A 277,851-nucleotide genomic window follows, 5' to 3' on the forward strand; every position below is an offset into this window, starting at 1 on the left:
CTGAAAATATCCCGGTATTTAAACGCAAAGCCCTCATTGGCATGAACGAGGCTTTTAGGAAACTTTAAGGAAGCCCCCAAAAGGTGGTGTCCAGGAAGAAGGGTCACGATTCCCTCAGAAATCCCAGAGGGCCCCCAGGGAGGTGCGCAGGAAACTGGAGCACAGAAAACGGGTCGAAGCCGCCATGCCCGTGTTTCTTTCTTTCCATGGTGCCTTCCTCGGTTGGGACAATATCAATAGAAAAGGAAAATGTGGAACAGCTTTAAAGAAAGATGATGTTTATGCCATGGCCCTTTGGAGCACCGGGAGAGGAAGGGGGATTGCATACGGCACTGGCCATCCTTCAGCGGGGCAAGAACCCCACAGCTCCCGAGGGCTCCACACTGGGCAGGGGGCCCGGAGCTTCTTCCCCGGCTTTCTTCCCCGGCTTCCGTGCCAAAGCATGGAGGTCAAATCTACGCCATGGTGATCTCATCGTTTGGGTGCTGATCCTGGATATCTTCCTGACTAGAGAGTCTCTCTCTCTCTCTCTCTCTCTTTCTCTCTCTCTCCCTTTTTTAATGCCTTTATTAATGGCTGGGGGGTGGGGAAGCCACACGATTGACCCATTAATCGGGGTGGAGCCGGCAGGGACCCCATCCTCCCATCCCAGGGCATCCCCTTGGAAATGCTTTTGTGCAAGAACCAACATCCTCTGGCTCCTTCCTTTGGTTGTCCTCCTACCTCCTGAGGTCAGCAGCATTGCCCCCTCTGGGTCCACCCCCCTCCTCTCTTCCTCCAGCCAGGCGAGGGAAGGGTCCCAGAAAGGAACGTTTGCCTTTGATGGATCGGGTGCGACGACAACCCCTTTTGCTAACATGGAACAGTCAGAATCACCATGTGAAGGGCTGTGCCCTTCTTTCCTACCAAAGAAGAAGAAGAAAGTGTGTGGGTGGGTGTGGGGGGGACGGTTGTATAAACAGAGCAATGCTTGTACCAAGAATTCGATAAGAACCAGTGAGGCACACAGAGCCTATTTATTTATTCCTTCCTATCTCTGTTCCACCCGAGATGCCCAGTGTGCTATATAGTGAGTAGAGTGATGGGCTAGAACTCGGGGAGCCCTGCGTTCGAATTCCGCTCAGCCAGGGAAAACCACTTGGGGGGGGTCTAACCACTCCTTGAATACTGCGCTTCCTCTGAAAGCCGGGTCAGCTGGGACGTTGGCAAGTCTTTGGGTCTGTTGCATCCCAAGTCCAAACCCTTTGGCACCAGGTCCTGGGTTTGAAGCCCCAAGTCCGAGTTCCTATCTATCTATCTATCTATCTATCTATCTATCTATCTATCTATCTATCTATCTATCTATCTATCTATCTATCTATCTATCTATCTATCTATCTATCTATCTATCTATCTATCTAATTTGCACTCCGCCTTTTTCTTCAAAAGGCTCCCAAGGCGGCTTACACCGTCTAGGGTCCGGCCAGCAAGGGCGGCTGGTCTTCGGGACCGGGACGGCGGGGGGGGGGGGAAAGACTCTTTCGGGGGGGGGGCGGTCTCCCTCGGGACTTGTGGGACCCTTTTCGGGGGGGGGGCAGACACCACCTCCCAGGGCCGGGGATGGTGGGAGTTGTAGTCCAGGCTCCCGGCCCGGCTGGGCTCGGACCAGAGGAGGGCACCCGCGGACTCCCTCCCTGGGGGGCTGTGCCAGGCGGAGGCCGCCCTGCCCGGCTTGGCTCGGCCCTCCCCCGCCTCCCGTCCCCTCCCCTCCCCTCCCCGTCCGGGGCTCCGCCTCCTCTCCCCGCGGGCAGCCAATGGGAGGCGGCGGCCGCGCCAGGCTGGAGCGCAGGAGGAGCGGCGGCGGCGGCGGCGGCAGAACCAGCACCAGCAGCAGCAGCAGGGAGAGCCCCGCCGGCCGCCTCCGCCGCCTCCCCGGTCCCCCCCCCGCCTCCTCCCGCAGCAGCAGCAGCAGCAGATCATGCGCTAAGGCGCTCCTTGCGCGGCGCCGGGCCGGGAAGATGAATTACCTGGTGAGTCCGGAGCTGGAGGAGGGAGGGAGGGAAGGTCCGGGGGGGGGTCCCGTCGGGTCGGCGCCCTCCCGTCCACCCCATCCCCCGCCCGGCCGAGCGCCTCCGGGACCGGGGAGCCGGCCAGCGGCCGAGAGCCCCCCCCTCCCCGGCCATGGCCGACGCCGCGCCGGGCGCCTCCCGAGCTCCGAGCCGGGGGACCGGAGGAGGCGGGCCGGGGTGGTGGGGGGGGGAGGAGGAGGAAGAGGGGGGCGGCGAGCGGCCCGGACGGCGCTGGGCGCACGGGGAGAGGAGGGGGGAGAGGGGGGGTCCCCTGGCCTGCTCTTGTCCGGGTGGGAAGGACCCCGGGGGGGGAGAGAGAGAAAAGCTGGGCGCCGCTCCCCCGCCGTCGGGGCCACCCAGGCGTCCAGGACCCCGAGGGGCCCTCTGGCGCCCTTCCCCAGGGCGGGATCGGGCCCGTGGGAGCCCCGGAGGGGCAACAGCAGGGAGGCAGCCTCGCCCCCCCCGTCCCCTCTCTCTCCCTCGCCCGTTGTTGTCTCCCCCCCTTCCCCGAGGGATCTGGGATGGGCCGCCCTCGGACGTGGAAGGAAGGAAGGAAGGGGCGCCGGCGAGAGGGAGCGAGCCGCTCCCCTCCAGCCGGCCTTCCTCGGCCTTCCCTTCCCTTCCTCGCCCGCCCTCTCTCCTCCCCTCCCCTCCCGTCCGATCCTCGGGCCTTTCCTGCCCTCCGGCGCTGCCCGGCGGCTCCGGGATGCGCTTTGGGAGCCTTGGCGGCGGCCGGGGCGGCTGCAGCGGAGCTGCCTGGAAGCGTCTGGGGGTGTGCGTGTGTCCGTCCCCTCGTGGGAAAGGCCCCCCTAAAAACAGACTCCCACGCGGGGCCAGCGCTCCGGTCGGGGACGGGGAAGGGTCCTGCCCTGCTTTCCCTGCGAGAAGGGCTACAGCGCATTCACCCGGGGATCAGGACGGCGGCGGCGGCGGCCGGGTCCTCCGTCGACGCTCTGACGTGGCAGTGCCGAGTTTATTCTCACGTGTGCAGTGCCGGGGGTGGGTGCGCGCGCGTGGAAAACCCGCTCCGCATTCCGCGTGAATCTGGCACCGGTGCACCCCTCGGGGCCAAAAGATGGGGTGGGTCCTGGGTGAGAGGGTGTGTGTGCGTGGGGGGGGGTGCGGGAACCTGGTTTGCAGGGACTTGCACCCGGCCGGCGGCCAGCAGATCTGGAGCTGAATCAGAAGAGCCTTTGGGAAAGGCAAGAATGGGAACTGCCTGTCACGCGGAATGCGGAGCTTCCAAGGTTAAAAAAATGAGGCGCATCCCAGCCAGACGGCTTGGTGGTTTCCATGCACCCTCCTCCTCCCCCCCCCCAATGGTTCTCTCCTCTGTACCTGGCTTTAAATACTAGTTATAACAATTTCATGCATGCCAGGAAATGGAAAACTGTTAGGTGTAAGAGGGAGCACCTTTTGCAGGCAGTGCGCCGTGCGTGGAACAGCCAAGGGCCAAAGGATTGCGGGGCGTGGAAGACGGAGAGATTTATTGCGGTGTGGCTGTTTGTGAGTCACAATCAGCTTCCTTAGAGGCAGGGAGTGAAATGCCCGGGTTCCCCGAAAAGAAGAGCTAACCTGAAAATAAGCCCCCAGATGATTTTTCAGGATCCTCCTAATATAAGCCCTACCCCCAAAAAATAAGCCCTAGTGAATTGAAAACCCCACCTTCTATCCTTGTGCAGCAACTAGAAAAAGAGGACATGACTGTAAAATAGAACATCCCCTGAAAATAAGCCCTAATGTGTCTTTTGGAGCAAAAATTAAGACCTGTCTTATTCTTGGGGAAACATAGCATTTAGCCGGCGGGTTTACAAGTTACTGGATGGCTTCTGTCTTTGTATACAAATATTCGTTGGCTACAGTGTGTATCACATCTACAGCTAGGGAAGGATGGGCTGAAGGTGGCCTTGTCTGCAGCATCCTCGGTGTGAGAGGTGCCATGCCATTGATAGGCACAGAAGTGTTTTTTGCATGCAAGCGCCTGCCTTTTCTTAGCCAGTCCCCAGAATTTACCGTACCTGGGCCAGGGTGTGTGCGTGAGAAATATTTTGCTGTGAAGGGTTATTTCTTCTGCTGAAAAAAGTACGAGTGGAAGGGCATTTTCTTCCCTGTTTGCCCCCATGGCTTGTGCTGGCCCCAGGATCTGTTGTTGTTGTTGACAGGGCTTTGTGTGTGTGTGTGTGTGTGTGTGCACGGGAATCCTTCTGTGGAATCTGGCTTGACCTATTTCCTTGAGTAATCTGTAGTGGATGATTGAGTTGAGGAGCCATAAATAAATATGAAGAGCAGGAAAGCCTTCTGACTCTGGAAAGGATTTACCCAATATTACACCATCCCTTTGATTCCTCTGTGGGAGATTTTCAGGAGGAACTTGGTTGCCGAACCTGGAATGAGGTGAAGTTTGGGAGGTTCAGGTTCTTTTGCCTTGCCCCCCCCCCGATTTTCCTGGGTGCTCTGAGCCAAGCTGAGAGTTGGTGGCCCCATATCGATCCCATGACCTTGCTTCTCTCCAGGGCAGTGGTTCCCAGCTTCAGGTCCCCAGATGTTCTTGGACTACAACTCCCAGAAGCCCTGGCCAGCACAGCGGGTGGTGAAGGCTTCTGGGAGTTGCAGTCTGAGAACACCTGGGTTAACCATGGCTGGGAACCACGGCCCGAGAGCAGGAATGAGCTAAGGGTAGCCTTTTAAAGAATAACGGGGTGCCAAATGCCTTCGGAAAACATCTGGATGGCTGCAGTTGGCTCCTCTCGGTTCCAGGATGGGGGAACTTTAATCCTGTGCTTCGCATTCTTGTTGTTCTGCTTGTGTACTGCTCGAACATCAGAGAGGCCTGTATTACTTTGCCTAGTGAGTAAGGGAGAACGCTTGTTCAAAGGAGCCATGATAATCAGCAGTGCAAATGGCTACTTTTAATGAATCCGGCCCAGAGTCAAGTCCTGGGCGACCGCCCTGCGTAGTAAAACAGCCGAGTCCTTGATGGGCAGCCCTTTAGCCGTGCACTTGTTGACTCAAAACCAAATCCAGTGGAGTTCAGCGATGGGCAGATGCAAGAGAGCAGCCTTGTCGTCTTTCTCTGGACATTTTCTCCTGGGGTGTAAGTCTTACTGTGATCCCCAAGGCCCGCACCCCGGCAGACGTCCTGGGGGGTCGCCGCCTTATAGCCCTGACCCTTGCTTATTTTGTATTTGTTGGGCTTCGGAGCGTCCGGCGGCGGTTGTGCAGTGTTTGCAGAAGGAAAGACCGAAAGGCTGTGATTTGTGCGTTTGAAAGACACTGCCTACGTCAGGCCTTACGGAGACGGCCAGCTGATACAGGGAGGGATTCGGGGAATCAGCGAGACGGGACATGTTTACCTCTTTTTCAGCAGCTGGTTGTTGGCAGTGGCAAGGATTCAAACCCAGGAAACCCGCTGAAGGTTATTTGATCCCTGGAGCCTGTCCAAGGTGGAGGAAGGGGGGGGGAAATATCCTTTTGGAAGGACAGTTCCACACAGCCTGGTCACATGGGTGGGGATTCTGGGCGTTGTAGTTGAAAAATAGGATGTTTTCCCATCTGTGAAGTCTGTGGCTGTTGTCGATAACAGTATGTGGCTAGAGATGGGAGAGCCTGGGGAGGGGGGGGGGGACACATTCTATATGGCTTCAAAATTTCTGGAAACTTTATGTCTCTATATGTGGCTTTTAAATAGGCGGAGGATATCCATAGAGTCTCAAAGCATGGGGATCCATGAAAGCCCTAGATGCTGGCTGGCGCTGGCAGAGAAACTTAGGAGATCTGCCATTGAGGGCCTCCCCAGGGAGGAAGGAAATGTGCGCCGACGTCGGGTGCCCTGTGGGCCAGCGGGGGCCATGCCGGGCGACCCTCGTTTCTGCCTGCGGGACAATCTTTGGAAGCTCAGGGGCTTTTGGTGGCCGATCTCTTTCGCCAGCTGGGGCTTGATCGGTTTCCCCGGCTAGAGCTGGCTGTCCTGAGCTCGCCTCTTACTCTCTTACCGTCTCTCATCAATCGTGGGAGCCCGCTGGGTGATGGAGACCGTCTGACAAGCTTCTGCGAAGAGTCGTCCGCCGAGACCCCTCTTTTTCGGTCTTTGGGGAGCCTGAAGGGGGCTTGGGGACGGGGGGGGGACAGAAACCACCGGTGACCTTTCTTTCTTCTGATTGTTGTTATCACGCTGCTCTCAGGCAATTGGTAGGATTCTCTGCTGGGTTCCCCGGATGGCGAGAGGGTGTCAGGGGCCGCCCTATTCCTGTTTATTCTTTTTTTTTAGCCCTCCCTGGTCCTTGTGCCAGCCCAAGAGGAAAGGATCCGGTACTTTTTGTTTTTCGTTTTTTTTTTTTAGACTTTCCAACTTTACAAAGCGAAGATCTTTGTTTCAAGGTCTGCGAGGTTTTTTTTTTCTCCCCGGTTTGGCTTGGACGTTAATTTCCTGCCTGGAAGCCGGCCTCAGGAAAAGGGAGCAAACATTCTCCTGGTTTCCAGTTTAACTTGACAGGGTCTAAGGAAGCCTGGAACGGGGTAAGAACACGTCTCTGCCCTCTCTGTGCTGGTTTGGGCCAGGGCGTCTTACAAGGGTGCAGTTCCCTACTGACCCCAGTCCTCTAATAGGCCTCTGATGTCACGGAAGAAAGCCTGATACGGCTTCTCACCGGGAATTCCCCCTTCTGATTAAGTCCAGACCGCCCCATTTCCATGCTGTGCACCGCTTACTGCTTTCAATCAGGTTTTTTTTTGGCATGCAAAGTATAGGATAACCTTGATTATTTTCCTGACCAGTGGCCTGGGGGAGGCAAGACTCTGTGGCTCTGCCTCTCTTCTTCCCAGGTAGAGAATCACATAAGAATCCTAGAATCGCGGTGTTGAAGGGGGTTCTGAGGATCACTAGGTCTTGACTCCAGGCAGAAATCTGCAGCCTGTCATGCAACCTCTGGTTATGAGCCTCTGATGATGGAGAACCCAGCACCTTTCCAGGGAGCCTGTTCTACTCTTCCGCAGCTCCTCCTGCCATGTGGAAGTTCTTCTAAAGGCAAAAACGTGGGAACACTTAATACTGTACCATGGTGTCTTAGAACCAGGTGTCATCTCACGATCCTTCTAAGCCAGTCCCTTCTTCTGATGCACAACATCTCCAGCTAAAGCAAGCCTGACAGACGGCCGTCCCGCCTCTGTTTCATCATCTCCCAAGGAAGGGCAACTTGCCCCATTCCGGGGTTGCCCGTTTTGCCGGAAAACACATGCTTACCATCAAGGAGTTCTTAACGCTTTGTTAGGATTGTCTTTCTTTTAATGGGAATCTGATCGAACCTCCTGGAAAACGATCTTCTCTAAAATCGAGGAGCAAGCCTGCGACAGTCGCCCAAATTATTCGAAGGAATGTCAACGTACGAGAGGAACTTGCCCATGTTTTAAGATCATCTGCGGAAATTCCTGCCCATGGCTGCACCACCAATGTCAGAAAGGCTGGAGGTTCATAGAGGGCATCTGGTGAGTTTTCTCTCTTGCTGGGCGCCAAGTGGGGACTGGCACAGCCCTTATTTCTGCACCGAAGAAGCGTTTCACCAGACGGTTCAGGGCTCATGAAGATCTTAGCTCGGTTTCCAGTCTTCTCAGTAAATATGCATTGTTAGGTGGCTTTAAAATGTTTGTCTTAAGGCAGGTTTATTCACTAGATCCCGCCTGAGATCTGGTGATAATACGATGAGGTAGAAGTACCCCAATAAATAAATAATGCCAAGCTGAAGTTTTTTGTGAGGATGAAAACAGAAAGACAGCTGTAAGATTAACAGAAAATGAGTTTTGTTTCCTGGCCAGCCAAAAAAGTGGGGAGAGAAATAAAGGGCTGGCAGGAGGAGGCTACAACGTGGGAATTATCAGAAGTCTGTTTTCCTGGCATGGTGTTGTTTGCCAGGGGCATTGGACGTTCTTGCCATCCCTGGGGAGACCACCAGCTTGTAGATGGGAGTGAGTAGAGTTTTAGTGACCCTATAATAAAAGAGGACAAGGCTGTGGGGAAGGGATGTGAGCCGAGGTGCAGGCCGGTCATGCCGGGCTGTTCCCCGTGGCTCGTATTTTTACAGGAAGCTTATCTCTGTCATTGAGGAAGTAGTTTGTGAGAGATGTGACTCTAAAGGCTTTTATAAGGTATGGGGTTGAATTTATAGTAGGGGGCATCTATCCCACCACCGGGAGTAATCTCTGGAATATTGCGGGGACTGGGCAGATGTGCCTCTGAGCAAGTGCAGAGTACATTTCTCTCTCTCTTTCTCTCGCACACACACGCACACATATCTCTTGAGTGCATAGCATCTGACATGTGTCAGAAAGCTTCTCCTTGCTAAGGGCTTCTGGTGTTTTCCAACCGCTTGGAGGTTCAGCCTCTCTCAGTTTCTCTTGGTCTCGATGGAATAAAATGCAGAGAAGGCAGCGCCTGGCCAGCTGTGCCCTCACTCCCCCCCCCACACACACTTCTGCAGTCGGGGTTTTCATTTGCCATTGGCTATGCCTGCCCCTTCCGGTGGCACCAGCAGCAGGCAGAGCCCCGGTGAGTAATGGGCTGGGCAGAGCCTGTGTGTGCCTGCCTGTCCAGTCGCTGCAGAGCAGTCTGTGTTAATCATTCACCAGAAGTCAATAATAAAAGTACTTCTGCCCTCTGTGTGTCTGTGAAAGAGAGAGAGAGAGAATCCCATCCTCTGGGCACAACAAAACTGGGCATCGTGTCTGTGTGTTCTCCTTTTTTCTTTCTTTTTGGTTAAACGTGGGTGCCATTAGTGCTAAATAGAAATGCCTTCTGTGCATGCTCCTGGGACATGTGAGTGCTTTGCAATGTCACGTCTGCTAGGATCAGGCCAGGCGTGAGAAACCACCCATCCTCACCCCACGCTTTGACGTCCTTCAGCCGGACTGCTTGCATGCAAACCTTTTCCAGCAGCCCCCACTGGCTGCAGGATTCTGGGAAATGTAGTTTCAACAACGAACATTTTGTTTGATAGGGTTGTTTGACTCTGGGAAGGGCAGCTTCCTTTCTAGCCTGGGACGATGGCCCCACATTTGTTCGAGGGCCTGCGTTTTTCTTGACGAGGGGCGCACAGAACAGGATGAGCATGAAAAATGGCCCCAAGCAGCCCTTGAACATGATGAAAAAAGCAGATGCAGCTTATAATGATAATCTTAGAATGGCAGAGCCGGAAGGGACCCTCTGGATTATGGAATCCTGCCTTAATGGTGACTCTTAGTGCAACGCAGAGGAGAGGCTCCCAGCCAAAGCGCACAAGGCTGGGCCCCAACAGTTGCGTTCGTAAAACCATGGTTTCCATGTGCCACTCAGTAGAGGCCTTGTGGGAGGAAGATGCCGCCCTTGCAGCACCATCGGAAACCCTTAATTCTCTAGGGTGCTTCTCTTCGGCGCTGCGGGCCCTTGGCAGAGAGGAAGCTTTCTTCTCTTGCAAACTCACCATTTTAACCTGCTTCAGCCTGGGCAAGAAAAATAAAATAAAATAAAATTAAAAACCACAAACTCAGGGCATCTCGAAAGCCAAGACGTTTTGTTTTCTCCTCCTTCCTAGACTGCCATCCATCTCCTCAGAGAGAACTCCTGTCGGGCCAGTCTTTCGCGGTCTCGGGAATTTCCTTGCGTTGTACAGGCGCAAAGCTGCGGTCCTCTGTCTGTTGTCCGTGAGATTTCAGTGTTTCTCAGAAGAAGGCTCCCAGGGTGCGCTGGGGAGTGAAATTTTGTGGCTTCGCTGGATGCCTCCTTGGGTTTTGACAGCCACCCCTTGGGAGAGAGGGCGGTGTTCGCTAAGAATCTCTCCCCAGCAAAGATGTATTCCCATGAGTTATGGACACCCCCCGCCCCAGTTCCTGTTGAGCCCAGTTGAGCTGCCAGAATCAAGTATGTCCTGAAACACAGCATGCAAGTTTGCAGACATCTCCTTTAAACCTACGCCGAACTTCCTGGCTCTTCGTGGACTGGTTGAGGCTGCAACTCTTAGGTTTGTTCCACCGCACTGAAGTGTGTCATGAAAAACCACAACAAAGCCCTGGGTGACACAGGAAGGGCCTCTCAGACATCCTTCTCTCTTGACGGTCGGCCACCCTTCCCCATTTCGGCACAGGATGAGTGCAGGCGTGCTGCCTCGGGCGGTATTCCTGGACTGGTGGAATGAGCGGGGAGGAGGAAGGGCTTCTGAGGTTGTGTTCAGGCGGGCCGTTGAGCGCGAGCCGGCTGCCTTTGCAGAACACGTGGGAGAGGGCTTTTCACGTTCTTCCTGGAGGACCGAGGGCCTAGACTTGATGGCCCTTTGGCGGTCGTCTCCCCACAGGCTGTTCCGTCTGGGGGACGAGAGGCACTGTAGTCTAGCACGTCTGGAGGGCACCAGACTAAGCAGGGCTGAACTAGAAGACCTCAAGAGTTCCTTGCTCGATTGTAAGGATCCTCTTGTCAGGCCTTTTCACACACTGTGATGTGTTGCTTGGGAGGAGAAGCAAGGGTCGCCCTAGGAGGAGACACAACTAACGTCCCCAAGCCGGTCTGCCTAACAACAACAACATGCAAAAATATAACTTGCCAGCCTCTAAAAACCCATGGGAACATCAGGTAGAAAAGGTGTCAGAAAATGAGAAAGTACGGGATAAGTATTGTGAGCAATGATTTGTTTTAAATTCCAACAAATCTCTTGAGTTTCAAAGCCTTTCTGCCCTTGCGTGCCTGGCCTTCCGGATTGCTCTCTCCTTGCTTCTGGCTCCTTAAAAACCACCCCAGTCCAACAGGCTCCCTCCTCCTTTCCTGACGTCATCGGTTCAGGCGGCTGATTCCGACACATCCAGCCCTTGGCAGGAAAGAGCGGAGCCCGCTTTGCAGCCACTGGGTTCCTTGCATGCTCGCCCTGCCAGGTGTCAGAAATAGTGACCCAGTTTAAATGTGATGCCCAGCGTCGGCTTGACCTCTTGTGCCTTTGTCTGGGAAGACGGGTGACCGGGAGAGAAGGCTGCAGGACACGGCTGTCCTCTCCATCATGGGCTGCAGCCACTGAGAGGTGCATCGGCCTCTCTCCTGAGGGAATTGAGAAGAGAGAGGTCACTGCGGCTTTTTGGCTAGCACACGGTGCGCAGCGATGCGCCCTCGTTCCCATGCTCACATACAGCGCTTCCGTGACCATGCCGCTTGCACCTGCTCATTTTCCCAGCCTTTCACCTGATTTTAGTTTGCTGTGCTGTGCCAACTCAGAGAAGGGAGAGAATGCAAAACGATGCCAGCTTATTTTCTAGGTCACGGCGACGGATCCGGCTGGGGAGGGAGCAAGTGTTCCCCGTCAGGCTGTGTTTCCTGCCGTCGGCGTCTTGCGCCCCGGTCCAGATCTGAAAGGTTTGGACGTTCACGCCACCCGTGTGTGGCGCAGAGCCGTTCTTGTGACACGAGCTTCAGGGCAGAAGAGAATGTGGAGGCTGCTTTCTGGCTCAAGGGAAGACATTCTTTCCCTCTGTTCTAACCGTTGGGCTGGATTTGTGCGTCTAGGGTCAAAACAGAGAGCTTTGGTCTTGTCGGAAATTCAGCACACCTGCGTTTGGCGAAGCGTCTTTTGGGGCAGTTTGTGAAATCTTGCCCAAAGCTTCTTCATGGATGGTCTCTGGATTCTGAGGAAGTTCATAAAGGGACTTTGAGGAGTCTATGGTCTGGGAGCAAAAAGGAAAACAAGGGGGGGGGATCCAAAGAAAAAGTACTTCCCCCCCCCTCATTTCTTTCCTTTTTTAGATTTGGTGACTCAAAACAAGTTCACCACTGTAGGCCTTAGTTTGATACAGTACTGTACGTATTATAAAAGTACTGTATTTCAGGATTCTGGCCACCAAGTGTAGCTAGCCTGGGAAGAACCCCAAGCAGGACACATTTTATCTGCCACCTTACTGGAAAGCTCACAAGGATGACCGGACCTTGGAACCGTTACTTGAATGGACGGCCACTCCCAGGACCCCAAGCCGCCCCGTGTTGACTGGGGATGCTGGGCGGTGCAGTCCAAAGAGAGAGAGAGCATTTCCAAGGACTGAGAATGATCTTCTGTTTAATCTCCAATGGCACTGGAGAACATTTTGAAAAGACAAACTGAGCCATCGTTTAATAAAAAAAAAACCCGAAACGGAGGAGCATGGGGAAACTGACAAGTGGCGGCCTGCAGGCACGGCTGAGAAACTGACAAGGAGAGTTCCTATTCTCCGAGCCATGTTTTAATGATTTGTTGATTTTAATAAACGAGCCTTTCCAAGACGGGGTGCGTGAGCCACAGCTCCAGGCCACGAGCGTGTCCGCAAAGCCATCCGGGCCACCCTCCCGGAGCAAAGCATAGAAGCCAATTTAGACAATTAGCGGTGCTTTTGGTGGCTAACGTACAATTTTCCGCCACTCTGGAGCCGATGCTGCTGTGGTCGGACCACATGCCGGAAACTGGGCCGTTTTCAGGCGCACACAATGTAGAGCATTGTGCAGGCGGAGGGGGGGGGTTGTGTGCGTGGTACAGGCAACTTTGCTACTTTTTGTAGGAGAATATTTGGACTGACTTGCTCGGTTTCTGCCAGGATTCCCATCTTGGCCAAGGTGCGTCCCCAAGAATATAGAGGGAGAGGTTTATTTTAGCTTCGGCTGCGCAGAGGAAGAGCTTGATTTGCAAAGAGTATTTACTAGAATAAATAAAGGACTAGCTGGATAGCTCAGCGCTTTAGGTATCTGGCACCATAGCCAGAGGTTGGGAGTTCAGTCTTTGGGTGACACTGCTAATTTTAAAATATTGGCAAAAAAACCCTGTGGGAAGCAGCCGTTTCTAAGTCCTGGTAAACTAGGAGCAATGTGTACCTTTATGGGTGGCGTATCCGTATGTATGTGTTCACATTTGGGTTGGGGTGACCTTTCCGTGAGATGACGCAGGAGCCGTCGCAGCCACAACGCCCTCCTCCGACAGGATCTGCGAATGGGATTCATGGGGCGCCGCCACAAAAGTAGGCGGATATGTGCAAAATTTGCATTTCTTGATAGGATATTTTTTAATTTTTCGCACCTGGTGGTTTGGTTACAGATAACGCTGCATAATAGATATAAAATAATAAGTTGTTGTTTTTAAAGAGAGGAGATCCAAGGAGGTCTGAATAATGAAGGAAGGAGGTGGGTGGAGCAGGAATCCTTGGGGACACTAGAGAGGGTTTTGAATGTATAATAAACAAATAAATGTTCATGGAGCAAAACAGGGCTTCGGAGGGGAGCAAAAAGCCCCGTGGTACAGGCTTGCCTGGTTTACAGCCATTGTTTTACATCCCATAATATATGCCTGTCCTGTTAGTGAGCCACTACAGGGTCCCCTTTGGCCTCAGGAGTTGCTGCAGGTGGAAAAAGTTACTTTTTTAGACTACTGCAGTAAAAAAAATGTCTGGCTCCATAAACAGTTTTACTTAATGGCAACCTTTGCAGAGGGTTGTGCGTGTCTCAAGGTGCAACCAGCGCAACAGCCTCAGCGGATCGATACTGATGTGTGCTAAATGGGTGTGATCAACACTTCCAGAGAAGCAGCCGTGGATTGATTTAAAATATTCTTCACCTTGCTTTTCTCCTTAAAAAGGACCCAAGGGGGTTTACGTCATGAAAGGACAACACTGGAAGCTGAACACAGCAAGGATACAAACACAGTACTAAAAAGGATCAAACCAACACCGCTCGAGGAAACAGTAAACCATGGTATCTTTCTGCAGAAGCAACGCTGAGCAGACGCTCCAAAAAAGAACCCGCTCTGAAGTCTGTTTGTCTCAAAGGTGTCACCCTACTTTCTGGTTTGGGTTTTGTGCTACCGTTGATCTTAGTTGCTTTTCGTGCAACAGAGCACAGGTCAGTGACAGCTGCCTCTCCGAAATCATAACGACTAAGTATTATTTTGAGCCTACAGCATGCCCAATCCTCCCATGTGCTGAACAGAACACTTCAGGAGTTGCAATTTTTAAAAGAAATAAAATCCCCTTTTTTGGCATTTCTGAGCTCGATGGCCTGTTTTCCCCACCCCCCCTCCTGGGGATCCGGATCGGTGGGGTTTTGATCAACCAGGAGGCCGTCGGGCCTTTTCATCCCTTTTGAGGCCCCCCGAAAGACGAGGGATTGCAGAAGGGCAGGTATTTTTTTTTTAAATCACCTCTTTGTCCCTTTCCCTTTGTCCCCCACGCTTGGCTCTTGCTGGGACGGGGCCATCCGGTGCTGCCTGCCATGAGTGAGGAGGGCAGACAAAGCGAGCTGTTTTCCGGTGGGGGCCTCCAAGAGACAGCAGGACGGCCCCAAAGCTGAATAACCACCGCTGTGTCCCAGCTTGCTGAGGCATTTGTGGGCGGTTGGACAGGGGTTGCGATGCCTTGAGAGCCGAGACAGCTTTGCTTTACCTTGGCTCGCTTTTTTCTCCTTCTGTTTCCCAGGATGTGTGAGTAAAGCTTCTTTGTTGTGTTTTCTAAAGTCACCCCTCAACAGGCTTGTTGTGTTTTGTGCAGGGCACGGAAAGCAAGAACTTCCTGCCCTTTGGCCGGCCTTCTGTGTAAGAGTCCCCAGACTGGGAATGTTTCCAGGGAAGTTTTCTCCCAACCTTCCCGGGAGATGCTGAGGAGGGCTCCTCCGGGCACCTCCTGAATACAAACCTACCAGCCCTGCATTGTAGATGGTGAAACCTCCCCAGAAGCTGGAAATCTTGGCTGATAACTCGGTGCATCTTCTGGCGCTCTACCGACAAACTCTGAGCTGTCCTGTGTCCCCTTTTGCGAATTTTTGCATTTCTGCCATTTTCCTGCAGAATGTCTGGGCTCTGAGACAGACAAGGGGGTGGTCTGGATGGAGGGATGGACGTCAGAAAAAGGATTCTCTGGAGCTTCAAAGGGTGGAAAGCGTGGCCCATCTTACATCTTTCCTTCCTTTCTCATTCCGAAGAGTCCTACCGGTTGGGAAGGGGCCAAGGTATTGTTGCGACGGACGACTCCACAAGCCACGCAGATCGTGTCTTGAACCCAGTATGAGGGTGGGAAGGAACTCTTCTTGCTTCAAGCTCATCTTTGCTGAACTTCCATCTTGGGCTAGAGTTCGTCAACTCAATCCTGGCTCTCAGTCCTGGTTCAGGAGGCTGATGGCTAGGAAAGTCAGAACTCGTGATCCGAGCTTTGTGTCAACGTTAGCGATAATTTAATCTCTGGTGTGCAGAAGCGGGTGGTGCGGGGAATAACAGCAGGTGAGGTTTGAGTAGCCTGTGGCTGAGTCGGCCAGGGGTCAGGGTGGAAACGCCCTGGGAACTCTGCGTGGTCAGGTAGCTTGATGGTCGTCCTCTGCTGAGAAGGCATTTCTGCTGGAGATGATGATGCTTCTCCTCCTGTGCAAGACTTCTCTGGGGAAAGGGGTTGATTTGAGGGAGAAGTGGACGAAGGGCAGATTCGTCCTTCCTTCCAGGCCTTGCCAAAACTGGACTCGGGCCCGTGTGCGGGCGTGAGTCTGGAGGAACCCTCAGTGGCCAAAGGGCAGTGTGAGAGCATCGTTTGTGGAAGGCAGGTGGGTAGGGGAGCAATCCTTCCCCGCCGCCTTTTCGCCCCTGTCCCAGGGAGGTGCTTCTTTGCAGAGGAGAAGCGGCGTCAAGACTTTCGAAAGACCGCGGTGGAGGCCAGAGGGGTGGTGCTGATCTTACGAAAGAGCTGAGCTCTCGGATGGCAATCAGCAAGTGCTGATGTGCTGCCTCGTCTTCAGGGCTACAACATCCTGGAAACTGACGAAAGCACCCCAGAGCCAGTTCATGCGCTTGTTTGAGGGTTGCGCATTTCCTTTGTCATGACCGAGGCAGTATCCAAGGTGGAAACACAGCACAATTCTCCGTGGAGGGGACAGGTTAAAGGCAAAGACCGGTTGCAAGCTGGCCTGGGGGCAGACCCCATAAAAATAATTCTCACAGTTGCTGTTTGTTGGGCTGGAAAGCATTTTGTGTATTTCAGTTTTCTGCCACCTTTTGCTGGTGAGAGCATTTTCTGGAGAGAGCCTGCTTTGGCTGTGCCAATTTCACAAGCATCGTCTACAGAGTTGGGGTCAATGTTTTTGATTCGCCAGCTGGTTGAGGATGCCACACCCCCAGAAGGTGTGGCCTAAAGATAAGAGGTAGAGTTTAGTAGATTTTAAACCGTCCGCCCCATGCCTCCCTGGAGCCTCGCTCTCACTTGCTCATGGAAATCAGTGATGGGGTTGTACGTTGTGTAAGCCGGGGCATATTAGATCAGCCCGCGTTGGTGGTATTTGTCTAACCTGTTCCGTTTAGCTAATTATTAAGCTCATCTTGGTGTAGAATGTACAGAATTCAGAACATGGTCACCCACAGTGCCCATTTGTAAGAATTGCTACGGAAAGCATCTTTGTTGGTCTGTTGGAGTGAGGAGTGGAAGCTTAAACATGACATACATGTTTAGGGATTTTCATCAAAAAATTCATTCTCCCCTCCGTCTCCTTCTCCCAAGGCTCAACCTGCCCAGTTCTTTTTGTCTTTCCTCCTCCTCCTCCTAGGGCTTGGTTTCCTGCCCCCTTAATCATCCTTCTTGCCCTCCTCCGAACTTGCTCCAGTTTGTTGGCATCCTTCTTAAACGGTGGTGTCCAGGTCCGGAAACGGGTCTCTAAATAGGACCTGAGATTTCCCTCTGGTGCCAAAGGGGCTTTTGGCCCAGCGAGACTCCCCTTCTCTAGAGAAGACAGGGCATTTTCCTTTCCAGGCCTTGCAGAAGGGGAAGCAGATTCTCCCCTGTGTGTTGTCCAAATGGTGAATGAAAATGTTGATCCACCGCTCTGCAGACGCTTCTGGGCCTCTCCGTCTTCTAGCTGGAGGCTTCCCCGGGCGCCCGCTCGAACATGGCACGCTTCTGCTGCATCTCTCTTTTCCTTGACAAAACTAACTTGCATGCTGGCTGTCTCTGGGAGGAGGAGCCTCCCCTCCCTCCCCAGATGTCAGTATATGTCCTTTTGCTGGAAGGTTCCTTTGAGATGTTGATCCAACAGGAAAGGCGAATCCTGTTTCAAGGGGTTTCCGTGTATGTGACTCAGTCTTGGTTCAGAGCAAACCGCCCTGCTCTCCAGAGCAAGGCATTGCATGAGCAAGGCGCGTTATGTTGTAATAACCGCCCCCTTGTCTGAGAAAGCGGGTCACGCCAGCGTTTGTTTGCTTGTTTTTTAAGCTGGGTTAATCATGCATTCTTACGGCTGGAGGGGAGCAGAGTTTGCCCTATCTCCAGAATCAGCCTTGGGGCAGCTGAGTAAGAGGGCAATTACGATTCTACAGTTCAGTTTTTGCACTGCCTTTCTCCATCTTTTGTGTTCTGCCGTGGGGGAGGTTGGCTAGGCTTGTTTCAAAATCCGTTTTACTCCAAGCTTTGCCACCGATACATGTATAAGGAGCTGTTGCCTCTGACAATCCTGGCTCAGAAAGTCGGATCCCGTGGATTCAGGTAGCCAGCTCGTAGTGGACTCAAACGTTTATCTTTCTGAGGTCATTCAGCTGTTCCTTGCTCAGTTATGTTGTAAACTGCCCAGAGAGCACTTTAGCAGTACAAAGCGGTGTATAAGTAAAAACAACAATAACAACAGTAGGATTCTTGGAATCATAGAATCATGGAGCTGGAAAAGGGGCCTGTAAGGCTATTGAGTCCAACCCACAGAGAAGGGTGACGTGGGGAGGGCTGTTAAAAAAGCAAAGGTTATGTATGAGCATCTAGGCTTTAACTCATGGGTATTCTTCTAGTGCAGAGATGACAGCTTGCTGTTGGGTGCGGAAAAGACTGCGGGTTGAATCCCAGGCATATCTAGTTAAACAGGCATGTTATTTGTTCCAAAAGAGAATAGATTTTATTTGTGATATGTCCTCCCCCTGCTCCAGATTTCCCAAAACTTTCAGTTCTTTCTCTAAAAAATAAAAATTGAAATATTGGCATGGAGAAAAATTGGAAGGAATCCCCCCCCCCCCGCTGCCGTTGAATTTTTCTGTTGTTTTCCCTCCATCTTCCACATCCCTAGTCTGTCTGCCCATCATCCATACTGTCTCTGCTATGAGGCTAGCAGTAGGAAGACGGTGGTGTGAGATCAGCCACAGGTTTGCCAGAGTTAGCTTTGAGGACTGCGGGTGTTTGCAAGGAAGCTGGTCCTGATGGAGCGGGATCTTGATTTGGCCAGATCCTCACCACCACCCCAGCCGTTGTTGCTAACTCTAGCAGCCTTTCTTTGCCCTCGCTCACGCCATCTGCTCCCTCTAGCCTCCCCCCCCCCGACCCCCCTGCAGGCGACAGATCTGTCCCATCTGAGATGCTGATCTGAGATTTGTCTTCTCCTCCTTTCCCTTGGGTGGGGTACAGATTCTGTTGCACTCAAGATTTGCTACGAGGGATTTCAGTTCTACGAAGAGGCCTCTTCTGGTGCAGTTTGGGCAGGCTGGGAAAATATGTCAGAGTCCTGAAAGCCAGGATCAGATTTAAGGGGTAGTAATGCCATCAACTGAATTCTGACTTATAATGGCCCCTTTCAGGGTTTTCCAGGTAGAGAAGACTCAGAAGTGTTTTTTTCCCCATTTCCTTCTTCTGGGGCAAACCTGGGGCTGTGTGCAGCTTGCCCAAGGCCACCTAGGCTGGCTGTTCTCCCAGGAGGCACAGGAATGGGGGAATTGAACTCCCAACCCTTAGTTTCACAGCCAGAGACCTAAACCACTAAGCTCTCCATCCAGCTGGATCAAATTTAGAGGATCTAAATTTAGAGAAGGGGGGATGGTGTGAGAAAAAAATGTAATTCAGGCCAGAACTCTTTCAAACATTTGCCAAAAAAAACACATTCCGGTCAGTTTGGTGGTCAAGAGGGGAGGAGAGAAGAGTGTGTGTGTGTGTTTCCAAACAAGAACCCGGAGTCACCTTTTCTGTATCTCTGCCACAGGCAGGTATGAGACGGAAAGCGAAGGGCATGTCCAGGCAATCAAAAGAATGTTCCGGTAGAAATATGCCGGAAGTCACCAAGTCTAGTGATCTTATCCATGTGCCAAGAAGGTCAGCTGAACATCTGTCTTACCTAGGAGCTTTTAAAAGTCTAAATAGAAAAAACAAACGGGGATGATACCTTTGTTAGACCAGTAAAATTGAAGAATGGAGTTAGAAGACACTGGGAAGTTCCTTTTTTTTTTCTTTAGACTTTTCTGTTAGTCCAAGTGGGTTTTATTATCGTACAAAGTACAAACAGAGTAGTCACTGGGTATATATCTTTTGCATAAATTGTATACTGGTGAATACTTTTTCGAAACCTTTATTGAAACCAAACAAGAAGGCAAAGTTTTGTGGCACCTTTAATAGATTGATTTGTTTCAGGGCGAGCAGTTTCCGTGCGGGGCAACAGACTAGCTTCTGTGGAATGCAACTCATTTCTTCAGACAAAATTCCCGGTTTCTGAGGAACTGAGTTGGAATCCACGAAAGCTCACACTGAAATCAAGGCTTCTGTTTCCGTTTCTGTTGTTATGCCTTTTGAAAGAGGTGGGCATGGCTACCTTTGGGAAATTCAGCCTTTTATTGTCGAGAAATTAAGTTATCGGACACAACTTCTGTCGCTGTTGCTTCTATGACCTTAAAGGCTTCAGGGTAGCTGAGTTAAGTGTTTGCCATGTACTCTTGCCCATGGGTCAAGCTGCTAAGGTTTTTTGGGGGGTGGTGGCTAGGAATTGGTGTGTGTGTGTGTGTGTGTGTGTGAGAGAGAGAGAGAGAGAGAGATGTATGCACCATGCCTTTTAAGACCTGGTTTTGAAGGCTGGCTGGAAATACCTTTTTAACTTCTTTTTCCTGAAGCCTCTCCTTCTGCCCTGGCCGTAAGTCATAAACAAAATACCCTCGATGGAGAAAATACACCCGGGCATCCCCTGGGAGGAAACACAGGACAGGATGTATGAGCGGATACAGAGCAAGAAGCCACGTTCAGCGTCAGGCAGTGTTCGCAAACGAAGCTGTTTGCTCTGGGATCTGTGGCCTCGTTCTCACAAAAGAATCGAGGGCAGTTTTCCTTAAAACAGGCTCGTCTTTTGATGAACATTTCCCTCAGTCCCAGAGCAAAACCTTGCTTTCACCATTGAGGACATATTAGGGGGGTACCCACGAGCATGTGGCCCGTAGAGGTGAGAAAGCTTTAAGCCACCTTCATTTTTGAGACTGGATCTACACCATGCCCTTATAACTGCATGATCCCACGTCCAGTGCCTTGGCTGCATTCTACAGAAACATGGGGCTTGTAGTCTGGGAAGAGACTCATTTGAAGTTGTTCACCCAGCTGCCCATCCGAGAATTCGCATCGTGGCAGCGAATGTCGTGGAGCGAGACTCAAATGCCCCCAAAGTGGGTTGATGTACCGACCCTACATGGGCAGAGTTTGGTGTGGATGATGTTAAGTCATCAGGGGCTAGGAAGGCAGCCTCGGGTTGTTCCACGCTTTTCGCCCTGCTGTGGGAGATCAGAAATTTGAGCATCAGGAAGTGAGCGCTTGGATTCCAGCCTGTCCTAGCGCCCGGGTGAGACACAAAGGGAATTCTCCAGATGAGTCACAGCTTTGGCATTTCCTGCTTGGAAATGCTGCTTTGAGGGGGGGGGGGGGGTTGGTTAGACCTTGGTGTGAGCCAGAAGGAGGGGTCCTCTCCTCGTCCGTAGACCCCTTTCGACCGACCGAGGGATGCCGGGGATGAGATCAGCTTTCCTGCCCTCCGAAGGCTGCCCTAACTGGAACAAGGTGGGGGGAGACCAGCTAATAAATGGTACCGCTTGTTACTTTGTGTGGGGAAAAGGAAGGTGGCACGCGCGGGGGGGGGGAATGAATGGGACGGGTGCGCAGGGGTGTCTGTGTGTGAAACAACGTGGAATTTTGTGTTGAGCTGGGGTCTTCAGGATTAAGGGTGCAGTCCTGTGCCTTCCCATCCTACACACCTCAGTCTCGTTGAGTGGGGCTTACCTCCAAGTAGCTGCGCATGGGATTATGCACCGGAATGTCTTCAATCGGTCTCCTAAGCAGGAAGGGCTTGTGGCCACACACCTGTTCTCCATTTTTTAATTTTTTAAAACCTTTATTCCCCCCACCCTTTTTTTTAAAAAAAATTAAATTATTTCTTTAGGAAAACTAGCTTTTGTTGGGCTTGAGTGCTGGTCAACCCTTATTTCTAGGATACAGTGCAAGTGGTTGTTTAAAATCAGGATTGGGGTGTTTTCTCTAAAACGGTTGGCTTTTATTCCCCCGCTCAGAGCCCACCAGGACCCGAAAAGTGTTGTCTCTGTTCCAGCCAAGCAACCGGGCCCTTTTCTCAGCGACCCCATTCCGTTCTCTCCAATTCTATGGCACAGCCGCTACGCTCCAGATTTTACCCTAGATTTTATGGGAGCTGTCCAGAGTGCTGGATCCTAAACACCCCCCACCCCCCAATAAGTCCAGCCTCTAGTCCACAGCCTTTAAAAGTTCAGGTAAAAGCCCGGAGCGGATTCCCTGTCGCCGTGACATTGGAGCTGCTGGCTGCTGCCATCTCACTGTTGCCGCTTTGGCACCAGCTGAAAACACGCTTATTTTTGCAAGCTTTAGGAGCAGCACCTTGTTCTGCTGTTACTGCATTTTATTATATCTCTCTGTTTGTTGAATGGCATGGCTAAGACCCTTGATATTTCATGCAGACCCCTTAACACCTCTTTCTTCCGTTGACTCCTTGGGCTGTGGGTCTGATTCCCTTCTTCTGTTGGGTGGGGTGCTCTGGGATAGTGCAGCTGGCCCAAGGCCACCCAGGCTGGCTCGACTTTACAGGAGGCCCGGGGGGGGGAATCAAACTCCCAACCTCTGGCTCCACAGCCAGAAATCTAAACCATTGAGTGATCCAGCCCTGATCTCCTCATGGGCAACACAACAGAGTTTTCCTTTTCCTAGTGTGTCTGGGTTGGATTGTGTTTCACAGAAGTGCTTTCACCTCTTGGGCAGAGTTCAGTCATACATAAATAAGTTAATTATTTATCTGCCCACCTAATTACTTAGTTCTTGTGTTCCTCCTTCACTCCTCCCCCCCCCTTTTGCCTGCTTCCTGAGCCCCCCTTGAGGACTCTCCGAACCCTCCTGACTGGGCTGGCCTTAACCTTGGAAGCCAACGTTGATGGCGACCTAGTTGACTTGACGTCTCCTGGCCTGGTCTGGTTGCCCAGGCCCTCCTGCCCCACTCTCTGTTCTCGCTGCCCCTCCCTCCCCCTCCCATGCAACTGCCCCTCTGACCTCAGGCTTTGTTTTTTTTCCCCTTCCTCTTCGCAGAACGTCTTGGCGAAGGCCCTCTACGACAATGTGGCCGAGACGCCGGACGAGCTCTCCTTCCGGAAGGGGGACATCATGACGGTGCTGGAGCGCAACACGCAGGGCTTGGACGGTTGGTGGCTGTGTTCCCTCCACGGGCGGCAGGGCATCGTCCCCGGGAACCGGCTCAAGATCCTGGTGGGCATGTACGACAAGAAGCAGCTGCCGGGCCCCGTCCAGGGCCAGCTGCCCCCGCAGCCCCAGCAAGTGGCGGGGCAGAACCCCCTGCCGTACCCACACCAAGCGGGCTACACCCCCCTGTCTCCCGCCTCCCAGTACACCCCTATGCACCCTTCCTACCAACCCCAAGAGGACAATGTCTACCTGGTGCCGCCCCTCAACAAAGCCCCCGGCCCCCTCCATCCGGGGCCAGGCCATTTCCAGACTCCTCCGGGCAAGCAGGCACCCCTCTACCCAAAGCCGAGCCCCTCGCAAGGCCAGGAGGTGTACCAAGTGCCCACGGGTCCCGCCAGTCCTCCTCAAGACATTTACCAGGTGCCGCCAGCTCCCGCCGGCTTAGGACAGGACATCTACCAAGTCCCTCCATCTCTGGACGGGCGAGGCTGGGAGACGCCGAAGACTCAAGGAAAGGTAAGGCTCCACCGCAGCCCCAGCCGGCAGCTTCTCCTCCCTCTTCCTCTTCAGCTTTCCCGGCCTTGTGCAAGAAGGTTTGGGGATATTGGGATACCTCCCCGGTCACGGACGGCGAAAGCGCTGTAGGTTTTCTTTTTTAAAAAAGCCCTTGGTGGGCTGCTGGATGTTGGAGTCGGAATACGTGATGTCCCTCCGCCCACCCTCCTGCCTCTGCTGAGAACCGGTTCTGGTTTCCGTGGGCTTGCTGCGAAGGTCTCTCCACCGAGAGGGTGCCTTTTGGGGGCTGAAGGATCCCTCGGGTTAGGGGCAGCCAAGAAGCAGTTGGCTTCTGGGCCAGCACTTGCGGATCCTGCTTGAGGGAGCAGGGCTTGCCGCTCGGACTCTTGTTTGCCAAAGGACAGTGGGTATGCTGGCAGCTGTGAGGTCTTCCTACCTGGCAGGTCCTCCTCCTCCTCCTCCTCCTCAGTGTGGCCCGGCTTGAGCCTTTCAAAGAGCCCCTCGGGGGGCTTGCCCCCACCGGGGATTAGGGTGAGGCTGGGGGAAAGCTAGTACTTTTCTGGTCCTCTCCCCCCACCCCCACCCCTGGATGGGGGCAGATCCCTAGCCCCGACCCTCTCTTGGCGAGCTTTGCAGCCAGGGGACAGAGCACAGCTGGGGGGGAGTTTTTATTCTGGGGAAGCTGAAGGCAGCCTCTCCCCAGCCCAGCTGGCCGTGCGGTCGGATGATCTGGGTGCGCTCTGTGGTCCAAACCATCGAGCTGTTCTCAGCTCAGTGGCAAGAGCTTTGATTCTGGGTCCGGGCATCGCCCTTTATTCTCTGCGTGGGGGGGGGGTGAGGGTTAGGGTTAGGGAAGTCTAGGAGGAGCTGTTTCCTGTCCCTCCATGGGAAAGGAAATGACCTCCTCCCTTTGGGTCCCAGGCAGCCTCCCGATCTGTCTCAGAGAGGCCCCTCTTGAGTTCTTGAGCAGCTAGGACCCCCCCCCTCACCCCCCGGCTGGGCTCGGCAATCATTTATTAGGGAATGGAGAAGGGCCATTCTTTGGGAGAAAAATCTTGTCACTTTTCTCTACCCGCCGGAGTGCGAGATCTGGAGTGGGAATAGGGTGTTTGTGGACTGCACGTGTGTCTTGGTGCATTTGTGTGCCTGACCTTGAAAGAGGTTTGGACGGAGGAGAGGGCCGGCCGCCAGCCAATGATTCAGAAAAGTGCAGGTCTCAGCCTGGCCGCGGATTCCTGCCCTTCCCTCTCTCTCTCTCTCTCTCTCTCTCTCTCTCTCTCTCTCTCTTGCTGTTGACCTTGTCGCTGGTCCTGCTCAGAGAGCTGGGCCAAAGGGCATCATCGCCTGTGAGTGTGGGGCAGGATTGGGAGGGGGGGGAAGCCACAGACTGGAGTGCCACAGAAGTGTCATTGTCAATAAAGGCATTTGCCCTGTCCACAGCCTGGCAAGTTACTTTTAAAAAATACATCAGTTACAGTTCCAAGTTCCCTTTGTGTTGGTATTTACTTTGATAGCCACACTTTTCAAATAATTGGTTTTTTTTAAATTGCTTTTTCAGGGTTAGCTCCCTTTTCAGAAATAGACAAATAGATGCTTTTAATTTCCCTCCCAATTTGAACATACCTGATCTCATATGCTCTGGGGAAGCTAAGCAGAATTGCTCCCGGTAAGTCTTTGGATGGGAGACCACCAGGAAAGGGATACCAAGGATCTCCATGGAGGGCCAGGAGATGCTTTTGCTTGCAATCTGTTGCAGAGTTTTGGATTTCTGGTTAAATTCCTTCGGCTGTGCTTCAGAAGTGCAAGGAGTTCCAGAACAGAATAGTTTGAAGTTCCCCACAGTATCCTTCCCCTTCTCTAATTAACTGACAGTTATAGTCTAAACAACTCACTCTGAGATATTAGTAAGAGAAAGAATAAAAGGTTTCATTACTTACAATTGAAGAGATCAAACAGCAAACTGACAAACATGACTGTGACTGGATGTGAGCTTTCGTGGACAAGTCCACTTCATCAGACATAAGAGATTTGTATGTCTGATGAAGTGGACTTGCCTACGAAAGCTCACATTTTTAAAAAATACGAAAGTTAGTCTCTAAGTGCCACCACGCTGTCTTTTTTTACTTTTGTTTTCACCTATAACGCTTGCACAGACTAACATGGCTGCGCCTTCTACAACCACAAAATAGTCTAGTTTCATCTGAGTTCTTGGGGAAGGGAATGGGTTCTGAGTAGTGTATTCCTTGTAACGGGTTACGTCCCAGCGGTGTCCACGGCAAGCTCAGCCGAGGGCCCTCTTGGTGCCCCTTCTGTCCCTGGAGAAGGGGCATGTGCGCCATTCCCCTCGAGGCACGAGAGACTGGAGGAGATGCGGTCGTCTCCGTGTGCTGCTCCGCCGCCAGCTCCTGCCTTGGCACGCCGCCCGCAAACAGTGGGAGTTTTGCCGTACAATAGCGCTTAACACGGAAGATAACACAGGCGACTTTATGCTGTCCTTAAAGCTATTCATTCACTGCACAAATCATGGGGACCCCCGCCCTCTGTGGTCCCATTTAGTGGGTGTCCTCCTGTGACCCTTCTGTAGCTTGGCAGTGTGATTATTTACAATTCCACGTACTTGGGCCCGAGTAAATAAATAATCTACCAACTGGGAGACGGTAACTTCCAAGCGTTGGCTGAACCACCTGGCATTGAAAACTGCCCAGATTTCTTAAATTTTGAAATTAGGATACCGTAGAATGAGATGGAGTTGGAAAGGACTCCGAGGGTCATTTAGTCCACACATGCCAAATCTTAGAATCATGAGCTCAAGCATCCTTTTCAGATGATGATGGCTATCACAGCATTTCTTGAGAATCTCTTCTCCCCCCCCCCCAAAGAATGAGCATGCTCCCAACTTCAGTCTTTCCTCCTTGGGTTTGATTTTCAGATTCTTTTCCGCCTTGGATGCCCTCCTCTGGGTAACTCCTCTCGTTCTTGATTTTTTTCCCCCCCGATTTTTCCTCTCATTCTTATTTTTCTTGGTTTCTGGGAAAGTGGGTGAGTTCGCTCCTCGCTTGAACATACGGCAGTTGTTGGTTTTTCCGTGACATGGAATATAGAACTGCAAGAATCTCATCGATGGTGGTGGGTTTATAGGTTTAGGGCATCACAAGAGATTTGGAAGGGTGGCACGTCACCATCTAAGGGTCTCCTTCCTGTAGCAAAAGAAGTGGTTCTGGTGTGTTGTGTTCTTAACAGTGTTATATATCATTCATTGGCACTGAGAAGACACTGAATCCATGTCGATACTTTTGATAAAACACAGCACTGAGACTCTGCGTTAGATCTGGAGGTAGCTGCTGTATATAGACCCGTTGCAGTCTATATACCACTATCTCAGGTCAGTGCCATAGAGAGGCAGTGGGGTAGAATGGGTAGAGGGTAGGGGGTGGGATGTAGGTAACGTTGCAGAGTTTTGAATGTTAGTTTAAAAACAGCTAGCTGTGCGAACAGAAGTGCAGGGACTTTCAGAGCAGAATTAGCTTCAAGTTCCCCCAGAGGAGACCACCCCTGGTTATCTCATCCACTGGCACTTACAGTCTCAGGACCTCACTCTGAGACATGGGTAAGAGAAAGAATAAAAAAGGTTTCCATGGATTCACAGTTGAATAGACCAAAAACAGCCTACGGCAGAGCAAAGCTGACTGCTTTGCAGCAACAGGCCTTAACAGACTCACACCCTGCAATCCAGCAGCCTCCTGTAGACGACACTCACCTAACCGCACACAGGCTGCCAGCAAACAAGACTAGATACGGATTTTGTTTCTCCGTCAAGGGGAGTGTGTCGAAATGCCCTGTTGGATCCTGACCGTCTGCAGCGAAGGGACTTTTGGGGCTCAGGCTGGGGAAGGCTAACTCTGAAGGAGAGGAGGCGATGCCAGCAAGCCAAGGCTAGGGGAGAGCCCAGACCTGTGACCTCCCCCTGGAGCTGTTTCAGTGTTGGCATCAAGCAGTAGCAGTGTTGGCATCAAGGGCAAAGGGGGGGGCACCCCTTACCGAGAACCAGGAGGGCCAGGACTCTCCCGGCCCCAGCCTCTGTGTCAGCCTGGTGGGGGAAGGAAGGCGAGAGGAGGAGAAGGGAAGGGAAGGGAGCCAGGAGCAAGAAGCAGCTGGCTGCCCCTTCGGCTCCCCCTACAATGGGCTGGTGTGCCTTCTGCCCTGCCTGGATGCCCGCCCGGGCCACCAGCCACTGCTGCGGGCATCAAGGCCGGAGGAGGAGCAAGAGAGCCTCCCCAGACTGCCTGTCCCTGTTATTCTAGCAAGTCTCCGAGAGAGCCGGTTTGTTTAGAAAAAAGCCGGCTTTTGTGGCTTTTTCCAGAACCCCCCTGGATAATTTCTTTTGGGTTAATTAACGGGTGTGAAGGCAGACCCTGCCTGAGCTCTAGCGTTGAGGTTCCTTTCTGCCCCATCTCTGCACGGCTTGCTCCGTGCAGATCTTTTTTCTTTCTTTCTTTCTTTGCAAGCCAGCAACAGCGGGTGCCTTGCCGCAGGGGGAGGAGGAGGAGGAGAAGGAGCATTCCTTAGGCTTCGTCTCCAAACCCCTCATTTGCTAGGAGCCAAAAATAGAACATGATGTCATCCTTCGCCTCCCCGGGAGGATAGGCTCGTCTCCTGCTTCAAAAGGTGCCCTGAGATTTCCTCTCTGCCAGGAGCGCTCCGTGGGCGGGCAGTGCCCTCTGCCGGACAGAGGGGCAAACCTCACCCCGTGCCAAATGGGCAGAATATCTGACAGCCTCTTTTTCGGAGGGAAGGAGGCGTCTCTCTCTCTCTCCAGGCGGGCCTGGGTCAGACATGCTTCTAACTTACACTCCATTTCGGTTGGTGTTTTAATATGAAAACTGGCTTCCTATGTCCAACGCCTCCAGCCTGCTTTGCCCGCTTGGTTTCACCGGCCTCTTCTTGTCCGTCCGCGCAGGTGGTGGTCCCCACGCGTGTGGGCCAGGTGTACGTCTACGACTCTCCCAAAGGGGAGCAGGATGAGTACGACGTCCCCCGTCATCTCCAAGACATCTACGACGTGCCTCCGACACGGGGCCTCCTGGGGAACCAGTCCAGTCAGGAGGTGAGTGCCCCCCCCAGCCTCGGGAGATGGAGTCCGCCTGCTTAGCCTCAGGGTGCCCCCCTCCCTCCCTTGGCGGCTGCCCCCTTGCGTCTTCCTCAACCCGCTGCGTCTTCCTCTTCCTTCCGCCAGGTCTACGACACCCCCACCCTGGCGGCCAAGGGCCCCACCGGCAGAGATCTGGCTCATGCCCAGGAGATTTACGACGTCCCCCCCAGTGTGGAAAAAGGCCTGCAAGTGGTGAGTGGGAGCCGCAGGGTGTCTGCACTTGGGGGGCGGGGGGGCAGAGCGGAGGGTACTGGATGGGACACCAGGTGCCGTGCCAGGGACCCGGGGAAGCTCCGCAGCGAAGCCGCCCAGAGTGTGCCATGATCGGAGCCGGGCACGCTGGGTGAAGCTGCCAAGAGAGACCGCGGTTTGTGAATGCGGGGTAAGACCCTGCACGCCATTATGGCTCCATTTGATCTCAGGTCCTGGAGGAGGATTTGCAGGATCTGAGTTATGGAAATCAGGTTTTTCTGGCTCTTACGGCTGTAAACACAAATGGGCATGCACCGGCCACAAACTGTTTAGGCAGCACCACGGCCAGCCTGCGAGGCCTCAGCCAAGATTAAACCCCATTGAAGGATGATGAAAACATGCGTAAACGTAAAAATGCTATATCGACCCCCCCTCGATCTCTCATAAAGTGTCCTTTGGAGGGCAGAGGCCTGCCTGAAAAGCTGTGGATGTGCCTGCTGGAAGAAGGGGGGGGCAGACCAGCCTTCCAAGGAAAAGGGTTCCGTCATCTTGGAGCCGCTGCCGAAAACGCCCTTCTCTTGGGTCCACCCCGGAGGAGCCGGTGAAGGTGGCGGGACTCCCCTGCGCCTCTTGGCAGTCACGGGGTCTCCTGGGCAAAGGCTGGCGTTATAACCTGGCTTTCATCTCTCTCTCTCTGCAGGTGTATGACATCCCTCCCTCGGTGACCAAGGACGTCCCGGACGGTCCGATGCGAGAGGAGACCTACGACGTGCCTCCCGCCTCCTGCAAGGCCAAGCCCTTCGACCCCTCGCGGCATCCCCTCATCCTCGCTCCGCCTGCGGCGCCGACGCCTGAGCCTTACTTGCCAGAAGACGTCTACGACGTGCCTCCGGCCGCCACCAAAGGCCTGCCCGAGTCCCGGGAGATCTACGACGTGCCTCCTGGACTGAGGAAGCTGGCCGGCCAGGACGTCTACGACGTGCCGCGAGAGCTCCCGGCGGGCGGCAAAGAGGGCGACGGCGACTACATCTACGACGTGCCCCCTCAGGCCGACCGGGAGGGCAGGGCTGGCGACGGCAAGCGCCTCTCGGCGTCCAGCACGGGCAGCACCCGCAGCAACCTCTCCAGCTCCTCTCTGGACACGGTGCCCGTCCGGGACGCCCCCGACAAGGAGCCGCGCCTGGACCAAGAGGCGGCCATGGAGACGCTGGCCCGGCTCCAGAGCCACGTCAACTCGGCCGTCTCCCACCTCATGTCCTTCATCAGCGGCAGCTGGCGCAGCCCTGAGCAGATGGAGGCGCAGGCGGCCCAGATCCGGGGGGCCACCGAGAGCGTCCAAGGGGCGCTGAAGGAGCTGCTGGAGTTTGCCCGCGGGGCGGTGACCAGCGCCGCCCACGCCTCCGACCGCTCCCTCTACGCCAAGCTGAGCAAGCAGGTGCAGAAGATGGAGGAGGTCTACCAGGCGCTGCTGCGGCACAGCCAGGCTCTGGACGCCTGCGGCTGGGCCCCCGGCGCGCTTGCCCCCGGCCAGCCGGGCGCCCCCGACGACCTGGAGCACTTGGTCATGTACTCGCGGGGGGTGCCGGACGACACCAAGCAGCTGGCCTCCTTCCTGCACGGCAACGCCTCGCTGCTCTTCAGACGGACAAAGGCTCCCCCGGCCTCCCTGGGGGAGGGCGCCCCGACCCACGGCACGCCGGCGGACAAGGCCAGCAGCATCCAGTCCCGGCCGCTGCCCTCGCCCCCCAAGTTCCTGGCTCAGGACTCGCCCGAAGGGCAATATGAGAACAGCGAGAGCGGCTGGATGGAAGATTACGATTACGTGCATCTGCAGGTGGGGCTGGGGGGGGAGAGACAGGGGGGGTGATAGAAGGGCCCGACCCTCTTCCAGAGGCACAGCCCACGGGAGGGATATTTGGGGGGGGGATAGATAGTTCTTCCTCCTCTCTCTCTTTCTCTCTCTCCCCTTTTCTCTCTCTCGTGTTCCCATCACGAGGTCACCTTATACGATGGCAAGACGTGCCCCACTTGCTGGGATTTGGCCACCAGAAGGAAAGAGGGAGGGATTTACTTTATTTTAGAAGATTCTTTTAATAGCACTCTTCCGTGGTGCTTCCAGAATATGGTGTACATAAACAACAGGAATGCAAACATTGAGCCAAAAATATAGCAAACCACATCACGTTAACATAGCAATTGCGTTTAAAGGACTGTGGAATTTGAGAAGGTCACCAAGAAGATGCTGCTGTTGACCCCAGATAAATTATTTTGGGGAAGGTGCTCCACATTGGGGTACCACAGCTGAGAAGGACCTCTCTGTGGTGGCCATCTGTAGGGATGAGATTTTTTTTTTTCCATCTTCGGGGCGACGGATCCCCTAATTCTCCATTCCAGGAGTCCTGCCCGAGGTGCAGCTACCTTATGCCTGCATCAGTGTGGCTCGCCTGGTGGGAAAGGCCTACGTGGGACAGCCTTGGGGCTGAGCTAAGCCTAGCTCCACCTGAACTTCCTTCTCAGAAAGAAAAGTCCCAGCTTGCACTGGGGCAAGGACAGGAAGCTTGGGTGAAACTAGTCCCAAAGTCTAGGCAGAGGCAGCCTGTGGCCGAACAGCTGCAAAAAAAAAAAAAAAAAAAAAAAAAAAAAAGGATCAGGTAGCAGGGAACGGATATAACCAGAGGGGTGCAGATTTGCGTCCGTGGACTACGTAGCTGCCTGGAGAATTCTGGGAGTTGTAGTTCAGGGACATACGCTTGCATAGACAGTCCTGAGCTAGGCGGATAAACAGACTAGTTGGGAATCAGCTTCCTGTCGTCCATCCTCTTGTGTAGAACTGTGAGCGAGCAGTAGTTGTGAAGGTCTGAATCCGTAGTTCCCTGGCTGCTCCTTGGGTCTGATCTCACCGAAGATGGGTGTCTCCTGCCTCTTCAGCCTGGGTCCATCAGCCATTTCTCCAAAACCCTTTGCCAGGAAGTTGTTTTTGAAACTTGCCCATGGGGGGTGGCCCCTGGAGTCTTAGGTCACGACACCAGCTGTGTGGAACAGGATCCTCCTCCTGCCCAGCTTGTTGCAGTTGAGCTTAGAGACCCTTGGAATTGGGCGTAAGTTCTGCACAAGACGGGGGGGGGGGGAGGAGTTCCTTTTTCGGATTGCCAGGATTCTCCAGCAAGCCAGATTCTGGGTAGTGAGGTCCAAACATGTGGTCTTGCCAGCGTCGGCCTCTGCAGACAGAGGCACATTTTCGTGTGCCTTGGGGTCTCCCCCGGGACGCAACGCCAACTCACCTTCTTCCGTCCTTTCTCAACTAGGGAAAGGAAGAATTTGAGAAGACCCAGAAGGAGCTCCTAGAAAGGGGCAGCATCATTGGCAAAGTGCAGCTGGAGCAACAACAGGTCAGTAGAAGGGATTTTTCCAGGTCCTGTCCCACCGCTCAGACTTGGCGTCCCCAGTAGCTCTTTTCCCCGAGAAAACGAACTCACTGCCTAGTATCCTGTTTCCTCACGACTCTGCAGCATAAAACTGCTGGATGACTCAGTGGTTTAGGCGCCTGGCTGTGGAGATGGAAGTAGGAAGTTTGATTCCCCGCCACTGTAACCTCCTGGGAGAAGAGCCAGCCTGGGTGGCCTTGGGCCAGCGGCATTGTCCCAGGGCGCCCCCTAGAGGAAGGGGAGGGTCAACCATTTCTTGAGTCCTCTCTCCCCCCTCCCCCGGGAAACGATGAGAAGGGTCGCCGTAAGTCAGAATGGACTTGATGGCACCTGAGGAGGCGGATGATTCTGGCCAGGGAGAAAGAGGTAAAGAGGATCCATGGGTTAGGAAATGGCACGTTCATGTCCTTCCAGAAACGAATTCCACGGGGTGAGTTCATGCCTGAGGGATGTGTATGTTTGTGTCTGTGGACTACGAGGCCCAAAATCCACCAAGTATCATGGGGAATTCATCGAGTCGTTGTCCAGAGACACAATTATGAACGTGTCTGGGTTCTCTCTACCCATCGTGCAGCTAATTCTGGCACTCTCGGAACTTCGGCGCCCTGGTGGCTGCTCCGGTCTCCTTGCCCCTTCGACTCACGTCCCGCCTCTTCTGCCCACAGCTGAAGCAGTTTGAGCGGCTGGAGCAGGAGGTCACGCGGCCGATCGACAACGACCTGTCCAGCTGGACGCCCCCGCAGCACTACGCCCACGTCCGGGGGGGCGGCGCCTCGCTCTGCGCCTCGGACCGGCAGCTCCTGCTCTTCTACCTGGAGCAGTGCGAAGCCAACCTCACCACGCTCACCAACGCCGTGGACGCCTTCTTCACCGCCGTCAGCACGAACCAGCCGCCCAAGATCTTCGTGGCGCACAGCAAGTTCGTCATCTTGAGCGCCCACAAGCTGGTCTTCATCGGGGACACTCTCTCGCGCCAGGCCAAGGCGCAGGAGGTGCGCCACAAGGTCACGCACTACAGCAACCTCCTTTGCGACATGCTGAAGGAGATCGTGGCGACCACCAAGACGGCGGCCCTCCAGTATCCGTCTCCTGCGGCAGCCCAAGACATGGTGGACCGGGTCCACGAGCTCACAAACAGCACGCAGCAGTTTTGGATGGTGCTGGGCCAGCTGGCAGCCATGTGAATGCCAGCCTCGGTCCACCGGGGATGAAACAAGCCTGTAAATGGACTGTAAATACTTCCCTGGACTCTGGCAGGACTGTCCCAGCCGGAGGAGCTGGGCGGGCGGGTGGGTGGGTCGTCTGGCCATTTGACGGCTGCTTCCCCCCCCCCCATGTAGCCACAGACAGAACTTTGGTTCCAGAAGCTTTCAAAGTGTCTCGGGTGGATCTGGACCACCTTGACCAACAAGGGAGGCCATTTATGGCCCTTGTGGGCAACTGGAGTGGGTAGCGAAAAGAAAAATAATTATTTTTCCCTCTTTGATTCTGAAATTGTTCGGAGAATGGGCACTATTTAAATCAAATAAAGCGACGTTAGAATCCACATGACGAAATGGTAAAAAGTGGAGAGCTTGTTTGTGTCGGGGGGGGGGACTGTCACTATCTTACCTGTGGAGTCGCCGGGCATCACTGCCTCATCCTTCTGAACGTGTGATGATATGCCCTCTTTTGGATCCCACCCCAAATTGGCCGTTGACGGCTTAGCACCAGATGAAAAGAAGGGGATTCGTCCTCCAGGGTAGATATTCTGTAACAGCAATAGGTCGAAGTGTGGTTCCTTAGGAATCGAAACTTGCAGTGCATCCCATTTTGATTTTTATACCGCCCCCACCCCCTCGCCCCAACACAACACTGGCACAGTAAATGCAGGATCTCCTGCTCGAAGAAGCGTTGCCGTTAGGGAAGCAGGAATCCAAAAAGCCAGCTTAAATGTTTGCACGATGCCCAGCTGTGTTCTGCATTTCCTTCTGCCCAGAAAAGCACAGCTGGGGAGGGGCATCTTTGTGGCCGAAGTGGAGGGGGGTGTCCTTTCCTTTCCAAAACCACCTGCCAACCGGTGGGGCCCCCACTTTCCAACAGGAAATCTTTGCACTGTCTCTCCCTTTCAGCACCCGGGGGTCAAAGTCCCGATGGCTCCTGCTTTGGGTGGCGAACAGATGAACAACAAGATGTAACAGTAATAGAAGGCAATTTAAAAAAAGAATAGCAAAGGGAAAGAGAAATAGCGAAAGAGAAAAGTTCCAAATTCCAAGGACCCAGATAAGCAAGATCCTATGGATGCAATAACTAAAAGAGCCACATAAATTACAAAATAAAGATGAAATTCATGGCAGGTGAGCCAAGACGGATATCTAACATTACCTAATGTGACAATTTGGAGGTCCCCACAGAGACCCTTCTCCGTTCCATGTGAAGAAGCTGTAGTTGGAACATACTTAAATCCTTTCAGTGGCGATGACACCAGGGTACATGTAGAGGTATGGGGGCTTCTCGTGACAGACTAATGGCGAGCCTCCCCAAAAAGAAGAAGGGTTCTTTTCAGCAAAGGACGTGCAAGTCTTTTGTGAAGTTAACAGCTCTTGACTGCCTGCCCTCAGATACTTTGGCCGAAATCCTGTGGCTTAGAATAGTGAATCGCACTAGAGTTGGGGCCGTTGAATCAATGGGGATTGAGTAAGTCCACTGCTCTCTCTGTAAGTCCCATTGATTCAAAGGGGATTACTTTCACTGTGATTTAATTGGGCATTGCTGATTGAGTAGGCCTACTTGAATCAATGGGTCTTACAGAGTCGTGGCCTTTCCCGACTCGAAATTCCTGCCCCTTGGCACTTGACGGGTCTGAGAACCCAATTCATGGGAGTTGCTATCCACTGAAGTCTACTTGGACTGAAGTCAAGGTTTTGTGTTGTTGTTTTTTCAATGGACTCAGCTCATGCCTGAGAACCCGTCCACCCTCCCCTTTTATTCTGGGGGTGGAGGGGGGGAAGAGGCTTGTTTTTAGTCCGGACTCACACTTGAGATCAAAGACTCTGACGCTGACTTGGGACTCGGAGCCAGAGATTTGCCAGCATCCCCGGCACTTTAGCACTGGCCCCCATTAAGCCTGGAGCCGATTGAGTCCTTCACGTGTTTCTTGACCTTTGCAGCGGTTTGAGAAGAGGTCGCCGTGTTGGTCTGTGCTGGCGTATCAGGCCGAAACAGAAGGAAAATGAAAACTAAAGAAGACAAAAATGCGGTAGCCCCTTAAAGACTAACGGCTATATTTTAACGCAAGCTTTTGGGGACAAATCCACTTTGCCATGTAACCCCACTCTTATGTCTGAGGAAGTTGGACGTGTTCCATGAAAGCTCACATTGAAATATAGCTGTTATTTTAAGCCCCAAGATCGGCAAGGTGGGGGTGGCGGCTCCCATAAGGTGGAGGGAGCCCATTGAAAGGAACGGGGCTGACTCGTGTGCAAAGCAGGGGCGCAAGCTCAGGGCTGCATCCCTCCCCCACCCGGCTGCAATAATCCAGAGGAAAGCGATTGACTGGTCCTGTAAACAGCCACAAAATGGGTTATAACGCAGCGCTTCTTGTCTTTATGTGCCCTTCAAGTCACTTTGCATTCACAACCACCCCTAACAGGTCTTGAAGTATGTGCATATTTTAACAAGTGGTTTTATCAGGGCCCCCTCCAGTGAGCTTCTGTGGCCGAGAAGGAATTCGAACCCAGGTTTCCCGAATCTTAGCCTTCCTCTCTATTCACTCTACCGCACCGGCATCCTCACCGTAACAAGACTGGGTTAAAACATGCCGAAGGCATCAGCAATGCCAGATCGAGTGACACCCCCCCACACACAGTGTAGGTGAAAAAATGCATTATTCTAGCAAGTGAATGGGAAAACTTGACATTCAATTTTTTAAAGAAACAAGTTATTGCAGAATTCCTCATAACAGGAGGCATCAAGCTGTAGCTTCCTTAGTTTGTTTGTCGGCTGCTGGATAGCTTAAGGGTTGAGCTTTCTGGCTGCAGAGGCAGAGGCTGGGAGTGTTGGAGTCCTCCCCATTGGGCTTCCTTGACAGGGGCTGGACTGGATGACCCTTAGGGGTCCCTTCCGGCTCTGCAGGTCCAGCCTTCTTCCCAGGGAGGGTCCTGTGATGTTTTCCTTCTCTCTGCAGGGTGATTCTGGGGGGCCCTCGGTGTGCCAGAAAGGTGGAGCATGGACATTCGTTGGGATTATCTCCTGGGGGCAGTGGCTTCTGCTCCCCCTCCAGCCCAGGAGTGTATGCCCATGTTACAGAGCTCCTTCAATTCACTGAAGACACACTGGCCAGCAATTAATCCTCCTTGACCAGGGATCAATAAAAATCACCATTCGTCACCTTGCTGTGTCTTACTTCTTGAGCCAGTAGATAACACGCTTACAAGACCATGGCTCTGTCTGTATACCCCACGGTCATTGATTTGGATAAACATAGAACCAGACACAAAATGGACTATTCCAAGGGGGAATAATAATACTTTGGTCCAGACCACCAAAGCTGTTGCCCTTACCCACAGGGTTGCTTAAAGTTGTGGGGGAGAAGCAATAGGGCACTTGGTACAATCCTCACATCCAAATAGTCTACCAACCTCAAGTGACCCTATTTAATTCAGCTCCTTCTGCTGCCGAATTCCAGTATCATGAAATGGCTTAAAAGCAAGGCACTTCAGGATACAGTACTAGCAAATTGAACATTTCCCCTGCTCCTCTATGGGAGGGGGGTGGGTGGAGTGAAATTACTAATTTTTTGCTGATGTGCTGAATCACTTAGATTAATTTTAAAAAAAAAGAAACACACAATTTCCTTGTGTGTAGTGCTCATCAAAGTAATTTGCAGCTTCAGTTTCGATCAGCATTTAACATAAAAGGAAATGACATTTTAAAAAAATTAATCTAAGTTATTCAGCGCATCTGCAATAGTCTAGCAGAAGCAAAAAAATTAATTTCACTTCTTCCCCCGCTTCCCCGCAGAGGAACAGGGGAAATGTTCAATTTGCTGATATCCTGAAGTGGCTCATTTATTAAGCCACTTCAGAATACTGGAAACCGACAGAGCTGCAAGGCGCAATTTTGGTGCATTCCCAGAGATTGCACACACTGGAAAAGGACTGAACACACCAACCCACACCAGAAATGTCTCATGTTGAATTATCAGCTACAACCATTTGAACTTTTGGTTTCTCATTACATCACTGAATTATTTATTCCTCTTTATATGATCCAAGTCCCAGATCTGACCTACATTGCTTCAGGTGAAAAGACTGGATCATATTTTTTTATGCTGCCCTGGTTAAAAAAATTAACCTCCTGGCCTGTAATAATCTTAGCTTTAATTAGTTTTCTAACACACAGGGCTGACTTTTTAAAATGTGAACATTCAGAAATACAATCCCATGAAATACCTGCAGTTTTAAGATTCCCCCACACTTTTGCGACCTATAGATGGCTGGTTTTGTGCTGCTAACGTGCGAATTAGCTCTCAGAATTTTGTGACCGTAGTTAAAAGGGTTGTGTGTTCCAGTCGAGGTTGTTAATGTGTTGTGGTTCTACAGCAGTGGTCCCCAACCTTGGGCCTCCAGATGTTCTTGGACTTCAACTCCCAGAAATCCTGGCCAGCAGAGGTGGTGGTGAAGGCTTCTGGGAGTTGTCGTCCAAGAACACCTGGAGACCCAAGGTTGGGGACCACTGTTCTACGGCATGCACAAGGTTGCATTTTAGTAATCTAGGTGCAGGACTTCAAAACTGGAACCTTCTCCGTTATATACACACAGTTTCTGAAGTGGCACAGAATGGTTGTATCACCCGTATGCAGAATATTAAAGCACAGAAGCAGAGATTTTTATCCCTTTTCAACCATTGAGGTTTTAAGTCCGACTCTGGACAATCATGACGTGTTCCCACGCCTGCACAACAGCCCTACCTTTACGAGCAAGAAACCCACCATGCCATGGTCTGAGTCGGGCAGGGTTCCCAGTGAGCAACCCGCAACGGTTGTGCTGTTACTTAGAGCTGGTGGCTTGGTCGAATGGCTGTAGAGAGAGCAGGTTCTGTTTCGACCCAAGCAGATCCTTCAGCCAAGATTTTACCGATTTGATTCTGCTACATGTATTTTTATTTTATTTTTATTTTCCAAAACATTTTATTGCAATTTTGTTACACAAATCCACAAGTCAAACAAAGAAACCGTAATAACCTTGAAACAAACAAAAAAATAGGAAAACAAAATTATACACAAAATTGCAATCTGATTCATGTATAAACAGCAATGTAACCATTGCAAGGGGCTTGAAATCTCTGCTCAGCCATGCTGAACCAGCTGGAAGTTTTTTTTCTAAGGCTGCTTGAAACAGACTGAACAGGCCTCCATCTCTCGTTGAACTGTAACCCGCAGAATAGCTCCTGGGTGGGGAGCTCTGGAAATGGTGGTGCGTAGGTCTGAAAGATTGACGTGCCTGCAAGGATAACCCTGGAAGAGCAAGAAATACGCTTTGCCTTTTAGCGCGCTCCGACCCTTTGAAATCCAAATAATAATAATAAAAAACTTTGGCTTTAAGAAGCCAGCCGCGAGAGGCACCGGGCCACCTTAAGCCGGAGGGGGGCGGCTCAGTCGATCCGCCTCCCAGCCCGCCCCACGGCCGCCCCCACCGCCTGGGCCGCGCAGGCGACGGGCATGGCTTTCCTCGGGCGGACGCTCGGCTCCGCGGTCAGGCGCTACTCGCGAGGAGCAGCCAAGGTACGGGAGGGGAGAGGCGAGGCTGCGCCCCTGCCCGCGGAGCAGCTTTGCCAAGCCAACGCCGCGGCGCTCCGCCCGTGCGCAAAAAGTCGGGGGCGAGCGGCGGCGGCTGGTGCGCAAAAGGGGCTCCCCGGGGACTTTGCCCGCCGAGGCGGAGCGGGAAGGAGGGCTCTGCCCGTTCGCTTTCTTCCAGGGCGATGAAAGCTGGCAAGCCGCCCGGCACACAAACGGCGGCTGGGACCACCGTAACTTCTATAATAGAAACGGAACGGATTCAATTGTAAGGTGAAACCGTTACGTTAGACAGACGTTAACGAGAACTTGATCCGTTCCAGGGCGGGAGGAGGAGAGAAAGGCGCCTGAACCTTTCGGGTTGTCTGCTCGCGTAGTCGTGGGTGGGTGTTTATTCGGGGGTGGGGTGGGGGACGCTTTGTGTATATTTCTTCTGTAAGGGTAGTTTGTTTTGAGTCCGTTTTTTTTAGAAAGAGAGCGTTGAGGGAATTGGGTGGCGGGGCGGTGGGCGTTTTATTGATAGTCAGAATATGGACTTCGTGAATCTGATTTCGTGGCACCTTTAACACTTGTTTCTCTCCCCCCCCCCGTGTTAGCTTTCATTGATTGCAAGGCCACCTCTTGAGGCCGAATTGCGGGTTTGGCAGTAATGACCTTTAAAAATAAAGAGGAAAAGATCATAGAGTGTGGAGGAAAGGAAAGAGGAAAAGTGGAGCGAATTCCCCCCCTTTTACCATTCTTATCTGTATCTTTTCATATAAATCCAACAGGTGAAGCCTTGCTTCCTACTACAGGACACAGTGCTAGAAAAAACTTCACCTGTTGGATTTCTGCCTCTGAGTTGCTTCTGATTCGTAGCAACTTGTTTAAATTGGGGTCCTCTGAAGGTCCTGTTCTGAACAGCCTTGCTTAAGTCCTGCAAATGGAATGGCGTGCAAGTCTTTCTCTTTTCCTGCTGCTTGTGTGTCGCTCTGTCCACCCCTTCCTTCTCCTGTCACCTTCTGTCTGTCCTCTTCCAGGAGTGGCTGACGGGTGATTTCCTTGATGCCCTGAGGGCGGTGGCAGGGCCGACCAATGTGTCTACAGCCACAACAGTTTGCGAGCAACATGGCCACGATGAGTCCATGCACAGGTACGGCCCGACAGCCCACTGCAACACAGAGGGCGCGTTGCAGGCGAATTCCCTCTCTACGCAGTCGTCTGCCTTGTTTCAGATGGCTCTTCCCTGTTCTTGACACCGGAGAGCTGTGCTCTGGCCGTTTCCGCTTCCTGTGTCACGGACATAATCCTGTCGCTGATAAATATATGGCTAAGTTAAATTGGGTGACTCTTCGTGGGGAAATTGCTGCTATCTGGCATTAGGAGACATGCCCCGATTGTGCACCAGACAGGCCCCCCTACGAATGCAACCAATGCCCTTTTTGGTTTACATCCATGTCCTGCACTGAGTTACGCAGTGCAGTTGATGCACAAATAACATCACCAAGAGGTCAATGTTTTTTTTTTCTGTCTACATTTAAGAGCAAACCATTGCCTGAACTCACCCAAGTCTTGTCTGATCTAGGCAACCAAGTGGGTTTAAGCCTGGGTTTAATCCTTTGATGGTAGACGGGTAGGGAAAGGCCAGCGATCTGCAGATGAGAGATCTCCTGAAATCCTGGAGAGGTCTTGCCGGATTATTCACGGAGAGACTTGAAGTACACACTTAGCGGCACAAACTGAGTTTGCAAGCAAGTGTAACCTGTGGGTCAGCATCCAGACCCAGAGTCAGTATCTGCTGGTTATTTTCCCATTGTATAAAATTCCGGCTTGAGTCCTGCCCCGGAAAATCTGGGGACCCAGTTTGGATACGCAGGCTGGAGTCTGGAAGTACAGGCGTGGAACACTGTTCATTCAAATTAACAGAGTTCCATGAACAAGAAACCAGCCATGCTGACAAAGCCACAAAGCGATCTTTCAGGCCCAAGCTTGCAAGGCTTAGATGTCCAACGATGAACATCTTCTGTGTTCGTGCTGCTAGGACAGGGATTCCAGACTTGCATGTCAGTCATAGGCCTATCCCAGTTGTAGTAGCAGCAGCAACAACAACAACACCATGGATTGTCCTTTGTCCGCCTCCTTAGGTGCTGCCCTCCGGATGCTGTGGTCTGGCCCCAGACGGTGGAGCAGGTCAGTTTGCTGGCCAGCGCCTGCTACAGCCACGGTGCCCCCATGATTCCCTTTGGCACAGGGACGGGCCTGGAAGGCGGTGTGAGTGCCGTGCAGGTAGGGAGACTGGCAAAAGCGCCGGGGGGAAGGGTGGGCAGCATTTCTGGAAATTTGGAAGCAATGGGAAGAAAGAGAAGAGTATATATATATATTCATATTTACGTCCTCCTGCAGGAGAAACAGAAGTATGAAAGAATAAAGATTTTAGTTATATAAAATGGTAGCCATAGCTAAATCGTTTTTAACTGTTTTAGCTTATAATGTTTGATGGAACCCGCCCAGAGTCGGGATAGAAATCTAATGAATGAATGAATGAATGAATGAATGAATGAATGAATGAATGAATGAATGAATGAATGAATGAATGAATGAATGAATGAATTATTCACTGCCTTCCAGGTGGATTTGGCTGTTTCAGATATGCATACATGCTTTATATGCAGAGATATGTTAATATATGTCACATGCCAAGAACCCTTTATCTTTATTTAAGCCTTTCGAGGCACACTGGAATTTGTGCATGCAGTGTGTACGTCTGCTGTCTCTTTCTTGAGCCCACCTTTGTCCTTCTTTTCTTCTACAACAGTCACTTTGAGTTTCATAACTCATGTTTATGAATGTCCTAGAAGGGTGAAGTGTTCTGAAATTGGCTTTTCTGTGTTGCGGTTCCTGATGTCCGATCCGTGTCCATTCATTCTTTTTCATGCTGTTTGTCCTACGTAGGAGCAGAGGGGGGCTGCTGGCAGAAGATGGCATAAATCCCACGAGAGGGTGGACAAGGAAATACGTCCCTGAGCTTGTGGCTGACGTTGTTAGGACTCTGTATGTTGTTGCCACTGTAGATAGGTGGACACAACGGGGAACTAGGTTTTGTGATGGGCTGTTGTTCCTGTCTCTGTCTTCAAAGTTGTGTTGCCCCTGGAACCAACCTGCAGCTGTTAATTCTCCACTGACCCCCTTCTGTGGACAGGGCGGGGTGTGCTTCAACCTGACACAGATGGACCAAATCTTGGAGCTGAACACCGAGGACTTTACGGTCATTGTAGAACCAGGAGTGACACGGAAGGCTTTGAACCACTTTCTGCGAGGGAGCGGCCTCTGGTTTCCTGTAGGTATGGCTGGTTTGAAGACCGTTCAGGAAGGGTAGCAAGAGAGCGCCTGTGCTTAGCAAAGGGAGCCACATGGGTTGGGCAGGAAAGAGAGGCAGGCCTCCAGGCTGGCTGACATCTTTGGTGTCCACTCACTCAGAGCAGGAGGAAAGCTGGGCTGAAAGTAGGCTGGAGTATACCCAGATGTTTCCTCCCTCCCTCCCTCCCCCCCTCCCTCCCCCCCCCAGGAGAATAGCCTCCTGTCCTTTCAGGGCCAAAATTTGAGACCACAGGATGGGCCCTTGTGATGTCCCAGAAGAGGACCAGCAAGAGGTGTGATGAAGACTGGAACTGCCTCTAGGACAGTTGATAGCGGAAGGTCGGACGGAGAAATCCAAGTGAATGGGCTCAGAATTTGGACAATACTTAGCTAAGTGGGAGACATAACTTGGAATCTGGGCAGCCAGCCAGATGCACTCTCTATCTCCAGAGGTTGCTGTGGCTCCATGCTAGTTGGCCCCAGCTGCCCGGGGGAGGTTTCACTACTTCACAAAGATGGTGTGGAATTGATTTGGGGCCAGGGCTTCGTGTTTCCTCCTACTAGCTCTGTCTCTCTTTTTAAAAACTTCTACAGACCCTGGAGCGGATGCTTCTCTCTGTGGCATGGCAGCCACCTCTGCTTCCGGCACAAATGCAGTGCGCTACGGCACCATGCGCCAGAATGTGCTCAATCTGCAGGTGGTGCTGCCTGATGGGAAGGTGCTCCATACCGGCGGGCAGAATCGGAGACCCAGGTGCGGCGCTAGCTAAGGGCAGCTGCTTCCAAACTTTGCCCCCAAGAATCCCAGGGAGATTTCCCTTTAGAGGTTTATCTCTGGGATTGTCCTTGATCTCTCCTGCGTTGTGCAGAGAGCGGGCATGTCATTCAGGTTAGTTCGAAGAGAACAACAATGAGGCCGCACAAGGCTTGGCTGGTGTCCCCAGAGTGCTGGATGTACACCAAACAACAGCAACAACACAAAAAAAGCCCACAACGTAGCAAAGCAAAAAGTCTGGCAATATCTTGGGATCTCTTGAAAGTTGCATGAAAAGATTCTCGAAGACATTGAAAAACCACTGTTCTCATGGAATTGTGTGTCATTATTGTGTTCTGATTACCCAATGGTCCTGCCGTGATTGGTAAAAACATCAAGATCAAAGGCATGACGTTTGAACAAAGTCATCAGCGCACAATGTGATTTAAAACACTCTTTGGTAGTTCGAAACTGTGGGGGTCCATCACACCTGACAGCTTGATGGAACAATGCAGATGTTACCTGCTATAGTGCAGGTAAAGTATGAACACATGCTGTATTTTTCCGTGTATAAAAGAACACTTTTTTCTAAAATAATTAGAGGAAAAATTGAGGGTTGTTTTATACATGGAAGTAAGAGGGGAGGAGGGATCAAAGCACTTTGATCCCTGCTTTCCCCCTCCACATTTTGCAAAGAAAGTGAAGGGGAAAAGCAACTCCTCCTTTTCCCCTCCACTTTCATTACAAAAAGCTGCTTTCCCCCTCCACTTTTTTTTTGCAAAAAGCTGCTTCCCCCCTCCACTTTTTTTTGCAAAGAAAATGGAGGGGGGGAAAGCAGGAATCAATGCGCTTTGATCTCTGCCTTCCCCCTCCACTTTCTTGCAATGAAAGAAATGTTGGTTTAGAAAAGTAGGGTTGTCTCATACATGGAAAAATATGGTGTTTTCCTCTCACTCTCTAATTCCCTTGTGCGTGTTTGTGCGTGCAGAGACACACACACGATGAGCAGGAGGTCTGCATAGGTCCTGTTAGGAAGGATAATTTGTAAGGAGGATGATTTTTCTGGTATCAACATAAAAAGCTGCTCAAACAGGATGCTGCTTGGCTTCTCACAAGGTGGCCCTCTTGATTTGCAGGAAGAGCGCTGCCGGCTACAACCTAACCGGGCTGTTCATAGGCTCAGAGGGGACGTTAGGCTTCATCACCCAGGCCACCGTGCGTCTCCACGGCATCCCAGAGGCCACCGTGGCCGCTGTCTGTGGCTTCCCTAGCGTGCAGGCAGCCGTGGACAGCACTGTTCAGATCCTTCAGGCGTCCATCCCCATTGCTCGGATTGGTAAGTGGGGATCGGATCTTTCCAGGGTTCAGGGGTAGGAAAAATTGCACGGCTAGTAAAGTTTTGTTTTGCTTTTGAATGGGATGTTTCTTCCCCCTTGGCTTCTGCCTCAAGCGCCCGGTTAAGTGAGACAGTGTGGAGCCTTGATAATTTCAGGCAGTGGCAAACATTTTGAATTCTACAAAGCCTGGGCTTCAGCGTTTCTGCAAAAGCCAGCCAAAATGGTATTTCCTCCAGCTTCAGGTGTATAGTTTTTTTTTTTTAATGTAGAACATTGTGTTTTTAATTCTGTTTTTCTTAATACTGAGGGCTGCCTTGAGTTCCCTTATCAGGAGAAAGGCAGCCTAGAAAACAGACAGACAGACCGCTCAGAGTGGCCAATTGCTGCGAGTTACCAATTTAATTCCTAGCAGAGTTTCAAGTCGTCCCACCAGCGTGCAGCTAGGGGTTTCCGACGGAGACTCTTTGTGCATTTATCTTTTGCTCTGAGTGGCACCGGTGCCACGTTGAGTTCGGCTCCAGTCACTGTCCTGCGGATTTCCTCTCAAGTGTTCTATAGAATGACACCCCGTGTTGCTGGTACTTGGCTTAGCAGGACTTTGGGCGTGCTCCGTGTTTTCTGTCCTGCCATGTTACCGTGGTGCCCTGCCCTTCTCTCCCCCCCCCCCCTCCAGAGTTCCTGGACGAAGTCATGATGCGGGCCTGTAACCGCTACAGTGGTCTGAGCTACGCCGAACAGCCCACCCTCTTCCTGGAATTCCATGGCAGCCAGCGTGGCGTCGGCGAGCAGGTGGAAGCCACGGGTAGGTGCTCCGGATGAAACGCGCAAAGCCAGCCAGACAAAGTGTGCCCTCTGGCATGGCCCTGTGCTCTTGGGCTGGTTGCAGAAACAGGGGGGGTCTTGACGTGCAACTCCCTCCCCAGGGGAGATTGTGAAGTCCAACGACGGCTCCGAGTTTGCCTGGGCGCAGGAGCAGGAGGATCGCGCTCGGCTCTGGACGGCCCGGCACAACGCCTGGTACGCGGCGCTGGCCCTTCGCCCTGGCAGAAAAGTAAGTCAGAGACCAGGAAGGGCAAACTACAGCGGGTCGTTTTGCCCACTGGAAGCATATATATTTCCTTGGCAGATTGGCTTGCGTGCTTGAGTTACCTAGAATGCCCTCCATTGGGCTTCGCTTCCCCTTCTTTTTACATTAGGAAACCCACCCACCCCATATCAGTGGGCAATGGGTTGCAAACCCTCCTGCAAATGCTGAAAAATGTGGATTATGGTGAACACTAGCAAAAGCTACACAATAACATATCTTTGGCTCCCTATAGTGGCCACTTCTGGTAACCATATTCAGAATTTCTGTCCTGCTATTGCAGTGTCATGTTACCGTATCACCCTGCCCTTACTTTTAATTATTTTTTCTTTTAATATTTGCAAATGGGGGGTAAGTGAATCAGCAGACACTGGATACAGAGATCCTACTGTATTGCATTCCCTGTTCTGACCCCAGCTTTGATTCTGGTTTTTTTTTTTTTTTTTTTTGCACTTTAGGCCTCGTAGCGCAGTGGTTAAAACGCTGTACTGCAGCTAAAACTGTGCTCACGACCTGGGGTTCAAATCCCAGGTAGCCGGCTCAAGGCTGACTCAGCCTTCCATCCTTCCGAGGTCGGTAAAATGAGTACCCAGCTTGCTGGGGGGGCAATGTGTAGCCTGTATAATTTAAAAATTGTAAACCGCCCGGAGAGTGCTTGTAGCGCTATGGGGCGGTATATAAGTCCAATAAATAAATAAATAAATAGGCACTTGTCTGTCTTCTTTATAAAGAATGCTTGGATTATTTGGAGACAGTTAGAGAGGAAAACATGGTACTGAGTTGGCAACTAAAACTAGCAGTGGCACAGTACAGACCATTTTAATTTCCTCCTCTGGCCGCAGTGCGGCCTGCGCAGTGCGGCCTGTATTGTGCAGGGACTGATAAACAGTGCACATTAGACAGAGCGACTCATTTGGAAATTACTCAATTACAGTTGAGAATCTTCTTTGGCTTCTTTCCACTTCTTCAGATTTGTTCTCTGCTAGCTGCCACCACCATTCTTGTTACCGCTTCGTTTCCAGGCTGGGAGGAAGATATATGCCAAACCCCCCACCCGCCCGTAGGTTCACAATGCTCTCTTCTACCTCTGATGTCACCCCCACATCCCCTTTTGGTGTGCAGGGCTACTCCACTGACGTCTGCGTCCCGATCTCTCACCTGCCGGAGGTGCTGCTGGAAACGAAGAAGGACTTGCTCGAGTCCCAGCTCACAGGTGGGTGCTCGGATAACATGAGGGTTTGGCTGTTCGATTTGGGCCATGAAGGCTCAGGTTTGAAGCCCCGATCCCTCCGAAGCTGGTTGGAGGGCCTTGGGCCAGTTGCACAGACTTTCTCTCGCCATTAACAACCTCGGTGCTGTGGTGGGTTGTTTGGCCAACCTCTTTGTCAACGGCCCAGCCCTTGACACAAAAAGCAGGCAGGGTGGCCAAATGTGGCTTGGATTTGCTCGTGGCCAACTGGGACCCATTGGCTGTTCCGAATTAGAACGCCTGTCGTCAGCAGATAGCTGGCTGATGGATTATGGGAGTTGTAGTTGGAGGATAATAAGTTGGACAGGAGTCCTGCCTTGCCTTGTATCCCCAGGTCCCATCGTTGGTCACGTTGGAGACGGAAACTTCCACTGCCTCTTGTTGCATGATCCTGAAGACGTGGACGAGAAAGGGAGGGTGGAGGAGTTTGCCAAGCGGCTGGGCAGGTAGGCCTGTGGTTGCGTCCCACCGGCCAGGGCCGGTGTTCTGCATGTGCCCAGGGCGGCCCCCCAGAGGCCAGAGGTGTCCAAGAAAGGCTGAACCTGGCCTGATCCTTACTTCCCAGTGAAGAGCATCACAAGCGAGGAGATACAAGGAGAGTGAAAGAACTTGTCAGACCAGGAAGGGAGGTAGTGGCTCTTTTCTTTTACAAGATGGTATGCGTGTACGTCACTCATTTTCTGTCCAACAGACAGATCTTGGGACAGTGGCTGGCATCCTGTTGCAGATTTACGCCAGTGGAAGTGCAGAGGTGTAAACTGCAGGGATTAAACTGCCACTAATTAATGAGTTGCCGCTAGCATTCCCCGCTGAGCGTGTCACGATTAGTACGACAAGCAACATTCATTCATTAGTGCCCATTTGCTCCCCTGGCGTTCTGCCAAACCGCACCAACATAAATCTGTGACAGGATTCTGGCGATGGGACTCAAAACCTACGATTTGCTGCTTGCTTTTTACTTTCCCATAAGAAAACCATTGTGCATTGCTTGGAAAGTAAGGCACTCGATACACCAACAAGTGTAATTTTCTGTGCTTGTGTGTTCAATTGTGGAGGAGGGGGCTGTGTGTTACTGAAAGGTGAATACTGGGCCATCCAGGCTTCTGGTTGGGGGGGTGGAATTTTGTGGGCAGGAGAATCAGCAGCCCATGGCATCAACCCGAGGGGGTCACAATGGACCCCTCTCAGGCGCTCATCTTTCACAGAGGCCTTTTGGCTGTCCCCCACTAGAAGCTGATTGCTAGGGAAGATGGATGCAGGGTTTTCTTTAGCCCTTGTCTGTTTTTCTCCCCAGGCGTGCCCTGGCGGTGGGTGGCACGTGCACGGGCGAACACGGGATAGGCCTCGGAAAGCGCCAGCTTTTGCGTGAGGAAGTGGGCGAGGTGGCGCTTTCCACGATGCGGCAGATCAAGGCGGCGCTCGACCCGAAGAATCTCATGAACCCGGGAAAGGTGTTGTGAGAGCTTGAGGGGGTCTGGCTGTCCATTCCCCCCCCCCGCCTGAAAAACAAGTGTTCCTCTGTGGCCAGTAGCAACCGTTCTCGATGCAACACTCCCAACACAAAGGGGAAAAAATGGTTGGCTCTGGGTTTGAGGGCTGTGACAGGGGCAGAAATTAAACCAAGATGGCGCTGGCATCATTTCCCTGTCTCAAGAAACACGGAGACTTTCAAAATGATGGTCTTGGGTAGAACTGGCACGGTCTTGTGTGAAGTGTGAAGGGCGTGACAACCCGTGTCCTGACTTGCATTCCGAACCTGTGTTGCTATAAGGAGCTCGAATAAACCGTGAATTTGCATGGGGAGAGCTAGAGCTGTTTGCATTGATGTAGAATCCAAGCGTCAGGGTGTTGGAAGGGGCCTCTAACCCCCTGCTCAGGGCAGGAATCCAAATCGAAGTGGGTTGTCTTAATATTCTCCGGAAGGCCTCCAGCGTTGGAGCGCTCACCACCTCCTCCCGAGGTCATAGGTTCCGTTCTCGTACTGCTCTAACAGTTAAGAAGTTTTTCCTGATAGCCAGCCTAAACTTTCCTTCCTGTCGCTTCAGCCCATTATAGACGGTGGAAGACTTGGGCTTCCATTATATGGCAGTTTTTGAAACAATGGAAATAAAACTTGACTTCATTGGCTTTGCCCAAGAACAGCCGGAGAGATCAGCCCCACCCTGAGGGTGGAGGTGTTTTCTTCTTTAAAATCCTTGAGCTTCCTTTCAGGTCTCAGCTTTTCTCCCTCTTGAGAGCAGAAGTGATTGATCATCTGGACAGGAAGATACAAGGATGCAGGGGCTCCCAACAGAGGTTCAGGGGGAGGGGGCTTCTCCCACTTTCCCAGCCGGTACATCTTTGGGAATCTCTCTTTTTTTGGAAGACAGGGGTTGAATCTGCTCAGAGGCTTTTGAAAGCCCAGCTGGAACCAGCCTGCCTTTGGGCTTAGCCTGCTAGCCTGCTGAATCACTGATGCTTTTGCCATCGGCCAGACTCTTGTCTATAAACAGCAGAGGGAAAAGGTGCTTATTTAAAGCCACGGCAGAGCATTGGGTGGGACAGGTTGGCAGAGAAATACAGAAGAGAGTGACCACAGGCCAAGAAGTCATCCGACACAGGAGATGCAGGAAGCTAAAAAAAAAATTGGCCCCGCCGTGTTAAAGCTAATCGTTCCAGGCAACATGAATGGGAAAAGGTTCGCCAGAAAGTGTACAGCAGAATACTCATGGCGACCTCCAGCGTCTAATCATTCAATCATCACCATCATCCCGTGCCATGACATCAGTGCTCCGTCCACATGACTCACCTGCTCACGTTACCTACAAAGAGGACAGTTTCGTGGGCGAGGGGGGGAGAAGACATCCCTTAATTCTCCTGTGGTTCCTCCATTTTCCTTGGGTTGCAGTGGGAGGGGAAAAAAGGTGTTTCATTTCCACTGTCTGAAAATCTGTCGTGTTACCTGAACTGTGAAACGGATGCTAAAATTACAGCCGGGGAGGGGCCACTTCTGGCCAAAAAGAGAAACAGACAGGAAAAAGAAAAGGGGGTTGGAAGCCACCATCTGTGGTCACAGAGAGTGCCAGCTACACCAGGAAATGCAGCTTTTCAGCCCTTAGGGCTGCAAACAACGCCTCGGAGATGGGTGGGTTGCCTCTTGTTAAGCCTTCCCGAACCAGATGCCTTGTAAACAAGACCTTCCACATTTTGGGAGGGTAGATCTGTGGCCCCAGGGATCACTCCCCCCCCCTCTCCTCCACTGATAAACAGCACCGACAGCAGAACTGAGAAAGACAGGCCATAGGCATGGCTTTCTGCAGATCTGGGTTTTTCTTTTTTAATAACAATATAAAAATAAAACCATGGAACAACAAAAGCCCCCCCCCCAACCGTGATGGAGAGAAGCACGAGGCCACCCCCAAAACAGTAGCAGGCAGATTTTGAAATTCAGCTCACATCTCTGGTGTTCCTGGCCCTCGGTGCCTTCTTCGGGAACTTCCAGATGAATGGAACTAAAAGAAAAACGGGCGCAACTCAAAGAAAACACACTGGGGCTGCTAGCTCATGGTGCACATAAGTGTAAATATCAGCTGTAATTTCTCAGCCGCAATAGTCAAAGATCCCTTCACTCCGCTTCTTTCTGCTGGCCCACCTCGTAACGCTGCCTCTCACCCACCACCCTGGCAAGCTTTAGATCCCTCTAGAATTCCCAACCTTTTCCAAGTCACAACCCCCTTTTATATACACCCAAGCAACCTGTGACCCACTTTTATGTTTGCATAAAAAAGGCCATTTTAATGGACTAAAGTCATCCCTTCTCAGAATGTAGAGGCTTCTTTCTCCTCCCAGACGGACCTGATTCTCATGCACACACATACACGCTCAGTTTAACATCTGGCTCCAAAAAGTCAAGGAAGAAACGATTAAACAAGGGTTAAAAAAAACATATAAGCCGACCCACAACTGCCCCCTTCAGAAAACACTTTGTGCCCCCTTTGGGAGGGGGGTGGATCCCGACCCCCAGATTGGGAAACACTTCTCTAAATCTTAAGCACCACGAGGTTTATCCAGTGACCCACCTCAGCTCACCCACATTATTTAGGGAGGAACTATATTGACAAATAATGTGGGAGACGCTCCAGGACAAAAATGGTTAAATTCACATTATTTCCCATGGACTACATAACATAGAAGTCAATGCCAATCAGCCTAGAGTTCCGCCCCGTTCTTGAATTTGTGCTTTCCCCTTCTGCTGTTGGGGCTTCTACTTTTTTGGAGTTGAGTGCCTCCGCATTGATTCAAGCAGTGTGATTGCGTGCGTCGATGTACCGGAGTCTATAGCCATTGTATTCAAAGCCATTTCACCCGAGTACAATAGCAGTGAGAGACGCAAGGCAGAAGGGCAACTTGCTACCACTTGAATCCTCTCCTCCTCAGACCTGATGCCTGGATCTGTTTCCATCATCCCATCCCCTTCAGTTTTCTTTCTCTCCCCCGCCACTCACCCCCATTCATTTAAAGGCTTGCTGTTCTAGCACTAGGACAGCTGACAGACCAAAGGGCGGGGGGGGGGAAGAGTGAGGAATTGGGAGAGAGCGGAGGAAGTTTTAAACAAGCTCTGCTCTGGCCGTCCAAATGCAAGAAGCACAGTAAGAGCACAGCTGTGTTAAAACTTCCTCCTTTCTCCCCCCTTTGGACAGCCAGCTGCCTTAACACTAGGACAGCAGGCCTTTAAAAGAAAAAAAAAGGAAATCAAAGGGGAAAGGAAACGAAACCAGACCAATCTGTGCACCACCAGGGCAAAAAATAGCAGTATATAACTTGAGAAATAAGCACAGAGAATCTCCGATATACCCTTATACGCTGTGGATATAGAAGCTGCTGTTCCCTCCCCGCCCTCCATTTCCCAAGCAAGCTGCAGGACAACTTAAAAACACCACTGGGATAAAATAACAGTGACTATTTTATTGAACATTATTTAATACCATATCAAAACACCTTGACTAATAGGGGAAGCTTCCCTTCCCAAGTGTTTAATGTATTTCCCCCACCCCACCCACTCTAATTTTTTTTTTGAAGTTCGTTTCACTATATAAATACAGATAACCTTTCCAGCTGGATGAAAGCTACCTGCTGGGGCATTTCCCCATAGCTGAGACGGCCGCCACTTCGTGCTCAAAGATACGTGTGTGTGTGTGTATGTGTGTGTGTGTTTTTAAGAAAAAACTGCTGTTTATTTTCCACGCAGGGCTGAGAAAGTTCCAGGCATCGTAGCAGGACACTTGTGAGTGGCGGCAGAAGCCCTTCCAAACGCCTCCGAAGCCGCCCCAGTGTGGGGAGTCCAAACCCAGACTAGGAGGAAGGAAAGGGTGGGGTGGGGGGTGACTTTTGGCAATGAGGTGGGGATTGTCCCCCGGGGCCAGATGTGGAAGGGGAGGGGGCCAGGAGAAAGGTCTTGGGGTCCTCCAGCCTCATGGAGTGCTGGGAAGCCAAGCGGATGGCAGTCTTGTAAACATCACCAGGCACACACATCAGTCGACACAAGATGGCTGTTTTGTTTTGTTTTGTTTTGTAAACACTTGAAAAGACAAACCTACGACGCCTTCCAAAAAGAAAAGTGACAGAAAAGGACCTTCCCTCCTCAGGATGCTGGGGGGCACCCGACAGAAGTCCTCCTCCTGTTAACCCCCCCCCCCCCCAAATTCAGGGCAAAGAATAGGAGAGGAAAAACAAACCCCCCCTCACACACGTGGTCAGTGCAAAAGGGTGACCCGTGTGTCACAGGAGGGCGCCGGATCGTGGCCGAAGGGCGGTGGCCGTCATGCTCCGTTTGGCTCGTGGCCCGGTCTGGCCCACACAAACATCATGGCGCTGCTGGGGAGAGGCTGGCCGCCCGTCCTCGCACCCGACACTCCTCTCTCTCTCTGGATCCAGGCTGCTGGCCACCCAGGTACAGCTCAAAAGGCAGCAACTTCACCGATGGGGTGTGTGTGTGTGTTGTTGTTTTCTCGTCCACCCAACTGCCGCCCCCTCTGCATTGTCATCCCAGTGGGTTCCAGAGCCCGTTTGGAGGAGGTTGGAGGTGGGAAGGATGATGGGCGGGGCAACCTGGTGAGAGAAAAGCAGCGTCAGGGGTTCAGAGGTACCTGGGGAGGGTTGGCACAATCACGGCGGTGAATACTGGACCGTTCTCAGCTTTGACCCCATGCCTGCCCCCCGTCCACCCACAGTCAGGGCCTTGCGTGGCAGCCCTGGTGCTCTGTGTGAACTCTGCGTAGCAAACACAAGGGTCCAAGACAAGAAAAAAACCACTTGTTTTCGGGACTGTGCGTGCAGGAAGAGTCGCTTGTATGGTCGGACTAGGCGCCGAGTGGTTTGCAAATCTACCCCCTACATCTGAGCAGAGAAACTGGCTGAAGGTTCAGAGTCTGGACAAATTCCAGCCAGGGGCATTCACAAGAGTTTCATTCGAGTTTGCAGCTTGTGGCAAACAAGTCAGACTCACGCACTGCAAAGCTGTCCAGACACCATTTTTGGTCTACCGATTACTGACCATTTTGGTGGCTGTTAAGTAAATGACATCTTTCTCTTTCTCGCTGTACAATATAAATTTTAAAAAATTGCTTTTGAATTTGCCTGCTTGGTAAACAACGCCTTAGGAGCAGTTGGTTTTTCTCTTTCCACGTCTGGTGACTAGAGATGGGCACGAATCACCGGTTCGGAAGTTCATGCTGGTTTGTTTACCGGCTGAATGAATGTTGAGGGCTTTAAAGCCCCGCCTCCTCCAGGAGACACCCACTCAGAGGCAGCAGCCTGGCTTCCCTGCCCCGCCTCCTCCAGGCTCTGCTTCTGAGTGGGTGCCTTGAGGGAGGAGGTGGGGCTTTGACGCGCCAAACGCCTGTTTGGCCAATAAATGAACCGACACGAACCACCAAACTGACAATTCATGCCTATATTGGTGAACGTTTTCTTTGATACAGTTTGTATATAATCCTGCCTAATACGACTGAAATGAATGAATGGCAGATGGCTGGATAGCTCAGTGGTTGACGTATCTGGCTGTGAAGCCAGACATTGAGAGTTCAGTCCTCCACAGTGCATGCCGGAAGAGCCAGCCTGGGTGGCCTTGGGCCAGCTGCACCGTTCGAGGATGCCCCCAGGAGAAGAGAATGAGAAACCCCTTCTGAGTATTCCCTACCTGGAAACCCCCAGGGTGTGTGTGTGTGTGTGTTTTAAGTGCAAATCAGCAATTTCTAACCTTGGGAGAGGCCCGCAAGCATTTCCGGGGTCAATCGGAGGGGTGCTCCGGGCAGGATCTGTTCACTTCAAACCAGGAATCTATACAACTGCAGAAGAGATTGGGGGGGGAGGTTTGTCAGAAAAGCATCCTTTCTTATGGACCTTGTGATGGTTGGACCAAGCACCTTTTGCATGGGATCCCCACCCCCCTGAGACCGAGTCCCTGTCGCAGCCCAACAAGGAAAAGCAGATGATGGATAGCCTCACCGTAGTCACCCAGTGGGAGGATGACAGGGAGGAAGGAGGAGCAACTGGGGAGCCCCGGAGCTTTTCTGGGGAGCCTCAGGCAAGGCAAGGCTGCCTGCGTTTTGTGAATTTCCCCCCAGCCAGGTCTCTTTCCCCGGCTCTCACCTTTTGTGATAAATGCACAGGCAGGGAAGCCGGGCTATTGTGTCTCCTTGCAGGAGTTCCTCCAGACAGATGACACACTCGCCCGCATCCTTGGTTAGCACGTCGTCTGCAGGAAAAGAGGGAAGGAAAGGCAGAAATGAATGCCCCTTCTCTCTCTCTCTCTCTCTCTCTCTCTCTCTCTCTCTCTCACACACACACACACACACACACACACACACACACACACAAGGTCACACCCAATGGCTACTTTTTCCCAAGGGTTCCCTACTTCGTATCCCTGTTCCAGCCCAACAGCCAACTTGCCCTTTTTTGGAAACCGCTCCCTGCTTGCCTGTTGACAAGGAGGGATAAGCCACCAGCTGGTATAAAACTCCATTTCTCTTGTGGCTATGGGCTCTCGCGTTGTCTCAGGTTCATGGTAACCCTAGGAATAAGCAACCTTTGAATGTTCCTTTCATCCACAGCCCTGCTCAGCTCTTGCCAACTCAAGGCGGTGGCTTCCTTGATTGAGTTGACCCATCTCCCATGTCGTCTCCCTCTTTTCCTCCTGCTTTAGCCTGTCCCCAGCCTTATTGGCTTTGGAGTGGGTCTGTCTTCTCGTGAGGTCCCTCAAGTAGGAAAGCATCCATTTTCATCATTGGGAGGGGGGGGTCTATAACCTGACCTAAAACAAGCATGGGTAGACAAGATGATTGCATAATGGGGAGGGAGGGAGGACCCCAAAGCAGCAGAAACAGATGTGGAAAGGGGCAGAAGGGGGAGGGAGGTGAAGTTAATTGGGGAAGGTATCAGTGGAGTTTATTAAGGTCTGGTGGTGAGGGCAATGTATAATTCATTATTCTCAGCTCTCCGTTCTCTGAGGTGGCCACATCCACCTGAAGGACAAGCCAGCTTTGACCTGTGGTGAGGGTTTATTTTTATGGCGCCTATATTTGTTTTTCACTCCTCCTGATTCTCCTCTCCCATCCAAACGAACCAAAAAGGCTGGAGGGGATCCTTAGCGTGGCCCACCTTCAGCTGAGAGAACGAAGGTCACCCCGGAAGCACCAGCTTTTGATTCTAGATGCAAGTTTTGCCAACTCAAAAAGGCATCGTAACCGGCATTCCCGAGGATGGGCAATATGGATCCTGCGTGCCACGACAAGAGTTACGTGCAGATCCGTGAAGTTGAGGAAACAGTTCAGCGAGTTAGGGGAAAAAAAGCCAGCAAATTGACTTTAAGATCTCTAATGGGATGAAATGTTAACAAGTGATGTGACATGGGCCACGGAGGTCAACACAGAGACGTTTCAAAGGAAACCTCCCAGCCGCCTCCAGCCTCTTTCTGCCTGGAAGCAAAAGCTTTAGAAGGTCAGACCGTAAGAGAGGAAGCTGCAAAGGTCACCCAACTGAGTTGTGGATGAGCTGGCCAAACTGCTGGGGGGGGGCGATTTTGTCTTGAAAACTCTCCCTCCGGACCTGACACCAGCTGGGCAGGAGCAGAGCGGGTCACGGGTCACACAGATCAATGGAGCAGAAGAGAGTTGAAAGGAAGCACAGAAGGTGATGGGAAGGAAGGAAGGAGGGAGAGCAGGCGATGCTGCTGCTCGGATTCACTCCTGCAATCCCTCCCCCGCCGCGCAGGCGGAGGAATGAAGGGGGTGGGTGGCGGAGCCGTCTGCCAGGCGTGCTTGGCAGGGAGGCCCGGCTGTGATGCAGAACCAGGGCCGGCTCCCCCCCCCCGCCCCCTCTTCCTGACCTGATTTCCAGCTCTCCAGCCTCGGGAGCTGCCTGGCGCCGTCTCTGCCAGCCGGCCAGCCTGGGTGGATCCCGGCTGACCTCGGGGACGGACGCTGGGGGACGGAGGCAGCGTGGCACCGACAGCTGGCGTGGGTATCTCCCGGCCCATTGGGCCTCTCGTTGCTGGGGTGGGCACAGCCACTCCTCGGTGGTGGTGGGGGGGGAGAGAGAGAGAAAGCCCCTTGCCAAGCTTCTCCCCGGGAAGGACCCAGTCCAGTAAGGGCAGCAGCGCTGGCTAAAGCCGCCACCCTGAGCCAGGCAGAAAGCAATCCAACTCTGAGCATAAGACTGAACCAGGAATGAGTGGATTTGGGGCTAGGTCAGAAAAAGGGGCACACGTGTGCACACACACAGGGTCTCTCCACACAGACAGTTCCTTTCCACACCGGAAGGCCCTGATCCCCACCACACAAGGAGAGCAGCTCTTACTGCCTGGCGGGCACACAACCCACCATGCCAGCGTGCAAGCTGGCGTGCAGGACACAATCCATCGTTCTGGAAAATAAAGAAATGCAAGCAATTCTGCACAATTATCCCCCCCCCCCACTTTTCCCATTTTGGTGGGCATGCCTCCCGCTGCCTCAGAATGGCCAAGGACACGGATGTGTTTCGGGCCATTTGGATCAGTTCTTTCGGCAACAGAACGTCACTGGATTCTGTGGTGCCATGGACACAACCCAGCGGTGCCGGTGGAACTGGCAGAAGCCCAGACTGGAAGGCGAGGGCGTCGCATGCGAATACCCGATGGGTAGAGTTGACGCAAAAGACAACGAGGAAAGTGACCCGTCTCAGACCCTCGCTGGCCACCAACCAGCCAGACCGCACGACTTCTTGGAGGGGCCTCACTTACCGTTGTAGGAGAGGCGAGGTTTGCTCAGACACATGATAAAGTGCATCTCCATTTCGTCGGAAGCCACGGATTTGGAGCAGATGGGGCACTTGAAACCTGGGAAGGAGGGCAGAGGGGAGGGCAGATCGGTTACACAGGGAGACCTGACGTGGCACCAGTGGGAACAAAAATGGGGGAAAGATGTCATCGAAACTGGAATACACCGCAGGACCCCCCCCCCCCCCGTGGAGGCTGGAAAACGCAGATGATCGCAAACGCTATTTTATAGGCAAACACCATACATAGCATGCTCTCTGGATCCCCCTAGTGCCCAGTTTTGCTAACTTCACCTTCAGAAATACTGTATATATTTCCTGGAATTTTTAATATTTTCAGACCGTGGATAAGTGGGTCAGCAGATAAGGGGATCCAACAGCACTATTACACCTACAGGTATTCACTGACAGCTCTTGGCCACTTTTGGTAAAGAGTCCCATAGGAAGGCCTGAAAATGGTAGTAAGTATGATCACCTGCATTTTAAAAAAATTGCAATGGTACACTACAGTACTAAAGAGATTCTCTGGAAGAAACGACAACTGTTCAGTTGGTATGCAAACATTATAAACATCATGAAAGGTTAGAGCCTTCTATCCTGAGATTTTTCAGCACTGGGGACAGAACTGTGAAAGGCAGCGTGAGAAAGAACAGGTGGGGAAAGAATGCATTGCAGTACAGTGTTTGCAATAATTGTGTCGGCAAACCCTGCCCTGCTGGCAAGGGGCAGAGAAGAAGCCGTCTGACGCCAGAGTTATCTGTGTGCTAAGCTCATGTCCTCCTGCGGGACCCCAAGCAACTGTAGCCCCGTGCAGGAAGAAACAATATAATTCTCTCTGTGGACAACCACCGAGGTTGCCAGCCTCTGTCCCACAAGAGTGGGACTGCTTTCTCCAGAAATGTTTCTAGTCCTTAAGGTTTCCCCCTGTCCCAAAGCAGAATATTATCCCAAAGAACATATTATCCCTATGTTAGAGAAAGCGACCGTCAGAAAGGAGTGGATGACCAAAGATTTAGAACCGCATCCTTTAAAACTTTATAAAAACATTTGCACACTCGTGTATGAATGCAGAAGTGCGGCACGTAGCTGGCATCTGCTCATGCGGATACCGTTTAGCACTCTTGGGAGGGAGAGCAGCGAGAACACAAACTCTTAATATGAATGCAGAGACATCACGGTTTCCTTTAGAGCTCTTATACATCAGACACATAGAATGTTGCAGAGTTTTGAAAACAAATTTGTTAACTCTAGCTGTGCACTCTAGCTGTGCAGCAGAAGTGCAGGGACTCACAGACCAAGCTTCCCCAACACAGACCCCCCCCTTCTCTCTTCAACTGGCACTTACAGCCTCGGTAATGTACTCTGAGGCATTGGTAAAAGAAAGAATAAAAAGGGTTCATTTACTTACAACTGAACAGATCAAAAAGCATTCTGAACAAACATGACTGCTGACAGCAACGGGTCTCAATCAGACTAATTGCTGACTCCTTCCAGCAAGTGACCCAGATTACACTAACGGTCGGCAGACTAAAAGAGAGGGGAAAAGAGCAGAGAGGCGGGACTCTCTTTGAAATCAGAGGCAGGAACCATTGGTTACTGTTGGATTGATTGACAGCTACAGCAGCCCAGAAAGATTTCTCCTAAACCGCTCCTGCTAGAGGCGGCATGCGAGGCTGTATCAACTCCAACATATAATATAGCAAAAGGGACACTGGACACAGAGGCCTCCCTGAATTTCTTGTGTCTGCTCTTTATTACAGAACCATCATCATCATCATGGAATAATCGAGTCTGAAGGGGCCTCTAAGGCCATCGAGTCCAACCCCCTGCTCAAGACAGGAATTCAAATCAAAGCAGATCGGACAGCAGAGGGTGGTCTTAATATTCCCTTGAAGGCCTCCCGCATTGGAGAACTCCCTACCTCCCGAGGTCGTGGGTTCCATCGTTGTACTGCTCTAACAGGTAAGACGTTTTTCCTGATATTCAGCCTAAATCTGGCTTCCTGTCGCTTGAGCACTCTGGGAGGGTTGAGAACAGACCCTGGCCCCCCTCCTCTGTAGGACAGCCCTTCACGTCTTTGAAAAGGTCTCCCCTGTCTCTCCCCTCTGTCTTTTTTCCCCCGAGGCGCAAGATGTCTTTTGTTCGTCACTATAAAGCCAGAACGGTTGTCCAACCTCAGGCGGGGCGAACACAGAACGTAGCTGGTAAGCCACACATTGCCAAGGTGTGTTTAAGAGGCTCACACAGACCCTGGAAGCCCTTGGCAGAGTTAAAGAACAAGGTAAGTAGAGCGGCTGATGCCTTAAACAAAACGTTGGCTGTGAGAAGCTCCCAAGCTGAAGGGCCGTCGATTACAATCAGCTAGGCTCTGAAATCAGCACAGAAACTTTGTGGCTGCGACTCAGAACCGCAAGCAGCCTGCCTCTGGAGCCTCCCACCGTTGCAGCTGCTAAGTTTACCCAAGAACCTGGCCGCTGGAGAAAATATGGTAAATAACAGCACTATAAAGAACAAAGCAACTTTGGCCTTGGGGCTCTGCTTGCTTGAAAAGAAAAGAGGCCACTAACGGTTGTGTCAGTGGGTTTTCATTCCCAGGAGATGCCCTGCTCAGGCTTTGCCTGCTGAGCAACCCTCACCCTCGATGCGGGAGCGCACAGCCTCCAGCCTCTGGAAATGGGTTGACCAGGACCTGGAAAAAGCAAAGGTATCACCCTCTGCAGGATGTGCCACGTCTCACTCATGAAAGGATCTCTCTGGTCCTTTGGGGCCATGATTTCCAACCACCACCACCACGACCACCCCGCCTGCCAGGATCACGCAGAGATGTTTCGGAAGCGGGAGCCACCCGAGATGGCTGGGAGGGCTTCCGGCAAGAGGAGAGGCTCAGATTAACAGAAGACCCGGCCACGCTCTCACCCAGAGTGGAAGGGCAAACCGAGGCAGTGGGTTCTGTCACGACCGGAGACCCTGCTGTAGAACAAGGACAAGGGGCGCCAGTGTTTTTTGAAAGCTCGCGTCAACAGCAAGGAAGCGGTTTTGACTGATGCGCCCAGGTGACCAAGCCAGGGTGGCAGGCTGCCCAGCTGCCGAGGGACGTGGCCCTGGCGTGCCCGGGCAGAGCTTATCTTGATCTGCACAGCAGGGCAGCAGACCGCTAGACAGATGGACGGACAGACAGGCACATCAGTCCAAAGCAAAGCTGACCTTTCCTAGGATTCTGAACAAGCCCGGAGCCGCTGCCGTGGCTCAGGCTACGAGCCAGAGACCTCCAGGAGGGCTCCCGGAGGTTAAGCAAGACTCTCTGGTTCTTCCTCCCCTGTGTACAGACTTGAAGATGATGGGGGGGGGAGGGTTTGGTGCTGGTTTTTCTTAAATCTCGTGGAGTGTTTAGTTTCTTTTTTTTCATTCCAAGATTCTTACCCAAGCGGCCTTCAACTATGAAAACAAAAAGGTGAGTTATCACCATCTTAATCATCATCATCCGATGCCATTAAATCAATTCTGATGCGGTGATCCTTTTCAGGGTTTTCCAAGCAGAGAATACACAGGTGTGGTTTCCCATTCCTTTCCTCTAGGGGGCGCCCTGGGTCTGTGCAGCTTGCCCAAGGCCACCCAGGCTGGCTCTTCTCCCAGGAGGTACAGCAGTGGGGGAACCGGAAATTCCAACCCCTGGGTCCACAGCCAGATATCCGAGCTATCCAGCCAGCTTATCATCATCTTAAGCAACCAAAAATAAGTCCTTAGATTTGCTCCTCTTTGCGGGAACACAGTTCCCATGCTCCTTATGTTCCCTCCACCTTTCCCAACAAATTTCTATCCATTCAGATACTAAATGTGACTGCCAGCCCTTCTGGGTCACAAAACTCACGACTTTGACTTAATGTTCCTTGTTTAACTCAGATCTTATTATGGCCGGTTGTCAGCCCATTAGGGAGAAAATTACAGCCTTGTCCATTTTCTGTAACAAGGAAAATACTAAACACGCAGCAGAACAAATAATTTATAAACCCAGGGGGGGTGCTGAGCAATCCACTCAAAATATAATCACCTACATACAGTTCTTTTTTTATTTAAACAGTAACCGGTTTTGTCAACAAGCGAGGGGGAGGAAATCAATATTAACTGTAGATTTTTGTATGTGCATCAAACATACTTTTAACCTGAAAAAGATGCATTTCTAAGAGGGCCGATTAGGGTTTGGTTGAGTTATTCTTGTGCAAAACATTCTTGGCCAAAGAGCAGAAGAGAGCAAGGAAATGGGAGGAGAAACGGAGCCAAGAACAAATGAGATTTATTAAGAGATGGGGCCGAGAGCAATTCTGTGCCACACATGGGGTTCCTGGAGACTTTCATTTCCTGGATCATTATCTCTGAGTTATGTTGCCTTCGTCATCGAGGGCTTTATATGGCGACACCATCTATCCGAACCACCGTATCCCTCACCAGCTTGTCCCTTCCAGTTCCATCTTTGAAGCCCCGCCCGTGGCTGTTTGTGCATGTTCAGAGAGATGGCAGCCTCTTTTACTGGGTCACCATTGCCACGTCTTTTCCCTCCTAGGAGTCCTATTATTGGGGGTGGCTGCTTATTTTGTAAGGCCTCCTTCCAGTTACACATCTGGCTGGATTTCCCAGTGCACCCCACTGGGAGATGAGCCAGCCCGTGTAGCCTTGGGAAAGCTGCACCTTATCAGTCCTGGCACTTTTTCACAACCTCAGGACCCGTTTCCAATTTACACATTACAATTTTGGATCTTGTGAAGTTTGAGAGGAGCAAAGCGCCCCTGGATAACTGATGAGTGGGATTTCCACCCTAGTAATTAAGCACAAGCTGCTTGGATAGCTCCGTGGCTTAGGTATCTGGATGCAGAGAGGGAGGTTGAGAGTTCGATTTCCCTCTGAGTGAGTATAAGCAGCCTGGGTAGCCTCGGACCAGCTGCACGCAGTCCCAGGGATCCCCTGAAGAAGGGAATGATAAATCACATCTGAATATTCTCTACCTGGAAAAGGGTCACCATAAGTCAGAACTGGCTTGACAGCACACAATTATTAATAAAGGTATTGTCTGCGCTTGCATCTGTATTGTGTAAGGACCACACAGCCTTTTCTAATTTTTCTCGAACAGTTGGCGCTTAGTTTGCAAAAATGACTTCCAAGAGTTGTGGTACTTTTGTCAACAGTTTAAACCAAAGGTGCTCCGTTTCCAGAGGTCTGGAGGTGACAGGTGTCTCCCTCGGATTTTAGTGGGGTGGCCCCGATCCAGCGGTCCCCCCCCAATTGCCCCCTGCCGATTTGTGTTTTTTTAACTATTGTAAATAATACCTCTCACACATATTAGTAGCTGTCGGGGGGCAGTTATTTGGGCTGTTCTTAGGCTATTGCAGGCTGGCTGGGTAGCTCAGAGGTTGAGAATTCGTTTCCCCCACAGTGACTCTTGGGAAAAGAGCCAGCCCGGGTGGCCTTGGGCGAGCTTCGCAGTCCCAGGGCACCCCCTAGAAGAAAGGACATCCTCTCTCCTGAGTACTTTCTACCTAGGAAACCCTGAAAAGTGATGCCCTAAGCCTGAACTGACCTATTGGCATATGATGATGAGAGAAAGCCCAGGTTAAACAGGAGGGCGAAAACAACGCTAACCTTCTAAAACTTGTTTCTTGGCCTCTAGGGCCATTTCCCCGCATTGTTATCTCGGGAGGCAAGCTGGCTCAAAGCTGGTTGCAAGGAGAAGGTATCCAGGCAAATAGAATGGGGACAGACAGGTTTAGCTATAGAAGAAATGCAGACGAACCCCCAGAGACCGGTAGCGGTCCTTTCCCTCCCTCCTAAATCCAGAGGACGAAACCAGAGATCATGGCGTGAATTTCTAGCCAGACAGGCAGCCCCGGGCAGCCTGCTTTTATTGGAGCAGAGAGAGGAAGGAGTAAAGGCAGGGAGAAGCCAGAACAGGGATGCAAGACCCATCCTCTGACCCATGTAGGTGCAAGGGCTCCCCCCCCTCGGGCTTCCTGCCTCCACCTTGGGGTCCCTTCAGAGCCACGGGGATGCTTTTTAACATGATGGCTGTGGCACATGGCGAGCATCCTAAAGGTCATCAGCAGAAGGAACCCTGAAGGGGAGAAGGGCTGGAACACGAGGGAAGCAGCAGCCACCGGTTAGGTGTGGGGGAGCAGAGATGATGGAAAGATGAAGATGCCCAACTGGGGGAGGTTTACGGCGGGAGAGGAGAGCAGAGGCAAATCGCGAGCAGTGCGCACGCCTCATCATGTAGGCTGGGGACCATGGGCAATGTTGCACCAACCTCCCATTTCAATCCTTGCTCAAAGCCCACCAGGCCTGCACTAGGAACGCCACTGTTTCTGGTCCCTCCTTTTTCTTTTTTCTTTTTTCCCCGAGTCCCATCTCAGTATCACAAGAAGCAACCCCTGACACCTCAGCATCCCACGAGAGCTTCCAGCTGCTTTTATACAAAGCTATTTCTGTCCTGAACCATTTCTGTTTGATTTAGGAGCCCGAGCGATTCCCCCAAAGCATCGCCAAGAGCGCGCTCCTCCGTCGTTGCTAGGAGCCATCAAGTCCCTTCTGAATTACAGAGAGAGCTAATAGAGTTTCTGAACCACATGAGATGTTCAGGGAGTGGCCTCCCATTACAGTACTACCCCTCCCACAAGCAGAGATTTGAACCCAGGCCTTCTGAACACAAGCCTGGCGCTCTTCCCACGACATCACAGCGGCATCAGATCACACAATATAACTGCACAAATCTTCTCCATGTTCAGTCTTTACGGCGGTGGTTCCCAACCTTGAGCCTCCAGAGGTTCCTGGACTACAACTCCCAGAAATCCTGGCCAGCAAAGCTGGAGGAGAAGGCTTCTGGGAGTTGTAGTCCAAGAACCGCTGGGGACCCAAAGTTGCGATCCACTGCTTTATGGGACACTCCCCATCTTCCTACTTACATTGATTTTTGTATGCCCTTTACCAAAACCTCAATGAAACCTCGTAACTGCAGAGGGAAGGGCTTGCAGGTGGGACCACCTGGGGGGACGTTAATCACATTTTAATGTAAGAGGTCGATGCCTTAAGAAAACCAGGAAAGATATCTTTTGGGGAGAAAAAAGGTGCTCGGGAAGCGAAGGACAGGTCAGCAGCTATAGCTTGAACCAGGACAGCAACGACACAATGCGGGGACATTTCTTGGCGCTCCTTCCCTCTCCTTGGCTCTCCGCCTCCCCCGCCTCAAGACAAATCTGCCTGAAACCTTGTCTCGGAGTGCGGAGATTCACACTTACTAAAATAGCTGGAATACAGAGCTCAGCTGCGCTGCAGTGCACAGACAGATCTTGCACTCCTGGGAGGAAAGCTTTGCACCGTTTTGCACACAAAGCCCTTAAGAAAAAGAAAAGAAAAGCAAACTCCTGCATAAGGAGCGATGGAATGTGATAAAGATACAGCACTTCACACACACACACACACACACACACACACACACACACACACACACACACACACACACACACACACACACACACACACACACACACACACACACACACACACACACACACACACACACACACGGACACAGGTCCATGAATGCTCCAAAGACACACCAGAGGAGGCCCATTTCATGCACTGTGATTCCTCCATGAGCTGCAGAACAGCCGCGCAAACAATGGTCAACTCACCTGTCCAGGGCTACCTGAACCAACCCCTGCAGGAACATACAGGTGGGCGAGTCTGCTTGTTGGTTACATTTATTTACTTAACAATGTTTTTACCTTGCTTTTCTCCTTAGAAAGGAGCCGAGGCAGCTGGGTTAACGAGATTGTGGGCTCATTGCAAAACTTAACTAACACACTGCATAAAAGATCATAGAGCCCCAGACTCCTCAAGCAGGAAAACTGCTTTTTGCTACTGAAGCAGGCCGGGGGGTGGAGGGCTCCCATCTTTTGTTCGCTGTCATTTTTATTAACTCTGCTGGCTCCTTTTGGGATTCGCCTGAGGCCCACCAGGTTTAAGCCACTGAAACGGGACACAGCAATATGCCCAGGAGTGAAATCCTCAAACATGGGGTTGGGCTTAAAAGAGGAGCTTACTCAAGGCCACTGTCTGAAAACATACTGTGCCATTTGAATCGGTGATGTCTTGAAAATGTGAAGGCACTCATCGTGAAGTCTTTGTAAACTGTCCCCTCCCCAAAAGCTCAGGTATCAACCGATGAGGAGCAGGTCTTTTGTAAAGTTAACGGCTCCTAATTGTCCATTCAAAACCAAGGTAACCTCAAATGCTTTGTATTGCAACAGGGGCTGCTTGCAAACAATATATGGATCTTGGGAAAATCTATTTCCCTTTCAGTTACAGTGAAGAATGCAGATGAACACAAAAGCTGCAAGAAAGTCTGGGGGGATGGCAGATGATGTCATAGTCCCTCCTAATCAAAATGTCATGGGGCTTCAACCCCATGAGCCCTGGAGCCTCTACACCACTGCGTTTGACAGCCAGACAGGCTACTCTGTTTCTCCATGTTGGCAAAAGCGGCTGTTTGTGTGTGCCCTTTCCATCAGATGGGTCAACATCCAGGGTGTCTGAGGAAATGGATTTTAATCTATCAAAACTCACAGTGAAACAAATTTGTTAAGCCTTTACGATATCACAGTACAGTATCTTGCTTTTTTTGCTCCACTGCTGCTACCCCCCACCTCTCTCACACACGCGCACAGTTTGCATTTGACAGGGTGCTTTTTCTAGGAATGGATGGGCCAACTTCATTTGTAGATTCATGGCCACGACTTGCTGAAATGTCCAGAGAAGTGACTGTTAAACCCTTCCCAAAAACGATCAGCTTCACTCAACCTGGCCATAACTGTACTCCCACAGATGGAGCCAACAGGAACGCCCGCCATTTTCTGTTCAGAAATCACAACATCACATCACTCTGGGGGAATATTCCTTAGAAAGCCAATTATAGACTCGGTCCCTCATTCCCGGAATACTCCCACTGGGCTCCATTAAGTTTTCAAATTTGTGGGGTGGGGAATCTTCCAGCTGTTGCAAATAGCTTGGCTTCTCACGGGATTTTTTCCCATTTGGGACAAGAATAGAACCGTGTCTTCTGCTCAGCTGTTACTTGCAGGAAGAGGGGTCCAGGAGCGCAGAAGCTGCCAAAAAAGCCTAGCCAAAGGGCATCTGCTTATTTGACCTGGGCACACCTGATACTGCTGAAGGATAAAATCCGATATTGTACTCTGCCTGACCCAAGAATCAAGTCTAAATACTTTTTCCCGGAACTGCGGATGTAAACAGTACTAGTAACCATCTTCAATTCCTGTTTATACGTCTTGGAAAGATAACAGAATGGAGCAGTGGGGGTCCTTCAGAAACTCTTTCTTACTCGTGTAACTGGATGTCTTTGAAGGTAAACAAACAATCAAACAAACAAACTAAGAAACTCTTTTTTGGAGCCTCCCAGCAAAGCGAAGCATGGCTGCCTTGACCAGTATCTGTGACAACAAGATTCCTCCACTCCTTCAACACCAGAAGCAATGTTGAACCTTTTTTTAAAGTTTTTATGTAAATGCATGTTTTCATATGTGCTAAAATGCTTATTAATGAGTCAGTGTAGCGGAAGAACATTGCAGTCGGACCTAGAAGACATTCGGACGGAGCAGAAATTTGATACTAAGTTTGCAACCTGACCTCCTAAACAGTGCTCTAAATTTCCCAAGCTATTCTGTTTGACCAACGGCTGTTGTGTAAACGTAAGACATGGCTGTGGCACGGGGTCCGTGTTGCACAGGGCCTTGGTCTTGCCAGCATCATCTACAAGCAATATTCCGTTTGTGAATTCTGGCACATTTTGTGTTCGCCAGTTGGAACGTTACAAGGAAACAGCGCTGGTCACCAGCAAACCTACTAAAATGGTAGCGCAGTCACAAAATCTTTCTCACAGTTCTCCAAACTGGAGAGCTGTGGTCGTTCCATGCTGTTGCGTGGCTGCCAGCTTGGTAGTTTCCTCCTCCAGGAAGCCCTTCTTGTTAACGGAACTGCTTAAGGCTGGCAGACAGAAGACCTGAGGCTCCCTGGACCGAGTCAGCCCCAGCACAGCAGCGCGGAAGGGAAAAATCCCCGTCACCTCTGCTAAGAGACAAGCTGCCTGTGGCTCACTCCAGCTGTCACCTCGCCAGCAGCCATTTCATCAGCCTACCTGAACTATTTCCATCTCAGCCAGTCTCAACAAGAGCTGAAATGGGGGGGGGGGGGGTAGGAACGCTGGTTCAGCTGCTTTTCTCCTCTTCCTTTTCTCCTTAACCTTGACCAGCCTCGTATAAATAAATAAGTTAAATAAATAAAAAAAGCCCAAGAGCGAGGACTAGTTTACTATTAATAGCTGCACATCACCCGGTGAAGCTTGTTTTCTTCTTCCAGCTAACAAGCTTGGTTAATGTGCCATAAATCAATATGTCTGTAAGCAGAAAACAAGTTTGAAAGGGAGCAAGTTTTATGCATTAAACATGTAAGTCGCCATGGGTCTTTGAGTCCTTTTAAGGAGAAAGGTGGGGTAAAAATATTTTAAATAAATAAATATTTAAATATATTAAAATTTGTTTATTTATGTTAAATAAGTAAGTAAGTAAGTACTGTAAGTAAATAAGTCAAGGTTTTCTGTCAAATCCTGCACTAGTATTTGATTTAAAATATTTTTACCCTGCCTTTCTCCTTAAAGGAACCAAGATGGCTAGAACTTGGGAGTGGGGTGCTGTGTGTCAATTCGATTTAATTTAATTAATTTAAATTTTTATATTGCCCCATTAGTGTATTCTGGGTGGTATGCCTGTAAATCAATAAAGCGACACCATTCAAACAAAATAAAACCACCCGTTCCAACAAAAGAAAGAAAAAAAGAAAGAAACTGACATTAAAAAACAAAACAAAACTGAACAGTGCCATGAAACAGAGTGGGTGAATAACTTCAATACAGGCTGCCTCCAACTGCCTCTTGGAAAATATGCATTTTCCACAACCTCTTAAAACTGGGGAGGGAGGGAGCCAGGCGTCGCTCCACCGGGATGCAATTCCAGAGGGATGGGGGCAACCACTAAGAAGGCCCGACTTCTTTCTGGAGGATCCTCACCAGGACTGCAGAGAGGTGGTCAAATCTGCTGACACCTGTCACTAGTCTGATGGCTGTATTCTGAACCCACTGCAATCTCCGGGTCAACCTCAAGGGAAGCCCCATGTAGACAGAATTACAGTAGTCAATCCTGGAAATCACCAGTGCATGAATCTTGCTTATGGTAGTGGCTAGTTACCCTTCTTGTGTTCACATGCCACCACTTCTCATCTTGTCTCCCCCAAACACCCCCACTTTCTACCCACGCTAGGGCTTAAGGAATGATTATGCTCCTGTAGCCACCCCCTCTGGTTTTGAACTCAACATAAATACATGTACACATGAACAGCCCTTTCTCCTGAAGCTATCTGAACACTAGTGCCCACTCCCCCTTTTCTGATTGTCCTCCTAAGCCAGAACTTTGACGATGTGTAATTATTATTATATGCTGAGGTTGTATCATAGCTTGCCATCAGCAGCCATGAAGGCAGAACACCCTGGCTAGACTGAACACTGAGTTGTGACGACACGTGAGTCCAGGAACTAGTGCGCAAATGTCCATGGTCTTATTTGGAACTGCAACAAGGAGCTTCAAAAGGGTGTGATGTCCTAAAAAAACCCAGTACCTCTTAACTTCTGAACATACATTTTATGCAGAGAGATACCCTACAGGAATCAGCAGGAGCCTGAGTAACTTTCATACTTGTACAATATAGGTGCTGAGACAGTATAATAAAGAACTGCTGGATAGCTCAGTGGTTTAAGACATCCAGCTGTGGAGCCAGAGGTTGGGAGTTCAATTCCCCCCTGGGGCTTCCTTGGTCTCTTCCAGCTCTGCCATTCTGAGATTATTATTATAAAGCTTGCTTAATGTGCCTCTTCTTCTTTTTTTTAAACTGGCCAATGGATGCAGTGATAATGGTTTCTAATGATTATTTACATAATTAACCTAGCACTGACAGATCTTTGAACTCTGCAAGGCAAGGTCGTACTTCAGACCATCCCTGAACAGGAGTTTCAAGGCGGCGTGCGTGGACTGCTGACGTTCCTTCTCCACGCAGGTCCCAAGGATGCCTTGAGCCAGTTCCTCCTTAATTTGTCATTAAAAAAAGCCTCCAAGGGATCGTAAGCAGGACTTGAGGGCCACTCTGCTTCCTTTTTAATGATGCAAATTATGTGGCGAAGCAGCTGGCTTTGACTCATGATAAGGATCCTTTCCGATTGTAATTGACTTATGGAGGGATTGGCAAGGGTATTAGAAATTTCCTTTCTGTACAGATAAACATGGTCATAGATTTTACGCGCACATACGCGCGGAAAGACTATATACACAAAGGCTCATCATGGTTTCAGCTGTGGTTTTTAAAGTTGTCTGAGAACAAACCCAAAAACTGGTCAAAAGATGTTCTAAATCAACAACGCGACTTTGAGCCCAGTTCAGCTTCCTTTTGGCCTGGTTTTTCTTTAGATTCACCCATTTTCAACACGATGCTCTGAGGTCACCGAAACCGTATGGTGAATGTTTTGAATCAGGCTGCTGTTGAAGCTCATCATCATCATCATCTCTGAATAGCAGAGCAGGAAGGGACCCCCTGGATCACTGAGCCACATGGATGGACAACGGACGTCTCCTGTCACACCCACTTCTCGCACTCCTTCTGAAACTTCTAGCGGCTTCATACCATGAGCTGATAAAACCATTCCTACAAAATGTGTCCAGCCAACTCCTGCCCCCCCCCCGGCCATTTTTTTCCCAAAACCTTGCTTCAAATACCACCGCCACTGTTTTTTTCTCAAGACCATCGGCTCCTGCTCAAGTGGGATTCTGAGCAAGTTGTTCGGAAGGTCACGCTACACTCTGCCACTCTGAGTTGACAGCGCCTCTTTATCGACTACCTGTCTTCCCTTTGAACTCAACCTAAGCACAGGTCCCTCAGCTTCAACAAGGAACATCTTGGAAGGGGAGAAGAGAGCGATATATCTCACAGACATTTTAAAGGAAAGCAAAGAAACTGCAGCACAACAAACTACAGGCACCAGGGGGGGGAAAGCTCCCCGTGACCAGGTAACAATGAACTTGCAGCTTTTCTAAGAGTTTGCCCACTTCCTTTCTCATAAAAAGTATCAAGCCACAGGCGTCCGCTGCTTTCTGCAGAGCATCCGTGCTTGGGGTGTGTGTGTGTGGAGCAATGAAGGACGCTTCCATCGCATGTGAGAACACTGTTCCTAACTCCTGACCCTTGAGTTAGCTCATGCCTAAGACCTCCTCTCTGGACGCATCTTGCCCTGAATGTAAACACGCAACCACGCTAGGGGTTAGCCATAATTCACCCCTTCTAAGTACCTCCTCTGTTTGACTAAGAGCAGAAACAGGTTTATTCCGGTCGCTATGCAACACCGGTCTGTTATTAAGCAAAAGCAGTGGCTCGCGTTCCAAGATGACCTTCCGGTAGCATGGGCTTCCCATAACCTGCGCTGGACCCTGCTTGTTACCCAGCGTTCCTCAACCTGACAAGCTGGGGCAGATGGGGACAGTAGTCGAAAATGTCCTCCCCACTGAGACCCAGCCGCTCTATGGCAAACCAACCCACCAAAGTGAAAGCAAATCATTGAAATGGGGAAGGCTTTTGGAAGGGCTTTCTGGCTTTTCATTCTTAAAAAACCCTGCAGGCAAGAAGTGGGAACCTTCTGTCAGAGGACTAAGATAAGCAGCCGTGTCCATCCGTGCAGTGGAAGAAAATGGTCCTCTAAGCACAGAATCCGTTACGCCCTTCATTGCATTGTTATTCTTAACATTAACAGGAGACCCCCAATGCTGGGACAGAGAGACAGCAAGCCAGGTGAGACCCCCCCCCAGTAGCTCAGGGAAACATCACGATATGGGATGCATTCAATGGAAGATCAAGCTCATTACTGGGATGCCAAAGGCACAGATTTATCCTCTGCTCTCCCGAGAGCCAGCCTCCGAGAAAGGGTATCGAAGAAAGGAGACATCACAGCCGTCAACGATCTATGCGCTCGTCTTGAGCCCAGGCAGTGACATCCCAAACAATGCATTCTTTGTCTTTGCGAGCTAGTCCAGAGAAAAATTAGCATGAACTCATCACAAATCTAATATTTGTGCCATGGCCGTCATGCTGCCCCATTGATAGCATTGCTGGGTCTGCGCCGTTCCTTGGTGAAAATGTAAATGTAGTTATTATGATGTTTCAAAAAGCCGGGGGGAGTCGAGGAAATGCCACTGGACTCCTGACTTGCTGATATCACCTTGTTTAATTAATGCTTTAAATCTATCAAGCAAGTACCAGATAAATGACTAAAGTATAATCAGCTGGCAATGAGCTCCCTCCACGTCCTGCCAGAACTTGGGTGCGAACTTCTGCACCAGGGGAATGCTGCTCAATTTTCCAGTTCAGGTTTGTTTATTTTTTTGGTTTAATTTTCCGCATGAGATCTGGAAACCCTAACCACAGTTTCATCTTTGTTTCACCTTGCAATACAACAAAGGAAAAACGTTGGTAACCTGACGACATGCAGGCACCTCCCCCTAACATGAGTGGGGCTGTTTTCAAACTTAGCAGATCCAGGACCTGGTTTGCAAAGTCCTCTCCTCTCCATCTCAGATAATCCCAGCTTCTTGTCAGCCTGGTTTCAAGCCAGCCTTCTCAGAAACAACCAGGTTTCCTGTCATCCAAAAACTTTCCAGACCAAACAAGTAAACTCTCTTTTTCTCACCAGGAGAGAACAAAACTAAAAGGAGAAGCCCTGTGTGCCAGTCACAAAGGTCCCCTTCCAGAGCAACAGGTAAACTGGCACTGGGTCCAGAAGAGGTTCACAAATCTCATGAATTGGAATGGGCACATTCCAAGCTAAAAAGGAGAAAGGGGTCCATGTTCCTTGTCTCTCACATGGCCAGTGGGGCTGAATGAGAACCAACACCTGCTCCCCATTGTGACTCAAGGCATATCCAGAGCTCATGTTTCCTTACCACTTCTGAACAGGGGGGAAAAAGAAGGTCAAACCCTGTCAACATCTAGGACTAAGTAAGTTCTAGAGAAGAATGCGGCCTGCAGGGAAATTCAAGTGCTGGAATAGCTTCATGACAGATCCTTCTGCACCGCTGTTGGCTAATTACTGGGCGTTGTATTCTGACGCCACTGAAGAGCGGGGCATGGACCAACCCTACCATTAGGCAGAGAGAGGCAGCTGCCCCAGGCTGCAAATTTCAACTTGCAAATAATTAATGAACCCATCTGTTCCCAATGCAGGTGGGTGCCCGAGAGATTCTTCTACCCTGATCACCAGAATAACTCGGCTGGTAGGGGCAACAACGCACCCTATGGGCTGTCATTTGTGACCCTACCGCAGACAGCAAACTTTGGACTAGCCCTGAATGAGAAAAGATACATGATCCAGCTTCAGGTCTTCCAACTGAGAAAAAGTACTGATCTATTACTACAGCTTTAGGTTTCTCCCGTTTGAGTTTTGTGGGGCTCTTTTTTTTTTTTTTAAAAAAGCTTTTTTTGGTGAGCTGGCAGAAGACACAGCAGCCTATGGTGGGCAGAGTCAGTGGCTTCAGGTGGAACAGGGTACAAGAAGGTGGAACTAATCAGGTAAGTGAGGATATGATCACCTACGCTTGTAGAGCTACTCAGTGTGATCACTTTCTCAGTGATCACATGATGCCTGGGAAAATGTGGTCCAGCCGGACCCTGATCTGTGTTCAAGCTGGCCCTTTTTTCGGCCCAGCTCTAGGGCTTCCACATGGGGGGGGGGGGAGAGAGCAAGCTGGAGCCATTCCCCAGCAGATGAAAAATGTCATTGTCAGGGAAGCCTGCTGCCTGCCAATCATCCGTTTCTGGTGCCATCTTTTATCTCCATCTGATCACATCCTGAGCAACCCTGGACCACCCTCGCGGCTAGCTCCCTTCCTCACAGGTTGCCAAAACCACAAACAGCACTTGCCCAGCGGAGGCTGTGTCCTTCAACCGCTGAGCATACCAGTTGGGCGGCCAAGGATGGTTTTAACCCAGTCGGTTGTCGAAATCCACTCTCCTAGGTTGCTTTTCCGCCACTCTCAGCCTACAACAGGGCCCATCTGAGGCAAGGCAAGGCCGAGGGCCAGGGGGCAGGCCTGCAGGGCCCTCAGCCTGGCTTGGGATCTGCAATGAAAGGAGCCACCATCGCTTCATCCCCTGTGAAACCGGTGTCCTGCTTGGGGCCACGAGGGCCCCTCCGGCTTCAAAATTCAAGCCCATCCCATCCGGCCCAGCGGCTGGGCCTCCTTGCCTTCACCCCCAGCTTTATCCCATCACCTTGGCCTAACACAGAGATCTGTTGGGTTCGGAAGCTTGTGTCATTTGGATCTTTTCAGAGATCTGGCCCGCACAGCCCCCTCCCAGAGGACCTCCTGGGCTGCCCACCAGCTTTCCATGTGGGGAGGCGGTTCCCTACCCCGCACCCCCAGGACCCACCCTGGGCCTCCGGGTGGACGTTCCCCGAGACTCACCGCTGTGCGAGCCGAACCACCGCGGCCCCAGGTGGAGAGGCAGCGCATCGGCCAGCGAGGCCCGGGTGGAACCCAGGTAGAGCATCCCGTCTCTGTGGTGACCGCCTCCCGTCTCCTGGTAACCGTTGCCATGGGCGAATGGGGTGGAGTCCGAGCCGGCCCGCTCTGCCTCGCCCGTCGCCGCGGCCGCCGAGGTGGTGGTGGTGGCGGTGGTGGCGGCGGTGCCGCTGGTGGTGGCCGCCGCCGTCGAGCTCCCGGTCGCGCCTCCAGCCGTGTAGAGGCCGAAGGAGACGCTGCCGGCGCCGGCGGGGCCCCCCTCCAGGCCGAGCCCCACGCCCACGCCGGCCACGGAGCTGACGGAGCGGCTGCGCAAGCCCAGGGCCGCCCCGCCGCCCCCGCCGCCCGAGGCCCGGTACTGCCCGAAGTGGGAGAGCCCTCCGGGCGGCGGGACGGCGCTGTCGTCGCTCGACACCCCGGCCAGGCCCCCGCCGCCGCCGCCGCCCGCCCGGGAGCGCCCGGCCGCCGCCGCCCCCGCCGTGCTCTGCTTGCCGCCCATGCCGGCGGCGAGGAAGAGGAGGAGGAGGAGGAAGAAGAAGAAGAAGAGGAGGAGGAGGAGGAGGGCGCGGGACTAGGAGTTAGAGCCGCCGCCGGAGCCGGGCATCCTCGCCTCCGCCGCCGCCGCCACCACCGTCGGAGCCGCCGCCGCCGCTGCTGCTGCTGCTGCGCTTCCTCTTTTTGGCTCCGCTGCCGCCGCCGCCGCCGCCGCGCCCCGACGGGCGGCCGGGGTCCCGTGCCGGGCTCATCCGCGGCGCCCCGGCAGCCGGGCCGACGCCGCCCCGCCTCGGGGGCCCGCCCTACCGGAGGGAGCGACGGCCCCGGCGGCGGCTCCTCGTCCTCCGCCTTCTCCCCGGGCGCGGCCGCCGCGCATCCAGGGCGCCGCGCCCCCGAAGAGGCAAGCTCTCGCCGCCGCCGCCGTCAAGGCGCGCCCCGGCCGGCCGCGGAGGCAGCCCGGGCCCGGAGAGGCGCCTCCTGTCCCTTCGCCGGCCGGCCCTCCCGCCTGCCCTCCCCGCGGGGCCGCCGCGCGCTCCTCCTCCGCGGCCGCCCCGACGCCCGCCCGCCGGGCAAGGCAAGGCTCCGCCGTCCGTCCGTGCGCCCGCCCGCCCGCCTGTCCAGCCCGTCCTCCTGAAAGGCGACCGGAGGGAAAGACAATAGAGCCGCCCAGAGCGCCTGCGCCGAAGCCTCTCCCCGCCCCCGCCGCCACTATCCTCCTCCTCCTCCTCCTTCTCATCATCACCGCCGGTGTGCGTCAAGGGCTCCGGCAGGCTGGCGCGCCGGCCCCGCTTGCGCACCGGAGCGCCGGCTGGGTTGCTGCCTCCTGGCCGGCTCGCCCTCGCCCTGGCCGGGCTTCCAGGGTCGGCTCGGAGGAGCTGGCGGGACGCCGGAGGGGGGGGGCCCTGAAAGGCACGGGAGGCCCCCGGTTGGGCCGGCCGGCCGGCTGGCCGGCGACCGGGCGCGCCATCGGGGGCTCCGTCCGGGGCGAACCAGCTGCGCGCCCCAGGGTCGGGAAAGCCCAGCCGAGGGGGGGCTTGCGGAGCTCCCCCGCCGGTGCGGCCCCGGGGACAGCCTTCAGGGGCTGCCCCCAATTGAAAGGGTTTGATTCGTTTTGGGGTGGCGCGACCCTCTCCAGCGAGATGGGAGATGCACCTTTCCCGCGGTCGGCTCTGGCACCCTCACCAGGAGGGAAGTCGGGCCCCAGGCGGTCCTCAGTTCTGAACAGACGGGGAGAGGTCTGCAATAAAATAAAATAAAAATAAACCCAGTGGATTTGGGAGCATGTCCACCGAACTGGCAGGTTCAAAGTGGTCAGGCACCGAGAGACATCAACGCTGCATGTTTACTCTCCAGGAACGCATGTGGGGGTACATACATGGGACTGACCTCTGAGTAAGTCGGCCTAAAAACAGATGGGCTTTCTGCCTTATTTTTAATCCTAGAGGTGGGGACAGGTAGGTTCTAGATTTTCTTTCCATTTGCTGTGAGGATGATGCCTCTTTATGTGAAGAACAAGCACATCCTTTCCTGTTTCTCAGGGAGCAAAATCCCTGAAACCCACCAAGGGAGTGCAGAGGAACCCAAGTCAATCATCCTGCAAGGCTATATATCATGTTTGTCGAACGGACTTCAAAATCAGGAAGCAGCGTTTTTGCGCTGAGTTTTGTCCTGTGGTTAGTATGATTTATTGCTTTCACTCATAAAACCATAAAAACAGATTCCGCTAGGAACTCACAAAAACTAAAGCAAAAGGCCTTTAAAACTGTTCAAGTCAACACATGTACAAACACTTGAAATGCACAAAATAAAACTGCGCAGAAAACTGTCGTCCTCCTCAAGGCAGCGAGAGTGGAAACTCTTTTGCAGCTCTGAGGCCAGCGCCTTCCACGTTCTGTGCATCACGTGGGAGAAAGCTGGCTCCCACATGCCTCTCAAAGGAACCTCTCCGGTGACCATGGTGGTCTCAAAGGGGGGGGGGGATTGGTTCTGCTGAAGACTTCAGCATTTGGCCAGGGCTGTTCAGGGCCTTGAAGGTTAAGAACAACACCTTGAAGTAGCCCCAGCAATACACATAATGCTACTCTGGGTGATATAGTAGGTAGAGTGACCACTTCTTCAGACCTAGGAGGAAAAAATCACAGAATTCACAAGTAAAATATCTGGGCACACAATGAGCCTCTGGGCATGTGCAAAGGGCCTCACCACAACCCCTAATATTTGTCTCCCAGAGCATGCCATTCCCAGGCACAGACAGGTCTGACCCATCATCATCGTCATCATCATCATGAACTGTTGGATAGCTCAGTGGTTTAGGTCAGTGGTTCTTAACCTTTGTTATTCGGATGTTTTTGAACTGCAACTCCCAGAAACCCCAGCCAGCACAGCTGGTGGTGAAGGCTTTTGGGAGTTGCAGTCCAAAACTCCTGAGTAACCCAAGGTTAAGAACCAGTGGTTTAGGTACATGGCTGCAGAGCCAGAGGTTGGGAGTTCAGTTCCTCACGGTGCCTCCCTGACAGGGGCTGGGTTCGATAATTCAGAAGGTCCCTTTTAAGATGATGATGATGATTGTGATGCTTTAAGACTGATAGAGAGCTCAGGGGTTGAGGGAGCCAGAGGTTGAGTGTTCGAATCTCACACTGTGCCTCCTTGAGAGAGGCTGGACTTAATGTTCAAACGTAATAAATCATCATCATCATCATCATCATCATCATCATCATCATCATTATCCCTTTGCATTAGCAACCGAGCCGCGCGCTTCAAACACCAGGTCACCCAATCGGAACGAAAAGAGGGAGTGTGTGTGGCGGCTGGCTGGCCTGGCGCCTTTAAGACTACATCTCCCGGCTCCCTTAGCGCGCGTGCGCGCGTCCCCCTGACGTCACTTCCGCGTTTCCCCGTTTTCCTTCCGGCGCTGGGTTCCGCGGCTGTCCGGGCGGCCCAAGATGGCGGCGCGCTGGAGCAGCGAGAATGTGGTGGTGGAGTTCCGGGACTCGCAGGTAACGGCGCCGCCCTGGAAGGAAGGAAAGGGGGGCCCCGGGGCGGCCGGGCCCCCGTTCTCCGCCTCGGCCTCGGGTCTTTCCCAGGAGGGAGCGGGGAGCGGGCTCTCCTCTGCCGCCCCGCCCCGAGGGGGCGTTCCGTTCCTTCCAGAACTCGGACTCGTTACTTTTCTTTTTTTGGGGGGGGGGTTTGGAACGACAGCGCTCAGAGCCGTCCCCTCCCTTCCCCTTCCGCTTCCCCCTCTCCGCGGCCAGCCGTGAGTCTGAGAGACGTCGTGACCCCCCACCCCACCCCAAAGCTATTCCCCCTCCTCTTTAGAGACCCAGGACTACAAATCCCACCCTCCCCAGCGGTCTTCTACCCAGGTTCCTGACACGGATGGGCTGTGCCCCGTATGTGGTCGTGGGCAACGTGGTCGCACCCTATCCTTTTATTATGGCCTGGTGGGTTGTGGAGTAGGGCGCCGTGCTTTGTGGGCTGGGGGTGATGGGGTTTGTAGTGCAGCCTGTGCAGAGGAGGGTGGGACAGGGGCGATGGCTGCAAACATGTCGAGGCACGGGGAGCTCTGGTGGGCTTTCGTTCTCGCACCCTGGTTCATTGCTCTAGTTTATTTTAATTTTATTTGTTTATTTAATTAATTTTTATACCCCTCCTCTGGCCGACGCCACTCTGGATGGTGTACAAGATAAACTTCTACACCAGTTGTCTGACCCCATGGTCACCCTTGGGTGATGTACAACAATCGAAGCAGCAAACCCAGAAAACAGACAAATAAAAACAATTGCACATATGGCATGCAGCATACAACAATTTATTTTATTTTTATTTATTTTATTATACCCCGCCCATCTAGACAGATAGTCTACTCTGGGCGGCAAGACTTAAGACGGATGGGATGGGTCCAGGATTGTTTCCTGTGTCGGGCAATCTCCCTGGAAGATGGTGGGAATGCTTGTGGGCATAACATATCTTGACTTCAGCAAAGCCTTTGACACAGTAGCGAGCCCATGATATTCTGGGCAGCACGCTCACTAGGTGTGGGCCGAATCGGACAAGTGTCAGGCGGATCAACAGTCGGTTGCAGGATTGATCTCAGAGAGAGATTATCAAAGGATCTTCCTCTAAGGAGGAGGAAGTAGCGACTGAGACACCAGAAGGCTCAGTCCTGGGCCCAGCACATGCCCAACCTTTTTATAAATGTCTTGGATGAGCGAGTGCAGAAAATGCTTATTAAATTTGCCGATGACACAAAGTGGAGTAGGAGAGGTAGTAATTATCCAAATGATTTGTTCTGAATTCCTCCATGTGAGTTTGGGGCTTTGCTTTCTTGGTCTTAAGTACGCAGAATATCCAATCATTTTGAAATGTGCAAATCTGTATGAGTTCTGAAGTCTTGTAAATAGATCAATATATGAGCCAAATAAATCCCGTAAGCTAAAGGTGAGGATGATAGTACCCTCTTTTTGTGTTTTCCAGTAATTCCTGTTGAAATCTGGAATAATTATGTGGCAGTTTAACAACTAGCAGATTCAGACAAAATAAATTTGTTTCCTCCCCTTGAAGGGATTTTTGCTATATGAGCTTTATGCACACTCAGTGATGCGTGGAAACCATTAAAATGTGCACATTTTGCAATGTATACTTTTTGTTTTTGTTTTGTTTTTTGCTGGAAAGTTTTCTTTTGGAAAAGAGGCATGTTGTTGCAAAAAGTTGAATGTGAATTGAGACCGCTACACTGTTTTGGAAGTTTGTGAACTTTTGTGTTTAAGTGATTTGCAAACAAAGTATATCTGAAGGGAGGGAGGTAAAACCACAAATTAGATAATAGTGTAACTTGATATTAAGTTACGAATCCCATGTTTTGACTGTGCTGGAAACATCTAAGCTGAAAATGTATTTGTGGTTAATTTTGGTTTCAAAAAGTGCACAAAGCTGTCTCTCTGTTTTCCTTGAGCTTAAGAGGCTGGAGGTTTGATTTCATAAGATCTGTTACTTGCTTCCTGTTATTCAGACGTAATTGTAATAAGACATCATTGTAGCAAAGCCATTGAAAGAAGGGAAAAAGTAAAATCCTATATAAATACTGTAGACAAGAATGTGCTAACAACACAACAAGAACAGAGACCTTTTCTTAAACGTATAAACAAGCAGTTTAATGGAAGTACACATTGTCCTAAGAATTTAAAGATAAACATTTTAATTTAAAAATTATTTCCACACAGATCTTTAATTTTGTTTGAATATAACATTTAAAGCATGTTACTTGTGCTTAATTTTCCTCACTTGTTACTTGCTGGTGTCTTAGGTTACTTCCTGCAAACCTTTTCCTTATTATGAGAAACTTAGTGTTTACCTTTTTTTTTTTTTTTTTAAAAAAAATAACCCTTATTTAAATTTTATAAATCCAATTTAAAATTTTTTTAACATTCAATGGGTTCTCCCCCCATCCCGATGAGTGGCAAGGCTTCAGGCTGCTTGCATGCATGCATGGATGGACTAATGACATGTAGACCTGCATGTACAAAATGCAAGAAGGCGCAGAGTTAGGGTTTGTGCTCAGAAATGCCTTGGAGATGTTGCTTTTTTCTCTTCAACCACACTCAGCACTGAAGCCATTAGGGTTTGGGTCCCCAGGGAACAGAGCTTTGCCCCAAAATGAGCCAGAATTTCGTGCACAGAGATGTTCATTTCCTGCCCTTTCCCCAATATTGCTGCCAAGCGGTTTTAAGCTTCCTTGAGGCCTGTTTAATGGAAGGTGGTACGTAAATCTTCAGATCAGACAGATACAGTACCAAGCTCTGCCATGGGGAATCTGATTTTGCACAGCCCATGGGAGCTGTTTTCCGGGGGACTGCTGCTGCAGAGTTGGGTTGATCTTCTGAACAGAGAATGCATGAAGGTGGCTCTCACGATGGGGGCCTGTGACAAAACTTGAGACGGTTCCCAAAGCTTTTGGAAGGCTTTCTCTGGCCTTGTGTTGCTGCCTCTCTGGCTGGCATTGCAGCTGTCTGGGTGCATGTCTCCTTACAGATATTTCCGTAATGGGAGCAATTCTGCGTGCCCAAAGGCCCAGAGACTGATTGAAGAGGATCCGGTATTTGTTTTTCTTTGGGCAGCTTTTTCAAAGGTCATGAAGATGCCCTTCCCAGGAGACTTGAGCCCTTGGCAGTCTTTGGATGCTGGACTTTTCTCCTTCCAGAGCTGAGCTCATTTTCCTCTCCACCCTACATTCCTCCCACAGCTGTTATGTTTACCTACTGACCTTGCCTGTCACAGCGACAGAGAGTGTAGCAGCGAGAAGCTGGAAGGCAGTGTTTCATCCTTTCCTGATCAGACACCAGCTTGTTTGACAGTTTTCTTTCATCCTAAGCCAGACAGATTGTTATCTAGCAACATATTTTGACATCAAGCATTATTAAAACAATTTTACTGCAGTTGTACACAAGTTTACACAAATCTTTCAGTGCCCTCTGAGACATCACATACACACACAAAGCTGCAATACCATAAATTGCAAAACAAAAGGAATCTGATTTGCCAGTTGCTCACAGAGACAAACCCCTGTTGGAATAAACAAACCATTTTCCCTCTTAAGGGTGCACTACCTCTAAATATGGAATTAGGGGCTTCTATGATGAGGGCCTGAAAAAGAATAACTGTCTGCCAAGTCATGCAGTGAAATTCACAGTAGAGTGAAGATCTGAACTGTAATCCCACTGGCCAGAATTCAGCTCCTCTTTATCTCACCTTACTGGCTGTCCGTTTCTCTTTGAAGGGAGGGATTTCATGTGGCTGAACACTGAACTGGTGTGGGAATGGGTTGATTTAGCTGAACACAGCTTTGGCTGGTGAGATGCCCACATACAAAGAACTGTCATCACAGTGATCCATTTCCTTTTTAAATAGAAGTGCAATTGAACAAATACACTCTTAACTTCTGAAGGGACAAACTCGTAAATGTATTCTGTCTATAATTATTCAAATAGAATTTGCAACTCCCTCCCAAGCTGGGTGGGAAACCTGCATTCTGGACTTGCAATGATTTCCCCTGTTCTGGCAAATCATTACAAGAAGTCCAGAATGCATGTTTCCCAACCAGCTTGGGGGGGGGGGTTTGCAAAAAAACAAAACAAAAACAAAAAACAATGGGGATGGTGGGGGTGGGGAGGATTGCTGCTCCTGCTTCTGCTGATTTCAGTGGAATGCTTGATAGCAAGTGTCCATACAGTTGTGACTCTGGTTCCTAAATGTGTTTTCAATAAGCAGCTTTTGTCTGGGCTAATTAATGAGCTAATACAAAGATGTTTTTCTCTCTCTCCTGTGTTCTGCAGGCCACGGCCATGTCGGTGGACTGCCTTGGACAGCATGCGGTGCTTTCTGGGTGAGTGCCAAAGTCTTGAGGGGATAGAATTGCTGTTCCTTTTGGCAGCTGCTGGGCTTGCTGGTGAAGGTGGACGTGGAGGGCAGAGGGAAACCTCTCCCAGGCTCTTGCAAGGAGCCTGCAGGGAGGCGTCTTGTTCTCTGGGGGTGGAAGAGAAGAGAAGTGATAAATGAGCTCCAATCAGAGAGCATCAAGGAGAAAAGGACCTTGGGTGATATCAGAGAGTCTTTTTAGTCCAGGTTGATGGATGATTGATTTCTTAAATTTGTATACCATCCCATTAGTGCAGTACACTACTCTGGGCTGGTTACTGTCGGCTAAAATAGAATAATGACAACTCAAATAAAGCCAGCATAAGCAACATTCAAACAACAGTGCCGAGAGGAAAGTGACCGTTCAGGTGTTTCTGGACCGCAGTTCCCTTTGTGGAATGAATGGCCCTTTGCACCAGCTGAGCATTGAGGTTAGAGGTGGCTCATCGCTAGACCTTTTTGGGGTTTTAAGGTCCTGGCTTCAGTAGGCTATGAAATATAAGTACGTGGTTTAAAATAGTTTTCAACATTTAAATGTTTTCATAGATTTTCCACAGTTTTCAGTTGTTGTCTAGAGATCTTTTGCTATTGGCTGAAATCTAGTCACGTAAAGTTAGGCTGCATATGGGTGAGGCTGTCATCAGCTGTGGCTGGACTTTGTGAATTCCTCCCCCCCCCCCCCAAGGTGCCTGGGCTTGTCTAGGTCCTGTGGAAATCTTTGGGGAAAGTGGAAAACCCTTGCCCAATGGTTCTCCCCCCCCCTCCCGTTTCTGTTCCTCTCTTGAAAGATGTTAGATTGCTGGAATATGTTAAGCCTATTTTGAAACACGGCTCCTTGCCTGTCCAAAATGAAGAGGTGCTGACTGCGGGTAGGTGTGTCTGCCCTTTGCACATAAACCTTGCCTTTATCTTTCACATTGCCAGCATCTGAGGCCTCTCCTTCTCTTCTTGTTAGAATTGTGAATTTTGCTTTGTTCAGCTGGTGACCTTCTACTTCTCGTGATCTGATTACCTGGTGTCCTTCTCTGTGTGTGTTTTCTGAAGTCTTACCTACATGCATCTTTCCAATCTTGTTGGTTGTTTCCTCCCCCCCCCCCATGATTACACATCTCTAAGCAGCATTTAGACATGTAATTTGGGCACTGCCGTACTTCAGATTCCATGTTTGCACTGCAGGTCTGTTTGCTTTTTGTCTCGCAATCTTCTGTCTGGATCTCTTGCTTACATACATATAAATTATGTCCCCAACAATAGACACTGGACAATCAGAAGCCCTAGGACTAACGTCAGCTTTCTTGCTCCTTTTTAAGCGCAAGCATTGACTTCTAGCTCTCATGATGGCAAAGATAATTTCTGAGAGCTCAGTGAATACTTAGTGAAATCTGCAAGAAAAAAACCTTTTGAAATTGGGGGTCTTTTATGTACACTCCGTTCTGCCTTCCCTAAATCAGGCTTGGGTTCCCAACCCACATCTTATCTGTTGATGTGCTGGAACTGTAAAAACGAGGGAAGCATCTGCATAAAGAGGCCTGTGTGTATATAATGAAAGTCACCCGCAGTTGCTTGTCATCTCAAGCGCTTCATCCAATGTGTTTTTTGTTGGTGTTCAGTACACAATAAATGCAGCCTTTTGCCATAGGGTGGACCTTTTGGACATAACGTTTTGGGACAGAGTTTGATATCCACCCTTAGTCTCTTGAGCCAGGCAAGGACCCACCTTACAACTGAGTCCACTCACTCAGCAGAGCAAGGGGTCAGAGAGTTCGGCAAACCTGGGGGCCAGATTTGTTTCCCCCAAGATCTTCGGGGATGAGGTTGCCCAGACTGGCTGGCAAACGGAAAGCACGAAACTGGAAGCAGCTGGAAGGCTGGAAGTCCTTGTTTTTGGATGTTTTTAAAACCATTCACAGGGCAGGCCTGGCCTGGCCGGTCTCTGCTTCCCTCGGCTCCTGGGAACAGCTGTACCTCATTTCTTTAGATTTTACGTGTGTTTCTGTTGCTGAGGGTTTTTGGCAAGGGAACTCCTCAAACCTGCAGGGTTGGCAGAAAACGGTCTTGGAAGGCCTGGCTTTGCCTTAAGACGGTTGTGAGTAAAACTAGAGCACGAGACCTAAGCCTCCTTTCAGAGGGTCATCTTTCTTCCATCCTCCAAAAGGTCCATTTAAAACTCTCTGTCTGTAGAAGAGTAGGGTGTCCAAGTAGGCTGGACTAATCTTTTTACCCTGAGAATTCTAAAAAATTTAATGTATTCCCCCCCCCCCCCAATCCATGATGGGAACAGGATTCAGTCCTCTGTGTGCCACTTGTAGTCTTCAGGTCTGGAAACAGGTTTACCTCCTTCACCTGTTCTTTGCGGAGACTTAGGTCCTAGTTCTGGCTGGAAAGTCGTGCGTGGATGACTCTTAATGCTCGTGGGAAGCATTCTGTGCAGACGGGTCTGTCCGTCCATCCTCTCTGGCAGTCTCTGACTAGTGCATCATCACCCACTCATCGGAACTTGGTGTCCTTAAGTTTGGCACTTGATGCCTGTGCGGGCTTTCAGCCAGCACCTGGATCCTTCCTGTTCCATAAACCAGGCCAAACCCCTGGCTTCATGTCCAGCCGGCTCATTCTGCATTGGCCCAGCTTGCATTGTCTCACATAGGACTGGCGTGTCCTGCACCCTTTCACAAAAAAAATCTCAGTGCCTCCGTATCTCTGGCTTGTCTTGCATCATGACATCTTCCCTTGAACTTTTAATGAGGTGTGCTGGAGAAAATATTTAGACTTCAACCAGGGAAACTCAGGATCATATCCCTACTTAGTTCCAAGAATCTCAAGGAAAGACAGCGGGTTTGTTGCAGCCTCACCACATAAAGGGCCCGATAGATCTGTTGGATGGATCAAACAGGGTTGTTACCAACTACGTTTTGCTTCTTTAGGCTCCTTGGGGACTTGATGGTTGCAAGCATGGGGGTCATCCACCAAAACCCATTCCTCCAGATGGGTAGAAGTGTGTTGAGGGAAGGAAACAGAAGTAGAAGCTTATGCAACTTGGAGCCAGTTTGACTTCCCCTGGTTGGAGGACAGAACTGGGAGGGAGAAAAAGGTTCCTCCAACTTTGGAAGTGCCATTTAACCCTTTCAATGCTGTTGAGGTTGCTGTCAAGTCACCTCCGGCTTAGGGTGACCCCATGAATGAGCTGTCCCCAGAATGTCCCGTCCTCAACAGCCCTGCTCAGCTCTTACAGAGTAAAGGTTCTGACTTCCTTTAAGGAGTCAGTCCATCTTGTATTGGGTCTTCCTCTTTTCCTGCTGCCTCCCACCTTTCCCAGAATGATTGTCTTTTCCTGGAGAATCCTGCCTTCTCGCGATGGGGTCCAAGGGCTTTTACTGGGGCCAAAATGTGCCATCCACCGACAAGTGGACAGCCTCACCCCCCACCAACGGGGGTCCTGGAAACAGAAGGCATGTCTGCTCCAACACCATTACACAGTAAAGCCCACCTTCCAGTGTCTACCAACTGTCATGATAAGAAACATTTTGATAGTAGCCCTAAAGAGGTCCTCCTGCCTGCTTCCCCTCGTCTTTCTTTCTTGGCAGCTTTGGAGTCAAGGTGGAGCTTGTAGCTGTTCGAAAGCGTGCTGTGCTGCCCTGAGGTTTTGGAGGAACGGGGCTGTGTTTCATGGACTTTAGGGGGGTCATAACCTCTCCTGTGTCCCCTTCTTGCAGGAGGCGCTTCCTTTACATTGTGAACCTAGACGTGCCTGCCGACGGCCACCGCAAGATCGCCCGCCAGAGCAAGTGGGACATTGGAGCCGTGCAGTGGAACCCCCACGACGGCCACGCACACTTCTTCGCTGCTTCGGTAAATCTGACAGTGGCCCTGATCTTGCCCTTACGGGCCTTCCCACACTTAGATCCGTTGGGAATGGGCACATGATGGAGATCCTCCAGGTGTCTTCTCTTCTCATGAGATGGCCAAAGTATTGAAGCGTCAGCTTCAGGATCTGTCCTTCCAGTGAGCGCTCAGGGTTGATTTCCTTCAGAATTGATAGGTTTGTTCTCCTTGCAGTCCAGGGGACTCCACGTAGAGTCTCCTCCAGCACCACAATTCAAAAGCATCTGTTCTTTGGCGGTCAGCCTTCCTTCTTTATGGTCCAGCTCTCACTTCCATACATCGCTACTGGAAAAACCATAGCTTTGACTATGCAGACCTTTGTCGGCAAGGTGATGTCTCTGCTTTTTAAGATGCTGTCAAGGTTTGTCATTGCTTTCCTCCCAAGAAGGTGTCTTTTAATTTCGTGATTGCTGTCGCCATCTGCAGTGATCATGGAGCCCAAGAAGGTAAAATCTGTCACTGCCTCCATGTCTTCCCCTTCTATTTGCCAGGAGGGGATGGGGCCAGCAGCCATTTTGATGTTGAGCTTCAGACCATTTGTGGCACTCTCCTCTTTCACCCTCATTAAGAGGTTCTTTAATTCCTCCTCACTTTCTGCCATCAGAGTGGTATCATCTGCATATCGGAGGTTGTTGATCTTTCTTCCAGTAAGAGACTACTCACATTCAAAGCGACCATCTGTCTACTTGCAAAATGGTTGCGTCGTAGCTTGTCCTGTGTTCTCTTTGGTTCCAGAGCAACCAGCGAGTTGACCTATATAAATGGAAAGATGGGAACGGGGAAATCGGCACCTCCTTGCAAGGACACACGCGGGTGATCAGGTACGTCCCTGGGGAACCCCAGCCTTCTCCGTTGACCGTGGCCAAGATATTCAAGACTGGCAAAACTGTCCTTGTTGAGAACCTTAATATTGTCGTTGATGGGGACAACGTGGGTGTTAGTAACCTTGTTGACACACTTCCGTATCTGATGCCTCCTTCTCATATCTTTTCTTCCTCCTTGGTTTGTTATTTTTCTAGTGATTTGGACTGGGCGGTGTTTGAGCCAGACCTGCTGGTTACCAGTTCGGTGGACACCTACATCTACATTTGGGACATCAAGTAAGAGCAGACACAGACACACACTCCCCCATAGGGAAGGTGGTCTTGGTTTTCTGGTGGCCTAGGGAGGACGTTTCTCTGGGCTGCTTCCACTGAAATGGGAATGATTAGGAGAGTGGAGGAGCCCCTCGTAAAGTTTGTCATGTTACGTCTGGGGGGGGGAAGGGTCTTCTCTCCCAGGGTCAGGATCCACAGAGTTTCCTCTCGTCCGATGTACTAGGGTGCAAATTCTTGTGAGACTCTGCAGTGGGGACTTTATGGTGCAGTGAACTGAGTGGAACCCTGTACCCTGTACCCTCTGCCGTGCACCTAAGAAGTAGGGTGGCATAGATTAGAGGGAGCTGTGCATTTTTTAAATTCTCCTACACTGGCGAGCTCTTTGTCATGAGGAATAAAGAATGAATGCCCAAAATGTTCTCTCACAGAGAAAGTGACTTGCGGTGTCTTGACATGGCGATTGCACCTCTGCTTTCTTTCAATGTCCTCTCTATTGGGGGGGGGGGGGGGGGAACAGCTGATGTGTCTATGTATCAGCCGGGAGTTACTCCTGGTGCAGAACGTCCGGAAGACTGAAGGGGTCTGTTCTGTATAGGTCACAGCATTGAGTTTTCAGGTAGAAGCACCTGGAGTGTTGTTACCGTTTCTAACTGTTATGCACTCTGAAAGCAAGCTTCTTGAGTTGTAAAAAAAAAGGGGGGGGGAAGAAAGGCCTCCAGTTTTGATTCGGGGGGGGAATATTTGGGGAAATGTTAACTTAGGTAGAGGTACATGTTCTTACGCAAATCTTGCTATGTTTCAGAGACACTCGGAAACCCACAGTCTCCCTCTCTGCAGTCGGTAAGTACCTACTTGGGGGCTGGTTAATTGGAATCCTGGATTCATGGGCTTGAGCGCTCCTTCCTTCCTGCTGCTGTTCTCTCCCTGAGCAAAGATTGTGGGCATGAGAGATTCCGCCGTCAGGCAGATTTTTCCTTCCAGGGACGTTTAGGTGGCCGCTCAATGCCTCTGTTTTCCCTTTCACAGACATCCCATCGTTCATTCTCTTGTTATCCTGAAAATAAGACCTAACCTGAAAATAAGCCCTAGTATGATTTTTCAGGATGCTCGTAATATAAGCCCTACCCCAAAAATAAGCCCCAATTGAGTGAAACCCTGCCCTCCACCCTTGTGCAGCAACCAGAAGATGACGTGACTGTATTTGGTTGTAGATGGTTGTACATGAAAAAAAATAATAAAACATCCCCTGAAAATAAGCCCTAATGCTTCTGTTGGAGCAAAAATTAATATAAGACCCTGTCTTCTTTTTGGGGAAACATGGTGTTGAGTATCGCTTGCAGAGTAGAGACTGAAAGAGTGAAATGCTGAGAACAAAAGAGTATTTATGGTGGGAAAGGGGAGAGAGGTGGAATAAGATTGCATACAATTTTGGGGTGTGCTTCGGTACTAAAAAGAAACTGTGGTCTTATGCTCTGGAACAGGGAGATCTCGGTGCTGTGTCTGTTTTGCAGCAACATTTAGTCATGAGTAGCCAACGGGTGTTACGCGCGTCTTTCTTTGGCACAATCTATGCTAGTTTGGGGTTACCTCTGGACAAGCTCAGGAAGGCAAAACAGATCTGACTGTGGCCTAACGCCAAGCTAAGGTCCTCCTTGGGATCCTGAGTAAGGGAGTAATTGCACCATGGCATAGAGCAGAGCGTGCAGGCCGAAGGGCCCCCACTATCCGTTCTGGCAAGGCCAGAAGCTTGACTGTCCCAGCGGTGGGCCTCGGGGGAGCAGCGTGAGGTCCTGGGTGGCCCTGCTCCGGTGTGGTGGCTGCTGCGCATCACATCGGGTGGCAGCCGATTCCCTGAAAGCAGTGTTGGCCCCTAGCGTATCTGCTGTTGATTATTCTGCCTCGGGAAGCCGTGGGGCCCCACCATGGTTCTGAAGGATCCGTCCTTTGCTTTGGTTGCTGGGCTGTCATACCTACTGTGCTTCTTTTCTGTTGTTGATGTTCCATTTCCGGAAGAGGGGGTCCCAGTGACTTCTGCTGCTGTGCTTCTTCTGTGCAGCTGGAGCCTCCCAAGTCAAGTGGAATAAGAAGAATGCGAACTGCCTGGCGACCAGCCATGACGGAGACGTGCGTATTTGGGACAAGCGGGTGAGTCAGCGTGGCCCTCGCTTTTCTGCTTGCCCGTAAGAAAAGAGCCAGAGAAATGTCTGGATTCTAACATGGTGATCATCCCGATGCTGAAACTGAGACCGTCCTACTTTGGGCCCATCCTGAGAAGGCAAAGGATTCTCTGGAGAAGACGGTGATGCTGGGAGAGGGTGGAAGGCAGCAGGGAAAGAGGAAGACTCAATACGAGATGGACGGGCTCCCTAAAGGAAGCCAGAACCTGGAGTCTACAAGAGCTGATCATAGGGAGTCGCCATAAGCTGGGGGTGACGTGACAGCACGTAACGACAGCAATCCCGTTTTGGCAACACACAGAGAAGCATGAGGGCTGTTGCTTCGGCTGTGTAACACTTGTTGTGTGATTGAAATGTTGTGCTTCCAAGCTGCTTCTGCCTAGGCTTGGGTTCAGCATTCTCTCCGCTAACCAGCACTAGCAGTCCCTGCATCCAGGCTGCCCATGCTCCGTGGGTTCTGGTGCAGAACGGATGGAACTCAGCCTCCTCCTCCTCCTTCGCAGAATCGCATTTCAAGCAAACTTTCTCTTTGTAGAAACCAGGCACCGCGGTGGAGTATCTGGCGGCGCATCTCTCTAAAATACACGGCCTGGACTGGCACCCCGACAACGAAAATGTTTTGGCCACCTCCAGCCAGGATAACTCTGTCAGGGTAGGTAAGGTGAATCGAGTTGGGCTGGGCTCCGTTCTAGGGCTGTGGATCTTTGCTTTCCAGGATGGGAGAGCTGGCCCCTTGCACCTCCTGGTCTTTGTGATCCCCTGGGAAGAGAGAGAACAGTGTACAGAGACTCCGTGTGTGGAAGCTAGATCTTCCTATATGTTTTGTGTCCCCTCATTCCTCGATAGCTCATGTTTCCATCCCTATAGAAAGCACCACACTCCTTGAAACACAGCTGGGATTCTGGCCCCCCCATGGATGGCCCTTGGCCACCTCTAAACTGTTTTGAGGGAGAGCCCTGCCTAAAGTCTGTTGTGAGGTTGCCGAAGCATGGATGAGGTTAGGAAGGTTTTCCCCCGCACTTTATAACGTTGTTCTTTGCTGGCTGAAACTTTTCTTCATGCCTGGATGAGTCTCGGAGCTGATAGAAAACCTGGCCGCCTGTCTGAAGGGCAGACCCTCTTCATTGACAAAAGGGATTGACTGGAGAAGGGAAGGGTCCAGTGAGGTCATCTAGAAGCGGCCTGGACTTTCAAAGGAGGGACAGAGCCTCAAGATACGGTGGCCAGACATCCGCATCTTATCCTAGTAGTAGATGCTGAAAAGGAACAGGAAAGCTTGGACCTTAAAAATAAAAATAAAAAACCTGTGAAGAGCCACAGATTCCTGAGTGGGATGTTGTTCCAAGTAGCCCTTCTACCCCTTTGCTGAAATTCTCAACCTACAGACCTGCAGCTCCATTAATCTTGTGGTGATTCCGTTGTGTTGTGATCTCCCAGGGTGTGTGTTTTGCTGTTCTTAAGCCTCCTTCTCCTGAGCTGGCTTGTTGTCTCTTTTGTTGAAGTTCTGGGATTACCGACAACCCCGAAAATACCTCAACATCCTAGCCTGTCAGGTTCCGGTCTGGAAAGCGAGATACACGGTAAGGACGGCCACCTGCAACGCCTTCCCCCTGGTTCTGCTGGAACGGCTAAAAGAGACTCTGGGCCGAGGCTTGCCTTACTTTGTGAGTTAGGGACGAGAACGGCCGCCCAGTTAAAGGAAACATTCTTGCTTAACTCATTCCGTTTGCAGAAGGAAGCTGTGAATCAATTGGGCATCTTACAGATAGACCCATAGTAGAAGGAGTCCCTCTTTTTCTCTCTCCCAGATGGAGAGCCTTTAAAAAAAATAGATAGTCCCTGTAATCTGAAGGGGTTGTTGAGGATAATTTAAATCGCTTTCTTGACTGATCACAGCACTGTTTCAGTTTACCAAAAGGCTTTGAATTAATTAGTTTAAGCTAACCTTTCCAACCGAGCGTCTTTGGGTGCGAGAGCAGGTGAATTCCACCTAGGCATCACGCGTTAGGATGGTTTTTCCTTTCGTTTTAGTTTCTACATTTCCGAGTTTCCGGGCTGTGTGCTGAGCCGCTAATCTCTTGTCTCCTTTTCCAGCCTTTTAGCAACGGGCTGGTGACGGTCATGGTGCCCCAGCTGCGAAGGGAGAATAGCCTGTTACTCTGGAACGTCTTTGACCTGAACACGCCGGTCCATACCTTTGTCGGACACGATGACGTGGTGCTGGAATTCCAGTGGAGGAAGCAAAAGGAAGGTGCGTTCTAGACGGGGCCAAGCAGGACCTTAAAGGAAGTGCTCCCCCCCCCCCGCATTGCAGACTTGTGCAGGACATCTGGAAGTAGCGACAGCGCCGTGTTCCAAGAAATCAGCTTGAAACCCTGTTTTTACACAAGGGAGGTGATCAGGCTGGAGGAAAATAGGTATACAGTGTTTGCTTTCGTGTCACGTGTGCTGTGAGAGCTTGCATCCCAGGTAAATGTCCTTACACTCAAACTGCAAAAAAACATTCAGGGGTGCTGTATTTGGGTCAGATTTGGGTGGTGGTGAGGCCCCTCAGCCCCATAGTGAGTCTTTGGTTGTTTGTACTCCGTTGTGGCCAGAAGAGGTGGAGAACTTAACAGTACAAAGGAAAATGTTTTGTTATTATAAAAAGAAAAGGGGGAAAATCCTTCTCAGGTATGTTTTTATTTGTGGCTCACCAGAGCGAGCAGCAGAACCCTTGCCGGTAACATTTTTGTGAGCTAAAATATGCAGACTGAAACGAAACACAGTTGTGCCTCTAGCCAGTGGGTGTGGGGGATCCTAGGGGGAATCTCTTCTTCTGACCCGGAAACCCTCTTTCTTCCCATCTTCCCCAGTCCTTTGTCTAGTGCTAGCCTGGCTGAGAAGTCAGAACGTTTTCTGCAGATACGAAGGCAGACGCCTGTTTCCAGAAATGAGAAGTCTGTAGGAGGTGAAGAGTCAGTCTTGGAAGGATGAGCCCTTTAAGGGCTGAGATTTGAAATATTTGAACATGGGTTTCCCTTACATGCCTGAGCCTTTGAGAATAAGTGGTAGGGCTTTGGGTCTTCCTGCAACCCTTTGTCCTTTCCCCGTCACAGGCAGGCACAGAGTGCATGAGGGAGCAAAAAGCAAATTTGCATAATTTATGCTGACTGCAGTACGAGACATGCGAAGCGTGGAGGCCACTGATGACAATGGCGTGGTACGCAGGCATTGTTCGGGAATCGCTTCGTCGCAAGCGGCATTCATGTCGGCCATGAGCCAGAGAAAGACCTCTGGAGGCTTTTTTTTCCCCCTCAAGGGACGGCCACTTCAGCCGCATCCCGCTCAAAGCCCAACTTCCCTTTGCCTTTTGCCCGCTTCGAAGGTCAAGGCAAATAGGCTGCTTTGAGCTCTTTGCTCTGAAATGCCTTCCCTCTCCTCCTTACAGGGTCCAAAGACTACCAGCTGGTCACCTGGTCGCGGGACCAGACACTCCGGATGTGGCGTGTGGACGGCCAGCTGCAGCGGGTAGGTATGGTGGCTGGCGGATCCTGGCCCGCTTGCCAGCTTGAGGGGACCGAAATCCAGAAAGACAGGATGCGTCTGGTCAGCCCTGCCCTCGAGACCAGACCTTCTAGGCCTACCTCTTGTGGATTAGCTAGGGAACCTCCTCGTGGCCTCCTCAGTGGGTTAGCTGGAATTTTAACTTGTGATCCTGCCGGACCATCCCTTCAGGCTGGCCAGAATCCCCGAAAAAGCTCATCAGACCCAGTGCAAAGGGGACGTCTGGCAATAGCCATAGGTTCCCATCTTCATTAGCCTTTTTGTCATGTAGCCAGAAAGCTTTCCCTTAGGTTATCGCCTCCACTTGCCTGACTGCAGCCCTGAATCCCTTCTGCTTTGTCTTCTCTTGGCGGCCCTTGCTCTTCTCTGCGGCAGTTGTTCCGCAGTTCCTGAGAGAGGGATCGCATCCTTGGGTCTTTTTTGCTTCTTTGCCCGGCTTCCTTCCAGTGTGAACTCACTCCCACCAAATTGGGGGAGGAGGCAGGGTGGCAGACCAACATGCCTGCCTTGATGATGAGGATGATGATCACCAGCAGGGCCCTGGGGTGCAGGTGGTGGGTCCCTTTGCGCTGTTTCAGCAGCGGAGATTAGAATGGTACAACTGGAATGGGAAATCCACACCCTCTCTGCAGAGAATAGCAGAGCTGGAAGGGGCTGCCCAGAGGCAGTGCACGGCTCAGCTCTTGTGCGGAGTGAACATCTGAGGAGCCAGGAGGCAGCTGGTCTCAGTCTTTTAAGCATTGTAAGAACAGGGTGCGTAGGAAGGGGGGTGTATGGGAGAGCGAGGTGAGAAAAGAAAGAGGAGATCTTGCAGAGTCATACAGATGTCACCGGAGAGAGTCTCCTTACATGTCTCAGCAGTAATATTGACTTGTCTTGGTAGACGTGGCAATGATGGAGGAATGCTGTCCCTCTTGCAAAGGAAGGCTACGTGAGCTGTTCTGGGCCTGCAGCGTCCCCCAGGGGTACCCTGTTCCTCTTTCAGAATCCTCCGTTGCTCCCAGTCTTTTTGGCCACAAAAGACAGACGGACACCACCTTCCTGGGCTCAACCTGCCTTCAGTGGGATTCTGCTTGACTGTGTTTTGCTTCCTCTTGTTCCAGCTGTGCTCTAATGATCTCCTGGACGGCGTGGAGGAGCTGATGGATGGCATTTCTCTCCTGCCCGAACCTGACAAGGCTCTCCCTCCCCACGATGCTGAGCCCCAGCAGAACTCCAACCCGGGAGAAGACGAAGGTGAGACGTGTTGATCGCGGGGGACAGCTGTTCTCCCACCTTGTAAAAGTGCCAGAGTCCTCTTCGGAGCTGGGAAAGAAAGATAGAATTCCATATTTGCTCCATGAACCCTTCCTCCTCAGCACCACCCCCGTCCCTTCCCACTCCATGGCCTTCCGAGGGGTGTATTTATTCATTTATTGCATTTATATTCAGGCTTTCTCCCCATAGGGGACCCAGGGCAGATCACAACAGTTAAAAGCATACAAGAAGAACAGGTTGAACATACCATACAAAACTGTACATTAAGAATCAATTAAACATTGGCCGAGATTAAAGGCAGTGCTAAAAGCATGTAAAACAACGTGCTTTTAGCATGGATATCTCCAGGGGTTTGCTTCCTCTGGTCCCACCAAGTGCTCCGTTTTCTCCATGACAGCCTCAAAAGAAGAGTCCCAGAAAAGCCTCCTGGTGGGGAAAAAGCTGGACCAGCTTGGGCTGCCCCAGACCTTGCAGCAAGAATTCTCCCTCATCAACGTCCAGATCCGAAATGTCAACATGGAGGTGAGGAGCAAGCGGCTTTCTCCACGGGGACGCTTGTGCTTGAGAATTTGGACGGGATGAGGCCCCGCCTGCTGTTTCCTGGGGAATGCTTGGCTTTCTCTTCCCCAACAATGCAGCAGCTCTTCTCCCTCGTAGGCAGCTTTGGCAGTGAAGCTGCTTCTTAGTTTGCTCACCATAATTCCATTTCTTTTCCAAGCAGTAGACACATCTGCCTTTTTTTCATTCACATCTGAACACTGAAAGGTGGGCATGAACCGCTGGTTGGTCCATTTTGGTCCAGTTTTCATCCGAACCTGAGTTCAGCTCTTCCCAGCCCCGCCTCCTCCGGCGGGCGCCCACTCAGAGGCCGTGCTGGACGTGGCCCTGGCTCTGAGTGGGCAACCGCTGGAAGAGGCGGGACTTTGAAGCGCCCGGCTCCTGCTTGGATGAAAAACGAACAGGCACGAACCACCATTTGTCCCCACTTCTAGTTGTGCGCCTTCAAGCAAGGACTTTGTTTCTTGTTAGAGACTTAGTCGGATGTGCTGCATGAATCCGTATTGTTAGTTAGAGTTCTAAAAGGGTCCAAGCCGATAGGCAGTTTTGTTCTCATGCTCAGGCATTTTTCCTTCAAGTAAGATGACAGCAATGCAGGGAGAAGAACCTGCCTGGCGCTCTCCTAATCTCTCTCTGTGTGTGTGTGTGTGTGTCTGTGTGTGTCTGTGTGTGTCTGTGTGTCTGTGTGTGTGTGTGTGTGTCTGTGTGTGTCTGTGTGTGTCTGTGTGTCTGTGTGTCTGTGTGTCTGTGTGTCTGTGTCTGTGTCTGGGGCTTTGACAGATGGACGCCGTGAATCGCAGCTGCACAGTTTCAGTCCACTGCAGCAACCACAGGGTCAAGATGCTGGTGATGTTCCCCGCCCAGTACCCCAACAATGCTGCCCCTTCCTTCCAGTTTGTCAACCAGACCACCATCCCTTCCACCATGAAGGCCAAGCTGCTGAAGGTGAGGGGGGCTCCCTGTGACCGTCGGGAGGGGAGGCGGGCAGAAGGCGGTGGAGCTCTTGAACACTGAAGGTGGGCCTATTTGTGTGCTGTACCCCCCCCCAAAAGAAAGAACAATGTCTGATTATTATTTGTTTGCTTGTATCCCGTCTTGGTCCCAGTGAAGGATCTCAGGGCAGCAAATCGCAGCGAAGATATTAATAATAAAATGCAATTAAACCTTAAAAAAATAACCCAATCTAATTTTGAATGATTAAAAACACCACGGAAAACACATTGCACCCCTTCGTTAAAAACAGATAGGGAAGGTTTCTACCTGCTGGCGGAAGGAGTGAAGGGAGAAGGCCAGCTTAGCCTTGTGTGGAAGAGAAGTTCCACAGATTGGGGTTAGCTCCCAAAAATGCCCCCTCTTGAATCCTCACGAAATGTGCCTGCCTTTGATGGCAGGACAGAGAGAAGGCCCTGCCTCGAAGCCCCTGGTTGTTGGTGGGCGGGATTACACGGAAAGGCACATTCCTTCACAGAGCTGGACCCAAGCTTTAGTTGGGCTTGACACGTCACAGCCAACGTTTTGAACCGAGCCTGAAAACAGACGGGCAGCCGGTGAAGCAGCTGTAAGGATTCCCTGCCACCAGCTCCAATCAGCCGTCTGGCTGCAGGGTTTGGAGCCGGCTTCAAAGGCTGGCCCACGGAGGACACGTTCCCGAGAAATCTGTGCTGTCTTGGGTGGCTTCCTCTGTTTTGGAGGCTTGTTTTGAACCGACAGTTCCAGATCACGGGGAAGCCACCCAAAATGATTCAAACTTTCAGATCTTGAAGGACACGTCCATGCAGAAGGTGAAGCGGAACCAGTGCTGCCTGGAGCCCTGCCTGCGCCAGCTGGTCTCTTGCCTGGAGTCTGTTGTGGTAAGAAAGGACTTGTTCCCCCTTGGGGTTCATTCCTGCTTTTTGTCTCAATACTCGCTTTTATTCCTGCATTTGAACCTTGACCCTCTTCTTCGGAGGAGGCTGAGACTGAGTTCCAGGACTTTGCAGCCACTGTGGTAGGAAACTTTGTGGCCCGCCCTTCCTGTTCCATGGTGTTCAAAGCATCCCAGAGAGAGAGAGAGGGGGGGAGGGAGAGGGAGGGAGGAAGAGGTGAACAGTAGCGCTCTTCGTCTGTCGGTCCCCCAAGCAGAACTCTTGGAGGACTGAGGGATGAACAGACAGCTTGAACAAGGACTTGGCAGGTAAAAACTTCCAAGACGCTTAGAAAGGAGACAGCACACTTAACTCTCTTGAGGTAAGAACTTGGGGCGGGGGGAAACGGCTTTAAGCCACTCGGAACTGCCTCCCCATTTGGGTCAGTGTGGCCTCCTCTTCTTGATGGCGATTCAGAGGCAGAAAGAGGCCGTTTTCCGCAGAAAGGCTGGGTGTGTGTGTGTTGAACTGTGTCCCCTCTGCCGCAGAGCCGTGGTGCTTCCCCAGCTGAGGGGCCCCGGGGGATTCCCATCATGCTGAATCCAGATGTGTTGGGAGAAACATCCTCAGCGCCTGCCTTTCTCTGCCTTTGTGTGTTTCAGAACCAGGAAGACAGTTCTTCTGCCAACCCATATGCCCTCCCAAACTCCGTCACGCCGCCTTTGCCGACTTTCGCCCGGGTCTCGAATGCCTACGGTTCCTACCAGGATTCCAACATCCCGTTCCCACGGACCTCTGGAGCCAGGTTCTGTGGGGCAGGTGGGTTGAGCCTTAGCTAGATGATTAACCCTGCGTCGGGTCCAGACCCCTGGCAAGGACCCATCATGGTGGCTGCAGCTGAGAGAGGGGCGTCCCAACATCCTTTGAGATGTTGCCCTGTCCGTCAGCCATCACGTAAGTGCCCAATATAGCGCTGTTGCTGATTAGTTGTATAGGGAAGGAAACTGCTCCCTTATTCTGGGGTCCGTTGGTCCAGTATAGCCAGCTCTGACGGACAGCAGTCTCCGTGGTTTCAGACAGGGCTCTTTCCTAGCTGTACCTGGAGATTCCCTGGTATTCCCCAGGAATCTTTCCTCCTCCCAAGTCCAAACCAGGAATCACCTTGCTTAGCTTGCAATGTCGGGTAGAGATTGGTTCTGTTCAAGGTGGCCTGCACAACTCTGTGTCCAGGCACAGGAAGCCATTTGCACGGCTCCTAGAGAAACGTGATGCTCCTGGAGGTAAGTATGCCCGCTTTTCTGCCAGCGTCCCATGAGATCTTGGTCCTAGCTTCTAGGACTGGGATAAAACTGGCAAGTTTGTGCACGTTTCTTAGCTCAGTCTTTTAAATGCTGTTTTTAGGTGCACCCCCATTTTTTATTTAAAAAAAAAGAGAACATGTTTGAGGCATGGCAGGAATTGGTAGTTTCATCAGCAGGCAGAACCCTAAAACTCTTAAACTGCAGTACTGCAGTGAAAACTCTACTTACAACCTGGGTTCACTCCCAGGTAAGCAGCTCAAAGTTCACTCAGCCTTTCATCTTTCCGAGACTGGTAAATGGAGTACCCAGCTTGCGAGAGGGGAGGGATGATGTGTCGCCTGCATAATTAAATTGTAGACCACCCATAGAGTGCAGTCAGCACACTCAACGTTGTGCAAAACGTCTGCACTTCGTATCCTTTCCCAACTGTCTTGTCTCCTGTGAAGAAGAACCACGTCTGCTGATTTGTAGGCCACATCTTGAATTCCTGCAGGAAGTGCTCTGAGACCATAAGGGTCTTGCGGTTGCTCAGGCCCATCTTTGGACACACCAGACACCCACCTGTCTGGCACAGTGAAGCTCAGAGGAGAGGCACAGGCTGCCTTCGCTGAAGGAATCTCACTCCTTGAGGAGCCCTTCAGAAGTTCCAAAGCTCCCTGGAACGACACTTTAAAACCACTGGGCTAAAATTAACTGATACAAGGGAAGGGAGGGGGAGGAAAACAGCCTTGATCGCTGAGGAGTGAATGCAGCTTTGACAGTCGGGGTGGGTGGAGACCAATTAGATCCCGGTACCCTTCTTCAGCTACTTTGTTCCAGTTGTGGGGGAGAGGCAATGGTGGGAAGACTTGCCGTGCGAACTTTTTTAAAAAATTAAGATGTTTCATAAGACGTGGATTAATAAAACAGTGTATGAGGCAGAGCGCACCTAACAGGATTAAGAAAAGAGTGGTGGTCATCTGTCTCAGTGTAAGTGTGCATTTACTAAGTGTGCGTTTTCACATGTAATGTTAATGTTTTGCTGAGACAGCTATGAAGGAAATAAATAAAGGCAGAGTTAACGAAAACCTCACAGTCTTTAAAACTCTGTGACAGCTTTGATGGGAAAGAAAGGTCAAAGTTAGCCAAGGTCTTTGTTGATACGTCCACAGCTATCTCCTCCCCGCTGTTCTGCAATTAATCTCTCAGTAGTCGTCTGATAATGCTTGGCTTTTGAGCCAGACACTAGCTAAGTAAACGGCGACGTGTTTCCTATGTTTAATATTTTTTTTAAAAAAATAGAAGTAGTAAACACAGCACTAAAATGTCACAATGCTGGTACCCAATATAGATGAGGCAGCTTGAACAAGGATTTGTTATGCATTTACTCACACACCTATTTCCTTTTTTTTCCACCTGCAAAACACGGGGAAAGGCAATACACAGCCAAGCAAGTAGAGTGGTCAAGAATCTCAGTGTATCTTTTGGGATTTCCCTTCATGACTGACTCGATGGCCAGAACAGCCATTAAGCTGCTTGCTCAGATAATAACTCTGCAGGCGGGTGTAAGATCCTGGGCTTAATCAGAGTTGACAAACATAGGGAATGAGGGAATAATGGACTAATATTCCCTTATTCCTCCTCTCTCCCTGGAAAAAAATGCACGCCCTTCTTGTATGTTCTCTCCGGTTAGAACCGGTGTGAGAAAAGCATGGAACGACCATTTTCCGGTTTATGCTCATCTCTTTCTAGAAACGCTACCAACCTTTATTTCTGCCTGTGTTCTTGAGCTCAGGGTTGTGTGTGTGTGTCTTTTCTCTTTCCCCCAGGTTACTTGGTGTACTTCACACGGCCGATGACGATGCATCGTGCGGTCTCGCCTACAGAACCAACTCCCCGGTGAGTAAGTATAGAGGGAGCTGCAGGAAATTAACTGGGAAGGGAGGTGAATTTTTCTTTTAAATGTTGTTTTTAAGAAGAACTAATAGAATGATTTATTGAAGCCATCTGTGAGTTGAGCCTTCAGAGGGTGATGCTTCGGTTCCTAGACTTCTCATGTTATAACCCTGTTTGGTGATGGAGGGCTCTGATGTGTCTCTGAAGTCCTTCTTAATGTCCCGTTTTTCATGCTCTGGCTGCATAACCCAGGTTCTCTTCAGGAAATAGGATGTGTGGAGCTTTGCAAAGCTCCCTAGCAGAACCTGTGCTTTTCATGCCAAAGATGTCAGGCTGATTTGCTGGGCTCTTGGGTCCTTTAACTGAGACTGGACAGACAGACAGACACAGACACAGACACAGACACAGACACAGACACAGACACAGACACACACACACACAGACACACACACACACACACACACACACACACACACACACACACACACACACACACACACACACACACACACACACACACACACAGAGGCCACGTTTGGTGGAAGGCAACTGCCGAGCTTTGTGGCCGACCTCGGGTGCTCCCATGTGGGTATGACTCCACAAGCCCCACGTTCAGAGCTGTGTTTCCTGTGTCCAGATCCCTGTCGGCTCTCTCCGCCTACCATAGCGGTCTCATCACTCCCATGAAGATCCGGACGGAGACACCCGGCAACTTGCGCTTGTACGGCGGGAGCCCCACCCGCAGCGAGAAGGAGCAAGTCTCCATCAGCTCCTTCTACTACAAGGAGCGGGTAAGCCTTTGGTCAGTGGAACGTCTCCCCGCCTCGTCTTGGGTCGTGTAGGGAAAGCCTGCCGGCCCTCCGCAGTCCGGCGTTTGTTCCTCCTGCCCTGCAGCAGAGCCACCCCGGGGGACCCAAGGCCTCGGAGAAGCCGGTGGGCTAAGGCAGTGCGGTCCCACTCCCCTGTTGAGCAGTCTCTGTGTTCGTTCTAGGCTTCCTCTCCAGAAAAGTTCAGAGGCGTTGAGGGCCTGGGGCACCTTTTCTTGCTTCTCTCCCCCCCCCCCCCCCCGCAGTCCCTCGTCCGAGTGGCGGCCAGTGCCAAAAATGCTGTAAGGGTCCCTTCTCACCGGTGTGACTTTTGGGGTGCAAAGCAGTAACAGATGTGGGGCGCACACAGCTTGCAGGGGGGGTTCATTTTGGAGCCAGGGAGGCTTCTAGCAGGGCAGAGCCTTGTCTCTCTAGACGGTCCTTAGGGTTTGCAGAGGCTGTCGCAGTGCGCTTTTCGTGGCTCATTACCTGGAGCCACAGGTGTTGGTTAAGGTTCTAAGGCAATCCTGCCCCATCCAGATGGCTCTGGTCCCATCCTGAGGAGGCGTAGACTCTTGCTGTATGAAGCCTTCTGGGATGTCACTGTGATTTCCATCCCGGCAGAGAGCAGGGTCTGCTTCCCTGTTATTGACCTGTGGCTCAAGAAGACTCTTTTGAAGCCCAGTCAAAAAGACGTCCGTGCTGTTTTACCCCCTAGGAAGCCGGTGTACTTGCCGTTGGAAGTTTGAGGCTTGTTTTGGTCTGGTGCGGAAGGGAACCCAGCGATGCTCTGGGCTTCCCTTGACCAAAGACGAGGAGGGGAAAGAGTTAGGCGTAGAGTCAAAAACCCCACCGTAGCATGCAGGCACGTCATCTCTGATCACACTAAGGCAGAAGATCCTCCTTGGGATCTCCACATTCCTTGGGAGGCTGGACTTGCAAGGGGCTCGTTGAGAAAAGTGGTATTTGTTAACGTGTTTGCTAGGGGTTGCAAAGGAGGAGCACTTCCTACGGCGGAGGGGCCCTAACTCACAGTCGCTTTAAACATTTCTTGTGCCTCTGAGTCAGTGCTCTAGCATGTAGCCGGAACTGTAGGAAATCTGGAGGAAAATGGTTGGGAATGGCCTGCCCAGAGACCCTCGAAACTGCCTTTTCCACCTGCGCCCGGGCGATGAGCAGAGGGCCTTTTCCTGCCTTTTGGGCCACCTCGGTGGGGCTTTTCTGCCCAGGAGGGGATGTTGGAGAGTACCCTGTGCTCTGGTGCTGTCAGTATGAAGGCCGGTAGCCTGAACCCTCCAGGAACGGGCCTCTAGGCATCCCTTTGCAATAGCTGGCTGGCAGAAGATCCTCTAATGCAGGGCCTCCCACCCTTCCTCAAGACTCTGTATTCACCCCTCTATTTTCTGTCTGATCGGATTGTGGATTCTAGGACATGAGTAGGTGAATGTGGAGAATCCCAGAGTCCCTTTTCCACCCCAGTGCTCCCTGGGAGGCACACCAGTCCCCGTAGATGTGCAAAAATCTTCTCAGGGTGCGGGAGTGCATGCAGTTCGGGAAGTCTGCTCCTGATTTTGGGTTTTTTCCCCTTCTTTTAAGTTGTGAGCACTCTTTGGAAGCAGGGAGTGGGTCACTCTTGCATCCTTTGTTAGAGAACCGTTCTGCCTGGGCTAATTACACAAGATAAGTATGTTTCTGCAGCCCATAATCATTGCCTGTTACGTAGGCTTCACAGCAAGTAAGAATCTGTGGCAATGAAACCCCCATCTAGACTGCTTTTTGGCTGTCATCACCAAAGCACACCCTGGAGGGTTGTGTTCCCTCCCCAGGCTTGCAGTGTGAAGACGATCAGGATGAAGCCAGCCGAGGCTCCTGCTGAAGGACCCCCCCCCCAAAAAAAAAAACATGCAAGCCATTCCACTTCTTATCAAGGGGTTCATTTTTGGCAGTCACGGGCAAACTGTGATGGGAGGTTGGCTGTTTGTCATGGGAAACACTGTCGGCCGAGCCTTTCTTTGCCGCGCTTTCTGATCGCATCGAGACCCTGGCCTGCCCACTTGCCTTTCCGGTCGGCTTGTGGTTTCCACCGGCCGCCGTGGCACTCCTGGGGTCCAGGGAGCCAGAGTTTTTCAGCCGTGTCTTCTTTTCTCCCTCTTCTCGTTTTCTCGGTGGTGCTCCTCCTCCCTTTCTCCTCCTCCTTCTCCTCCTCCTGGGCGTGACATTCTCATATGCAGATGTCTCCGTGTTCTGCCCGACGCCGTTGGTCCATACAGGCGATTAACGACTTCTCGGTACTGTGCGCTGTGTTATGCTGACCTTGGCTAAGTCTTCTCCGCTGCCTGGGCGCCCAAGAATAACCTGCCACTTGCCTGCCTTGGGGAACCTGGACGGGAACTATTATTGGGGTGGGGGGTGGGAGGGCAGCTGGGCCCCTAATCCTGTGCTTATTTAGCTCTGTCTGTTAATTTGGGGCATTTCTCTCTAAGTTCGGCTTGTACAACCACCAGAGGAGGCTATGAAGCTCTTTAAGGGAAGCAAGAAGACAGTGTTTCCCCCCCCCAGGGGTGCGCATGTGGTATGGTGAGCTTTGTTCTCTCCCTTACAAAATGTGGTGTTAGGTGTAGAATTTGGCCTCTTAAGAACCACAGCTCTCAAGAAGTGGAGATAGCCGGGTAGCGCAGTGCTTGCAGAGCCAGAGGTGGGGACTTCCAGTTCCCCCACTGCTGTGCCTCCTGGGAGGACAAGAGCCAGCCTGGGTGGCCTTGGGCCAGCTGCACATAGTCCCAGGGATCCCCCACAGAAGAAGGGAATGGCAAACCGCTTGAGAGTACTCTCTACCTGGAAAGCCCCGAAAAGAGTCGCCATAAGTCAGAGTTGATTGGACACAGAGCAGAGAGGTGTTCTCCTGCTCCTTAAATTTAGATTGTATACCACATGGCTTTGCCAATTTTTGGAGAGGTCGGTATGATCCAAAGGAATGAGTCTCACGTGTATTTACATGCCTTTTAAATATACACTATGACCTTCCCCAAAATCCCTTTGGAAATTATTCCAAAGGCCAATACCTGTGTAGGCTTCAAAGGGGATCAAACGGGAGTAGAAATCTCAAATTTGTCTTTTGTTAAATTACTGGATCTCTTTTTTGTTCTCAGTAGGGGAGAACATTCCCTCAATGAAAAAAAAATCCTGTAGTTTTGCTCTCTGTTTCGGTTTTTCTTGCTTGGCCTTCTTGGTTCCTTTGAAATCTTTGTTCCTGTGGATGCTGGTTAAAAAAAACGAACGAGAGAAAGAGAGACTTGGCTTCAGGCCCGTCTGCAGAGACAGGTAGCCGGGAGCGCCTCGTTCTTCGTAGCGAGGTGTGGAAAGCCAGCCAGACTCTTGAGCCGGCCACACCCCCTGGACGCTTCCAGGTTTCTCCTTCCAAAGACCTCATTGATCCAGGGTTTGGGGCGTGTGGTCGTTCTAGAAGGAATTCGGCGTGAACCTGGAGAGAGGGATCCCTTACGGCCTCAAGAGGTGGCAGAACATTTGAGGAGGTTGCTGCTACTGCGTGAGGCAACGGGGAAGGAGTTTTTTCATGCATCCTCCTGCAGGGTTTTGAACAGAGCCGTGAAATCTCTCTCGGTGAATGAGGGAGGCAGCGGGAGGACTTGAGGGGATGTGTTCGGCTCGGATGGAGCCTGTGGAGGATTTCCTTCCCTGGCCTGACGCTTCGGTCCCCAAGGCCTGGTCCACACATGGGAAACATCTCTCTGAATTCTAGCCGCCTGATGGAGACTGCCAGCTGCAATCCACTCTTTGCACAGCTTTGCTTATTTTTTTCAGAGCTGGCCTTGTTTTTAATTCTTAATTTTATTTCTTTTTACCATCTCCCAGGTAGTGAGGCTGCTGTGTACTTGTGTGTGTGTGTGTGTGTGTGTAAGAGAGAGAGAGATTTCAGGAAGGGCGTGCCAGTGGTCCTCACGCAGCCTCTTAGCAACACTCCTCACAGTCAGACCCTACAGCCTGGCAGCCATCCAGTTTTGCAGTGCGGCCCCGGTTCTTTTCTTTCCAAGCTGTAGGGCTTCACTGCTGCCTGCGGGATCAGAACTCCCCTTCATTCTTGGAGATTAGCAACTGGCTGGGGTGGTGGTGGGAACGCCCGGGTCTTCTCCCTCTCCTGCCACCCTCACATCAGCCGGACGCTGAGTGCGAGGGCTAAGAGAGGCTCAGCCTCGCCGCGGTCGTGGGTAGAGACGCTCCTCTCCCTTTGGGCTCCATCAAGAGTTCACCGGAGTTGCTCCGTTCTCTCTGGCATGGTGACAGGAGGAACCACGCCTTGCTGATGGTGCAGAGATTCCCCACGGTTGCTACAAAGCAGTCAGTGGCTTATTCTTGGGCTGACTCCACATCGATCCCTGACTGGCTGCTTATGGCTGTCCCTCCTTGTGAATGTGGCGGTGCCCACGTCGGCTGGCTGTGGTGCTCCCCAAGTGGCATGACCCCCTTCCGTTCTCATCCTGTGCCTTCCCTCTTCCTGAGAGGAAGAAGCCTGTTTCATTAGCTCCATGGCTGCCTTGCTTTTTCCCTTGTTTCTCATCAAGCCGCTGGGTGTGCATCCGGCCTCCTTTCGCTTGCATCCTCTTCCACATAGAAGATGCTCTTTCCCTCTTACGTACCTAACTCCGCCGTGGCCTTTGGGGGAATTGGCTTGGTTTTGTGCTGTGGAGTGTCTTTTCTGTGGCATTTTAGCGCATTCTGTGCAAGTTACCCTGCTTTTCATCAGCAGGTGATCAATAACCTTCCACAGCTATTAAAATCCAAAGAGCACAACGTTAGGCCAGGGTCTCAAAGGAACTATTCCAGGGTCTTTCCGGGACAGCGTTGTTATCCTGGTGTCATGTCGCCCGAGCCACTTACCCAGTGTTCTGAAAACCCCGGGGCAAATAACTTCAGTAGGAAAAAGATGCTCATCCACCCTCCCTCACCCCCCCAAGTCAACTTTGGTTCGTTAAAACCTCTTTCTTAACAAAGTGGCGGGGTGAGCTGCATGCTTGTAGTCTTCTATAAACTAGAAATTTATAATTGCATCTACTTTAGTCTTCTGTTTCTGAATTAAAGGAAAGAAAGAATGCAACGGAACCCTGTTCCTTTTTTTTTAACTGCATGTGACGCTGTCCGATTCTAACCACGGCGGTTCATTACCTGCTTTCCCCTTGCAAGAGCAGAAGCCCGTCCATCTGACGGGGGCCATCTCTGGCTGGCACAGCAGCCACCAGCCGGAGATGGCGGAAAGTGCTGTGCCCGTCGGGCAGTGACACCTCTGCCCTTTCCCCCAACGGGATGCCGCCTGCCGATGTTTTCAAAAATGCCTGGGCCCTTTCCATGGAAGGCAAGTTGTAAGCCAGTCTCCCCAGTGCAGTAAACTCTTTTCTATCCTTCCCTGACGGGCAGATCACTGGCTGTGCTGTTCTGGGATGGTGGCAACTGTAATCTGACATAGTGGAAGAACACACGGTTGGAGAAGGTTGATCTACATGTGCGCATGGGAGAGGGGAGGAATTCCAAGCAACCACTGTTCCAAACCTCCACGTGTTTCTGCATAAAATTCTTCTCCTCGGAGACCCTCCTGCTTCCCTTCCTCCTGGTTTTCCAGGGTGGGAAGTTTCTCTTGCAGTTCTGCCACCAGGCGAGTTCAGTCCTGCCTCCTCAAGGTTAGCCCCTTCAGGATCTGGAGCTTGCCTTCCTGCTTTGAATCCCGAATCTTCCATTGGCTCCCCTGCCTTTCAGAGACTCAGCCCTGGAGCAAGGTGTGGGAGCACTCCAGTGGGAGCCTCCCCTCCCCCTCTGCAAACGCTTTAGCCGTCTGAAAAGAGCTTTCAGGGTTAATGATTTCTGGAGAATGCAGGAGCAGGGCTTGCATGTGGCTGCATGTATTATTCGTGTCTGCAGCAAAGGACTCTCTGGGCCTGGGCGGGGACGGGAGGCAAGAGTGACTAACAGAAGTGAAGCACCCTCCACCCCCTTACAGTGCTCATGGGTGGTTGAGACGGTATGAACGGGTGGGCTTTGCACCCTCGTTTACACTGGAAGTGATTCTGAAAGCAGGCTTCCCTGTTTCACCTTTGCAAGACAGTCATCTACATCAGTGGTTCTTAACGTGGGCGATAATGCCCCCCAGGGGGCGATTTCATTTTTCAGGGGGGCAGTAGAACGAAAAGGGGCAGCGTGGGGGCGCTGGAGCAGAAGGGGGCGGCAGGGGGGCGCTGGAGCAAGCCAAACCTGTGAAGATGGCTGCAGTCTTTTTACAATGTGCATGAATATATATTTTCCTCCAATCTTAATTTAGTTTCAGAGTTTTCGTCTTAAAATTTTTAGTTCCTGCATTGCGGTTTGTTTTTATGCCCTTTTTAATTTCTTTTTGCATCTTAAAGTTCGCTTGCAACTAAATCATTAAATGTTACTTTTGGGGGGCATTTCATTTTCTTGGAAGTGAATTTTGTTTTCAGGGGTCATTGGATTTAAGTGTCTTAAATAAATAAATAAATAAATAAATAAATAAATAAATAAATAAATAAATAAATAAATAAGAAAGATCTCATCACCGCGGGGAGGGGGGCGATGATAACTTCCTCAATGGCTCAAGGGGGCGTTTCTTTCAAAAAGGTTAAGAACCACTGATCTACATCACCTTGCAAATGAAGTACCAGATGTTTAAAGTCTCATTAAAACACGCATGCATATGTACAGAGTAAAGATGTTTTTCAGCCAAACAGGTGTTCAGCGCTTCCCAGCCCCACTTCCTTTGGCGGCCGCCCACTTGGAGGGTTTCTGCCTTGGCTTCCCTGCCCCGCCTCCTCAGGTGCTACCTCTTGAGTGGTCGCCTGCTGGAGGAGGCAGACCAGGCACTGCCTAACACCTGTTCATCCGAGAAATAAAGCCTCACGAACCGCCAGTTCGCACATCATCCTTCGTGGGTGTGATCAGTGGCATGGGGTGGTTCACTTGCCCAGGCCTTGAATTGATGGGCCTTTGCTGGTTTGAGTCAGCCTTGCCTGGCCCCCCTTTTGTGGGGCACTGCTGTATTAGATCCGTCAGTATTGCAAGTCTGGTCATTGTGCCGTGTGGTGTGCCCTGCTTGCTCTTGTGACCGTAAATGTTTGGATTCTAAGAATTGACTAGGGTCAAAGCTCCCTAAAAGACCACCTTTCCCTTTATGAGCCTGCCCGGCCAGGTCTTAAGAGCAGCGGGGGAAGGAGGCCTTCCTCTCGGCCATATCATCTTCACGGGTGCATTTGGTGGGGACCTGGGAGAGGAGGACCTTCCTTCTCTGTGGCTGCTCCCAGAGACTTTGGAACTCCCTGCCACTGGAGGCCAGTCTTGGCCCCCTCTTCGCTGTCCTTCCGCAAGCAGGCCAAGACCTTTCTTCATAAATGATGAAACAAATGGATGGATCATGTTTTCCTTTAGTAAGTCATTCTTTTGGTCTCCATGGCAAAAGCGAGGGCCGTTCCATAGCCAGGCTTGGTAGGGGCTGTGAAGGTGTCTTTCCACGCAGCCTGGGCAGAGATGACCTTGTCCACGGGGGGACGTCTTCGAGCTTAGTGGCAGAGTCTGCATAAGGTCCCAGACGGTAGCTCTGTCTCTGCCCTATCCAGGAAGCGCTAGGAAGGAGGCTCTTGAGAGTCAGAGACCACAGCAGGAGGACCCACGGACTGACCTGATTATAAAGGCAGAGCCTTTCGTTCCTGCTTTAGCTGCCCTGCTGGCTCTTCTCCTGGATTTGCCCACCGACCCCAGGCAGACTTTCCTTCTGCTCGTGCATCTGTCTTGACTGCTTTTTTCCCCAGCGTCTGTCTGTGTGTGATTTGCCCCTTTTCGGTCGGCTAGTTAGAGCAGAGCTTCTAAAGGCTGGGGCTGTTCAACCCCATGACTCCCCCACCCTCAAAAGAGAGAGGCTGAACGCATTCTCTTTCTCTCTCCTCCTCCTCCTCCTGCCCCCATTTATATATGTGTGTGTGTGTGTGCGCGTGCTCTATCTCAGTCACTGCTGCTCACCTGCTGGTCTGTCTACCACAGAAATCAAGAAGGTGGAAGAACAAACGAGACGGGGTGGATGCCAGCAGCCGACCCATCAAAGCTGCCGGGAAAGTGATCATTCAGGACATCTCCTGCCTGCTTCCAGTCCACAAATCTCTAGGGGAGATGTACACGTGAGTAACCCGGGAGCTCAGTCATAATCCTGGCTGTGATTCAGCCAGCAGTCCTGTTGGGAACCGGTGGGCATCTAGCCTCTTCTTTTTCCTTTCCTTTTCTCTTAACGAGATGCAGAATGGAAGCAACGAGTGAGCTAGGTTGCCCCTGCCTGACCAAGCCGAGTCCAGGCTCTCCCTTCCAGTTTCAGGGAAGCTGCGGCGGGTGGCCCGATCCCCGTTGCCGATTCGGGCTTGTGCCAGGGAATTCGCGTCAAGCCTCGGCCGCCGGTGGCTCCTCATCAACTGGTGGAGTTCCCGGAGGTGCCGCTGAGCGTTGCGCCCGGGAATGCAACAAAGCGCCTGATGCGCGAGTGGCAGCTGACCCCGAGGCTTCACGGGACTTCCCTTGACTCACGTGGGAGCTGGCAGCCACAAGCTTTGCCTTTTGGGTGGTTCTCTCTCCGGCCTTTGCGCGGCCCCTGGCGGTCTGGCCGAAGAGAAGGCTCGCCTGTCCCTCCCTTTGATACTCACCGGCTTCCCTTTGCAGACTGGACGTGGCCGACATTCGGGAGACGTGCCAGAAGAACGCCGCCTCTGCACTGACGGTGGGCCGGAGGGACCTCCTGCAGGTAATGGCCCCCAGCCCAGGGAGGCTCCGCTTCCACACATCCCTCGGAGGCCCTTTTGTGGGACTCTCTGCCCTTCTGAGCTCCCCGCGGGTCGCCACTGCCCTCGTTCTTGTGATGCTCCCTCGGTGTCCTTCGTTCTCAAGAGACCGGGTGGTGAGAAACGTGGGGGAGAAGTGTTTGGCAGCCGACAGGCTAGCCCTCTTTTTAGAGGCCTGGAGGGGGTGTCCCATGGAGGACGGAACCCGCTCGTTCTCAGTGGCTCTGGAGAGCAGGATTCGAAGCCCAAGAAAGCCAATGGGGATTTAAGTCTCAGGACCCTGGCATGTCCATGGGGGCAACAGGCTCCCTCAGGAAGGCAGTGGCCTCTCCTTCCTTGGAGGTGGGGTTCCCAATGGAGTTGAGGTGCCCCCCCCATCAGATTGCCCGTGTTTGACAAGGGGTTGGACTAGGGGGCCTTGAGATCCCTCCCCAGGTTCCACCGTTCTGTGATTCTCTGCTTCTTACCCCACGGCGAATCCTGGTCCTCACCTTGTATAGGATGACGGACAGGCCCCAGCAGTCTTCTGACCCACTCCGCGGGCGTCCTTCGGCTTTCTGAGATGTGCTGAGTGAGGGACCGAGGTGGGCCTTCTGTTGCACATGGCCAGCGAGCTGTTTGGCCCCAGTACGTCTTTAACTGTTCAGACAGTACAGCAAGGGAACCCGTTGCCTCAGGAGGTGGTGAGCGCGCCAACACCAGAGGAGGCGTCCGAGAGAAGCCGGGGGTTGGACGTGACGGCCTTGACGGCCCTTTCCGACGCGGCGATTCCATGCTTCTTTCTGTGCCTTCTCTTTCTGCTCCAGGTCTGGTCCCTGGCCACGGTGGCAACAGACCTCTGCCTCGGCCCCAACTCCGACCCCGACTTAGAGACACCCTGGGCCCAGCATCCCTTTGGCCGTCAGCTCTTGGAGTCTCTGTAAGCCGGCAGGCTGGGATCGGGAAGGGAACGGGGTGGAGAAGTGGCCGGGGGGGGGGGGGAGCAACCCAAGAACACCCGTTGCCACCTCCGGTTGGCAGCACAAGAGCGGGAGTTGCCAATGAGTTTTATTTTTTCCGCTTCTTTATTGTTTGGTGGTGGGGAATCAAAAGTTCCTTAGCCCTCTTTTTCTTCATCAGCGCAAATATTTTAGTCTTTCCTAAAAAGGCTTCTTTCTTTCTTTCTTTCTTCCCTCCCCCCTCCAGGGTGGCCCATTACTGCCAGCTTCACGATGTGCAAACTTTGGCCATGCTGTGCAGCGTTTTTGAGGCCCAGTCCAGGCCGCAGGGAGCCCTCAGCCCCGCCGGACTCCTCCCTCCCCGCCCCGCCAGCCACAGCCGATACGTAAGAGCCGCTTTCCTCTCCAACCGTTTTCCTGGGAGGCCCCGCCTGTGTCAGTTCACCCTGTGACGTCGTTTCTCCTCATTTCTCCCCCCGGCAGCCCAGCTTCACTTCCTCTGGCTCTTGTTCCAGCATGTCGGACCCTGGACTCAGCACCAGTAGCTGGAACCTAAGTAAGCCGCCTTGGGGGGGGGGGTCCCCTTCCAAATGCCCTCTTTCAACTGCGTTTCTTCTGTTCGTGTTAAAAAAGAAACCTCCCACCCCATCTCTCTTTGCTCACATCCTGTTCTCAGACATTGCTCAATGCAAAGATTTACACACTCAAATACAAGTTTTTGTATCTAGTTTTGTATTTGTAAGCCACTTTATGTGTTCCATCATAAGTGGGATATAGGTGTCTAAAACTAGAGTCACTGCAAAGAGGGTGAAACTTCTCATTCATAGTTTTCTAGCCAATAGCGGTTTTCACCCTGTTGCTGCTGAAACAACAAGCAGGATTTTGATACCCGAAGGACCAACTCATTCTATTAGGCCATAACTTCCAAGGACTTGCAGGAGAGGCGGTCCCTGAAAGCTTTTGCCAGATAAAACATCTCGTTTTTAAGGTGTCACAGAATTAGTCACTTGATCCCTTAATGCTGCTCATGCTCCCATGAGCTAGCACCTCTGAGATGGAAAACTTGTTTTCCTGTCACCTTGCAAAGCCACAGTGAAGGGAGGTCCTTAACAACACGCCAGAGGGGTTGTCTGGCGGATGGGGGCTTCTCGGTTAGCCTGGGGGTGGGGGCAGCTGGCCTGAGGCTCCGTCCCCCCCCCCTCAGAGTCCTTCTGACCCCCGTTTTCCCTCTGCAGCCGGCAAGGAGGCTGACCACCCCCTGGCCTGGTGCGAATCTTCACCCGACGACCTCCGGTTTGGGAACTTAGCCTACGCGGATCACCGGGATCGGGAGAAGGATCAGCACGACAGGAACAAAAGGTAAAGAGAGAGAGGGGTGACGTCTGTGATTGGACCTCAGCAGAGTTCAGGAGTTCGATTCCCCACCGTGGCCCCTGACAGAGGCAGGACTTGATGATCTGTAGGATCCCTTCCAGCTCTGCTGTTCTAAGATGGCAATGGTTTTGTTCTCTGTGGTGGAACCACAGTCTGAGCCGGTCTGAAAACAGAGCCTACTGCTTCACGGAGACCACACGGCTTCTGAGCCAGCCTGCTCATCCATACATGAATCGTTGAATGTTGTGTTCTCAAAATTATCCTTGCACTTCTGTTTACTTTTTTAAAACTTCAGAGGTATTTGATGCAAAACTGTGTATGGAAAAATCAGCAGAACAAAGACGGCACAGGAAACGAGGAAGTGTGCCAGTTAGCCTCAGCAAAAGCCAAGCCAGACAAGTGCTTGCCCCCCCCCCCCGAAGGAGCTTCCACGTGTCAGCAGAGGGGTGGGGGTGAGGAGTATCCCCTAGGAGGGGACTTTCAGATATTTTGGGCACCCATTACCCAAATTCAGCCAGAACCCCCCCCCCAGGTGGAATTCTGAGAATGAGAGTCTCATGGGTGGGGTAGTCCTGTGGGGACTCCATTTACTCTGCCTCATGAGTGTCAAGGCTCCCCCTCACGTGAAGCCTTGTGGCTCTGTTTTGGGACTTCTGCTCCCAGAATTCTGCAAGCAGAATTCTGGGCCCATTCTGAGAGCGGAAGCCCAAGAAATCTGAAAATCCCTCTCCTCGTAGCTGGAGGAAGAGAAAGGTGAACCTGGGACAAGGTGTGTATGTGAGATGTACCCTTGGGCTTTCTGTCAGCTGTGAGGACCCCGGGCTTCTCTCTCTAGGCTTCTGGATCCGGCCAACACCCAGCAGTTCGATGACTTCAAGAAGTGCTACGGAGAGATCCTTTATCGCTGGGGCCTGAGGGAGAAGCGGGCGGAAGTCCTCAAGTTTGTCTCTTGCCCGCCTGAGCCTCACAAGGGGATTGGTGAGTTGAACCCCCAGCTTGGGGTCCTGTCCCAGTAGAGACGGCCTGGTTTGGTGTTGCCTGCGGAAGGTCCCGGGTTGACTCTAGGGCACGGCTGCTTGGAGCCATCCGGTGGCATCATCCCCTCTGCCTTTGGGGCCGGAGGAGCCGCTGGGTGTGCAACGCTGTGTCCTGTTGTGTGTTTGTGCATCTGCTCACTACTGTTCCAGCCCCATTGGGCCCCTGGAGACCGGCAAGGGAGAAAAGAGATGGGGGGGGTCATTCGCCTGCCCACAGGCCTGCTTCCTGCTGATCTTGCTGGGGGGGGGAGCAATTTCCCACTGAGCTTTTCCACCCGGTGGCACTTTTCCTGCCTGCCTGTCAGCTAAAGAGAAGGAAACGGCTTTGGGTTGCCTGAAGCCCAGCAGTCTCGTCACTTTTCCGCGTCTCTTTTAAGGCTCGCTGTGAGGTGTGGGGTGGGGCGGAAGGGGCAGGAAGGTGGCCCTGCTTTTCTCCAGGCGTGGCCCTGCAGCCCACGGGCAGTGCCTGGGGCTTGCATGGCCATGACGGGAAAGCCTCCCCGGTGTCGGAGGGCTGTTCCTGGAAGGAGAGGGTCTGGAGAAACCCCAGAAACCCCAATCCTGTCAACAAGGCTGGCTAATTCTGTAAACCTCCGAGCATCTTGCAGCCTTTTACCATAATCCCACTAGTGCCCTGTCGCTGTCTTTGAATGACAGAGCTCATTCCCCATCTGTTCTTTTTAAATAATATTATTGCTCCATGCCAGCGAAATGCTTACTGAAGACGAAAGAGAGAGAGAGAGAGGAGCTTCCGATCCCTGCTTTTTTCAGCTGGCGGCAGGGGGGAGAGGGCTGAGAGGAGCCTTTTCAGGAGGATGAAGGCCAGGGAGACGTCAAAGGATCCTGGATGGCAAGATGGCGATCCACTGGCTTTCTGATGCCAGCTGGCTGAGAAGCCCACAGTGGGCCCTGCCATGGGGGTCTCGGCAGCGGGGGGGGGGGGCCATCTTATAACTCCCTCCTTCCCTCTTATTCTCCTGGCAGAGTTTGGCGTCTACTGCAGCTACTGCCGCCACGAGGTGCGGGGGGTCCAGTGCGCCAACTGCAAAGGCATCGCGTTCCAGTGCGCCATCTGCCACGTGGCCGTGCGAGGCTCCTCCAACTTCTGCCTGACCTGTGGGCACGGCGGGCACACCAGCCACATGATGGAATGGTTCCGCACCCAGGAAGTCTGCCCCACCGGCTGCGGCTGCCACTGTCTGCTGGAGAGCACCTTCTGACTGGAGTGGGAGGGTGGGTAGGATCCGGACGAGACAATGCATGGGCTGCGTTGAGTTGTTTGGGAGAAACGAAGAAGCCCTACTAAAGCCTCCGAGGGTGTTTCTGAGATGGGCGTCGGTCTTGGGGGCAGCTGGCGGTGTTCTGCACTCCCTGCCGGAGGTTGCTTTGGGTGGCGGTGATTCCAGAAGGATCTGAGGGGCTGCTCAAGACACCCCCCCCGTTCAGCAGGGTTTTTTTCCCCAGGTACAAAGAAAAGAGACTTTTGTATGCAGGTGACAATCATGGGGGGCTTGGGAAGCCGGAATCGTTGAGCCAAGCAGAGGATGCCTGCCTTAATGCCTGGAGCTGGAGGCACGAGGCCGGATCCTTAAGCAGCGTCTGGGAGAGGCTTGAGAAATTACACACCAAGCTGGGATGGGGTTGCACTGATTCCCACCCCCACCCCGCCTTTCCTTCGTGTCATGGCCCGTCTTGGGCCTCAGAATTCTCAGCATCGCACACACAGATCAAAACCCAACAGTACTTCCTGCTGGAAGACCAGGGAGGACCTCAGTTTTTTGAAGGCTCAGCGTATTGGAGGGAGCAGAGTGGAGCCTGGACTTTGCCCTAAGTATGAGAAGAGGAGATTCGGATCTATCACCCAGCTTCCTCCTTTGGTTAGAGGCTCCGAAAAAGCTCAGTATACACAGGCAGAGGGATCAAGAGGATCTTGTTCCATTTTAAAACAAGGCCATGATTTCTGGTTGAGTGTTTACTTGGGTGAAGGCTCATTGTGCCAAGGTGTGTCTGTTACTGGACTTCAGCCGGCTGGCTTCTCCTGTGGTGGTGAGACTCATAAAGCAGTATTTTTCATGCTGAGGTGCATTCCAGCCCAGAGGTCATGAGCCAGGGAAGAGTCCTCTCTCCCGGCCAGTATATGAGCACCGTTGTGGGCGCAGAGGTGGGGGGGGGGAGTCTGAGCCGAGGTCTCCTCCTTGGGGCTCATCCCTTCGAACAGGTGGATCCAGACTAGCTGAGCTCATGAAGAGCGGCCGGGGTGGGGGCACTTTCCTGCACTGTTACTTGGAGCCCTTGAGTTTGGCAGAAATGTATTTGTTTATTTTGTGTAATAAAACAAGAACCTTTTATATAGTTGTCCTGCAGCTGTCCCATTTGGCCTCTACCAATCTCCTTTCTCTTCTGAACAACTGGCTGTGGTTGCATGTCTGCTGGGGCGTGGAGTTTTCTGGTTTTTTTCCCCCTGTCCCGTGTTTGGCTCTCGTTTAACACCCTTGTAGGTCTGGCTGAGAAAAGCAGGCGTAGGAAGGATGAGCGGAAGCGAAGACGGACTCATTGCTTCCCTCTTTGCTCTGCAGGACCCCCTCTTCCCTGCCTGGCTCTCTGGGGGGTTGTTTCTCCTTTCTGTCTAAGATCCTGTTCTGTTTCAGTAGGTGGTGTGTGTGTGTGTTTAACTTGGCCCACCTCTCTGCTGTTTTCGTACTGCTTGGGGGGGGGGGGTTTCAAGTTGAGTTCAAGAGGCTGGAGGCTGACACGCTTTTCCAAACAGGGTTATCGTCCTTACACCTTCAGCTGTGTGGACTTAGAAACATATGCTCGGGAAGATAAGGCTCAAATTCAGCACTTCCCACCAACCATGCATCAGGGAATAGAAGATGGCCTAAAAGCTTGGGTTGCGTGTTTCCCTGCTCTCTGCCCTTGTCCTTCAGCCCTGGTTGTGCTGCCTTCTTGGGGTAGCAAGCCTGAACAGCTGGAAAATGAAATATTTTATCTCGGGGGAAAGAGAGGTTGGGCCCGGCTCCTGGGGGTTTCCCTGCCCCTGTTTTGCAGAGTGTACTTGGTGGAAAAGAGAACATACAATCTGTCTCTTTGACCGGGAGAAGAAGGGGGGTTGGAGAAAGAGGGACGGGTCAGCAGCCTAGCTGGGTCTTTTTAGTGTTGGGTCCTCCTCCTTCTTCTGACCCTGCCCTGCCCCCCTCTGGAAGTGGATGGGAATTGCATCGTGGGTCAGTGTGGGAAGCTTTACAGAGAGGATAGCTGTCTTTCCAGCATCCTGTGGCATTTTCAAGCCTTTATGGATTCATTGGGATAGACGCTTTCATGGACCGCAGTGTACCGCTTGCCCCGACGCACCAGAAGTGACGCCACAAATAGTAACTATATTGTCACAGGTTTTTATAATATGATACTTGTTTCCCCCCTTTTCCTCTCAATGCATACAAACTTCAGACATTTGCCAATAAACATTTTGTGTACCTGGCAGGACACTACTTCCCCCAAAGAGGATGCTACAATAAACACGTGGCAGTCCAGCCTTCTCTGTTCCGTGGATTACAGCCACAGACGGACCTACTGGTGCCACGGGACCTTTTTCTTTTTTCTTCTAGGGGAGTTTTGCTGTCTGCTTGTTTTGGATGGTTCATCCGGCATGACCTCGATCCTATTGTTTTGGGGAGAGGGAAAGAAGCTGGAAAGGTGATGGGCTGACGTAAGGGTCCCGCACGTCAGCCTCTTGAATTCACAGCCGTTTGGTCAATGCACGGTGGACCAGAATTTCGTCTTGGGTGGAAGCAAGACAGACAATGCTGGCCTGAATTCCGGGAAGGCTGTGATTCTGCAGATGAACTGCTGGAACGGCTCCTGGAAAGCAAATGGGATCCAGTGAGACCCACCGGGTTAAGCTAAGATTCCGGAAACTCCAGAGGAAGCTGTTTTTTTCATTCTAGGGCCCACCCATGAACTTCCACGACCCAGGGTTGTACATGGATCCCTACGGGATGTTGTGCGGGGACTCTTTGGGCCACTTACTTACCTTTGTGGCTCGGGCGGTTGTTTCCCTTTGGAGTCCCGAAGGTTCAGCTGCCGCAAGATGCGAATGAGCTGGGTGATCTGTCGGAGGGTCATTTCGGGAGCCTGGCATGCCAGCCGCTGGCGCTGGCCGACCAAGCAAGGAGGGTTGGCGAAGAGGGAAAAGTAGCTGTTCCTGCCCAGAAGCTGCACCGCTTGCTTGTTCCCATAGCAGGAGGCATACTGTGAGTAAGGCAAAGTAAGGGAAGGTCAGCTGTGACCTACCTGGGGTCCTACCTGAAGGCATCTTGGGTTGAAATTGGCCCTTTTTGGATGCTCTATCATTGAATGCTGGCCCTGTCCCCTGGTTGGCAGCTCCCCACCCCACCCCAGACTTTGCAGATGAGAGACCTCGGACCAGGGAGGGAGGGTTTACTTATCCTCCCTTGCCCTGATGCAGATGAACCCTCTTGAAGCCTGCTGTTGCTTCCACGGAGGGGCAAAAAGGAGGACTAGAAGCCAATTTCTTTCCACCCCATGGAGGAAACTTGAGATATCAGCCCTAAAGTGAAAATGAGGAGTTTGATCACAGGCTCATTTCAGAGACCATTTTTTGATGTTGGTTCTTCAGGGACAGCAGTACTATATGCCTTGTGATCCTCTTGTGGACCAGGTCACTAGCTTCTTCCAGGGACCCTCCCCAAAGCTACATTTCTTTAGTCCTCCGGTTGAAAGCATTCCTTTTTTTGGATTGCAACTCCCAGAATCCCCCCCAAGCAGGCTGGAGGATTCTGGAGCTGGTCATTTAAAGAAAGAAATTTTCCAAGGGCTGGACCTCCACATTCACTCTAGCAGCCTGGGCAGAATGTTTCCTTGTTCACAATCCAAATATTTCCCCGTTTCGGACCGTGGAAACTGTTGTAATCAAATGGCAGGGGCAGCAAGTGATTCCCATTTCGGGTGTGATGTAAATCCACTCCGAGTTTCAGTCTGGATCCACAGGAATTGTCCAAGGTGCTGAACTTATTTTGCATTGGATAGCTCTCTCAAAGTGCTGACTAAAACCCGGAGAGGATCCACAGCATCCCCAAACCTGTTGTTTCCAAGGGCCACTGGTGGTTAGCCTCTTAGGCAAAGCTGTGGCTTCAGCAAGCTTCTGTATCTTGCCTTAGTCAGTATCTATTGCTCAGTTCTGCAGTCATAGAATCACAGAATAATGGAGATGGACAGGACTAGGAAGGCCTTGGAGTCCAACCTTTTGGTCTGATGCTGTAACGATGAAATGAGAATCCCCATAGAGAAAGATCCGGCCCAGGTTATTCTCTGTGGAGAAACATGGAATCAAAGCTTTGCAGGCACCCTGCAATTTGGTGTGTTGGCCAGTTCAGAGTTTCAGATAGATCTCAGTCCAGGGCATGTTATACCCCATCCAGATCAGTTTATGATCTCAAACCAAAGCAGTAGAAATTCTGTAAAGTCAATGCAATGCCAGCACAACAGCTACCATACCACCTATTTAATGTTTTGCCCTGTTGTTTCTGAAATCTGGAGGCACGCTCGACCCTAAAGAAGAGAGTAAACATACCAGATTCAAGGCAGGGAGCTTCCATATTAGACAAAGTTAATGTTTTTGTGTGTTTTTTTTTAAAAAAAGAACAACCCAGAAATAGGCAGAAGTTCTTTGTGCCCCAGATTTGAAAATTTGGTCAGTTTTACCCCTGAATTGAATCTGTTTGCTCGGCTTTGATCCAGTCTGCATATGAAAAGTGGTCCAGATTGGACCGTTACAGTTCAGAACCTTTGTGATTTAAGCAGGATCTGCTGCACAGACCCAGCTGGAAATAAGGAAATATCAGCAGCAGTTCATGAGGTAAACAAATGGGTACAAAGAGATGGGTATTTTCTTACCGGGACAAAAGTGGCCATTCCTCACTGGGTACAGGACAGTTCCGAAGAGGCGTCTTGTGTGGTCGGAGAGTCGCTCACATCACGAGAGTCTCGCTGCCTGCCTGCCAGTTTTATAGGTACGCACGGGCTCTGCGTGGGAGGCCAAGGGAGAGCGTCTGCGCAGGACAGCTCCTGCCTGCACAGTGCATGGCGTCCCCCCCCCTTCTCAGGCTATCAGGCCTGTTCAGGTTTCTCTCAGCAGGACCTATGGCCACCTCCGCTGGCTCAGGTTACCCCAAGAGTGGAGGTAACGAGGGAAGGCATGAATGAATTATGAGCAGCTATTGTGCTCTCACCGAGAAGGGAGGGGGGGTGTATCTGGGACAATTTGGACAGGCCGGCTGGAAGTAGGGCTTCTGCATGGAAAGGAGATGGCAGGCAGCCACACCGTTTATACTGGTGGGGGGCCCCCACTGCAAGGCACCGTAGGCTCAAAGCCAACACCGGAGTAGCTCTCTTGGGCAATTCACATGGAACAAGGACGGCGGTGGCAGAAATAAATAAATAAAGGCAGGGGGAAAATAACATGTATTTATGTATTTATTTACCTACTTCTGTCCTGCTGATCTGTCCAAGATTGGTCTTTTGGAGTGGCGAAGGAGAAACATGCATTTAAGTCATTAATGTGACTTCATTTGCTTTTCTAAAGACTGTCAGTGAAGGTGGAGAAGGAAAATCAAAGACCCCAAAATCAGTAAACAAAACAACCTCCTCTGTTCCATATGCAAAACAGTGAAAACGCCTGTGGGGGACCAGCTTGTGCAGAATCTAAGGTCCTTTAAAGATTAAGTATTATGACTGGACTCCTATGAGCAGATGCAGAGCATGGGGTGCTCCCGGTCAGTCCTGCAGGTTGGAGTTCGCTCCACTCGTTCTCCCTGGGGGCCTTCTGCTTGCCAAGGGGTGGGCAAGCTTTCCCCTTGTGCAAGGGGTGGCAAAAATGAAGCAGGGCCCGCAAGAGACTGCGTGGTGTGCAGCGAAAGTCAAAATGTCACACTGGGCTGGGCTATGAGAAGAAAATGGCAAATGCCGCTATATTTGGAAATGCAAATGAGCGGAAATGAACTCCATCAGGAGCATGCATGAATTTCGGGGCAGCCGTCGGGTGGAGAAAAGGGCTCAGAGGCATTAACAAGCCGGAGAGGCACACCACACCTACATCCTGACGCTCCTGTGTTGCAAATTGATATGGGGAAAGGGGGTGGAAGGAAGAGGCTGAACAAGTGGCAAACGAGAAGAACAGGATGGTCTTTACTGTGGAAATGGATCTTCCTTGACTTTCCTGCTACAAATTAATGGATTAAATCACCAGTGCCTGTGATCCAGAGGGAAGAGGAGGGATGGAGGGAGGCGGAAGAGATGTGCAGGCTCCCTTCGTGGCTCTTTAACGATGAAAACAAATTGGATCGGGCAGATGAAAACCCTCCTCTTCAGGCAAGCCTTCCTTAGCAATTGGCTGTCTGAGAGGGGTTTTTAAAATGGATTTGTTGTGCCTTGTTGATTTAAAATGTGTTTTCCCAGCATTGATTTTGTTTATTGTTTTTAATATACGGCAATAGCTGTTTCGTTATTATCGATATTTTTAACCTTGCTGGTTTTAGCCTTTAAAAGTTGTCTTTTTAATGGGTGCATTAAAGCATGCCTGAAAAAGAATGTCTGAGGACAGAAGGACAAAAAGGGTCCAGCCTGCCTTCACAGAGCAATGCGTTCCAGAACTTAGTTATCTAATGCCTGCTGTGCATTTTCTTGCTTGTAAGCTATCAGAGAGAAAAAAGAAAGAGACCTAAAGACAGAAAATGAATGGAGGCGTTAAGGCCCGCGTCGTGACAGTGCTCCTCCTGCAGACCTCCTCTGAGTTTGGCCGAGTGTTGCACAAGCTGGAGGTGGATCCTGTTGGTTTCGACGAGGCTTAGACCACTGCAAGGAGACCCTGCTTCGGAAAGACCCACCAGCCAAATGGCAGAACATTGTACGCACGGAAGGCAGGCTGGAGGAATCTGGCCCGGAGACCTTGAATGCGGTGGGGTTTCTTCCAGCGTGCATACCATTGCAGCCAACTATATTCCCAAAAGAAAACTAGACAACCATCTCTCAGATACAGTAAGATTTGGATTCTTGCATTGAGGAGGGGGTTGGACTTGATGGCCTTCGAGGCCCCTTCTGGCTCCATCCTTCTAGGAGTCTACGGAGTTCTTCCTGCCCACAGTCTCTTGTTATCTCAACTTGTTATCTCAACTGGGCGCTTCTGAGCACCAGATATAGCCGAGCATCTTGTCCAAACACTCAAAGACAATGCTAGTGACAAATGCAATCATACTCAATAAATGTTTGCCCGTCTCTGATGTTTGAAATCTCGCCGTGCCCCCATCATCCCCTTCTTGCTTCCTGTTTGGCTCTTGCTGATGAAGGGCTCGCTCTGGAAAGCTAGTGGCTCAAGAGGAGCCGTCTTGCTAAGAGGTCCCTGTGCCCTGGTGTGGGGGTGATGTCTTTACCCGTAAGCTGGCCACCAGATATGCCTGGGGACAGAAGATGTCAACAGGAGGGACCCTGCAAGCAAGGAAGAAGAACCCCAGGACCGGATTGTCTGTCTTGTGGCTTGAATGACAGTGCCCGTTTGCCGCAGTGACAAAGGCTGCTCTGGCAGAAGCCATCATCAGAACTGGGGGCGGGATGTCGCTGATGGAGCATCAGGTTATCCTCACTACCCAGGGACAGAAAGTGGCTCTCGGGAAGAGGAGGGAGCACGATTAGCTTTTAAAACTACGGCTGAAAGTCTGCTGCTTCGTGCAGTAAGTTGCCACCAGAGTAAGCGGAGGAACCCTTATGTTACTCCAGTTCTTTGGTGCAATATCACCTCGGGTGTTTTCCCGAGAGGGGTGGAAATTTGAAGGAGGACAGATCCAAGCCACCTGTGATGCCCTAGATATTTCAGACCTTCCATGGGGGATCTTGTGTGCCTGTGAGACAGAGGGAGGCAGGTGGCGAGCAATGTCAGAGAAGGCTGGGAAAAACCAAACAGGAGCTCATATTCTGGTTAAAGTTTACATGAGGTCTGGAGGATGGTAGACCCATATATCGGCCTCCTTGGCTTCTAAAATCTTAGGGGGTGGGGGGTGGAGACACCTGTCTCTTTGTCCTGTTACTCCCACAGGGATGCTTCATAATGACTCAAGGTTGGACCTGAAATATTGTCATACATGGGCAGGATCTGTTCTCAGTCATCCCGGAGTGCAGGACACATCATAATGGACTCACGTTACAGGCAGCCAAATTTTGACTGAATATCAGGGGGGAAAAAAAACTTCTCAACTGTTATTTATTTATTATTATTTATTGGATTTTGGATTAGAGCAGTACGACAATGGAACTTATGACCTCGGGAGGTGTTTGAACAACCATCTGTCAGATTTGATTGGGATTCTTGTCTTGAGCAGAGGGTTGGATCTGATGGCCTTCTAGACCCCTAGAAGGGGTCTAGACTCCATGATTTTGACTCCATGATTCTAGGACTCTACGAATACTAAAGAGTGGGGAAAGGACCCTCAAATGGAGATTTCAAGCCTCTAGCCCATATTTCCCATTCTTGGGCATGTGCCACTGCTTGGGACATTCCTCCTTGTGCCCTGGATCCTGTCAGTAGGAACACCGTCTCTTGCTCCCCGCAAATATTTGGGATGGACCCAAATAGAATGATCAATGGCAATATTACAAAGATGCAAGATCGCCGATCCCCCCCCCCCCTTTAGACCACTAAAAAGCCAAACAAGCAGCAGACTCCTGTGGTTGTCAAGTCCACCCCCTTGGATCGTGCACCGATATTTTGTGAATAGTCCAGAACAATTCTAAACGAGAAGCCCAAAAATTCATTGCAGGAGGAGGTGTCCTTTCAATACATTTCTTGAACTTTGAACGGGTTTTGTAGGCTACACCTGTCATCCCAAGGAAATCGACTCATTTCCTCTTTGGTTTCCGGAGCACGCTACTCTAAAATTGCTTTCTGTTTTTTCCTCTTTAAAAATGATATATCGCTAAAGCAGCATCTAAATTCTTGTGGAAAAAAAAACTTTAGAAGGCATTTTGGGAAGATGCTTCCTATAACGCAAGGTTTCTCTTGGCCGGTCTTCGGTTTTCGGGCGCTTCGTCAAAGGACACTAGGTGGGGATGTTTCTCCACATTGACAAGGGGAGAGATGAAAGTTAGAAAGAAGTGATGCAGTGGGGAGAGAGTATGGGGTCCTTGATCTTAGAAGTTCAGATCTGGAAAGGACCCTGTGGATCACTGGAGTCCAGTCCCTGTCAAGGAGGCCCAGTGAGGGAATCGGATTCCCGACCTCGGGCTCTGCAACCAGAGACCAAAACCACTTGCACGGCTTAGCATTTGGAAATAAATAAAGGGATCAAGCGCAGTAGCCCTCCAGTGCCCGTGGTGCCGAAAACACAAGTGGGTGCAAAGTAATTCAACAGCAACATTCACACACATGCCAAACCAACGTGGATAGAAGCAGTTCAGGGACTGGGTCCTTTAAAAAAAAACATGGTGACAAGGTTGGGGGGAAAAATCAATCGGTTGGCCAAATGAATTGCTTCATGTGAACAGAAATGTATACTCATAAAATGATTTAAATTGCGGCAGAGTCGATATAACCGTAATCTTTACAGTCAGTGTAATTAAGTCCTAAGATGACATCCCCTCATCTACTCTGGCAATACAATTACGGGTGTGACAATGTCACATGCAACACCGGGGCACATTTATTTCTTCCTCTGCTAATGTGGTCTCTGTGGCACCCTTTGCCGATCGTGTCCCTCTGCCCTCTACGTAAGACAGACGGGGCAATCTCGGCACCAAAGAATTAATGGACGTAAACTGGAGATCAGGAATGGCAACACACAAGAACCTGATTCAAGACAGTTCGGTCTACCTGGACACGCTTTGGATGACCTAAAAGTACTCATTTTAGGGGAGGAAAAACACTACAGAACTAGACTTGAAACAGACACTGCTGAAAAAAGATGCATGCAGATGCTGGAGACCCACTTCAAAGGACTGAATATCAGCCAAAGGTTCTTAAGCCATGACCAAGTGTGAAATGCTACATGGATTCCCACTCTGCCTCCACTCTGCTCTTGTTACATTGCAGATTTACCTTTGAGATTATTCACAGTTTTATCATCCAGCTCCTTTATTTCACTTTCACTTTGCCCATAATCTGGATCTTCACTTGTTCATGGGACCATGTACAAGTATGACAGCCGTGTAATCTCCCTCTTATGTCTGAGGAAGTGGGCTTGAGCCACGAAAGCTCATAGGAAAATCGAGTGCTTCATCTTTAAGGTGCCACAATTTGCCCCCTCTTTTATTTTGGTTTATTTGTTTTATTTTTGTCTGATATAACTGCACAGACAAACAGGGCTACTTCTATGAAAAGTGCTAGTGTCAGGATCTATCACTGGATGTTCAAGACCAAGACCATCCATGCTCTTGTCTTCCTGTATGGGTGTGAAAGCTGAACAGCAAAGAAAACTGTCAGGAATTTTTTTTTATTCATATGTAATGCTGGAAGGGAGATAATCTTGACCACCAGAAAGACAAGCAGGCAGGTCCTAGATCAAATCAAGCCTGAACTCTCTCTAGAGGCAAAAAGGACATAACAGAGGCTGACCTACTTTGGGCACCTCCTGAGAAGGCAAGAAGATTCTCTGGAAAAGACCATTGTGCCCGGAGAGGCGGAAGGCAGCAGGAAAAGAGGAAGACCAAATACCAGATGGACGGACTCAGTCAAAGAAACCCCAGGCTTGAGTTTGCAAGAGCTGAGCAGGACTGCTGAAGACAGGGCATTTTGGAGATCGCTCATCCCTAGCGCTGCCATAGGCGCGGTCATAGCACAAAGTGACAGCATTCCCCCCTCCTCTTGCTTCACTGGCCATCCTCTCAATTCCGGAAGTTAATAAAGGAGATCTTTCAGGATTTGTGCTCCTTATTGTCCCTCTCCTGCTGAACTTTGGGCATGACCCGAATCCAGCAGGAGAGTCGGGTAAGCTTTGATTTCCTCTAGAAAGCTGCTGTGGGGCATCCCGTCTGGCTGTTAATTCTTCTCCATTCTCCACTTCTTTTCTCCTCGAAGGACTCCCCCCGCCCCCCCCCCACTGCGAACCGCCTGCGTTTTTCCTTTCTCTCAGTTCCGCGACCAAAGTATTCCAACTTTCCGCGGTTTCAAGTGGATCTTTTTAGCGCCATCGGCTGACTCGCTCAGGTCGGATCGGGGAACGCTTTGGCGTCCGAAGGATCTGGCGCACATTCGGCGCAACTGGAAGAGGAGCGAAATGATCTCCTGCGTCCCTCCCGAAACCTTCGGGACCGTCCCGGTACATTAGGTCTCCCCCTCCAGGTTTGTCAAAGGACCCGAGCCCTCTTCACAGAGGCGCGCTCTGCACGTCCTCAGACGCACTCTTTACTCTTGCTTCCTTTGGCATTGAGGCGCGCGTGGGGGGGGGAGAAGAAGAGAAATCCCTCGCCTGCATTGTGATGGAAGGCGCGTCCGAAAAAGTTTGGCAAAGCAACTTGGAGAGGGGCGGAAAGCAGGCGACCTCTCCAGCCGCTGGCCGGGGGAGCCTGGTGGTTGTAGTCGCCGGCGGGGACTCTTGTGCCGCCGCGGAGGGCGGAGAGCGAGGCGGGCGCCCGGGGGCCGGGGCCGGACAGGGCGGGCCCGCCGGCTCCTACATATATCCACCCGGCGCGCCCGGGGCAGGTGCACGCACCAGACTCGGCGCCGGGGCGCAGAGAAGCAGCCGTCGGTGGTCCGGCTCCGCTCCGCTCCGCGCCCATGACTCCGCCGACCCGTCCGGGCGCCTACAGCCGGGCGCAGGTGGCCCAGGGCTGCGCCGAGGGCCGGTGCCTGGTGCTGGCCGGCCGGCGCGTCTACGACCTCTCGTCCTTCGTGGCCCTCCACCCGGGCGGGGCCGAGGTGCTCCGCGAGCGGGCCGGCACCGACGTGCGCGCCGCCCTGGACGGGCCCCCCCACCGGCACTCGGAGAACGCCCGCCGCTGGCTGGAGCAGTACCGCGTCGGCTGGCTGGACGGCCCCTCGCAGGTAACTGGGGTTGCGGGGGCGCGCGGGGGGGGAGCACACGCCCCTTTGGCCACGGAGGGGCAGGCAGGCAGGCATTCAACAGGGAGGGGGACCCTGGAGGGGAAAAGGGACGAAACTCGGCGGCTGTGCGCCCTGGAAACCCGCTCAGTCCGGGCGCGCTTTCCCTGGGGAGTTAAAGAAGACGAGGGAGGGATTGAGGAAACGTTGGGCGAGAAAGCCGAGCGTCTCCTCCTCCCCTGCTCGTGGGAACGAGGTTTCGGTCCCTTCGCGTTGCCCTTCTGGACGGGGCCATTGCGGGCCGGGCGGGGGCGCTTGGCCAAGACTGGACGGACGGTTTAAGTCAAGGGATGCGCGGAAGCCCGGCAGGGAGGCCGACGCGACCCAAACCGGAGAGGGAACGAAGGCGCGCCCCCTGACCCGAGGCTGGACCACCCGTTACACCCACCAAGCGAGAGTCACGGGTCCGACGTCTGCCGGGGAGTCCCCTGGCCGGGCAAGGACCTCCCTGCTATAACGCCTCTTTGAACCGGGGAGTATCCCTGGGCCTCTCCAAAGAGTCTCCCTTTGGCACAACGTGGTCTGTAGAACGGAGGGGGAGCATTGGGGAGGGAGGGAGAGGGAACCCCTCGAAGAAAATACAAAAGTGGGGAAAATACACAATCCCTGCATGGGGGGGGGGTCTCTTGAGGTTCAGGATGGGTTGTTATTCTGGACGCCTGGATGCAGGTGAAAGAATAATCCAGTTACAGTAGAACCTTCTTAGAAAAGCAGAGTGCCGAGGGATCCTAGAGAGCCTCAAGTCCAGCCCCTCTCAAGGAGGCACGGGCAGGATTCGAACTCCCAACCTCTGGAGTTTCAGCCGGATGCCAAAACCAGGGATCTACATGCTGAAGGCAGGCAGGAGAGAGCACGTCTGCTCTGCACCTCAGTCTCTCTCTCTCTCTCTCTCCAAACCGAAAGTCGTCATGCGATGCCTCTTCCCACGGATCTCTCCACCTGCCGGCTTAGCCTCTGGGGTCCTCAGAGGTGACGCCCTCGGCCTGGATCTCTCACAACTTTTCCAACGGCCGCCACCCCTTCCTCGGGAGCCCAAAGGCCAGAGCTTAGGGGGCAGGAGGTGATGGGAGAGCCGATGGGGGGTGACCCATGCCATGGATGCCGCCCAATGAGGGGGCATGAACTTGGCTGCCACTTTGCCTCCTGCGCCAAAGGAGGGGGCACATGAAAAAGGGCACACGGCCCTTGAATGTACAGATCGGGGAAGACCGCCACAACCCAGGTTTCCTCACCCTTCCCCCACTCTTTTTGCCAAATCATCCTTCCTTTTCCCTGTGGATGACAGAACCAGAGGGCAGAGGGGAGCGGTTGCATGCAGCTCACGCTGCCCCTTCCCACTCCTGCCTCCCTCCCTGCCTCTTACCAGACCCCTTAATTGGTCCGTGTGAATCCCCTGCGCCCCTCCCTGGCACGGCTCCTCCCCACCGGCCTCTCCCCACCTGTACTGGGCCTCCCACCCTCAACGCAGGAAGCGCACCGGCCGCCTCCGGGTAATTCCAGAAACAGGTGCTCCAGGGGCCGTTGCAAAAGACCGAGAGGTTGGCCTAGATGGTGTGCACACACACAAAAACACACACCCCGTACACACCCTGCCCAGCTTCTTCCTCGAAATCTGAGCCCCGGGTTTCCTCCTTTTGCAAGCCAGGAAGATCCCTGAGTGGGAGCTGCTCTTGCCAACGGGCCCCGCTGGCGCCTGCTCTTGTGGCCACCAGGCAGGGCAGAGTCTTGTGCCCCTGCTTTTGGTGATGGGGCTGCTAGTCCTGAACGAGGGAGGCCTTCTCTCAAAGAAGCCCTGAACCAAGTTCATAGAATCACAGAACCATGGAGTGGGGAGGGGGGGGGCCTCGAAGGCCACCGAGTCCAACCCCCCCCCTCGCTCAAGGCAGAGATCCCGATCCAAGCAGATCGGACAGAGGGTGGTCCAATTTTCTCTTGATTTCCTCCAGCGCTGGAGAGCTCGCCACCTCCCTCATGAGGCTGTGAGTTCCATGGCCGTACCACTCTAACAGTTAAGAAGTTTTCCCTGATATTCAGCCTAACTGTGGCTTCCGGTAGCTTGAACCCGTTACGACTCTGGGAGGACTGAGAACAAACGCTACTCCTTCTCAGAAGGGCTGCCTTTCAAGTTCAGCGATTTTGTTGCCACCGTCAGAAAATGCTGATAGTGTCAATTATTCTTTTGTGTCGTCCGTGGCTGCTGTTGGTCCTCTCTAGCTGGGTGGCAAAAGGGAGACAGTAGTGGGAGGGGGCAAGGGATCTATAAGTGTCTGTTTGGGCATAACTAAGTTCTCCTGTTCTCCCTAGTGAGTTTTTCATGGCTGAGCAGAGGCCAGAACCTGGATTTGGATTTTCTAACTCCTAGTCCAACACTCTAATGGGGGCATCACGCTGGCCGAACTATAATAAATGAATGAAGCCGAACCTCTCCATTCAGGGGCAGTCTACCTCTGATTCCCATGTATTAGTGGGGAAAGCAGTGTACAGATAATGTGTGGGGTGCCAGCATTCATCCTGACATTTCTCACTGCCGTGCTCCCAAGGAGAGTGCAAAAAAAAAAAAAAAAAGCACCCTTTGCATTAATCTATTTTAGTAAATTTGATCTCCACCATTTGCGCAGCTAATTACTCTTAATTCCCCATTCAAAACCAAGCCACCCCAAAAGATTTTGGAATGCAATGGCTCATTCTCTGAATTTCCAGCATTCTTCTACTAGATATCAGAAAACCTGAGTTTCTAGCGCTAACTGCTTGCTATTGCAGAGGTATCCTTCTCTGCTTCCCAAATCCGTGTGTTCCCATTTCCCCCGGTTTTTCCTTCCTTCTCTTTTTTCACATTCCCACGGACGTCCACTTATATCGCACTTCCACTGACCCTGTATGAAGCTTCTTTCTTTATTCCCGGTGTAATCCTTAGTTGATATTCGACCATGTAAAAGTCCTTGGACCAGGCGGTGTGTGTGTTTAACCCCGGTGTTTTTGGTGTTTGTTTGTTTTTTGAAGCCCCTAAAGACTAAACAGCTGTTGCAAACCACTGTCTTGAGTGACCCCCGTTGGAACGATGCTGATGTTCCCTTCACCTTTCTCCTGGAATGGGTGGCTTGTCCAGCTGTTTTTCCCCTCTGTGTGGGAAAATGTAGGGGAGTGTCTTTAAAAACAACCCTTCCTTCTCTTTTTCTTTATCCTGCCTCCTCTTCTTCACCGTCACTGGCCTCTCTCACTCCTGCCTCTTTTTCGAAAGAAAGCAGAAAAGATCATCATTGTTATGTAGTTCTGAGCATGAAATTTGCCCCTCTAAAATGGGTTGAGCACCCTGTATATTTACAGTATTTCAGTTTCACAGGCACCTGGTTGCTGGAGAATATGACCGGGAAGGTGTCACGGATTTCCTGTTCTGTTTGCTGGCTTCCTAAATACATCTCTCTGACCTCAGTGGGCCCAGGAAGGCGGAAGGGATACCTTTTCATCTGACCCGTTGGCTGTGTGGATCTTCATGGTTTCGCACACCTTTCTCATCCAGCCACCTTCCCCTGCCCTTTTTTCTGCCCAAGATCACACCCTCCTGGCTCTGCGTTTTCTGTACGTGGACAAAGAGGAACACACCCACCTTGAGACCGAGGCTTGTCTCTTGCAAGGGCTGGCCGTCCGCTTCTAGGTTGAGAACCCGTTCCATATCACGTCCAGGTGAAAGGCAGGGCTGGGTGGAGGCAGCAGCTGGCAGAGCAAACATGGAGCGCCCGGCGGGAAGCGTTGCCACCAACCCTCTTTGGCTAATCATTACCAACCCAGTTTCGTCCCGCGGCAGCCTTGAGCTCCCCTGCGCCTTCCACTCCTCGGATAAACTTTGTTTCTCAAACTTCAGAGATGGGAAAGAAGGCTGGTTTATGGTCGGACATTTGGAGCCATTAAAGGTCCTTGTACAAGAGAAAGAAACCCTGGTTTTGCTTCAGGGCAAGCCTGGTCAGGTTGAGCCTGGTCCCTGTGGCCACGTGTTGACAAACAGTGGCCAGGAGCCCAGTGGGTTAGTTGCCACCTCCAGGGCCCAGAACTGCAAACTAAAAGGTGAGCTAAGTGGCTGTGCAAGGCAGGGGTGTGTGCGGAGACCCTCACAGTCACAGGACATCCTGCTTTCCTGCTTGTGATGCCTGCAAGACCTGGCCTGACCGATGTCTGTCAGTTTCCATGCAGCATGGAAAGCGGCAATGGACAGGCTCGCCAGGAGAGTCAAGATGATGGGTTCATCACCAGTCCTCTCTGTGGGAATACGGGAACCTGCTGGCTCAGTGCGCCCATGGAATAACGCAAAGCGTAGGTGTGTGAGACAGGTGCATGTCACGAGGGGAAAGGTGACGCTTGGCAGCAGTTCCTTTCCCCGTGGATGAGTCAGTGTGTGCTGACAATCAGGTGTAAGGGTTGGCCCTACCTGCTTTGGGTTTTCTGCGGAACAGGGAGTGAGAAGAGGTGGCCGTCAGCCCATGTTTCTAGCCCTCAAGCCTTCTCTCCTCGCCCACCCATCCAACGTTCTTCAAGCAAGGGGTGTGCCGTTCCTGTTACACATTCTGAAAACCTAGAGGAGGCCAACAAAGCTTCCAGGAAGGGGACGCCTTTGGCTGATCTGGGGTGGAGAACAGCTTGTATGATCAGGGAATTTGGGCTCATCCCATGGAGCTGGTGCCTAGGCTTCGGCTGTTCTGCTTGTCATACATCTTGCAACAGGCTGACATGGGACGTGGTTAGGCATTCTAAGCCAAAGGGGCCTGGATTGGGTGAAATCGAAGGGTGGTGGGCCAGTCGGTGCGATCCTAGCATCCACCCGCCATATGTGAGTCCCGTGACCCTATGGAGCCCACTTCCCTTTAGAAGGAGAGAAAAGAACAACTCCAAAGAAAGATCCTCCTTCTTGTCCCAGCCTGTCTCTTTCTTCTTTCAGAAGGGAGCTGGACCTCCCCTTCCTAACAGGTATAGCGACTCAATTCTGCCCTAACTAGGCTTTTTAAAATAAAACACCTTTGCTTCTTTCCTCTCCCTGCCCTCCGGAGGAGCAAAGGAAGTTTTCAATTTTGCAGTGTTCTTAAACGGCTAAGCTGTCTGCTTCAGCCACTTAATGGAAAGTGAAAGGAGATTTGGGAAGCTGAAAGCAGACTGACCTCTGCTTTGGTTGAATCCCAGCGATGGCCTGCCCTGGAAATGAACCAAAACAGAGCAATAAAAAAATGAGTAGTTCCTGACAGTGTTCCCAAAAGGCGATGATGGGTGGTGGTGGGTGGCTCACACTGGCATTTACGTGATGTGGGAAAATAAGTCATAAGGAAGGCTTCTTTCCTCACCTGGAGAGCCGCCTCTGCCAGTCAGAGCTGACAATATGGAGTTTGACAGAATAGTAGTTAGTTAGGCATCCTTCAGTCTCGAAAGACTATGGTGCCGTGCTCTGTATGGAGGACTTGGAACAGTGTCTTGTGTGGCTGAAGAGGCCAATTCGAGAGTGGCAATCTCTTCCACACTGAAGACAAATCCAATCTGTCCCCTGTCCAGCTCCCTGGTTTTGCTGCTTTTGTGACTTCCTCTTCACCTCGGCCTGCTGGATAAGGGTCTCTTCAAATTGGGAGAGGCCATGATGCACCGCCTGCCTCCAGGCTGAACGCTCAGACATCAAGGTTTCCCATCTGTTGAGGTCTATTCCTAAGGCCTTCAGATCCCGCTTGCAGATATCCTTGTATCGCAGAATAGTGGCCTGTTGAATTGTGAGGGTGGCTGCTTAGGACTCCGTCCACACCTGTCAGGAAGCAAAGAGTGTTGGAGCACCAACACGCTTAAACAGATTTATGGAGGCAAGGTTTGTTTGTTTTTTGCCCTCCTCTTCCTCCTCTGTTCCTGGAGATCGGAGCCTCTCATCCTCGTCGAATGACCTGCATTCCATTTGAAATAAGAGTTCTCCTTTGACCGCGGATAACCATCCTGGTGCCGCAGGACAAACCCCGTGGGAGCCAAGGTTGGGGCCGGGCTGAGAATGGTGGACTCGGCGTCCGGAAAAACCAGGCGTCAAATCCCCTCTGGGTCACAGAACGCCACCTTCGGCTGGTCCTACATTCTCAGCCTGCCCTACCTTACAAGGTGGTTGTGAGTAGGGAGGGAAGGAGAGTCTCTCTCTCTCACACACACACACAGTCTTGACTGGGGGAGTGTGATGTTCATGTTAGGAGAAAAGGGAAGTAAATGCTCGCTAGACGAAAACCCCCCTCCCCAATTCCCAGGCCCTCTTCCGTGGTCTTGCTCATCTAAGGGGCTTCCTCATTTCTCTGCCCAAGGACGAACCCCCCAAGCCTTTTGCGTGTGTGCCTTTGTGCCTATTTGTGCCTACGCACACCAGCGTGTCAGCAATCAGAGCCCCTTCCCCCTCCGCTAGCCGGCCAGCATGTGGGCCAGCTCCTTCCATGCCCCCCGGGGGCTCTCCTTGTCTCTACTCTGGGAAAACAAGTCCAGTGAGTTCAGGGAATGAGCCAAGCGAGACAAACGGGTTCTTATTCTTTTTCCCTTGAAATGCCATTGACGGGGTGTAAATGCAAGCGGGCGGGCAGGCGAGATGCGGAAGTGTCCATGGACGCAGCGCCATAGCTGCCTGGCACCAAAGGAGCGGCTTGTTTAGGCTCTGCCAGGCCGAGCTGCTTGCGGCGGTGGGGCTGCCTGGCATCGTGGGTCCCTTGACCGTTGCTTTATCGTGCCCTTGCTAGCTCTTGACCCAGCAGCCTCTCGGGGAAAGGTGCCCACAAACCACCTGGCTCCATGCAGCCCTTGAGTCCTGGGCTCTTGTCTGCTTCTGGTTCCTTTTTAGCTTCCTTTGTTCGTTTCGGATAACGAGCCGGGCATTTATGTGCCAGCTGGCACGTGTTCCTCTCTGCTCTTTTGCTTGAGGTGTGTTGCATCAGCATAGTGCAAGAAAATAGTGTCAGGTCAAAAAAAGATTTGTCATTTAGCAGCATAGGCCTGAATCGCTGGAAATCATTTTCAGGCGATCCTTGGTTGAGGTGCCAGCCAGAGCTGGCGCTTCTTTAGCTTCAGCAAAGTGGCTGGATCCTGTCCCTGAAATGGCACGGCCTGTTTCATTTCAATACCTGTGGTTGGGCCTGACGCTGTACGGAGGTTTGCACAAATCGGGGTCAGGCTGCGAGGGGAACCAGGATCGGGGATTCTAGACCCCCCCCCCCACCTGGCAAATCATCACCAGGCCCTTTTTAGAGGCAGAAAGGATGGGGATGGTTCTGGGGAAAGTGTGAGGGCGTGATCGGAAAGCGAGAAAGGGTCGTGCCTGGTTGGGCCAGAAAAGGTTGCTTTGCTGGGAGAGGTTTCCCTTAAAACCACCTTTCTGGCCCTGCAGGAATCGCTACAGCCCCGCTCCGAAAGAAAGTAGCCTTACTGAAGGGTCCGGCTTGGACACGGAGCAGAGTCGGGCTGGATCATCATCTCCCGCGTGTCGCATGATTGCCGGGAAAGTGTTGAACCCAAGAGGTCTGAGAAGCGAACTCTTTCCCCATTCCATCAGATCCTATGGCTCTGCTTGTCTTTCACGCAAACCCTACGGTGTTGGTCTCCTTCTGAGCGCAGCCGCAGAGAAGGGGGAAACTTCATTGAGAACCACCTCCAGCCCACGAGAGATTCAAGGCAACCCTGCTTGCCTGGCCCAAGGTTTTCCAGAGGTCACTGGAAACGTCACACACACGCTTCCAGGTTAGATGTCCGTCTGTGAAATCTGCTCCTTTTAGGGAGAGTCTAGAGATGGGAGTCTTGAAGGTGGATTTTCGAGGAGGGCTGCAATGGGCTCACTCTCGCTCCCCTGGCGCATGCCTGGCTTGACCTTACTGGCTTGACCGCATTCTGGGTGTGTGTTCCGTTTTCCGATAAGGGCCTTGCCAAGGATGAGGCAGCAGTCTTGCACCTGCAGGTGGGAGGCATGAGGTGAATGTTCAGGGGAGGTGACAGGCGTGGCCGATCCTCATTTTGCAAGAGGGCTGATGAATATTTTTTTAAAAAATCAGACTCACAATCTGCATTTTCCATCTCAAACATGCACAGCTTTGTTTGCTAATGAGTGAGTCGCACCCCACTCTGTCTCGGTCCTCTCCGTGGGAGCCAGGGAAAAGCGGCGCTGCTTTGCTCCACCCTTTACCGCCTTTCGTAACTGAGTTTTATTTCTTTTTTTTAATAACAAGAATGTGGGGGCTACACAGTTCTGTACAAGCAGCAATAACGGCATCAAGAGTGAAAGGGAAGAAGCTGGTCTTGGTTTTTTTTTTTTAAAAAAAACACTTTTGTTTTGTTTTGTGTTTCTTGTTGAAATGCTTGCGTAGACTAACAGGGCAATAACTTCAAAAACGACAGTTATGGTCGGGTTTCCAAAGCGTGGTTCTTGGCTGGGGTGGGTGTGCTGGGATTTGCAGCTGTTGTGAAGCCTGTCTTCTTTCCAGACTATATAGCCAGTGGGGAGAGGCAGGAGAGGGGCCATAGAATGGTAGTGTAGTCTTCGGCCTCTTGGATTCCCATGCTGAAGGCCTCCAGTTCAAGACCCACCATCTCCAGTTAGGACTGGGAAATTTCCCGTGCCAGAGACCTTGAATGCAGCAGCTAGTCATTCCAGGCCCAGAGTGGGTAGATGCGGCCCCTCCAGATGTTGGGGGGCTGAAATCATGCCCTTGTCACGAGCAGTGCTAGCTGGATCTAGAGGGGACCCAAGAGTGTACACTGTTGAGTGTCTTCTCCTGTTGTGAAACACAAAACCCACGTGGGCGTCAGAAGCACAGAGGGAGAGGCTGGTTATTAAAAGCTGCAAGGAGGCCACCTTAGGTGCAAACTAGGAGCCTTCTCTGCTCATTCTGGTCCATTGCACAGTTAGTGTAAATCTAATCCTTGCAGGCACCAGGACTCCCGCTGAGACCTGTAAAACAAAAAAAATCAGCTCACCAAACCAGGAGAGAAAACCGGCAAGGCTTCATTCCTGTGAGAATAAGACATATAAGTTTTTAAAGTTCTGGCAAAATTCCTTTTGCTACCCAATGCAGAAACTGACAAGGAGAAGAACTACAGTTTCCCCAGACAGTCCCCCCCCCCCACTTTCTCATTAACTGGCACTTAAGGTATCAGTACCCCCATATTTCATTACTTACGGTTGTGAACAAATCAACAGCAGACAAAACAAGCTGCCTTTCAACAGATTAAAGAGAGGGAATGGACGCACTTAGCAAAGAAGAGGGGCTCTCTTTGAATTCAGAGGTGGGAAGGAACAGCTGCTTAGTACTGGATAGACTGACAGTCACCCCCAGGCTAGAAAGGCCCCTTCCAGTCAAACCGACTAGTTGGCAGCATGCGAGGTTGCAAAACTCAAACCATGCTGAGGATTGAATGACTGGACTTTTTCTTACACAAGCTTTGAACCAATACATCCACTTGCTCAACAGGCTATTATCACGTGAGAAAAAAAGGAATAAGATTCATTCCAAAGAATCTTGGGGGTCCTTTAAAGACTAGCTAGCTTTATTGGTGCTTAATTTTTATTCATCTTGAGTTCAGGGGCGTGGTCATGAAGATGCCAGACTGTATGTTTTTGGAAGCCATGAATCTTTCTTATTTAAAAACTGCAGATAAAGATGAACATCAGACAAAACAGACAGAGGGGGAAAGTCTTATGAAAGCGACACAGACTGGAATTGATTGGTAAAAATGATGAGCATATGTTGATTTCCCCCCCATCTCTGCTCTAATGGCTTATCATCAGTTAAGCCGCACAATATTCCCTGCCCACGGTGTGAAATCACACAACACACAAATCTAACTGAATCTAATCTCCTCTGGTCCTCCTGTGGCCATGTGCCATCATTTTGATTTTAAACCTGCATGATGATAACCTCTGAAAAGTACTTTGGTGAACAGTCCTGCTCAGCCCCTTGCAAAGTCGAGGCTGCAGTAGCTTCCTTTGCTGAGTGAGTCCATTTCATGCGCAGCCGTCCTCGGTCCCTCCCGCTTTTCACTTTTCCTGAGCATTACTCTCAGTTTTATGGAATAAAGGTGGGGACTGAGGAAGACGCACGCCATGCATTGGCAAAAGATGATTGGGATGGCGTTGTGCTTTTTGCCTTCCCCATGCTCCATCCCAATGTGGCAAACCGCTCCCGAGGGTTTCCCGCTGTCTCTTCTCTTTCACAACTTATCGGTCTACACAACTCTTATACCCTGGAAGCCAGTTAAGATTTCCAGTTGAGTATTTCGGTAGGAGGACTGGTAAATTTCATCACGGTGGATTGCAGGCAGATGGCATTTTGAGTCTTCAGTGCTCCAAAGAGCAGTGGATAATACATTAGGGATGCTTTGTGACAATGCTTTATGCCGTGTGATCACACTTTGCCTCGTCCAGAGATGTTTACAAGAGGCTGATTTTTGCCATCTTCCGCTTATGGCCCACCCATGTTCTCCTGTTGTTTCTCAGCCTTTTCCCCTTTCACCGGAGGAAATCTGTTAAGGAAAAAAAGTCAGTGATACTTTTTAACTGTGCAGGTCGGGTTTTTAAAAAGCCGGGTGCAGAGAAGCAAAAGCCATATCCGAGTCTTCGGTACCAAGCCCGAAGCCTGAGTCCCTGTTAAAAACAAGATTTTTTCCCCTAGAAAAAAAAGGGAGGATTGGGTGGGTTCCGAGTTGCAAAGTGAGTCATTGGAGGTGGGGTGTGTGTCACCTGAGTCGAGTCTGTTTCCCCTGTTTAGTCAAGATGCATTGGGTAAAACTGGAGACTGGGTACCAGTGTGTTGGCGAATCCCTCTGAAAGAGACCATCAAGCTCAGCTTTATTAGCGGGGGGGGGGAATGAGGATCATATGGACCGATACCGCACAGAACACTTCACCAGTGAGCAAGCTGTTACTTGTTGACCTGCTTTGCTTTTTGTTGCCTGGAGCCATTTCTCCTGGTGCTGGACGACTGCGGGCTTCCACCGTTAAAATTTTCCCTTGAATCTGTGTCTTTGTCCTGGCGTGGATGGCACAGGTTTTAGGGATGCCTCCGTATTCTCATGGTCCTTGTTCCAGCTGTTCTGAAGGCTTAGGATGGAATTCATAGTCAGTGTTGTCTTCACAGCAGTTCTGTTGGGGCTTTTGATTTCTCTGTGCGAACCTCACTTCCCCTCGTCGGCTTCTTCTCGTCAAGGGCTGCCGTCAGGAAATTGCTTTGATTTTGTGCTCTGTCCTATATCGGTGGATTCCCAAGGAGGGGTGGGGCCTTCTTGAAGAAGCCGGGGTCAACGTCTAATGAAGCTAAGCAATCGTTCTGAAGTCTTTTGTGGTTGTTGATTGTTGTGGGTTTTTCGGGCTCTTTGGCCGTGTTCTGAAGGTTGTTCTTCCTGACGTTTCGCCAGTCTCTGTGGCCGGCATCTTCAGAGGACAGAAGTCAGAATTCTGTCTGCGCTCTGGTGCAGTTTGTGGGATAGTTGAGTATTTATAGCTGTGGGATCAGCTTTTGTCCTTTTCAAGAGATGAGTGATTATGGTGATCGGCATGGTTTTTGTTATGGGTGTATTGTTATGATAAGGGGAAGAGATGATCAGTCACTGTGATTGATGGTTGTCGTTAGCTGGTCTTTTGTGTGCAGTGATCACCGGTCTTTGTGGCTGGGTAGAGTTAATTGACCATTTGCAGGCTGTATTTTTCAGTATTGGGAGCCAGGCTTTGTTGAGTTTTAGACCTTCTTCTTCTTTTTTGTTGAAGCTCTTTGGCCGTGTTCTGAAGGTTGTTCTTCCTGACGTTTCGCCAGTTGGAGAATCATTAAAATCCCATAAAACGAAGCATGGCCAAGAAAACGCGTGCCATCAGTTAAGTCTTCCAACAGTTGGAATCCTAGACCATGTCACGAGCCAGTTGAAAACATGTCTTCACACCTTTCCTAAAAGCAGTGAGGATGGAATCCAGCTGTGACTCTGGGCAGCCCATTCCGTGAGCGGGAGGAAACCATTCCTTCCTTATATCTCAGGCGGGCCTCGGTAATTTCAGGAGAGCCTTTCCTGAAGGTCTTAAGAATTGGAGAGATTTGGGTGTTGGAAGATCACGGCATGTAATCAGGTCAGCAGCCGTTCGTTGGACCGGGTGGTGATGGAATGAAAATGGATGTGTGTGCCAAGAAACCCTGAGACTGAAGGATTTTCAGTCTCAGGGTTTCTTGGCACAGACTCTTGACTGCCTTGTTTCTGCTGAAAGTGTATCAGGCAGAGGGGCTGGAAAAGATTCTTTCCCTGGACCATAAAAAGGTGAGACCTTTGGAGTTTTCTTTCTTTTTTTAAATTGCAGCTGTCAGACTTCTGATGGGAAAAAAAGATTTACAAGCTCAAGAGAAGCGAGTGCCAGACACACAACAGTCAACGCTGAGTTGGCTGGACCAATGGTTTCACAGATCCACCAAGTATTTTAGCCCGTTGTACTGCAGCTACCCAGTGAGAGAAATCAGATTTCACTCCTGGTGAAGTTGTACCAGGGAATCTGAGTTTTCCCAGGTCTGTTTGAATTCATTGGCCCCACAGGGAGAGGAGGAAACTGATTAAGCAGCCTTGCTTGCATCTTGTTAATGTAGCTCTTTTGTTGCCCTGCAGGAGGCGCAGCTACAGAAGAACTACTGCATAAGCTGTAAACAAGGGCAGAGTGGCAATTTCCTCCTCTCGGTGTTTAGGTGCCCTAGTGCAATAGCACTAGCACTGAGCTGTAGAAAGAAAGAAAGAAAGAAAGAAAGAAAGAAAGAATTACTTGCAAAAATCTCACTCTTGTGATGGTTTAGTTAATGAGGAAGGTCAAGGAAGGTTCATTTCTGAGATAAACAACCTTCTGTTCTTAGTTTCCCTGAAATTTTCCTTTCTCTAATTGCAAGACAAACTTGCTGGATGAAATTTCTGGGAATGCTGTAGGCAGCTCTCAGCTACTGCCCAAGTCACTCTAGAAATACATATTCCAATTTGGTCCAGTTCTGCATGTTTGCCGGAAGAGAGACCACACATCCTTCATTTGTACAGTACATCCCTTCACAGAATGACCTTTCACATCATGTTGAAATATGGGGCAGGATGGGATCAAAAGACAGCATTGGAGGCCAGATCTTCGAAAATTGCTTAAGGGGTGTGCATGGGCGGGAAGGGAAAACGCGTGAACCAAGGTGACAGGGTCTGACTCAGGGTTGTTCATCAAGCTGTTGGGTGTGCAAACAATCTGGAAGAATAAGCTTAAGAAAGAAAGTCATTTTAAAAAAAAGAATTGTCAGGGGGACAGACTCCAAGATCAGACTTATACAAGAACTGTGTGTCCTGCAGAGTTTGAAAGGCGCCAGAACTGCAGAAAACATGTGCTTAAGGGTGTCTACATTTAGAGAAGTAGGGAAAGATTTGTTACCCCATCTCCCACACGGTGGTGGTTTGATGTGCACCAGCTTTTTGTTCTGTCTGAGAGGCATGTGCAATTGTGTACTGGATTAAATCTTTGGGACTCTCCCATCTTGATCAGCTGGCAGTGGAATAATCAGGCCCAGTATCAGCTGCTCAAGGATGTGTATCTCTCCTGGATCCCCCCCCCCAAAAAAAACACACACACAGAGATCATACTTGGCACACATGAGAACATTTTGAAGCACATCAGAGTCTCAATTCTGCAATGTTGCAGTATTGCTGTAATAACTGCAATGTTTGACGCCCACAGCATAAAACATTCTGGTTTAACAAGGTCTTTAGAATACATGTTTTTGTCCTTTGCCATGTGGCTTCGAAATTTACATCTTCATTTCACCATCCCTCTTCAGGAAAGGAATCAGCTGATTTTATATCTTATTTAGTAGAAAGGCATTCCTCAAATGGAAAAGCCAGTTTTGCTGCCGCCATGTTCTATAGCGCCACACAAAGTGTTGTTCTCTGTGGCCTGTACGGATGTGAGACATATTTGAAGTGGGTGGTGGTCCAGGGGAAGCTCTCAAGATGAATTTCACACATAGTGATATCCAGATTATCCTCCAGAAAGCTAATTATGCCACTTACAGCAGCTGTTTCTACATAAATGTTGACTAGTGGCTGAAAAAAATATTGCTGCGGGCCAGAAGGAAATAATGATAAATGTGTTCTTCAGTCTGATTAAGTGAGAAGGAAGGTGTTGCTTCTGATTCATGAGTTTTTCCAGGTAAAGCTTCAGTCTCCTTCCTTTTTCTACTTGGTGCCAAAAGAATTTGGAATTTACTCAGATTCACATCTAAAGTTTTCTTCAAACTGTATTGCTCTTCTTCTTCTTTTAAAAGCTGCTTCTCTTTGAGAAATCTCAGACTGCAGGACATAAAAAAATGGGCTCAAGCAACAGAAAGCTCAATTTAGTCTGAAAATCAGGAAAAACTTCTGAACTGTTAGAGCAGTACGACAATGGAACCCATGACCTCAGGAGGTGGGGAGCCCTCCAACTCTGGAGGCATTCAAGAGGATATTAAGACAGCCCTCTGTCTGATTTGCTTTGATTTGAATTCCCAACTCCATGATTCAGTGATTCTATTTTTAAGAATAACTTAAGAAATAGATTTCATTCCTGGAGGTGTGTTTCTTTGTTTGTTTGCTTTTTTTGTTTTGAGTGCTGGTTGAAGGCTTCCAACCAGATGGATTTCATGGCAGACGTCAACTTCAAGCAGGCTAAGCACTGTAGCGCTAAATCTCTTCCCTATTTAAGCAGTAGATCATCTCTTGGGGCAGGGGAGGCTTTCTGAATCCTTGACATCCTCCTTCCCGGGAAAGCATGACCGGATGAAAGCTGGGAGCTGCCTCGGGTCCTTTCTAGGAGAAAGGCAGGGTAAAAACATCTTAAATAAAGACATAAGAAATCCACAGGCACGGGAGGATCTGGTAACAAGCCTCCTCCCATCTTTAAGTTGGGAGATTCTTTTATTAGATCTATAAATCTATACCTTGTCTTTCTCATTTCTTCTGTCTGAACACTCTTGTGGTCTTTCACCTTCTGTCCCTTCTCCTCCTCCTCCTCCTCCTCCTCCTTTATCTCATCCCACTTTATTAAATCTAACTCCACCCACTTCTGTCTCCCCTCAGCTAAGAATACAGTAGTGCCCCGCTTGACGATTACCCCGGTAGACGATGAATCTGCTTTACAATGAGGTTTTTGCGATTGCTAATGTGATCACAAAATGATGTTTAAATGGGGAAAAATCACTTTACAACGATCAGTTCCCTGCTTTGGGAACTGACTCCTCGCTAAATGACGATTTTAAAACAGCTGATCGGCAGCTCTCAAAATGGCCGCCCGCTGTGTTTAGGATGGGTTCCTCGCTTAACAGGCACCAGAAAATGGCCACCCTATGGAGGATTGTCACTGCACGATGAGGTATTACGCCCATTGGAATGAATTGAACCAGTTTTCAATGCATTTCAATGGGTTTTTTTTTAACTTTTTCTTGACAACAATTTCATTCTACAGCAATTTTGCTGGAATGGATTATCATCGTCAGGCGAGGCACCACTGTACTTCGACCGCTTTGATCCTCCCCATTTCCCAATCACCTATTTTAATTAGTTTTCCCACGATACACCCATCAGTCACTCCTTGATGTTTCTCCGGGGAGGACAGCACACTTGGTGGTTCTCTCCCACCCTTTCATAAGAATATTAAACAATCTGCGTTTCATCCAATAACTCTCTTTTCTAAGCTTTAGATGTTTCGAGTGTTGAAATTTTGAAGCCACATCAGTGCGAGGAGAGGCATCAAGGGGGTGGACGCAGAACGATGAAGACCTCCGAAGAAAGCCGAACCTCCCACCGGAGGGGCTTTTGTGATCAGGAGCCCACCGACAAAAGGGGGCCTGCTTGGGGTGGAAGCGGCTCATGGCTCAACAGGGAACAAATTGCAGGGCCTCGGGTGATGGTCTGAGTAGACCAGCATCATCCCCTTCCTTTTTCTGCCCACCCTTCCCCCACCGGGGTCACCGTGTTGTTTGGTTAATGGAGTGAAGCTTTCCTTTCAGAACTGGGGGCTGTTTTTGACTAGTTAATGGGTAACTCGATGCGAAACAGCTGCAGAAAAGGTTGTGCCCAGCCATGCCAGGACAGGGAGATGGTAGCCGTCCAAAGCCACTTTTTGTGGCATATCACTTTGGTTGCCATTTCTTTCTTATTATTGTGTTGTTGTGGGCTTTCATGTTGCCTCCGACGTATGGCAACCGTAGGAAGAAGGGAACCTCTAAAGCCCTGCTCTTAGCAGTCCTCCTCAGTGGGGCTCAGTCCATCTCGTGGTTGGTCTCCCTCCTTTCCTACGGCCTCCTTTCCAGCACGAGGGTCTTTTCCAGAGAATCCTTTGCTTTCTCGTGAGGTGTCCAAAGGAGGACAAGCTCCGTTTCAACATTTTTGCCTCCAGTGAGAGTTTAGGCTTGATTTGTTCTAGGACTCCCTTGTTGGTCTTTCTGGCCAACCAAGTTGTTCGCGAAGCTCTCGTCCAGCGCCGCATTTCAAACCAATCCATTTTTTCCCTCCCCTGACAGCTTTCTTCACCATCCAGCTTCCACGCCCATCCATGGGGTGATCAGAAAGACGAGTCTTGATCTCCATGGACTCCCTGATGATCCTGACTTTGAGCTGAACTGTTTTCATCCCTTCTTGTCTTCCAGGACGGTCTTGAAACGTCAACCTCTGATAGCTACGCAGCAGCAACAACAGCCGACACGACGGATCTGAAATGTAAAATGATGGATGCAGACACGGTAAGAGGCAGAGTTGAAGGTGAATCTAAGATGGAATTATATTTTGGAAAGTCAAGCTGTAGAAGGACCAGAAATATTCTAAGTGCAACCTCAATACAGTGGCTGAAATCCCATTGCTTAGTGCACAACTAGAGGAGGCTGATACAGTGGTGCCTCGCTAGACGATGATAATCCGTTCCACTGAAATCACTGTTTAGCGAAATCATTGTCTAGCGAAAAGCAAATCATCGTCTAGTGAAAATTGGTTTGCGAAGCAGGGACCAAACATTGTCCAGCGAAATTCCCCCATAGGAACCACTGTTTTGCGAATCGCTATAGCGACTGCAAAAAGTCAATGTCTAGCGAAAAAACTATCATGCGGGGTAACTGTCTAGCGAGGCACCACTGTACTCTGGTATAAATTTACAACTAGAGTCGGCCCACTTGAATCGATGGGACTTATGGAGGCATTAACTCCCCGAATCACCACTGATTCAATGAGCATACTCTAGTGGTGACTTACTAAGTTCAGCAACGTTATTTCCTCCCGGGTGTGTTAAGCGAGCGGGGGAGTAAACATTGGGACTGCTCTGAGATGGTGGTTCCTCCTCTCTCCTGTTTCTCAGGAAGCTGAAATTTCTGAAATTTTGAGGGTAGCGTTTAGCATTCTTGCATTTCTCACATGCCGTGTTGTGAGCACGGTGAGAATTGTGTTTGGCTGTAGAAATAACCAAGAATATCCGCGCAGTTTCTGGAAACAGTCACCGTGGGCTTCTTCTCTCCCACCGCCCCTCTTCCCTCTCCGTCCTGCAGGGCTTGGTTTGGTGCGGCAGGAAAGGCGTTGCGTGAGGGTTGGAGCAGGTAACTCCTGAGCGACGGGGGCTAGTTTACGTCCCAGAAATTAGGAGGCCTCCAAATTTGCTTCCTCCGTCCCAGTTGAGACGGGCTGTCTGCTGGGGCAATCCGGGCTTCGTTTTGGGCACCATGAGGCCAAACTCTTTTCGTTCATTTAAGCTTTCTATACTCATCCAGTGTCCAGCACACTTGTCCAGCTGGTTGAGGCCAAGAGGCTGTTCTGAAACCAGCCAAACCAGGGAGCTGGACAGGGGACAGATGGTCTTCCGTGTGGAAGGGATGGTCACTCTCGTATTGGCCTCCTCGGCCACACTAGATGCTGTTCAAGGCCTCCGTTCAGAGCGCGTTGCCAGAGTCTCTTGAGATGGAAGGATGCCTAATCCAGTCCAGCTCATCAAATAAACAGCCTCTGGCAATGGCTCTAATAACAGGTGATACGAATGAAACTGTAATTAAATAAAGTGGGAATTAAGAACAGAGTACAGATTTGCTGTGTAAGCCACTTGGATTACATTGTGCGTTGGCTGGTACGGCCGCCATCCGTGAACAGCACAGCAGTTTCTGCATCTCAGTTCTGAATGAAGCTGGATTTAGAATGGGCTGGGTGCACACATGTTAACAGGCCTTTGCTTGCTCATATGTTTGTTGGTTCCTTCCTTCCTTCCTTCCTTCCTTCCTTCCTTCCTTCCATCCATCCATCCATCCATCCATCCATCCATCCATCCATCCATCCATCCATCCATCCATCCATCCATCCATCCATCCATCCATCCATCCATCCATCCATCCATCCATCCATCCATCCATCCATCCATCACCAGCTCCTTCCTTCCTTCCTTCCTTCCTTCCTTCCTTCCTTCCTTCCTTCCTTCCATCCATCCATCCATCCATCCATCCATCCATCCATCCATCCATCCATCCATCCATCCATCCATCCATCCATCCATCCATCCATCCATCCATCCATCCATCCATCACCAGCTCCTTCCTTCCTTCCTTCCTTCCTTCCTTCCTTCCTTCCTTCCTTCCTTCCTTCCTTCCTTCCTTCCTTCCTTCCTTCCTTCCTTCCTTCCTTCCTTCCTTCCTTTGTATCACGTCTTCCTCCCAACAAAAGAAGCCAAGGTTACTTACAAACGATTTAAAAACCAAATATTTTCCCAAATCCTGTTGAGATGTGCTATTTTTGGTTTCTCATTTTGCAACAGTACACTACAGTTGGCGCAAATCTCCTGATGAACTGCTGCGAGTTAAGAAGCCAGGGTAGGCATTCCCAGTTATGCTGCTCGGCGCGTGACTGAGCATGCAGCAAGAAATGCCCGTTAACTCTGTAGCTTGTGCCCGTTCACCAGGGAGAATTCTGTTAATTGCATTCCATCGGCTACTGTAATGGATGCCACTTTGGCCTTGGCTGTGAGGGTAGCTAAAAATACAAGCAAATGCAAGATGAAGGTAACAGTCGTATGGGTTATAATTACAATGGCTGGAAAAGCTCCCACTGAAACCAGTTTTAGAAAAACTCATCCCAAGAGATGAAAAAAACAAAATTAGGATGGGCTCCTGCCTGCGTGGGTCGAAGAGGGACCTGTCGAACCCCTTTGTCTGCCTCCCCTTTCTCGCTGCTGGCCACCCTCCGCCCGGACTCAGGTGCTGCTAGAGTGCAGGGTTGCCACGGAGGGCCATGACCACATTTTCTTCCCACGATCCCATTTCCCAAATAAAAACAGACAGCTCGCCCGCCCTGTGGTTGGCATTTCCCTGCCCTGCCAGGGGAGCTGCTGTTTCTGAGGGTCTTCTCAAGAGCAGAGAATTTGACTGCAGCTGAAAGCCATCAAAGGGAGTAGCGCGAGAGGGAGGGACCCAGCTGGTTTCTGTAGCAGCCCCAGGCATCAGATAACTGGTCCAGGCGTATCATGGTTTTCTTCCACTCCCTTTCTTGTAATCAGGGAAACATTTACCTCCTGATTCTTAGCCATAATATCAGAACCTGGGAGGCTCCCGGGATGTAGTCATCCCTAATCTCTCCAAGCCAAGGAAACACCTCTGTGTGGGACTGCGGTCTTAAGTATGCCTTGGTGGCCCCACGCTGCATGTCAGGGCATGCGGTGGAGCTGATTTAGGTAGAGAAGATGCCTCTCCTCCTTTCCTGGCTCTTTCCTCCCTCTGTTCTCCTCGCAAGCAAGCTCCTTTTCAGTCCTCTCCCATTTCGGCTCCCTGAGTGCAAGGATGTCCCCAATGGATCGCTCAGTGGTTTAGGTTTCCGGCTGCAGAGCGAGGAGTTGGGAGTTTGATTCTCCCCCGGGCCTCCTTGAGAGGGGTTAGACTAGATGACCCAGAGGGTCCCTTCCAGCTCTGCCATTCTGAGATGAAGATGATATAGAATTGTGTCTTAACTGAAATACCATTACTTTTTTTGGTTGCAGCTCTAAGAATCCCCAGTTAGCTGGGAGATTACAGGGGTTGTCAACCTAAAAAGTGGTATTAACACGTTCTGATTTGGTGTAGATGAACAGAACGTGGCAGAGGAAAACAGTGCTCCAAATCTTCTGGTATTTTTTACCCTGATGTAACAAACAAGGTCTCCATCTCAAGCATGAATTGTTGGCATTTCCTAAGCCAATCGTTGGCATTTCTTAAGCTGGCACTGACTCTTTAATGGGTGACCATTTGCTGCTGAGATTTTATGCCGACTGCTTGATGGTGGCAGGAGGAACGAGTAAGGGTTTCGGATGGTTGCTTGCAAGTGAAAGCAAATGCCCCCAGTGCCCCCCTGACGAGGCTAAGAAGACGGAAGCTGGTGGTCACACGAAACCTCTTTGACGGTTTCAAGGAAAGAAGACCTGAAGCTTTTGACAGTGAAATCCTGCAAATATTTGCAAGGACGGAAGTATCATGTTATTTGAAGATCAGTGACCACCTATGTGCAGTTTCACCCCTTTCTCTGCACCTTTTAGGGATCATGACATATGCACAGCTTTACAACCCTATGAAATACCCGCTTTGCTATCAAAAGTGTCTCAAACCTAGTGCTTTTTTTTTTTACTTTTACTTTTATTGGACTTTTACCCCACCCCCCTAGACAAAGTCTACTTGGAGTGGTTACATGAGTAATAAAACACAACAATATAATATACATGATAAAATCCTACAAAATGTTTGGGACATTTGGGACAAGATGCTTATTTATATAGCCAGCAGACCTGGGGCTTTTGAATTTCTTATTCTTCTTCCCCCCCCAGAATTCCACTAGACAGTATTCTGGGGGCTCCAACCAAAAACCCAAAGCCCATAACATGTTTTCATGATCTTACCAGTGGTTAAATAAAGGCTCTGGGAGCCATTTTTGTCCTGAAGAGAAAGAAGATCAAGGAAACAGATAGGTGGGGCTAAGCTCCATGGGGGCTGCAAGGAATTAGTGTCCAGTGGTCTTTGCCTATTACGCTCTGCAAAGGGTGCCTCTCAAAAAATTACCAGACCCTTAATTCCTTGCAGATCCCAATGGAGCCTAGCTCCACCCACCAATTTCCCCTGTTTTCTTCACATGGCTGCTAGACACCAAAATCATAGTCTGTAAGACACTGGCTGGGGGAATTCCTGCTGTATTCTGGGGCGCAGGCCCTTAGACATACAAACATCTCCTGCCTAATAGCCAGCCACACTCCTGGAAAGTCCAAAAAAGCCCAGGCACAACTGGATCAATCCCTGTCCCCAAATTTGGAGCGAGTCTTTTCTAACGTTAATGACTCTTGATTGTCCGTTCAAGACCATACCATCCTCAAATACTTTTCATGAGGATCACACCCAATGTTTGGAGCAGTATTCTGTTTCTTGGGGAGCCCATGGCCTTCCCAGCTGCTGTGAGGACTTCAGCTAAGCTCAGAGGGAAGAGAAAAGCCTGGAGGGGGTGGTAGAAGCCGGCGTAGTCTCTGCTACTTGGGAAATGACAGGGCTTCGAACCCTGTGAGCGGTGGCTGCCTTGCGCCACCGATCAAGCCTGAAAACAGTTCAAGGGGAAGGTTCTGGGTCACGACTCTTTGGCTGCTGAGCTCACGCAGATGTGGTGCCTGTTGGGACTGCTGCCATACCCATTTCTGTGTCCGCTTGCCATTTTCTAGGACCTGGTGGACTGGAGCAAACCTTTGCTGTGGCAGGTGGGCCATTTACGGGAGAAGTACGACGAATGGATACACCAGCCGGTGGATCGGCCCATCCGCTTGTTCCAGTCCGAGCTCATCGAGTCCCTCTCCAAAACAGCATGGTGAGGCTCTGGGGCATGGTAGTCGCTCAGGGATCCTGGAGGATGGCGATGGTCACGGCAGGGGTTGCCGGTGCCTTGGCCCTCGCTCAGTAAATTTCAGTGGGTCATTAGCAGAGACGGCAGAAGTTGCAGACCTCCTTCCAGAGTGGAAGGAAGCAGGGGGGCCTGTGGTTGCTGAGCCAGCCCTGTCACAAAGGAAACAAGGTCCCATCCTCGCCAGAATCACCCTTTGCCATCAGGACCAATTCCAAAGGAAAAGCCAGTTAATTGGTGAAATGTGGACGGAGACAAATTTATGTTTGTGTAAACTGCCCTTTCCAGCTGCGCGGCTTCTAGAGACATGGTTTGCATCTCATTTGATGGGGCGCCAATTTCCCAAACCCCAAAGACTCCTAATTGCCTCTCTGCAACACAAACGGCGTGTGGCCATAAGCAGGGGCTCCCTGCAATGTACGTCTCTGCTCATGGCCCCAAAGTTCATGGCTAAGAAAGAGTCACTTTGCTACCTTCCGTTTAGATTTGCGCACAGGCCAGGCACCCAGTCACCAGCCCTCCTCCTGAGTCAGCAGAGGGTGGTTATTCATCCTAGGGATCCGGATCACTTTTGATCTTTTTTTTTCTTCCAGGTATATGGTCTGTGTTGTTTGGATCCCGGTGGTGCTCGGTTTCAGCTGGTATTCCTACACATCTCTCGCTCAGGACGAAACACGGCTGTTTTCTTCATTTACTACAGGTGACAATATTTGATCATCTGTCCTTCCTTCCTTCCTTCCTTCCTTCCTTCCTTCCTTCCTTCCTTCCTTCCTCCAAAGGCTGCCAAGGCGCCTTTTGCTGTCAATTTCTGGTATTGGTAGCAAAACCCAGGACGGTGGACAGATTCTCAAGTGGTAGTTTTTCTACACACAAGACAAAGAAAAAAATTAATCTAAGTGATTCAGTGCATCAGTGATAGTCTAGCAGAGTTTTTTTTTAAAAAAACTGATTTCACTTCTCCCACCCCTCTGCTGATGAGCCATGGAAATGTTGACATTGGCAGTGGAAGGAGCTGGAGGGTTGCTTGAGGTCAATATGCCACTTGGACATGAGGATCACACCCAATGGCATATCGCCCCTCACTCCAGACTCAAGCCACCCTTTTGAGAGTGGACCAGGTTGGCACCCAAAGGGCCGGTGTAGACGTGCCTTGAGTTAACCCTGATGAGAAGCCATTCCCTGAATTCTGTCCCATGGCATCTGATGGAGAAAAGATGGAGTGAAAGTTAAAGCTTGCTGCCCAAGGGAGGCAGTGCCTGGAGATGCTTGTAGTGTGGCTTTGACACCCCATTTAAAAACAGGAAAAGCCACTTCTGGTGCTGACTCAAGGCTAAGGAGGGGGCAGGCAGGGAAGTGAATGAGGATGTTTGGCCCAGTTGCTCTCTTTCCTATTAATTCACCATGCAAGGCTTCTATATGTTGCCATTCGAAACTCTCTCTCTCTCTCTCTCTCTCTCTCTGTGTGTGTGTGTCTGTGTGTGTGTGTGTGTGTGTGACCGGGATGGAAACAATTGGCTGAATCACCTCTTAGTTGTTGTTTCAACATATACCACCCCATAATGCTATAGCACTCTCTGGGTGGTTTACAAGATAATGATGCAAGCCATACTTTGCCCCCAGCAAGCTGAATTTACTTAATTTACCGACCTCGGAAAATTGAAAGGCTGAGTCACCCTTGAGTTGGCTACTTGAACCTGTTGGGATGAAACTCAGGTTGTGTGAGCAGAGGCTTGACTGCAAGATACTGCAGTTTAACTACTGCCCCATGGGGCTCTTTCCCCCCCATTCGTCTCCCTCCTGTCCTCTCACTGGATGTCCATGGCTCTCCTCTTCCCCATCAGTAATCTGATGTATGTAATCATGTAATTATTACTTGAACCGTATACTGCCCTTCTGCCAACAAGTGGCAAGCTATGATGAAAATAAAATAAATACAGATATAATGGAAACTTTTTTAAAAAAATTAAAAAAAAGGCCAAATCATAGTAAAAGGAGGAGTAGCTGTGGTTAAACTGCAGTACTGCGGTCAAGCCTCTGCTCCTGATCTGAGTTTAATCCTGATGGGTTCAGGGAGATGGTCTGAGGGTGACTCAGTCTTCCATCCTTCTGAGGTTGATAAATGGGAGTACACAGCTCATGGGCAGTGGGGAAATTGTGTAGCCTCCACAGTTAAACTGTAAACTGCCCAGAGAGTGATTTAAGTGTGATGGGGTGGTACGTAAGCAGCACACTTTGCTTTTAAAAGCAAACCTCCATCGTATGTCGGCCTTGGCCAGTGGCTAGATGGGGGTGGGGTGTGGGGCACTGACCGGCGAACTGGCCTCAATGGGGCTCTCTTGGCCGATTTTCGTGGCCAGGTCCATTCCGTGCTGCGTTGAATTTGCTCCTCGTGAGGAAGATGCTTCTGCGTGCGGGTGGTGTGCTTTCCCCCAGCGGCTGTGTTACGCCTGCAGCTCAAAATCCATGCCACTTTGGAGGTGCAGGGCTTCCAAGCAGGCCCCAGAGATGGAGGCTGGGCACCCCATCGGCAAAGAAAGCTGCCCTTGTCTTCACAGCCCCCCCACACACACACACACTGCCCTCGGCCAGTCTTTGCACAGAGGCCGGATTGTGCTGCGCAAGAGCTGGGCTTTCTTCTTCGCCGGTCTTCGGCTTGTGGCACCGGACAGTCTCCGGCAAGGTCTGCCCCTTGTTCCCGGCTGCGGAGGCTGTTTGGTACCAGCCTGGGCTGCTCCCTCGCAGATTGGGGGGGGGGGGGTCGGGGGGGTCTGTTTTCCATTCTCTTCCTTGCCCACGCCCAGACAATGGGGCTCTTGGGATGGCTCGTGGCACAGCGCCAGACCCAGCCTCTCTGGCTGCCTCTCCTTTGGAGGCTGGAGCACTTCAGGCAGCCACCAGCGGGACGTTGTGATATAACCCCAAGGGGATGATCCAGCACCAGGAGAAGGCCCGTGCCTCTTCCCAAACTCTTTCTATTGCCTGCAGAACTGCCAGGAAGAGGGTAGCCCTTTGGACAGGGGTGACAGTGCAGGGGAGTTTGTTCGCTCGTTCGATCGATCGATCGTTCATTCATTCTTCCTTCCTTCTTTCTTTCTTTCATTTTCCTTCCTTCCTTCCTTCCTTCCTTCCTTCCTTCATTCATTCATTCATTCTTCCTTCCTTCCTTCCTTCCTTCTTTCATTCTTTCATTCTTTCATTCTTTCATTCATTCTTCCTTCCTTCCTTCTTTCATTCTTTCATTCTTCCTTCCTTCCTTCCTTAACAGACCCTCCAAATTCCCTAAAAATGGCCACAACAAACCTGGAATGAACTAATGCACATCAAACAGGTTGAATTGAAAAGGAAGTCAGAGACCAGGACTTGGAAAGGGGATCATGAGATCGGAGCAGGAAGTATGATCAAAGGATACCCTTTAGGTTAGCAGATCGCGGGGGACCTGAAAAGTGAATGCTAGCGTCTTAAATCAAACCTGGAAACCAAGATTGGTAGCTGAGCTGGTGGAGCAGGAGGGGAGTCTGAAACAACTGCCTCACTTCTTCCTACCAGCATCTTAGTGATGTGAACTGATGCCTTTCTGAACTGTCTTCAAGGGCCGGACCTTAAGAGAACATTGCAGTAGTCCAGCCTCAGTCTAATTGGTGAATGATTTCTGTGTTTCTCTTCTGAGCTGATGATTCAGAAAAAGATGATGAGGGATTGCTGGCCACGTCAAAGATTAGCACCACCATGAAGCCACAAAACTATATGTTTAGTCTTTTAGGGCCATGTGATTAGGCATGAAAGCAAAAGAGAGCCTCCTTATTTTGAGGCAGCCTACCCCTGAATACCAGGTGTTGGGGACTATCAGAGAGGACGGTTGCCTTTTTAGCCAGTTCTGGGCTTTCCGGAAGAGATATTTGGCTAGCAATGTTTGGAAACAGGAAGTGGGTTTCTCCGTGGCCTGCACTGGAAAGTTTTACTCCCTGCTCTCAGAGTCGTCCTTCCTCCTTTAATGCTTTGGGGGGTCCCACCGGCGTTGCTGATGAGCAAACCCACTTTCCCTTTCTTTTGTACAGCTTATTCCATCCACATCCACAAATACTATTTCCCGGTGCTCTTTATCGTGGGGATGTGTGTCTGGTCCTTCCTGGAATATTTAATCCATCGCTTTATCTTTCACATGAAGCCGCCGGCCAGCAATTACTATCTCATCACCTTGCATTTTATCCTGCACGGCCAGCATCATAAAGTAAGTGGGGCGCCGTGGAAATCGGGGGGGGGGCCCTCTGGGCGGGCTTGGGTTGCTTTGCAGCTTCTCTGTCTCTTGGAAAGCAAACCCTTGACATCTGCAGCTGGGTGGAAAAGAGGTGGGGGCTGAAGGAAAGGGACCTCGTAGAGGTCAACAAGGTGCCGTGCATCCGTGGAAGGCATTTGTTTTGCACGGCCCCGGCATAGAGGTTTGCCATGCTGTAGGAAGAAGCATTTGGGTCTCTGGCTGTGGAGCCAGAGGTTGGGAATTCGATTCCAGGAGTTGGACTTAGTGATCTATAGGGTCCCTTCAAGCTCTGCCATGCTAAGATGATGAGGACTCCTGTGGATATTTTTGCCTGATAAAAGCCAGATTTATGAATTAGAAGACAGCACCCTGCTTTTGGAAGTTGGAATCTTGGCCTGTTGCATTTTGCAATTATATATATTTTTCGTTTTATCATCTTAGCATGGCAGAGCTGGAAAGAGACCCTCTGGGTCATCAAGTCCACTCCTCCTGTCTGGGATACTTGGGGGGAATTGAACTCCCAACCTCTGGCTCCACAGCCTTGGTTAATGTGTTCTGTGTCACCTTAGAAACTTACATGTCTAGTGGCACAGATGTTTAGGGACACGGTCCATAGAAGCTTAAGGCAGAACAAATGTACTGATGCTCAGGAAGTGCGAGGAAAATGGCTTTTTTCTGAGTCAATGGACTAAGCAGCTTACATTCCTCTCCTGAAAATATAAACAAGATTCCCCGTTTCTCCTCTTGTATCAAGAACTATCATAGTGCACTGCCAGAAAGCCATATTTTGCAGGCAAAACATTCCTGGCTTGCATCTCCTCGCCTCTTCAGCTAGATGTTGAAAAGATCCCTACCTGAACTATTAAGGAGCCCTTGGCTGAGGTATAGTAGAGTCCCCTACCACCTGTGACTACTTTCACCATAGTGAAGACTTCAAATCTCAAAGTAGCTAAGAGAGAAAGGAACTTTTGCAGGAGGAGTGAGTTGTTGCAAGCTCTGCCCGTTGTCATGTTCAGGATTTGAGGACAATTTGGTCTTGAATGGGCAATCAAGAGCCGTTAGCTTTACAAAAACCCTGCTCCTCAATGGTTGATGCAGACCGATCCATTTTTGGATTCTCCTTATTTGCAGGGAAAGCAGAGAGGGAGGGTGCACTTCCAAATTTATGACTACACTACTAGCTGCTTGGTCAAGAAGGAGGTTTTGAACTCTTTCCATGTGATGAAAGCTCCCAAGAACGGAGCGGGAAGAGTATTCTAGGAATGCGCACACATTAACATTTGCACATACAGAATAGGAGTTATTTTGCTGCATAATCCCACACAAGAAATAAATAAATACCCTTTCTTGTGTGGAATAATAATAATAAAAGACATCACGTTCTTCTGACCCCTGGTGTTGCCTTGAGCTGTAAATCTCAAACTACAGGTCAGCAGTTTTTCATACTGATGATTTTTTGTCCATTTTTACATTTTGGGACAGGAAAAAGCTGCAGAAGTGGGTCTTCTGTAGAATGCTTTTATTTAGTGCAAAAATCCTTTAAGGTTTTCTGTGCAAAGTAATATTTGTGATTTTTTTTGCTTTTGTTTGTTTGTTTGTTTGTTTGTTTATTTATTTATTTATTTATTTATTTATTTATTTATTTATTTATTTATTTATTTATTTATTTATTATTTCTGCTGCTGGTGGTGAAAGCCCTGGTCTTTCTGCTGTTCTGCAGAAACAGAAAGATCTTGCAAAGTTTGGCTGTTTTGGTTTTCCTTGCCGCATTGGTTTGTTGTTCCTATTTCTACTGAGGATGAGAAAATCTGCAAAAATTAGCCGCATCCTTTGGAATCCCCGGCTTCTTTAAAAAAAAGAAGTAAACCTCTGATCCTACAGGGTGTATTGGTGGAAACAAAAGACTTATGAAGCATCATTTGTTTGTTCGCCATGATACTAAAAAGTCACTCTCTACAAGTTTCTTTCATCCTTACGGAAAGATAAATGGACTTCCGTATGTATTCGTGAAGGCTTTCATGGCTGGGATCTAATGGTTGTTGTGGGTTTTTCGGGCTCTTTGGCCATGTTCTGAAAGTTGTTCTTCCTGATGTTTCACCAGTCTCTGGGGCCGGCATCTTCAGAGGACAGGAGTCAGAACTCTGTCTGTGCTCTGGTGCAGTTTGTCTGGGAGTTGAGTATTGATAGCTGTTGGATCAGCTTCTGTCCTTTTCAAGAGATGGGTGATTATGGTGATCGGTGTGAAAGGGACAAGTCCTGAAAAGGACAAAAGCTGATCCCACAGCTATAAATACTCAACTCCCAAACAAACTGCACCAGAGCACAGAGTGCTACTCCTGACTTCTGAAGATGCTGGCCACAGAGACTGGCGAAACTTTAGGAAGAACAACCTTCAGGACACGGCCAAAGAGCCCAAAAAAACCCACAACAACCATCGGACTCCTGTATCTTTCTCAAATAATTGGAAAAAAAATGCCCACTGGAAAAATGAGGTTTTTGATCTGGCAGATAACATGTGGGTGGACAAACAGACAGACAGACAGACAGACAGACAGACAGACAGACAGACAGACAGACAGACAGACAGACAAACAAACAAACAAACAAACAGGAGGAGTGCAACCAGTCATAAGAAAATGAAGTTTTAAGCATAATGTGAAATGTTTTTTTAAAAACCTGGCTTTTTAAATGTTATTTTCAGATGCATTTTGTCTTGAAGGTGTCAAATCAATGTGTTCTTTCTAAGCTCTGATATTTTGACCTACAACCCAGTTTTGGTTGACCTGTTTCGGATTCGTTCGTTCGTTCTGCCCCTTGTGGTTCTTTTTCTAGGCTCCGTTCGATGACACGCGCCTGGTTTTTCCGCCCATCCCGGCCTCCCTGGTGATCTTCTTTTTGTACTTGGTTTCCAAAGCTGTATTCCCCGAAGCCCTGGGGCTCTCCCTCTTTGCCGGGGGCCTGTTTGGCTACGTTGTTTATGACATGACGCACTATTACTTCCATTATGGGTCGCCCAAGCCAGGCACGTACCTGCAGCGGCTGAAATCGTATCACGTGAAGCACCATTTTGTACACCAGAAAACAGGTAATGAGCGGCTTTTGCTCCTTGGCTTGGTTTTGATGCAGTTTGCTCAGCCCGTCATATACGGGCGCACCTCAAAGCACGCCTTGTAAATTCAACAGTCTCGGGCAATGCAAATACTTTAAAACAGTCCGTCAACCCAAATAAAACCAGACTGGTAATTAAAGGAGCCCAACCCAAGCCTTGATCTGAACAGGTCCCAAATCATAGACTCATGGAGTTGGAAGGGGCCTCGGAGGGCGTCCAACCCCGTCCTCGAGGAAGTGGTCCAAGTCAAAGCAGATCAGACAGACGGTGGTCCGATTTTCTCTTGAATGCCTCCAGAGTTGGAGTGCTCACCACCTCTTCCCGAGGTCATGGGTTCCATTGTCGTACTGCTCTAACAGTTAAGAAGTTTTTCTTGATGTTCAGCCTAAATCCGGCTTCCTGTAACTTGAGCCCGTGGTTGCATGTCTTGCACTCTGGGAAGATCGAAAACAGATCCTGCCCCTCCTCCAAGTTTTGGGAGAGCTGGTCTGCATTTCTGACCTTGATGCCATGCTCACTCCTCAACATTATGGTGCCGCTTTAAGCTTTATCGTCAAGAAAGCAGAGAGTATTACTGTGGGGGAAAAATGCACAATTTGCTTAGACTTTTGAGCTTCCGCCCTGCTGAATTATCTGACAGCGTTGACCGAAGGATTGGCTTTGACTTTGACTTAACTTTACTCGCTTCTTTCTTTTGCTTCCCCTTCAGGTTTCGGCGTTACCAGTCTTTTCTGGGACCATCTGTTTCAGACGCTAATCCCCGAGGACACATTTCAGAAGACAAACTAGCACCTCCCGGCTGTTGGTCTCCGGTTGCTTCTTCTCCAGCTTTCTGCTGTCATCCGCGGGACTCTGCAGAACTGAAAAACTGGGAGGGATGTGTATGTTTGTGTGTGGGTCCTCTTGAAAGGATGCCCGCGCGCGCGCGAGAGAGAGAGGACCTTTGCTTTTGGGGGCTGCCTTACGGGGTGGGGTAAGGGGTAGGATATGTTTTGAGGCACCCCAGAAGATCAAGTCTGTGTCACTTCTAAGCACTATGTTCTACTGGACGTGAAGCATCGCATCCTGGGATACTGACACAGATGACATTCCTTCTTCATATTCCCGGTGCCTGGCCCATGACGTACAGTAGGATGTGGTGAAAGGTTGCAGGCTGGAAGAGGGGATATTTACGTGGTTGCTGTGCAATGACCCACACACACACCTCCGCCGCACAACTTGACATGGCAGCCACCCGGTTGTCCTCACTGGGCAATGAGGGGAGAGGGATAAAGGTGATTCGGCAGATCAATTAGTTTCCCACGCTCAGATGTCTTTGAAGGACAGGTCCAGGGAACAGCCAGCTTTCCGATACCGGACATGATCTTCCTGACCCATCTAGAGAAAAGCTGGGTGAATTCTGGTTTTCGTGTGAGTATTGGCTACAAGCCATCAGAGCTGGAAGGCTTCTCGGAGGTCATGATGTCCAGGCAGAGGATCTTCTGCCAAACAGCCTCTAAACGATGCCCGTCCTTTGACTTTTCAAGAATGTGTTGCGGGAATGAGAGTGGAGTAGGCAGCAGGTAGACCAAGTCAGGTGCAAAGCCGAGGAAAAGTAAAGGACTCGCCATGGGTTGCAAGCCGCTATTGGGGAAAAGCAGAGGTGGGGGGAAAAATCAGAAGGGAGGCACCTCGCCATCTCAGGAGGCAGAAAGACATGCGAGCCTTGAGGTTGAGCAGACCAATTAATGTGATGCCAAAATATTAATTGCAAAAACACTCTTCTGCTTCAGTGTGGGTATACGTGAAAGGATGCTTATGAAGAAATGCTTGGGGGCCTCTGTGGGCTTCAGTTGTGTCTTCTTGTATCTGTCACCATCCATTCATCTGCAAAACTACATTGCTGTGTTCGCAAACTCCACGACGAACAGTCTTATTAGATGTGTTCCTCCTCCTCTTCTGGTTGTAGGGAGGCACCCTGTTTTGGTACGTGCCTTAAACACCGTGCTAATGAGATTGTCAACGATCTCTGGTTATTATTCATAAAAATGCACACATATTATTGGCAACAGTTCATTTCTGGGATGCTTCCAGGGAACAATTACAAAAGAAACCCACAAGAGCACTTGTCGTATAATTCTGCTATTTGCCATTTTAATGGTACTCATTGGGCTGCTATTGATTGCAAGGATGCAAGGCTGGAAACCATTTATTATTATTATTTATTTTTTTTAAAGGAGAGTTCATCAGAACTCTCTTTTCTCCAGCGGTTCACTTATGCACTTAGATCTGTCCTGAACGGAGGGCGTCTGATCCTGCCACCTCAGCCCAGGCAAATGCAGCGTGTCTCGCAGGAAGGCTCCTCCTCCAAGGCCCAGCTGCCTGTGAAGCTCAGACCTGGCTGGGTAGCCCTGGCCTCATCCTGCCTCCACTCCTCTCCTCTAATACTTCCTTGCCAGGGAAGGCTGGAAGAAGCTTTTCGGGTTGCGCCTGATTGCGCTGCTGGTTCGCTGTTGGGTTGCCCGTGACTCCGGGAGCCAGAAGGTTGTGACGGCAGAGGAGAGGGGTGCAGAAAGCCGTCCGTGGAAGGGCGCAGAGGGAGGATGTGGCATTCTGGAGAATATCCTTCCCTTTCTCCTCATGCTGGAAAGGAAACACGGGCAGACAGAGCTCCCTTGTGGCTTCTCTGGAAGAGGCACCCTCAGCCAGCCAGCCGCCTCCGAGAAGCTTCTTCGCTCCTCCGTAAGGTGCTTGTGACATTCTGCTCCCACTCTCCCTTGTGAAAGTGAAATGTGCCAAATGCAATCTTTTTGTGCTTTGCCACTGATAAACAGGCAGGATAGCCACCACTGCTTGATAGATGATGTGTCAAACTCCCCCCCCTTCTTTTCTCTGGGGCTGCATTGAGAGGCACAAAGGCCGGAGAGAGTCCTTCCGGAGCTGTGCCTGAACTTCTCTAGGGTTAGCATGTAGAGGCAGCTCCAGAGTTCCTAGGGGAGAATGACTCTTCCTTGCCATGGCCTTGGCAGCAGATCGCCCTCGTTAACAAATTGCTCATTGCATTCCTAGTGGGTACCAGGAACGCAACCAGCAGCTCATCAATTAATGAGCAACGTGATCAGGCACACAGCCAGCACCCTGTCAATTATGGTAATTTGCTGCCAAGACAGACATTGTTTCCCTTACACAAGTGTAAATCACCAGTAAGCTTTTAGCCATGGTTTCCAGGAGGTGCTAACGCTGCTCCTTCTTTGCTTTTATTGCGGCCTGTTGCTACGCGCCCCGGATTTTGTGTATCTCGCTATAAAACCGTTGGCATATCGCGGTGTTCACAACCCACCTCCAAAAGAATTAAGGGTTTACGGTTCAACAGATCTCTGGAGTAGGGAGGGTTAAGGTGCAAATGTGAAGTATATCATCAGCCCATTCCAAAGCAGGGAGGTTTAACTATCCTCCTTCTCAGGAATTGTTTTACATCTTCTATAAGCCGCCTTTACTGATGGCCGCCCCAGTGGACCTGATGGCTGTCCCCCACACCCAAAATCCTAGACCCATGGCATTATAAAAACCCTACAGATGCCTCCCCCTAAGCTTCTTCCACCACCAGCCCCAGAAAGGGGGCCAACCATACACCCTTTAGCATCAATGGGCCAGGACGTTTTGCATGAGCAGAACCAGGAGTTACAACGAGCTGGCAGTTAGGGCTGGAAGCAGATGAGTGTTGGAGAGACACGGTTCAGCCAGATATTTGCATTTGAGAACTCCATCTTCAAAGGAGTCCGGGCTAAAAAGCCGGAAACCGACCACCAAATAGAGCAAGATTTGCAGCCGTGGGAGGCAAGCAAAGTCCCAGCAGTTAAGGAATTCCATCTTCTAATGAGGGATTGTTGTTACCGTTTTTTTTTTTCCAGATCAGCCCTAACCTTGACTCCCCAACCCCATCAAAATCTTTTCTCTTGGGGGGTTTTGTGACTCTTGTAAAGATGCCCCCCACAGAGTTTTTGGTTCATTTCTCTCCCCATCTCCTAAGGTTTGCTTCATACATAATGCTAGAACAAGAACAACAGGGATGAAATTATCGAAAGCTTTAGACATGACATAATTGTATATAACTGTATATATTTTGAAATATATATATATAGGTATACAGTATATATATATATATATATAAATAAATAAAGCTGTCATTTGAAACCTGTGCATCTAGAATTGGGACTTTATTGCAGGAAGCAGCAAAGCAAATGTGTCACTGTGCAATGGGGATCAGTTGCAGTCTTCAAGGGCACACTCATTTAGGAAACATTGCAGTAGTCCAGACTTTGAGCATGTATTGTAGCACCTCTTCCTTAGGGGAAGAAGAAGCTGGTGCACTAAACATGGGAAAGGGTGAAGGCAAAAAGGGAAACTTCTTACTCTCTTAGTGGTTTAGGTCCTGGCCTGTGAAGTCAGAGGTTGGGAGTTCGATTCCTCCACTGCTGTGCTTCCTGGGAGGAGAAGAGCCAGCCTGGGTGGCCTTGGGCCAGCTGCACCGTCCCAAAGCACCTCACCCCACAGAAGAAGGGAACGGGAAACCACTTCTGTGTGCTGTATACTTAGAATTCCCTGGAAAGCGTCCACTCTCCAATGTTTTATATCTTAGGCCTAGAGGTAGCAACAAGCAACCAGGATCCGTTCCCCCCCCCCCCATTGAGACTCTGTTAACTGAAAGACAAACATCTGGATTCACAAGCAAATTAAGCTGCTCAGAACTGACATGTCCCTATGACCACTTGGGCCTTGCTGTTCTTCTGGGGATCATTCCCTGGGTCAAAAACTGGATTAACTGAAGAGGGGGGGGGGAAGAAAAAGAAATGGACATCATTGTACACATGTTGTACTATGGCTACTCAGTTCTACTGTATGACAGTGAATTGTGAGGCTTGACCATGTTAAATATCTATAACTATAGAAGAATTTGAAATGCGGATTTATTAGAGGGTGCATATCAACAGAGATTAACAAATAAATAAATAAATGCCAGATCTTCCCTTTTTCCTCTTGGAAGAGCTGTGCCAGATCTGAGGTCCTCTCTGCCATTTTTTTTTCTGCTCTAATTCATCAGACCTGAGAGAAAGAGATTTAACTCGGCAGATGTTTATGTATACATGGCATCAAAATAGAGACGCCCAATACAGAGATTGTAAGGAAGACAGTGGGTGTTTAACATCGTAGGGATGGCGTCTTTGGTACACTGGTCTTTCATTGAAGCTTGTGCTGTAAAGAACGGGAGACCCTCTGTCGTAACATAACAAGGAAAGAGTAACATGAATGTTAATTAGATTGGCTATTTACAGTTGCTGATGATTCCCCCCCCCCCAGCTTTCCTTTGTAATCAAAGGATTCCATCCATGGGCATAACCATAGGCATTAAGAAAGTAGGGCTTTTGTTTTATTTTATTTCCCCAATGAGAGCCAGCCTATGTAGCCTTGGGGAAGCGCCACAATCCTCCCAAAGAAGGGAATAAAAAAAACCAATTCTGTGTACTCTATACCAGTGGTCCCCAACCTTGGGCCTCCAGATGTTCTTGGACTTCATCTCCCAGAAATCCTGGCCAGCAAAGCAAGTGGTGAAGGCTTCTGGGAGTTGTTGTCCAAGAACATTTGGAGGCCGAAGGTTGAGGACCACTGCTCTATACAACGCACAATTATTTTGAACGATCCCCGGTGTGATCCAGTGTGGTGGCGTAGTGGGCAGAGTGAGGGACTAGGAGTCAGGAGGTATGGGTTCATATCCTTGTTTGGCTATAGATACTCACAAAAGGGGCAGCACTGGTAAAATCATGCCTTAACATGCCTTGAAAACCGTATTAAGGTTGCTAGACGTTGACAGCGCATAATAGCAATAACGACTCGCAAGAGCAAGAGCAATCAGATCAATTACTATTTTTCGCTCCATAAGACGCACCTTTCCATAAGACGCACCGATTTTTTAGGAGAAGAAAACAGGAAAATATAATCTGTTTTCTTCACTCCATAAGATGCACAGACTTTCCACCCCCCTGTTTTGTGGGGAAAAAGTGAGTCTTATGGTGCAAAAAATACAGTATTCCCTGACAGTTAAATTAAGATCAGTGTGATTCAATGTGGGCCTGCATGAGGATCCGTGTGCAGAAGCTGCCGCTTGTGAAACGCAAGTGGCTTCCACCATCCACGTGATCCCTGCACATATTCTAACTTGAGCTCTACCACTATCTTGTGGTCACTTCTTGCAACTGCTGCAGGGTTCAAAAAATTTGTACAGGATTCGGAAGTTTGCTATAGGTTCGTTATTCCTCATGTCCAGTTCCCTTTTTCTAGAACATTGAGCAGCATGCTCTACTTCCCTGCTGGGTTGTGGAACCCAACAAAAACCAAACATTGGGTTGTTTTAGAGCAATCTAGTCAAATAAGTCCCAGTAAGTAAACAAAACTCCGGTGCTGCCTTTCTAATTGAAACCCATACAACCGGCGGGCCCAGATAGCAAATATTTTAATGGCAGTGCAAGATGGGACAAAGAGCGCAACAGGAGGACGTACTGACATGATGATGACCATAACATTTATTGAACAACTCCATGCAGCAGTCAAAGAGTGGCTGAAATCCTGTTGCTTCATGTGACAAGTCATGTTAGAGTAGGCCCATTGAATCAGCGGGGATTGGGAGAGTCAACCCTTCTGTAAGTTCCCTTGATTCCAACAGGAGGCCCAGGTGATCTTAACAGTCAAGCAAACTCCACAACCATTCGTAACGGCTACAAAAGGACCAGCTCCTGAGACACTCCAGTGGGTTGTCTCAAGGTCCCTGCCTTGAGGACCCGAGGAAGTCTCAGCCTTCCAGAGCTGTGGGTCACCTTTGTTGGTGGAGAACTGTGGGATTCTGGGGAGACCCGGTGAGTCACAAAAACAGCTTTGGGGACCCCCCCTCGCCTTCAGCAGCAAAACACTCTTCTTCATGGATTTCCCCCAGGGCTCTCTCTCGGGGATCAGAGATGAGTGTTTCTGCCTGGAAAAAAATTAAAGGACCCCCATCCATCGCTCCTTGAGTGAGCCAAGGCGCACTCTCTGCCAGAAGAGGAGGCAGGAGGCTGTGGCTCAGCCTGCTCTTGAGTTTCAAGATGCTGGCAGGCTTATTTGGAGAGGCCGGGAGAAGCGAGGGGCGAAGGAACCTCCCCTGAGCAAAGTCTGGGCAGGACAGGCTGCAAGCGGCTTCTGAAACCGAAAGCAAACCAACACATCCCTGGCAGAAGGACTTTTTTTTTAAAATGGCCCAACCCGCTCTGTGAAGTGTCATCAGGAAGTGGAGGGCCAGCATCTGGGAAGGGGAAGTACAGAAATTCCACCGACACACTCAGAGCAAACTCTGGATCACAAAGAGAGAGAGAGAGATTCAGAGAGAGATTCAGAGAGAGAGAGACAGAGAGAGGAGGGACCGCATCGGACCAGGAGAGCAGGTAAACTGGAACTGGACCGGTGAGAGGGAACCCTGCCTCTCTTCCAAGAGTGGAGATGGAAGATTCTGGAGCTCAGAGGCTGGAGTAGGGGAAGAGGGCATGTTGAGATCAAATAGAGGAAGAGCTGGGGGCCAGACAGGACTGGGGAGAGGAGCCAGCCCGCTTAGCCTTTTGGTGCAGTGCCTTAACCAGCTGTTTTAGCCCCCAGATGGGACAAAGAGGCACACCCTTGGGGTTGGAGTCCGAACACACAAACCTGCACACATCTGGTGGCCACCTAAGCCTTCCAAGGGGGGGGGATACAAACTGGGTAGCCTTCGCAAGGCTGGGAGGACCATAACTTGCCTTCTGCCCGACCCACGTCATGGGGGGGGCGTGCGATGGCCCCTTCCGAGCCCTGTTCTGCTTGTCTCCCCACGATGCGTTCCCCTCTCCTGCAGCTATGGACGTGGTGGAGGGGATCCTGACGGCAGCCAAGGTCATCTACGACCAGAGCCAGCAGATGAAGTGCTGCAAGAAGCAGAAGGCGCGCCTCGTGCATCGGATGGAGATGGTGCTGCGGCCGGTCCGGCTCCTCCAGAGGCAGCCCATCTGCGCCTTGTCCGCCGACTTGGAACTGATCCTCCAGTCCATGCTGGGCCTCCTGGAAGAAGCCCAGAGGCTGTTCGACAAGTACAAGGGCCAGAACTGGCTGGAGAAGATCGTCCGGGCCGGCGACATGCTGGAGCAGTTCGCCGACCTGAACACGCGTTTCAGCGACGTGGCCGAAGGGCTGCTGCTGCAGCTGCAGGTGGAGCAGAAGGTCCTGGCCTGCTTCGAGAGGCAGGTGGTGAGCAAGGAGAGCCGCCAAGACCTGGCGGAGGACAAGGTCTCCCTGAAGGAGATGCTCAAAGGTGCTTTCCGGTTCTTGGCACTCCTCCGGACTTGGGGGGGGGGAACCCAAGAGGGTAGGACCAAGGGAGGGAAGAAGTAGACCGTGCGCATTGCAGGGAAGAGGTGGGGTGGCCACCGGCTAAGCTTGAGGGGTCTTGGTCTCAGATAAGGGCCTCTGGATGGGGAGCTGGAAAGCAAGGCGCCTGGTTCAACCGAGCAGGAGAGGGTGGAAAGCCATCTAGCATTGTGGCAGGGCTGTTCTGCGGCACCATAACCCACTCTCGGAACAGCATCCCGTTAAGGAACAGGGAAGCAGAGTTTTCTGCAAGTGAATCCTGGAATCTCCCAAGGGAGTTGCTGTGGGATGATGCTCCATAGCATTTTGTTTTATGTTGCAAAGAGGGGTCCCCGGCATCCTCTGCACCGCTGGGAAATTCAGGGGGAGGCCCATGTTTCCCCAACATATATTAATGGCACTCCTGGGTTGCTCCTGGAGATGGGTCAGCCCAGGTGACTGTGAGCAGCTGCTTCGTCTCTTAGGGTCTGTCTGTCTGTCTGTTTCCTTCTCTCTCCCCCCACCCCCCGGTTGTCTTTCTATGGGCTGTTTTCTTCAAATCCTCTCTTTTTCCTCTTTAGAACAGGGGGCTGATCCTCCACTGGAGATTGCAGAGATAAAGAAGAGCTTGATAACAAATCTGACGTGCGTCATGGAAGCAAAGCAATACACGCTGTACAAAGGAGAATATTACAAGTTTCCTGTGGCTGTCAAAGTCTTCAAAAATCCTTTGACCACCGACACGAAGTAAGCATCTCTTAGTATTTCTGATAAGGAGCAGGGGGAACGGAGGGCATATGAGATGCTCCTCTTTTCTCCTTCTACACAACCTACAAATCTCATGGATGATCCCCAACCCCTTCTTATTCTGACCCCTTTGCCCATGGCAGTTTCATAGGCCTCTGCCTGATTTGGCATTAGCTCATGTCCTAAGGACAGCTCCTGTAAAGTACAACCTCAAATCTGGACTGGATTCTCATCATACTTTCGGAGAAATCCACTTCTAGCGAGGGTGCTCCCGCAAGTGGCTCTGGTTTCTTTTCAGATTGTATAAATCTTTCGCCTTTTACAAAAAAGTGTGGAATTGTAATACACATTAGAAGGAGAAGCATGCATTTCATGGGTATTGTCAGAATATAAGTAACGGCTTTCTTTGTCATTTCTGGAGTAGCGGATAAGAAAGGAGACACATTGATGGGGAGGAAAAGGTGTAAGAACAGGACAGGCAGACAGGCATTTCTCTGATTGTCTCTTTTGGCCTTCAGTCCCACATGGAAAGGCCATCTTACTCCTGTGGGATGGATCAGATCAGTAGACGGTCTCTCAGTCCTATTCTAGGAGCTGATCGTATTCTCCCGCCTCCCACAGGAAGGTAAGGAAAATCTTTGAGGAGGAAATCAGAGCACTGAAGAGGCTTGAGTCCCCCTGCATTCTCCGGATGTATGGAATCTGCATAGATGAGACTGGTAAGTCTTTAGATGCATCCCTTTGCTGGCCTTCCACCCCCCCTCCCTGCCCTGTTGACCCAGATCTGACTTCAGGTTTTGGGAGTGATTTTGAAGCTTCAAAATTGCAACCGAAACTTGGGGGGGGGGAACTGGGTGGTGGAGCAGGAGACACGATGTGAAAGGTCTGGGTGCTCCTGAGTTTATTCAGAACCAAAGCATTTGTTTTCAGTAACAAAAACAGAACTGAGTTTGGAGTACATTAACTCTAAAGTCCATGGCTTAATTTGGTGGGGGAAATCATGTTCATTATTAGGTTTGTGGGACAAGGGGGAGGCAAAAGCCTTCCTCGATCAACAGCACATCATCTGCACATATGAGTATAGCTCAAGATACAGTCCTCCCGATTAATCCATGCTCATTAGGAAAAGTTTACTCTTGTAAACCATTTCATAAATGGAAATGCAGAAGGATGCAACACCTTTATGCGAGCTTTTGTGAATTGAAAACCACTTCTTCAGGCATGCACCAGTGATTTGTGAAGAGTGAAGAAAAATTATCAATGAATGACACAAATGTTTGCCAGGGATTTTTTAAAGGTGTGTTTAATTAATCTCTGGCTGAATTAGTGAGTGGAAATTTCCATCCACCTGTTACTAGAGATGAAGCATCAAGCCACACCCTCAAAGCCTGCCTGTGAGCAGCTTTAAACTCATCTTGAATTATATTATTAATATTGTCTTTATTTTATTATATTATTTTTTTTCTTTTATCTATTATTGTTAGCCGCCCAGAGTAGACTTTGTCTAGATGGGTGGGGTATAAATTGAATAAATAAAATAAAATAAAATTCTGCAGATGTTTGCTGTGAATTTTTCTGCACTTGCCACAAGTCACTGGTGCATGCCTGAAGAAGTGGTTTTCAGTTCACGAAAGCTTTCATTACTGGTTTGATTTTGTCGTGGTCTAATAAAGAAGTCATGTTTTTCTACATTTTGTGCGATGACCACATAGCTCCCTTTGCGTTTCATGAATGTGTCACAATGCTGAAAACTGACACTACTTTAGGAACAAAGCACAATGGGGAGCCTGGTGAATTCAGTCAAGAAACCAGAAACCACATCCATTCACTGAATAACTTGTTTGCTTTAGGCTCAATCCCCGAATACTCCATTGTGATGGAGTATTGTGAACAAGGCACTCTGAGGGAAGTGCTGAAAAGAGAACCTGACTTATCCTGGAAGATTCGCACAGAAATGGCCTCAGATGCTGCCGCTGGTCTTTACAGGTACACAGGAAGGAACTGGAGTGCTTGAGAGCCAATTTAGACGGCCCTTCTTGAGCCAGGGGAAAGCCATCTCAAGATTATTTTCCATGTTTCGTAGCCGTGGTGGAGACCAGTCTTGTGAATGGACTTCCATGTGGTAAAAAAGCAAGTTAAATATCTCCCCCGCCAGAAGAAGGAAACTTGTCTTCTTGCCACATGGAAATCCATTGACAAAAAGTGGAATATTGGGCAACCGACTGGTTTCTTTCCAGGACATGGCAACATGTCTTTAACCACATAGGCATACACAGTTGAAACAGTTCCTCCATGTCATTATTGAGGGAAGGGACTCTGTCTTGCTCCGCAGTGCTTGACTAATTCTGTCCCCAGTGATCCTCTTCAGATGCTTCCTTTGTGTGGAAACTCTTATATCACGTGGTACGAGATGCCTCTGGTTTGCCTCTTCGCCTGCAACAGTTAGAGGTGGAAGGATGAAGACCGTTAGCGTGTTTTTTTTGAATTAATCAAGAGCCCAGCAGTTTCATTTGCTCTTTGATTGATTGATTGATTGAAAATATTTATGTTAGGAGCCTCGTGGCACAGTGGTTAAACTGCTGTACTGCAGCCCAAACTGTGCTCACGGCCTGGGGTTCAAATCCCAGGTCCGCTGGCTCAAGGTTGACTCAGCCTTCTATCCTTCCGTGGTCAGTAAAATGAGTACCCAGCTCACTGGGGGGGGGGGGGGCAATGTGTAGCCTGCATAATTAACTTGTAAACCGCCCAGAGAGTGCTTGAAGCGCTATGGGGCGGTATATAAGCAGCACACTTTGCTTTGCTTTATATCTTGGCTTTCTCCTCAACAGGACGCAAGGCTCCTTGCAATACTGAAACGGTATTGAAACAAAAAGCTAAAAATTTAAAGCACGGCACTATCTAAAAGCCCCTATGAAGGGGAGCTAGACAAACACACAGATAGTTTTGTTCTATGGAGTGGAGGAGGATGATTCTGATGTCAGCGAAGTCATTCAGGCTTTTGGTCTGATCTTGAAAAGATCTGTTTAAGGGGCTGAACCTAGTCTGGGGATACTTTTCAGCACCTCGGCCAGCTCCTGCAATCTGTTCACCACACATTTACCAGACTTCTCTGGCTCAGGTGGCATTTCCACCTTTTTTCTTAGTGTGGGTTTGAGTTTCACGGAGGAAGTTTTTTTTTTTTTGCTTTGGTTGTAGGATGGACTCTGTTCCTCATCTCCACCTTTGCCTGTTCAAAGACATATATTAATGTATAAATATTTTGTTATATTTTATATGTTGTGTTTGTATGTTGGAAGCCGCCTAGAGTGGTCGTTTGGCTAGATAGGTGGGGTATAAATACAATCAATCAATCAATCAATCAATCAATCAATCAATCAATCAATCAATCAATCAATCAATCAATCAATCATCAGTTCCTGAGGACCAGGTCCTTTCTGTCATTCCCTTCCTGCTTTAAAGGGGGTGCCCACCAGCAATAGCTTTAAAAAATCTGTCACATCTTTTCAATGAGATGTTTGTCCATTTCACACTATTTTGGAAAACTGTCCGGAGCAAATATTGTGTCTCTTATAAAACGGTGGGGATGCTTCTGCTCTGGGCTGGCTGTTGAAGTGATGTGCCCGTGATGTGTCTTCTTGTGGTGTGAGGCTGCTCTCGTGTCTTGTTGGCTGCAGGGTGCATCAGACGGGAGGCATGTGTCAGCTGCACCGGTCCATCGATAGCACCAAATTCCTGGTTGCCAAAGGCTATTGTGTAAAGGTGAGGAGTATGTGTGTGTGTGTGTGTTGGGTCTAAAGAGTCTTGAGAATGCCATACCTACCCAGCATGATTTAGAAGTAATTTTCCTTCTACAGAGAAACCTCTCTCTCCCTCTCCCTGTGTGTGGGATTACCAATCTTTAACCATCATCATCATCAGAAATTTAGGCTGGAAGTGACCCTGTGGATGATCAAGTCCAGCCCTTGTCAAGGAGACCCAGTGGTTGAGGTTGGGAGTTCAATCCCCCCCACTGGGTCTCCTTGACCGGGGGCTGGACTCCATGGTCTATAGAATCCCGTCCAGCTCGGCAGTTCAAAGGTTATTATTATAAAGGCCCAGTGGTGGGAAATCGAACTCCCAACCTCTGGCTCCACAGCCAGAGACCTCACCCATTGAACTACCCGGCAGATCCAGGGGTACCTTCACTGGGATTATTTATAAGGAAGGGGAGTTGGTAGCCTGAGATAATATCAGGAGTGGAGAACAGAGTTCCTCCGTTTATGTCTTTCTTTGTTTTTCTCTTGTGGCATTCTCTCTGCTTTTCTCAGCTGTCAGGGTTCAAACTGGATCAGACACAGTCCTCCATCAGTAAGAAGTCCAAGGAGAAAGTCCATAAAGAGGTCTCTGCTTCAGCCTACATCTGCCCCGAGGGTCTGGCATCCGTGAACCATCAGTACAACCTGGCCAGTGAGATGTACAGGTAGCCCCTTCTGCAGAGTGAAATGCCAGTGAGATGTACAGAGTAGCCCCTTCTCCCCACGTGCACCTCCACAGCGGTGGCTCCCTGCGTGCCACAGCTCCTCATGATGGCTGCTTTCTCACCTGGTCAGGAGAGAAGATGTGAGGGGATAGTACCAGCCAGTACTGCCTCCTGCTGCTTTCTCCTCCTCCCTGTTGCTTCCTGTTCCTTGGCCCATTCCAGATATGTGGCAGCAGGAAGAGGATGGAGGTCAAGCGGCCTCTTTTCCTCGCATTGGGTTTCCTTCTGATGCATTCAGTGGGGAGACGTCCTCTGACACTGCTGGCCTCTCAAAAGATCCTGCTCTTGGCACCCAGTCTGGCTCAGCTTTGATCCCTGCTTGCTCTCAGGGGGTCCTCCGCTGTTTGCATGATGCTTTTGCTGGAGAGAGGCTGTCAGGGGAACTCTGCAACTTGCCAGCTCTGTTCCTCTGTAACATCTCCATCTCGGGGCATGGCAGGGAGGTGGCTACGTCCCCATCTGCAGTCACACCAGAGACCTCTTTGCTTCCTTTCAGCTTTGGAATCGTACTGTGGGAGATCGCAACAGGCAAGCTCCCTTTTGCAGGTGAGGAGGCATGGCGGGAGGAGGTGGAGGGATCATTGGGTGGTGGATGGGTCCGCAGTAGGCTGTCTCCAGACTTAGTAGAATCACTGGGACGAAACTCCTCTCTATCTGTGGCGTATGAGGGGGAAAGGAAGAAGCACTAGCCCTGAAGCTGCTGCAAGAAACCTGAACGGTTGGTCCCTGCCACATCATAACTGCAGGCCCCCGGGTGTTGTGTCTCTGCTGGGTTCCAGAAGGTAGTTATTCCCAGATTCTTTCCAAAGTGGTTCAGCTCTGCTGGACCAGTGAGGTTTTCCTAATATTAAGGAGGCAGGATTTTGTGATTCTGTGTGTGCATGTGTGTACTTAGGAAAGGTAAGAATTTTATTTCCATTTTAGGAAAGGAAGGGTTGAAGTGGTGGGTGGATGGGTTAGGGACACTGCAACGTTACTTCTAAAAATAAGTAAAGTCCTAGAATCATGGAGTTGGAAGGGACCTCTAAGGCCATCAAGTCCAACCCCCTGCTCAAGGCAGGAATCCAGATCAAAGCAGATCGGACAGCAGAGGGTGGTCCAGTATTCTCTTGAAGGCCTCCAGCGTTGGAGTGCTCGCCGCCTCCCCCTGAGGTCATGGGTCCCATTGTCGTACTCCTCTAACAGTTAAGAAGTTTTTCTCCTGATATTCAGCCTTGATCTCTCTTCCTGTAACCTGAGCCTATTATTATGTGAAGTTATCAGTTACTATCTTGGCCCAAAGCAGTTAATTACTCTTCGGATGACATCTTTAAGAAAAACTCATTCTACCCACGTTTGTTTTTAATAATAATAATAATAATAATAATAATAATAATAATAATAATAATAATAATAATAATAATAATTTATTGTCATTGTAAGTATATACACAGTATACCATACAACGAAATTCACAGACACCCAGAGACCAGACACATGCACACACATAACATTCCCCAAACACTCCCCACCCACTAGAAGTCCCCCACTAAAAATACAAACATCTACACCTCAGGCCAAGTAACACAGTCCAACTAATTATTCACTACTGGTGGTCTTTAAGCTCATTATTAATTGCAATTATAGCTCTAGGATAAAAACTATATAGAAAATGTGTGGTCCGAGTCTTAATTGTTCTATATCTTCTGCCAGACGGTAACAGTTCAAAAAAGTTATAAGCAGGATGGGAAGAGTCTCTCAGGATGCTGTGTGACTTCCTCAGACCGCAGGATGTGAAGATGTCATCCAGGGTTGGTAGCTGGAGCCCGATGATATTCTGGGCAATTTTAATGGTTCTCTGTAGAGCTTTTTTGTCCGCTACAGAGCTACTCCCAAACCATGCCAGAATGCCATAAGTTAGGACACTCTCAATGGTGCTACGGTAGTAGGACAGAAGTAAATGCTGTGATAAATTTAACTTCCCGAGCATTCTCAGGAAATACAGCCTCTTCTGTGCCTTCTTTATTAGCATGCACAATTCATTACTTCTAAGCTGTGCTAGGGTAGGCGACTTCATCTCCCGGCCCATCATTTCCCCACTGTAGCTCTCTCTCTCCCCGCAGTTTCTCCTGTTAAGGAGTCTACAGGGTAAACAAATGACTTAACTTGGCAGAAATGTTTTCAGCAGAAAAATGGCTAGCAGAGAATTGTTTAAATATCCCCACCACCATCGCTGATTCTTTCTAACTGCTGGCACCCCCAGGCAGGTGCTCAGGAGATGTACGTAGACATTTGCACATTGCATCCTTATTTAGGAAGATTATTTAGCAAGCTCCAGCAGGGGAAGACCGAGGGGTAGGAACCTCTCCATTATTTCCACTGACGGACCAGCTGCATCAGGCTGTTCTTCTTCCTGACCTGTTTCTGTTCCTAACTGGCTCTTTCTTAGAACTTCGTGGTTTGAAGTATTGGTACCTGAATGTGCTGATTTTGACTCTTCCCTCTTCTTTCCCCCTCCTCTCGTGGATTATGACTCTCAGGTTGGAGGACAATGGGTTAAGACTCTCCCATTTTTGATTGACCCACAAGCTCTTCAACTGAGGGTCAAGGTGAAGACATTTTATATGAATGAATGAATGAATGAATGAATGAATGAATGAATGAATGAATGAATGAATGAGGCCATAAAGGTTGGGATGGGGGTGTCATTCATCTGGCTGCGCTGTGTACATGGATTCAGGTGAAAACACCCCATACCTGTGTTGTTATGACCCTAGGATGCAGTTCAAAGGAGATCTATGAGAAAGTTCATGAGCAGAAGTACCAGGAGCCTGTGGGAGAAGATTGCCCAATCTACTTGCGCGACATCATCAACCGGTGTCGGGACTTTGAGCCTTCCAAGCGCCCATCTGCTGAAGGTACTGTGGAAGGAGGCCCCTGTGACAAACCCAGACCTACTGGGATCTATCACACAGTTACTAAGCTGCCACCAACCATTCCCTATAATAAGTCACACAGACCAGGGATGGATTTTTAAACAATAAAAGAATAAGGTTTATTTTAAATACAAACAGGGTAAATAAAACAATCAGGTGAATAAAATAAAGTAACGTGGCTTATTCTCACACACACAAGCATACAGTTTGGTTCACCTAGAACCTTTAACTTAAGGCACAGACCCTGAACCCATCAGTTCTGGCTAACCAACAGACCCCTGAACCTTTCAGGCTGGTACTCTGACACACAGTAGTACCCTGTCAGACACCCAGACTCCCACAACAGCTTCTTCTTCCCCAGCTGCTGCTTCGTCCCAACCCAGTGTCTCACAGTCTGTCTCAGCATCCACTCTTCACCACACAGGCATCACATATTTATACAGTACAGCCCCTCCTCCTGATGTCCCGCCTTCCACTCCCCATAGGATGGAACTTTCCCTCCAAACCCATGACAGACAGGTAACATCAGTGCTGTTATGTAACACCTCCCCTCTTTAAAAGTTGTTTTGTAGGGGGAAAGCTAAAAGTGCTTTTCACCAAAAAAACAACCTGCATAAAATACACAACAACATTTATACCTACCATATTATACTTACTTACATTCTAAGTTAAACATTTCAAATAGGCATTTAAACATTTACCATATACATTACATCAATTTACCTTTATTAATACAAACCAATTTAAAACCAGGTACATTTTAACTTTTTGTTTTCATTATATACATATAGTCCATGTTCTTTCGCCGTCTTCAGTCTTCAGGTCTTCTTGATAAGGCGTCAGCAACACAGTTCACTGACCCTCTGACCACCTTCACTTCAAAGTCATAGTCCTGTAAGTTCAAAGCCCACCTCATAAGTTTGCTATTGTGGGTTTTCATTGTCTTTAACCATTGCAATGGTGAATGGTCAGTACACAGAACAAAATGTCTTCCCCAGATGTAAGGCTTGGCCTTCTGGATCGCGTAGACTATGGCCAAACACTCCTTCTCCACGGTTGCCAAATGTCTCTCACCTTTTTGAAGTTTCCTACTCAGGTAGGACACTGGATGCTGGTCACCATTCTCATCCTCTTGGCACAGAACTGCTCCTACCCCGCTGTTAGACGCATCGGTGTAGATGATGAACTCCCGGTCGAAGTCTGGAGCACGCAGGACAGGATAGTTGATTAACGCCTCCTTCAACCTCTGGAACGCCGCCTCACAGTCGCTGGTCCACGGGATGCGGTCATCAGCCTTCTTCCTCGTCAGATCGGTCAGCGGAGCCGCAATCTCGCTAAACCTCGGGATGAACTTTCTGTAGTAGCCCACCAACCCAAGAAATGATTTGACTTTTTTCTTGGTGTTGGGTCTAGGCCAATCACGAACAGCTTCTATTTTGGCCTCCAGGGGTTTTATCATTCCTCCCCCTACCATGTGACCCAAGTATTTTATTTCTGGGCTACCCAGCTGACACTTGCTGGCCTTTACTGTTAGCCCTGCTGCACTTAACCTCTGCAGCACTAACTCCAGGTGTATCAGGTGATCTTCCCAGGTATTACTGAAGATCCCTATGTCATCAATGTAGGCCACTGTAAAGTCACTGAGCCCTGCCAAGGTCTGGTCCATCAGCCTTTGGAATGTGGCTGGTGCATTTCTGAGACCAAAGCTCAGGACTCGAAACTCATAGAGACCAAAAGGGCTGCAAAAGGCAGTTTTTTCTTGATCCCTGGGATCAATTCTTAATTGCCAATATCCCTTTACCAGGTCCAATGATGAGATGAACCGACAACCCCCTATGGTTTCAATCAGGTTGTCTAGCCTGGGCATTGGGTAGGCATCAGGAGTGGTTACACGGTTTAATTTCCTGTAATCAACACAAAACCTAATGCTCCCATCAGGCTTGTCCACAAGGACTATCGGAGAGGACCAAGGACTAGAAGAGGGGACGATTATGTTCTCCCTCAGCATTTCGTCCAGCTCCTTCCGCACCTTGTCCCTATAGGGTCCCGTTACTCGGTATGGGGATACTGCCTGCGGGGGTGCATCCCCTGTGTGGATCCGATGCATCACTCCCTTCACTATCCCCGGCTTGTTGGAAAACACCTGTTGATATTTACTAAGCAGCGTTTTTAGTTCTTGCTGCTGGTCTTGGGTGAGTGCAGGACTGATCTTTACCTCCTCTGGGTTGTATTTTACTTCCCCTCTACCCTCCCAGAAGGGTAATTCCGCTTCCTCACTCTCAGCTGCTTTTATCGCGAACAAAACCCTCTGTTCCCCTCTGTAGTAGGGTTTTAGGGCATTCACATGAACCACCCTCCTTGCCTGGTTCTCCTCCTGCTCTATTAGGTAGTTCAGGTCTGACATCTTGGAAATGACCCTATATGGTCCTGCCCATTTGAGCTGCAGTTTATTCTCTCTGCAGGGCCTAAGCCAGAGCACTTCCTCCCCTGGGTCAAAGTGCCTCTCTCTAGCTTTGCGGTCATACCATGTTTTCTGTTTGACCTTCTGCGCTTGCAGGTTTTCTGCTGCCAGCTCTAGATTTCGCTTTAGGTCATTCATCACGGTGTCTATGTAAGTCACAACGTCTTGTGGGTCATCCTGGGTGATCTGCTCCCAATTTTGTTTGATCAAATCAAGGGGCCCTTTCACCCGTCTCCCAAATAGAAGTTCAAATGGACTAAACCCGGTACTGGCTTGTGGCACTGATCGATAAGCAAACAAAAGGGATTGCAGCTTCTGGTCCCAATTGTTTGGATTCTCTGCCAAGTAAGCCCTAATCATGCGCATTAGAGTCCCATTGAACTTCTCAGTTAACCCATTGCTTTCAGGATGATAAGCAGTGGTTTCCTTGTGCTTAATTCCACAGATCTGCCATAAGCGTTTCATGAGCTTTGATGTGAACGATGCGCCCAAATCTGTGATTATCTCTGAGGCAAATCCCATCCTGGACATATACCCCACCAAAGCATCGGCCACTGTGTTAGTTTCAATGTTAGTCAAGGGTATGGCTTCAGGATACCTTGTGGCATGGTCCACAATTGTTAGAATGAACCTGTTCCCCCTCTTTGTGGCCTTGGGCAAAGGTCCCACAATATCCACCCCTATGCATTTGAACGGAGTGTCAATCACAGGCAAAGGGCACAACTTTGCTTTAGTCCTGTCGCGGTTATTCCCCTGCCTTTGACACACATCACATTGTTTACAGAACTCCCTGATCTGCTTCCCTATGTCAGGCCAGTAGAAATTCTGTGTGATTCTCTGCTGTGTTTTGTTCACTCCTAAGTGTGCAGCAAACATGTCAGAGTGCCCCCTTTGTAAGATCATGGGGCGATACTTTTCAGGTACCACCAGCTGACTTCTGATCCCATCTCCCCCTTTTGAGATATTCCTCAGGGTTTCTCTATATAAAATCCCCTTTTTCTCCAGAAATCTCACTGGGGTCTCAGGTGTTAGCTGGGCGTCAGTCACCTGTTCAAAACACTTTTGGAGAGTGGCGTCTGCCTTTTGCTCCTGTCCAAATCTGCTGTCTGTGGTTAAGGTTTCCACCACAGCTTCTGAACTTCCCCCACCTGCTTCCGTCTCTGGCTCATCATTACCCCCCTGAACTGTCCCTGTGGTGGCTTGTGAGCGTGTAATCACTAGCACCCGTTTCACATGTTCAGCCAGGTCATTTCCCACGAGCACGGCTGCTGGCAGAGTCGATGAAATCGCTATCCGCCAATCTCCCCTCCAGCCTTGAAAGTTGACAGGTACCTCTGCTACTGGCAGAGAGATTATCTGCCCCTCAATCCCTGCCACCTTCATGCTCTCATTTGGGATTATAAACTCCCTAGGAATAATATCTGGATGGCACAGGGTTACCTGGGAACAAGTGTCCCGCAGCCCCCTATACTGACGGTCAAGTATTCCTACGTCCACCCCGGCTGTCTCAAACAACTGAGAATTTGTTTTTACCAGCAAGCAGCGCTTTACCTCCCCAAGAGGACCATTTTCCTCAGCCTGATCAGCAGAGGTAGCTGTTCCAGACTGAGTAGTCATGGCAACAGGCTCCCTCTGTGACAATGAGCTTTGCTCTTTCTGGACACAGAACACAGCTTTTGGCTTGGTCCCACTAGAATTCTGAGGCACCATTCCTTTTAGCTGCTTTAATTTCTCACACTCTGAGATCAGATGACCCTTTCCCTGACAGAAATAGCATTTTCTAGTGTATTTGGATTCTCTCTCCTCTTGTTTCGGTTTTCCCTCCAAATTCTGAGGGCTTGGTTTCATGCCTGAGGGCTTCCCTTCACCATGGGCCCCTCCCCCTTGCTGGCTTTTCCCTGGTCCCTGAGAGTACTTGCTGTAGGTTTCTTTGGGTTTACCTACAGATTTCCCCTCACCCAAGGGCTTTCTTATTTGGGAGATAAAATCCGCGATTTCTGCGGCTGCTGCCACAGATTTCGGTTTCCTTTCCCTCACCTGGAATTTCAATTCCCCATGCAGAACTGAATAGAACTGTTCCAGGGCTATCAAGTCTTTAAGCTGTTCATAGGTCTCTGTCCCCTCCTGCGATAGCCATTTCTCAAGCAGCCTCACCAATTGGGCCCCCACTTGGGTAAAAGTCTGTTCTGGCTTCTTGGTAAGGGACCTGAATCTTTGTCTCAGCTGCTCTGCATTTATCCCATGTCTTGCAAACACCAGTTTTTTGAACTCTGCAAAATCTTTCATCCGTTCCTCAGGCATCTCGGCATAAACCTCAGCCAGGCTACCACTGATTAAAGATCGCATGATGGTCATCTTCTCAGTTTCCCTCACTGAGAAGTCCACAAACGCTCTTTCCACTAAGGAAAAGAACACCTCAGGACAATCTCCCTTGTGGTACACAGGGAATTTCTTCAGGTCAGCCTTAGACAGTTGGCCTCCCTCAGAATCCCTATTATTATTATTGTTCTGGTTCATCATTTCCAGTTTTCTTAATTCAAACGCCATTCTTTCTTTTTCCAGAGCAATTCTCTCTCTCTCCCTCTCCATTTCCATTCTTTCTCTCTCTCTCTCTAATTCAAATTGCCGCTGTTTCTCTCTTTCCCTTTCCTCCATTTCCCTCACCCTCAGTTCATGCTGTTGGGCTATGAGTATTTTTCTGAGTTCTGGGTCTTGCTCTCCTGTGCTGTCACCTTGCACTGAGCCAAATTCATCCTCAGAACCTTGGTCAATCTGGGGGTCTTTCACTTCACTCATGTCTGCTACTTGGCTTCGAGTCAAGGGCATACCCCCCCCTCAGAACAGGCTGCTTTAAAAAGTCAAGCCTCAGAATAAAACGACCACTTTTTTCCTTTTTGCCTCAGAACCAGCTCTCCCTAGAGATTGCTGCTGTTCTTCAGCACTAAACTTGCAACAGTATCGAGTCAGAGCCTACCCCCCTCTGCTGGGCCTCTCAGCTGGCAAGCTAGCTCGCTGTTGCTACGCAGTTTTTCCTCAGCTTTTTCCCGCCAAAACTAGGCTGCCTCAGAGCACCTTAATCTAAGTCTCCCCAGTTGGCACGTTCTTCTACTAGCGCACCTCCCCGTGAGGTACACCTAGAAGATTACCTACGCGCCTCAGACTGTCCCTGACTAGACCCCCCTTGCTCTGGGCACACTTGCCAAGGCTTTGCTGGACCGCTGGACAACTGGACCAGTCGTATCCCACACGCTGGACACCAATCAATGTGACAAACCCAGACCTACTGGGATCTATCACACAGTTACTAAGCTGCCACCAACCATTCCCTATAATAAGTCACACAGACCAGGGATGGATTTTTAAACAATAAAAGAATAAGGTTTATTTTAAATACAAACAGGGTAAATAAAACAATCAGGTGAATAAAATAAAGTAACGTGGCTTATTCTCACACACACAAGCATACAGTTTGGTTCACCTAGAACCTTTAACTTAAGGCACAGACCCTGAACCCATCAGTTCTGGCTAACCAACAGACCCCTGAACCTTTCAGGCTGGTACTCTGACACACAGTAGTACCCTGTCAGACACCCAGACTCCCACAACAGCTTCTTCTTCCCCAGCTGCTGCTTCGTCCCAACCCAGTGTCTCACAGTCTGTCTCAGCATCCACTCTTCACCACACAGGCATCACATATTTATACAGTACAGCCCCTCCTCCTGATGTCCCGCCTTCCACTCCCCATAGGATGGAACTTTCCCTCCAAACCCATGACAGACAGGTAACATCAGTGCTGTTATGTAACAGCCCCATTGCTCATTGTCTTGACCAAGGTGGCTATAGGGGTCCAATCAATGGCACCCTCTCCTTCCCTGTAAGAAAAGCCAGCAAAGGGAGTCCCTTTGTCAGCTTACTGGGAACACCAAGCTGCAAATTAGAAAAATTGTAGAGATAAAGTGATCTTCGTTGTTTGGAATGTTTTATTCTGAAAATTGCCCCCCCCCCACTTTTTTTTGCAGAGATTGTAAATCGACTCCTTATTGACCAAGATCACCAGAATGACTCCGCGGCTGTATGAGAGGGCATCTAGCATGTCCCTGTAGAAGGTGCTAAGTTGTTCTCGGCAAAAGCTACGGGGTTACCTGATTCAAGGGCCCAGACCCTGTTGCATTTGCACAAAATGCTAAGCCAAGATTTGCTCTGTCCCCCCCTTTTAAATAAACAAACAGATAAGCCAGAGTCAGTCTCACAACAAATGAAGTGATTGTGATTTGTTTGATCCCATACTGGTTTGGTTTCCCTCTGCATCTCTTCTGCCAGTACCTGGGTGGTTTTCCAAATACCCTAGCAGCTGAAAAGACCGGCACAGCTTCAAGTCCTCACCCGCCGTCTCACACTTGCCTGGCAGAAGAATCGGGGCTTGGAAATCTTTCTGGCATCTGGGGATTTTATTACATCCAACACTTCTGGGTTTTCTCCAATGAGGGCTCATTAGATTGTCACTTTTGGTTATGCCTAATAAAAATATTTTCCAATTATTATGGTTTCTATTTGTTCCAATTAGTACACATGGTATCCTTCATTTATTGTTTGTTTAAAAAAGAGAAGAGAAATTAGGTATGCATCTCGAAAAGAAGTAACAGATTGCCATACGCTCTGTATTTATAATCGCATGAATCATGTAGGCTTCTGTTTTTTTTAAAGAATCAAATATATTTGTATAGGCTCAGCTGGTGTGGTCACTTGAGCGAACGCAATGGGCAATGAGAGGATTCCTCTCCCAGCTTCCTATCTGGGAGAGACACAAACCAAAGGGTTACTTGTGGGGTTTTGTGGGGTTTTCAGTTCCCCTCAACTGAGCACCCCTTTGTCTTCGAATCATTCCCCCTACAAAAGCTTGGAGCCAGCACTTGTGCGCTAGAGAAGCTAGCAATCAAAGAGAGGGAGGCTATGTCAGCGACTTGTCAAAAGCAATCGAAAAGAGCCCCAATTAGTCATTGCAGTTGTCAATCTACAGACAGAAGAGTTGGAACACTTGAAAGATGAACAGATTTATTTTAGGGTGCACTTCTGCAAATTACATGCACTCACAACTGACATACATCTGCTTGTCTTCAAAGTTGAACAACAACTTTGTTGTAAGTTTGGTTATACGAGCAGGAAATCCACAAGATTAACCCTAACCCTAACCCTGTTATGCTTCCTTCACCATGTACAACCCAAGCAAGCCCAACCCTGCAGGGTTTTTAGGGGTAACAGGTTGATTTCAGTGTGAGCTTTCATGGATCACATGCCGCATCTTCAGGCACAATATCATAGTTTGATGATTAAATTTTAATCAGTCAATACAAATGAAATAATGACATTTAATAATAGTGATTAGCAATAATCATTTTATCTTTTATTGTATTTTTATTTTATTTATTTATTTATTTATTTATTTATTTATTTATTTATTTAGTGGACTTATATAGCGCCCCATAGCGCTACAAGCGCTCTCCGGGCGGTTTACAATTTTTAATTATACAGGCTACACATTGCCCCCCCAGCAAGCTGGGTACTCATTTTACCGACCTCGGAAGGATGGAAGGCTGAGTCAACCTTGAGCCGGCTACCTGGGATTTGAACTTTTAATTGAATTTTAATTGTTGTAAGCCTCCCAGAGACCTTTGGGTAGAGTGGGTGGCATATAAATAAATAAATAAATAAATAAATAAATAAATAAATAAATAAATAAATAAATAAATAAATAGATAGCAAATAATACATTGGTGGTAATAAATGCTAAATAATCTACTGTATTAATAGCAATAAATTCACAATGGTGGGGACATAATGATACATCGTAGCATTTCCATCGATTCTCTTCATTCATGGTGCTTGCCACTCTACCATTTAGTCTATGTTCTCAGGGCTCCCGCTTCCGCGCATGCGCTTGTTGACCGAGGCCCTTCTAACCCAACCTTTCTTTTTTCCCCCCCTTGGACCGCGGGCTCACCCTCCGCAAAGGAAACGGACAGTCGCGTGGCCCAATGGGAAGCCGCGAGGGGGGAAGAATTCACCGGCGCCCAATAGGATCCTCGGCTCGCTTTCGCGCCTGTTTTCCCCGGCGGAAGAAGCGGCCAATGGGAGCCCGCGGGGCGGGAGGCGGTGGGGCGCTTGAGAGGACCGGCCGTCGTCGTTGTCGGGGAGGCGGCCCGGAGGCCCGGACGCCTGGGTTCCTCTCGTGAGGGAGCCGAGATGGCCCAGGAAACCGCCATGGACGTGGACCTGCCGCCCGAGGACGGGGAGCCCGAAGAGCCCGGCGCCGCCGCCGCCGCCTCCTCCTCCTCCGCGGCCGCCGCCCCTCAAGAGCCGCCGCTCCCGACACCGCCGGCCGACGAAGTGGCTTCGGGTCCGGATCCGGGGGCCGGGCCGGCCGCTGCCCGCTCCTCCTGGGGGGCCTTCGTGGGGGAGAGGGAGCCGCGGAGGCCGCCTCGAGCCCTCCGGAACGCGCGGGCCCGGAGCCGTCAGGGAGCCCGCGAGGCCGCCGCCGCCGCCGCCGCCTCTTCCTCCTCCTCTTCTTCCTCCCAACGGGCGGCCCGAGGCAGGTGGGTGGCGGAGGGGGATCCCCGGAGGGAATCGCGGGCGGGAATCGAGGAACGGCCGAAGTAATTCGCTGGGGAACTCGTTACTAGGAACGAAGGAAGGAATTGCGTTGTGTGTGTGTGTGTGTGTGTGTGAGAGAGAGAGAGAGAGAGAGAGAGAGAGAGAGTCCAGCCCGGACCAGGTTGGGTCGAGGCCTTGCCCGGGTGTCCTTGGAAGGGGGATCCGAAGGCCATCTAGTCTAGCCCCCACCCCCACTCCAAGGCCTCCCCAAAGGACCCCCCGATCCTGACCCAGGCAAAGGATCAACCGGCAGAGCTTTCCCTTGGGAGATATTAAATCGGTGTGAATGTTGGTTAGCCAGCAGAGCAAAGAGCCGCCCTGGCCCTGTGCGCCTCTCAGTCTCCCCCCCCCCCAATTGTTCTGTCCTCTGGAGCCCTTAAAGGAGGCAGAAGAGGGAGCTTCGATGAGGTTATTAGGGGCGCAGCCATTGGTGGTGGTTGGCCCCATAACCAGCCAGCAACCCCCACAGACCAAGCTATGGGCTGTCAGAGGGCGGGAGGCAGAGCAGCCCTCTTACCTCCGTCTCTTCCTGGGCTGCTCGTTTCTGTCCTCTGGAATGAATGGAGCCACCTTGGCAAATGGTAGGTAATTGGGAAGGTGCCCTGTGTGTGGATAGCTAGGCTCCTGACCGGAATTGTGCTTGGCTTGTCATCTGCCCACCTTGTTGGCAGCTGTGATTCATTCTCTGGATGCCTCCAAAGGCCATGCGATTCTGGCTAGCTTTGAGCGTTGGAGAAAGGCGGCACAGGGCAATGCTTCGATGCAAAGTGCTGGGCGTCATGACTTTGGGGGAGTCGCTATTAGATGCTGGCTTGTGTGGCTTGGAAATGAATGGACGGGGATGAGGCAGCGTTCTTCTGCCTGCTTTGGGCTGTGCTAATGAAACATTTCTTTGGGCGTCCAGGTCCACAGCGCCACTGGACAGCTATTTCCAAGTTGGCAGAACCCAACGCAACTCGCGCATCCTAGCAAGTACCAGTGGGAACAGTTCAGACGACACTGTGGTCCTGAGTGACTCTGACAGCAGTAGCAACAGCGCCGTGGAGGCAGAAGAGGAAGAAGACGAGTCAGCCGGAGCCATTGAAGAGGCATCCGTGGCTGTTCACGTGGAAGGTGTGTCTTGCTTCCACATCTTCCTGTGAAATAACCCACCCTAAATTGACCTCCATAGTTCAGGGTTGCCTGTACACATCTTATGTTCAACACTTTCTGTAGTATGTTTAGGGCAGCCTGCCTCAGAGAAGTATCAAGTTTGTCTTTTCATAATTACTACATGCAATAGCCCAGGCATTGGAGGACCTCAGCAAAGCCAGATAGATGGCTTCATGGCAGGTCAGAGACTTGAAGCTAGGTGTTGCATTGAGGGGGAAATTATTTTGGGGACATGAGTTCCTTACTAATTTACACCGTTTTGTTTGTTTGTTTCATTTTTCTATTGTTATGTCACCTGTTAAAATAGTCTGTAAGCGCCTCTGTCTTTCTTGAGGAGAAGCCTGGCCTCTTTTTAAAAAACCTATGTAGCTATGGGTACATTTTTGGTTGAACTTTTTAAATTCTCTGTACAGATGAATTTGACAGGAACTTGAATTGCATACTTCCTTTGAAATCCCGCAGCTTGTTTGAGAATCTGTAGTCTTTTATTTCTGTGGCATTAAAGACATTCTTGTTCCATCCTTCCGTGTATTCCTGACACATTTGTTTCTCTTCTGCAGTCTCTAGCACAACCCCTATGGAGCCTCCAGGGTATAATTCTGATGAGCCAGAGCACCCTGATACTGGAAGCCTCGCTACCCAGCAAAAGAAGGTGGGAAGAATTAGGAGGTTTGCATCTAGGATGAAGGAGGTTTGCGCTGACCGGGTTCTCATTTGCCTGATCTCTCTCTTTCATCCACTTTTTCAGACGACTCCATTAAAGAGAAGCAGTCTGGCTGCACCTCTTGTTCCTTCAGAGGAGGAGGAGAGCGGTGATACTTGTGCCATTTGCTTTGAAGAGTGGACAAACGCCGGAGACCACCGTCTCTCTGCCCTGCGCTGTGGGCATCTCTTTGGCTACAGTTGCATTGAGAGGTGGCTGAAGGGGCAAGCGGGAAAGTGCCCACAGGTATGAGTTGCCACCTTGTCAAAGACCATTCCCCTGAGAGATCTCAAGGGAAAGGGAATAAACTTGATGGTGGAGGTGGGTGGGAGAGAAGGGGACACGGAAAATCTTTTGCCCAACAGGTCTGCGACTGCAGGCTTGTCCCAGATACCTGCGTTGTTTCAGCAGTATGAGATGCTGAGAATTTGTGGTTTTGCCAAGTATGTTCTTGAAGGATGTGCGTGAATGGTCGCCGATGGATACTGCACCTGCAATAAAGGAAATGCACCAATCTGTTCCACTGTTGAACCGAAACCCCGAGCCTGGAAAGGGATTTTTTGAATCCTTAATGACTTACACAGACCTTCCTTTCTGTAACTGATACTTTCCTGCCTCGTCCTCAGAGTGGCTAATTTCCGTCTGTCAACACATTGTCTCCTTTTCTCTCCCCTTCCTGACCCATTGATTTTCATGCCATTCTTCCTACAACCTCTCTTCTTGTGGTTTGCCTTATGTACATCTATTTTTCACTGCCCTTCTCCTAATTATTTGAGGTTTCTGGGTCTCGGAAAGGATGGCAAATAGTGCCATCATGCACCCAAAGCGATGGCAGTACTTCAAACAAGGCTAGTGTGGAATTGAGTAGGGCCTCTCCAGTTCAGGAGGGGTGGGCTGCAGTAGATTTACCCTTCTCTGTAAGACGCTAGTTGCCTCCTGTTTGATGGTCTGTGTGTGCAAGCAGAAATAGAGTGCTTCTTTAGCTTTGCTTCTGCAAAGACATTTCCTTGACCAGCTGTACCCCTGGTACTGCACTCGTATTTTGTGTCAACCATAGATTTCTGAACAACAGCAGAGGCTGCTTCACATTTGTTCTGTTGTTTTCTTTCTTTCCAGTGCAATAAGAAGGCTAAACGTTCAGACATTGTGGTCCTTTATGCCCGTACTTTAAAGGCATTGGATACCAGTGAACACGAGCATATGAAAAGGTAGGAACTTTCAACCTTCCTGCTCTTTTCTTGAGGAAACAGTACCCACCCTGACCGCCTGGTTTGTCCATCTATTCCGGAGACCTTTCGTACCTTGTGCCTCAAGAAGCTCAGTCTGCACAGGACGTGGATTATCTGTGAAAATAAAGACGACTCATGTCTCAACATCAGAATTTGGCTCAAAGCCTGTTACTAATATATTAAAGGTTTGGGTGTCATACGTGTGGACTAGTTTGCTTCTGAAGCTCCTGTTTGTTTGGAGGGGTTGTAATTGCGTATACTCAAGTCGCAATGAGAGGAGTGTCGTTCTTCTGGACTGGATTTCTTGGGGTCAGGCAAAAGCTTAAGATCTGTTCAGGGGTATCTGTCAAAACTTCAAGAGACCCTTTGTTGAGTTTTGCCTGGAAGTGTCAGTAGTAGGGAGAAAGGCAAGTTGGTGAATAAGCTTCCATGAGGCTGCATGTTTTGAATCTGGTCCAGTAAATACGGCATCCGTCTTATTTTCTTTCTGCAGCTCCTTAGAAAAGGAGCAAACGTTGCGAAGGAAGGCAGAACTGGAATCAGCCCAGAGTCGCCTTCAGCTGCAAGTCCTGACCGATGAGTGCAGTAAACTTCGGCAGCAAGTTCAGGTGGGTTTAGGCGCAGCTTGTTCATGCAATGAGTGATACATCTCTTCCCACCAGTTCTTCCAAAGGAACTCAGTCTGCCCATTGATTAGGAAGCACCTTATATCCCACTCTGTTTGCTGGCGGGGTGGGGGAGAGAATAACAATATATGACCTCTTTCTTCCCTGATCTTGGCAGAATTTGAATGTGTAAGCCAAAGATTTTCAATAAGAAGTGAGAGCAGGAAATTGTAATATTTCCCTTGCCAGATGTGGACTGGGAAGGGCAGGGTTCAAATTCTTCCTTGGCCGTTAGTTCTCTAAGTTACTTTGGTGGCTCCGTTCTCTGTAATCCTCAGGTCACAAATATTTCCTTGTACCACTTATAAAATACGCTGATTGTGTTGGGTATGTGTTGTTCCCAAAATCAGCAACAGTGTGCCTCTTATTGCTGTGGAGCACGAGAGGCTTTATGTATTTGGGTTTTGTGCATACCAGCCTGCATCATCCTGTCAGTTCTCCCCATCTCAAGGCATATGAAGGGAGCAGTATACCCTCAACTTTACCTGGCCAAGGAAGAAATAATAATAAAGACTTCACAAGAAACAGAACTGAAGAGACCAATGTTGGCTCAAAACCTGCCTAGCCCAGGAGCCATTGTACAGAGTGAAGGATGCTACCTTGTTAGAGAGATAGGTATTTATAAACTTGCCGGAAGGAGCAGTTAGACTGACTGAACTGTTGCACACTGAGGGGCTTCTGGATCTGGAGTCCTTCTTGTTCTGTGACCAAAACAATGAGCCTGTTGGTCCTAACTTATTAAGGGGTAAAGGCTCATGAAAGCATCCAGTACTTTGAAATATTGTTGTGATGTCTTTCTCCCGTCCAACTTTCTGTCCTGCAGGAGCTGAAGGCATTGATGGCCCGGCATAATACCAGTTCTTCTCAACAGCCCAGCAGTTCTCGCTCGTGTTTCCCAGGCTGCCTCTCCCCCAGCCCAGACCAGCACAAGTATCACTTCGAGAGAGCCTTTCTGGTGTCCCAGGTCGGCAACTGCCGGGTCATGGCATACTGTGACCCGCTGAGCTGCCTTGTGGTGTCGCAGCCTTCCCCGCAAAACACGCTCATTCCTGGTGAGTGGCTGGCCGTACATAGCAAGTCCCTGAATGTTGTCAATGGGAGGGAGGGAGGGTGTCTTTTGCAAGCTCACTCAGGCCCAAGGGTGGAGGTCCAGGGCAGCTGGGCGTCAGCAGTTTGACCCATTTTGCTTCGTGTTCCAGGCTGTGGCATTAAAATGATGAGTGCTGTCAACCTGAAGAGCAGCCAGTACGTCCCCATTCACAACAAGCAGATCCGGGGTCTGGCCTTCAGCAACCGCGCAGACGGCCTGCTGTTATCTGCCGCTTTGGACCACACTCTTAAACTCACAAGGTGAGTTTAATGCAGAGGCGGTGGGAAAGCTGCTTTCTCCTCACGGCTCGGGAGTCGGCGTAAGGTCTTGTTTGCAAGTGACCGCTGATTTCTCTAGAGGAGTGCCATCTGAGCTCTGCTCTTGCCCTTGCAGCTGGGTATTTGCTGGGGAGGGCGGGCCAAGGGGAGAATGCGAAAAGTCACAGGTCGAGGCGTATGTTGAAGTGACCGAGGTCCTTGGCCCTTCTCTCAGCTTGACAACAAACACGGTGGTGCAGACGTACAATGCTGGCCGCCCTATCTGGAGCTGCTGCTGGTGTCTTGATGACACCAACTACATCTACGCTGGACTGGTCAATGGTTCCGTGTTGGTTTATGATCTGCGAGACACAAGTGCTCATGTGCAGGAACTTGCTCCGCAAAAGTCCAGGTAAAGCTGCAGCCTCATCTAGTTCTCTTGTGTTCTGTGGCTTGAGACTATGATAGATTATCAGTGGCTATAGGAAAGTAGGTGCCACTCTAAACATTGTTCTTAATTTGTAACAGCTTGCATCTCTGAATTATTTTTATTTGCCCAGTATTTGGGGCTTTAGAGAGAAACATTAACTGATGTGACTCAGGGTGAAGACCTGCGATATGGCAAGAGTGAAGCTTAGTAATTTTATCCAGAACTCACTTCCAGTTCTTGATGCCTCGAATAGGGCTTCTTGGCTGTTTAAATGATTCCTAGTCACTCTGTGGGATCACAGGAACAAGCCACAAAGAGACCTAATTGCTCATACAGTGGTACTTGTATTGATGACTTCCGGGGTGGGGGGCTGTTGAGTGATGTGCAAGCCAACCCTAATTATTTCCCACAGGAGTCACTTCTAGAGTGTTCGCGGTTCTTTCCAGAGAAAGCTAAATGCTCTCCCATTGATAGTCCTTGACAGAATTCATGTGAGAAAGAAGGATGGAACATTGCTTTCCCATTCTGAGGCTTCCCCATTGGTGCTGTTGAGGCTCACACTGTGAGATGAGCAGGGAGGGTGGCATTGCCTAAGAGGGCAGGCTCTTGCTTCTCTCTCTCTGTCCCGCCCAGGTGCCCTGTGGTCTCCTTGTCTTATCTTCCTCGGATGGCCTCTGCCTCCTTGCCCTACGGAGGGCTGGTCTCGGGGACTCTGGAAGGTGCCTGCTTTTGGGAACAGAAGGCCAACAGCTCCTACCGGCCTCATCACCTCCTCCTGGAGCCCGGAGGTTGCATTGACCTTCAGACAGAGGCTACCACACGGCACTGCCTTGCAACGTTCAGGCCCAGTAAGTTGGCCAATGTAAATGTTAAGGCTGGGCTCTTATACCTGGTTTGAGCACTCGGCTTCTGGTGTGGCCATTTGGACTCCCCAAAGTAAGGGCATATGTTTCTTTTCCATTAAGAAAAGAAACCCTCATTTGCGCCCGTGGTAGTTGCAGCCCCGGCTTTTCCTTTCCTTTTGTAATATTAGTCATTTAATAGTATTCCATGTGTTTGTAAACCAACTCTCCAGCCAACCATCCAAATTACATTGAGATGATTGGGCAGTAAGAGTAAAGTCACTCTCACAAATGGGCCAGGGACATTTTATTCATCAGTATAAAGTGGGAGGGTAAGTATCACCTGAGTTCAGGGCCTCTCTAGAAACTTGGCATTTCCCAGAAGGGGACGAAGAGGGTCTGTGCTTAAGCCTGAGCACAGTCTGAGTTGGGTTCTCTCACCTCTTCCCTTTCACCCCACAGATAGAAGCCACAACTGCTTGAGATGTGTGGTCATGGAGCTGACCTCCACACCGCTGGCAGACGGGGCGGACGATGTCATCTGTTCATGTCGCCCGGTGCAGACTCTTATTGCGGGTCCAACATGCAAACTCTTGACCAAAAATGCCATCTTCCAAAGTCCTGAAGATGATGGTAGCATTCTTGTGTGCGCTGGGGATGAAGCTTCAAATTCTGCTATGGTACGGCTTTCTTTTTTAGAGAAAAGTAGAGAACTGTTGATGTCTCTGTGGAAGCCCTGGGCTGGTGGATTGGTGCTTTAGCTGTTTTTTTTTAACTCCCATGCCTTTAAGACAGTGTCTTGTTCCCAAGACCTCAGAGTGGGTGTGGCCATGGAGGAAGAGCTTAAGCTGTCCTTCTTGTGAGAAGGCTGCAGCTCAGGGGTGGGCAGACTTCAGATGTGTGCAGTCTGCTCTGAGACCCAGAGTCCATCAACTGGATCCAGGGCAAAACAGTGAGCAGACACAGAAGAGCAGAACAGAAGAGCAAGCGCAGCCCAGGGATTCATTTCCATTGGGTGTACAAATGTTCACAGACAAATTTACACAGCATACATCAGTGTCTCTGGAGTGCTTTCTCAGAGCAGAGCCTTCAGCCATCTCTTTCTTAAACGTGGGGAGGGAGGAGGCTAGGCACAGCATAGTGAGAAGGTTGGTGCCACTGTCAAGAAGGCCCGACTTCTCATTAACAGTTTTCTGGCCTCCTTCAGAGTGGCCACCTAGAGAAGCATCCCCTGGGAGGATCTGGTGGAGCAGCTAGATGACTTTGGGAAAAGGCACTCCAAAATAAAACCCCTTTTCTATTTATTCTGCAGCTTTGGGATGCAGGGAGTGGTTCTCTCTTGCAGAAACTCTCAGCGGACCTTCCTGTATTAGACGTCTGCCCCTATGAGGTGAATCGGAACAGCTTCCTTGCTACGTTGACTGAGAAAATGGTGAAAATTTACAAGTGGCAGTGACTGTCTGCAATGTGCTTCTTCTGGGTGCTGATCTCTCCACAGAGCCAATTTCCTGCAAGCCAGCTTCATTCCTAACTCGGTATTAGCTGCCTTGGAAATGAGAGTGGGCTCTCCCAGCATTGCTGTATAAGCAAAACGTGGCATCTCAGGTTAACGCCATTCACCCTGTACACCTGCCAAGCCCACGCTTGTGTTCCCCACTACTGGCTTTTATTTATACAGTTATTTGTCCTTGGTCTTCCAACAAGCTGTTGGATCTTATCAGAGTATTACTGTTCTGGGGAGATTATGGATTGAAAGAGTCATTTGCCCATCAGTGTAAGAAATTTGTTTGGAAGTTATCATTGACACTTGTGAAAACTAGATGAAGATCATCTGCTCTGTCCCTGGATGCCTGTAGTGCGCGTGGTGCTCCTCAGGTTGCTTCTTCTCTGTTGTGTAAGGAGCTGAGGGCAGTTTGCATTTCTCCTGTAGCCTGAGCTATCCAGAAGAAGATGGGAACTTTTCTGGAATGAGCTCTTCCTGTGAACTGCTTCCTGGTCAGGATGGGGTTTGGTCACCGGCTGCTAAATTACATGTTGAATAGAAAAACATAATTGTGGCTTAGTGAAAAATCAACCACTTTAGGTATAAACCTTAGCTTTTAAGACCAAGCCGTGTTTTAGGAGATGGGTGGAAGACCTGCAGAGAAAACTGGATGGGATGTTAAGGATGAAGTCGTGTTAGAAATCTACTAGCTCTTCAGGGGAAAACGTGTCTTCCTGAGCAGGTTTGTAATTCATCTTACAGTATGAGTTAAAGTGGCATGATATGTTTAATTCTAAAATTTTGTGGAGGACTAGTAGTCTAGACGGGGTGAGTTGCAACTTAAGTTTGAAAACCTTCCTTAGCTTTGCCTGAAGCGGGTGGACATGGCATCTTTTTTGTGCTTCTTCAGCTGATGGATCGCTGTCTTAAACCAGACCACCATTTCTTAGGTTGAACTCAGTCTTCTGTCTAAAATTATATATGCTTCTATTCAGCTTTCCTTAGTTTTGTGTAGTGGTCCTGTTTCCCTTGTTGTGTCTTTTTTAAATACTACAGGAAATATGTAACTTATGGTTTTCTCAGATGGCAAAACTTTCCATTGCAGTGCCAGATTAAAAAGTGCAAAACTGTGATTCATAGGTAAGTTTAAAAAAACAGGGAGAGGTGTTGGACTGGTGGATCACATAATCTTGAGGAAACTGTGCTTTCTGTAACTGATATCAGATTGGGTTTTCCACATGGTAAGTTTAACTGCCATGTTTTGGGAAGAAATGTGGAACTTCACTGCTGGCTAAAAGCTGACTTTATGCCGTCTCCATCTAGGTAAAGAGAGTGAGTTACTCTCTCTCTCTGTATCTGTGTGTCTGCTGTGAGCCCTAGAATGGAGAACGTGCAGCCATTCAGCTTTTAACAGAATATCTTTCACTTTATATTAAAGTACATGACATGGAGCAAAATGTAAGTTTTCTGTTGGAATTGGGATTACTGTGAATTTTTGTATAATAAAGACATCTCTTTTATCAAACACTCAAATGGGGCATGTTTTGAGACTATGTAGTTTGTGGCTATTTAACATTGCAGCCAGTTGCAGAACCTGCAACATGTGACACTCGGCTTTGTGGGGCTTGTGAAGGAGTGGTATATCATGAGATTTTAGCTGAGGCTGTGTTAAAACCTTCACTTAACTGCTTATGAGGATAGGAGGTGCAGGTTGGGACTTCCCTGTGTAAATACTGTACTTTTCTTCCCGATTACTGCTCGTATAGTGACTCATGCAAGGACTTGGGTGCTGTAAGTGCAGCCATGTGTCATTCTTATCTCATGTTGAGGGCAGGGTGGATCAAAATCAATGATTTTTAAAAATGAAATTGATTTAAATAAAAACATCTTTTTGATTTAAACTGTCAAAACTTGATTTTAAAATTTTAAATATTGATTTAAATTGTGATTTAAATCCACCCTGGTTGAGGAGGGTAGGTGGTACTCTTTCATACATAGCTTTCAAGGTTTTTCTTGCGTGTGTATGTGACACACCCAGATTTCCAGGTGGCAAAAGTGAGTGCTTCTTTCAATTTGCATGAACCATGGGAGTGGTATGCAGGGTTACCCTCAGACTTGTAGAAGGAGATGGAAAGTTTAAACTTAACAAGGAGACCAGCCACTAAACAGAAAAATGACAATCACTGTCATTTTTGCAATGGGTGGAAGGAAGGGGAAGGGATGTGTGTGGGCAGGGATGACATGCACAGCTTTCTCATTGTTGGGCCAATTTTTCGGCTGTGGGCAGCCCTCCCTGCGTGAGAAGGAGATGCTTTGAAAGAATGAATCCGTGCCGGCAAAGGCCTCAAGTGGAGAAGCAGCCGGTGTGGAAGATGCCAAAAGGTGGAAATGCGTGTGGATTCTCGAGCAATATTTTGGTAGCACTTTGCTAGTGAGGTGTACAGCACGAGTCTGATTTTTGAACTATGAGAAGGGAGAGAAAATTGATGATCCACAGGGTCCCTTCCAACTCTGTAGTTCTAAGGTGATGATGATGATGATTGCAGTTGTTCATCCAGTGCTAAGCAGCAAGCATGCAGGCTGCCTGGTAACTGTCTGCCCCGTCCCACTTGAGTTCTGTAAAAATAGTTCTTGATTTTGCATCTCTGCACATGCAAGTCACCCTATGGAGATCTGTACCTATTAATTCCCCTCCTTTTTGATGATATGCAATGCACCATTTTGCCTGCAGAGGAAATAAATGAGTTTCCAATAATAAATCTTGTCTATAAAATAACATTTTTTTTCGCCCCTTGGGATGGTGAGTTCTGGGCCACGAAGGCTCCCTCTTAAAGCAAGGGAAAAAGGGAGGGGTCGCTCCTGCTCCACCGCCAGCAGGTCCAGAAGCCATTGGGATGCAGCGTCGGTTGCTAGGCGACGGGAGCACGGGGAGAGGGCCGCCGTTCCGGTCCTCTTCCCGTAAGGAACCTCTAGGGGGCGCGGCATCCCCTCTCCTTCTGGCCGAGCGCTGACATCATCGGTCCGGGGGTGGGGTTCGGCTCGCGCAGGCGCGTCAGGAGGAGGGGGCGGGCCAAAGAGACGGCGAGAGTGAGAAGGCGGCTGGGGTGGAGGTGGGTCGGTGGGCGTCCCCTTCTGCGGCGGCGCGGCTGCGCGCGCACCCGTGGGGCGGGGTCTCGGGGCGTCCGGGCCGGGCCGAGGCGAGCGGAGGAGTCGCATCCAAGATGGCGCCGTGCGGACGTGTCCGAGGCCGGAGTGGCGGCGGCGGCGGCCGGCCGGGCCCTTCCCTCCTCGTCCCGCCGCTTTTCTTCTCCTCCCTGCTCGTGTTGGCGGCGGCTGTCGGCCCGGGCCTGGCCCAGCCCCAGCCGCCTCAGGTCGCGGGCAGGGCGGCCGCTCTGGGGTCACCCCAGCAGCCGCCACAGCAGCAGCAGCAACCGCCGCAGCCGCCGGAGTCGCGGCCTCAACCGCCTCAGCCCGGGCTGGCGGCCGGCGCGGGAGCGGGACGAGGGCCGTCGGGCCGCGGCGGCTCCTCCTCCTCCTCGTCGGGCGGCTGGAAGCTGGCGGACGAGCCGGTGTGCCGCGAGGACGTGTCCCGCGTCTGCCCGAAACACACCTGGGCCAACAACCTGGCCGTCCTCGAGTGCCTGCAGGACGTGAGGGAGGTGAGAGGGGGAAAGAGAGGGACGGGGACGCCCGCGGGGGGCTGGGGGTGGCCGGCAAGGCCAGGCCGAAGGGAAATGGCGCCTCTCCACCCACCCTCCTCACAACACACAGTTATAATAAGGACCCCTCACAACACACAGACACACACAATAGGGACCCCCTCGTAACATTTGCATAATAGGGACCCCTCACAACACACACTTATCATAGCGAGCCCCTACAACTTTTATAAATAGGGACCCCTCACAACATACATTTGTAATAGGGACCCCCAACCCAGTCAGTTGGGCCCATGGCGAGGGGGGGGGAGAGAAACCCTCTTCTCTCCCCCTCCCCCCAAGGGAGTGGGGGAGGGCAAAAATATGGTGGCCCCTTAAAGACTAGCAATTATAGTTTAATGTGAGCTTTCATTGACCAAATCCACTTCATCAGATGGATGGAAACAGAATGAAATGGAGATGAAATGCGAATGTTGCTGTTTGTGGGAACCAGGCCTGTGTTTGTTTTAGGGTCCTATTGTAAAAATACTTCTAGAAGGCAGAAAACCGACATCAGGTGTGAGCAGAGATGAGAAGTGAGGGGAGAAGAGAGAGGAGGGGTGTGTGTTTGTGGGTGGGTTTGGAGAGGCAATTAAACCGCAAGAGGGAAAAAGAAATAGTGAAAGAAGTTGGCAGAGGAATCCTGTGTTTCAGTGTAGGGCATTACTTTATATGTTTCAACCTTACAGTAAAGAAAATAAGTGGCGGTGGATAACAGAAGGTGTCACATTTGGTAGTGGTTTAAGAAACCGAATGTGTGTGTTGTGGGTACTTCCTTCCTCAGCTCTCCCTGTGGAGAAGTGAATCTAAGGGAGAGCAAAGTTTTATTTTGTGACATATTTGAGTTGCAGTGCCTGGAAAGCTCCTCTTTTGCAAAAAAAGGGCTTGCTGGGGATGTTGCAGGCGTGATGTTTATTGAATTGGTAGTGCCGGGAATTGACTTTGTCTGACTCTCTTTCTCTCTCACACACACACACATATGCACACATCTACCCTTTTATTTTTTTGCCTGATACACCTACTTTTTGTTTTTATTGAACCACTGAGAAAAAAAGACGTACAAAAACTGCAAGCTGCCATGAGTAAAATCCCATTCCCTCTGAGGGAGGGGGATTGTACTCAGGGACGTTTGCTATTTGTGTGATTTGTTTCAGTGGTTCAGTAAAGCTGTCACCTGACTCTTGCTTTTTGTAGGCCTGAACCGTGTGGCCTTTTCCTAATTCATTCCACAACGTTTTATTTTGTACTTGCTGTGCAAGAGATCATTCTCTGGTCTTCAGTTTTGACAAGAAAATCCCAGAAGTTTTCTTGACAATCCTAACTTTTTTTTTAAATCACTGCAGAAAACCAGAAAATAAAATGGTCTTCAAAGCTATAACTGGGTTGATGTGGGTTGGCAATAGCAGGAAATCAACAAAAACAAGTGTTCTGTGGCACTCTCAGGACTGCTTTAGTTCAGTGGGAGCATTTGTGGGTTACCTGACAGCCCACTTTGGCAGGCAGGAGCAATGTGTCTGAAGAAGTGGATTGCAAATCCACCAAAAGTTTGTATTGAAAAGATTGAATAGCCTTGGAAATTAAGTAATAGCTTCTTGCGTTTTAATTATCTCTTCCCCCTCCCTTTTCTGCCTGAGGCAGTTGCCTCACTCTTTTTAACAAGAGGGGTCAGCCCTGTGGTTGTGGTTAGGGGTGGAAAGAAATGACAGTAATGATTTCCAGCAGACAGTAGAACATAGGAGAGGTGGCAGGCATAGTGGTCTGTGGCATGATGGAAGGAGCATGTACTTCCTGTGACATAGTTGTGAAAACATGTCTGTTTCTTTTAGCATCTTACTCCCTTGCTATTTCCTCGAGCAGCCAAGGGACAAAACCTAGGGTAGGGCTCTGGGTAGAAGCACACGTGGCTATTTTATAATGGAGCTCCAGGAACATGGAACAGAAGGCACAGGGGCTCCACCCCGCTTTTCATGGCTCACATATGAGGCACAGGTGAAGTACACTTCATATGAGGGAGGATCAGAGATGGGAAGGCCTGGAAAACAATGGAAATATTGGGGGGGGGGGGGAGGAGATTCAAGTGAAATCTAAATCTGCATTTTACCCTTATTTCAGCTTGTCTGGCTTTTACTGGTAACCTTGTTTCCTGTCTTTCATTTTAATTTAATTTTTGTAAAAAATTTTGCAGGAATAGATTAATATTTTTATTTCCAAGAAAATAAAAGCTTCAAGCAGTGTTGATAGGAGGGAAAACACCACTATTGGAGGATATCAGTTTTCATGAATGTATCAGGAGTTTTAAAATGTAGATATTAGGTTTGTTTGAAGAGGTTTTTCTAGTTGTATGTTGAAGCAAGGAGATGAATTATATGTAGGTTAGTGCACTCACGGTTGGCTTACTTTTTGCTCTGAAGTGGATCACTCTTGTCATTTCTTCTCCTGCAGAAGTAGACAACTTGTTCCTATGATTCATGTTTGGCAATATTTCCTCTCCTGTCAGTTGATATAAGGAGGATGAGGGGTATTTTTGATGCTGTATGTAGAAAATCATTAGGGTATGCTTGTACGTGGTCAGATTAGTGACACTTGTGGATTTCAATCACAAAAAAACTGGGGGTTCACTCCATCAGCCCTGGAAAGAGAAAAGATTTGCGTTATGAGATATATATGAAGAAAATCCATCTCTTATTCTAGCTATCATGCGTTAATGGATTGGGTTGTATGTGAATTATTAATTTCTGCCTGTAATAGTTTAACTGTTGTGCCAGCATTTTGACAGGGTCTTCAAGTGACAGCTTATAGACAACATTCAGTTAATCAGTCTGTTAGATATTCAGAATATAGGAATGTGGAGGTACAGTTTCTACTAGAAACGGTTGAAAACTTAGCAAGAGGTAATGGTTTTCATATTTTGTTTGCAAACCAAAAAGCTGTTTGCCTAGAAAAGGTTATTAAGGTGACGTTCTGGGAGGCTGTGTGATGGGCAGCCTGAAAGGGAATGCTGAATCAAGGGAACAGTCCTGTTACTTCAGAGTAGTATTGGATGAGGGGCGATCAGCAGAGCCAGCCTTTTGATCGTGAAGCTGGACTTAGAAATCCTTCTGTGAGAGTAGCAGTTGAACCCTACTGCCTGAGTGAGGAAGAGGAGGACATGCTTCCTGCATGCCATGTGAAATACTGTTTTATCTTGAATGGAAGGAAGGCAAATATTCAGCCTTCACCTCCTCCCTGTACTTGACTTTCAAGACATCAAGGCCTTCTCTCTGAAGCAAGGCATGACATGCTGTTAAACACACTACTTAGCCACCATCAGATAACTCAGAATCCTGTGTTTGAAAGGCCCTTTGTTTCTGTGGGGCTTATTCCATTAAGTGTATTAAGGATGACAGCAGCAAAGGGGGTAGTATTCTCTTCTAATTTCAGTTCACATAGTCCTTGCTTGTAGGGATTAAACTGCATCTTGGTGCATTTTACAAAACCTGTTTGGTGGATTAATGCACAATTGCTCCCCCCCTCCCTTACTTGGAAATCCGTTTCCTTAGTTAACTGCTTTGGCTTTCGCTTCTTGTAACAAACCAAATTTGTTTAGCAATACATGTTTGCTAATTTTAGGTAAGGAATTCGCAGACTCAAAGGCAGTTTCACCTTTTGGTTAAATTGAACTAAGTGAATTTCAGGTGGAAGAATCATCCTTGGACTTGTATTTGCGTTTCACCCCCACCTTGTCATCCTTTGCTGTGCTGTTAAAGGGATCAGGAGGCTAGTGCACACTTCTCCATCATTTCATCCTTTCTGGGAAAGAGAGTTAATTCCAGTCACATATAGCAGAAGTGTTTAAACTGAGCACCAGTTAAATAACATGGCTAGTGTGGGGTGTTCAAGAGGAACAAGAAGACAACATTTCAAGTGGGGTGCAGAAAGTGTGCACAGCCACAAGTTTTGATGATAGTCCAGCAGTCGTTGTGTGATGTGAGGAGTGAGAAGCAGTATTTCTGCAGAGATGCCTCTCTGTGGTGTGGCTGTGCCTTTGCTAGGATGGATCACTGTTCCAGTTCACTGGAGTCTAATTCCAGCAACAGAAGTTAACGTAGGGATAGAGAATAGGTGATCCTCCAGATATTGTTGAAGAAATTATCTTTGACTCTTCGCTATCCTGGCTGGAGTTGTTGGCAGCTGCAGTCCAACAACATAAGGAGGGCAATATTTTTGTCTTCTTTAGCTTAGGGTTTTTATCATGATTTATCAAATTTAGTTTCACCTTGAGCAAAAAACACCATGTGGGACATGATAGGGGTGCACACTTAGGTTGGGTCTTGATTCTTGGTACGTTTATTTAGCACTTTTAAAGCACATCATATGCCTTGTATCACTAATCTGTACAGCAGCCTTGTAAATGTTATTAGCCCCATCATCCACATGGAGGGGCACCTGAGCTCTAATGGCTTACCTGTTGGCCAGGTAATGAATTGCTGAAAGAGATGAGATTCAAATTGGGTACCTGCTGATTCTTAGCTTAGACTGTTCGCTGTTTTGCTGCACCTGTTTGTCTAACTGTGCAGACGTGAATAGTAATGGTGCAGACGTGAATAGTAATTTTTCTTCAAATACCAGAATATATTTTAATATTATTTGCTACTTTCTTATTGCCTTTGTTCGCTAGAGTTCTTGAATCTGAAAGTTCATTCCAGTGTTAATAATGTAGTTGTCAACTTTTGTATCCCATTTCACTCTACTCCTGCAAATATGTGTACATTGGCTGAAATCCTGTTGTGAAGTTATGTTAAAGGTGTTACTTCTGGAAGTGAATTGCTGTAAGTTAAGAAATCCCTGTGCACATTATCTGCCATGTGTTACATACTGAGTTGTACAATCAGCATGCAGCAGGTAATTAATGCTTGTGAAATTTCTTGTTGCAGTTTGTGTTCAAAATTTGTGCCATTTCTGTACCCTGCATGACAGGATTTCAACTGATATGTATAAAACTGTGACTAAACTTGTGCTCAGTGTATATGAAGAAGCAGACTGTCGTCCATGAAATCTTGGAGGACTGCGAGCCTTTGTTTTTGTTATAGGTGCTGAAATAGACTGACACAACAACCTCTGAGAATTACTTGAATAGTTGGGTAATCAGTATACTGAGTGTTACTATTTTAAAAAGATGCCTGGGATGAATAACTGCACAGCTTTGGTAGGATGGAACCAAAGCTTAAAGTAAGCTTTTTACAAAACTTACTGAAAATTAATTGTAGCTGTATTTCATATGCTTGATATGATTCTACTTGCACATGAATAACAAGCACACAATTAAGACATATTTTGTAGTACTCATTTATTTTGCCATCTGTATCCAACAGGGCCTTACCTTGAAATTGTTACTTAGAGAGATTTAGTAATTCTGGAATGTGGCAGGCTTCCTGTACAATCAAAGGCTTTTTCTAGAAAAGCTCTCTGCAACCTATAACTAAGCCGTGCTTTAGTTTTCTGCTCAGTTCTCTGAACAACAGGTTGTTTGAAAAGCTGCTTTGTAAGCATAAGAAAAAAGAGATCTCAATTGAATAGTACTTGTAAGAAGGTGGGATTTCTAGTAATTTAAAAGTTGGGCTACGGAAGCAACTGGCAAATTTTGCAGTGAGAACTTTCATTTTTCCTTTGAAAATTCCATGAAATGCTGTGTCTCATAATTAACGGCAAGCTTTATAAAGTAACATTAAAATGTGCTTATTCCTTCAAAATGTTTCTAGTAAGCATCTAAAATGTTATATAAGAAATAATATTAGAAGGTTACAAAAGTATAAAGACATATACCTATAACTCCATAGTTCAGCCTTCTCCATCCAGGTGTTTTGGACCAACATCCATCACTAGTGGTGAGGGATACTGGCAGTTGTGGTCCTAAGCAGATGGCACATGTCAGACTGGGGTGCCTGCTATAGTTAAAGACCCCAGAGAGTTTTGCAGCTTTTGTTAGAGAAATGTGCAAGGGGAGCACGTTTGCTTGTCTTTCACTCTTGCAATGTGAGGGCTGAAATCCTGTTGCTTACAGGATTTCAGTTGCAACTCTAGTAGGCCCATTGGATCGATGGAAGTTATTCATGTGTAACAGACTTTATGTGCATTCTTACAGAGGTTTCTGGTCCTAGTACAGTTTCTTTTTGCTCACTGGATGCCACTCCTTCACCTGGAAGGACATGCAGTAGACCGTAACCTCGTTGTTGTAGTTACGGTGCAGGCTTCCTGCAGGAGACAAGGAATTTTGGATCTTGCAGAAATGGGTCACATTTTTCTTAATTCAAGCAGTTGGTCATAAAAATTTCAGCTGTTGCACTGCACTAAAATAAATCCTAGCATGTTCAGTGGATTCCTTGTAAAACATTATGAGTGTAATTTGCCTAGTTCAGCAGTGTTTCATTAAAAATATGTCTACCTTTGAAATGCATGATTATGGAATCTGAAAGAAACGTTTACTAACAAGATGCTTTTAAAGAGGGAAGAAGCAACAGGAACAATTGTAGCTGTGATACTAGGGTTAAACAGCTTTCAGACTTTTTGTGTTGTGGATGTACTCATGCTATCCCATGTTGACACCTGTAAAATCTATTGATCATTCGGACTCCCATCTACATGTTTATTTGGGAGTCTCTCCCATTCGATGTGGGTTATGAGTAAATATGTATAGAATTACACTGCACATGTAAATCTATAAATCACTTCCACTATCTTAAATGTCTAGTCATCTGAAAGGAAACTCAGCACAGTTCCCTGCAGTTAAAACACTGCCGGTTTTTATATAGCTCTGGTTTCTTGTCCTTTTCTGTCAGTTTAAAATCCAGTAAGTTCCAGTGACAAACGAGTGCAGATATAAATGGCCTCGAGTTGGTGGCATAATAGCTTCTTGGTTCATTCATGGGAATATGAGCAGATCAGCTGGTGGTGGTGCCAGTTCCTCTGCTTATGAGTAGACTTGTTCTGTCCTTCTGTCTCTTCCTTTGGAAGCCTGGAGATTCATGTGTGTAGGTATCAAAATACTTTTGGGCTGGGATGTCACCCCCAGGGTTTAGTTGCTGGCCTTCAGTGTCAGTCGTCTTTTCACCTGAGATCCATATATAAGAGCTGTTGGGTTCTTTAGATAGAACCTCATCCAGGTGTTCATTGCAGGGAGTAAGAGCTGGGTTCAGGCATGCATGTTACATTCGTGGAAAACCACTGCTCCTGGTTTGAAATGCTAAATCTTCGGAGTTTTTTTTTCTTTTTAAACACATCATATTGTAATGTTGGAACTTCCGGAAAGCTATATCGAAATCTCCTGAGATTGCTTTTGGTAATTTCCTTGAGTGATGCCTATTTTAGTGGAGTTGTGTGGAGTCCCCCATGGAATGAGTGTGGTCTATCAAGCTGGCTCTCTCAAGCATAACTCAATACAGTGCAATCTGATGTCCACTGAAGTTTGCTTATTGGATTGATTCATTCACAGACTGATTAGCTTGACATGCTGCCTTTCTGTCCAAGCACTCACTGCAGTTTGTAGTTCAAAACATGGTACGCCATCAGAGTTGAGATAACCAAAAGAAAACGACATACTGTATAGGGAGAAAAGAAGAACATAAGCACATTCAGATTTTACTGAACTGTTTACCTAATGAGGTTACCTTGTGACACAATCGAACGATTACTGTGAGGGGTGGTTCTGAGAATGGTGGAGCTGGAGTGGGTTCCCTGCAGTGGATTGATGCTTCAGGGGCATCCTTGTTTTGTGTATTCCTTAATTTATATGTGCATTCAGCAGGAGGAGTTCAGGAGGTTGGCTGCAGTCTCTTCAAGAAGGGCAGGCTGTTTAAGAGCATTGCCTTTCCCCTGAAGCTGGGTTAATACTTGCCATCCCTCCATTCTTGTGACTTCAGTGTAATGATAGGTGTGGCCATGAGTCATGTTTCGTGTTTTAATTGCTTTTTCCTGAAAACCCAGCAGCTCCAGTCCTTTCCACCAAGTTAGTTTGAAAAATGAAACTTTGTGTACACATTCCGACCCTGAATTGGATGTCTTGACAACCACATTCCTTAGGGCTTGCTACACTTCATTCCAGTTTTTCTTCATTTATTATTTATTTATTTATTGGATTTATATGCCGCCCATCTTGACAGCCAATTTATTTATTTATTTTATTTATATCCCGCCTATCTAGTCAATAGACCACTCTAGGCGGCGTGTCAGGTTCCAGAAAATCTGGGTGTTGCTACTCTGATATATCAGGGGAGGCAAGGAACAGAACTTTTGAGATGTTCATGTGTTTGCGGATAAATAAATAAAGAGATTTAAGTCCCATTTTTGTGTTAACACTCCATGGATATTATAAACTATGATGAACTCCCAGGTTCTGGGAGGGCTACTCTAACCACTGAGCTACATTGCCCTGCTGATCCTGGAGTGGGGGAGCTCAGGAGAGTGAAATGTCATGCCTAAGGAACCTGCCTGGCCCCGGTATCTCCCAACAACTAGTCTGACTTGACTAAGCAGTGCTTTCAGGAAATAATTTAAAAAAATCACAAGGTTCAGTGCTTAAGATGTTAATGCCAACCCTGCAAAGTAGAACTGACACCACACTCAGAAAAATGCAGACTCTAAAATAGTGTCTGCCTGGAATAATAAATCACATTTTGTTCACTAAAATATGTGTTACATCTCCCCTTCCCCACCTCTTAAATGGCAAACACTAAAGTAGCATTGGTTGCAGCAGCCTATTTAAGGGGTACTGTATCTGTTATTTTACTTGTACAAACCCTGAGACTTGTAATTTTTAATTTCATATTTGTCAGATATATAGTTTTATATGCCAGTTAAGTTATGAATAAAACATGTTGTGCTGCTGAGGTAAACTTAGGATTGAGACAAAGGTAAGTATTTCATATATTTCAGCCCCACCCCAATTTTTGTTCCACCCACCAACCCACTTTGCCCCCTGTGACTCCCACATTTCTGGAAATGCTGCAAGTTTAACTGGGAGCAGTTTCCTGTACTTCAGATTTTCCTAGGCTTAACTCTTGCTAGAGTTTATCTGGGCACTAGTCCTGAGCATCTGTCTCCAGTCACTGTCCTTTTACCTGCAAATGCCAGGGGCTGTCTCTCTTAAAAATGGTAGGTTGTCACTTACATGAGGTGATGTACCTCTGAGTGTGAATTATTTCTGGTCTGAACAAAACCAGAGGACTTGAATGAGGATGTAGGGGCTGTGAGGTTAGGTGTAGCAGAATGATCTACAAAGAGTTTTTGCTGGGTTCCTAATATATAAAATACACTTTGGCTTATCCATACTGAATAACAATTATATTTATAGCTAAAAGCAAAAAAACTTTTAAGACTCTATCTAATCTTATGCAGGTCAGTGTTTGGCTATACAGTAGCCTTAATTTTTCTTTCCTATATGGAAGAATGGATGAGTCCATTGCAAACGGTATCTGTTTACTGAATACGTTCAGCTCCATTTTGCACAGGGGTGTTATGTGTATTTGCATAACATTACAGTCTGCTCTCTCTCTTGCTTTTCCATCAAACTTCTAAACATATTTTAAACATTTGGGAAACAAGTTAAACCCTTTACTAAACTGCTCTATAATTGTTTAAGGCCTCATCCTTATGCTCGCCAGAAATGAGGTTAAATTGCTGTGTGAGACCTCTGGCACTTACAGAATTGGGGAAACCTGTACTTTGTGTTCCATTTGCAGCCTGCTCATTGTCCCTTGAGGCATGAGAAAAGGTGTGTGTGAAGGATTTGTGGTGAATTATATCTCCTTTGCTCCAGCTGAACCACCTTGGCAGATCTCATTCATTCTGTTCCCCCAAAAGACTGGTCATCTAGCAACCATCTAGTAGCAGATGAGTCTCTGGGCCTCCTAATAATTGCTGTAGATCAAGATGAGAGGCCAGGGCTTCCCAGCTGCTCCTTTGCAGTTCAGTTTATATGCAGATTGGTGTATTTGGGGCCCTGGGGTGTTGTCTGTGGTTTGGACCGTTTATTCAGGGTTGCAGAATTGTCTTGCAAAAATGTTAAAACCTTGAGCGCTGGGTGAGAAAATGTGGAACATAGCTTTAAAGAAGACATTATAAACTGTCACCTTTCTCCAGCTTCCTTATTGCCTTGCCCATGATATCTCTGATCTCTTTTGTCTTGACATACCTGTTTTACTCTGTGAGCGATTAATCAGATCTCTGCTCTGCTGCAACGCCCTACCATGAATTTCATTGATCGTGATAAACAAGAGGGACACAACACCTTGTTATCTGTATTACAGCTTCTGGGCTGCTGTGTTTGACCTGCAGCGCAAGTTGCTTTGGTTGAGCGTACTGCTGTATTCTTCTATTCCAGCAGATGTGGAATTCAGGCTTCCTTTCAGATACCCTTCAGCTTGGCCGGGCTGGGGTTGAGGTGGAATGAAACAACAGCAGAGGCACTGAAGCCTTCCTGGAGGGGCTTCCTTGAATGTGTGGTGGATTTTCACTTGTCTGCCTCAACCAGAACAAAGACTATTTTGCACTTCTAGAACTGACAGCAGGCAATTTGGGGCTCACAGCGAACACTATGTTTGCTCTCTTGATAAAATAGTAATAGTAGTAATCTTGCAAGATTAGGGCAGTGGTGAGATATTTGGTATTGACCGAACCAGGTATTTGTTGTTTAATAGCAGAATCTTTATGGGAAGAAGAACAGAAGAGTGTGCTGGTAAATGGTCGCTGTACAGTATAATATAGCATCTCTTTTGTATGCGACCCTGCTAGATAGGAGACCAATATTGAAGGCCAGCCTCTGTACTAGTGGCTAAACTAAGAATAGATGGAGCAGGATGTAAATTTTAATTCCACACCCCTTTTCCTTTAGCTCCTCTTCATTGCAGCTATAATTTATCTTTCACAGATCTGTGTATCCAGTTAATCAATATTGACACAGCTGAACCTTCCATTAAAGAATGAATATTCAGTAGAAAATTCTCAGTGTAGAAGCAGCTGGGCACCCATTTGAATTATCTCCGTGTCTATAAGTCTGCAGTGTCTTTACTAAGCCCAAGAACCACAGAGTGTTCCCTAGTTGAATGGCACATCATTAGTGGTGCAGGCTTAAGCCCAGACATGTGCAGGCAGATGTGTTGGGGACTGAGAGGTGCGGATGGGGAGTCTAATTTGTGTCTCTTGAGTGGGCAGGAAAGGAGAGTGCCAAATTAGGATGGACAGAGGCATTTAGACCATCACAAATTGGGGTGATAAATATGGTCACACCGTTGTTTTCGAATTTGAATGATATTCTTCATCTTTTGTTTGAACATAGCATAGTCATGAAGGATTTGAGAATCTATATCTTTCTAAAATGCAAATCATTAGATATGCTGTTTTTAGATATACACACACTACCAGATCCATTTGGCAGAATTAAATGGGAGGAAAAGAAGAGAAAAAGAAAAACATTGTGGTGCTTTAAAGATTATTTTTTTCTATAAAATGCTACAGCATTTCCCCTTTTTTCCTCTTTATGTTTGTCAATATACTGAGACAGACTAACAGATCTACTGCTTTGGTTTTTGATAAATGATTTAATTTGTGCTTCTAAAAAAATCAAAGAAGGAACTGCCGTATAGCTTGGTTGGTTTAGCTTTCTGGCTATGGAGCCAGAGGTTGGGAGTTTGACTCCCCATTGTGCTTTCTTAATAGGAGCTGGACTCTATAATCTGTAGGGGTTCCTTCCAGCTCTGCAGTTTGATGATGATGATGATGATGATGATGATGATGATGATGATGATGATGATGATGATGATGATGATGATGATGATGATGAAAGAATGCCAGTTGCATAGATCTTTAGTGAAACTGATGCATGTTATTCTGACTGTTAAGGTGTTACTTTCACAACATGGGAGCTGCTATAGGAAAGGCCCTATTCTGGAGTGAAAGCTGCTCAGCTTTATTGTAGGCTGGAATTGAGAGCACACTTGGGGGCTCCTGTGGGAGAGAGTTTCTGTGCAATAATTGGGCTCGGGGTTTCAAGGACTTAAAGGAGAGACTTGAGAATTAAAATGGGGCCTGGCAACCAAATGGCAAGGCAGATGTTTCAGAAAGGTTGTATATGTGAACCTTGGCCCAGGACAGTTAACAAGTGGATCGTTGCCCTCAGCACTGCTTGAACTTTCTGAACCATCTTGAAAGGCTCGTGATTAAGCCACAGAAAGTGTGATTGTAAGTAATCAGTGCCAAGCACAGAAATATGCCTTCCTGAGATTGAATGAGGGGAGAAGAGGAAGAAAGAGGGCTGATTGCCACTCTGTTGTTGTAGGGCCGTCTGATAGTTTAATCCAGAAAGCATAGTCCTTTGTGGTTCCTGCTAATTCTGTTCCCTTTTTGAACAAAGGACCAAATGATTTATCTCAAAGCAGCTACAGCTATTTCAGCTGTACAGAGAGGTAGCACAGGTGTCCCTGTAGAATAAAGGGGAAATCACCTGCCTTCAACTCAGATATGTGAAAAATCTTCTCTCCCCCCCCCCCCCCCCAACTAGGTTTGTGAAGAAAACCCAAAGCAAGAAGGCTCTGGAAGGAACTGCATCCTTAGTTATGCTCTGTGTAATAGCAGCGAGAGCTGCATTGTTAGTCTTCTGGCTTGTATGAGCCGAAGCTGACTTTTAAACCAAAAGAGCTCGGATGTTTTAATGAGATAATCTGGCAGAACTCTGACTCCTAGTAACACAGGGGGAAAAATTGAATTGGAATTTCTTGCTCTAAGAGGTTTAGCCAACACTGGAGTGCCATTTCACAGCAATTATGATTCCTGTAAATACATGAAGTGAGACTTTAGCAATAGGCCATAGCTGTTGATCTGTTTAAAACAATTATATCCTGCCTTTGCTTGTGTGGCCCAAGACAGCTAACTGTGGAATCATAAAATCCAGCTGAAACCAAGTATAATGGTTAAACAATGAACATAAGAATACCAGTGAAATAGCAGTGATACAAATGTAATAAGAGACCCAAAGGGGCAGACATACAATATGGGCCAATTGAGGTGGATAAAAATGAATTTTTTAGAAAAATCAAGTTGATTTAAATCACGATTAAAATTTTTAAAAATGATGTTTTTGACTTAAATTGTTGGGAAAAAAATCTGATTTTTAAAATTTAAATCATTATTTAAATGGTGATTTAAATCAATTTGATTTAAATTGAATCCATCCTGGGGCAAACCATACACTGAACTCTGGGTAAGAAGCGTGATCTCTCCATGATGTTCTAGACTACAGCTCCCATAAATCTCCCATTAAAATAAATTGCAAAGAGATCAGTTTATTTTTATTTTTATTATTACTTTGATGTATGTACCACCCCATTAGTGTCGAAGCACTATTCTGGGAGGTTTGCAGACAGTTAAAACAAACTACCCCAAAGTAAATATAAATTACAAAAACATGGTCTACCAACCTTTATCTTCAGACCGGTTTTCTTTTAGTGATTGGCTTTCTGGCAGGGTTTTTTAAATGGAGTTTTGTGCCTTGTTGCTTTGAACGTGTTTTGGCATTGGTTATGGTTAACCATTTTTAGTGTGGTATTTGCTTCTTCTAAACATATTTGTATATATATTGTTTTTAGTGGTTGTTGTGGGTTTTTCGGGCTCTTTGGCCGTGTTCTGAAGGTTGTTCTTCCTAACGTTTCGCCAGTCTCTGTGGCCATGGGCATCTTCAGAGGGCAACCATTAGATCCCGGCCGTGAAAGCCTTCGCAAATGTATTGTTTTTAGCTTTTAAATAATTGCATTTTAATGATGTAAGCCACCTTGGGTCCTTATAAAGGAGAAAGGTGGGGTAAAATTATTTTGAATAAGTAAGTAAATAAATAAATCCAAACATCTGGAGGGCACCAAGTTGCTCATCTCTAGGCTTTGCTTTGTGATACAAGCCCCAATACAGGGCTTTGTAACGAGAAGTCCAAAGTCTGGGTGCCAGAGCAGAGGATGTTGTTCTCCAACCAAAATGGCCTTCCTATAGCGATCTATATCCTGACTTGATTGATTGTTTATGGTAAAGCAATGGCCTTTAGAAATGTTCACTTGTGATTCAGTGAATGCTTTTATCTTTGGTCTTGGAGAATAATTTGTACAACATTTTATTTAAACTTGATTTCAGTCCAATCCACCTTGCTTTGAATTAGATTCCAAACAAGTACTGAACCATGACCGTAACAGTTTTCAAAGAGGTAGCTATGTTACTCTGTTTCAGGATATATAACAACAAGAAATAAGGATGCATAACAAAAACAATGCCTTAAAAATGTAACTAACTGATGCAACTTTACTTACACTGTTGCGGATTAACGTCCATTTTCTCTGATACATGGAGTGAAATGTTCATCTTCAAGTTTATATACATGGTAGACGCTGTGGAGGTAGGGACCCCATGATTCAAGGATACAGGCATAGAGAACGTAATTTCAAAGTGGCAATGAAACGATGAAAGCTTTGGTTGATTGATTTCCCAATTGAACTGAGAACCAGAAGTGAACTATTAGCCCATTCATTCCCCAAGGCGTGGGTGGGTGTGCCTCCCTGGGGTGTGTGAAAAATTTATGAAGTGGGATATAATGACTTCGAGATTTAACATTTTTACTAGCTTAAACAAATCTTTACAATAATTACAATTTGCTAGTACTTAGGATTTTTCAAGAAAAACTTTTTGTGTTCATGTTTAATTTAAAATAGTTAAAATCTGCTTTTGTGTTCTTTAAAAATTTTAATTAGTTTTTTTTGGGGGAAATGGGGTTAGATGGTGTTAAAGGATGGTGGGGGGCATGAGTTTTAAATACCGAAAAAACAGAGTGGGAGGTAATGCTGAAACGTTTGAGAAGAGGGTGGATTTGATTAAAATCAAATTGATCTAAATCACAATTGAAATAATGACTTAAATTAAAAAGTGATATTTTTTTAATGTTTTATGCATATAAAGTGCCAAAACAAAAAACGATCACTTCCACGCATGTCCCTCCTAGGAGTATGATGCTTCTGGATTTTATGGCCGCCTTTGGCGCAGGAAATAAGCTTGCAGAAGTCTTCCCATCAGGGGTTTGTTCCTAACTGCTGGCCGGCAAGCCAAGCCTCTCCTCTTGCATTGTGCTCTGCTATTTAGCTTGAGAGTGTAAATGTGCCTGTGTACAAACTACTTCCTCCATGCTGGAGAGAAGCCCATGATGGAAGGACTTGTCCTGCTGTCTCATACCTCTCGCTTAAAATAAAAACCAGTGGGAGAAATTTCACTGCACCATTCCATGTCGTCTTTTCATTTTGGAATCTCTGGAAAGAAAGGGAAGTGCCATCTTTCACCCTTCCCAGTGTACTAAAGACCCATTCTTACTTTTTTTGAACCTTGTCTCCATCTTCTTCCTTCTCTGAGGATTAGAGCCCAAGTGACAGAAATCTCTGGCCTTACAAGCCTGGACAATATTTCTGTGAATATTTCAGGAAGCAAATCGATGGCATCTTTGTTGAGGGGGGTGGTGGTCTTAGAGGCAAATCCTTTGTGGCTTGTTCTTATGAATACACAGGGCAGCTTTTATTGTAATTCATGACTGTAGCTGTAACTGCCTATCTCAATTTCCAAATAATGGTTTCATAAAATTAGATACTTCATGTGCTTTATTCTTCCCCTGGGTTATAATGGGAAGCATGTGTTGCTCCGACACCCAGGAACATATAAGAGTAGTAAGTGGATAACTATTTTTTTTTTTTTTTGCGTAAGAAGTTAATCTTACCTAAACCAGATTTGAATTTACAGTTCATACCTGCCAGAAATGTTTCCAGCTTCAGTGTCATACTTATTCTGAAGCAGAATACTAGGTGGCATTTCAGAGGATGTTTTAGAAGCCTCATGCCTGTCCCTCTGAAGCAGCCTACCTCAGCCAACTGGCCAAGTGGGTAGGGCTAAAAAAAGAACTTTACGGTTTTTAGAGACTGCTGATTATACATTTTAAATATGTTTTCCATGATGTGCACTTAAAACCATTGAATGATCAGGCTTAAATGAAGGTATCTGCTGTTAAAATGCATTGCCACATTTTGGAGTATGTCCACTACATTTGCATGAATGAAATCATGCTGATGTTAGCAGCTTCACTTGGCAGTATAATCAAGAAAGAGAAAAGGGTTAAAAAAATCATATGTTTTGTTCCTTTGAGGGAGAAGCAGTGCAGGTGTGAATTACAGCATTAGTTTCTCTCATCTGTTGAATCTTGTTGTGCTAAATAAACTTGTGGCAGAAATTTTCAAAACAACAGACTCCTTTCTTTAAATTACCACATCCTGTTTGCTGGGATGCGGCTCACACTGAAAGCCTATATAAAGCCTGTCTCACTTTCCTCCCCCGGTGTTGGAAAACTGGAATTAAATAGATTTCCCTGCCCACTTTATTTTCAGAACCTTAGCCAATGTAATGAATTAAAGTTGCTAGCTTACATGTTCCCTATACTGATTTCAGGTCCCACATTAACACAAAATATGAAGGAAATGTATACAGTAAATCCCTTATATCTGCAGTTTGCTGCAGTCCTATACACAACAAACTAGGACACCCCTTTGTTGTCTTTGTCTCACTCCCTTGTATTTGCTGTATAGGGTTCTCTTGTATTTGTGGTTTCAGGCATTTACGGTGGAGTGTGGAACCAATCTCCCACAGATATGAGGTGGTGGTGTCCTCCGTATAGTATTTTGTTTAGGTGATCACCTAGGCTCACTGAAATGCAAAACTCATAGCACTATCCTTGGCTTCTTTTAGGCCACAGAAACATCTTTCTACAGTGCAGAATATTTCCTTATGCCTGGAATGTTTGCTACATGTGGTGCAGGCATACCAGAATAGTTCCCTTGCTTCTCACCTAATAAAGCAGTGGATCCCAACTTTAAGTCCCCAGATGTTCTTGGACTATAACTTGCAGAAATTTTGGCATGGCTGGTGGTGAAGGCATCAGGGAGTTTTAGTCCAGGAACATCTGGGTCACCCAAGGTTGGGAACCATTGTATTAAGGTAAATACATGGTTATCAGACTGCTGTTTTGCCTCAATGTAAGTGATATAACTAACACATGATTGTGAAGACAAGGTGGTTGAATTGGGCCTGATACATTGTAAAGACTAAAAGAGGTGGTGTTTAAAATCTTTTTAAAAATCTGTTACTCTTTAAAGTTCTTTTGTTGTTTGTTTTTCTGAAATAGATTAACATGGCTACCTTGCTGAATACAATCTAGGACATTGTTTCTCAGTCTTTGGTCCTCTGTATGCTTTGGACTTCAGTTTCAGAATCCTTGGCCATTTGACCATGCAACTTGCGACTCCAGAGAGTTGGCATCCCAAATATTTGGAGTCCCAAAGACTGAGAACCTTGCCTCCAAAGCAGTTTTCCCCATTGATGGATTCTTGAATGCCAACTCTTATAATTTGTGCCCACCTGATGGCTTTTAAAGTAAGCTCTAAAAAAAAAGTAGACCAACTGAATTAAAGGAAAATGGGAAAAAGAGCTTGGTGGAGCCTGCCTTGTTCCGTTTGTCTTGAAAGTACCATGATCCTTTCTGTTTGTTCCATTATACATCACTCCCAAGCTCCCGTGCATATACATAGGGTGTTGCTGAGGAGAGTCCAGGAGGGTAACAGTTGGGAGGATGTTGAGGGCAGGAGGTTGGAGCAAAGTTTAATATGATTTTGCTTCATTTGACAACAAACACAAAACTTCCAGAATAAACAGATTCCGAGGAGGATGTTAAAGGCACAGAGGAAACTTCCGGTCTGTCTAGAGAGGCTATACCGCTTTGTGAAATAAGAGTCTTGGAAAAGCAGTAAGAAGGGAGGATTCCAAAGCAGCATCAAGGCCACTGTATGGGAGTCAGAGATTGATTAGATTAGATAAATCCTCTATTTAATCTGTGGGCGGATAACCTTCATAGTTTGCTTAAGAAAGTTTGTTTAATAATGCACATTCTTCTGAAACAATAGGATTTGTCTGTCTCTGTAGAGACTAGGCAGTATAACCTGACCTGTTCTGAAATATTATTATCATCTTCTTTTTTTTCCAGCCGGACAATGAAATTTCATCAGACTGCAACCACGTGAGTGTTTTTTTTTCTTCCTCTTCTTTCGTTTAGGGACTTGCTCCTCAGGGAGCTTTTATCACATTTCTGTTTGAGCAAAAGGGCATAATTTCTGGGATCCTCAATCAGTTCCTTGAAGCAGATGTGACTCATGCTTCTTTCTCTCTCCATGGCTGACCACATTAAAAATAGAGACGTTGATCTCCAGTGGAATGGCTGGTTGATTTCTGTGGCCTGACGCACACTGCTACAGGATCTGTACATCAGAATGATGGAATTGGAAGGGACCCCATGGAATCAGCCTTGGAGAATAAAGTTAAATTAAGTGGAAAGCACATTTGTTGCTCTGTTGTGCAGTGTGTCACACGGAGCAGTTGCCCCTCTGTAAGCAGCTGGGGTGCAAGTGATACGTCCCTGCATTTTTATCATACCTCTAACGTGACTGAGGAGAAGGCATTGGAAGTGTTGTGGCGAGAGATCCCACAAATATTCTGGCTTTACAGTCTCATTTGGGAATTTGAGAATGTGTAGGTGCCCTCTCAAAATGTCTCTGATGGCCCCACGCCAGGCTGCAGAATGGCTGCTAGTTGGGAACATGGTTAGTCACAAAAGAGCTGTTTCCCGGAAGGCCAGTTAGTGACACTGAAAGGCAGAGAACATGCCCAAGATAATCAGAGTGCAAAGCTGGGATGAGCTTTGAACCCAGAACAATTCTTTTGTTATTCCAGTAGAACATAGGTTTTGCAGAAGACAAGGCTGTTCGTTTTCCTGAAATAAGTAAAGTACTCTTAAAATTTATTTACCCAGGTCTGTATTCCCAAGCTTATTACACACCCAGTCCTGCTCTTCCATGTGGTACTGTGCAGATTCCTTTCTTTCTTTGTACATAAAAGAAATGCAAAGCTCCTTTTTTCAGGGTGGCGTTTTGCCTCCTGAGGCTGTGCCCCATCTGTGACCCCCTGTGGATCCAGAACCCTCTTAGGGAAATTAAGAGAGCAGGTTCCTGGGGCTTGAGTCGGTCTTCCATTCCTTGGTGTACCTGGACAGTCTCCGTGGAGTGCGCTATGAAATGGCCTGCTGGCCACAGTTTACAATAGAAAAAGGGTATGAGAGTTCCGCCCTGGGACACTTCTCTGTCTTCCATGTTAAAACTGGGTTTGGAGAGGAGAAGAGGGGTTAAAAATCAGGGCAACTTCTGCCGTTGTTTCTTGCTGGGCATTTTGATGCCACAGGAGAAAGGCCAAGAATTTGGGATCATTCATAGGGAGGAAACCCCATCGTGCTCACAAATCAGATACCTGATTTGCAAATTCAGGTGCTGGATTTCTCCTCTTTGGATCATAATGAGTCGTTGCCACTACGTCTTCCAGATGGTCATTAAGTGTTGTTATAGAATGAGCTGCTTTTGGATCGCAGCCCAGTTCCTCAGGAGGATGAAGCATTAATCCAGAATTTCAGGCAAGACAGTGAACTAGTGCAAGGCAATAGATATGTAACATGGGGCAGGTGGATAAGATCCGGTAGCCCCATGGGCTGTCACAAGCCCAGAAACCCAGCCTCCTGAACCACGTGCTCCTCTTTGGCTTTTGATTCTTCATGACATGTTTGCTAAGCATGAGTTCTTGTTTAATTGAGATTTATGTTCAGCCCAATGCTTCCCGGAGTCCCTGTTCTCAGGTTTTCCCTGTTGGGGAGCAGCAGCATATCAGGGTTCTGTTCCTTGAAAATGGCTGCAGAAACAATGTCGTGATTGATTTGAGATTGTCTGCATTTACATCTAATGTAGAGCTGGGCAAATTTTCAGAGCTATTTGCATTTCATTACACAAGACTGAGGTACTGCTTGAAGTCAAAACAGAAGCCTCTTCTGTCAAGGAATTGTGGAATATGAAAAAGAAACAAACAGTAAAAAAAACTTGGGCTGTGCCTTTTAGACAGCTCAGTGGTTTTGGTCTCTGAGTGCGGAGCCAGAGGTGGGGAGTTCGATTCCCCCGCTGGGCCTCCTTGACAGGAACCGGACTTGATGATCCATAGCGAGCCTTCTAGCTTTGCATTTATGGGATTGTTATTATTCTGTATTCCCTTTAGCTCTTGTGGAACTATAAGCTGAACCTGACCGCAGATCCAAAATTTGAAACAGTGGCTAGAGAAGTTTGCAAATCTACCATAGCAGAGGTAAGTCCGGCATGCCTTGGTAGCAGGATGAGATTCCTGGTTTTGTTTTCATTAAACGATGCCATAAAAGCTTATGGCTTGAAATGAGGCATTGGGTTAGCTTTAAAAGTACCTTATTAATATGTGCTAAATGTCTGTCTCCTAACAGCTGCAGGCTGTGAGCTTTTCTCTCCCCTGCCCCCCCACAACTAACTTTTGATTGATGGAATGAAAGGAACATGTTAATAGGCTGCTAATTTCTTTTCTCGATTTAGCCCGATCTTCTTGCTTATCAAGGGAAGAGTACTTGACAGCTGTCTATTCCAGAAAAGTAGGAATGACTTCAGGCCAAGGTGACTGCTTCGGCTCGAAGGAATTCCAATGGCTGATGCCTGAGTAGGCTCATTAGCTGGGCTTTACTCCTCTCTTGTTTCTTTTGCCTGGACTGGATGATGCCATCAGATTACAGAAAGAAGGATTGATTTGATCCAAGAGGCAGGGAACATTTGCATAAAAGAAAGTGCTGACTGCTTTGAAGGAGGCAGCTGTGAGAGAGAGAGCACATATTTTAAATATGTTCCTCGGGCAAGAAACATTTTCCCCGTGTCCCATGGTTGCAGCCTGTTCTTTCTTTCTTGGGCAGGATGTTCAGGTAGGAGCACCTGTTAAGGGGAATTGGATGTATCGTTAGCCTCAGTCTATTCCTTTGGCACAGATGTAGTGATAATGGATGACCTGAATTGGTGCCGGGTTTAGGGGAAAGTTACAGGCTAATTAACCTCTTCTGGAAATGAGGTGGGTCGGTAGCGTTGGAGGTCATGCAGCACCCACCGTTCCCAGCATGTGGAGAGCCTGCCCAGAACCTGAGATATAATTGGAAGAGGGTTGATGGTTGAAAGGGAAGTTCTTAAGATTTGGTTACTGATGCTAGGAAGAGTATGTTGTTCATTTGAATACCTTCCAGGATTTAGGAAAATGACTACATTATTCACAATTCATCTGATGAAAACTAGTGATACAAGAAGTTGCCTTTAAGGTAGTATGTCAGCGGTATTAAATATCTGTTTCGGTAACGATTTAGCTTACTTTGCTTGTCCCTTTCAGGGTAAAAAAACGATGGAATGCTGTGTTGATTCGGGTAGCATCGACTGTTGATGAATCCATAATTGCTTGTATAATTGCAGAAAGTGCTTGCCTTCAGGTCATTAGCACACTGATCCATTTTCCAGTAAAATGATCTGCTTTATAAATATTGCTCCGCTGAGGCTCTTTCTGAGTACTGTTCCCAGGAAGACAAGCTGGTGCTGCCAATGGGGTTTGGTCATCCCTCATGCCCTGCTCTGTTTCAAGCTGTTTTCTTCATTGATGGCAAAGTTTGGAAAGTTTTATTCTACAGTAATCTTGGAGAGCAGATCATTCTGGAACAACCCCACAAAATCTATTTGGAGGGGTGTGTTTAGCTAGCCAAGCTGTTGAGAATACTAGTTACCAGTGTGTAAGTAGTGATACTCATGAATTGATTGGACAGAGTAAAAGTGACTGATGAATGCCACATGTGTATATAGATGCTTTGATTGTGGATCAAAGGCTGGAAGCGAAAACAGTTTGCTTAGTACAATTAAGCTTAGAGCAGTGTGAAATTCTGGATTGGGCTAAGGTGTCCAGTAAGCATTTGTCTTATGTTATTATCAGAATCTTCTTTTGTTTTAATAAAAAAAAATTTAAATACTTGCCTGCTTAACCACAGCTGACATATCAGTTGCCCAAAGGATGCATTGATTTTTCAGATCCCAAGTTTGAGGTGGACCACATATTATTGTAGGTCTTGACGCTCTCATTGCTTGGAGTCTGTTTTTATCCTGTTTACATCAGGTTAATGTTCTTGTTGTTTTAAAATCACAGCACAATTAATACATTTTTAAAAGTTCAAGTGCTGCTTTTCACTTTCCTCTACCTTGTTGTGTACATCAGATTAAAAGCATCTAAATGTAAATGGAACTTATGGGCAGTGGTGCTGATAAACAGTGTTAAGTCAACCAGTAAATAATTCCATAAAATCCAGATGGATTAGTGCAGTTGCAAGTGCTAGGCATTTTAACTTCATTATCAGCCACTCAACCAGACCTGGGCAAAGTGCGGCCCGAGGCCACATGCGGCCTGCGAGCCGCTCTTGTCTGGCCCGCCGGTCGTCGCTCCAGTTTGGTGTTCAAGTAATTGTCCAAGCCCAAGACAGACTGGATTTCTCTCACTGAACAAGATGAACATCAAAACCATTTATAGCCTTTTGTCTAAAGTTGATCAGTTGCTTATCTTTAACATACCCCAAAAAACAAAAAACAAGAACTCTTTAGTATTTGTAAAGATTAACAATCATAGCATCACTGTGTCATTTTATTTTTAAGTAAAGTTGGTTTGCCCCCCCCCCCCCGAACACAGTTCAGATTTTTCATGTGGCCCCCTATAGAAATTAATTGCCCACCTCTGCACTAAACTAATGAAAGGCTGAGTTTGGATTGCTCTTAAACTGGGCTTTTAAGAAGACTGTATGTTTGTCACCTTCCAGTAGAACAAGTCCCCTCCACATACATGTTCTCCTTTCAGAGAGTCCTTTTCGTATAATCTGACAAAATACCCGAACAAGTCTATTGTGGAATCGGTGTGCATGACAGAAGATATTCTATCATTTATTACATTTCTCTTCCACCTTTACACTTCTAGGTAGTGCTCAAAGCTGCTTATTTATAGTTGTCATAAAATATTACAAACAAGTGAGAACAGATTTAACCATATAATCCGTAAAATCAAATAAAGCCAAGCGCAGCTATAAGAAGCATTAAAATTAATTAAGTGTGCTGACAGTCAGAATCATTGCAGTAAATTAAACAGTATTACATTGAGACAGTATGCGGTCCTGTCAACTCCCATAGATCATGGCTCTGTTAGGCCTCGCTGCAGACCTGTGTAAGCTGAAAGCACACTCTAGAACATACCTCTAAGCTTCTTGTGAATCCCATATCTTTGTGGTCCCTGTTACTCCCGTGCAGGATGTGTTTAGAACTTTCTAGAGCTGAGCCAGGTGTCTCTGGCATTCTTCTCATGCCCTTTGTTATACAGTAGTGCCGTTTCCTCCCCCCCCCCCTTTTTTTTCTCCATCTGAGGACGGGAAAGAGAGCAGGTATGATGAATCTGTGGTGTGCTTAGAGCTCCAGACATTTGTAGGCGGTATACATATTTGTTTTTACCTTGGATATATCTGGACAGATCAAAGAATGTGCCGATGAGCCCATGGGAAAAGGCTACCTGGTCTCCTGCTTGGTGGATCACAGGGGAAACATCACCGAATACCAGTGTCACCAATACATCACCAAAATGACAGCTGTTATCTTCAGCGATTATCGCCTGATCTGTGGCTTTATGGATGACTGCAGGAATGATATTAACCTCTTCAAGTGTGGCAGTGTACGGCCTGGTGAAAAGGTAACTGATCCCAAAATTTGGCTGAGTCTGGATACAATAAAATGGTAGAAAAGGAAAGAGGCTGGAACATAATCTCACTGATACTAGCGTTGCTCCACCCCCACCCCACCCCCAAAAAAGGATTGTAACCAAATTCTCTGGCTGGTGTTTAATACCCATAGCCTCCCTCCCCACGTATCGTGTCACTGTTCAGCAGAGTGATATGTTAGAATGATTCTGAGTTGTTGGGAAAGCCTTACTTACTTTACACTTTCATAAGATGTGGGTGGCCTCAGATTTAGCCCGTACAGACTTGCACCCTCAAGTGCTGTATTGTTTTAATAGTTATATTAGTTATGTTCACCTGCAGAATGTAGGAGGCCAAGCCTTCTAAGTTTAGGCCTTTCTCTAAATGTCTGTACAGTATTTGTCTGTCAGGTAGAACTCCCAGGGTGGAGAATTATTGGATTTGTAGCCCCCAAATTCCACCCTTGATAGGAGGAGGTGGGGAATCAGCTTCCTATGTGGGCTAAGCAGAACCCTTTGCTTTCAGCTGCTCTCGTGTTTCCTAAAGAATCTTGGAGCGAAAGGCAGAAAAGGTGCCCTATAAATGCAGAGTTTTTTTTTCCCCTACTGCCATGTAACTTCCTTCTCTGCCTTCAGGATGCCCACTCTCAGGGAGAGGTGGTGGCTTGCCTAGAGAAAGGCTTAGTGAAAGAGGCAGAAGAGAAGGAACCCCGGATGAGAGTGTCTAAAGAGTGTAAGAAGGCAATCCTACGTGTGGCTGAGCTCTCCTCGGATGACTTTCATTTAGACCGACACCTCTACTTCGCCTGCCGGGATGACCGGGAACGCTTCTGTGAAAACGTGAGCTGCCTCTCATTTTCCTCCCTTCCCTGGCACAGAAGACCAGTCCCCCCCCCCCCCCCCGGTCCTGCAAAAAAAGAGCTCTGCTTATACACCCAAGCATAAGCATAACAAAGAAGGACAGTAAGCATAATAAAAAGGAGAGTTATCATTTCCCAGACATGATTGCAAATGATTTAGTTTCGAGTAAAACAAAGCGTTCTGTTGAATTGGATTCTGATACGTGTACCAGGTCTTGGCTAAAAATGAATTGCTGTGTCAGGCAGGGTAGAAATCCCCCCCCCCCCCCGCCACCTCCACCTGAGGTCTGGGTGCAGAGTAACCCATGTCAGTCAAGTTATTCTGGTGCACGAGGTAGAGAATTTCTGTCCCCGTTGCTAGCAGTAAAAATACAGAAACAACAAATTAAACAACGAATAATGTGCCCTCCTTTCATGGCACCTCATATTCTGCTGCCTGAGGCCTCTGCCTCACTCTGCCTGATGGAAGGGCCGGCCCTGATATACTTGCACAGGTTGCAAGACACAGAACAGTTATCTGGCAGTGCCCTGCAAATCACAATACCCTGGATAGTATGATGAAAAGCAGGCAGTAAGAGGTCGTGGGAAATGTTGACATTGGCCTAGGCAGCGTGTCTTCAAATCTCTCTTGGACTGTGATCCTCAGAGGGTCGCCCTGGGCATATATTTGTATCTTGACTTAACTCGCTTCTTAGGTTTAGAGACAGTATGCATTCTGCCCAAGCTTCTTGGAACGTGTGATCGGATTACCTGCATGACCAATACTGTTTCTCTTATTTCCTAGACCGAGGCTGGAGAAGGCAGGGTATACAAGTGTCTCTTTAATCATAAGTTTGAAGAAGCTATGAGTGAAAAGGTAGGTATTTTCTCCCAGCTGACCAACTGTTGAGTGATTCTTCCTGCCTCCTTGAACCCCAAAGCCTCCGGGGTTTTTGACCTGCATGATTTCCCATGGCTACCATGCAGAGGATGGAAAATCCACTCACAATGCCGCTTGATGTTAGCTGAGGGTTGGCCAGTTTCTATTCAGACTAGATATGTACGTGAAGGGGAGAAAGGAGATAGAGGTGGAAGATTAAATCTCAAATTCAAACTTATCCTTAACCTTTTGGAGGGGGGGTGGAACAAGCTGTATCCGTGGTCTGTGTCCTGGGGACAAGCTGCCCACCGCTGAGACAAACAGTTGTCTTTTGTTGTGGCAGTTTAGCAAATAAGGATTGGGCTCACTTACTGAGCTGGGTTGAGCCTTGGGGTGGGCTGTTTATTTTATCTCAAGATACTAGGGCTTCAAGGTACATTTTTACTTTCCGAGAGGGTCCGTATTTTGACCAAAGGCATCCCAAGGGTTAAGAGTTCAGGTGCAGTGCTTCTCGAGTCCCTATTGATTTCGAACGGTGTGAAGTGAAATAGGAGTTGAATTGCCAACCTGTCTTGCAGTTTTTCACGAGTTCTGTTTCTGTTTTAAGTTCCTCACCACCCGCAACATAGATCTCTGACTTTTCAAGAAATAATGAATTACAATTGAAATGTGGGGATACAAAATGGCATTAGCAGTGGCTTTTCTACACCACGTCCAGCCCTGTAGCTCTCTCTCTCCACCACCCCCCACCCCTGTGTCTGTTGACAAATGCAAGCCAGGTTGCTAACTTTTGAGTGACAAAACTGTGGTGTGTTAGTGCTTCTCAGAGGTGTCGGGCAGACCATTTGACATCTTGCTTGTTCTCCTCAGTGTCGTGATGCGTTGACCACCCGGCAGAAACTGATTGCACAAGATTACAAGGTCAGCTATTCCTTAGCCAAGTCTTGCAAAAGTGACCTAAAGAAGTACCGCTGTAATGTAGAGAACCTTCCTCGTTCCCGAGAGGCGCGTCTTTCCTACCTACTGATGTGTTTAGAATCTGCTGTGCATAGAGGTAAGTCCCGCTCTCCTCAGCATCTGTTTTGTGGTAGGCGCTGCGGGGCACACCGAGGAGAAACGGCATGTTGTCGGTATTCTAGTAAGATTGGACACACATGAAAGAAAAATCATGTACAGTAGTGCCTCGCATAGCGAGGTTAATCCATTCCGGATTAACCTTCGCTATGCTGAAGCATCGTTGAACGGGGCAGGGAATTCCATTGGAACGCATTAAACATGGTTTAATGCGTTCCAAATGGGCCGAATACTCACCGTTCAGCGATGCTTCTTAATGGCTGGCAGCCATTTTCGCGCCCTCCCCTCACTTAACGAGGGCGCGAAAACGCTGCGCGTGGCCATTTTGGGCCATTTCCGGGCTTCCGGCGGCCATTTTGTCTGCCTAACAGCTGATCGTCGGGCTTCGTTTTGCGAAGATCGGTAAGTGTTTCGCTTACCGATCTTCGCAAAGCGAATTTTGCCCTATTAAAAAAACGTTGAGTGATCGCATTAGCGATCCCAAAAAAGGGATTGCTATGCGATTTTGTCGTTGTACGGTGCGCTCGTTAAGCGAGGCACCACTGTACTGAGGAATATGTTGCTTTAGCCCACATGTCTGGTGTGATGGAGGAAAGAGACCGTGATACCAAGGCAAAATTGATTTTGTTTGAGCTGGCACAGATTCATCTGTGTGCCTTCCTTCACATGAACAGCGTTTCCTCCAAGCACTTATACAAAACAGTAGGAAACTGTTGCTGTAAATGGAAATACCTTCTAGACTTCAGGAAGCCACTGGTTGTCTCATAGACGGTTGCAGTTCCGAGACCCTGTTCCTTTTTTTTGCAACCCCTCCCAGTGTGTTGCACGATCTTTCCTTCCAATATTCCTGCCTCGTTGTTCCTTTCTGAAGAACACCTGACATGAGACTGTTTTGACCCCTCGTTTTTGTTTTTGCGGAGAGCCAGATCAAGGGCCTATTTGTGACAAAGGAGTCAACTTGCTTTCTGTTTTCTGACGCACCCCGAGTTCTCTGCTGTCAAAATGTATTTATGTTCGAGATGTACTGGTGGACTTTCCTTTGACAGTTAGTAGCTTCTGCTTTTGATGGCACCTCCTGGAAGCCTTAGCTTAGCACGTCCTTGTGTTGCGCACTAATTCTCAAATTAGAGGAAAGGCTAGGTATGACAGAGACGGTAACAGAACTGGCTCCTGTGCTAAAGCCAGGTCTGCAGGCCTTTCTGTCCTACTGTATGTCGTGTTTGGCCAGCCACCGGAGAGACAGGCTTTTAACCTTGGGCCGTGCTCTGTTATCTCAGCTGTGCAGTGCTGGGAAGGATCAATCTGTTTTGTTACCTCTGCCCTGCAGCACTCCTTTTCGCTAGTTGCCACACCAAGGAACTGTTTAGCAATTCTCTGGTTATATTTAGGCACTTCCGGATGATGCTAGCTCGTTGAACCCATTTCAGTCTGACATAAATCACGGTTATGAGGTGGGAACTGCCTGACTCTCTTAGGTCAAGAGAAAGACAGAGCGGTGCATCCTTGTTTGTTCCCCTGGCCCTGTCAGCAACTTTGGATGAGCTGTACCCTGACCTCTTTCTGCCTTGGCTAAATTGAAATTATTTTTTCACATCTGTCTGCTTGCTGGGAGATATAGTATGGAGGGACATGGTGAGCTGCCATTCCTACGTAGGCACAGGATGGTCGGTTCTGATTCCCCTTTTTGTGAAATGCAAGCCAAGCCTGTCTCTCCTGAACTGATGCTTGGCCATGGACCGGTTAAGAGACAGTTAATAAAGACCCAGTCCAGACAAGATGAAAATGTTGTTCAGTTAGCTAGCCAAGACAATTACAGTCCCTTAGGAAGAGAAGTGTAGAGATCCTCATCCAGAGTGGCTCTGCCCTTACACTGCCATCTGCTGGTATGTCAGCTGTGTCCTTACCTGGGTAGAGGTAGTCTGGCAGCAGTTATCCATGCAGGGGTGACCTCCTGCCTGGATTATTGCAATGTGTTCTGGAGAAGGGGTACCTTCCGATTCCCCTCTGCCTGTTCTATTGCTCCACTGCCTTGGCTGATGTCTGATAACCTGCGTCGTCTCCCCTGACTTCCCTTCAGGTCGGCAGGTGAGCAGTGAATGCCAGGGAGAGATGCTGGATTACCGGCGCATGCTGATGGAGGACTTCTCGCTGAGCCCAGAGATTATCCTGGGTTGCCGCACCGAGATCGAGCACTACTGCTCAGGGTTGCATCGGAAAGGGCGCACCCTCCACTGCCTGATGAAAGTCGTGCGCGGAGAGAAGGGCAGCTTAGGAGTCAGCTGCCAGCAGTCGGTGAGATTGTGTTTGCGGGGGGGGGGGGAGAGCCCATCTCACACATCATAAAACTCACAGAATTTTTAGTGTCTGAGTCAGGAACAACCGTCTTCACACCTTGAACGGAGTAAAGGTTCTCCAGCATCAGCAGGATAGGTCTAAAGTTGGAGGAGGAATTGCTGAATAAACACGCACGAGTCCGCTCTGATAATTTTGCAAGGACTCCTGCTGCAATATATGTTTGCTCATGCAATGCAGCACCTCTCAAGATTTTATGGTGGGGAACGGCAGGTTGCTCGATTCATACCCCCTTCTGGCAACTTAGCTTCAGTTCCCGATTATGGCCACTTTGATGTTTTCACTTAGACGCTGAGGTTGGAGCTGAGATGTCTCTGCGCTGCCCCCACAGCCTTGGCACAGCCGTACTGAATAGGTTTTACTCAGCGCCCTGCAGCATATTTTAGGGGCTGCAGCACAGTGGGGCTGCTGTCCTGGCATTTGGCACTTTGTTTCTTGAAAAGATCTCGACTGCCAAGAAAGCAAGGGAACACCCATCGTGTGCAAATCTTGTCCAGTGGCTTTGTTTGTGGAGAAATAAGGAAGTAAAACAACCTATGACCAATGCATGAAATGTACGCCCTTGTCCCCCTCCCCCAAAAAAGCAGCGTAGTTCGATAAATATATCTCTAGCCAGGTGAGATCAGGTGTGTAATGCAGAGCGCTGAGCGGAAAACCAGCACCGTCTTCCGGCTGCAAAGCTCTTCCAGGAAACCATGACATGATAAGCCCAAAAAACAGACCTGATTTTGGTGGGAGGAAAGAAAGCCTATCCTGGTGTTGAGTCGAGTCCACATTTCCCATAGCGAGTGGTGTCTGTCCGTGGCCTTTATAGGTTTCGTGGTCTCTTCGGTGTTTCATGGCGAGAAGCTTGGCCCCCCTCGTTTTGCTGCAGTTGTAGGAAAACGTGGAATAGCTGAGGCGTGACGCTCCCTCCCTGAGTCACTTCAGCAGCTTTGGATCCTTTGAAAAGGAGACTCTCTGCCAAAGGTGGCTTTGAAACTGCTCTTCCCCACATGGGGGCCCTCCAGAGGCCTTTGACTCCACCCCCCATTCTCCCCTGTAGGCATGGAACCTTTATGCCTGCTGGAAGTGATGAAGGTTATAATTTCATCCATCCAGAGGGCATCACTCTAGGAAAGACCATTCTACACGGAAACACAATTTTTCTGCTCGGCTGACTCTCAAGAGTTACTGTGGGTTTTTTTACAGATGTGTTTCCTGTGTTCCCCTTTTACTCCCACCCCCAAATGGAACCAGTAGGTGGCTTTATCTATTGCTCGGCCACCTGTATTGGCTTCAGAATCTTGTTGAGGGAATAGATGCCATTTGCTGGGAGGCCTCTGAACGCCAGGGCAGGTAGCCAGCATGGGGCTCGTGTACATTATAAGGGCCTTTGTAGGAGGCAGAGGGGAAGCGGTGCCTTCTTTCTTTCCTGCCTTGGCTCTTTCCCCTCTCATTTCCTCTTTGGGGAAGGAGGACAGTAAAATAGTGCACCTGGTTTTTTAAAATTCTCAAAGAGGTAATGGGGGAAATCCTTGGGGTTGCCTGGACCCCACCGGGTTGTGTTAGACAGTATGAGCTGGCTCTTTGCCTTCCTCCATTAAGTCTGCCATTTCCAGAGGCAAATGCAGTAACTCTGTTGTGCCTGAGTCATGGGCAAGGGAGAGCGCTTTTCTGTTTGGCACAACCCTTGGCTGCAAACTGTACTTGGGCTTGAAAGATAAATCATCCACTCAAATCCTGGCTTTGCCTTACAAACCATTGCACTTTAAAAAAAAATGTGACGGTAGCTCTCATCCCAGGGGAAGTTTGTTTTGTGCTTCTGGAGGAAGTCCCTGAAATTAACTGGCGGACAGGAGCCAGTGCCGTTAGCTTTGCAGTTCTGCCAAGGAGAGAAGCCGGAGATCTCTCGGAATGGCTGTGCCAATCTTGTTAAACTCCCCGTCGCTCTTCCTCCTCTAGCTTCAAACACTGATCCAAGAAACTGACCCTGGCGCTGATTACCGCATTGACAGAGCTTTGAACGAAGCCTGCGAATCCGTGATCCAGACCGCGTGCAAACATATCCGGGCTGGAGACCCCATGTAAGTTAACCAAGCGAGCACGTTCTGGAGTTCCCTAGTTTTTGCTGCAATGCACTGCTTGTATGGCATAGGATAAAAACGCCAGAGAAGATGGATCCAGGGTGTCATTTGCAGATGTGGACTTTGGGTGAAAGGACTTCTAGGGGGACCTTCTTGAAATTATGGCTCCCGCTTGCCTCTTCTTAGCCTTGCCAATGCTATGTGTTGTGGGGAATAGGGCGAGCCGGTGGGGAGGCTGCCTCCACAGAGAGCAGGCAGCTGCTCTTTCCCTCTCCCGCCTGTGGGGCTGATGGGTGCTCTGTCGGAAGTGAAAGCATCCAGACGCGGCACCTCTGGGCTTGACTTCCCTCTTCCTTTTGTAGGATTCTGTCTTGCCTGATGGAGCACTTGTACACAGAGAAGATGGTGGAGGATTGTGAACACAGACTCCTGGAGCTCCAGTACTTTATCTCGCGGGATTGGAAGTGAGTGCGCCCTCCCTCTCCCTCCTTCCCTCCCTCCCTCCCTCCCTCCCTCCCTCTCTCTCTCTCTCTCTCTCTCTCTCTCTCTCTCTCTCTGTGTGTGTGTGTGTGTGTGTTGGGGAATGCACATCCCTTGCCCTCTGCAAGGGGGCTTTTAACTCCACCAACCCCTTGGAAAGAAAGTTTGGTCAGAGAGGTGTTGAGTTGCATGATCTGGAGTGGATTTAACTCTAATCCTTCCCTGGCTCCAGTTCTCTCACATAACAGATAAGACTTTCTTTTAGAGCCTGAAACAAAGGGGAGCCATGTGGTCAATAAAAATAAAATGCAAATGCAAAAATAGGTTTTTTTTTCAACCTCTGTTATATTTCAGAGGTGAGAGATACAGGGCTATAAGGAAATGCCATGATCCTGGATGGGGTGGGCCAGGCACAGCCTAGACTCTAACGGTGACTCTGTGGCTTCCTCCGCTCGGATAGATTGGATCCCGTCCTCTACCGCAAGTGCCAAGGAGATGCCTCTCGGCTTTGCCACACCCGTGGCTGGAACGAGACGAGCGAGATGATTCCTCCTGGGGCCGTCTTCTCCTGCCTGTACAGGCATGCCTACCGCACAGAGGAACAGGGCAGGAGGGTAGGTGCTTAGCACTCCTCCTGGATCAGGAAATGGGATCAGCGAGCATCCTGGAGGGTTTGTCTCTGGTTCTCAAGGTGGTTTTTGAATATTCGCAAGAGAGCAGATAGGTTGAGCAGATACTTCCTGGAGGGGGGGAAAGGGGGGGAAGGGGAGAGGGTTACTCACAGCCCACTTTACAAGCCACTAGGATGTTTTGTGATTCAGCCAACTTAGCTGTGAATTTGGCCGGTCTTCTCAGGAACCTCCCTCTGTGGAGTGCTCTGCATGCCATTCTCAGGGTCGTTACTTTGCTCCCCTCCTCGGAGACGAGGGCACTCCAGAGCTGAGATGTTCTTGGCTCTTGATAACTTATCTGAAAAAGCAAAAGCTGCACAACATGCCCCTGTCTTTCAGCTCATAAAGAAACCAACACTCTGCTTCTCTGCAAACCTAATAGATAAGCTTTTGAGAGAGAAGGGTAGAACGTGCTTCTGCCCCGGGCTTCCTCAACTGGGCATGTTCTGGGCTCCTGGGTGCTGGCTTTGCTCTGTCATTATGGAGCTAGCTTTGTAGAGGAGTCTTCCTGTCGGTAGCCAGAGGGGCACCTCTGCAGTCTTGCTTCCTTCACCCAATGTTTAGTCTTTAGGGTTTATGGTTCTCGAGTAAGCCTTATGATGGGCACCATGCACAGTTGCCAGTCCATGTTAAGACTTTCCAGGTTAAAAAAAAAGCTTGCCCTGGCATCTCAGATCTCCCTGAGTTCTGCTACCTGGATGATTGGAGCTTGCCTCTGCCCTTGTCGGGGGCCTTGTGAGCCTTGGAATGCTCTCTTTTTAAAGAAGAAGCCCCTCCTCATTTGTGCTGTAACTGGGCTTGGTTAATCTGCCCATTTTTGGCACCTTGTTCAAGCCCATCTTTTCAGCTGGGCCTGATGAAAACTGCCAGGCCAAATGGCAAGGCAAGCCAGCATCTGAGAGGCTGTAGCTCTGGACCAGTGAGTGGAAAGAGGCCAAGAATAGCCGTAGAATTGCTGCCTGCATCGGGAAGGGAAAGTCCCCAGATGGGGGTAGCTGGGAGTGCTTGTCCGGAACAGATCGGTATGTTTGTGCTTGGCAGCTGTCCCGAGAATGCAGAGCAGAAGTACAGCGAATCCTGCACCAGCGTGCCTTGGCTGTGAAACTGGATCCGGCCCTCCAGGACAAGTGCATGACCGATCTGGGGAAGTGGTGCAGCGAGAAAACGGAGACGGGACAGGTATGCGGAGCATCCGTTTTCCTGGTGCTTTCTCAGGATGGAATCGGGGAGGCCCTTGTTGTCTTGAAGACAGTGTTTCCATGCCAGATAACGATGTGGTTCAGTACAGGGTTGGGGGAAAGAAAAGGGGGGGGGGAATCCACTGATGTGAGTTTGATGGGTTGCTACTCTTTGGATGAGGTGTGGGTCGTGGTTTGTTCAAGGTGGAGGAGGAAGGGCTAGAAGAGAATTTATGAGTTCTTGATTGGCCTAAAGCCTCCCTGTGGTGGTGCTCCAGAGGCTGGCGTTGGACATAAAACACAGCTTTGGCAAAACAGTGGGTGACGGAGGTAGCAAAGCAAAGGAAGGAAAGGTGCAATCGTGGCAGAACAGGAGAGCAGGCCTGTCGTCTCCGACACTCACTTATAAAACCAGTCAGCACAGAGGTTGCTAGAGGCACAGCATGGGGCCTCTGTTGGATTCTGGAGGAAGAGAGAGCAGGCGGATCTGTTCATATTCTGCGTTAAGACTCTTGGCTTTATTTAGGAACTTGAGTGTCTTCAAGATCACCTGGATGATTTGACTGTCGATTGCAGAGATATTGTTGGAAACCTTACCGAGCTGGAATCTGAGGTGAGTAGGTTTTGCCTCTCAAGGGGGACTACCGTGGGGCAGGGGTTGCCCTTGACTTGGTTTGTTGCCCTCAAGGTCTTCAAGTGGCCAACATTTTATGCCATTCTGTTGATGAGATGAAGACGGAAGAGGCTCAGATCTTAATGAGTTGTCCTAAACAAAACCCAAGCCTGTGGTCATTGAAAAGTGTAGCTTGGTAAATGATTTCTTTTCTTTTATATTTTTCTCTCTCTTCTTTTCTCTTCCATCCCTCCCTCCCTCTTTTCTCTCTCTTCTGTCTATCTATCGATCGATCGAGGTGGTGCATCATTTTGACAGGCAGTCTCTTTTGAAAGCCTGCTAAGCTTTGGTCAAATCTAGCTGGCCTGTAGTTAACAGTGTCAGACTTTGAGAAGTGCTTGTTGCAACCAGTTCTTGCTCCCCCAGTCATCTTGTGTGCAACTGTGGGAGCTGCTTCCTGACTTGCATGTCGGGAGGAGGGCAGCCAGGCATTGAGGATCCTGATACGCAAGCATTCCTTAGACAGCAGCAGTGCAGACTTCCTTAGGATAAGCTCCGCGTTGAACAATCCGGCATGAGCCCGGCCAGGCTAAATGCTGTCTCTCCCTTTAACAGGATATCCAGATAGAAGCCTTGCTGATGCGAGCCTGCGAGCCAATCATCCAGACATTTTGCCATGTAAGTGGCTCTTGCTCATATGTCTCCATGTTGGGTAGTGAACAGGGCATAGAGTTCCTCTCCTTCAGTCTCTGTTATGGGAACGCTTCACCTGCATGCTTTGTGGTGTGACATTCCTGTCCCCCTTAAATTGTACTTTCAAGGAACATCCGCAAGTGCGCAGAGGGCCTTTCTGTGTCCCCTTTGCTCAGCTTCTGGAGGATGATACTCAAGCCGCAAGCTTTACTGGGTTGTCTGAGCTTTGCTGGCGCCACTTCTGTTGTATTGTAGATTTTCTTTCTTTCCAAAAGCAATTTTCTAACTGTGAGCTTAAGCTTGGTACTGCTTTGGGGAATATCTGCTAATGTCTCCCAACACCAGGAGTGCCTGTGTGGGATTTGCTATAATCTAAGGGAATTTTAGTGCCTTGTGTAGCTCCAGGGTGCTCCTCATTCTGGTTAAAATTGGAAGTAGAGAAGTCTGTGTTTTTGGACCTACAGAATTGTAGTCTACAAATGCCGTTTCCATGCCTCTAGTCAAAACTGAAACACATTAGAGGGTAGAGGAGAAAATATGCTCTGGGATCGAAGAATCCGGCTGTTCTTGACAACTGTTCTTCTGGACTGCGTGACCACCTAATATTTTTGTATGTTCCACCTCCTTGTGTCACAGAACGCCTAGGTGGCATTTCACAGGCCATTTTTCTTTTTGGCTTTGTGGGAGCATGTAAAACGTGGCACTGCCTGGTATGCTTTGGAACTGGCACTGTGTGCCTGCATGGTCAGTGTGGACCTGGTACATGTTGCCTTCAAAGGGTGTGGTAGTTCTGGTGCCCACAGGGCCCTCTCTGGCTATTTTAGCCATCAGATTACAGTCACAGTGGAGAGCAGCACTATGCATTCCTGGTCTTTAAATTACCGGTCTCCTTATGTTCGTAACCAGAGTGTAGATGTTGCCAAAACGGGAGTCGGTTCCTTGCAGACCATCCATCCCTCTCTTATTCCCACATCTCCCATTCAGGAAGTGGCAGACAACCAGATCGACTCAGGCGACCTCATGGAGTGCCTCATTCAGAACAAACACCAGAAGGAGATGAACGAGAAATGTGCTGTTGGCGTCACACACTTTCAGCTGGTGAGTGCGCCTGGCCTTCCAGCATCCCTGAACTTAGCGAGATGGGGGAGCCACCCACGTCCTTCTCCTCCCATGAAGGCCAGAGTCTTTCCAGCTGGGAGGTGAGGCCTTGTCCCTTTCGCATCACCCCCTTGGCTTGCTTGCCCTTTAACATACTTCCAAAGTCTGGCAGCTGTGGATTCTCCTATCATGGCCCGGGAACACCAGGCGGGACCCTTTTAAGTTGACAAGGCTTGTGACGAGTGCTTGGATACTGGACTGCAGCTCCCATGGATCAGAGTAAGGCGGGGTGTCTGTGAAGGTGTTAAACGGGCATCCTCTTGAACTCACCTGGGTGGAAGCACCTGGGAAAAGCTTGGCGGTTGCCACATTGGATTCTTTGCCAGGATTCTTGTGCCTGACTTTGAACAGTGCCTGCTTGGTTTTTATCCCCCCCCCTCCCCACTAGGTTCAGATGAAGGATTTCAGATTCTCGTACAAATTTAAAATGGCCTGCAAGGAGGATGTGTTGAAGCTGTGTCCGAACATCAAGAAAAAGTAGGTAGAACCTTCCGCCTTGTGGGTGTTTCCACCAGCAATTTAGGATTTCTTCGCTCGAGGGGTTGGAGGCAAGAGAGCCTTTGTTGTGGCTGACTGGAGCTAGAATGCCTCTTTCTTCTCCAGGGTGGACGTGGTCATCTGCCTGAGCACCACCGTGCGCAATGACACACTGCAGGACGCAAAGGAGCACCGGGTCTCCGTCAAGTGCCGCAAACAGCTTCGTGTGGAGGAGCTGGAGATGGTAAGAGGGCCCCTTTGCTCCCACCAGAGTTTCTTGAGAAAACTCAGCTGGTGCTCCTGTGAAAAGATGTGGCATTCCCTCCAGGCTATGTGGCTTCTCTCTTATGTTCTAAACTGGGCTTGTGGCAGGGTTTTTTCGGCTTTTCTAGACACCGGGCCACCAGAAGGCTCCCTCTCCTCACTGAACTGATGCTCTTCCCAACTCCTGGAGTGGCAGAATTTTGCTCAGCTGGCGTTTTGGGACCAGTCTATTTGAAAGACCTTACCAGTTCTGCTTTGTTTTACTTCTCAATAGGAATGTTGTTGTTGTTTTTTTTAGCACTTCCTTGTGTAACCAGTAGTTGAGGAGCACACGCACGCACACACACACAGATGGAGTGCTTCGATCATTGGTTGGCCTTTGCTGTATCTCTCAGAGGTCTAATTATTGTCTACCAGGAACTGCCTGCATGGCACCTAAGAGCGTCCTAAGTCTGTGCCTCCCACGCTCATCTTAAGACTGTGTTTAAATTCAGACTTTGTGGTTTCAGCGGCAAGCTGGCTGCTCCCGCTCCCTCCTCCCCTCACTGCTCTTCTTTAATGTGTTCATCTTTAATTTTCAGCCCGATGAACATTTCTGCTGAATGCTAAAACTGACTGTCTGTTTTTTTTGGGGGGGGGGGATTGCCTGGTCCTGTTCTGCTGGTTCTAGACCTGAATTTTAAATTTCTACTTTGCTTTGCAGACAGAGGATATTCGTTTGGAACCAGACCTTTATGAGGCGTGCAAAACAGACATCAAAAACTACTGCCAGAACGTTCCGTATGGCAATGCTCAGGTGATGGGCCTTTCTGTTTTCGTCCTCCCTTTAGTAGCTTGAGAAACCCACTTGTCCTCTTAAGAGGGATGGTGTCTGAAGCTGGTCACCCTGTGGAGATTGGGACCAACATTTCCAGTCCTGCTCTGGCACTCCCACTCTGCTTTCCCCCACCTCGGTTCCACTAGTATATTCCAGGACATCCCTCAGACATTTTATTCTTACCTTTCCTCTCAGTCCGCATGTCGCTCAGACTGTCCAGGTTCAAATTTCCATAGGGATTGTCTGAAGCAGAAACGGCTCAGTTTTAAATTTCATCGTGCGTTTAGATTATAGAGATAATGGTTTTCAACTTGCCTCTAGTTAAACTTCCGTCCACTGAACCTCTTCTCTAGGTGAAGCAAAACCAGTCCAGGTTTATGTGTTGCCTTCAAAACCACCACTCCCTTTAGCTGTGAAGCCTAATTTATTTGTCACCTGTATCAGGGTAACGTCCCATCACCCTCGTTATCCCTCCTCTTCCAGATGAAACATGGTTTAACACCGTGTGGCACCAGGGATACCTTTTCGTTCCTCTGCTTCGTGTTGTTCGGTCAGTGAGTCACTGGCTGACTCCCCCAGTCTGTCTCGGCAGTGCCGCCTCTACTGGCTGTTTCCTTAGTGATGCGATGTTGTTTCAGATTATTGAGTGTTTAAAGGAAAACAAGAAGCAGCTGAGCACCCACTGCCATCAGAAGGTCTTCAAACTCCAGGAGACAGAAATGATGGATCCAGAATTAGATTACACCCTCATGCGTGTCTGCAAGCAGATGATTAAGGTAATTATAGTTGATTAAGGGCAGCTTGGTCCAGTGATGAAGCCTAGTTAAATTACAGTGCACCTTTTCACTGATGTATATCAAACATCTTTTTAATGGGGATCCCGAAAAAGCAGCATACGTGGGGAACAGGAGGGGGAGAGAAGAGTTTATCTGTCTTCTGCGCAAAAATGTGTATGGGATTAATAATGTGAATGTGGTTTTCCGCAAGAGCGAGACCGCAGAAGAGAGAACATGGGTGGCAGATCCATAGCAATCAAATGGTTCTTTTCCATGGTCTCTGTGAACCACATGTGTGGCCATTTCTGCACTTGCACACAAAACTTCTTAGAACATTTTAGAACAGCATCCCCCACACTCTGCACACACCCCTGCGACTAGTGGTGACCCCTCAATTCCCTGAAGGTCTGAGGCCTTCCGACCTCCTATGGATCCAGTGAGCCGGTTTAAAAACTGCATTTTGTGGGCCAACAAAATCCCCCTCACCCGCGGACATTCAGAGTGTTTCTGCTGCCTATATGAGGGGCACCAGAAACACGGACTTGCCAGCATCGCCCCAAAGTTCACAGAGGTTGCAATTAAGAGCCAACCGTCCCGTCTCAAATTCCACCTGTGGGGAGAAATCATGTCAGGCGGGTTGGTTGGGTATCTCGACAGGCCTCCTCCGTTCCAGCAGTGTCTGTGTGTAAGACATCCTCCAAGTGAATCGTGAGGGAAGCTTTCCAATATTAGCCCACTGCCAAGTCCAAGGACAGTCAGAGACCAACAGGGGAGGAGATGGCAGAGTTGCCGTCTCTTGATACCAACAGTATACCATCGACCTCAAGGGTGCCTCTGTAAAACCCATCACCCACACAAAGAGACTGTGTAATCGTCGAGAGGGGATCCCCACCGCATTGCTCTGGTGCCCTGCCCTCCTCCTGCCTGGGGCCCTCACCAGCACCCAAAGGGCGTTTTCCTCTACCCTTCATAAGTTTCCCTGGAATGCCCAGGGGAACCTGCCGAACATGCCTCTAGGGTGAATCTCTCAAAGATGCTGGCTAGATCCTCTTTCTCTGGCTTTGCTGCTCTTCACCTCTCCTTAATTCAGAGGATGAGGGTCACGGCCAGGGATGGGAAAGGGCTTGCTTCCCCCCCCCCTAAAATCATTGCTCCCGTTTGTTGGCAGAGGTTTTGCCCAGAAGCGGATGCCAAAAACATGTTGCAGTGTTTGAAGCAGAACAAGAACAGTGAGGTGATGGACCCGAAATGTAAACAAATGATCACCAAGCGCCAGATTACACAAAACACAGGTAAGGGCTGTCCTTTTGTTTGTTTGAATTAGTCTGGGTCAGGAAGCTAGCTGGGAAAGCTTAATGGGCAGGCATTTGACAGCTGTGTTGTATCCAGTATTTGGAGAAAGCCTGTAGCCGTGGGTCATGCATTTACAACCACCATGCCAAATTCTGTGCCAAAAATCTTGATCTTTTGAGCAGTAGAAAACAGACAAATGCATATCGTGACTCTTGTTTTTCTGTTTGGTATAAGTACAATGGTACAATTCAAAACTAGAAGGGATATTGGAGGTTATTTTGTCTGGGGCCCCCTCCCCTCTGTGTAAGAATCAAATGGATTTTGAAAAGCACAGTTTACACCTGCTTTCTTCACTTTTTCTGTACTCTCTTGGTGCAGAGCAGGGTCCAACAGTTAGTGGCATCAAGTGACCCCTCCATTGTAGGATGACTGATAGATGCAGTCCTGTGTGCAGATGTTTTCCAGCAAGTCAAGCAGTCATTCGACTGCTGGGAAAAGCCATTCAACCAGAAAACTCAAAACTCAGTGGAAGTTGTACAGTTCCGCGGAGGGCACCTCCTTCCTAACCAACGGGTCAGGAATACTGACGCCACTCCTTTCCATTTTGCTAGACTACCGCCTGAATCCGGTGCTGAGGAAGGCATGCAAAGCAGACATTCCCAAATTCTGCAAGAGCATCCTGAGCAAGGCCAAAGACGACTCCGAGCTGGAAGGAGAGGTCATCTCCTGTCTGAAGCTGAAATATGCTGACCTGGTGAGTGAGACCCACACGGGTCCCTTCCAAGCCGAGGGGCAGAGGCCCCCTGTTCTCTTGCCCTGAATGGACCTTTGCTCCTTGGCCAGTCGGGTAAACAAACATATTGAAAATAGAGGAAGGCTAGATCCTGCCTAGAGGATGCTTTGGCATCAAAAGCTTAAAATCAGTGAAGTTTCTTTGAAAAATTCCCAGGGTGGATGGGTTGCGGTTTGATTTAGTGGGGGTGGTGGTGGTGGTTAAGAATTCATAACTGAGCTGCTGCCATGTTTTCCCAGTAGCTAGAAATGTTTGAAATGACCATTGATGTGGTTTATGGTTGTTAAAACATTACGTGCCAAGAAGAGATGACAGCATGTACTGCCATACAGAGTGCAATTGTGTGTATAGTGGGGGGTGGTGGGTGGTGGAGGAATAAATGTTAATGCTACTTTGATCATCTGCCAAATCTCAACATTGGGAATTTTTTAAAATAGACATGGGCATGAGTTTCCGAGAGCAGTCACCTGAAAAAATCATTTGCACCACTTGAGCATCTTAGTTTGACTGGCTCAGGATCCGTGTTTTTTTTTTTTTTAAAAGAAAAGATAAATGCCTGTTTGAAAGTGGGAAAATTTCTGCCCCACAAATGATGTGCTTGGCCAAAAGATGTCATAAGCCAGGCCATGGCTGTTGAAAATGCTAAAGTCGAACTCTTGAGATGAGTAGATAGAAAACGGAGTAGGGATCCCTCGGCTTCCTGTGGTTTTTGCCCATGCTTGTCTCTCTTCAGCGCCTAATTGTTCTGTTCTTTCTCCTCCAAATATCTAGGGGAGATTGGAATAGAGGTAAGATAGGCAATGGGATCTGTGCGCTCCGGGAGTGTGGGATGGGTGGGGGAGCTCTGTTCCCTTTCTCTGTCACTCTTGAGAAGCCTTCCAGAATTCCCAGCTGTCAGAAACTGGCTTGCGTGTGGCTGCTTCTGGCATAATGGATGTGACGGTCGTTAAGCTCCTGCCAAAGCTCAGGTTGCTTTGAGCTGCTCCCTCCCCCAAATGAAGCTGCTTTGCAGGCAGCGTCTTCCCCAGATGGAAGAATCCTCCTTAGACTGGAAGCTAAGGAAACTGCCTTTTTCCTGCCAAAAGTGGTTCTTAAGAAACATTTTGGCTGAGCAGACTGTATATCGCAGAAAGTACATCATTGCTACGGGACCTACTTGGAAGATTAGGTTTTTGCTCTAGAGTATGTTCATCAGTGAAGCTGCCTAAGCAGAATTTGTCCAGGTGTGGGCATTGTTGGTGAACTCATGAATTTGCCCCTCTCTGGTTTCCTTGGGTCATGGTAGCGATGAGGGAGAAATGTAGACTTTATAAACCAGTACATGAAGTGGTGCAGTTATTCTGCCAGTATTTTCACCTCTCCAAATGTTCTGCCATCAAAAAATGTGTGTAATGAGGGGATGTTACACAGAAAGACCTACGTTTTAGAGGAAATGTGCAAAAAAAAATGCACATGAAGGTTAACGATTTCAAAAAGCCCCAGAAACTGGTGCACGGGTGGGTGAAACAAATGTTTTACAAGAAAGAGTGAAACTTGGTGATATAATGATAGGGAGCCCCTTCATATTTCAGCTGCTCTAGACCACAGCTGTTAGCCAGGCTGCCTTGCGTACCTGCGAACGTAAGCTGTGTGTGAAACAAAACACTCGCGTGTGCACCGGGGAGTCTCCTTTCATGTTCTGTCCTAGCAGAATAGGGCCCTTCCGATGTTGTTGGGTTTCGGTTCCCATCAGCCCCGACTGGTGTCACCATGGTGAGAAACGTTGCCGGGGGGAAAGGACTGCAGTCCAAAAACATCTGGAGGGAAAGAAAGGCTTCACGTCTCCCCAGTTTATAGAACGACTGTGCCCATCGGTGCCACACAGAAGGGTCCGTGGGCTGCAGCCCTCAGTGGCCATGCTTGTTGATCTGGGGAGTAAGTGAGTGAGTGAGTGAGGCAGTTTTCGGGCAAAGAGGCTGGCCGGCTGGCCACTGAACCCCTGTGCTCCCAGACTTCAGATTTTCACCAGCAGCATTCAGGGAGCGGGGTGGGGTGGGTGGGTGCAGTGGCACATGCACATGGTGCATTGGTGTTAGACATTCTCCAGCCTGTCCTCTCTCTTGCTCTGCTCCTTTTCCAGGGACCTCATGCTGTAGAAAAGAATGGGAGATAGCTGCTGGAGTTCTTAATTTGTTTTCTTCTAAGTAACAAGAATTGAAGGTGCCGGGATCTACTCCAAGGCGTCATTTAGCTGAATGGCAGAGAGCAACTCTGGTGTTACACGTCAATAAGCCTAGATTCTTTTCCTTGGACAGGCCTGGTATAAACTGTGCTTCTTTTGTCCTCTTAATAGCGTCTGTCTCCAGACTGTGAAGATCAGATTCGAGTGATTATTGAAGAATCCGCTCTTGATTACCGGTTAGATCCTCAGCTACAGATGCACTGCTCAGACGAGGTGGGAGTTCTCACATGCAGTCCTGCTTCATCTCTCTCTCTCTCTCTCTCTCTCTCTCTCTCTCTCTCTCTCTCTCTCTCTCTGTGTGTGTGTGTGTGTGTGTGTGTGTGTTCGTGTGCGCACAGTCTTGGAACTCTTGGTAGCCAGTTGTGAACTGTGGCACTTCTATACTCTCCAGGATGTAGCAGCAGCTTTGTGGTCTTCCTTTTTTGTACCTAAGGATGTGAGTTGCAAACAGTGGATTTGTAAACAGAGCAAAACTGTTCGGCAGATCAATGCAGGATCTTACATAGAAAGTGTTCATGTGGAACTAGGGTGCCCAGAATCAAGTTGAAAACATCTAGGCGTGTAGCTAGGTATGCATGTGTTTGGGTGGGAAATATTTATGGGACGTCTTCAACACATTGCAAGTCCGTAAATGATTACTTTACACATTTGATTCCAGGCAGCCTCTGCAGTAGGGAGCCATCAGGGGGGTGGGTGTCCCTGCCCCTTCTCTGTTGCTTGCACTGTAAGCTTTTGCTCAGTGCAGTAGGGCTAAAATGTTAATCAGGAATGAGCTATTACTTCCTATCCAAGAACAACTTCTATTCAGCCACTCATACACTTAAAAAAACCCAAAACATTAAATAAGTGTATTGGTTTTCTTCCATTGGAGGGTAATTAATACCATGCAGATTGTGTATCGTTATGTCCTTTGTATTTTTTTTAAAGATTTCTAGTTTGTGCGCAGAAGAAGCGGCAGCCCAGGAGCAGACCGGGCAAGTGGAAGAGTGCCTGAAAGTGAACCTGCTAAAAATCAAGACAGACATGTGCAAGAAGGTAAGGAAACTGGCGCCGGGGGGGGGGGGGGGGAGCATCTCAGTCTTAATTGTTTGTGAAATGGGGAAGAAGGCTGTGAACACAGAGGGAAGCTTCCCGGAAAGCCTTTATGCACAGCTCAGTCAGCGGCGGCTTCACCCGCTCAGTGCACTCCTCTGATGTCAGAACAGGGTGGGCTGCTTATCGCATCCACACCAGCGCCCCGAGGGCTGCCCCACGGGATCCCCAGCCCCATCAAGCAGCTGGCTGTGACCCGCGAAGCCCTGAACGATTGTGAGATTACTGCCCATTTAGCTACCCCAAGAGTGCAACTTTCCCCAACCGCTTGGGTCTGATGAAATACACTGAAATGTCCAAGTCGCGATGCTCACTGTGTTCTGGTCTCCTTCCCTCCAGGAGGTGCTGAACATGCTGAAAGAGAGTAAAGCGGATATCTTTGTGGATCCTGTCCTCCACACGGCCTGTGCCCTGGACATCAAGCACCACTGTGCAGCCATCCCTCCAGGAAGAGGGCGGCGTAAGTCTCCCACCCACTCTTCCACTCTTTCAGGAATCCGTTGGTTCCTGATGTTACCCTCTTAAACGTGCTTGGGCTTGCTTCCTCTTGTGCCTCTGACTTAGGGCCAGGTCCATTTGTTAAAAACTGCAAAGGCCTGGAAGAGTGTGGGTGGGCAGGAGAACACGTGATCTATTTTCAAAGCACCTTTCTGGATTTCCAGAATTTAGAGGTACCAGAGAAAAACATGTGTAACTACTTTCTTTTCATATTACAAGATGGTTTGATGTGTTAAGAACTTTGTCAGTTCTCCCAGTGCTGGAAAACAAGAGCCATATTTTCCCAGTGGATCCGGAGAACTTCTGTGGCCTCAAAGAGGAAAGTCTTTCTCTCTCTCTCTCTCTCTCTTTTTCTTTCTTTTTTTCTCTTGTGACGGATTCTCTGTTCTGCAGAAATGTCCTGCCTGATGGAAGCCCTGGAGGACAAGCGTGTGCGGTTACAACCGGAGTGCAAGAAGCGCCTTAACGACAGGATTGAAATGTGGAGTTACGCTGCCAAGGTGACCGGGGCCACCTGCTTTCTTCCTCTGGGTGGGAAATCAAGATGGAAGCCCCTGTCTTGGAAGTAGTGGGCTTTTGAGAGATCGTGGGAGACGGGACAGGTTAAGTCTAGAGACACACCTTCCCTGTTGGATGGGTGGTACCAGTACAGCCTGTTTGTGGACACTGGGGAGGGAGGGAGGGAGGGAGGAAGGAATTGGAAGGAAGGGCAGGGCAGGGCGGGAGAGTGATGGCTTTTTCTTTTTCCCTGGCTCCTAGGTGGCCCCAGCAGAAGGCCTTTCCGATCTCGCTGCACAAGTCATGACTTCTCCGTCCAAGAACTACATCCTGACTATGATGAGCGTGAGCATCTGTGTCCTCTTCCTCATTGGCCTGATGTGTGGGCGCATCACGAAGCGAGTGACACGAGAGCTGAAGGACAGGTAGAGCCTGCCTGGCTAGTGACACGGAGGAAAGAGGAAGGAAGGCCTGCCCACCATTGCCCAGTTTGTACAGCCCTCCTCTGTATAGTCTCCCCACCCACCTCACTCCTCTCCGGAGAGGACCAGCCAACTAGAGCAGCAGCAGCAGCAGCAGCGCCACCGCCGCCACCACCACCACCTGTCAGCTGAGTTTTCCACCTCGTCCATGGCATCTCCACTCCCAGAAAGAGTTGGCACGTGCAGAGTCTTGGCGGCCCAGCCAGCAGCTTCGTTACCCCATCGTTAGCGACTGTTGTTTGCCTGCCTGTAGACCAGTTTTTTTCTCTCTCTCTCTCTCTCCTCTCTTTTTCTTGTATGGTTGGAACTGCCTTCACTCTCCAAACCAGACTGATGACCTGCAGCTCAAGAAGGTTTTTAAAGTCAATTTTTAAGGATTTATTCCAGGCATAATGTTGGGCAGTGGGTGTTGGTGGAGAAATGTTTGCGTTCCGTGGGTTGGTAGGAGGAACTGAGGGGAAGGGACATCAGCCACCGCTCACAGCTGGCCTTGCTTTGGACTTTCGGTTCATCCTTATACAAGCCTCTTCAGCTTATAGTCAGCCAGCAAAAGTTGCCTCCAGAAAACCATCCTCTCTACTGAGCTCCTGCTCTCATCCTGCGTGTGTGTGTGCGTGCGTGCGTGTGAGTGAGTGGGCGAGTTTTCTTTTATGGCCTGTTCTTCTGTTTCTGCCAAAAGGCAATGCCTTTCGTATTTTCCCCTCACCTTTGAGATTAATAAAACACTGACCAGAAGAAAGAAACCGGTTGCCTTCTGAGGTTCCCCTTGCGCAGCGTCCCAAAGGAATCCGTAGGGAAGGTGGTGAGGAGATCTGCTGGGAGGGAAAGGCAGGAGGATTTGGGGACTTCAGAGAGGAGGGGACCCCCTGCTTGGTATCCCTCCCAAAGCATGGTTATTTACAAACTGCTGTCTCTCTCCCCCCCCCCCCCCCGATAATGCCCAAGGCATCCTTTTCATTAACAGCTAGAGCAAGACTTCTCTCCTGTCTAGATTCCAGTTGTGAGGATCATCTGTTTTCTGAGAAGAGGCTGGGACACCCCCCCCCACCCCCCGGTACTGACACGAAAAGGAAGAACAGGGTCAGGATTGGCCAGGGTGGGGGGAGAGAGACAGAGAGAGAGAGAGAGAGGTAGTGTGCGCACATGCTCTGGAGAAGAAGCATGGACTTGTAAGGTGGTCACAGATCGGAGGTAGGCCGTATCGTTACTTGAAGTGGTGCCTCCTGCCAGGGAGTTCTTCTGCTGGGAGCACGATGCCCCTGAGGAACGATGGGAGAGCAGAGAGGAAAGGGCCGTGATGGCCACAGACGCACGGGGAGGTACAGCGGGGTCTCCGTTCTCCTCTTAGACATGGCTCTGTGTGTTTGTGTGTGTGTTTGTGTGCCTGCTGGAGGGGCAAATCCTGCCGCTGGCTATTCCGCGCCGCCTGAGTGGAGTCCCCACGTCCCGCTCGCCCCAGTCCCAGCTTTGCTGTTACCCCCACCAGACGAAAATCAGCTTGGCATTTCTGCGTTCCTGTTTCTCCCTCCCCCCGGATGGGGGGGGGCGTCTTTCTGCGAAGGGACCAGCTGCCCCAACTTGAGGGCGCACCGACGGTCATGCCTGTCAGTACTGTGAATCTTCTTTTCTGCTGCTCTTGAAATGCTGATATGAGATGCAAAGTATTTAGCGTTAGGAAACCGAGATGATGATGATGATGATTTTTACCCCATCCTACTCAAAAATGAGCAGTGTGATCTCTGGCTTCGTATCCAGGGGAAGGGCAGACTAGAAAGGCTTGCCCTTGTTTTGTGAAGACCACTCACTGTTTTCAGGCCGCCCAAGTCAAGAGGATGCGGTTAGGGAGGCAGGGGGTCAAGGGTTGTTCCTTGACTCTGCCATGTGGACTGGATTTAATTTTTAATTTTTTGGAATATAAAGAACAGGGTGAATCCTGATCTGCACGCTTTCCTTCTGGTGTCACCAGGCGGTCTTCTGAGATCCGCGTATGCGCTACGGTTTCCCAGCAGCCTGTGCGCTTCGTTGGCTCCTTCCGTATTCTGTTAACACTGTGAGTGAACTGAAGCCAGGTCCTTTCCCCCGAGCTCTTGGCCTAGACTTTGGGGACTGTGACACTGGTAGCTACATCTGTTCCCGTCCAGGACTGAGAAAAGAAACCAGGAAGGGTGTGCGTGCGTGTCAGGAGCTGTTGTTCCCCGAGTGCAGGAGTATGGATTCCAGGTTGGTTTGGAGATTTCCGATCCATATGGGGGAGAGACGAGGCGGACCTTCTTTGAAACCCTGTTGTGAGGATCCTGGTGCTCGCAGGAGCTGTTGACAGGGGAGGACAGCCTTCTCAGGGCGGCTGGCACCTACACTCGATTGGGAAGGCAGAAGGCATCAGTGGCTGCCTTGCTTGCCTTCCGTTGACCGCAGTTGCCTTGCCTGCTCCTGGTGACCGGGGAGGGGGGGCTGCATCGGTTGCTCTTTGCCTTGAGGCCACCTGAGGGTTTTTCTTTCAGCTGCAGGCAGACAGGGGGGCTGCCGCTCAGGAGGTAAGAAAGAGGGTAGGGGCAAACTGCCAGAGGAGAAGCAGAGCCCCTCTCCCCAAAAAGCCATCACAACCAGCCGGGAAACATCCTTTGCCTGATTAGCTGACGCAAGCCCCTGGTTTAAAGAGCCAGGAAGCTGCTGGGCTTCCGTGCCTCTGTTTCACTCTGGATACGATCCTTATTCTGCCCGCGGCGGAGGGTGCCAGCCTGTCCAAGAGGGGGAACCTGCCCTTTTGCAAATGACTGCCTTTGTGGGAAAAAAATTGCTCTGGCCTTGTCAGCCTGTCACTAGCCTGCCATGGGGGGGCTCATGAGACAGAATAAGGACCACTGCTGCCAGAGGCAATTGGCAAAGGCGGCACTCTGCCTTCTCTAGTTCTGTTTTGAATGTTTTAAAAAAAATCCTGGTGAACTAGAGCGCGGGCCGGAGTGTGCATTAGGACGGCATCTTCCCCGTTGGGACCTGTCTTACGCTTTGCCTGCGCCCTTTGCCCTTTCTTGCCTCGTTCCCCCCCAGGGGCTCCCGTTTTCCTGACGAAAAGCTTCTCCCTTTGGAGGAAAGGTGCCTCGTCTCCCAGCTCAAGGGGGATCGGCTAGTTTGGGAAACGAGATTCAGAAGGCGCTGCTTTGGGGAAGCAGGAGGACTGGGCCCCTTGGGCAGTAGCCCCAGGGCCCGGCAGCGGTTTAGGCTTCTTGGGCCTGCGGGGACTGGAGGAAGGAGGCCTTCCCTTTGGTTAGCAGTGGCTTTTTTACAGCTTTGAAGGTGTGTTTTCTCTCACACACACACGCCTCCAAAAAGATGGCTAAGTTGGTAGTTGAAAACGGAAGGATCAGACCTGCTCCCCTTTATCTCTGTGTGATGGCTTAACGGGTTGCACGCTCTTCCTGCGTGTCCTGTATGCCGAGGGCGCTTCCAAAGCAGTGGCATCTCCAGGCTCCAAGAAGAGGCAGGGGTAGGAGCAAAAGAGGGGAAGGCAGTCGGGTGGCACAAGTCCGTCTTTGCTGGGCTCCGTCTGCTAGACCGGCCTGTGGATTAGAGCCATTTCTTTCCGCATTGGCAAGTGTTTGGTTATGTGCTTCTGCATCTGATGCTTGCAGACTACTCTAATTTCTACGAAGTGAATCTAATGGATTATCTAGACTTTCCTGGAAATGCATCAGAGGCAGATGGTACAGAGGCAGGTGTACTTTGAAGCTTATAACTGTGATATTTTTTTAAATCACAGATTGACCAACACTGACATGTTTCAGGTTTGAGGAAAGCAGTGTGCATGCATAGAGTAACTCAGGATGGCATATACGGTTATGCTGGATTGCCCCTCCTGCAGGTTTGAAAACCAGCCCAGCGGAGAAGACAGTAAATGGTAGATGGTACAACAAATGTTGGCTGACCTTAGTCCTTTTAAAAATGTAACATTAACAAGGTTTTTTTTTTGTAAATTGATTTTTTTTCTTTCTATGTACAAAACTTGGCCATTCTTTGTTTTTACATGTTCATGCTGTGTAATTTTGAATTGTTAACTGAGATACTGAACATAATGTGCATTTTTTCTGTACAGATGAAATGGAAGAATTTAATAAAAAAGAGTCTGCAGGTTTTTATTTGTTTGGCTTGTGTTTCCATCGACTCTGAATACAAGAGGAATCCTGCCTGGTCATTCTCTGAATCTTGTTGGATTTGGTGGCTTTTGAATCTTTGTGAAGCGTGCAAGAAAGCAGACGTGACACCTGTCAGCTGCTACTGTGTTTGGTCTGCCTCCGTGCAGTAAAACACACTCAACTGCTGATTAAAAGTGTTGGGTTTTCTCTTTTTTTTCTCAAAAAATAGGGATGTAGCCACTTCCTGCTTGATGTTAAAATGAACTATGAAATTGCTTTTTCAGAATGTGTTCAGACTCAATTCGTCACTTGAAAATACACAGTGAGAACAGGCTAGGTGCTCACAACACAAATGGGCAGAAAAACAGCTGCACGTTTTGGTTCTCGTTACAGCTTCTAGTTTCTTAATCTGGGAATTTGGGAATTATGGTTCATGGGAAGGGCTTGTGGCAGCTGGCTTAAAAGGCTCAATACATCCGATGGTTACCATGCTACCACCTTTGTCCTGCTAGTTGCAGTTTCTTTAAAAGGGCATCTACACTACAGGATAGTCTGGAACTTCTGCAAGGTGTTCTCTGTAGAGGCACCTTGGCTGTGGAGCGTTTGAACCTTGTGCAACATTTTGCAGAACCTGCCTCTTCAGATGAGGGCGAGGACTGAAACCTGAGAGGGGAGGCTGCAAAATTAGACATATTTGCCACCAAATGAAACTCTGCAGGTTTCCTGCACTACTTTGAGTTCTGCTTATATATCTTCCAGTGAGCCTCGGCACTAGTTTGGAGAGGGGTAAGCAAGGGGATTGCCCAGGCCCTGAAGCCTGCTGACACACGAACTGAACCAAATTTGTTACTGGATGATTAAAAAGTTACAAACAAGGCAAGCTTTAGAGTTCTGCAGATCTCTTTTGTCAGGCAAAAATGGTACAAAATCTCAGGGCAGGGAAAAGCAGATAAGTTCTGGATTTTAAATGGCCCTTAACTCTTGAAGGTCAATGGCCCACTGGCCAGGATGGAATCTGCAGTTGGAAGGTGAAGCTGCCAATGATCAAATTTCCTCTGTTGGCCAGGGAAGCTTAGCAGAGGGGGAGCAGTGGAACTCCCTGAGACTTCAGCCAAGCCTAGTGGAGAAGGGCTAGCCCAAGTACAACTTGGCTTTACTAGCCCATGGCTTGTGAAAAAAGCAGGAGCAGCACTTGGCTGGCATAATCCCTCCCTACCTCCCCCCACCCCCTCCCATGGAAAATCTCGTTTAGGGATCGCTGAAGCTAAAAGAGGAAGGCTGAAGAAGAGCCCTGTCCCGCCTTCAGGCTGGCGACGCTTGCCTTTCCCAGTCCTTAGATGGGGGAAGCAAGTTCCACCGCCGCGCATGCGCATATCAGGCAGCCCAGGATGCAGCCGAGTGCGCTTGCGTGGGCTCGGGCTCTTTAGCTTCTTCCCCCCACCGCCACCTAGGCCCCGCCTTCCGGGCGCTGATTGGCCGCCGCGCGCTCGCCTTACGGCGCCGTTCGCGACGCTGTCGCGCGCGAGCTCCGGGGGGGGCGCCGTAAAGCGCAGGCGGGAAAAGCCAAGCTCCCGGGTGGGGGGGAAGGGGAGGCGGAAGGTCGCGCGGAGCTTCGCGGAAGGTGAGGCGGCGGCGGCGGGGGGGGGTTGCGTGGCCTTGGGGGGGGGCGACCTATGCAAATAAGCCTGGCGAGGGAGCCCCCCCCTCAGGAAGCGGGTGGGTGGACGGAGCGAGGCATGCAAACGAGGGCCGTGGGCGGAGTCATGCAAAAGAGGAGAGGAAGCGCGGACCCAAGAGTCTGGGCTGCCCGAGGCAGGGAGAGGGCGTTTCCCCCCCCCCCGTCCCGCCTTGGTTGTCTTCCGTTTATTTTAAAATATGTTTTGTTTTATTAAAGCCCCCCCCCCCGCCTTAAAAAGACGCGAGGCGGCTTGCAAGAATTGAAAGGACGAGAGTGTAAAGCCAGGGACCGCTTGGACACGTTCCTTTCCTGGTGCAAAAAAGAAAAAGTAACGTTTCTGAGCCTGAAATGGGGGGGGGGGAGCGGGGAGGCTTTCTAGGCTGCTGGTCTAAAAAAGTCCCGGGTCACGTTTATCCTTTACTGAGATTTAAACAAAATGCCATGCAAAGCAATGCAAATCTATCTATTCCTTCCTTCCTTCCTTTCTCCCTTCTCTATCTATCAATCAGTGGGGACTTGGTGGGTCAACCCCTCTGTAATGGCCATCGGTGCAAGCCCCCCCCCCCTCTACTTGCACCTTATGCTAAGCAACAGGTGTTCTACCAGACTGCCGGGTCTTAATAAATATAGCATTATCATAAGTTACAGTTGCACGGCCAGCGATCCTTGGTTTATTGCCCCCCCCCCCCCCGAGCAAATGCAGGCATGATCTGAGCCCATCCAAGGCACTTGGGTTCCGAATCAAAGGCTTTCCAAAAACTTGAACTTTTTCTGACTTTTGAGTTGCATAATTGTGTTCCCCATATATAGATTATTTTCTTATTTTTATTTATATATATATTCAGTTTCTATTCTGCTCCTGTTAGTGTCCAGGCACTACTCTGGGCCGTTACAAGTATAATAGAGACCAAAAATAAACATTAAAAGCAAAAACAATAACCCAGATGTTGGAATCATTGTTGTTGCTGTTTATTATTACCATTTGCTTTCAGCTCTTTCACTGTAAATTTTTTTGCAGGTGATCTGCCTTATGCATCCGTGTCCCAGATGTGGCCATCTCAGCATTAATAAGAGGTTGGTTTCCTTCTCACACTCCTGCAGAGGTGTTATATTGGAGAATTTGATAAAGCAGGAGACAGTGCCCATTCTTAAGCATTGCTTTAAATGCATCTGCCTAAATTTGCCCAGATTACTGTGTCTTGTGTAAAATATTCTGTGTATTTTAATAGATTATTAGTTGCACATGTACTATAAAATAGGAATGATCTAGAGTCTAAAAATTACCAGCAATAAATCAGAACTCAGCTACCTCCAACAAGACCCAGATTTAACTTAGTGCTGAAATGTGTCCACTGCCGGCCTATTGCTGGGCAGAATATATCTACAAGTTGTCTGTTTGTGCTCTGTTGGTATTAAACTTCCTGGATTCAAGGAAACTGTGACCTTGACTTTGCAAAGACCTGGGCAAAGTTATTAAGGACTGGATCTTTTAGAGGTCAATAATAGAGACCGGTCTCCATAAATCAGAAGCAGCTTGGCTGCATGGAACACAGAAAGCCACATAATTAGCATTTAACTCTGGACAGTTTAAGAACTGTTTTCTGTGATGATTTTGCTTAGTTGAGAATGACATTAAATCTGTGTCAGTTGTTATGTTAAATAGTAATTTTACCCACAGTTGTTACCAGTGCATTTTTTTAGCAATGTTTAGTCCATGAGAACACATGTTTAAGCATTATAATGCATTCATTGGCATCAGAATTGTGGCCATCAGGTGTCTTCCATCTGCCGAACACTGTGGACACCTGTTGCCTTGCAAAGATGATACATTATCCCCTTTATCTGTAAGCAAGATGACCATACCTTGATTTTATGTAATGCAAAGAACACCGATGTTTTCCAGGAACTGTGGAGGCCCACCTGTGGGAAGAGCGGAGGAATAATAACCAAGATGTTCCTCCGACTGTTATCAGATGTCCGATGGCAGAGGGCAGGTCAGGGAAGGTGGTGCGTGTCTGGCCTCCCGGCACAGCAGCACAAGTGGAACGGAACCTCAGCTGACCCCCCTGCCAGCCCACGCACAGGTGGTCATCTGCGGGGGTGGGATCATGGGTACGTCAGTGGCGTATCACCTCTCCAAACTAGGATGGAAGGACATCGTGTTACTGGAGCAGGGCAGGTAAAAATGATAATTAATTGTTTTGGCTCGAGCGAAACAAGGTGTTCCATGTTGCCGAATGTGATCTTTTCATCCTGTGCAACTGGAGAAAAGTATCTTACTTGGCATGGTTTTTTTGCATCTTGAATAAGGTGCCCACGTAGCTCTTGGCTGGCATATCGTAGGAATATTTCCTGCCTCTCTTCTCTGCCCAACTCTCTAAGAGCCATAGGAGCTTAAGTAGCTGCTTTAAATGAAACTAGAATCTTGGTCCATGTGGGACCTGAAGGACCGCCTCCTTCCATATGAGCCTACCCGGCAGTTAAGATCTAGCCAGGGGGCCCTTTTGAAAGAGCCGTCCCCTCAAGGAGGTAAGAGGGATGGCTTGTAGACAAAGGGCCTTTTCGGCAGCTGCCCCCAGACTATGGAATGCCCTCCCGACTGAGATTCGTCTGGCGCCGACGCTGATGACATTTCGGCGCCAGGTCAAAACCTTCCTGTTCCAGAAGGCTTTTAACTGAAATAATATTAGCTGTGGGTCCGATGGCAATTTTATATATATTTTAATTGTATTTTAATTGCTACATAACTTTATTGTATTTTAAATGCTGTAAGCCGCCCAGAGACCTTTGGGTAGTGTGGGCGGCATATTAATTAATTAATTAATTAATTAATTAATTAAATAAATAAATAAATAAATAAATAAATAAATAAATAAATAAATAAATAAATAAAATGTGCAGTGGTTCCCCCCTCCAGGTTCCTGATAGGATTTTTTCCTTTCAGCCCTACCTGGAGATGTGGCAGATGGAACCTGAGATCTCCTCGGTGCTGAGCAGGCACTCTGCCATGCCGACACAGCCCTTTCCCTCCTTTCTGGCCAGAGGTTGGGGGGGGGGGGATAGGATTTTTTCCTTGCATCCCACTTACAGCGGATTTCCTCCGCTTCCAACAGAACCATCGCCTTTCTTCTTGTGCCAATAAGGCTGGGGGGGGGGGGGGGAATCTTCAGGGTTTCCACGAGACGTCCTGCCTTTTTCTCTTCCAGGTTAGCCGCCGGTTCCACTAGATTCTGCGCAGGCATTGTCAGCACAGCACGGCACCTGTCCATCGAGCTGAAGATGGCCAACTACTCGAACCGTCTGTATCAGCAACTCGAGCAAGAGACGGGGATAAAAACCGGTAAGGGCAGAAGGACCAGAGGCTTGCAGTGACTGGCCACACACAGCGGGGGCTCTACGTAGCGCCTCTCACCATTAGTCCTGCAAAGCGGGCTATCCAGAGAACAGTGACTGTGTAGCCCAAGGTCACCCTGCTGAGCTTCAAGGCCAAACCCCAGGCTTTCCACTCTGTTTCCAACACTCTTAATGGCGACGCTCTAATGATCCTCCCTCCTGAAAAGAGCCAGAAATGACTGGACTTTGTTGCCATCAGAAACGTCTGCTTTGGGTGCTGGTGGAGTCCTAACTGGATGTTGATTCTTGTTCCAGGTTATGTGAGGACGGGCTCTGTCTCTCTAGCTCAGACGCAGGACCGACTGATCTCCCTGAAACGCATCGCCTCTCGGCTCAAGTAAGTGGGGAAGCGGTCAGGAGGGGTGGAGGAATCGAGCCGGATGGGAAGCTTTCTGGAGCAGCTCGTGACCAGCCTGCCCTGTGTGTGTGTGTATTCTCTGACAGGGTCATGGGGATCCCCTGTGAGATCGTCCCCCCAAAGAGAGTGGAACAGCTCCACCCGCTTATCAATATCCATGACCTGGTGGGGGCCATGCACGTGCCCGAGGACGCCATTGTCTCGTCTGCGGACGTGAGCCTCGCCTTGGCCCACGCGGCCTCTCTCAATGGTACGGCCCTGCCCTGTTGCCCAGACCGCTCTTTAGTCAGCCACCCTTGTTTGAGAAAGGAAGCGCTGCTGAGTGCAAGCTATGCACTTCCACTTTGCAAAACGCTTTCCCTTCCTTTACTGGCTACAGTGCATGTTGCTTCCTTCACGAAGAGGAGACCACCTCTGTTCCCCGTTTTACAGGTGAGGGAACCAAGGGTTGCATCCAGACTTCATCATACTCAGAGCAGACCCATGGAATTGAATGGATTTAAGTGCATTAGGACTCTGTCATTCCCATTGCTTTCAATGGATGCTGTTATGCACCCTGACGTCCTTTCCAACTTGTGAAAAGGCCTCTCTGGATTTGTCAACTTTGAATGGTCTTGTTGTTAACAGCCCTGCTCAGGTCTCGCAGACTTGGACCTCCTCTGAGTAGGATGAGAACCTGGATCCTGACCCTGAGACACACAGTGTGTTCTTAGAAGCACATACTGCTGGGAGAAATAGAATCTCTACATCACATGCCTTTCTTTTAAAACTTTTGGGGAGATGCCATAACTCATTAGCCGAGGACCTGCTTTGGAGGCTGGTTGGCCCAAGTTCAGCCCTTGGCTGCTAAAATCGTCTGGCAGACGGTGATGTGGAAGACCTGGGTGTGATACCCTAGAGCAGCAGTTCCCGACCTGGGCTCCCCAGGCGTTCTTGGACAAAAACTCCCAGAAGCCTTACCTCTGGCTGTGCTGGCCAGGATTTCTGGGAATTGCAGTCCAAGAACCTCTGGAAACCCCTGCCCTAGAGAGACGCTACCCGAAGAGTAGGTGGTATCAAGTTATGTAGTTCCCATCGTCTTCCTTCAAGTAAGGCAGTGTCCCGGCTTCTGTACACTTGGTGTCCTGCTGTCGCAACCGTCTGTCCTTCTCAGCTGGCTTCTGGAATGGACAAAGAAAAATGCCCGCCGTAGCGTCATCGGGGCCGGGCCATTGACATCCCTGCAGAGCTGGCTTAGGTTAAATTAGGCTGCCGGCCCATTTCGTTCCAAAAGGGGCCTGGTTGGATTTGGGGCAACCGCAGGCAGAAGAAAGTCAGCTCTGCCAGGGGGCTGCTGTTTCTTGTAATGCATTGCGCGTCCAGAGCCCGGGTCCTCTGTGGGCTCCATTGGGGAGCGAGACCTACACAATTTGGCAGAGCTCTTAACAGACATGCAAGCCCCGCTTCCATATGTGATCAGAAGAGGGGCTTGCCTGGAGCCCCCTTTCCACGAGGATCTTTCCACGAGGATCAGTTTGCCTGGCCCCTGCCTGCCTTTCCAGGCCCAACCTTGTGCGGTTCTGATCTCCGGAAACACCGTAAGGCACCGCAGCTTCCGCTGACGGGTAATCAGTTTGCCAAGGGGTGTCCTTTAGAGCTCCTGATAGTTGAGGACTCACCAACCTCTTCAAAGCGATCCTTCCACCTCCGTGCCAAAGCTGCCTTGCGGCGAGGGAGGCTGCCAGCCCAGGCTGATCTCTTCGGGTTGTTGGGTTCCTTCCATGGGGTGCCTTCCAAGTAGTGCGCCAAGTATGGGCTGAGATTGTGGTCCTTCTCCCAGCAGGGCCTCCTGGCACGCCCCCCCTGAGGGAGCCCTTTTCCAGAACAGAGAGGCACCGCCTTAGGCCAGTGGGCTGGGTCAGAATCCCATCAGCAACTGATCTGATTCCCGGCAGGACCGTGGCCTGCTTTTTACTCCCTCCTGTGCTGTGTCGTTTCTTGGGCGCAGCAGTCTCTTGGCGAAGGTCTCTGCCAGGGAGGACGTGCGCGCCTCTGAGACTCATGTTCACTTGGTGCTCCTTTGGCCTCTGGGAATAGCAAGGATTCAAGAGAGGCTGCAGATAAAACAGAGACTTGTGGCTTTTTCTTTGCCTGGTTCACAACCTTTTGTCCTCCAGATCTCTTGGACTCCGTTGACCGTTCTGGCTGAGTCTTCTAGGAGCTGTGGCAGATATCTAGAGGTCAAAAGGCAGAGAACCAGTGGGCTGAAGGAACTCTGACCCCTTCCCTCCGTCCCTCTTCTCTACCAAGGTGCTCAGATCCACGAGCGAACAAGCGTCATCCACATCGTGACCCAGAAAGGCTGCGTGGCTGGGGTGGAGACGGACCGAGGGATGATCGAGTGCCAGTATTTTGTTAATTGTGCTGGACAGGTTAAGTGCTCCTTGCATCCTGGGGCTGTGGGCAGAGGGTGGAGTTTTCTCACATCTGTGGTGGGGAGAGAGGAAGGTCTCGCAGGGAATGGTGCTCTGCTGGTTTCCTCTAAGTAGCACACGATTCCCTCGGGGAGGCAGAATACCTACCTTTTTTCCCCTTCACCCAGTAAAGGGCCAGAGCAGCCTTCCCTAGCTTCCTGTCTCCCCCATGCTGCTTGACTACAGCTCCCACAGCCCTGCTGATTGGAGTGATGGGAAGTGTAGTTAAGTGCATCTGTGTGCACCAGATTCAGAAGCGTTGCTGTTCCTCAGCAGGCAAATCCCGCCTGCCTTCCTGTGCGTTGTTTGCTGCAGTTCCATGAGTTTGGGAGCAGCCACGTGTTTAGGGAGTCAGATGCATTTGGGGAGAAGCCGGCGACCCAATAGGGACTAACGTATCTGCCTTGGTTTCAGTGGGCTTATGAGCTGGGTCTTTCCGATGAGGTTCCGGTCAGCATCCCGCTCCACCCCTGCGAGCACTTCTACCTCTTGACGCGGCCTTTGAAGACCCCGCTGGACAGCAGCACGCCAAGTAAGGAGCCCTCGCCTCTCCTCTCATGCTCCTCCAACCCATGTGCAGCCCTCTTTTTTTGGAGGGGGGCTTCCTGGCAGATTCAGAATCACAGTGCGAGCGAGGGGGGCCTTGCTCACTCCATAGTGGTTAAGGACTTTCCAGAAGCTCTGCATGGCGAGGAAGATCAGGGTATGCCGCCATCCTGCTTTGAACACCAAGCTGTCTGCATGGACGCTTTCATGTTGACGGATCCCTGCTGGTAGCCCCTGTCCTGTATGTTCTTCACCGTGGGCTGCTGTGCCAAGATCAGAGGGTAGAGTGAGGCCGGCTGTGCCAATCCTGAAAGGACCGGAGCCGAGTGGCTGACTCTGTGTCCCCGCCCCCCCCCCCAGACTGGAAGCCTAGTGTGTCCGCAGGTGTGCGTGTTCTCGTGGTTGCTTCCCTTCTGCCTTGTCTCTGCAGCGATTGTGGACCCCGACGGGAGGATCTACATCCGCAACTGGCAGGGTGGTATCTTGTCCGGCGGCTTCGAGAAGAACCCCAAGCCGATTTTCACCGAGGGCCGGAACCAGCTGGAAATCCAGAACTTGCAAGAGGACTGGGATCACTTTGGTACATTTGTGGGCTCCCTGGAACCTTTTCCTTGGGAAAGGGGTTCATCCACATTCCCTTCTTCTCAAAGGGACCAAAGAACAGGCTTGAGCAGGACGTGGCTGAGCTGGAGCAAAGGGGCCATGGACGGGGGGGGGGGGTGCGGGTGGGCTCCTGTTCCCTCTCTGTTTTCATGGGTATGTGTGTTAGTTTATAAAGCTCTCCCCCCCCCCCCTTTGACTGACACGCTGTGTCCACTCTGGTTAATGCCATAGCGTTGTGCACAGCCCCGGGACTTCCTGCTGCGGTTCAGGGCTGGAGTTTTGAGTGGAAAACCAGGAGCTCTTGTGAAGAGAGCTTCACCCCCCCATCGGGGTGGGGGTGGGGTCACAGGCTGCTGAGGTTTTCCACCTGGTGCTCTCCCGGGCTGCTGGGCGGGCGACAAGGCCCAGCTTTTGGGAGGCACCCATGCCGCCCGTTCCCCGCGGAAGATAAACGCTTCTTTGCTGTGTCTCGTTCGGGGGGGGAGCAGAGCCCCTTCTGAGTGCCCTTCTGCGGAGGATGCCGGGTCTGGAGGCCCTGGAGATTGTGCAGCTGGTGAACTGCCCAGAATCCTTCACCCCAGACATGCGATGCATCATGGGAGAGTCGCCCAGCGTGCAGGGCTACTTCGTCCTGGCAGGGATGAACTCGGCTGGCACGTCTTTCGGAGGGGGAGCCGGCAAGTAAGTGGCTTCGCTTTGGGCTTGCCTGGGTGGCGAGGTGGGGGCTAGGCGGGTGGGCCGTGTCAGTCGTCCGGGTGTTATAGAGGCCCCTTTTGTTTTACTAGCTGGTCTGCTAAGAAGAAGCTGGTGCTCAAGGTTCCTCTGCTGGGGGCTTGGGGCTGGGGCTTCCTCCCTTCCACAGCTAGTGTGGGATCGTGGGCGGCTGGCAGCTTCTTTGCAGTCATGCGTAAAGTTAGCGACTTGTACATATGTCTTTATAAGCCTGCTTCTGAAGGACGGTCACCTGTAACTCACAAAACTGCACTCAGAGGTTGGCAAGTGTCCTTTCAATCATCATCATATTAGAACTGCAGAGCTGGAAGGGGACCCTGTAGATCGCAGAGTCCGGTCCCTGTCAAGGAGGCCCAGAGGGGGAATCGAACTCCCAACCTCTGGAGCCAGAGACCATCGAGCCCAGAGCTGTCCAGCCATTCTAGCCGATGAACACTTGCTTGAAGGAATCTGTGCCTCCTTCCTCTGCCCTTTCCATCTGCACAAATGAGACTAGGGGCATGGCTTTGCCCCCACTGTGCACGAAGAGGCATGGGGGGGAGGCCCAGGTTCTGGACAGCGAGCCAAGCCATGTACATAGTGGGCTTTGCTGTGGCCCTGTCCTCATGTTGTTGTTTTTTGCAAGCAATTTAAAAAGCACCATCCCTGGGGGCCATGTCTGGATCACGCCACAGTTGTCCTCTGCATCCTTTAACCTCCGGTTCTTTCTTGCTTCTCTCTGGACAGGTACCTGGCTGAATGGTTGGTGAACGGTTACCCCTCGGATAACGTTTGGCCCCTGGACCTGAAGCGCTTCGGGGCCCTGCAGAGCAGCCGCACGTTCCTCCGACACCGCGTCATGGAAGTGATGCGTAAGTAGCCGGCAGCCGGACGACCTTCTCGGCGGAGGCCTCCCTTCACTCTTTTGCTGGGTTCGGTTAGAAGTGCTGTAGCTTTCGGGCTGAGAAGATACGGGGAGATCAGGTCAGTAAGCCCTTTCGCATTGGCCCGAGGGGGCACAGGATGAACTTTGAGACATCTCAGCTGGGAGGAATCGTGGAATTAGAAAAGGAATGGAGCAGGAAGGGGGCCTCGAAGGCCATCCAATCCAACCCCCAGCTGAAGGCAGGAATCCAAGTCAAAGCAGACCTGACAGATGGCTGGCTAGCTTTCTCTTGAGACCCTCCAGTGTTGGAGCCCTTGCCATCTGCCGAGGAGGTTTGGAAACCCTGTGTTGCCTCTGCAGGGAAGTTTTTGCTCTTTCAGCCAGAGGGTGAATCGGCTGAAGCCCTGTTTCCACCTGATCCCACAGTGGCTCAAGGTGTGGCGTTTGCGAATTGCTTGCCACTCCTCCTCCCCCAGCATGGCCACCCCACTACCTTTTGTCTGCCAGAGCCCCACTTGTTGTGTTCCTTCAGTGCCAGAGGAAGATTTCACCTATTTTCTGGCCTCCCGGTGGGGGTTCAAAACCAGGAATAACTCCCAGTCACTTCACTTTTCGGGGAAAGACCTCACTTCCCGGTCTAAAACCAGTGGGGTTGAAAAACTTGGCAGGATTGCTCCCCTTTTATCGAGGGTTTTTTTTGGAAGTCAAAAAAATGCACGTAGAAGCCTCTCTCCTGGGGGGGGCAGGGACCATCTTCCAAAGGCCCTGGAAAGGGGCCCACCCCCTGTCTTAACCCATGGCATAGATTGAATGCTCCCTTGTGGAGGAGCCCCAGAGGGACAGGAGGTCCAAGGAGCAGCTTGTGTTCTCTGGATCGCCTAAGAGGGATTAGGAGAGCTCAACAGGTGACCTCCGCAGCCGGCTGATGTCCCAGACAGGCTAGACCAAGTCCTTGAGTAGTTCAGCCCAGAGACGAGACACTGGTGGAGGATCTTGGGGTCTTGGCCTTCTTTCCTTAGTTTCCTTTGCTGCTTCCTTCCTTCTTTCCTTGGGTATTTTTCTATTCAGGGCTGGGCCAGGCGTTCCTCGGGGCCATACAGGACATCCTGCTGGGACGCGGCGGGGGACGGATCCATCGCTCTCCCTCCCAGCGCTTTGATTCTGTGATTCTGTGGCCCCTCCAGCCCTGATCTACGACCTCAAAGTTCCTCGCTGGGATTTCCAGACGGGTCGGCAGCTGCGCACGTCGCCCCTCTACGACCGGCTGGACGCCCAAGGCGCTCGGTGGATGGAGAAGCACGGTTTCGAGAGGGCCAAGTACTTTGTGCCCCCGGAAAAAGGTGAGCCTGTTTCCCCTCACTGCTCAGTGGCTGAGGGGCTGAAAGGGCCGACCGGCCGGCACCCGCTGGGCCTTTTCTGAGCCGTCTGTCTCCTCTCCTCCGGAAGACTTGCTGGCTTTGGATCAAAGCAAGACCTTCTACAAGCCGGACTGGTTCGATATCGTAGGCGCCGAGGTCAAGTGCTGCAAAGAAGCCGTCTGTGTCATCGACATGTCCTCCTTCACCAAGTTTGAGATCAGCGTAAGTGCCGAGGGAAAGGGGAGGGCCCTTCCAGAGACCCAGATTCCCAGAGTTTGTCAGTTTCATGCAATATCTGAGTTGCAGAAAGAAAAAAAAACAAGCCGGCAGCTGGAGAATGGGTGGCCATCGGCCTTGGCCAGCGCAGCTGCTAGCCGGAGATGGTGGGATGCAGTCCAATAACAGGTAAAGAAGGACTGCAGATTCTCTGTTCCTGAACTTAAATCATGTAGAACTATATATATATATATATATATATATATATATATATATATATATATATATATATATATATATATATATATATATATATATATGGGAACATGACAGCAGTTAGGGACTCCTGGCCAGCAGCAGACCAAAAGTATAGGAGGGCTCCCATATCTGCAGCGGATTGGTTTCAAGCCTCCCCCCCCCCCCCGTGCAGATGCGGAAAACCGTGGATAATAGCAAACACTATTCATAGCAAGGAAAAGGGGGGGGGGGGTTAATCCAGAAAAAAAGTATTTTCACTATGTATTGCCACTAGAGGCAGCCAGAGACCACACTTTGTGTTTTTCAACAAGTACTCTGCGTCTGTGAGAAAAGTTTCTACTTTTCATTCTGCTTCTGAGTGTGGTTAAGGTTTTTTTGTTCCCCGTCAAACAAACGATCCTGCGACCTTCCTCAGTCGCCCGGATTGTCTTCTGTTTCTCTCCCTGATGTCTTCAAAGAAGGTCGCCTTGGGACTTTTCTTCTGTCCTGGGATGTTCAGCAGTGTGGCAAGGGAACCTTGCAACCCGTTCAAAAGGCAGACCACCCTTCCTGGAGGCTTCTGGGACCTGCGGTTCACCCTCTCTTTTTCAGCAAGGAAAATTGGGCCCTGGGCAGGGGGAGGATGACATCTGAGGGCTGCTGAAACAGCCTTGTTAGGAATAAAAAGCCTTTTTTCTCTCTGTGTGTGCTTGCAGTCAACGGGGGACCAGGCCCTGGAATTCCTGCAGTATCTCCTCTCCAACGACCTGGAGGTGCCGGTCGGGCACATCGTCCATACGGGGATGCTCAACCACAACGGAGGGTACGAGAACGACTGCAGCGTGGTCCGCGTCAACAAGCGCAGGTACCGTTGAGCGTCGGTCCCTTCCCGGGCCTGTCCTCCTGCGGGAGAGCTCGTGACTCCCGTTTCTCACACTCCGGAAGCCCAGAAAGGGAAGCGAGAAGCACAGATCCATCTGGAGGCAAGGAAAAGGAAAACCCTCCTTCCCACTGCCGTAAATTCATGGCGCGTTCTATGAAAAAAGCCTCTTTTTGTCCGCTCTTGGGTCTGTCAAATCAGGGCTACAAAAACTTCTAAATTTATCAGTAGAGTTGACTGTCATGAGGTGCAAGGGCTGGCTAGTAGTGCTTTGGAAGAAGCCAGAAGGGCTTGAGAAGATTTTTGGTGGCCATTCGCCCCAAGGGCTAAAGGCAGGCAGACAACCCGGGGCAAAGGCTCCTTCCTGCCTTCACGCGCCTGCCTTGTGAGCTTTCTGGTGGCCTTTGCTTGGCCGCTGAAGGAAGTTCAGAGCTGGGCTAAATGTCCTGATTGAGCATTGCTGTTTCAGCACGGTAAATGAAATCAACACCAATAGCAAATTCAAAGCAACGAGGCATAAAATGTAAAGCTCCTCTCAGGAAACCATTCACTTGTCATTCATTCATTCATTCATTCATTGCTTCTGTGTTGTTGTTTTTATTCCAGTTTCTTCATCATTTCCCCCACAGACCAGCAAGTCCATTGCTGGGCCTGGTTGAAGAAGCACATGCCGGACGATAGCAGCCTGTTCTTGGAAGACGTCACCTGGAAGTACACAGGTGAGGCGAAGGGGCAGGACGGAGCAGGAGCAGCTCGTGAAGGCCCCGGGTCCGGTCGGGGTTTGGCTTGGCTCAGGGGGGGGGACCCCGCTCCAGAGCCAAGAACCAGCCTCCCCCCGCTTCCCTTCTAGCGGTGTCCAGGGGAGCCACGGATGCCTCCATGAGCCGACAGGCTTGCTTTCCTGTGTGGGATCCTTTTCCCGAGGGTTTCCCTCCATCAGCTGCGGCTGCCTTGTTGAGCTGAGAAAGTACAAGAAACCAGGAAGGGAGGAACCCCCCCCCCCCCAGGAGGGGCCGTTCTCTCCTCCTTGCTCAGACCGTGAAACACCTGGTGCTTCTTTTCCCCTCCCCTTCTCCCCAGCTTTGAATCTGATTGGCCCACGTGCTGTCGATGTCCTGTCAGAGCTCTCCTATGCACCAATGACTCCAGAGCACTTCCCTTCCCTCTTTTGCAAGGTGCGTTCCTCTTCCGTTTGCATGAAGCCTCTGCTTTGCTTCTTATTGGAGATCAACCTGGGCTGGGCTGGGGGGAGGCTTACCTGAATCCAGAGATGCGTGCAACAAGCACCCTTTGGCGCCTGCCTTTAAACCTGCAGGGAGGGGGCTTGACACACCTCAGCAAGCGGTGGATTCCACCAGGTTGTGGCCAGACGCTAGGGAGATGTCAGCCCCTGAAAGCATGCTTTATAGTCCCTTGCCCTCCGCCCACTAAGAAAAAGCAGCCGTAGCCTGTTAATAGGCCACTTGGCCTCCGTGTAGGGAACATCTGTGAGCTCGCTGGGCCTTGGACCTTTCTTGGACTGCTCTAGGGAGCCTGCAAAATGGGTCACGCTTCTTGTCTCCCAGACTGAAATTCTTTTAGGGGTTGGGCCCTGGACAAAAGAACCACCTGAAATTTGGTGAGTGAGTTTTATTGCAGAGGTGAAATCTGAGCTGGAGCATTTCCAACTAGCTGTGCTTTCTCTCTCCCCCCCCCCCCCCTGGCCTTGCTTTCTTGCATGCCACACGGTCTTGTTTCATGCTTCCAAGCAGGACCAGTCTCCCAGGAGGGCTGTGGCGTACATTCTGCGATGCCAGCTACACAGCCTGCAGTGAAAGTCAGTCTCTGTGGTCGGTAGTTCGAATATTCCCTCCTCCTCGGAGGAGGAACTGGAGGGCAGTGTTGATCGTAAGCTGTCCGGTGCAGCAAAATTGTAAGAAGTGTTTGTGTGCAGAAATGTGAGCCGCTTGGCCTGTCTTGAGTCAGTTTGGCAGGCCTGTAGAACCTGAGGATTCCCCCCCCCCCCATCCATTCATATTTTAGTGGATGTACCTTTTTAGCGTTCCTCTTCTCACTCCAAAATACACAACTCTTTCATCAGCAGGCAGAGAAGCTTGCGTCTGTCTTCACATCTCTGTGAAGGGCTGTGTTTTGGGCAAATGGGTCTGACCTCTGGCAGTCCCTCACCCTTCTCTCCATGAAGGCTTTCTAAGCCAAAGTCAGAATTTTTCCACCAGTCAGCAGGGGAGACCTCTTTCTTTGGAGGAGGTGTTCTCATTCCCAGCTCATAAGCAGACGGAAATGTTGGGTTTCCAGATACAGTGCAGACCAGAGATAAGAGGAGGACCTTTGCTGCTCAGTGTGGCATTTAAAAGACTGGAAATGGGCATGAACTGCTGGTTCAGCACCATTAGTTTCCCGACTGAACAGCTGATCTGCGGTTCGGTGCCCTACCCCCTCCAGCAGGCGCCCACTGGGCACCGCTGCCGAGTGGGCGGCTGCTGGAGGGGTCAGGGGAGCCGAACTGCAGATCAGCGGCTCAGCCGGAAAACGAAATGCAACGAACTAGCCCCTTCGTGCCCATCTCTACCCATGGTTCCTACTGGAGTTAGACCCACTGGGTCAGCGGCTGAAGGGATGACTCCATATGTATGTAAATCCAACATGATTCAATAAGTCCGTGTTATTCCCCTGACTTTTAAAGAAAAGCGCTGCTCTTCCGAGTTGCATGGAGATACCGTCGTATTGCCTCTTCTGTTTTCCTCTCCTGGCTATTTTCACGCAGAGGTTTGTTTTGGTCTCGGGGTGTGGGTGCCGCCCGCTGAATCTAGCAGAGGGTGAAAAGGGCCCTCCCTCCACCAGTCTGGCTGAGCTGTTAGCGCCTGCCTTATCTGAAGCCAGGTGCTGGTTCAATCTTCAAACAGGACGCTTCCCCAGGTTACCGGTTCTGTTTCAGAGTGACTTTTCCTAGCTTGGGAAAATCCTTCCTCACCTGCCATCTCGTTCTGCTGGCATGCCCTTTCAGCCCGTGTTACCTGTCAGTTGAGCCCAAGTGGAGGGAATGACAGGTTGTGTCTGTTCCTCCATATCTGATCTTGTTCTGGGCGTGTCAGGTGCCCTGCCAACCAGAATCCTGACCATTTGGGCATCATTTTCCCTTTATTGCAGGAGATGAGCGTGGGCTACGCCAACGGCATCCGTGTCATGAGCATGACGCACACTGGAGAGCCAGGATTCATGCTGTACATCCCCATTGAGGTGAGAGGTTCTTACGGTCTTAAGCGCATATGCTGTGATTGGAGCAGCCTTAGGCTGTTTGTGGTTGGGGGGGGGCTAATTCTCCACCTCTCCCAAGGAGGGAGGGTTACATGGTCAAAAATCAGAAGGGCTTTTTGTGGAAGCATCATATAGCAAAAGGGACGCCCCTTCCCCATGAGCTGGGTACTCATTTAACCAATCCCCTCTGAATCCACCCTCCACCCACCATTCTCAACCTTCCTTCCTGCCCCCCCACCCCACTAAGGGTGGCTGTTGCAGAAATAGCAATTATTTCAAAAAGAGAAGACTCCTGGAAAAAAAGGAAATGGGAAATGGAGAGAGAAATTTAGTGCATTGTGAAGAAGCCGCTAGAAGTGCTTCTCATGAGGAAAATGTGGCCAGACCCTTTCACGTGCCGTGTGCCCAGAATACCAAGTATGGAATCATCTCCTCCCCCCCCCCCCAAAGCCAGCAGGGAGAGAAAGTTGGGAGACCCCTCGGTGTAGCAAATGTTCAGATAGATTGCTGGGAGGCTGAGGTTTGTGAAATTGGGGTTTATGTCTCGTGGCCACACATCCGTATTGTATGTGATATGAAAAGCCTGAGTTGTCTTCTTCTTTGGCTGACCCGAGGCTGACTTATAACTAAGCTGCTTCTAGGTTTGCTTCCAGGATGCCTGAAGACAGAGTTTATACAAGGCTTCTATTGTCTGTTTAGCCAAAAGTTGCTTCACGTTAGGGACACCGTTCACGAGAAGGAATTATCTTGTGGCTTGCAGGAGCAGGAGCAGTGGTGGACAGATGCCATTCACAAGGTTCTTCTAACTGAGTTAAGCAGGACTCTTGAAAAGGACGCTTCTCTACCTGGGTTTTTAGTCTTCTGTCTTGTCTCAAGTTATAAAGGCAATTTAGTGAACAGGGTTCACTTTTGTTCAGCAACCTGCTCATCAACCCAGGAGTGTTGGCTAAGAACGGGATGCCCGTTGGGTGGTTTCCTGCCAGCTCCCGTAGCCAGCTTGAAGCAGAATCCTCTGCTCAGACCTCGCCTCTAAGCTGGCGCTTTGGAAATGTGTGCATGACCAGCAGTGTTTCACTTTGATTCAAGCCTGCTGGGATTCCCGAGGCGGCCATAATTTATCCGTTCGTCTGTTCTCTTTCAAGGGAAAGAGGCGAGAAAGATACCCTGAGGCCCAGCTTCCGGAGGCATCTTTCCCAACCTCTTTTCCTAGAGCGCCATCCGCAGTGCATTTCCAAAGCTGTTTGTTGAAAGGTGGGCTCAGGCATGGCCGAGATGCTCCTCTCTACTTTGGGGAAGGATTCCTGCCGCCGCCTCTCTTTCCCAGGGTGGTTCAGGGCTGGGTGTAAATGGGCTCGGCTTCACCGCCCCTGTTCTGTGTTTTCTCATGCAGTATGCTCTGCACGTGTACAACGAGGTGATGAGCGTGGGGCAGAAGTATGGGATTCGGAACTCCGGCTATTACGCCCTCCGCAGTTTGCGCATTGAGAAGTTTTTTGCCTTCTGGGGCCAAGACCTCGACGCTTTCACCACCCCTCTGGAATGCGGGCGTGAGTTCCGGGTTAAGTTAGAGAAGGTACATGAAGGGGCTTCTGTGTGGCTTAACGTTTAAAAAAAATGTCAAGATACATCTGTTATCACCCCCGTCTGTATGGTCAGCACCCAAGGCCACTTAACTGTAAAATCATAGACACAGTGAGGTCCGGCTGGATCAAGCAAAATTGAGGGGATAATGTTCACAGCAAAAAGAGGACCTTATAAAAACTTTTTTAAAAAGGAGCCTCATCAAGTAAAAGCTGAGGGAGGCAGACAAAAAGGGGGAAAAAAAGGGGGGGGGAAGCCAAGTGTGCTGCTTATATACCATCCCATCACGCTTAAAGCACTGTCTGGCTAGTTTGCAGTTCAGTTATTCAGCGTCCACAGGACCTCCCCAGCAAGCTGGATTTACTGATCTCAGAAGGAGGGAAGACTTGAGTCAACCTCAAGCCGGCTCTCTGGGAAGGAATCCGGGTTGTGAGCAGAGTTTTGGCTGCCGGACTGCCGTTGAACCCCGGCGCCATGAGGGATCCCCAGCAAAAGCTTTCCCACAGCCAGGGGTTCCTACTGTGTAGGAAGCTCTGGTTCTCAGCCGCCTCCTCTCCACAGGAAGCGAGGGACCTGACAAAGGCTTCTCGTGTGAGAGCCTGGAAGCCAGGCGGCCATGGCACTGGAAGAGCGCAGCCAGACTCCAGCGCAGGAGTCACCATATGGCAGGGTCCCATGTTAATTTTGGGACCCGGGGAATAATGGGTTCAGATTTCACTGGGATGGGTGGCCTGGGGGCATCTGCCTGGTTTCTTGGCTGCAGCCGGCCTGCCCTTCAGGGCAAGCCCAAGGGCTCCTCCATAGTGTGCCAAGAGCGCATCACCCTGTAGAAACCAAGAAGCTGCTGAAGCGGCTCTAAAGCAGCTCCTCTTTGACCACCGCTTCCCAGGGTGTCTGGGCCCTTCTCTGCCTTCCTCCCCACATTCTTCCCTTCCCTTCCCTTCCCTTCCCCTCTCCTCCAGGGCACCGACTTCATTGGGCGGGAGGCCCTGATGCGGCAGAAACAGGAGGGCGTCTCCAAGCGCTTCACCATGTTCATCCTGGAAGACCACGACACGGACCTGGACCTGTGGCCCTGGTGGGGGGAGCCCATCTACCGGAACGGCCACTATGCCGGCCAGACCACCAGCAGCGCCTACAGCTACACCCTGGAGCGCCACGTCTGCCTGGGGTTTGTTCAGAGCCCGGACCCGGAGACCGGCGAGGAGCAGCTGGTGACGCCGGACTTCGTCAACCGGGGCGAGTACGAGATCGAGATTGCCGGCCAGCGCTTCCAGGCCAAGGCCAAGCTCTACCCGTTCAGCTCCCTCTTCACCACGCGCCGGCGCAAGGACGAGCTGGAGTTCGGAGGCTTCCAGGGAAAGTGACGGGGCCCGAGTTCGAAGGGAGCTGCTCCGGCTCCAGACTCTTCCCCTGCCGCTGCTCCGTCGACGTTGGTTGAGTCTCTCTGGTCTGTTACATTTTGTACCTGTACGGCTTCTTCCTCCCTCTGCCCATGTTCCGCCTTTACATACCTCTCGGTCTCCCGGCCTCCAAAACTGGGTGCTTAAATTTGTGGCCAGCCCAGGTCCAAAGAGAGCGGACCAGCCTCTCTGCTCACAGGTCAGCCGAGGCCTTGGGCCCCTGGACAGCCCCCCCCCCCCGAGTCTGTTGTTCGCCTGTTGCAGAGCCTGCTGGGGATCCTCCACCTGCCGTGAACTCTGGATTTCTTCTCTCTTACAGCACTTAATGATGGGGAGTCAGTAGTGCGCCTAATTAGTGCGGGCCGCCTGCCCCGAATGTCGCAGCTTTCCCTCTCAGGTTCTGCCTGTTGGAGGAGCTGGCAGGCCCTACAAGGAAACACACACTCCTTTTTCCGGAGGAGGGGAGCTGTGTGTTTGCAGAGGGGGCAGCGTCCATTCCTCCACCAGGAAGCGAAGGGGAAGCATCTGCAGAACAGCCCCAGAACGGAGGCACTGTCAGATTTGGAGAGGGCAGTTCTCCGAGTCTTCGGTTTTAGGTTACACGATGGTCTGTGTTAGACAACATCTCTCCCCCCCCACCCTTTTGCTCCCTTTTGTTTTCCGTGTCTTCCGTATAAGGCTGGCTGCCTGGGGCAAGGCTTTCTTCTGGCAGAGAGCAGCCTTTTTCTTGCAGTGCTCGGGAAGCCCACCAGCCTTTATCCTGGCCATTGTCCTCACCGGGCAGTGGAATGGAGAATCTGCTCTCTGTGGGGTCTTCTTTTTTTTCCTCCTTTGTATCAGCCAGTTTTAATTAGGCTCAGGATGACCTGGTGCCAAGGGGTGCAGGTGTTCGGTCTCGGGGCAGAGGTCCAGGAGCGTTCTCATCCACCGGACGGTCCTTCTGCAGCATTTGGATAGACGCAGAGGCCTGCCTCCCTCGGGAAGAGCTTTTACCGTCCTTCGCCTCCATTGTCCATGCTTTACAGCCCCTGCCTTCTCTGAACCGGTGTGTTTTTTGGGAGTTCTCTAACGAGGCGCCTCCCTCTCCCATCTCCCTGGGACCAGAATCGGTCCTTCCACCATCACTCCATGCTGATTCTCGGATGCACTTTAATCCTAGTCAGTCATTAGGCTTCTGAACGCCAGCCCTCCAGGATCCACCCGTTCCTTCCAAAAATCAGCTCCAAACCTGGTGGGCAGGTTGCGTGACATTTCAGCATTGTTATGATGATGATGATGATAATGATTGCTATTATTGTTGTTGTTATTCTTCTTAAGTGAGAAGCGTCTTGCTGGCATCTCTCCTGTGGGATGGGCACCAGAGTATAGGAGTCAGCCAAACCTCCCTTTCCCTCCAGAGTGCCTTATGCTCATGAATGTCACCAGGAGGGGGGCTCAGCTCCATCCTGCCTCCAGGACTTGCTACTCTCAGCGCCTTTTGTCAAAGCTGGGCCCAAAGTCTGGGGTCTTGGGAAGCTTCTTGCCCTTCTGAGGCCTGGGCGGTTGCATGAAACTCAGAATGGACACATCGCTGGAGAGCTTGAATCCCTCTTCAGACCGAAGCCAGTCCTGCAGACGTGCAGGTTTGCCCGCACGCAAGGGGCCCTCCTGCTTCCCACCCTGCTGTTCGCCAAACCGCATGTGGTCTGAACTGTCCTCCGGATTGTGGTCCGAACTGTCCTCCGGATTGGAAAGCTCTGCTTTCCCCCAGGAAGCGGTTCCGGAGGTGGCTTCCTGCTCCACTTGGGTTTTCAACGCTACATGGTTTGTATATCAATAAAGAGTTAGTTGTTTTAATGGCAGTTGCTGTAAATGCCTTTGGGTACCCCCACCCCCTTGATTGGGAAATTGGAGGGCAGGCATCCCAGGGAATCAGGTGCCCGCCTCCGAATGACCCTGAGCCAATGGCCCCCCGTAGCTTTGGTGCCTATTATTTCTAAACACACACACACCCGCGCCCCATGAAAGCCTGGGAACAACGTAGTTTTGTCAGTATAAAAAAAACCAAGCCCGGAAACTTTCCCATGCAACTACATAACAGTTGTGTTTTAATGACTGGTATCAGTGAAGTAAACATGATTAAGTAAATAATATATAGAGCTAAATCCTCGCAATTTTCACCGGTTACATCAAGCGAGCCTATATGTAGTTGGGGCCGTTTTATAGTAGGAGACAAAAGCTGTTTCTTTTGCAAACGCCGCTGGCAAGCGAACAGGCAGCCTGAGATTGTCTCTCTGTTGGCGTCTAACGAGGCCGGATGGGTACGGTGCCCATTTCTCTGCCCTAAATGGGGAGGGGGGTGTAGGTGGAGAGGATAAATGAGAGGGGTGGGGATTGTGATGTCCCCTGGGAATGGTCCAGCTCCCTGTGTGAATGCCACACCGAATCCCGCGCCCCTCCCCTTGCTCCTGTCATCAGCTGATTTCCTGCTCTTGCTCCAGCTTCTATATGTTCCATATATCTGGAAGCGAGCTGCCAGAAGACGTCCCTTCCTGGGTTTGGAAAGCTCAAGATAGGAGGACCTGTTGAGGCCCATTTCTGGATCTTGGAAAAGTTCACTTTTCCAAGATCACCGAAGAAGAAGCTTCATGTGGTTGCATCCGCTCGGGGTCCAAATCCCTGTGCCGATTCTTGCTCCTTTGGTAGAACTGGAGGCCCTGTTCCTTCAGATGGCTTTTGTTGTTATTAATGAGCGCTTCAAGGGATGGGACAGGGGATCCTCCTTGAAGCCGTAGGGGAAATTACTGGAATCCTGACCCCTCGCTTTTGCCTGGTCAGGAGTGGGCCTTCGCTCCACGAGTCAGGCACCATTTTCATTTCCCAATTTCTGAGGAGCTGCGCTTCAGTCATGGAGGCGGCCAAAGGGCAAATGCCAAAAATACAGATGTTCTTTAGCTCAAAAGCTTTTATTGCTGGTTACTATGCCTTAGGAGAGGAACTTTGGGTTAACAAAAAAAAAGATCTACAGAAATCACCAAATGGCGGAATTGTGGTGGGGGTTGGTGATCCTGGTTGTCTGCTGATCCCAAGGGGGATTTGAGTTTTTTCCAGGAATCCGATGTTCTTGCTTCCTGCTTTCCTCCCTCCCTCTTAACACTGCCTGCACACCTTGGAAAGGTGGCCAAGGATCCTTCCTTGGAGGTTTGGAAACGGAGTGTGGGGTGCCGCCTGCCCTGGAGGCCTTCACTAGATTTCGGCAGGAGGGTGGACTAGATGACCCTTAGGGTCCCTTCCACCACTACAGTTCTACAATGCAACAAGCAGGGGGGACATTCAGGGATGACCGGTAAAAGCTGATACAGCATGAGACTTCCTTGCATGGGGGAAAAGGGGGTACATGGAGTTGTGCAAGCGTCCGACAGGGGAGAGCTTAAAGGTTCAAGGTCCACAGTAGTCACACACCCGCACAGCCCCTTCCAGCCCACTAAGGGGTCAATTCGAGAGCCCTCCCAGCAACGCTGTTCATGCTTTCCCAGGCCTTGCTAGGAGGTGGTGGGAAAGGCCTTAGAATTCATACTGGGAGACGAAGACCGTGATCTTGAAGATGTGCTTCCCGAGTAGGACCTTCCGGGCAAATTCGCTCATTTCCAGGTGCACCTCCAGCGTCATTGGCCCCACGAGCGGCCGGGTGACCACCAGCTCCCCCGTGTGCTGGTCCGAGCGCTGCACCACCAGCTTCCCCTGCCCGTTGCCCCCTAAGATGGCGAAGCGGAGGCTGTCCCCCACAAACCGGCTGGTGGACATCTTGAAGAGGACCCTCGGCACCGAGCGGTTGGACGGCAGAGGCAGGTAGTGGAAGGAGAGGGAATGGGCCGCCCTCTGGCAGGCGCTGCTGTCCATCGGGCACGGGCTGCGCTCGCACTGCCTGGGAGGAGGCAAAAAAAAAATGAAGCAGAACCTTCCTCAGACGCTGGGTTACCCGGAGAGGTCACCCTGGGGTGGCCAAGAGCTGCACCCCAACATCCCTGGCCGTGCTGGAAAAGGGTCTCCGAGCATTGCGTACAGAAATCAAAGGAGGGGCCTGATTCTGTCAGGAAGACGGATCCCTCCAACCCAGCTCTATCCCCTGTGCCTGGCGGTGCCCCTCTTCAAAGGACCCTAGAGATGGGCATGATGGTTCGGGTTGGTTCGTTGAGTGGCCGAGCAGGTCTTTTGGTCTCCCCTTTATCCCTCTTCCTCCAGCAGGTGCCCACTCAGGATTCCCCTGCTGTGCTTTCTCACTGGGGCCCCGTCTTTTGCGAGATCTCTGTTCTACTGCTATTAGTAGGGGAGAAGCCCAGGCTCTCCCAGTAGGGTTCATCTGGTGCCGCATAAAAGAAGCACAACAGGAGGGGAAGCCTTGGGCTGTTACTTACAAGGGCGAAGTCTTGACGTAGGTGGTGTTGAGGTGGGCCTTTGGGCATTCGGGCCGCACGCAGCGGAAGCCCCCGAAGACGTTGACGCAGGTCTGTCCGCGGCTGCAGTTGTGTTGGTTTTCAGCACATTCGTCAAGGTCTTGCAAAGGCAATGGGGAAAGTCTGTCTGTGCTCTGGACGGCCCTCCCATCTCAGCCCAGCTGGCCTTAGGCCCCACTCCCTCCCTCTCCTCCTGGAAGGGCTAGATTAGACTAGGGGGACATCCTATTCCGTGCAGTTTTAGGACTAAAACACAAGACCCTGGAGTAACAATTGCAAAATAACACAACCGTAATCCTGTTGGGACCACAGGGATGCGGAAGGTTGATTCCACAAGGGGCGTGCACAGCTGATGGTGTGATGAACCACAGAATGTGAGACCCACTCACACACTTGCCTTTACGCACACCATGCATTCCAACATGCATCTAGCATTTGTGCATGTAAGAAAAATGTAACAGGCACTGTGGGTTTCCCGCACTCCCTCGCCACTGGGTGAAATCCTGTTGTGTAGCTGCTCACGTCTAATGGGAAGGACATCATCAGCAGTGCAGAACTATGGCTGATGAAAGGTTTCCTTCCTGGGAGCATGAGACTTCACTGCATTCTGTACAAGTCACGAGCGCCCCAGAATTGCAGAAGGCAAGCGATTTGCCACCACCGCTGATGTGGCTCCCATTGAGCCTTTGGTGCTGCGCGACAGGATTTTGGCCTCTGTGTGCACAAGGCATCTGCCTCGGACGTGACATGGAAAAGCAACTTGTTGCTCATCGTTGCATTGGCACTACCAGGGGTGTCAAGAGGTGTTTGTGAGGTGGTCTCCCTCGAGTGTCGGCATCATCTGGTTTGGCTTGGATGCTGAGCATCTTGATTCACTTGGGAGGGAGGGAACTGCATATTTTCTTCCACCTCAGGCAGCTAAATGCCATGGGATGGCAACCCTGCAGATGCTGCCTGCCTGAGAGAGATTTCCCCGAGAGACGGGAGCAAACTTCCCTCTCCGCCTAGAACACCCGGTAGGACTTCACCGGGACACACCGCTCAGGGGTTCATGAAGACAGAGGTGACCTGCTCGTCACTTCTCCCTGCCCCACCACAAGATCCCAAACCTTCTCTCCCCCCCCCACCTACCACACAGGTGCTCACCATTACAGGTGTTCTGATCTGCTTGGAGCCGGTAGCCATTGGGACAGACGCACCGGTAGGACCCAGGGAGGTTTACGCATTCATGGAGGCAGATGCGGGTGTGGCGCCCGGACTGGAAAAGGTGGCACTCGTCCACATCTGGAAAAGAGCCAGGAGCCAGGTGAGGGCTACCCCAACCACCCATCCACCCCGGCCCTCTCCCAGGCCAGAGAGAGGAGACCCCCACCTCCACTTCCTCCTCCAGTTCCTGCTTAGAAGGCTTGTGCACCAAGGGGCGCATGAGAAGGAACACCTACGCCACTGAGCTAGCCAGGGGGGGGCAGACGAGACCAGCGAGGAAGGAAGGCCGGGCGGCTTCCCCTGACCTGTCAGAGGCCCTTCCCTCTCCTTACCTTGGCAAAGGCCTCCTGCCTGCATCTGGAAGCCCAGGTCGCAGCTGCACTGGCGGGAGCCGAGCAGGCCGTCCGCGCAGCGGGGCTGGCGGCTGAAGGAGGAGGTGTTGTGCGTCGTTCCGTCTGCATTCAAGAAGCAGCTGTTAAGTTCACCTGTTCAGCGCTAAAGACGCTAATTGGGGAGAAAGGGTGCCCTGGCCGATTTCTCTCGCCATGATCTAGAATTGTGTGCCATCAAGTCTGTTCTGACTTAGGGCCACCTTTGCCAGGGGGTCTTCTGGGGCCACCCTGGGACTCTGAAGTGGGCCCACAGGCTGCCTCTTTCTCCCAGGAGACCCGGGGGGGGGGAATTCAACTCCCAACCGCTGGCTCTGCAGCCAAGGACCTCGGCCACTCAGCTCCTCAGCTCACTAGCAACAGCCTAAGAACAGCCCAAAGCTCCCGACAGCTACGACAGGCTGTGGGAGGTTTTTTTCACAACAGTTTAAAAAAAAAACTGGCAGGGGGCAATTGGAGGGACCGCTGGAGCAGGGCCACCCTGCTAAAGTCCGAGGGGGAGGCACCCGTCATCTCCAGACCTCTGGAAACGGAGCGCCTTTGGTTTAAACTGTTGACAAAAGCGCCGCAACTCTTGGAAGTCATTTTAGCCAACTAAGCGCCAACTGTTGGGGGGGGGGGAATTAGAAAAGGCCCTGTGGTCCTTACATAATACTGATGGAAGAGCAGGCAATATCCTTTATTAATAATTGTGTGCCGTCAAGACAATTCTGATTTATGGTGACCCTTTTCCAGGGTTTTCCGGGGAGAGAATACACAGAAGTGGTTTACCTTTTCCTTTTTCTAAAACCCCTGGGACTTCTGTGCAGCTTGCCCAAGGCCACCCAGGCTGGCTCTTCTCCTCCCAGGGGGCCCAGTGGGGGAACTGAATTCCCAACCTCTGGCTCTGCCACCAAATTCTTAAACCACTGAGTTGTCCAGCGAACATCTGGCTGGGGAGACCTGGATTCAAATCCTCATGCAGCCATGGGATTTGGGCAGTGACCTTGATCCGGTCTTCCTCTTTCAGCCTTACCAACGCAACGGAGTTGACGTGAGGATAAAACTGGCGTAGGGAACCGTATGTGCGTGTGTATGAGAGAGAGAGAGAGAGGCAGGAGCTGGAGAGCCAGCTGTGACTTACAGGGGTGCAGCGGGGCTTGGCAGGTGCTACCCGACCACCCGCTGGGACAGAGGCAGCTGTAGCGATGGACACCATCCACACAGGTCCCGCCGTGGGCGCAAGGGCTGCTGGCGCAGTCATCGATGTCTGTGTTATGGAGGGAAGCAAGAAGGGGGGGGGAGTCGCATTATCTGTGCAACTGCAGTTTAGCCACAGTTTTTCCCTCGAACGCTTCCAGTGTTGAAGCCCCCTGAGATCCCTGGAGCTCAAGATATGAAGCTTTCTCCAAGAAATGGACCCGTGGATAGATCCCATTTGGGCCCGTCCTGCCCACCTGCTGTGGGGGGGGGACACACGGTGCCCCTGAACCCCATCCTCCCCCAGCAGAGATGGAGGTTGTTAAGAAACGAATCCTGAGCCCCCCCCAAACCCTGGGGCTCTCCCTCTGCCCTGTACTTTTGCAGGAAGGTGGCTGTCCGCTCCAGGTCCGGTTCTCCAGGCACATCCGTGTCTCTGAGCCCGTCAGCTGGAAGCCCGGATCGCAGACAAAATGCACCTCGTGCCCCACGGCCACTTTTTTGCCCAGCCTTCGGCCATTCGAGGGGGGCAGCGGAAGCAGGCAAGTCTCTGCGGGGGGGTTGGGGGGAGGAGGAAGATGGAAGAGAAGAGTAATCAAAACCAAGCACCTTCCTGTGGTTCTCCAACAGCCACTGTGGGGGGACCCACCTCTGACCTCCCCCCCAGCCCCTCTCACCCAGTTTGGGAAACTGGCACCCACTCCCCAAGGGAAAAGGCCCCACTGGCTCACTTTCAGATTCAGAATAAGAGCCCTTCTCCCTCTGTTGGGCAAAGACCAGCAGGGTTCGGGGTGTGGTGGAAACAAATTATCACGACCGAAACCGGTCTGTCTCCACCTTGGGAAGGTGTCCATTGGAGGGGGACAGCTCCCAGACCCACATCTCTGCCAGCCTTTCTCTCTCCCCACCCAACCCGTGTGCTTTTTACCGTTGCGTTTGGAGCCCTGCTTGAGGACGGTGCTTTGCAGAACCATCAGCTGCTTCTTGAAGTTGCGCAGGTTCTGGATCTGGGCCGCCTCGTGGGAGGAGAGCAGCTTCTGGACCTGCCGGAGGGTGCCGGCCACCTGCTGCTTGCTCAGGCAGTCCTGGGGGTGTGGGGGGGGGAAGGAGTGGGGGAAACACATCCGGGCAGGGCAGGTAAGGCTAAAGCTCATGGAGACAAACACGCACACTCACACCTTGAGAGCAGGCATTGACTCGGGCTGGGACGGGACCAGCCTAGCCTTACCCCCCCCCCCACCTCCCCACCCCAGAGAGACAGGCTGTGGTTCTCTTTAAACCATAACAATGATCTGCAAAGATACATTAACACAATGTCATGCCATCTTTTGCCCTCTTCTCCCGCCCCCCCCCCCTTTGGTTGATGCACCTTCAGACACGGTCCGAAGGGGATCCTCCTTTCATTCTCAGACCAAGGTCAAGGGATGACCCTCAGCTCAGCAGCTGTCAAGACAGAGCGAGGCCCTTTGACAAGGGGATCCCCCCCACTTCATCTGCATTAGGCGGAACCACCTCTGTCCTTCTGCCCCCTCCCCGTGGGCTCACCTGGTCCAACCCTTGGAGGGGCCACCCTCATTTTGGGAACAAGTCAGGGCCCCAAGGTCTGGTCGGGCCCCAGCCATCAATCTAAGGGGTCAAAAAAGTTCACCCTCCTTTTTTCCAGGAGCCCAAAAGGAAGGAGCGAGAACCTGGAGGCCAGGAGGGGCAGAGGAGAATCGCCCAACGCAGACGAGGATGTGGCGATCCCTTCACTTGATGATCAGTTGTCAGGGTGAAGTCTTAATTCTGGGCCAGTAAGGCTCCTTCCCGAACAAGCTACTGAGCCGCCCGAGAAGGGTCAAAGAGGACAGGGCATCATCTCTGCACGCCCACACACAAACACCCTGCTTCCACCCCACCCACCTGCCCCAGATCTCTGGGCTCTCAGGAGGGCACCGTCGCCCCTCTGCCAGGCTGGCCTTTTCCTGCCCCCTTACCTGGGCCCTGCCGAGGGGCAGCTGCAGGACGCTGAGCGCCACCAGGACCACTATCTTGGGCAGCATTTTGTCTTCTCCGCTGGCCGGGGGGGGGATATCTGGGGGGGGGGAAGAGGAGGCCCGGCTTCTTCTCCTATCCCAAGAAAATGGGGCAATGGGTCAGGAGCAACTTCCGGGGGGGGAGAGAGAAGCCCCCTCGCCCTCTACCCACGAGCGTCCCTGGGAATCTTAGCCTAGCAGGAGAGATCGAGCCCCACCGCGCGTAAAGATGGAGAGAGAGAGAGAGAGAGAGACCTGGGAAGCCTTGGGGGGCCGCGTGGGTGGGGGGCCAGGGCGGCAGCTGCCCGCGGGTCTCCTGCCCCCTGGGCTCTCCCTCCCTCCCTCCCTCCTCCAGGCTAGCCCAGAGGAGCCGCGGAGGAAGGCACTCACCTGGCTGCCTCCGGGCGCGCGATGGGGCTGGGCGCGGCGTCGGCGGCGTCGGAGGGAAGCCCGGGGAGGCGAGCCGCTGCTTCTGCGGGCGTCCGGGGGGGGCTTCCTCGCCTGCCTGCCTGCCTGCCCGTCCCTCCTTCCTCCCTCCCCTCCTCCTGCCCTCCTTCCTGGCTGGGGAGGACAACCCTCTCTCCAAATCTCTCTCTCTCCGCGCCTGGGGCTCCGGTCGCCCAAGCGCGCCTGCTTGTTGTTCTTTCCCCCCCACCGACCGGCCGGCCGAGGGGCAGCGGGAGGCAGGAAGCCCGGGCGGGCCGCCCCCTTGGCACCGGAGGGGACGGGCCCCGCCAAGGGTTGGGGACTCAACTTTCTCTCTCTCTCTCCCCCAGCCCTTCTTCCCGTGTGCGTCCCCCCCACCCTCGCCTGGATCGGGACCTGCGCGCCCCTCCAGCCTCCCTTTGCGCGGAAGCGCTCAGAGGGAGAGGGAGAGAAAGCGGGCAGAAGTGGAAAGAGGAAAGCCTCAGGCGGTCTCATGGGGAGAGGGCGGCAAAAGGTCTTCTTCCTCCCCCCCCCTTCTTTGCTCCCCAACCCAGGAAGGGAAGGAATGGGGTGAATTAGTGAATTTGCCTTCCCACCCCCCCTGTGTCTCTGAAGGAGAGGATCTCCCTCCAGGAATGCTCACACCGGAATAATTTCGTTCCCTTCGAAGAGTCTGCCAAATTCCAGAGAGTCAGTTTCCTGGGGTTGCATGCTCACCCCCTTCAAATTTTGCTTTTATTCTCTCTCCCCCCCAACCCCACCCCAAAAGAAAGAATGAAAGAGAGAGAGAGAGAGAGAGAGAGAGAGAGAGAGGCTGGCGCCTTCTCTGACCTGCCCAGTCTGATCAGCCTTCTGGGCTTCTGTCCTTCTGTCCATCCATGTTGCTTCCCTCCCGGGTCCTGAACCGGGTCCTCCTGCTTCTGTCTGCGTCTCTCAGGAGACAGTGGCTCGAAATTTGGAATCTGCCCACCTCTGGTCCTCAGCCTGGCCATCAGGGACAGTCAACTGCGGGCCCCCTAGGAGAAAGCAGGGGAGGACCCCCAAACACTTTGGAAGCTCATTAGGAGTCGCACGATGAACCAGATCAGTCGTAGGGTATGAGATTCCCCCAGAAAACCTGGCTCCCCCAGGCCCCAGGTGGCCCGAGGGGCAGCAGAATCCTTGAGCACCCCAGAACCAGGCCGAAGCATTCATTCGTGCAAGGGGTGGGGTGGGAGAAGCCAAGCTCTCCTGATCTCAGCATCATTGGGGTCAAAAAAAGTCCTGTGCAAGGTGTCCATTTTCACTGGAAATGTGGACAAGGATGCAGAAGCGGCTTTGATGTGCAGACACTCATCACTCCATGAGATGAGCAGAAACTTTGGGGCGAGCCTAGCCGTTTCCCTCCGCGTTAGAGGCAAGTCTTTTCTCAGGCTCACGGGATATAATGGAATTTCCAGTAAACAAATACAAAATACTGTACCCCCAATGTGTTGTATCCCAACCTCTAAATGGTGGAAGTTGCTGTGGGTGTCAGAAACTGGATTTTTTACAGCCACTTTGCCTGGGCTGGTCTTCCTTGCTGCTGTTCAGAGCACAAGGCCCATGGGGGCCCCTGTTTCAGATATTCCCACAACACGGCACTGACCGCGGAAGGTGCCCAAGGCCAGGCCAGGCTCTATTTAGGAACAAGGAAGGGGCATTCGGAGCCTCAAAGAGGAGGCAGGTGGATGGTTGGGGGGGGGCAGGGGGATCAACACTCCAAAATGCCACCAGAGATGAGCAACTCTGTCTGTGTTTAGTCGTTTAGTCGTGTCCGACTCTTCGTGACCCCATGGACCAGAGCACGCCAGGCCCTCCTGTCTGGACGCCTGAAAACTCTGTCTGGACGCCTGAAATCCAGATTCCTTATCATTGAGCGGGCTACCTTCATTTTGCAAACTTTTCAAGAAGTTTGATCTTTCCTTCGTTGGTTTCACAGGTAAAGCTTTGATATGGCATGGAGAGGTTGGGTTTTCTTAGGGGAGGGGGCAGTCAACAGGGCTGCCTCTGTGTTCCCAAGGTACAGTTCCCCCCCCCCAGTGGAGTGCGTGGCCAAGCAGGGCCCCTCCTGGAGGGCAGGGAGCCGAGCCAAGGGTCTCCTGCGCTGGAATGTGGGCTGGTCACGGGAGGAAAGCCAGGCGGCCTCCCTTCCTCTGGCTTCGGAGAAGCAACCGCAGCGAGAAAGCGCCTCTGTGTCCTCAGGAACAAATTCCCAGAAATATCCTGAGAAATTACAGGGAGTTGCTGTTGGCCGGTGAAAGGAGAAAGAGGCCGTTTCCTGCAGCCTGGAGGGAAGCGCTCTCTCTCTCTCTCTCTCTCTCTCTCTCTCTCTCTGTGTGTGTGTGTGTGTGTGTGAGAGAGAGAGAGAGAGAGAGTCTAAATCAGCTTAAGAGAGAAGGCTTTGAGTTGTTGGCTTGTTTGTTTACAAGAGTCCTGCCCCCCCCTTCCCGGTCCATTTGTCCTCAACACAAAGTACGAAATTCAGAAAACGAAGATTGCAAAATTATGTAACTGCTGAAAAATGTAAAAAAATTTTTAAATTACTAATATGGAAATATTGCTTTTAAAAATGCTGAAAAGTACAAGTCAAGGCAAACTACCTATTCATATTTGCAGATTAAATTTAAGCTGTATGGAACTGCTTTGCAAATATGTAGTTGTATAGCTGATTGTCCTGAAGCAAGCTCAGAAAGAAAAATGTCTCCCCAAAAAAGGGGGGGGGGAGAGATTCTGCAAGATTCTAGAATCTTGGGGTAAATTCATTAGTGAGGCCTCATTGGCTAGTGCCTGTAACGTAAGCGACCTGCCATCCACAGTCCCCAGAGCCATTCAGCAATCATGATAAATGCAGGGGGAGATAAGCTAAAGGATGTTCCTTAGTATGTACCAGTTAGAAGCATCAAACAGCATGCAGGTAAAAGGAAACATTAAAAGAGGGGTGAGAGATTTAGCATTCAGGGCACTGATAGGTTGCACAGCCAGCTTTATGCAACAGGTGGAAAACTCACTCTGACCACCATCAGGAATATTTTATTCCATGTATTCTTCCTTTTGACTTTCTATTTCCATTTTTCAGCCTCCAGCCCTGTTATGTAAAAGCAAAGCCCTACATTCTCGACACGAGCCTGACCCACATTTTGATTTCAAGATAATACAGCGCACTTCCTTTAAGCGGCTTGGCTGGGGGAAGCAGGGGCAGAAAGTCCTGGAAAGGAACGATGTGAAAGGTTCCTCCTGCAAATACAGGGCAGCCAATGTTTGCTCGGTGGCTAAAGCATCCATCCAACATCTTTTTTGTAAGCTCCTGTGTTTAAATTCTCGGTGAGGGTAAATATTGTTTCTGTGTGGGATGGGGTGGGGAGCCGAGCCACGATGCTGTAGGGTTTGCCCGAGGAAGGGCAGGAGGTTTTGAGGAGGAATATTTGGGCTTCCTCAAAATTGGGTTCATATTAGCTGAATTCAGACCTTGAGGTTTGCACTGGTAAGGTGTGAAGAACATGCCTAGCACGATGGTTTGAAATCTACATTACAGGAGCGCTAGGGCGAATCATAGCATCATTGTAGTGTTGGAAGGGACCTTAGAGGTCTTCTAGTCCAACCCCGTGCCCAAGGCAGGAGACCTCCTACCATCCCAGATCTCATACCATCCTGGACAGAGGGCTGTCCAATCTTTTCTTGAAAACCTCCAGCGATAGGGCACCCACCACATCGGGAGGCGAGCTGTTCCACTCTTAATGGTTCTCACTGTCAGGAAATTCCTCCTTATTTCCAGGTTGGATCTCCCTCTAACGAGTTTCCACCCATGGGTTCTTGGCCTACCCTTCAGGCGCCATGGAGAACGAATCAATGCCCTCTTCCCTGGGGCAACCCTTCAGATCTTGGAATACGGCTCTTGTGTCTCCCCCAAGCCTTCTCTTCGTTCAGCTCAACATCCCTAGCTCTTTGAGTGGTTCTTCATAGGATTTAGCCTCCAGCCCCCTTATCATCTTTGTTGCTCTTCTCTGCACCCCTTCCAGGGCGTCTTTTTTTTTTAATTGAGGTGACCAGAATTGGACACAGCCCTCCAAATGCGGCCTCACCTCTCTCTTCCCCCAACCATGGAATCAGAGAACACGATGGAGGTCATGGAGCCAGTGGTGGCCCTCCACAGCTGGGGCGTTCCTGACTGGTGGCCACCTATCCTTGGAAGAAGTCCATTTCCACGGTTATAAAAGAGGGTGGCTATTCCATCACTGTTTATTCTTCTGCAGGCTAAATCTATGGTTCTTCATTGTGTCCTAGCTTGTTGCCCCTTTTTCACACCTGGAGACATAACATGCGTGCGTGTGCACGCACTCATGCATATTTTAATTTGTCCCTCTGTCCATATTGCTCTTTCCTCCCACCCTACCCTTGGTATCCCCTCTGTCTGGTGAGTTCTGAGCCCTTGGCAATCATCCTTCTTCTCCTGCTTTTCTCCTCCACCCCACCCCCGTGGTCTCTTCCACATCTTTCCCTGAGAGGGAGAGGCTTCCTCTAACGTATCCTGTTCATACCTTAAGTCCCTTCATTGGGAGAAAAGTGGGGTATAAACAAAGTAAATCAATAGAATAATCCAAATGTTCAGAGACACCTGAAGAAAACTGAGTTTGCCATCCACGAAAAACTGTACATCAGATAAAGCTTGCTTTTTTTCTAAGGAGCCCCCAAATCAATGTGGCTCCTCCCCCATTGGAGATCTTGGGAGTCTTGACCGTCCTTGTCCCATGAGTGGAATAAAGAGATGGTGGTCTTTGGGCTGGACTGACGTTGTGGCCACTGCAGCCATGAGTAGGAGTCCGGGTTCAAAAAAACACAACTGGAAAGAGGCGGTGAGCGAAGGAGCCCTTCCAAAGGGAAGCCAAAACACGGCTGTGCTCAAGAGGAGGGTGGCCACGTGGCTTTCCTCTTCTGTTCTGACTTATAAAAACTCTTCCGACTCTTTCTGCTGGGATGGAGGGAATCCTCTTTCATTTCTCCAGCTCTGGACAGCCCAACAAGCGCGGGCGAGTTCTCTATTTTGTGTGGCCTGGCCAGCAAAATGCACACACCTCCAGTTTGATTCAGTTTTCCAAGAGGCTGGAAACGTGGTTTGAGGGCAGGGTTCAGAGAGCAAAACTCCGGGCGCCTTCCTTGCCTTTGATGGAAACTGGAGGCCCCAGGACTTGACTGGCTGGGAACACGTGGAGCCGTTTAACTCTGCATTGTTTACAATCCAGTTGTTCTGCTCCAGGCTGGATTTGTTCACAGTTTACTTTTTATTGTTCTGGAATTTGTGCCGCCAGCCTTGGGGCAAAAAAAAGAGAGAGTGATTTTCCACATACCTAGATCATGGAGGCCGCAAGGACCAAATAAACTGCCCCCCTGTACGAGTTGACCCAGGATGAACCCTGCAAGCTGCTGGGGACTCTTCCTGTGGGGAGACAGGGCAGCTCGTCTGCCCATAAATCCACTTTCCCCACAGCGTATAAAACTAGGCACAGTGTGGGGAACATCCGGAGAGAAGAGGCTCTCCTGCTCTCGTCATCAGAGGCATAGCCGGGGTCATCCGCTGACGTTCGCTGAAGCCCCGATGTCTCGGGAGCCCTCAAGGGAGTTCGACCTTCCGACCAGGAAGGTAGGGACCCTGGTTTCATGGGGGCCAGTGAATTGACTCTGGTTTTTTGTTTAGAGGAGCTTCCCAAGGTGACAAACCCTGTCCCTGCCAATACGTCCAGGACCTTGGAGAGCTCCTGTAAAATTCAGACTGAAACCAAGCACAGCTTCGCAGCCCCCATGAAATCAGAGCGAGCCACCTCTGCTGTTCCTACAGGGCACCCTTGAACTAGGGAATCCTCTGCCACAAGAGACATCCCTCTGTGATGGTTTTAAAAGGAGGCTGGACCAATCCATGGCACATCAGTCCTTGGAGACCCCGAGAGGAAGGATCCAGAGGCATTCACACCCTCTGCTTGTGAGCTTCCCTTAGGTCACTGACGGGCAGTGTGCGGACCGAGTGCAGGCGAGGGAGACCTCACCCACCCTTCTCTTTTTCCGACCCCCTGCAGCTCAAGAACCTGTTCTTTTTTAGCATCCAGAGGAGATCTGGCTTGAGAACATGACCTAGAGCTTCGACAGAAGGGGCTCTCTGGGGCAAACAGTGGTCTCTTGGCACTCCCAGGAGGAAATAATGGTGAAATACTCGGTTGATATCTACTTTCTACATCCTGCAACTATGGTTTCCCCACCCACCCCTTTTTGATCCAATACTCCCAAGGAGGAAGCCATCTTGTCCTGTTTCGTGTCTCCAGGGAGATGGATGTAGAGGAGAAGTCTAGATCTTTGCTGGAAAGCTTCCCTGCCAGTTGGAGATCTGCAGGAGGCCACCAACGTCTGCTCTCTGCAAGTTGCTTTTTTATCCTATTGTGATGCGGGTGGGGAAGATGGTTGTTTTGTTAGGTTTGTGTTTATCCTTTTGTTGGGAACTACCCCGAGTAGGTGGGGCAATACAGAAATTTATCATTAAAAAAAAACATATAGAAGGGGGGCTTGGTTCAAACCTGGACCCATAGAGGCTGGCTTTGTTAGACCCATGATTCTGATCTGACCAAATGCAAAGCAAGAGAGAAAGAGGCATGTACAGAGCACCCCTGGCTGTCCCCAGGGTTCATCCGAGGCATACCGCCTTTGAATAGAGGGTTTCCATTTTAGTAATCATGGCTGGAAGGAATGAAACTTGCCATTTCCTTAAAAGCCCTTGAAGCCCAGTGGCCCTCACCATCCACCTGTGCTAACGTATTGCAAGTGTCCGATTCGCACATTGTGGTTGCTACAGCTGATCCTTCAGGTTAAAATAAAAGGGGGGGAAAGAGCAGGAAGGAAATTAATTTATTGACTGAAGAATCTTGGATTAAGGAGGTTGCAAATAGCCCTGAATTTTCTTGCCTTTGGTGAAAAAGAATATCTCTCTGGAAGATTTTTCACCTCTGCATGAGGCCAAAAAGATACGTCTTCACTTCAACAGGATTCACGTGAAGAGAAAAAAAAAGTGCTTTGTATGGAAGATCTGGATTGTGCCTTAGCAATGTTGTGCTTTGCACAAAATACAGGGTTTCTGGTGCAAAATGCCAACCTTGAGGGGCCTTTCTTCTCTCCTGAAATGCAACATCAGTGAGGATTTATATCCCCCATTTGGGTACAACACAGTGCCAGTGTTGACACTTCCTCCATCCTTCGCCAAAATCGCCACAATGCTACCCAGGCGGTAGCGAGAAGGTCTGGTTCTCCCTGCCGGTCTTCAGTGTCATTGCTTGGCTTGTTCACCAGGTGGCACTCGGAGGCTGCTGTTGTGTCGTTTACATGTGCATGGACCAAGGAGCTTGGCTTCTGAGGCAGCTGTCTCGTGCCAGGGAGGTTGTGCACCTTGTGGGTCTCTAAAAATTGAAACAGAACAACACTCCAAAATAACACCTGGACGTCCGGAAACAGGGAAACCTCAACACCGCGCCCCATATCCTCCAGATACATAGTCATGCTGTCTGAGGATGAGGTGATATAATAATAATAATTGCACGCTATCAATTCTGACTTATGGTGACCATTTCCAGGGTTTTCTAGGTAGAGACGACTCAGAAGAGGTTTCCCATTCCCTTCTTCTGGCGGGGGAGGGCAAATCCTGGGACTGTGCAGCTTGCCCAAGGCCACCCAGGCTGGCTCTGTTTCACAGGAGACCCAGTGGGAAATCGAATTCTCAACCTGCACAGTCAGAGACCTGAGCTATCCATGTCAGTCTTCCCTGAGTGCCATCTGTAAAGGTCCCCATGAAGCATATTCCTCGGAGCCGAGCAACTAAATTGCATTCTTGCGTCTTTCTGCTGGTAACTGGCACATTTGGGTCATCCTTGAATAAGCCGCAGGGCAACCCTTACTCAAAGGCTTTTGTCGGTTTGGAATGAGACGAAACGTCTCGTGCCAGCAGCATCCTGATTAATTTCTAACATCCCCCGTTTTAGAAGAGTTTGGATCAAGCAACAACTTCAGCCGGCCTGGTGTAGGCTCAGCTGGCCCTCAGCAGTTCTGGGTGAGGTTTGGGTCCCAGATTAAGGGTTTGTAAACATGTCACCAACGCCCATAATCACGATCTGCCATCAAGTTGATTTTGAGTTCTGGCAACCTTTTCCATCTTTTTTTAAAGTCATGGAGTACTCACAAAGTCATGGAGTACTCCAGTCCCTCTTCCTGATGATGCTCGGGGACCATGACTGCATACCCTGGCTCTTGTCCGAATCAAAGCAACCAAGGGCCTGAACAGCCAGGGGCCCAACTCATGGAGCAATCCAACCAGCTCA

The 277,851-nt window shown here is 49.9% G+C and overlaps 11 protein-coding genes and 1 long non-coding RNA gene across 19 annotated transcripts; 8 read left to right on the forward strand and 4 right to left on the reverse strand.

Annotated features, from left to right (window-relative positions):
• Positions 1-1,778: 1,778 nt before the first annotated feature.
• BCAR1 (BCAR1 scaffold protein, Cas family member) lies at positions 1,779-33,313 on the forward strand. 4 transcript variants are annotated; one of them, XM_072980952.2, is made up of 7 exons: positions 1,779-2,009; positions 22,353-22,982; positions 27,940-28,086; positions 28,216-28,323; positions 29,024-30,157; positions 31,629-31,712; positions 32,414-33,313. In XM_072980952.2, exons 1-7 carry the CDS (start codon positions 1,794-1,796, stop codon positions 32,930-32,932), a joined length of 2,838 nt encoding a protein of 945 aa, XP_072837053.2. In that variant the 5' UTR covers positions 1,779-1,793; the 3' UTR covers positions 32,933-33,313. The 4 variants fall into 4 exon arrangements, with proteins under 4 accessions (XP_072837053.2, XP_020653575.3, XP_020653574.3 ...); XM_020797916.3 differs by lacking the exon at positions 1,779-2,009 and adding an exon at positions 6,223-7,529; XM_020797915.3 differs by lacking the exon at positions 1,779-2,009 and adding an exon at positions 20,437-20,807.
• Positions 33,314-38,406: 5,093 nt separating this feature from the next.
• On the forward strand, positions 38,407-48,086 carry LDHD (lactate dehydrogenase D). The gene is made up of 11 exons (XM_072980871.2): positions 38,407-38,511; positions 39,543-39,655; positions 40,647-40,788; positions 41,702-41,843; positions 42,454-42,613; positions 43,750-43,949; positions 44,624-44,752; positions 44,874-45,001; positions 46,157-46,247; positions 46,618-46,729; positions 47,578-48,086. The coding sequence occupies exons 1-11, from the start codon at positions 38,449-38,451 to the stop codon at positions 47,741-47,743; spliced, it is 1,446 nt and encodes a 481-aa protein (XP_072836972.2). The 5' UTR covers positions 38,407-38,448; the 3' UTR covers positions 47,744-48,086.
• Positions 48,087-51,207: 3,121 nt separating this feature from the next.
• On the reverse strand, positions 51,208-74,387 carry ZNRF1 (zinc and ring finger 1). 2 transcript variants are annotated; one of them, XM_072980872.2, is made up of 5 exons: positions 73,187-74,387; positions 56,542-56,637; positions 53,913-54,018; positions 53,521-53,608; positions 51,208-52,408 (listed from the first exon to the last, which is right to left on the reverse strand). In XM_072980872.2, exons 1-4 carry the CDS (start codon positions 73,740-73,742, stop codon positions 53,551-53,553), a joined length of 816 nt encoding a protein of 271 aa, XP_072836973.2. In that variant the 5' UTR covers positions 73,743-74,387; the 3' UTR covers positions 51,208-52,408; positions 53,521-53,550. The 2 variants fall into 2 exon arrangements, with proteins under 2 accessions (XP_072836973.2, XP_020653595.3); XM_020797936.3 differs by having other exon boundaries at positions 51,208-52,370; positions 73,187-74,381.
• Positions 74,388-76,638: 2,251 nt separating this feature from the next.
• On the forward strand, positions 76,639-114,022 carry WDR59 (WD repeat domain 59). The gene is made up of 26 exons (XM_020797906.3): positions 76,639-76,734; positions 81,067-81,116; positions 84,859-84,994; positions 85,763-85,848; positions 86,047-86,127; positions 86,927-86,964; positions 88,181-88,269; positions 88,837-88,953; positions 89,804-89,881; positions 90,396-90,552; positions 91,732-91,811; positions 92,951-93,083; positions 93,502-93,626; positions 94,443-94,607; positions 95,417-95,512; positions 96,169-96,325; positions 98,616-98,685; positions 99,320-99,473; positions 107,544-107,677; positions 108,207-108,288; positions 109,132-109,244; positions 109,511-109,649; positions 109,747-109,819; positions 110,499-110,622; positions 111,473-111,615; positions 112,659-114,022. Exons 1-26 carry the CDS (start codon positions 76,681-76,683, stop codon positions 112,892-112,894), a joined length of 2,910 nt encoding a protein of 969 aa, XP_020653565.3. The 5' UTR covers positions 76,639-76,680; the 3' UTR covers positions 112,895-114,022.
• A 1,262-nt stretch (positions 114,023-115,284) lies between these two features.
• On the reverse strand, positions 115,285-124,260 carry LOC144584396 (uncharacterized). Of its 2 annotated transcripts, none has more exons than XR_013538618.1 (3): positions 122,773-124,260; positions 115,705-115,922; positions 115,285-115,532 (listed from the first exon to the last, which is right to left on the reverse strand). XR_013538618.1 is itself a non-coding variant. In XM_078380475.1 (3 exons), exons 1-3 carry the CDS (start codon positions 117,603-117,605, stop codon positions 115,397-115,399), a joined length of 372 nt encoding a protein of 123 aa, XP_078236601.1. In that variant the 5' UTR covers positions 117,606-118,332; the 3' UTR covers positions 115,285-115,396. The 2 variants fall into 2 exon arrangements, 1 of the variants encoding a protein (XP_078236601.1); XM_078380475.1 differs by lacking the exon at positions 122,773-124,260 and adding an exon at positions 117,588-118,332.
• FA2H (fatty acid 2-hydroxylase) lies at positions 124,260-158,809 on the forward strand. The gene is made up of 7 exons (XM_072980484.2): positions 124,260-124,716; positions 141,417-141,509; positions 146,456-146,598; positions 147,225-147,331; positions 150,687-150,859; positions 153,719-153,971; positions 154,705-158,809. Exons 1-7 carry the CDS (start codon positions 124,450-124,452, stop codon positions 154,782-154,784), a joined length of 1,116 nt encoding a protein of 371 aa, XP_072836585.2. The 5' UTR covers positions 124,260-124,449; the 3' UTR covers positions 154,785-158,809.
• LOC144584393 (uncharacterized) lies at positions 127,359-128,498 on the reverse strand. Its single transcript, XR_013538610.1, has 2 exons — positions 128,378-128,498; positions 127,359-127,999 (listed from the first exon to the last, which is right to left on the reverse strand). It is a non-coding gene; the product is annotated as an uncharacterized LOC144584393 (long non-coding RNA).
• Positions 158,810-161,309: 2,500 nt separating the features above from the next.
• Positions 161,310-177,551, forward strand: MLKL (mixed lineage kinase domain like pseudokinase). The gene is made up of 10 exons (XM_020797908.3): positions 161,310-161,443; positions 161,884-162,336; positions 162,953-163,118; positions 163,740-163,837; positions 164,969-165,104; positions 166,793-166,877; positions 167,426-167,577; positions 168,134-168,183; positions 170,394-170,534; positions 177,033-177,551. The coding sequence occupies exons 2-10, from the start codon at positions 161,886-161,888 to the stop codon at positions 177,089-177,091; spliced, it is 1,338 nt and encodes a 445-aa protein (XP_020653567.3). The 5' UTR covers positions 161,310-161,443; positions 161,884-161,885; the 3' UTR covers positions 177,092-177,551.
• A 1,583-nt stretch (positions 177,552-179,134) lies between these two features.
• RFWD3 (ring finger and WD repeat domain 3) lies at positions 179,135-189,045 on the forward strand. The gene is made up of 12 exons (XM_020797853.3): positions 179,135-179,603; positions 180,566-180,774; positions 181,374-181,465; positions 181,562-181,762; positions 182,633-182,724; positions 183,239-183,353; positions 184,234-184,462; positions 184,610-184,760; positions 184,993-185,169; positions 185,821-186,035; positions 186,492-186,709; positions 187,342-189,045. The coding sequence occupies exons 1-12, from the start codon at positions 179,254-179,256 to the stop codon at positions 187,483-187,485; spliced, it is 2,193 nt and encodes a 730-aa protein (XP_020653512.3). The 5' UTR covers positions 179,135-179,253; the 3' UTR covers positions 187,486-189,045.
• A 1,496-nt stretch (positions 189,046-190,541) lies between these two features.
• Positions 190,542-236,892, forward strand: GLG1 (golgi glycoprotein 1). The gene is made up of 26 exons (XM_072980816.2): positions 190,542-191,171; positions 209,284-209,316; positions 211,386-211,472; positions 214,713-214,928; positions 215,571-215,774; positions 216,579-216,650; positions 217,524-217,707; positions 219,805-220,019; positions 222,024-222,145; positions 222,508-222,609; positions 223,086-223,239; positions 224,338-224,475; positions 225,001-225,087; positions 225,703-225,765; positions 226,765-226,878; positions 227,327-227,415; positions 227,542-227,659; positions 228,383-228,475; positions 229,135-229,272; positions 230,441-230,564; positions 231,177-231,319; positions 233,691-233,792; positions 234,507-234,614; positions 235,011-235,131; positions 235,563-235,669; positions 235,929-236,892. Exons 1-26 carry the CDS (start codon positions 190,734-190,736, stop codon positions 236,094-236,096), a joined length of 3,540 nt encoding a protein of 1,179 aa, XP_072836917.2. The 5' UTR covers positions 190,542-190,733; the 3' UTR covers positions 236,097-236,892.
• Positions 236,893-241,809: 4,917 nt separating this feature from the next.
• PDPR (pyruvate dehydrogenase phosphatase regulatory subunit) lies at positions 241,810-259,939 on the forward strand. Of its 3 annotated transcripts, XM_078380476.1 has the most exons (20): positions 241,810-241,900; positions 242,174-242,285; positions 242,976-243,031; positions 243,861-244,136; positions 245,164-245,297; positions 245,606-245,687; positions 245,795-245,958; positions 247,998-248,119; positions 248,576-248,693; positions 249,138-249,287; positions 249,799-249,991; positions 250,769-250,893; positions 252,092-252,247; positions 252,354-252,487; positions 253,435-253,583; positions 254,205-254,317; positions 254,679-254,773; positions 256,746-256,835; positions 258,244-258,426; positions 259,397-259,939. In XM_078380476.1, the coding sequence occupies exons 4-20, from the start codon at positions 243,931-243,933 to the stop codon at positions 259,799-259,801; spliced, it is 2,619 nt and encodes an 872-aa protein (XP_078236602.1). In that variant the 5' UTR covers positions 241,810-241,900; positions 242,174-242,285; positions 242,976-243,031; positions 243,861-243,930; the 3' UTR covers positions 259,802-259,939. The 3 variants fall into 3 exon arrangements, with proteins under 3 accessions (XP_078236602.1, XP_072837061.2, XP_072837063.2); XM_072980960.2 differs by lacking the exon at positions 242,174-242,285 and having other exon boundaries at positions 241,811-241,900; XM_072980962.2 differs by lacking the exons at positions 241,810-241,900; positions 242,174-242,285; positions 242,976-243,031; ... (1 more) ...; positions 245,164-245,297; positions 245,795-245,958.
• Positions 259,940-263,247: 3,308 nt separating this feature from the next.
• On the reverse strand, positions 263,248-269,113 carry LOC110081278 (fibulin-7). Its single transcript, XM_072980963.2, has 8 exons — positions 269,021-269,113; positions 267,973-268,129; positions 267,424-267,594; positions 266,989-267,114; positions 265,809-265,931; positions 265,417-265,554; positions 264,232-264,370; positions 263,248-263,741 (listed from the first exon to the last, which is right to left on the reverse strand). Exons 1-8 carry the CDS (start codon positions 269,084-269,086, stop codon positions 263,381-263,383), a joined length of 1,281 nt encoding a protein of 426 aa, XP_072837064.2. The 5' UTR covers positions 269,087-269,113; the 3' UTR covers positions 263,248-263,380.
• Between the last annotated feature and the right edge of the window lie 8,738 nt (positions 269,114-277,851).

The sequence above is a fragment of the Pogona vitticeps genome, chromosome 10, assembly GCF_051106095.1.
Source record: "Pogona vitticeps strain Pit_001003342236 chromosome 10, PviZW2.1, whole genome shotgun sequence".
In the NCBI taxonomy this organism is placed as follows: Eukaryota; Metazoa; Chordata; class Lepidosauria; order Squamata; family Agamidae; genus Pogona; species Pogona vitticeps.

Excerpts from the sequence above, each read along its gene's own strand:
- BCAR1 (XM_072980952.2), top strand. The coding sequence starts at position 1,794 with ATGGGAGGCGGCGGCCGCGCCAGGCTGGAGCGCAGGAGGAGCGGCGGC. Across the intron at positions 28,087-28,215 it reads GGAACCAGTCCAGTCAGGAG|GTCTACGACACCCCCACCCT; the intron begins GTGAGTGCCCCC and ends TCCTTCCGCCAG. Across the intron at positions 31,713-32,413 it reads TGCAGCTGGAGCAACAACAG|CTGAAGCAGTTTGAGCGGCT; the intron begins GTCAGTAGAAGG and ends TTCTGCCCACAG.
- LDHD (XM_072980871.2), top strand. The coding sequence starts at position 38,449 with ATGGCTTTCCTCGGGCGGACGCTCGGCTCCGCGGTCAGGCGCTACTCG. Across the intron at positions 38,512-39,542 it reads ACTCGCGAGGAGCAGCCAAG|GAGTGGCTGACGGGTGATTT; the intron begins GTACGGGAGGGG and ends GTCCTCTTCCAG. Across the intron at positions 46,248-46,617 it reads GCTCGAGTCCCAGCTCACAG|GTCCCATCGTTGGTCACGTT; the intron begins GTGGGTGCTCGG and ends TTGTATCCCCAG.
- ZNRF1 (XM_072980872.2), bottom strand. The coding sequence starts at position 73,742 with ATGGGCGGCAAGCAGAGCACGGCGGGGGCGGCGGCGGCCGGGCGCTCC. Across the intron at positions 56,638-73,186 it reads GTGGTTCGGCTCGCACAGCG|GTTTCAAGTGCCCCATCTGC; the intron begins GTGAGTCTCGGG and ends CCTCCTTCCCAG. Across the intron at positions 54,019-56,541 it reads ACCTCGCCTCTCCTACAACG|ACGACGTGCTAACCAAGGAT; the intron begins GTAAGTGAGGCC and ends CTTTTCCTGCAG.
- WDR59 (XM_020797906.3), top strand. The coding sequence starts at position 76,681 with ATGGCGGCGCGCTGGAGCAGCGAGAATGTGGTGGTGGAGTTCCGGGAC. Across the intron at positions 84,995-85,762 it reads CACACTTCTTCGCTGCTTCG|AGCAACCAGCGAGTTGACCT; the intron begins GTAAATCTGACA and ends CTTTGGTTCCAG. Across the intron at positions 91,812-92,950 it reads TGGACGGCCAGCTGCAGCGG|CTGTGCTCTAATGATCTCCT; the intron begins GTAGGTATGGTG and ends CTCTTGTTCCAG.
- LOC144584396 (XM_078380475.1), bottom strand. Across the intron at positions 115,533-115,704 it reads CAACCGCCCGAGCCACAAAG|GAGCCGTTCCAGCAGTTCAT; the intron begins GTAAGTAAGTGG and ends TTTGCTTTCCAG.
- FA2H (XM_072980484.2), top strand. The coding sequence starts at position 124,450 with ATGACTCCGCCGACCCGTCCGGGCGCCTACAGCCGGGCGCAGGTGGCC. Across the intron at positions 124,717-141,416 it reads GGCTGGACGGCCCCTCGCAG|GACGGTCTTGAAACGTCAAC; the intron begins GTAACTGGGGTT and ends CTTGTCTTCCAG. Across the intron at positions 146,599-147,224 it reads TCCCTCTCCAAAACAGCATG|GTATATGGTCTGTGTTGTTT; the intron begins GTGAGGCTCTGG and ends TTTTTCTTCCAG.
- MLKL (XM_020797908.3), top strand. The coding sequence starts at position 161,886 with ATGGACGTGGTGGAGGGGATCCTGACGGCAGCCAAGGTCATCTACGAC. Across the intron at positions 162,337-162,952 it reads CCTGAAGGAGATGCTCAAAG|AACAGGGGGCTGATCCTCCA; the intron begins GTGCTTTCCGGT and ends TTTCCTCTTTAG. Across the intron at positions 165,105-166,792 it reads GCTGCCGCTGGTCTTTACAG|GGTGCATCAGACGGGAGGCA; the intron begins GTACACAGGAAG and ends TGTTGGCTGCAG.
- RFWD3 (XM_020797853.3), top strand. The coding sequence starts at position 179,254 with ATGGCCCAGGAAACCGCCATGGACGTGGACCTGCCGCCCGAGGACGGG. Across the intron at positions 181,763-182,632 it reads AAGCGGGAAAGTGCCCACAG|TGCAATAAGAAGGCTAAACG; the intron begins GTATGAGTTGCC and ends CTTTCTTTCCAG. Across the intron at positions 184,761-184,992 it reads CACACTCTTAAACTCACAAG|CTTGACAACAAACACGGTGG; the intron begins GTGAGTTTAATG and ends CCCTTCTCTCAG.
- GLG1 (XM_072980816.2), top strand. The coding sequence starts at position 190,734 with ATGGCGCCGTGCGGACGTGTCCGAGGCCGGAGTGGCGGCGGCGGCGGC. Across the intron at positions 211,473-214,712 it reads GCAAATCTACCATAGCAGAG|ATCAAAGAATGTGCCGATGA; the intron begins GTAAGTCCGGCA and ends ATATCTGGACAG. Across the intron at positions 216,651-217,523 it reads AAGAAGCTATGAGTGAAAAG|TGTCGTGATGCGTTGACCAC; the intron begins GTAGGTATTTTC and ends TGTTCTCCTCAG.
- PDPR (XM_078380476.1), top strand. The coding sequence starts at position 243,931 with ATGTCCGATGGCAGAGGGCAGGTCAGGGAAGGTGGTGCGTGTCTGGCC. Across the intron at positions 248,120-248,575 it reads TTGTTAATTGTGCTGGACAG|TGGGCTTATGAGCTGGGTCT; the intron begins GTTAAGTGCTCC and ends CCTTGGTTTCAG. Across the intron at positions 253,584-254,204 it reads GTCCGCGTCAACAAGCGCAG|TTTCTTCATCATTTCCCCCA; the intron begins GTACCGTTGAGC and ends TTTTTATTCCAG.
- LOC110081278 (XM_072980963.2), bottom strand. The coding sequence starts at position 269,086 with ATGCTGCCCAAGATAGTGGTCCTGGTGGCGCTCAGCGTCCTGCAGCTG. Across the intron at positions 265,555-265,808 it reads GGCAGGAGGCCTTTGCCAAG|ATGTGGACGAGTGCCACCTT; the intron begins GTAAGGAGAGGG and ends GCTCTTTTCCAG. Across the intron at positions 264,371-265,416 it reads AGATCAGAACACCTGTAATG|ACCTTGACGAATGTGCTGAA; the intron begins GTGAGCACCTGT and ends TGCCTTTGCAAG.